Genomic DNA, 211,055 nt, shown 5'->3' with positions numbered 1-211,055 from the left:
GATGATCGCGTTTTCAAGGACATAAAGGATCTTGAGAATCTGCAAAAGCAGGATGAAGAGCTTGCGAATATCACGAAAAAGTTGCAAGAGGATGATCCGAAGACTCAAGATAATTACAAAATTGAGAAAGGCGTGCTGTACAAAAGGATAAGGCAAAACACAGAAGAATGGCGAATAGTTGTTCCGAAAGGAACGAGGGAAAAACTTATTTGGTACTATCACACCAGATTTGGCCATTTCGGTTACGAGAAAACGTATGCTGGAATATCTGAGTTATTCACATGGAGGAACATAGCCAGGAATGTTCGACAGACACTTGCCACGTGTGACATATGCCAAAAAGCTAAAGTTCCTACACGGCGCGCGCAAGGACCACTACACCCTATTCTCCCGGAAAACAAGGGTCAATTGGTGGCTATTGATATAGTTGGACCATTACCGAGAGGTAGAGGAGGCGTGTGCTACATGTTGACAGTTCTTGACTGCTTTTCGAAGTTTCTTGTGCTGTACTGCTTACGGCGTGCGACCACAGCAGCCATCTTGGACAAGCTGCTGACCGACTATCGAGTGAAAGTGCAACAGTTCGAGAATATTCTGTGCGATAATGCCACCACTTTCACCAATAGAAGATTCGTGGGAGCAATGGAAGAATACGGTGTTCACGTGAAGCATAGCTCTCTGTATTATCCAGCAGGAAACCCAGTTGAACGTGTGCACCGAGAAATCAAAAGGATTCTGCGCACTTTTTGCCACGAAAAGCACACGTTATGGCCACAAGTCGTGCCTACAGCAGCGTGGTGCTGGAACATGACGACACATTCAAGCTTGAAATTCAGTCCATATGAGATCCATACGGGCAGGTCCCCTCATCGCGAAATAGCGCGAATGCTTGGGCTATCTAATGCTCCAGACACTTGTCGTGATAGAGAGTACATGATCTCTATGGCTAAGGAAAACATGCAAAAGAGTGCGAAGAAACGCAAAGCGCAGGCTGATAAAAGAGCGCATGAAGTGACTTTCAAGGAAGGAGATCTAGTGTTAGTGAGAGTTAAGTCTAAGAGCAGTGCACTTGACCGCACAACAGCAAAGCTTTTCCTTATTTTCAAGGGACCCTATGAAATCGAGCGCAAGGTCGCTGAAAACGCCTATCGGCTGAAAACGGTGCCTGAGGGTCTTGAAGCAGGTACGTGGAATGTCGCGAATCTGAAAGGGTACCGTAGGCCGCTAAATTCGCCTGACGAGGACACCCGACAGGAGAAAGTTTAAAGGGACTTCCTCAAGAAATGTAAATAAACACAAGAAAGTGAATGACCTTTTGTTTATATTTATATTGCAAAGATGTTTCTCAGTTTGTGTAATGTTGTAGTTATAATTTAATTTCAGAATATACAATTGTCATTTATATATATATTTATATTATCCATCGTTTAGATATTTTAATAATGTAGTGTTTGTGATATGTCCATTTGTGATCTTTACATGTACTCACTCGTAAGATTTGTGAATAATTATAAAATAACCACTTTTTAATATGTCCGTTTCATAATATTTTATATTTTAATGTAATATTGATTTGTTTGGGAAATTATATCGTCGATTAAACTCCTCATAACTTCCCAGGAGGGGCAGTGTAACCGTACATATTACCACTAATATATATTATTACTAATTATCTTAAGTATAGGTATATGCATATTCATATTATTTATTTAAGATGCATTGCTCATATCCCCGTTTAAAGAAACTTTACTTCTCGTGGGAACTAAGCAGATTCTTGTCTCCCAGCTCTGACCTAAATTCCACATCCTCCTTCCGAAAGGGTGAATCTTCTGCCCGTCATCTCCCACCTTTTCAGAACAATAGTAGTGGCTATTCCGGCCCAAACTTTCACCACCACCTACCGTGCTTGGCGACAGCCGCTTGCTGTTTTCTGCAAAAATAGATCCCTCTTCTCAGATAACGTTCATCAGGTTGGGTATGTCGGTAGCCGACAGTTTCTTGAACCTTGGCCTGCATGACCCCGTGGTTCAAAAGGAAAGGGCCAATCAGAACTTGCCCCTTTATGTGGAAGTTTTAGGAAGAATGGAAGCCCGCGAGAGGAGAGAACAACAGTTTTGTGGATAATAAAGAACAGGACAGTTCTGGACAAGTGTTGGTAGAGAAAAGTTCAGTGGAAGAGTTCGGGCGCGAAAGTTCATTGGATGTGCTTTACAAGACTCCGTGCATAACAGTTCGCAGTGCATTAGTTCAGTGCAGCAGTACTCGTACGCTAAGGGATGCTGAGTGTGATCTAAGTTTCCCGCAAGAGACAATGTGTTTGGAATATTGTTACGTCGGCTGAGTGATATTCGAGTTGCCCGGAGGGACTCAATGTGCATTTGAAGTGTTACGCAACTGACTCATCCTGCGATTAGGCCAGACGCGGAAGCAGCAGTGCTCTGAACTACAAGTTGCGACTGTGGGACAAGCCAGTGTGACGGGTTCGCGTCCCGGCTACCGTACGGAAGTGTGTGGGGAACTTTTCCGGTATACCAGGTTAGAGCCCCGCCAGCGGGCACCACAGGTAAGCGGAGCAGAACTAAATGTGCGCCGTACCCAAAGAGGAGCAGCGAGCAGTGTAAATAAATGTAAATAAAATGTATATAGTGTATACGACGTCTCTCCATAAGAGCCCCTTGATTCTTTCACCGAGATCTGCGGGATTTTGTTGTGTTTTGGTCCCTGCAAACTGAGTCGGCCGCGTTGGTGAGAATTATTGTATGTCAGCAATCTTCTCACTCGGCGTGGTCTGGCTACATTGTGGCTTCCAAAGGCGAGACGGCAACAATTTGCGTGGCGTCTCGGCTTGGTCGCTTACAGACCGAGTCTGCTGCAAGGTGCATGTTCCTTTTGGGTTACAGCAGAAAAAGAATGTGACAGCAGACACTACCTTGTTATTATCATATGTTGCTGTTATCATGTGTCATCATTATAATTCCTCTCATTGTCATGGTAAACTGAACGGTCAGATATGAGGAGTGAAATAAACAACAACAACAAAAAAACATTCTCTGCAGTGGTCTCAGGTTTGATTTCCTTTTAACCTTCCCTGTGTTCGGCGTAATATCGCCCTTGGTCACTATAGCTCATATTGGGCATAATATTACACCCACAAACATCTCCAATTGAAGTAACCTGTGTTGAACGGAATAATACGTTGTTTTTTTTGTTGGTGAAACATATGTTTTGCTATTGAAGAAACAACCACCTTTTATTTAGTCTCAATTTTCAGTGCCGACAAAGAAGAAAAAGTAGTAGTAGTAGTTCAGAGGAAAGTAAACTAATTTTATGTTGTGCTGACAAAGTGCAAACGTGAGTTCGTTTGTGTGCCACGTTTAGTCAGTTGTTTTATGTACATTTTTTTTGGTGTTGCGTTATTTGAACTGTTCGTGATTTATTTTTGGTTTTTGAGTTTGAGAGTTTCTAATAGTATCTTATAGTATTGTCAAACAGGATTGTGAAATATTTTTTCCCTCAACTCTATTGAAGATATTGCAATGAAACTTGGCGGACGCATTACATATAGACCATAGTATTTTTGAATGTAGATTATAATCGGGTACCTATATCTAGGGCCAGTCCAGAGGGCCCCAAAGTTACCAAAAGGGATTTTTCGGAGGGAAATTTCCAGAATTATCCTCGATTAGTATGTAATAGTATTGTCAAACAGGATTGCAAAATAATTTTTCCCTCAATTCTATTGAAGATATTGCAATGAAACTTGGCAGATGCATTACATATAGACCATAGTATTTTTCAAGGTAGATTATAATAGGGTACCTATATCCAGGGCCAGTCCAGAGTGCCCAAAAGGGATTTTTCGGATGGAAATTTCCCAAATTATCCCCGATTTCCCTTTCCTCATACTTGATGTACACATGTGCATGGTACCATTTGAAAGCCTGTTCTATTCTGAAGAGAATGACGTATGAACCATGATACTCGGATGAATTGTGCGGAAGCAGTATCTACTTAAAAATATTACTACGCAAACTCAGAAAAAAAAATATACACAGAACGGGAAACCATTTTGTCAGAAAATTTCACAGGGAAAATGTTAAGGCATCTTCCAGAGTGGTTTAGACCCAAATTTAAACTGTAGGTCCAGTTGTTTAGACCCAAATTTAAACTGTAGGTCCAGTTCCAATTAGCCTATCATGAGCAAAAGTGGGCTTAAATCAAACTTGAAAAAAATATTCTCTAGCCTGTTAAACTTGGTGATAAAAGAGAACAGTTGAGTCTTGAAAAAAATATTTGGCATTATAATATCCAAAAACATGGCACCCCCATCGCCCTTCCAGTGGATCTGCACCTCTTCTCAACATAGTCTCTCCTCCGGCTCAGGTATGTATCCCAGCACTTCGTGAGGTTCATGATGCCTGTCTCATAGAACCCAGGTTCTTGGGTTCAGGCATGTATCCCAGCGATTCACGAAGTTAATGATGCCTGTGTCATAGAAATTGAGGCCCTGTTGTCAAAACTAAGATCTTCGAGCTGCATATGCCCATTATTGCAATACGTTCCATTCTAGATAACATACCTCACTCTGAGCGATTCTGTCTTTCTGGTTCTCTTGAGAACTCTCATTTCACTCGGATGAGGATATGCAGTTCAAATTAAGGGCTCAGCTTCGACAACAGTACCTCAATTTCTATGACACAGGCATCATTAACTTCGTGAATCGCTGGGATACATGCCTGAACCCAAGAACCTATGTTGAGAAGTAGTGTATAAAGTATCCTTTCACATGAGTGTATTCACCTACTGAAATATAAGGTCTTGTATTCTTTGGAATGATCCAGCTCGGTTTCTCATATAATTCATATACTCATGTTTTGCAAAGTAAATGTCTGAATATACAGTTTCTTTTTCTAAGACAAAATCCATTGCAGTATATTTTACATACTGTATAGCATACATGTGTGTGTGTGTGTGTGTAGTTCAAGGAATATTTCTATTTTTTTAATGAGATCAGTAAATTTCGATCTTAGTAAATTCTATATCAGTACTTTGATCAGTTTTGGTTAAAATTTTATATTGGATCATCCCTAATATGATGCACAAGACATCAACTATGCATTATTTCTAAATCATAGCCTGCTACTTCTTCCCTATTACATAGCTACTGGAATCTTTATTCTTCCTGAAGGGGTTTCAGTGGAGTAATTCTCTGGAAAGTGGAAATTTGTAGGCTTTCTTCTACTTTCTGGACAATAAAGGGTGTTTATCTTGTTCTTAAAGGATGGATAGAACCAATCACGCTAACACTGATCTTCCTTGCGAACCCCTGAGAAAAGAATATACGTAATGCAACCTCGACCGGAACTTGAGAAAGATGGAAAATACTAAACTTCAACATATTAATTTTTTTATTATAAAATAGCCCAGGTTTTAACATACAGCTACAACAACTCAAAAATTGGAGGCATCAATCCTCAAAACTAGGGATTGTTAAGTATTTTATAGCATTTTTTGCTTCTTAAGTGTGTACAAATTGTTCACGGTGTTCATACTTCATTGCCCCCAGTGTCAATTCAGCCAACCTACATGTATAGAACCAAATCAGAACACAGTCAAGTTTTGGTCCAATATTAGTTATGTTTGGATGATGGAAAATCCATAATTTTTGTTTGAAATTTAGGGTGACCCTCTGCCAGTTACTTGCTAATAGTAAAAGAATAACAATAACAACAATAATAAAGGGAATGGCCAAAGAATAATATAACTTTTTGTTTAATTTTACAACTACAACCATCAACAGTTCTGTAACAAACCACACATGACGATTCCTAGCTGAAACTAGTTTTCTTACATCTCCAGAGCTTGAAAAAATCAAAATCTGTATTTGTGAAGCACATTACTATCTGAATATTTTGTATGTTCACATATAGCAACAGTAATTGGTGGAAAGCCAACAAGTGAAGATGATAATTAAGTAATTAACTGTAGATAGAAACGAAAGTGCCAGTTATCAAATTCTTAAATTAAGCAGTCTTATTGGTGCTGAAATATTTTGTACTTGCATCTGGTGCACAGAAATGGCACCTGCAACTGCATCCAGTTTATGCAAGAACTGAACACTGAACTCACCGTGAAAAATTAACCCCGAACATTTTCATTACAGAGTCACAACTGTAATCTTTACAGCTTATGAAAATTGTAATGAATAAATGAAAGATTTGATGGTAATAAAGAACGATGTATCCTATTTAAATAAATAAAAAAAATCATGTACCAATATAGCTTGCTTTGCAATAACTTTTTAACTGTTCGAGTGATACTTTTCAAAATTTCTTTTTAGTAAGTTATAATAGTTTTCCTTTTAATCAAAATGATGACAGTTTTATCCGTTGCGTGCAAATTTATATTTGTTCTTTACTTTGTGCAAAACAGTTAAGATATGACTATAATTATTTGCTGCCAGAAAAGAAGAAAACAAATTCTTGAGCTCCATATATAATACAATCATCCTTCTCTGTTCTCTTGATCTTCGACCCTCTAAGTTCTAGTTTCCCTTACAAAAAATAAACCTTTTGTGACATGAGTGGATAGCACAAAACTACTGGAAACACAAAATTAGCAATTGTGGATGAATAGTGGTGGTCATAGCATTTATTACTTGATAGTAATCTTGCAGGACAGATAAGATGTTAAATCCCACCAAAAATTATAAGATCGAGGAATTCATCCTGATATTATTATTATATGGTCAGAGAGATGAACGCAAGTGATAGATAATGTGGGAAAATTCATTTGAGAAAAAAGAAATGATGCATAAAGAAAAGCCAAGTAGAAAATAAATAATGTGTCAGAAATTTTCTTGTAAATATGTGCAGACTTAAGGATTAATTTCCCTTCATCATAGGTTTCCCATTTGTATTATCCAAGTTATTCTTTCTATATTTATTTTATTTATTTTTGCCAATGAAGTTTTCCCCTGAAGTATTTCCAGCTTTACATGTATTAGGATCTTTATTTTAACCAATTTAGATACACCCTATATATATTTATTTTAATAATTATATAGAGCAGAGAGTAACTGACTTCTGGGTCCCCTCTTGCATACATTGCCCAAAATAACAAGATAGCAAAAACAATAACATGTTGAATATTTTAGACAGTTGCAAGAATGAAGACTGATATAAGCTCAACAACAAATAAAAACTACAAATGCACTTTGGAGCACACAATAATGTAAATACAGCATAACTGTAAAGAATTCACCTAATTTGAAAGCATAAGCCGGTGTTGCACACCGACTCGCAGCACCTGCCAGGCAAATCATATATATGCATATATTTTGCAAGCAAACGCAGAAAAAATAAGAAAAAACCTCCTTCAAGGTTTTCAACACAGCCCTTGACTGGATCATGACGCAAACACAATATACTTATGGTTATGGAAAACATTTTTCCTGAATTTAACATCACAGATTCATCATCCCATGATTTACAACATAATTTTTTTTCACCACATTTGAGAAATTGCCATCAGCCCTCTTCTCCGTTAGCTGCCTCACCGATGTTCTCTTTCGCCTCCGTTTCTTGATCCACGATGACTTCCAAGTTTTTCATTGGAACTTCCCCGAAAATGCTGCTCATCGACAGACCCTCCGAGCCTAGAGATTCTGATAAGGGAGAATTGTGTGGACTGAGCCCACTGACGATAGCATGCTTCTCCATTCCTGAAATTGCAACAACTCCGGATACGCTGCTGTTATCAAAATTTGAGTGATTGCTATCTGGTCCTGGTGATCTGGTGCTGGCTTCTCTGGAAACACCCTTGTCCAGTTGGTTGTAAAGTTCCAGCAACTGAGCTTCAAGTTGCTCATTTATCGACCTCATTGCCTGGTACTTCATTTCCACAGCCTGAAAATACATGGAAATCACATGTATTCAAGCCAAAATATATACCGTATTTCACCGCACAATCATTACAGATCTTATAGCCAATTTTTTTTCAATAAATTATGTGAAGCTTTTTTTTAAAAAAAAATTGTGCTAGTATTGTTGGTACTTAAAAATCATTTATTACTAAACTATCGTTGGTGCAAGATTAGTATACATGGAATACTCATGAATATATGTTTAAATTAAAATAGTCCAAATCGATGCACATCACTGCTTCGTGACACTTTAGCGAACATTTTTCTGGTCTGAAATAAGTTAAAACATTAGGTGTTATTGATTTGTGCATTATAGTCGAAATTCTATGCTTGAGAAAATTTACGGGCTTGCAAGATTTAATCATCTGTGTCCGAAGATTCTGCACCGCTACCATTGGTATCATTATCAGATGTGACAATGTGATGATTATGTGATAAAAAGTTATAAATCAATTTCTGGACTGAAAAAAAAAAACAGTGTAACGATTATGCAGTGAAATACGGTAGTTTTCTTATAAACATAACTCACATACAGTGAAAGAATAAATTTTGATGTATTGATGCATGTATTAATGCACACACACATGCAAAAACACACATACAAAACTGGTTAAAAATAATGCTGGTATGTAATAAATAATAATTTATGGGGAATGTTTTAAAATTGGGCCTTGTTTCCCACGGATGTGAGTGGTATGTCTTCGAAGTGTGGTCTTTGGTTGTGTTTCTTTGCAAATTTCAAGACATAATTTTTCACAGGGCCAGCACTACAGATGATTTTTTGGGACTTTCACTTCCTCTTCTTATAGGTGTGTTATACATGTTTATATTTCCCCCCCAAGAAGTATCGAATGACTTCCCATGACTGTAAGAACATAATAGTATTACTTACATTTTTTTCTGTGTATAATTTATATTTTCTTCTTTTTTTAACTATCATTATTGGAAGAAAAATGTATATATTTCATTGCCCATGGCAGAAAAAAACCAAACTCGCTTCTCCCTGATTTTATGTTTTTAATAACATTTCAGGTTTTTCCTTGGTAAAAATCTACTGCTTTAAAAAGTTCTTGTTAAAAATGCTAACAAAAATATTTCATTTTGCAATTCAAATATGTCAGACGAACATAAAGTAACAAAGAAGACAGAACTGAACTCGTTTTAGAAAAATGGCATGTTTGACGTTTTAAGTCCACTTTATGGACAGATAGGCTAATTGGGACTGGACCTACAGTTTAAATTGGGATCCGAACCACTATGTGTCTCCAAAAATGGCATGTTAATTGCAGTAATGTTTAATTAACCATTTTGCATTGTGCACCTTATCAGTCATCAGGTATTTAAAGGTTAAATTCCTTAAGAAGAGAATTTTTAGCTACAAAGTGAAGGGTTAAAAGCCTGCCTTACCTCTAATTGTTCATGGTATTCCTCCTTTACACACTTCAGCAGCCTCTTTTGGTCTGCTATCAGCATATCCTTCTTAGTAACTTGACCTTCCAACTCTGCAACCCTAGATTTTGTGGATTCCAAACTGGAGCTCTTGGCTTCCAGAAGTTGTCGTACACCTGCAAAATGAATATGATTTGCAATTAGTGCTGAATCAATGCAATGCCACTTTGAACTGATACTCAAACCCATGCTAGAAAAATTGCAAAAAATTAAAAGTTGTCTAAGTATCCCATTTCAATTATATGATTAATTTACCGTGAGTTCTACTTGAAAATATTTAAGAATTACATCAGAATATTAAAATACATATTATGTAATAAAAAAATGGAAAACTGGTGCAAAATAAAAGGAAATACAAATTTTTCCATAATTTCCAGGTTAATTATGCCAATTAGACTCTGAAATTTTTGTAGACCCTGTCAAAAGTGGATAATACCAGAAAACTATCGGCTGGTACTTATACTTAAATTCCAAGTGACTCTTTCCAATAGCAATACATGGGCATCGGCTAAGGCCTAATTTCAATAGATAGGTGACAGGCATCGATGAGAAAAATAAACACTGGCCAAAGTACTTTTCTGATTGAAGAAGCATCTACACCAACTTCAAAAATAACTTCATCCTAACTTAAAAAAAGAGGATGAACATTTGGAAGACAAAGATATTTTGTCGAGAAAATGAACACTGCAGATTGCATATGATGTAGGATGCAACTGTAACAAATACAGTGGCCTCTGATTCCATGATAAAATTCACATATAATTTCCGGCTTTCAAGGCAGACTTTCCAAAAATTCAAGCATACAAGCAGATGTCTTCTCTGCTTCAACTTTATGTATTACTTCTCTCACCACACACACACAGATATATTAATAATATCAAGGGTGTGTGTGAATCCAAAGTATCCAAAAATTCTAATTCAATTTAATTAAACGGTATATACAAGTATTATTTTCCTGTAGTTTACGGTTATTACAAGCATAAGAAAACAGTTTTTTCTTTGTGATGTTTCAGGAGAACACACGCTCCTTTCATCAGACATTTATTTTCATTTTGAGTAAAGATACAGTTATAACAATGGTTAGTAATTTTTTAAACAAAAAGAATCCCTTATATAATGGATGTTGTCAATGTTACATTGTTGTAATATAGCAACTTAACTGTGAAAAGAAGCAGTCTGTTTTATTTTTATTTCAGATTATTATTATTATTATTATTATTATTTAATTATGAATCCCAAATATCATCAGGTAATTCAAATTCATCATTGTTTTCACAAAGTCTCTTGATGTTTTCTGTTACATTAAATTTTAAAGATGGTGGCTTACTAAATTTGTGAAAAAGGAAACTCCATACTGGATCTATGTTACCATTTTCATTATTTAATTTATTCCAGTGTTCTTCTGCAATAAACGAAGCTTAAACTCTGTGTTTCCCGTTAATCTTTTTAAAACCCTTCTCTTTTTAATCAAATGCTTCTCTTCGATGATATGAGTTGACAAACCTGTTCTTGGGTTTAGATTTATAATGTCCAAATCGTGTTCGTGCCATCTTATTGCCATTTTCCTTGCTGTTTGTCCCACATAATCCTTTGAACATGAACAACTTATATTATATATTCCTGTGGTTTCCACATCTGGTAGAGAGTTTCTAATTTTGAATTCATTAAATGTACATTCCAAACTCCTTGGCAATTTAAAAACAATTTTGAAATTAAAACTTCTAAAAATTTTTGCAATTTTATGTGAGAATCCCTTGTGGAATGGGATTGTTGGAATTTCTTTTCAACAGATTTTTCATCTTTGTCTGTATTTCTCTTTTCCTTTAGTTTTCTTGCGACTTGTTTTTTGATTTTGGTTTATTCTATTAGTGTGAAAGCCATTTTCTTTTGCTATATTAAAAAGCCTTTCTTCTTCATTTTTGATATCCTTATTATTAGAACATAGTCTTTGTGCTCTCAGAAAAAAATTTAAAAATATGTTATCCATTGTTATATGCGAATATTCTGAATTGGCATGGATGTAATAATAATAATAATCTGAAATAAAAATAAAACAGACTGCTTCTTTTCACAGTTAAGTTGCTATATTACAACAATGTAACATTGACAACATCCATTATATAAAGGATTCTTTTTGTTTAAAAAATGAGTAACCATTGTTATAACTGTATCTTTAGTCAAAATGAAAATAAATATCTGATGAAAGGAGCGTGTGTTCTCCTGAAACGTCACAAAGAAAAAACTGGTTTCTTATGCTTGTAATAACCGTAAACTACAGGAAAATAATTCTACAATGCAAGCAATGCGTACATACAAGAAAAACTGGTATATACAAGATTTAAAATATTTAATTAAGGTGCAAAGTTTACATTTACCATTTCACATACTCAAGACTCGAAAACCATCTACAAACACAAGTCACAAATGTTATGGTATATACTAATCTACAAAAAAAATGTTAATTGTATAAGAATTTCAAACTCGAATTTAACTAATCAACTTCAAGATATATCTTGCAATAATCTTCCGTCTGTCAGATTGTTGGTGTCCTTTGCAGAGCAATCTAAGTAAACTAAAAGGATGGAGAGAATTCTGTTGTATTTTCCAAGCAACTTTCCTTTCCATCTCGAGAAAAATAAAAGCTAAACTGTGAACTACTTGACTCAGGATATTTATAAACATGTATAAATTCAATGGGATTTGGATTGAATAAAAGTTGCAATTTTTCACGTTCACGGAGAAAAATTCATGCAGAATTCCCAGTGAGTAACCACCCTGAAATATTATATAGCTTTAACCAACTGTGGCAATCACTTTTAAGATAACTTCCAAACTAATGTGGCAACCAATTTTAAAGAAACTTACTACAAAAAAAGCACCATATAGACAAGTGACATCTAGTGAATCAGCCTCAAGTCAAGAAACACAACTAAAGGCAATATTGTTTATAAACTGTTATGTAAAAAAAAAAATATATATTAGAATGTCATGCAACAGACTTCTGTATATGGTAGGGATGGGACCGATTAATCGGTACTCTATCGGTATCAGCCGATATAGGCATATCGGTGTATTGGTTTATCAGTAAAATTACCGATTATTTTACCGATCCGATATATTGATAAATATCTTATAATTTAGTGCAAAATTCTGCCATTTTTTTGTAATTTTTATGGATAATATCCATGCCCTTCTTTCTAAAAAAGTAAATATGTAAATGTTCAACTTATTTTGCACTGCAGTCACCTTGAAACACACATTTATTAAGGAGATCAATGATCATTTCAGGTTCTTCAAGGACCATTTCTAATTTTATATCGGATCGGTAGAATATCGGTTATCGGTATCGGCAAATTTTATATCGGTACTTTATCGATATCGGCCCATCCCTAGTATATGGTGTATATTTGTATAAGAAGAAAAGACCAACAGTATCTCAATTTCTTTTGGCAAGTTGAAATGAAAACTAAATTACCTGTTATTTCTTCAGTGAACGTATCCTGTAACAGCACCATTTCTTCATCCTTCTGCCTGAGATGGGGTAACTGGGAGAACTTGTCTCTGTATATCTGCTGTAATTCCCCCATCAGAACTAGCTCCTTCTGAAGGTGTTCCAGCTCATCTTGAAGCCTCTCTCCAACTGTTGCCTTCTCCAAGACTGTCCGCATCTGGTTTCCTACGTCGAATAATTTTGCCTGCAACTTTTGGTTTTCCTGCAACAAGTGGAAATGAAAATCACATTTACTACTTAAACTAGAGGAGGAATGTACTTACATCACCATATATGTAATCATAATTGCTAATTGTTATAGATTTGGTGTTTTAAGTCCACTTTATGAACAGTAAGACTAATTGGGACTGTACCTACAGTTTAAAGTGGGATCCGAACCACTGTGCCAAGTGGCTCCACCGGGTATCAAACCCGGGACCCCTTCATTACAAGGCAACAATGCTAGCACTGCACCATCGGGGAGGCCTCATAATTGCTAATTAACCACTTATTAAATGCACTGTCTGCTATACCTTGGGTGGTATTTAAATTGCCTGGTTAATTGTAGTCTCTTGCCATGTATCAGTTCAACTAGAACAGAGCAGATCAGTGTCAACAAATAATATTGGTATCAGGTGGAATTTAACCCTATCACAACAAGCCTGAAGATAATGAGTTTCTTCCAGATTTTTTTTCTTTCAGTTTTTAAAAAAAATCATAGAAAATATGTTGCTAAGTATGGTATTATTTAACATTTTTTTCTGAAATCTACAACACACCCTCTTTCATGATTGGGAAAAGAGAGACGCGGTAGTATATAAATACGGAGAAACTAGTACTCACTTTTATCCGCGAAGCTGTTTTTTCTTCTTTTTCGATTAATTTCAGTGGCCACTGCCACCATCCTCGTTGGAACTTGCTGCGCTGTTAATCGAAAAAGAAGAAAAAACAGCTTCGCGGATAAAAGTGAGTACTAGTTTCTCCGTATTTATACACCCTCTTTGCACAAATATATGTTACATTTTACATAAATTTTCTCACGTTTATGAATTTCTTTCTGTAACAATTTATTGAAAGTGAAAAAAATTAAACATTGTAATGAAAGTTACTGAAAACATATTTTCAACACACAATACAAAAATACCACATTTGCCGGCATTTCCATTTATCGTACACATTTTTGAAGAATAAGCTTTATCACTGAATTTATAATTAATTTACAGTATTTAAAATATAAAGTTATATGTAGGTCTACTTTCAACAAATAACTTACCTAATCTAACTAGGAAAGAATACATTTTTATCTTCTTCGTCATACACCACAAGAAAGCAAGAAAGAAATCGTGTAATTCAGAATTGAGAAATTTTCCAGAAATGAAGATAATCGAAAACTGACTATCGGCATACAAGACACACACTGTTTTTCAGACCCATTTTGAAAGAAAAAAGGGCATCTTATACGCCAGCAAATATGATAATTAATGAAAAATAATCTTAAAATTTCTTGGGATTGAAACCATCACTAAATGTGAAATACGAAATGGAATCCTCATAAAAAATTTACACAATGTGCATATAAGTTATTGAATGCTAATTTCAAGAGTATAACCAAAAGCTCCACCTAATTTGACACATGTCCAAATAAAATTCAGAAACGAAGAAAACTGGACATCTCGTGGTTGAAATTTGAAAGAGGTGGTTACAACACATGCGCACAAGTGATGCAGTCTGATTATAGCCTGTCGCTTATTTTGAAAGGGGTTAATGACAGCCATTTACCTGATGTCTAAAATTATGAACATTTGAAAATGAAACTGAGAGACTGGTATGATATGGTATAGTTCTGATGGAATACTTAGTTAAGTATGGAAATTTATAAATATTCTGAACTATTTAATTTGTTAACAGTTTTTAATTATTATTGGGAATCTGTAAAAGTAAACATAGCATGTGCATCAGTTAAAAACTGTATAGACTGAGCCCTAGTTTGAACTCCTCTTTGATTGTTTGTAGAAATATGCTAGTTTTCGCAAAATAAATAAATTCTTCAAAGGTGTCTTCTGCACTATGCTCACCAACATTAGTAACCCAAAGAAAATATATAAATTTCATCCCCTGCCAGTGTTTTCCAATTCCTAAAATGAAATTGCAGTTTAACATGTGACGCAGTAAATATAATCATTGGTTTCCTACCAGCCACGTACGTATGCAGTGGTTTCTTTATGCACACAAGTAGGTTCATCATGAAATAATATTATGAGAAAGCATAATAACAACGATTACTACATAACTTACAGACTAATTTCCAAGATATCTGAACTTAAATTTCTATACATAAACAACTTTACAATCAATTGAATGTTGATACTAATTATGATGTAAAATAATTCAAACAATTTTCACTTGTAGCACTACATAAAAATTGTCACCCTTTCATTAAACAACAATAAGAATGAGTCCAAAACATTATCAAAAGCTTTTGCTGAACTCCTGACTGCTCTGTAAAAGGACCTTTTGTCCTCTAAAAATATATTCAATTGCACTGCACAAATTCACTAACACATGTTACAGAAATACTCTTTCCCAATTTAGTCTCATTCTATATAAATACTAAATATACATTTATACAAATGTACCAAATTTACAGCAAGTTTTAAAATATTTATTAAAATGATATAATAATCATGCATATGTACATACATAAATATAATAAAAAACAATGTCATACCACTCTAAGTTCTTCTTTATCAAGTTTTTCCATCTTCAAATCATCTTCCAATTCTACGTTTCTCTCTGTGGATTTTTTTATTTCTTCTGTTAGTGTTAAACACTAGAAACAAACAAAATACTTCAATTATTTGTGAAAGTGTTCATACATGTTTAGGACATGCATGTTATGACACACCAAGTTATTACAGAAACACAAATGGCAGGTGGATTTTTAGTAAAAAAAAATCTGACACAGTATAGTTCATACACAATAGCTTCGTGAAGTAAATGTATCAATATTCAATTTCCTTTTCCAAGGTAAAACCGCTGAAGTCATACATTAACAGGGTGGCTACAAACAAGCAGAAATGAAATTCCCTGACTTTTCCAGGTTTTCCAGGACAAAATTTACATTTTTCCCTGACAATTACAAACTAAACTAAATCAATGTTTTTTCAAATGGAAAATAAATAAATAAATAAATAAAATAAATTTCAAAGTTGCCCCCTGCCCCACCTACAAGAGGGGGAGGGGGTGTTCTTTTGTTGCACCACTAAACTTTCCCCTCCAAACTATTACAGGAAAACCTCGTTAATACGAAGTTCAAGGGACCAAAAAATGTCAACTTCGTATTAAACGACTTCGAGTTATCCAAACTTTTCAAGATGGCGCCTGTTTTCAGATGTAAATAAAGTAGAGTATAAATTCCCCCACAAAGGATGTTTTATACTTGGTGGTAGCTCAGAAAATAAGCTTTATATGTACAATATAATATTGTACGTTTTAAAGAAAGTGTAAAAAATGTTACACAAAATGAGAACACGGAGCTTAACGCGGACACAAAGATTACAAGGAGTCGGTTAACACCATTTATCCTGCCTAGTTATACAACCGGTTATGCACGGGATGCATGTTGTGGCAAAAAGTCTTTTTAAAAAACGGTATTTTCTTTTAATTGTGCAAAGTCGTTGCTCTTCCACGAAATTCTTACAATTTTAGTTCATAAGAAACCCGTTTGCAGGGAGACCTACGGAAAGAAAACAATCTCGTTTATTGCAAGAAGTGAAACTCAGAAGAATCTTGACGGTAGTCACACTGGTGAAAGCAAGAGACGGGAGATAATCCGGCAGAATGAATATTGGATTTTATGTGAGTTCACTAGAACATTGTCCGTTACAGGATTAACTGGTAAGAGAAGATTCTGTTGGGAGAGAACAACCTTTCCCTGGCAAAAAAAACCAAACAAAAAAATCGGGGCTGTAAATTTCGTTGTGGTTCGGGTGTCTAAAACACATCGTAAAATTCTTTGCTTGAGTTAACTTCATATTCGCCCCCCCCCCCTCCTCCCCCTTTGCAGGGATCAGTTCAAACTCTTCCTCAACTTGCATTGTAATCCACTCTGAAAAAGTAAACACACAACTTGCGTCTGTTTGCACCGAATGACACGTTAAACAGTGCCGCACTCGATAATCACTCTGGTTTGGATCCCACTTTAAACTGTATATTTAATCCCGCTTAGCTCATCAGCATAAAATGAACTAAAAACAAGTTTTACGAAACTTGCGTATTTTCAGATTAATAGACAATTTCTTGTAGATTTCAGGAGTATTCTGGAGGTCAAACAATCGCTCCGCCAAAACTTTTCCTCTCGTATTACTACATTGAGCATTGGGTTTTTTTTTTTTTTTTTTTTTTTTTTTTTTTTTTTTAACAGGTTCTGAAGAAAAGTGGGGATTATATGGCTTTGGGAGATTCAAAACAATGAGGCTTATTCCTTGGAACTGGATGAGTCATTGCAGTTACCGGCAAGCGAGAGCTTTCCAGACGCTAGACTAAACACTGGCGCCAGCTGCAGCGAAACACAATGAGATCGGCTGGAAGTTAGAGCAACAGGTGGCAGAAGGGAAATCATGGGCTTTTAAAGATAACGCAGTTGTCGAAGACTGAACTTTTATCAGCAGTGAGAAAAAAAAAGATCCTTGCATTACCTTTTACCATGCAACAGACAATAATACGGGCAATATTTCCTATCCAGACAGCTGCATTCAAACAAGAAAGAGGGACCTGAATTCTGCAATTATTCCATTACCATGCACACCAGTGGCGGATAATGAGCTGTTGTAGGGGAAGGAAGGTTGTCACTTTTCTTTTACTTATCATGCGGTTTTTGTTCGTTTTAAAGAAGGTATTCAGAACTGTTTGCTTTTTTTTAGACGCAAAAGGAAAGGAGACCGTGTGCGCACACGAGCAAGAAAATTGTGGCTGAAATTTTTATCACTTTTTACCCCCCCCCCTCCCGTTTGCTGATAGCAAAAGGGAGAAGTCACTCAGACAAAAAAACACTGTTTTGGCAAATTGTATGACCGGCACAGTTGGGAAACGTATGAAACGGGAAACTGGAGTTGCAACATACGTAAGATCAACGTCAACTTTTGCGGGAAACCTAGATGACAACGTATTAAGCGGGTTGACGATCTTTAGTTGGCCTATGCGGCTTTGATTATCTGTAACAGTTTCCCTTTTTTTTAATAAAGTTCTACAGGGCACAAAGAACACGCTTTTAATGAAAGTGGTTACCGGAAGTTGTCGGCTACCAGGCCAAAAGTTGCTTGCTCACGGGAAATTGCTGTATCTCGAGCTGAGAGCCAGACAGATGGGTGAGACTTCCAGGCGCCACGCGTCTTGTCTTTTGGAACATTCATGCGATCTTATCTCGCATTTCTCATCTAGCACCGGTGAATATTTCCAAGGTGGCGCATTCAGCGGGGAAAGAGCTTGACCTACCATGCAGATTGACAAAGAATGTCAATGTCCAGCGGGCATTTCGGGCTGCTTCCCTCGAGTTGTCAGCAGCTCTTAGGACAAGGAAACATGTCAAGGTCCAGTTACAATAACGTCCAAGCTCTCTCCACATTCGATCTTCTCTTGTCAACTTACGCAGGTGTCTACTTCGAATTAAGCGAAACCAGTTTTAGGGAAGTGTCTTGTAAACAACTTCGTATTAAAAATTATCCGTATTTCAATTTATCCGTACTGAAATACATTATAAATCCTATCTTATCGGCTGGGGAATGGGAAGAACTTCGGATTAAAGGGTACTTCGTATTAACCAATATCGTATTAACGAGGTTTTCCTGTAACTTTTTATTTAGAACATTTTTTTTGTAGGATGATTTTTCTTCAAGATATTCAAATGATTCAGGTTAAAAAATCAAAATGAAAATTTGTCGATTATAGCACCATCTCACAAATCGAAAAAATGTTTCAGACAAAACTTATGTATTTTTTTCCGTAAAATCCGAATCTGTAATAAGAAATAGGGGTTTCTATTTGAAATTTCAAAGTTGCCCCCCGCCCCACCTACAAGAGGGGGAGGGGGTGTTCTTTTGTTGCACCACTAAACTTCCCCCTCCAAACTATTAACTTTTTATTTAGAACATTTTTTTTTGTAGGATGATTTTTCTTCAAGATATTCAAATGATTCAGGTTATAAAAATCAAAATGAAAATTTGTCGATTATAGCACCATCTATCACAAATCGAAAAAAATGTTTCAGGCAAAACTTATGTATTTTTTTCCGTAAAATCTGAATCTGTAATAAAAAATAGGGGTTTCTATTTGAAATTTCAAAGTTGTCCCCCGCCCCACCTACAAGAGGGGGAGGGGGTGTTCTTTTGTTGCACCACTAAACTTCCCCCTCCAAACTATTAACTTTTTATTTAGAACATTTTTTTTGTAGGATGATTTTTCTTCAAGATATTCAAATGATTCAGGTTAAAATAATCAAAATGAAAATTTGTCGATTATATTGCCATCCATCACAAATCGAAAAAAATGTTTCAGACAAAACTTATGTATTTTTTTCCGTGAAATCTGAATGTGTAATAAAAAATAGGGGTTTCTATTTGAAATTTCAAAGTTGTCCCCCGCCCCACCTACAAGAGGGGGAGGGGGTGTTCTTTTGTTGCACCACTAAACTTCCCCCTCCAAACTATTAACTTTTTATTTAGAACATTTTTTTTGTAGGATGATTTTTCTTCAAGATATTCAAATGATTCAGGTTAAAAAAAATCACCCAGTATATCCTGTTTGGTTGGATTCTTCTTGATATCTAAGAATAGTGTAATGTAATTGTAAACGTATGTTAACTTGTGCAAAACCAGCAATACGTCATGCAATTTTTGTTGGATGTTGCAGTCCATGCAATTTCTGTCGCATGTTGTAGTGAGATACTTTGTCGGGTGGCGATATTCAACAAAAATCGCATGTATCAATGGAACCCATTTGTTTCCATGTTCCTTCAGTTTGCCCAACAAAAAAAAACCTTACTTCGACAACTATAGGACGGCGCCAGCAGCTCTTATCCCCTCCATATGTTGACAAGTTCCCTTACTACTCCCATACGGACAAGAAAAAATGATAATTCAAAGCATTTCCACGTAATATTTAGAGGCTTAACCTTCTCTCCACCGATGATACCATATGGTATCATCAGAATAAGGTCGTACTAGCCCGATGATACCATATGGTATCACGTTGCTGATTACGAAATGAATGTGCTTTTTGGACCTTCATACTCTTATGTTTGGGTAGAAACTCGACACAGGTCTGGAGCAAGCTCCCCCCTCTCCGCAACATATCCATGCCACATTTCCAAACAGAGTTTCACAGTTTAGCTCATTATTCAACTTGTATGGCACCCAGGAACATGAAACATATTTCAATCTCTTTGGAAACGTCCATTCTTTGAAGAGAATACTAAGGTTTGCACCTTCTCCCTAAAATAGCGGGAGAAGAGGGGGCAAACTCCAGATTTTTATGGTTTTTTTTCATTGAAATTCGGTGGTCGCGCCCCCAAACGCCCCTTCCTCGGTTCGGCATTCTGAATTGTACACGGTTGCATGCTCTGATGTTTTAGCTGCAAAACAAAACTTATCCGAAGTAGATTGCTCCCATAGTGCCAGAGTTATAACAATTTTCCTCCAAAAATTCAAATTACCTATTTTTCGTAAAAAAAATAATCACATTTTGGCTTATTATTCAACTTGTATGGCACCCAAGATGTCCATTCTTTGAAAAGAATACTAAAGTTCGCGCCTTCTCTACAAAATAGCGGGGGAAGATGGGGCAAACTCCAAATTTTTATGTTTTTTCCATTGAAATTCGGGGGTCGTGCACCTAAGCCTCCCTTCCTCGGTCCAGCATTCTGAATTGTACACGGTTGCATGCTCTGATGTTCTATCTGAGAAACAAAACTTATCCGAAGTAGATTGCTCCCATAGTGCCCGAGTTATAACAATTTTCCTCCAAAAATTCAAATTACCTATTTTTTGTAAAAAAAAATAACATTTTGGCTTATTATTCAACTTGAATGGCTTGCAATAACATGAAACATGTTTCATTCTCTTGAGAAATGTCCATTCTTTGAAAAGAATACTAAAGTTCGCGCCTTCTACCCAAAATAGCGAGAGAAGAGGGGGCAAACTCCAGATTTTTACGTTTTTTCCATTTAAATTAAGAGGACGTGTCCCCCACCCCCAAGCCCCCTTCCTCGGTCCCGTGTTCTGAATTGTACACGGTTGCATGCGCTGATGTTTTAGCTGCAAAACAAAAGTTATCCGAAGAAGTTTGCTCCCATAGTGCCCGAGTTATAACAATTTTCTTCCAAAGAGTGTTCGAATTTAAAATTCCCACCGAGAAGCCCGGGCAAGAGAAATTTCTCCCTCTCTCTCTCCTCCTGCCATCACTGGTTTCTGGCGCCGTGGTTGTGTTGCGAATAAAAGAGGCAAAAAGTTGAGGCCGAAACTTACGAACGAGATTTCCTGTTCCCGTGCAGAGTTCCATAACGATATCTTAATAATAATAATAAAAAAAAATCAATGAAGATGAAATTCCCTGACATTTCCCTGACTTTTTGACACCTCAAATTCCCTGACTTTTCCCGGTTTTCCAGGTCTGTCGCCACCCTGATTAAGGATATGAATGAAACATTCAGGTTCTTATGTACGTCTGTTTTGTGTTTCCGCATTGAAGAATAGGATAGTTTTTTCCCGAAATTATCCAATTCTGCACTGCAGAAACACACGAAATTTCACATACGTAATACTTAAATCACGTTTACCACATCCATCATGAATTCAGGTTCATCATTCAACATTCATAAAACATTTGCAATTTTATATTATATTAGTACAATATCAGTTATCAGCACATTTTGTGTCAGAGTTGGCAAAGTATTCACATTGATCCATCCCTAATTAAAGTATCCTTCAGTATATATTAGGGATGGGCCAATATGAAATTTTGGCCGATACCGATACAGTACCGATATAAAATTTACCGATACCGATAACCGATATTCTACCGATCCGATATAAAATTAAAAATGGTCCTTGAAGACCCTGAAAGTTTCATTGATCTCCGTAATAAATGTGTGTTTCGAGCTGATTGCAATGCAAAAGAAGTTGAATATTTAGACATTTACTTTTTCAGAAAGTAGGACATGGAGATTATCCATAAAAATTACAACAAAATGGCAGAATTTTGAACTAAACTATAAGATATTTATCGATATATCGGATCGGTAAAATAATCGGTAATTTTGCCGATAAACCGATATGCCTATATCAGCCGATACGGATAGAGTACCGATTAATTGGTCCCATTCCTAGTATATATTGCATTTTTCATTTACTGAAACATAAAGAAAGAAAAGATGCAATTCTTTCTCATTCTACTAATATTCTAACAGACCCAGGATTCAACTCAACCTCTGCAATCCCCTAAACTTGCACATCTTAAGATTTTCTATATACAGTGGAACCTCGATTTTACGTTTTTCAGGGGACCAAGCCGGAAAAACCTACAATGTGGGAAAATGTAAAATCGAGGAAACTTTTCTAGCATTTTGTTATGTTGGGACCATCAAGATTGAATGTATAATGTGGGAAAATGTAAAATCGGGGTTCCACTGTAGGTTATGTCTAAATGTTAAGGTCATAAGGGTGAGGATGAATAAATTCAAATTTGGATGCACTTGCACGTGTAGCTATTTTGCACCCTTTGCACTGTACAGGGAGAAAACCCTGTGATGATGTGGATTTTAGGTTGTCTGATGTCACTGTCTTGACAAAGCCATAATTTTCTCCAGTGTGCCATAAGTTTCATAAGTTTTTTCTTGAGCAAATAAATACAGCAGAATCTTGTTTAACGTTTTCATAGTACTTCCCTGTCCAAGTCCAAGAAAATGTTAGAATTTTTCCTCCATATTTAATATACTTTCTGCATTTTAAGTTTTTTAGTGTCAGGACCTGTAAAAATGTATAATCAAGTTTCCATGTGTGTGCAAATTATGTTTATGTGCAAAGATGTCAGCACCAAAATGAAACTAAAAGATCTTATCGATAATCAAAGCATATTCTTTCTACTAACACAACTACCCGAGAGCAACTCTCCAAAAATCAACAATATGGTATATTATTATTATTCACAAAACATTTTAACTCTCTTCCATTGTATTTCATATATAATAATTTTCGTATCACAGTTCTGTGCATAGTACGTACAGAAAGTATATTGTGAGTGTGTGTAATTCATAGAATGCCTACATGAAATAAGTAATCTCACCTGATTTTGCCAATATTTCATTTCCTCTTGCAACTGCTGTTCTCTTGGTTTACTTTCTTTTCGTAAATTTTCCATGATGTGGTGAAGTGTTTCTATATCTTTTTGAAGCAGTGAGAGCTGATCACGCTGCAAAGAAATAAATATTATTCTCAGAATTATTCATGTAGACATCAGTATATTAGATACTGGCTTACTATTTTTTTTTTTTAGATTCATTGATTTGATTTATTTATTTGGTTTTTCAAGTCCACTTTGTGCACAGTGAGGCTAATTGCGACTGAACCTACAGTTTAAAGTGGGATCCGAACCACTATGTGCCTCCACTGGGAATCGAACCAGAGATCCCTTGATTACAAGGCGACAATGCTACCACTGTGCCATCTGGGAGGCCTTCTTTTTTTAGAAAATATCACAATGGAGTTTTCTCTGATAAACACAAAAAAAAAATGACTGCAAAACTATTACTTTTCAATACATTTTGATGCACTGTAGTAAGCACTAGTAATCTTAAATTGTCTTAAAGTCCAGATCTTTCACTTATTATTAGACCAATCAGATTGGTTATTCATGGTTGTGACATGAGTAGCACCTATGTTGTAATTTCTGTAGGAAGCTGGTTAAAAAATACCACATACGTCGGGTGTAGTCCTCCTCCATAGCCGAGCAGGTTAAGGCGTTCACTCGTCTTGAGATCGTTTGCTGCGGGACAGCGTAGGTTCGAATCCGCCTCTGGTCGGAATTTATTCGACCTACCCACCATCGTGAGGAAATTGGGGAGCTTCAAATGAGTAAGCGTAATCTGGTCCCGGAAACCTACGTCGGGCTGACCCCCTGACTATTCCAATACTGGTTGCAGATCTCCACGCTTAGAGGTGACGAAGGAAAGTGTGGGAGGGAGACCGGCAGTCGGTAGGTAAGCCAAGGTCCTTCAGGGCTGTTGCGCAAAGGATTATTATTATATTTACATACATCGGGTGTCCCAAAATTAACGCAGGATTTAAAATGTACGTCCTTTTTTTCCCCAGAGGTTTGGCAGCATTCTGCAAGGTCACATGTTGTAGTAAACACCTTACACATGGAGCTTTACACGACGGAGGAGTGAGTGACGATTTTTAAAATTCATTACAAGTACAGATAATGTTGCAGCAGAAACTTAATGAGAGAGACAACTCTTGCAACAGCGAAGTGAATTGACCACCAAGATCGTGCAACCTTGCACCATGTGATTTTTCCCTCTGGGGATTCATTAAGCCAAAATTTATGCTGCAAAAATAACAACGATTCCTGAATTTAAAGCAGAAATTCAGAGTTTTCGACAGCATTGAGCTGCAGTTATGCGAAAAAGTGATCCAGAATTTTGTTACAAGAATTTGAGTGTGTCAAATGCATCGTGGAGGACATTTCAGATATCCTATTCCACATTTAATGGGAATGTTTCAAACAATGTAATAACGGAGAAACTAGTACTCACTTTTATCCGCGAAGCTGTTTTTTCTTCTTTTTCGATTAATTTCAGTGGCCACTGCCACCATCCTCGTTGGAACTTGTTGCGCAACAAGTTCCAACGAGGATGGTGGCAGTGGCCACTGAAATTAATCGAAAAAGAAGAAAAAACAGCTTCGCGGATAAAAGTGAGTACTAGTTTCTCCGTATTTATATACTACCGCGTCTCTCTTTTCCCAATCATGAATGTAATAACTTTGTCAACTAATAAATCAATAAAATGTTCTTTTCTTAAATTAATTCCTGCACTCCTTTGGGGACACCCTATATAAAGTTTCATTTATACAGACCTCATCATCAAGATGATTGTAGCACACTGATGTTCAAATAGTGCTATCTTAAATATTAGCATCATCACTTCAAACATTCACTCCGTCGACGCACACACACTTTGGTACCCAGAAATACTTACTAAAGCTGAATTATGTTCTTCTAATGCACGATTTGCCCTTGATTTTCCTAGCAGTCTTCTGTTTCGTTCAGCATGAACTTCTCGCCTGTGCCTTTCAAACTGTAATTGCATATGAAGTAGAGCTAACTGTTCCTTCGCAACTTTCAGTTCATTTTCCAGAGCTGAAATGGCAAAGCAGATAATTGAAATAATGCATGGTAAATGACATAATAGAAGTTAATTTAGCACCCTATCCCCCCCCCCCAAAACACCTGTACATATTAAAACATGTCCTCCATACTATTACTACTAATGTGTAAATTAACACAGAACCACAACAACTGATAAATAAGGTTGTCTTTTTACTATTTACAGTGGCTGGTTTGCCATCGAAAATGCCTTTACAATGTGTTTACTGCCATTTGAACTCATGTGTACCACTTTCATCTTTGACGCAAGAGATTCTAGGGTTTTTTCCCAGTGGGAGTTCCAAAATTCTGGTGTTGAACCAGCATCATGAGGTCAATTGAGGAGGTACTGAAATAAATTGTAGCAGACTGTGGACTAGAAAAGCAGGTAACAATGGAGATGAAACTGAATGTGTCATCCAACAAAACAAACAACACTTAGCACGGTACCACAAAGTTTAAAGTTGAAGAATAAGTAACAAAGTTGTCTTATCATGAACAATAAAGAGGTGACTGAGCCACAAATTAATACATGTCCTTCCTCTGTGCACTTCTTAGATGTATCCAGTGATCACAACAACAGTTTCCCCAAGATCACTGTAATTTGCAACTGTACATTCAAAATTTGACAGATGACACCATGGCAAATTCAAAGATCAGCATATATTACAGGAAATAAAATCCAAAGGGTGGAAAAAAACAATGTGTGATTTCTTTCCTGCGTGGCTCCCGATAATTCAAGAGGTTTAGTCTTGTGTTAGCAGCAAAAAAGAGTTATGATCTTGTTTATCAGAAGGCATCACAAGAACAGAAAATGGCTCGTGTTTCAACTACTCTTGTTGTGTCTGGTGTTCATATTTTGTAATCGTCAATAGTGCAAATTTTACGGAAATACACCGAAAGAGATATGTAGTCAATCAATGTAGCCACTCAGACAATCAGACTGGTGGGAAGGGAGAGGAGGGGGGATGGGAAGTTGATGGAACAGGTAGCTTAATAGAAGGTCCTCCGCAATTTTTAATATACTACAGTCGAAGAGAGAGAAGTTGTACTACAGTATTCCATTTTCCCAGCAGTGTGATTATTCTGAAACCAAGTTGCAGAAAGAAAGACCAAAAAAGGATCATTGCTTTATGTTTTCCCATGCTGCCAATGACATGGACATGCAAGCAATTCATTCCTATGCATATTGCATAGCTGTACACAGCAGTGGTGGCTTAATGAGCCCTTGTGGAGGGAAGAGGTGGATGTCTTTTTATTGTTTGTTGGCCATTATGTTCGTTGAAGGATATTAATATTTTTATAGTTTTAAATAACATGTCCAGAGTGACTGCTTAATTTTACATGTTAAAGGAAGGGAAGATGGGCCTCCAGTTCAACCAATGACGTCCCATTAAAAGGAAAATTGCAGATATTCCCAATATCAGATAACTGAGGTTGGCAAATTCTTCACAAGCTCTTACTCCACATCACCAACAAAAAAAGAAAAGGTTTCACAAACAAGTTTCACCCTGCTGCTCTCCCCAATCAACTACTTAGGAAAGTTTCGATAAAGAAGTGCATAGAATAGCATCAGAACCCTGTTTGTGTTTTTGGGAAGGAAGGCAAGGATGAACAAAGACACCTCAGTTACATTCTTAGATTGCTTATAACTTACAAAAAACAGCTTTTTCAACTATCAGTTTAAAAGTAAATACGGAGAAACTAGTACTCACTTTTATCCGCGAAGCTGTTTTTTTCTTTTTCGATTAATTTCAGTGGCCACTGCCACCATCCTCGTTGGAACTTGCTGTACTGTTGCTTGGTGTGCATCTTTTGTTTGTAGTTCTCTGGCTGCCGTGCACTGTTGTTAGATGTGAGTCTGCTATTTCCGGGCAATAACTGTTGTAGATGGGGAATCCAAGTGTGGTGCGCTTGTCCACTATCGACGTTTAGCTCGTGCGGGAAGTGCATTATGGCGTGCGTTTCCTTGATTTTAGTGTCTACGAGCGTGTGGTCAGTGTGTTCGTGTGTGAACCTTTTGAATTTTATGGCTATTGTACTTGATATGTTTAGCAAGACCAGTAGTGGGTTGGGCTTTTTTCGCATCTGCTAGGTGCTATTGGATTCTTTCATTGACAGATCTGATGGACCTGCCGATGTAATGTGCCTTGCATTCACACTCTGCATCGTATACACCTGGGTTATCAAGGGGGGAGAGGAAGTACTGTATGTGTTGTTCAGTTTATCAGCTATTTTGGAATTTGGTTTGTGCGCTACTTTGATGCCATATGGGAGAAGGGCTTTCGATATGCGGTTGGAAGTGGTGGAATGGTAGGGGAAGGCAAACCATTTATATTGGCTGCTGGAGGTTGATTGTGGCTGGGTTGCCAAGTAGAAAGTTGTGCTGCAGTGAAGCCATGTTTCAGGGCTATTTCAGTGACGGTGGTTACCTACTCTCGTAGTTCCTCTTCTCTCCACCAGTAGGAGAAGACTCTTCGATAAAAGTTCAGCCACACATTGGCTTTTTGCTTGGGGGGATGGCTAGAGAGAGCATGTATGTACTGGTTGCCTGAAACCGGTTTTCTGTAGACAGTGGTTGTGAATTTGTTAAGTGCATGGCTGATGGTGATGTCCAGGAAGTTGATTTTACCATGTTTTTCTTGTTCTACGGTGAAGCTGAGCCTGGGGTGGATGCTATTTAGCTTGTTCACTAGAAGGTTGAGTTCTTCTGTCTTTTTGTATACGACTATTGTGCCGTCCGCGTACCTTCCATATCGGATGTATTGCAGTTCTGGAGTGTCTCTTTTTCAGCCAGGTGCATGACGATGTTGGCTAAAGGAGCTGATAGCGGATTGCCCATCGCAAGGCCCTCGGATTGATTGTAGAATATATCCTCAAACTGAAAGTAGTTGTGTTTTAGACAAACTTCCAATAGCCTTCAAATCCCTCTAGAGCAGGGATTCTGTTTGTTGTCAGCCATCTTTCAACTGAACGCAGCGCTAGGTCTATGGGGATAGAACTGTACATATCTACTATGTCAATGCTGGCTAATTTTGCACTGTCAGCTTGCACTATTGAAGTTGCGGAACACACATGTTAGTTTGTGGTTGAATTGAGATATTTTGTTTTTTAGCCAGTTTGTTAGGTGGACCGTGGGGTAATTCAAGCCAGCTATTATAAGGCACATGGGGATTCCAGGTTTATGAGTTTTGGGAATGCCATAGGCAATGGCAGGTGAAGGGTGTGGGTTGAAAAGGAATTTGTGGTCTTGTTCACTGAGTATGACACTAGATTTCACTGCATATTTCACAATTCTATTGTACCTGTCTGTGGGGTCCTTTTTGATGACACTGTACGAGTCACTGTTTAGTATGTCTATTACTTTCGTAGAGTAATCGCCCTTGTGCATTATTACAAACTGGTTCGTTTTGTCAGATTTTAGACACCAAACTTCATTGGTGTTCAGCCATTTGCCAAACTTGGAGAGGACAGAAGAGACTTTTTGGTGCATTGGATTAGGTTTCCTGGTTTCACTGTTGGTCATCACTTTTTGAAAAATTCCGGCTGCTGACATTCTGATGTTTTCTGAATCATGGGGTTTGTGCCAAAACAAGCTGCTTTTTCTGCTGCACATATGAGGTCGAGGGTGGGGGGAGCTTACTGTTTTGTAAATTAAACTTATCACCGTAGGCAAGTTCTTTGAATTCATTTGGGATCAAGAGATTCGACAGATTTATGATGATTTTTCCTTGTCCGCCATCGAGGTTGATCGTATTCTCACTCGGCCATGTTCCTCCAAGGTGGTGAAGTTTGTTGCGGAGACACCTCATTTTTTGGTTTTCCAAGATTTGCAGCATGTATATGATGTTATCCTTTACATGTTCCCACCTAGCAGGTGGTAGCGTAGTTTCCAGTCTTATTTCTTTGTTGTTCGCAAATTTCAGCGTGTTTGTCAGAAATGACGGCAGATAGCGCACGTTTTTGTGAATTATGAATGACGTTCTTCATTCTGTAACTGCTATCTTGTTATTTCTTTGTTGTTCGCGAATTTCAGCGTGTTTGTCAGAAATGACGGCAGATAGCGCACGTTTTTGTGAATTATGAATGACATTCTTCATTCTGTAACTGCTATCTTGCACTTTCCACTGGATGAACTTGGGAAAAACATTGCACCGTTTGCACGCTTTCAAGAATTTTACATCCAATCGGCACACAAATAACTTACGTTTGTTCCATTTGTATTCCCGTAATTCCTTCACACGCGAAGGTTCTGTATTCATAATTGGGAAAAAAAGAGATGCGGTAGTATATAAATACGGAGAAACTAGTACTCACTTTTATCCGCGAAGCTGTTTTTTCTTTTTCGATTAATTTACTGTTGCTTGGCGTGAATCTTTTGTTTGTAGTTCTCTGGCTGCCGCTAGGTGCGCTGTTGTTAACTGTGCGTTTGGGTCTGTGTCATCTGCTATTTCCGGGCGATAACTGTTGTAGTAGGGGAATCCAAGTGTGGTGCGCTTGTCTGCTATCTATGTTTAGCTCGTGCGGGAAGTGCATTATGGCGTGCGTTTCCTTGATTTTGGTGTCTACAAGCATGTGGGCAGTGTGTTTGACTTGAACCTTTTGAATTTTATGGCTATTGTATTTCATATGTTTAGCAAGACCAGTAGTGGGTTGACGCACGCCAAGCAACAGTACAGCAAGTTCCAACGGGAATGGTGGCAGTGGCCACTGGGAGAAAAATAAATAAAAAAAAACAAACTTCGCGGATAAAAGTGACTACTAGTTTCTCCGTATTTGTAAACTACCGCGTCTCTCTTTTCCCAATTATGAATATCAGTTTAACAACAGGCGGTTTGTTCTCTGATCGTAAGACAAGACAGCTTGACGGGGAATACTACTTCTTCCTGTCTGTCAAGGGAGGTGTTATGAATCCAACTTGTGCACTCCCTCCCCCCATTCAGTCATGCCTCTTCTCTCATTTCTTATGTAAATACCACAAACCGTGGCATAAGAAAATATCAAAGGACGCACATAAAACATCGGTGCTTGGTAGTGCAGGGGGCAAAACACAATCCTGCCTAGGTCACCAAAATATCTAGCTACGTGGCTGCCTAGGGCTAAATTAAAAGGGCTATAATCCTATAGAAGAAGAAGAAAAGACTAAAACATAAAACTTAAAAATGTAAAACTAAAAAGCGTACAAAAGTAAATGCCTAATTTCACTACTTACCTTGAACTTTGGATTTCTTTCCTTCTTTTTCTTCTTTGGTGTGAATTTGGGCAGCTGAATTTATAAATTCTTCAAGTACAGTGTATGGGGATATTGTCTGTTTTGAAGGAAGAGAGTTCACACTTTCTGGTAGATTTTGCGGAGGAGGTTTGGATTCTAACAATGGTTCCTCTGAAACTGGCAAATGCTGTAACACATTCAAAAATAAGTGTTCGTATGGAAACGGGGTCAAATTATCTACAGTCTGGGTACTACGAGAATATCTCGTACTGTTTCTATCCACCATTTTCTCATCAAGAGACACATCTTTACAGGCACCTAGAAACTGAGAATTTTGCAACTCTTCCGATTGTTGTGGGAAATCATTCTTCTGAACGGACGATTCACTTTCTAACTCTTCCTTCTCACTCAACACTTGGTGTTCTAAATCACTGTCCATCGTAGAAACTTTCTTTATTTCTGGGCAAGAGTTTGTTCTTCTCACTCGGGGAACCAGAATCGTAGAATCACTGGGACTGCTGCTCATGCTTAAATTTTCCAGTAAGTTGGGTGGGGGACCACACTGGCTGTAATATCGAAAACGACTAAATCTCTTGGCAAAATCTAACATTGACTGACTATTTGGCATATGCAGTCCTCCAGATAAACATGTGGAACCACCTTCTTGTTCACATTCTTCATAGTCTTCATGTTCTTCGCTTGTTGGATGAGTCTCATGTAGAACACTGTCACAATGCCGTTGTATAATTGTGGCCTGAAGACAAAATGACAAGAACAATAATGTAAGAAGTAGAAGTTTATAGATTTTTCATTTTTCACTTCCTAGATAGCCTTGTAATGATTTCAGCCTACTAAAGCCTCACACATGTCGTGACAGTAGAAACATGCAAACTATACACCACAGATGATATGCATGTAATTTTCAACTTTATCGCATAATGCAGTTTTTTTTTAAAGGCTCAATTTTAAATATTATTCCTAATTTAACTTCAACATACCGTATTTACGCGTGTATAATGCGCACTTTTTTCCAAAATTTTTGCCCTTCAAAACTGTGGTGCGTATTATACACGGAATAATTCGGACAGCTAAAATTAAATCACGCATTTTTTTTCACTATGTCACTGCGTATAACGTATATATCGACAGATTGCCTTTCTTTAGCAATAATAATTTTAAAAAAATAACTTTTTAATGCGAAATGGCCGTTTTCCATGAGTTGTCACTTAGTAATGGAAAGTTTTGCGACATCGAGAAAAGCAGCACCCGTTCTGGCGGCATTCAAGCACGCACCTCCCGTCACACGGGAGACGTATCAAGCGGTATTTTTCGCGGGAGAAATAACTTCCACAAAAATTGTTTTCGCCTTTTCGGGCGAAAAATACGTTTTTTGCACTCATTCCCTTCAGAAGCACTCTACCGCTCGCAAGTGGGTCTGATCTAAAAATAAACACCAGACCACGCTTCAGTTATATCCAATAGCACTTGACCTCTGCCCTCCCCTCCCCCAAGCGTACCAATGTTACCCGCAGCCGACGGCTGCTACCCAACATGCCAGGCTTGTTTTGCCATTGTGATTTCGTTTGCTCTTGGATACATGAGAAGAGACCGAATATGCTTGGATGTTATTTTAAATAGACTTTGTAGCGTACAACTTCCGGTAATCGCTTTCATTCAAAACGTATTCTTTGTTCCCTGTAACACTTCCTAAAGAAGTGAAACTGTTATAGATAATCAAAGCCACATAGGCCACCTAAAGATCGTCAACACTCTTAATGCATTTTCATCCAGGTTTCCACAAAAGTTCACTTCGATCTTACTTGCATCATAACTCCCGTTTACCACTTTCTACATTTTCATGACTGTGCCGATGTCCTAATATTTGCCAAAAGTGTTCCGTTGGCAGAGTGACTTCTCCCTCTTTTCTTCTCAGCAAACGTTTAAGGGGGGGGGGCAATGCCGATTGTCTTCTTGCTCGTGTGTGCACACAGGCTGATTACAGGCAAGGGTGGAAGTGGACCGCTCTTTCTTTCCTTTGACTTCTAAAATGGTCAACCAGTTCTGGATGCATTCTTGAAAACGAACAAAAACCATAGGACAAGTATAAAAAAAATGCCCCCCTACCCAGCTTTCTCCGCCACTGGTCTGCACGGCAATGTAATAATTGCAGAATTCAGGTCCTATTTTTTTCTTTTTTTAATGCTATTGTATTGAAATATTGCCCGTATTATTGTCTGTTGCAAGGTAAAATATAAAGAAAGGGTTTATTCTTTCTTCTTCACACAGCTGATAAAAAGTTCAGCCTTCGACAGTTGCGTTATCTTAAATACGGAGGATTTTCCCTGACCACCTGTTGCTCGAACTTCCAGCCGGTCGCCTTGTTTTTACGCTGCAACTGGCGCCAGTGTTTTGTCTAGCGTCTGCGAAGTTGTCGCTTGTGGATAACAGCAATGACTCATCCAGCGCGAAGGCAAGTCATTGTTTTGTATCTCGCAAAGCTGTTTTGATTTGACGATAACGAAATTCGATCTTCAGAAAGAAAAAGAAGAGTTAAAACAACTTCGTGTTCTGCACCTTTATCTTCAGAACCTCAATGTGTAAGCTGCGAACGATTTTTAAAAAAAATGCTCAATGTATAAGCTGACACCGATTATCGTCGATTAACGTGAGAGTAAATAAAGATCTCCCATTTTGATATCTGAAAATGCGCAGGTTTCATAAAGCTTGTTTTGAGTTCATTTTATGCTTTTGGGCTAATCGGGACTAAATATACAGTTTCACTTTAGTGAAATCTAATTCCAAACCAAAATGATTATCGAGTGCGACACTGTTCAATGTGTCTTAGAATACGCATTGGGTGCAAATAGATTGCAAGTTGCCCGTTTAATTTTTCACGCTGGCTTACAATGCAAGTCGAGGAAGAGGAAGGACTGCTCCCTGGAATGGGGGAGGGGGTGAATTAGAAGTTGGTCGAAGGAAGGAAAACGTGACATTTTTACGACGTATTTTACACAGCCGAACCAAAACGAAATTTACAGCCCCTTTTTTTGTGCCTAGAAAGGTGAGATCTTCCGAGATATCGTATCTTACCAGTTCATCTTGTAACAGACAATGCTCTAGTAGACCCGTATTAAATCCAACATTCATCCTGCCCGATTATCTCCAAATAATCGTTTTTGGTGCAAATTCCAATAACAACCCCTTCGAAATAACTACCTTTTTCCTGGGAACTATGAAAGGTCGTTGTATCGAGAGTTGACTGTAACAAATATGAAGGTAAAATAATTACGTCAACACTTACAAATAGAAATAATTACTGTATATTTACTGCGCTATTGCGGCTTGACTCACGTAAATAAATAAATAAAGTTTACACTTAATTTCGTCATTCACTCCCAGTTACTAATACAAGCAGTCTGAAATGTCCTCACTTCCATCCATCTTGTTCGATATTCCCGTTACCTTAAAACTTTTGATCATCATTTCAAGGGAGATGGAGTTCCATGCCTCACGAACCCATTCACAAACAATCGGCAGCGACGCACGTTTCACCCATAGGTTTCACCCTCCCGCTTGATGCGAGTTCATGCTGCCTTGATGTCATCCATCTATTGTAAGCATCACGCACTGCGACCTTGAACGGGTGGTTGATAACTTTGCTCCCTCCTCTCCTATGAAAAGCCCAACATCTGGAAGTTCAAGGTCGCGTGGTGAATGCCAGCTACGAAAGCAAGGAAAAGATCGTTTTTATGATCTACTGATCAATTTTAAATGAAATACGTAAATGTTAGTCCGACGCTAAGAAAGCCATTTCTGGAACCTGAATTGTACTGCGCATTATATAAGAGATATATTTTTTTGTTGCTTTTCCCCATCAAAAACGAGGGTGCGTATTATACACGCACGCGCATTATACACGCGTAAATACGGTAATTTTATCTAGCTGTACTTAACCTGATGATGCACAAATGAAAAATTTAGATGCAGTAACAATGAAGAGCCTACATCAACAATGACAATGGAGATATAGGAAACTTTTACTGATGCAAATAAAGTCCTGACATAAAATTTACCAATATGTATAACTAGGGCCTGGATAATTATGCACTTAAAAATACCTAAAATATGCACTACAAAGTTGCAAAATATGCAAATAAATATGCACTTTAGAAAAACACTTTACCTTATTTAAAGTTGTTTTTTTTCATTTACCACAAAATCCCTGCATGTAAACAGATATCTGTTCTTCTTTCAGTTCATACGATTTAGCATGTAATTAATGTAAAAGTTGCATAAATACAGAGAAACTAGTATTTACTTTATCAGCGAAACTGATTCTTTTCTTCCCATAACAGTGACCACTGCCACGATCCTCGGCAGTGGCCACTGAAATTAATAGAACAAAGAAAAAACAGTTTCGTGGATAAAGTGAGTATTAGTTTTTCTGTATTTATCTACTACCGTGTCTCTCATTTCCCAATTATGAATGAGTAAAAGTTGCAGTTCTGAATTCTTCCACACACTCTTGTTTACTTTACATTGCTGTATTTAAAAAAAAGCAATCTTTACATATCATGATTGCTCTTCATTACAACATGATATGTCAAATTTTCAATCATGTTTTAGGCAAGAATATCTTTATACTCAGAAAAAGACTCTCTCTACTTCACAAGATTCAATGGTAAATATTTTAAGGCAACGGTATCTGACATGTCAAGTTCGTGACAGAATAAATAGTGTGTTATTTTATTAAGAAGACAATACACCCAACACACACGTAAAATACAATTTTAGTAGTGGATGTTCGCTCTAAAATATACATGAAGTTTATATATATGATTCATATGTGCATTTGGATATGCAATAGGCATTTATAAAAAAATGTTGAAATATGCATTTGCATATGCAGTATGCAAAATGCATAACTATCCAGGTCCTACTCATAACCAATATTCTACCAATCCAATAAAAAATTGTAAATGTTCCATGAAGAACCTGAATGGTTCATTCACACCAATAACTAATGTACATAACCAGATGAGAGTAAAAACTATGCCTTGGGGGAAAAAACAGCACAACAAGGAAAGACTGATATGAAAATTGTGCCAATATCAATGAAAAAAAAAACAACACAATATTCTACCAATCTGGTACAGAACTCCAAATGTATCATCAGAGACTGTCTAATGAATTAACTTCTTAATAATAAATATTTAACTAGATGACTGCAATTAAGTTTTGTCTTTACGGTCTCCCTGATGACATAATGATAATGTAGTCTCCCTGTAATCAAGAGGTTATGAGTTCAATACCTGGTGCAGGTCCATAATGGTTCAGATACTACTTTAAACTGTAGATCCAGTCCTAATTAGTCTATCTGTGCATAAAGTGAACTTATAACAAAAACTCAAACCTAATGTTTGATTTTCTTTTGAAATTATAATGCATAATTAGATAATCACTTTACAAAAGAACGGCATACTTCTACTCACAAAAATAGTAACAAAATAACATAATAATTTACCAATATCCTGGTACAACAGTAAGTCTACGGTAACAATCACCATTAATCTCTCCCTAGACTTTTATGTGGCAGAATATTGCACTAATTTACAAGTGATTCATAGAAATATTTGGGTCAGTAAAATTATCAGCAATTCTACTGATAAGCTGATACAAACTGAGTACTGATTCATCTGTCCTATCTCTAGCATTTGCATTCATACACATTTCAATAAAGCAGTTATTGTTACCACAAGACTTCAAATGGCAGTCTACCTCACCTGTTCTCCCTGCTTCACAATCTCCAACACTTCTTGATCTTCTGGTGTGTGATACTGATCAGCAGCTTGGTCCATTTCCAAAGGCAAACCATTCAACACGTGAGCATTTATACCTTCTTTCTTTTCGTCTGTGCTCTGGAATTCCTCCTGGAAATCGACAGGCACCGGACTCCCACGAGAACTGCTAGTCAGACTATTTGGAATATGCAAAGGGCTTAGCATCTTGGACTGGCCAACCTTATCGTTAGCAAGCGATGGAGATTCTGATATTTGAATCCGTTCCAAGCAAACTCTCTGCAGCTTCTGCGAAAACAGAGAATCTCTTCTTTCCAAACATGGCACGGACTCCCTTCTGTCCCCACCTTCTGGGAATCGAAAGGGCGATGCTTCCTTCTTCATCGGGGATGAGGGCTGCGACTGGGAAGGCGTTGATGTTCCAGATACTGGCCATTTGTTATTCAGAGCACGAGCTACACTAGAATTTATAGGAAGGTGTCTGGCAGTTAGGTGTTTGGCATCCTGAAAGAAAAGTGTCATCAGTCACTAAAATTAAAAAGAAATAAATCATGCATATTTCTTATACATACAGCTTCAGTCAGAAGCTGGTAATAGAGTACATGCAAATTACAGGAGGACCAATATGATTTTGTACTGATACGACACAAATGGCAAATGGGTTTTATATATGCAACTGCTTGTTGGAAATTTATTTTACGAACTCTGAGTACATGAATAATTTTTATATACTCCTAAAAACAAATAGGAAATTACCCAACGATGCATTCAATCACAGATTATTTATTGAAATACTGCATTAGTAACGTTATCATTAAAGACATGCATATTTACTGTTTGACAGAAAAACTAAAAATGTGTCCCTAGCTATCATACTTACAATAAAATGGCATTATGTAAAGCATGGTAAATGCCTCGTGTCAACATAACTTGCATAAAGCAAAAAATAAAATAAAAATTAAAAAATCATGTAGTTCTGACAATATTATTTTTGCACACAATATTTCAACTGTATCAGTCAACATCAGATGAGTGTTAAATTGTGCACACTTGTTTCATTCTCACCTGGTGATGAGTCTGACTCAAAATATTGTGTACAAAAATTATGTACATGTCAAAATTACAAAACATGCGCACACACACACGCGCGCACGCACGCACACGCGCGCGCCCACACACACACACACACACACACACACACACACACACACACACACACACACACACACACACACACACACACACACACACACACACACACACACACACACACACACACACACACACACACACACACACACACACACACACACACACACACACACACACACACACACACACACACACACACACACACACACACACACACACACACACACACACACACACACACACACACACACACACACACACACACACACACACACACACACACACACACACACACACACACACACACACACACACACACACACACACACACACACACACACACACACACACACACACACACACACACACACACACACACACACACACACACACACACACACACACACACACACACACACACACAGAGATGCAGAAATCCTGTAAACATATTTTTCTTGGAGAAATATAAAAGCACAATACACAATAAAAGATGGGCACCCTGGAAAACAGAAGTTTATCCTATGCAAGTGTACAACTTGAAATGCTGCTGCAAGATCCATTATGAGTATACACAAGATATACATTTGTCAGTGATTATAACATAAACCTCTCAGTGACATCCTGCAATTACTGCCACCACATGGACAATTTCTCTGTTGTTTCAATATATGGGAAGCATGTAACAGTATCTTCCTTATTGTTCAACGAACAATAAAAACAACACGTATAGAAAAAAAGCAGACATAAAAAAACTAAATACCTTTATTGGTGTTGTTTCAGGTGTTGCCTCTACAGCAGCTTCTGGTGGAGACGTGTTTTGTTGAAGAAGCGGTGATATAACCCCAAAAGTCTGAAATGCCAAGATATTTTTACATGTTAGGTTTCATTACTTGGTACATATATATAATATTATTATGGATAAAAGCAAGGAGGGCCAAAAGGGCTAAGTAAAAATCAAAGAAGGTAAAAGGAAACACTCACCGGACAGTAGAAAAATTCAAAATTTTCGCTAATTTCATAGCATCATCGGTGTGAGGAGAAATAGACGGAACCGGAATAAAACATCATACTCTCAAATATATGAAATGCTACTACATAAACAATATATTTATGGAGTCTTATTAATCATGTAGATATAAAAAATAATATATATCCATTCTTGTGTTCTTGTAAGTGACACAGATAGGAACTAAAACTAATTCCTAAATATAAAATACCTAAGAAAATTAGCATTCACATGAAAGATGAACACTTCCACAAGAACACCCACCACTCAGAAACTCATATTACATGAAGAGCATGCATGCAACACTTTCTTTTACCCAGCTTTGACATTTAAAATAAACATCTATTCCACGCACTGTTTCATTCACAAAGCACCTCCCATCTTACTCACCTGGGAATTCGGTGTTTGTGGAACAGAGGTTGATTCTGGTGGTGGGGTAGAGAACTCACTATGCAAACTTGGGCTCCAAAGCTCCAAATCAATTGGCATTTGACTGACTGGTGGGTCAGCCCCAACTATTTGATTGGATTTCAATTGGAAGAAGGAAGGATCTACAGCAAAACAGAAAAGTGTCTTACATATACTTATTTTCACAACACTTTGCAATTTTTTACTACTACATTAACGGACAATGGCAATGAAAGGATGATAATGAAGTAGATGAAGGCGGCACACAAATGCCTCACCTGACTCTGGAATCAATGATCTGTTGTTTTAAGTCACAAAACAAGCATCTGACTTCATAAGTAATGGATCATTAATTTGTGTCAAAGGTGATTATAAATACAGATTAAAATTAACCCACCTTGGTAGCATCACATGTTGAATCAACACTTCATTAATACTCCCCAGTGACAATAGAGGGAGAAACAGTTTCACAAACTTAGGGTTGGCTTGAAAAAAGTTATTTTATGTTGCCTTGCTGCCACTTTCGGCAAACTGCAACAATGGCTATGAATGGTGATATGATGAGATGGGACAATATAACACAATTCCTACAGTGTATTATCCAGGCAGCAGGTCCCGGCACCAGAGCCTCATTAATCTGCAAAAGGCAGGCTCAAGCTTAGGAAAGCAATTTCATGAGCACAAATTTAATCCATACTATTTACATAGGATCTCCAAGATATGTTGGCAAAAGTAACTGTCCCTTTAGAGATGGCCAATTTAAATATCCTACCCAATGTAGTTTTTAAGTCTAGATATCATGTGAAATTCTTTAGAAATGGAAGATTTTAAATCATTCCCACAGAATTCAAGAATATTGCTGAGCTTGCACATTGGTGAAATGTTCAGATATTGAAACTGATATTGCCTCAGCCATCATATTACAAGAGGCAACATCTGAGGAAGCAGTTCAGCGCAACTCCTCTACCTACTGCTATTAAAGTTTTACTTAAAATATGCAATTTTCATAATATACAGAATGTCCTTCTCAGAGCTCTATTTTGTTGCTATGGGCAATATAATGTGTTTACAGCTGAACTAGAAAGTAGAGATGAGGCAAATTAATCAGTACTCTACTTGTACGGGCTGATATAGGTATATTGGTGCATCAGTTCATTGGTGATGTTTATACTGACTTTCTATATGTACATATAGTCGAGTCTTGGAATGGAGCCAAGACTTTAATTATTAAAAAAATGGGCTTGAATGGAACAACCTAGGAAAAATCTGAAGAGGCAAAATAAACAATTACAGTATGTGAAAAATGTAATAAACGGTATTATAATGAATATTGTACTAACAATGCTCAGTACAGTAGTTACAAGATGTTATGGAAAAAATAGTTAAAGAATACTGCAATTACACTTTAAAGAAATTGTCATGTGTCTTCTACTTCAGAACATTGTATAGTTTCCGTTCACAAACCCACTTATCAGAAGAAAACTAGGATTTTTTTTTTGTCTCGGATTATCAAGATGCTAATGTAGTCTATAATTTAGTACTAAACTGTATTTATTAAAAGTATAACACAGTGAATACATGATGATGTTTTTTTTAAAGAAAATCCCATTAGTCTCTCCTAGTTATTTACATTTGTTTTCCTTTAGTACATTAAAATAAGGAGGTTTCTGGTGGAACATCCTCTATATGAATGGAATGTCCCCCTTACCTACTCTTTCGGTTTTCACACAGACGCAGTCATTCACTTACGTAATTCAGAGTTCACTATTGTGCATTCTCTATCACAAGCACATGACCTTAAAGCTATCTTATCCATTTATGAAGCAATACATACTTATTGTGATGCTCACACCCAAACTCTACATACCAGCAGCAGAACTGCTTCTCAAAGTAACAACAGTTTCTAGGGAGGACGATTCACACACACACACAACTCTTTTAAGAACATGTTTTCAACAGCAAAGATACATTCAATAAGCTCTACAGCAGTGCCGAATGTTATTTGCAACAACTTGGGTTATCAAAATTGACAAAATAATCACAAGGTTCAGAGTCAAATTGCCTGATAAAATGGGGTCAAAGGTGAATTCTAACGATTCAAGGAAGTGATGTTTATAAATAAGCTAGCCTGTTCAACATGGTACATATATATTTCACACATCAAGATGTATTTGGAAGTTACTAGTGTAACAACATCGAGTAAACACAAGATAAACAGCTTCAATCTTCTTTAGCAAAATCATTTACAGTTTTGCTTATATTTGTTTGTTCATCGATGTACATTGAGCAATTATCTTGGAACTGTATTGAAATTAATTTACAATGCAAAAAACATAAAATTCAGAAAGCAATTTAAAACTTATGCCTCACTGCTTTCTTGGCAACGTTAGGTGCCTATAGTAGAAGATAAAATATGAGTTTCACTGCACTCAAACAATACAATCCATGAAAGGGATTTTTTGTGAAATAAAGGAATAACTTGTATTGAATAATATTTAAGAACTCAGATTGTTTGTCTACTTCAGTTGTAACTGGCTTTTGAGTGCCTAAAACTGTAAAATGATAATAAATTGATTGTCTCTACATACAGCGAAACTTCAATTTTACATTTTCAGGGGACAAATGTAAAAAAACTTTAAATGCAGGAAAATTTATTCTGATTGGATTCCTATCACTTTTTTGCTATGCATTTTGCATCAGTTGGTAACAGCCAATCAGAATACACTGCAGTAGAGAGAAAATAAATATGCAACAACCAATGAGAATGCACACGGAAGGTGGCACTGTCAAAGATAAGGAAGTATTACTGGCTGAATCTCATACTGAGCATTTTTAAAAATGCCAAAGACAAGTTCATTAAATTGACTATAAATAAACAGGGACACTAAAAATACTGTCTTTTGAATGCCCAAAACTAATTGAATATGTGATTACGTTCCAATTTTTTTTTCATTAACTCAATGCTTGGCAGAAATTACATGTGGAATCCTGTAATTTGATTGGTGGACTTGTGACATCAGAAGTGTAGTTGGTGTACACATAAGGAAGTTGATGAAGAACAAAAGGGAGAGAGAGATAAAACAAGCCCTTTCCCAATTTTTGAACTGGCAAGATGAAAAAATTCTGAATAGGCTGAAACAGTACAGTCTGGGTTTGCGAACCTATCGCTAAGTATTCTACAAACAGTCTGGCTCTGTCTTAGCACCACTGAAGAGTTTCCGCTTTGAATTTGTGAGCCAGAGGGAAGGGAATAATCCCATCCCGATCAAGAACAAATTGTGTGGGTCAGTGTTGAACATCATCATAAATGATGAAATCTGCTAAGAGGAAGGAAAGTAAAAAGAGATCAAAAGAAGTGAAAACGTTTCCCCTTTCCCACAACTAACCCCCACCCTATCTTTCTCACGTTTTGGTGAATTATAAAGTGTATTACAAAGTAAACCATAAGAAAGCCACCTTAGTGTTTAGGGAAGTGTGTTCATTTCATGTTTACCTTCAGAACAATGACACATGCATGATAATGTAAGATGCAGTTGGAGTGTAGCTGGTTTTATAAATCTTTGGTATAAAGGCCTTATTATGACCTTCTACTTTCGTTCCTCCATTCCATATCAGTAGAGCCTGGATTTGTATGTAATTACATGTTCTATTCCTTTCTAGATACATACCTTGAACAGGAAAATGTCAACGAATTATAACATGATTTTGCAAAGTTTTGTGTTACATATTTGCCAGGATATTATATATTGTACATATTTGCTCATTTACTTTACATAAAACAACATATTTCAGTAATTTGTTCCTATCTTGATCTTTTACCCCGTGTTTTCGATCTCTGAAACATGAAGAAAATTTGTAATTCATGTGATGTGATATTTCCTAATCAGTGAGATGTTTAGTGCTTACACCTAAAATTGACTGCCAAGTCAACGGACAGGCTGAAAACAAAATGGGAACTGTATTTATCGAAAAATGCTGGAGTTTCCCTTCCCCACCCTCTTCTGGTTATATATTTTCGTTTCACTTTTAGGTTTAGCCAAAGCACCTAGAAACTTGGCATCGGTGGACAAGAAAGCTACTTTCCTGTACGTAGCGAGTTACACAATATGTTCCCTTGTAGAAAAGTTGCTATGTATTTTCATTAGATTGTCCTTTCTGTAGATGCTTCTTTTTACAATTTTCTTCGAAAGTTACAAAGAGCTCTTTTACATATTTAAATATTATACAATAATTTGCGATGTGAAAAGTAATTGAAGGGCTCGGGTGTAAAACATTGTAAGTGACATTTTGGATATTTTTGAGTTACAAAGTCAAATGTGCCATCCTTCAATTTTCGAGTGAAATTGCCATGTCCTACAGTTTGCATTGGACTCAGTGAAGCTTTCTGAAATTGGTAAACACAACACGAAAACAATTCATCTACAGTATAGCTTCTAATAACTTTTTTTCTTAATGAACTCAGAGATGACAAAAATGTAACTTACCATGTTTTACACCTGAGCCCTTCAATAAATAGTTCACAAAATTGGGTTCTTAAATGTGTGCACATTGCCGTGCTCTTTTAAGTTTATAAATTTGATACAAATTTTAATTTGAACAACTTATGTCCTTAAAATTAAGTTGAATATGTTCAAATAAAATTAATATCTAGCAGAATTCTTGAAATTGCTTAAATACTCGATTGTTATTAATATTACATATTCTTTGATACTACATATTTAGCTACATATCCTTTTGATAATACATATTTACGTACATATTTTATCAATTATTTATGTACGTATTTTATAGTTTGATATTACATAAAAATCTGGGGTCTACTTATCAGGGAAGGACAAATGAAAAAATCCTGTTATGATACAACAACAATTACGTCCTACACAGAGGATAAAGTTATTAACAATTTGTCAGCCTCCTGTTCACCTCATTTGGGTAGGATTCACAAAAGAAAGACAAGGAGAATTGCACAGTTTGCCAGGGTCAAAGGCCTCTGGATGTTACGACTTATTCCATGCAGGTGCACCAGGAGCTTTCTTGCTTGCTTCTGCGGTGAATCAGATGACACGAATACATCGGTTGCTCTGTGAAATATCACAGATTTTACCTTCAATACAAGTGTGTTTTTCCTCGAAAATTTTAAAGGATTTTGAAGGTAAGAACATATCTACCAGTATTCAGGATTTATAAGCCTTGTTCTTCAATATTTGGAGAAACTAGCCTAGAAAACTTACCATGAAATTTTGACACTACTTGCATTCAAAGGTTCTTGTACTCACCAAGGTTATAGGAATGATCTAAACTGCTTCTGGACCTAAATGAGGACGTAAGCTGTGGATAGGACTCTTCTCTTGAATGTTCCAATATATCAAATTTGGCACACTCGACCAGGACATCATGGTGTTCCATTTTCTTCCATCTATATTAAACAAAACAAGAAAGCACAATGCTTCAACATTATATGTTTGCATTCACTTACAATCACCCTCTCTACACACCAGTCTAATTGTACAGATTTCATAAGGCATCCAAATTGAGATGCAATTCCTTCTCAAGACACAATATATCTGTAATTAAGATAATTTTGCATATAATATCATCAGATCATGCATAGGCAGGTGAGCTGAGGTGCGTAAATTAATTGAACAGCAATCAATATTCAGGGTTGTGCAAAAGTATGTTGACAGTTGACATATGCCAAGCAGGCAAAAACTTTCAACCTATTTTTGCACCACCCTGAACATGAAACATACAAGCATTAATATAATAACTGGGCTAATACTAGTATTGAAATTTTGTGAGATAAAAACTTTCGCAGAGTCCAATTATCATGGAAATTATGCAAAATTTTAAGTTTTCTTTAATTTTTCACCAGTATTGTGTAAATAACAACACATTTTCTGATTATCCAGGGAAATGAGAAAAGATTGTGTGTGTGTCCAGTTTCACATATAAGCGAGTACCTGCTTCCAGTAAATAAACGTATATATTTTTACCATTTATATTGTAAATTTCTATTGAAACTGATTAAACAATATTTGGAAAATAAATAATTTGAGATCTTGCATATTTCCAGTTTCTTTGAGTACATAAAAAGAGAACAACATGCCTAGAAGTGCTAGTTTCTGCATCTTTGGAAGCTGTTACTAGAAGTGGGTGCATCTTCACTGTATCCAACATAGGCTGCAAGAAAAAGAGTGATAAATGTTTTATATATATTTTTAAAGGGTCAATTTCAGAACACAGCCACCATGATCAAACATTGTAAAAGCTAAAAATAGCCATTAAAACCTACAAGATGATACATGTTATAGTGTGCAGATTAATGTGAATTTTCTCTTAACATTTGAAATGAAACCTTTCTTGACAACTTCATTTGTTAATTTATGCACACACACACATGATATACACTGAATATGTAAACCAAATCAGATTTTCCTCTTTTTTGCTGTATTTAGAAATGATTTACTATGTTGTTTATGAATAGTAATATTAAAGCAATATTTATTGTGGAAGTTCCACTTGCCCACCTTACTGGTAATGCACATCCTTTATAGATTGGTTGTGTTTGTTTCTAAGTCCACTTTATGCACAGAAAGGCTAATTGGGACTGGACCTACAGTTTAAAGTCGGATCCAAATCACTACGTGCTTCCACCTGATATAGAACCCAGGGGCCCTTGATTCCATGTCATAGAAATCTACCAAGTATTGATTTGAAATATTCATAATTTCACATAATATAATTAATTAATCACAAAATCCATTTCTCCTCACATTGTTGCAAAAATAATGAACATTATGCATAAGAATACACATTACATTTTTACAGACTCCACAAGACACTCCTAAGTTTAATAACAAAAAAGACACAGTTTTAAAGCCACCTGCGACACTTATCACAGTTCTTAACAAGAAATGACAAGAAACTGCTACTAGTTTGGGAAAGAAAAATGTTAAGGCAAAAACTTTGGGCCACTACGAGAAAATGGTACATGGAGGATCAGGAATAATAGGGAGTCAGAGATACTTGACATTAACACTTGTAAGTGAGGTTACTTTGGGCAGGACATGTAGAAATGATGGGTACAGAGAGGTACATAACTTAAAGCTAACATTTTGCTGTATTCAAACTGGAAAAATGGGGGGGTCATTCCACGTCAATTCATCCAGGCCATGTCACCCACCATCCCCGATTTTGATGAAATTCGGTATGCTTATAGAACTTTTGATGCTGATTACAAAAATGACAACTTTTTAAAAATTGGTTAAGAGGTTCAGAAGTTACGCGCTTTTTAAGATCTCCGTGTACGCCACTTCCGGCTCCATTTTGAATGACACGCTTTAGGTTATAAACGATCGTATCTTCCCTCGGGTTTGACGTAGAAACTTCAAGTTTGTTTTCTTTTGTTCAGAATAGTATAATCTTTCATTTAAATAACGTTTCAGATGAATGCATCAGTAAACATGTATTTTTATATACAGTTTTATGTATTTTTTTAGAAAAATAAATGACTAACTTCAAGAGCGAATTTCATGCAATGCCCCCCCTTCAATTTCCCCCCAATTTTATATGTAGGTATCTCAGAGTGTGTACTAATGCCTGATTAAAAAATTGGGATGGGCGGTTCAGAGACAGGGTGATAAAAAAATCATTTGCATAAAATGACATTAAAAGTAAATCTTATTAAAAATGCTTATGTATTTAGCACAACGCCTGAAGTACAATATGTTTCAAGTTACAATATTCAAAATTTATGTTCACTAAGCATAGGCGTAACCTGGCTGGGGCAAAGGGAAGCTCTTGCCCTCTCCCAAGTTTATAGATTAATTTAAAATTTGCAAGTAATAATTACAGTGGAACCCCGATTTAAGTTCCTCGATTTTACATTTTCCTTAATTTTGCATTCAATCTTGATGGTCTGGTTAGAAATTTTCCAAGATTTTATATTTTCCCGCGTATTAAGTATTTTCATCTTGGTCTCCTGGATAACGTAAAATTGAGGTTCCACTGTATCTAAGTTAGTTTCAACAGTCTTCATTTTTTAAAATTTTATATATTATATAATTATATATATAATTATTATTAACATTCCCAAGTTTAGCAAATTTATCTTCGAGAACATTCTTTTTGTGCATTTTATCTCAATATGGAAGTTCTTTTTTGGCTACTCTTCATGGGGATACATAATATGAAGTAAGAATTAATACTACACATTTGTGCTGATTGAAGTTTTTTCAAATGGAGCTTTTTCGCCACATACCACAGAAAATATCCTTCTGACGGGATGGTTGGAACAGTAAAAATACTTGTAAAGACTTCTATAGTATAAAGCAACAAGTACGGCAATTATGTAGAAATAGTATTCAAGGCATAAATTTCTTAGTAATCATCTAGGGTGAAATGACAACAACCCACAGTACAATTTGTCAGCGATTGCAAAGTACTACAACAGTACCAGGAAGTATGCACTATTTTGAACTTACAGGTTCCGTAAGTTACATTTTACAAGTAACTGAGTTAGAGTCAATCATTAAAAGAGTTACTCAGTTATTGTTACTGGTACTTTGAAAGTAACTGAGTTTCTTTTACAGTTACTGTAACAGTAACGTACTGTTAATGATCAATGATTTGTGTAAACGTTACACAAAATCAATGATCAAGAAGACTTCCATGTTTTACTTATGTTTCTAGTACATAATATGTATTCATATATTTACATTATTAATGCAAATAAATGATGGAAAACACAGTCAACTTTGCTTGAACGATTATAATTAAAAATAATTTGTATGCTGACCACGGTATTTTGAATATGGTGTCATTGATTCCACTTGCACCTATTTCTTTCTCCTCCATTCCAAGTTCAACAATATCCAAAGGTCCACTCCCTCGACAATGACTTTTTCCTAGCTGGACAACAACATTCCATACGAACGCAGCAGTCTACCAAAAACAATGGAGTTTTCACATACGATTAGAAATGAATTACAGTAAAGCGTGGATGTTCTAAATTTAGAATGCAACAAAGTATAGCTTCCTTGCCAGCAATTCCAAGTAAATCCTTTCACGTAGCATCCGGAGAATGTACATATTTTATTTTTATAGTCTGGAACAAAATTGTCCAATTTAGCTATTTCCCTACTGCAAAAAGTAACTCTGTTACCGTTGTTAACGTTACAGGTACTTACTTTTAAAAGTAGCTAGTTACAGTTAGAATTCCTAAATAAAAAGTAACTGTACTTGTAACTTTGTAACTAGTTACTTCGAAACACTAGTTGTTTAACAGTCAGAGCCAAAATAGTAAGTGCTCATGTGATATGTTTTGTATAACTGTATGATTTTACTTTTGTGAAGAAGTGGCTTTCAAATTCCAACAGTGAACAGTTATGTAGTAGCATGTGTGTGCGTGACTCAAACTTGTTTGTAGGATTGCTTCAAAAGTCCACCTGAAAATGGCGATGCAGCTATTAAATTCTTGCATCCACTTTGTCCATCAACTTCCCACTACTGGCCAAAAAGTATGCTGTGTCCAGTGGACATTAACAACACAAATGGATGGACATATGTATTTAGTGATAAGTCAAATACTTTAGTGTGTTTGAAATGGTCAAAATATCCATCTAAAATGTGAACGGCACAATTTATAGTACATGAAATTTTGGCAATGCATAGAGTACAATTTTTAGGTACTATCTTAATGGGTCACTTGGAAACTTTCTTCGGGTTGAGATAATCGCAAAGTTTTCCATCGCATAAAAATAGTGTCCAGGATTATTTGATAAATACATTTGAAAAATCACAATTATTACACTTTATTCGTTTGATCCTCAAGCGCCAGGAGGATCACAAAATATATTTAACTTATAAATTTTGGAGGGGGCAAGTACTTCCCTTTGCCCCAGCCAGGTTATGCCTATGCTTAGTGAACATAAATTTTGAATATTGTAAGTTGAAACATATTGTACTTCAGGCGTTGTGCTAAATACATAAGCATTTTTAATAAGATTTACTTTTAATGTCATTTTATGCAAATGATTTTTTTATCACCCTGTCTCTGAACCGCCCATCCCAATTTTTTAATCAGGCATTAGTACACACTCTGAGATACCTACATATAAAATTGGGGGGAAATTGAAGGGGGGGCATTGCATGAAATTCGCTCTTGAAGTTAGTCATTTATTTTTCTAAAAAAATACATAAAACTATATATAAAAATACATGTTTACTGATGCATTCATCTGAAACGTTATTTAAATGAAAGATTATACTATTCTGAACAAAAGAAAACAAACTTGAAGTTTCTACGTCAAACCCGAGGGAAGATACGATCGTTTATAACCTAAAGCGTGTCATTCAAAGTGGAGCCGGAAGTGGCGTACACGGAGATCTTAAAAAGCGTGTAACTTCTGAACCTCTTAACCAATTTTTAAAAAGTTGTCATTTTTGTAATCAGCATCAAAAGTTCTATAAGCATACCGAATTTCATCAAAATCGGGGATGGTGGGTGACATTTTCACAAAATTCTGGATGATTTGACATGGAATGACCCGGGGTATTTTATGAAGGAAAATGTATAAATCAGGCTTCTACTATTTCCTTGCTGTCAAACTTAAAAAAACACATACTTTTCAGTATTATTGAAGCTAAATATATCACTAAGCATCTTACTGTTTGACCATATGCACTTAGGTAATGAAACAGGTTCAGACCAGCCACATGAAATATCTCTTTTCTTTAATTGATATAAATTATATAAATTACCTTAACTGTGTGACTAAATATGCTCAAATTTTCTCGAAGCCCATATGCATGCCTCAGATATGATATAAAGTTACAAGGATACATTCCATACAATCTGTTAAACAGTGCATATAATCCTATCTGTAGATGTACATGATGCTCCTCAGGAACTTTGTTTGGGTTATTGTTTTTCCATGCAGCAAGACGACTGAAATGAAACAAAAACACTTGTATATGCTTTGTTGTTGTTGATTGTTCATTTTACATCAGTTTGGCTAATCACAATGATAAAGATGAATAGATAAAGGGACAATCAAAAATGCATAGGCTAGTGGGTCCAGGTGTCAAGAGCTTCGTTAGCCTGCAAAAATGCAGTTACTGGAGTGTATCACATGGAACAGAGATTGACTTTCGGGTGTGATGCATAATCTGGTTTTCAGATATTCAGACAGCAGACAGATTAACAAAAAAAATTCAGCCCTTGGTCACACCAACTGATGAAAATACAGGGTGTCCCAAAAAAGAAACCAACAATATTAGGCACAGTATTTCAGTTTGCCCCTCTTTTTTTCTTTTTCTTTTGAGGGAGGGGTACCTTGTACATTTATATGAAACATAACTTGAGATAAAAATGTTAATCTCTTAATTATTGACATAGAACATCTTTTCAGAGTATACTTTTTAATCTACAAATACATCGAGAATACAATTTTTAACAAAAGGTCACCCTACTTGTACATGTTACATAAGCTTCACAAGACCTGAATAAATACGGAGAAACTAGTACTCACTTTTATCCGCGAAGCTGTTTTTTCTTCTTTTTCGATTAATTTCAGTGGCCACTGCCACCATCCTCGTTGGATGCCACCAACGAGGATGGTGGCAGTGGCCACTGAAATTAATCGAAAAAGAAGAAAAAACAGCTTCGCGGATAAAAGTGAGTACTAGTTTCTCCGTATTTATATACTACCGCGTCTCTCTTTTCCCAATCATGAAGACCTGAATGTAAGCAAAACATCTACAGAAAATTCTCGTTATCAGATATTGAATAATATAAACTACATTTTAAGTTGTTTACATTCCCTGACTAATAAGTAAGGACACTGAAATTTTGTGAACACTTTGAACATGACATTACTTTAAAGTGTGCATAACTTTGTTTCGAGGCAAGTGGACGTGAGTTTTGACCATTTTTGGCTCCAATTTATTCACGAAGTTCCACGAAATACAAATCAAGATGCAAAATGAAACTAAAAGTGTCAAAGTTCACGAAATAACAACGAAAGTCAGTTATGAAAACCAAAAAAACATTAATTTACCTTCTTTCATAATAAACATTGGAATGTTATTTTGCTTGTGAAAGTTCAACATTTCATTACAGATGACAATGACTGCGTAAAGTAGTATTACATCATCCAAAGCTCGATGCCGCACAGTGCAAACGGTGTCTGTGATAAGTATTTAGCCTCTTTCTTCTCCGTTCGTTCATTTCTCCATTCCTGCAACTCAAACTATCTTGCTCCAACGTAATGCATAAATACGTTGCCGTCATGCAGAAATTAGTTTTCTGCTGTGAATGTTATGTTTTTGTAGCTAAAATGCAAATGTTACAGTAGGACTATTTCTTTTTTTAGCCAAAGTTTGCGGTCCATGAAGTTCCAATCGGAGGCCTACAGAAGGTTGTGTGTAGTCTGTCTCCATTACGCAACACACAAAAATACAAGTTTCAAGGATTTTCATGTCCGTGCTTCTTGTACATTTCTTCATAGTTTATTTGGCGAATTACAATGCCCAAAGTTATTTCAGTATTTGAATGTGCTCGAGTTTGAGGAAGAAGGATTCTGTGTCTCAGAAAAGTTAAAAAAAACACTCATGTGCCGATACTGCAATCAACAAATTGACTGGTCACGGCGAGATACATGCACACAAATGATGGTGTGTTACGAGAAAGAACATCAAAAGTTCTAAACAAAATTTCTACGCTGAAAGCGGCTGCTCTAAAAGGGCAATTTAAGATGTCAGGCAACAAGGCTTGTACAAAATTAAATGACTTGTTCCGCAAAGATCCAGGAAAGAAATTTTTTTAAAATGTTAATGTTCTATTTAGTATGCGGAATGTTGCAAGAAATATTGTCAATGAAGACTTGTACGACATTTGTAAGAATGTGCCTATTCTAAACGCATGTTCACAATTAGATTTTTTGAGAGGGTACAAAGCTTTTCAGGATATGGTAAAGAGTGATGTGAAAGAGTCAGGTGCACTAGCTGTGCAAGTGTTGTGGTTTCCTGTTAGTAATGTTGACTGTGAGCGTGCCTTTTCAGCTTATGGTATTATAATGACCAACCAGAGATACAATTTAAAACCATGCAATGCAGAGGTTATGTTAAGTGTACACTTTAACTGATAAAAGGTAGGTGCAGACTACTTAACTTTGACTTTTATTTACCGCTTTTCCAATGAAATGATCCTTTTTCACCGCTTTTATATACCGAAATTGTAACTTTTTAAATGCAAAATTCATGAATTTTATTTACCATAAATCAGTGTCCCTACTATTAAGATATTATTTTTCAAGTATTTAACAACTATAACTCTTCATATTAAAAAAATATAAAAAATATCAGCATGCAATGTTACTGGGACATTATCTCTTAAGCCACCAAAATTAACAGCACTTCTACAAGCAAGTTTCACAGAAGAAGTCATTAACTTACTTATGTCTAATAATAAATAACTAATAGGAATGTTTGTTAAAACACTAAAATCGCACACAAACAGCACGATAAAAAACACCTCGGAGTTCTTCCAAGTTTTCGACTCCTTCACGGAGCCATCTTCAGGGCTGGTCAAGGACGGACGGAGTGTCATTACACTGGCGTTACTTCCTGTGTTCGTCGGCAGATGTCGTTGCAATCTTGCAGTGTTGGTAAATCTTGTTGTGTTTGGAATATTGGTTGGAGGAGAAGGATTTTTGAGTTTTACTGTGTTGTACCAAGAAGAATAAAGATTTCCGCATAAATTGTCATTGAGATTATTTGTGTTTTTGATCATGTGTACCCCTTCCTTAACGTCCCGTTCTATTTTTCCTTTTGCATGTGCAATGAAGTAAAATGCAATCCTGTGGAAGTTGATGGTTGGTTTCTAGGTGGTCGGCGAAACGGTCTTTGATGGGTCTTTTGCATTGTCCTATGTATTTTCGGTTGCATTCACATTTGATGCTGTAGATGCCAGAGTTTGTTAAGGGGTCTTTGTCGTACGTTTTGAAGCCTGCTAGGTTTTGTCCTATGGATTTGCCGGGTTTATATACTATTCTGTAGTTATGTTTTTCCAAGATGCATCTTGAGTTTGGTGGAAAGGCCTGGTATAAATGGTATACCTAACCATAGTCGTGGATCCTCTTCTTCGTTTGTGGGAAGGTGGTTTTTGTCTTTTTTCTGGGTTTTTCTTTTTCTTTCACTTTTAGCAGGTTCTGGTCAATTACACTGGGGCTGTAGCCATTAAGGGAGGCCTGTTGTCTTAGGATGTCCAATTCTTCTTGCAGCACTTGGTTGTTGGAACTTAAGTGCACGGCTCTTCTAACAAAGTTGTTCCATATGTTGTCTTTTTGACCTGGTAGGTGGTTGGAATGTTTATGTATGATTCGGGATCCTGCCGTGGGTTTGCGGTAGATTTTGGTTGCGAAACGATTGTTTTCTCTGAATATGGAGATGTCTAGGAAATTTAAGGTCCCGTTCTCTTCTTTTTCTGTGGTAAATTGAATGGAGTCGCATACCCGGTTCCAGCTGTTGACTTAATCTTCGAACATTTCCTCATCTTGGTATATGATGAGGAAGTCATCAACGTAACTTGACCGGATTTCATCTTCATAGGCTTCAAGGACCAAATTTGCTAGCCACGGGGAAAGTGGGTTTTTAGTGTATTAACAAATATGTTGCCGACACGTGACGTAAGAAGTTTTCTACAATCATAATAGGAATGTGTCGAAGTCTATTACTGATGTATGCATATCGGTTGAAATTGACATATCAGCATCGGCAAAAATCAAATATAAATCGGTACTGATAATACTAGAGTTTTACCTTCTCAAAAGTTTTATATTTTAATTTTGTAAGATTTATTGAAAATTAAGTTATAGATCTTCATCACTGTGGAGTTTTTGTGATACAATTATTGCAAACTATCATTCAGAGGATCAACCTACCTCAAAATCAAAAATAGAACAGTACTTTGCAGAACCAACTATTCCACGTGACCAGGATCCGTTGCTCAATTGGAAATTAAAAACTGAGTATCCAAACCTGAAGCAAGTGGTGAGAAAATACTTGGGCATACCTGCCGCATCAGTATTCAGTGAACAAGTATTTAGTGTTGCTGGACAGATTTGTGATAAGAGAACAAGTAGGTTACTTCCAGAAGTGCTTCAAAAACTCGTGTTTCTGAAGTTGAATCTGCCAGCATTAAATTTACAATCTTAAGAATAAGAATTCATTTTGCATTTCAAAGAACTGCTTGTGTACTAATGTTAAATCTCTGAGAATATATATGTATATAATATGCAATAGAAGTGTACATAGCAAATTTATTTTGTCATGCTGAAAACAACATTCCATTTCTGTTGAATAATGTTATATAGCGGAATCGGTTAAATATCGACATTGGTATCGGTTTCAGAAATTATCGGAGAGTACATTGGCATCAGTAAATTTTCAGCTACGTCATATTACAAATACAGTGCTCAAAAAAAGTTTTGCATATTATGATTGCATGCGGTTTGAGTCGTGATATCCCCAAAAGGTATGCAATGTTCATTATGTGAGCAATGCCGGAGACAGAAACCGACATAATGCCCCAAGTGAGTTCGATATACAGCAGATAGAGGGCAGTATTTGCCACATGATCCCTGAGCAGATTTGAAAGCAACCCGATGGGAGGCATTGTCCTTGTCTCATCCGCACTTGTGAGTTGGAAACTGCACAGAGAGCGGGTGGAAAATGAAGGACAAGATGCCTTGAGCAACCGTTTCTGCTACAGACAGGATTCAAATTGTAACGCTGCTGCAAGAGGGATATCGCCAAGTAGACGTCACTGCCCGTGTTGGAGTGAGCCAAGGTGATGTCTTTCGAGTGTGGAAGAAGTTCAGGGAGACACAACCATTGCTAATTGACCAAGGACAGGGCGGCCACTCAAAACAACACGCAGGGAAGATCGGTACGTGGTGATTTCGGCACGTCGTAGACCCACTGCAACTGCTACCAGTTTGTGCCAAGATCTGCGGAGGGCCTCAGGAGTGAATGTTTCTAATCAGACAGTGCGGAATCAACTTCATGAGGAAGGATTGACGTCAAGAAGACTCATACCCAAGGTTCCTCTTAATCCACACCATAAGAGAGACCGCGTAAGGTGGGCAACAATGCACAGTGAATGGAGTCAGGAACAGTGGGAGCACACGCTCTTTACAGACGAGGTCACCATCAGTTTGCACCCGTTAAGCAAAAGCATAAGGGTTTGGAGACAATCAGATGAGAGATTGAACGAGCCCTTCATCCAGGAACGTCACCAGCAGCAGGGGGACTCCATCATGTTTTGGAGTGGAATCATGTTTGGTCGACGTACGCCCCTAATTCCTCTCCAGTGTCACATGACTGGTCTGATGTACAGAAACGCTATTCTTGAAGCTGTGGTAGCAGGTTTCTCTACAACTGTGGGGGATGGCTTCAAGCTGGTGAATGATAACGCTCGACCACATCGAGCCAGAGTGGTTCAAGAGTTCCTTGATGTGCATGGCATTTAACGCATGGTGTGGCCGGCGTATTCACCAGACATGTACTGGGTGGAACATGCATGGGGACACCTGAAGCGAGCAATTGTCAGCCGCGAAAATCCTCCTGTGAACAAGGTGCAATTACGGGACAGTCTTCCTCAGGAGAAGTTGAATGCTCTTATCCTTAGCATGCCCCGTCATGTTCAAGCATGCCTTCGGGCTCGAGGTGGCTATACATGGTACTGAACTCCCACCTGTTGATCCCAAGCATGCCTGCGAGCCGTAGGTACACAGTATTGCACTGCCTTTCTTTTGTGTTTCGCATCCCACATTTTCAATCTTGTGCTTGTGGTGTGATTCTGGTATGATTTTGTTTCTTCTGCATGGCTGCACTGTTTTCTTTCTGTTTGTATGTCTCACCTGTACTCTTAAATACGATTCAATGTATCTAGTACAATAAAATGATCACAAACCCTAAATATGCAAAACTTTTTTTGAGCACTGTAATTAAGAAGTGTTCTCACAAAACACAGCATTAGATTAGAACAAAAGAGAAGCATTAGACAAAAGATAATGCCCAGTTAACATTACATGCTAATATAAAACCATAACAATATCCTTACAAAACTCACCTAAAAACCTCAAAGATATCTTGAAGGAATGGTCCCATCAAATCTGGAATCATAGGAAGCAAGATCACCATCACCAAAAGGGCACTCATGAGTGGAAGAATGTCAGTCTCACTCTGAAAAATAAAAGATCCATTTTTGATGTAAGCAATTAAGGAGTATTTTCAGAACCGAAACATGAAAAATTAGTGGTACTAAATTACCAGTAATAAAATCATTGAAATGTGAATTGAGTACATTATTATTTTATTTCATATTTCAGGGTATTACTCAGTAAAGCTAAAACAACAAGTATTTTTAGGTTCATGTCTGGCTGCCCATTTGTGTCACCTTATCAGCATCTCAGAACCGATGACAGCACATGCCAAATTTAGTGGATTGATAAAACGTTCTAAATAACAGATAAATGTATCATAAATTTATCTCGAATATGAATTGTAAGCCATGTAATAAATTGAAACTCAAACCCAGCTTAAGTGGCTGATAACTAATTTGGAAATTGAGGCATCTGTTTTCATAACAAACATGGTACATTCCTTGATTCGTTTTTGTTACATCTAAAATATCGAAGTCATTGTCATTTTTTGAAGAACCACATAAGATGGCCGCTGCAAGTAGATAATTTATAATTTTAATTATAAAGTGTTCATTATCAACATACACAGCAATTAATTTTAAATTGGCAACTACACTCATGGACAAAATTAAGAGAATGAATACAGAATGCCGACGTGTGCGAAAAGTAGCAGAGGAAATGCAATACACACACAACACATACAACGACCTACACCACCATATGGCAATGCAGGTACGCCGGCATGGGCGTCGACAATGAGCATCACACCACAAGTGTCCAAATGTAGAGGTCGTAGAACTCACCCGATATGACATTAGTAAGCCACACAGGTCGTACAACTACGTATGTCCCATGCTGGTCACGAGACCATTGAGGATATCCTGTGGTAGTAGCATCCACTCCTGCACCAAGACGTTCCTTAACTCCTGGATGGTTCGGGGAGGTGGTTGACGACGCACACTGGCCCTGACAATAGCATCCCAGGCATGCTCTATCAGGTTCAGGTCAGGGGACCTGGCTGGCCAAACCATATGCCGGGTATCCTCGATTTCCAGATATTCATCCACCAGATGGGCCCTATGTGGATGGGCATTGTCATCCATGAACATGAATTGTGGACCAACAGCACCCTGGTAAGGGCGCACATTGGCGGTGTGCCGTCCAACATGATACTGGCCCACACCATAACACCACTGCCGCCATAGTGGTCCCTTTCAACGATGTTCGAGGGCTGGTATCGGGTACCACATTCTCTCCATATGAAGATGCATCGGGAATCACTGTCCAAACTGAACGTGGACTCGTCACTGAAGAGAAGATGGCCCCACTGGTCTTGGATCCAGGGCTGATGTATCTGGCACCACTCAAGGTGGGTCGTCTGGCATACAGTTCCCTTTCATGAAGCCTTCAGGACATGGTTCATCGGGAAACAATGGTTCCGGTGGCTGCAGAGGTGTCACGGGAGAGCTGTGTAGCTGTGGCTCTTCTGTTGCGCTTCGCTGTCAGTGCTACATAACGGTCCTCATTGGCTGCTGTGGCCCGTGGATGCCCTTGCCCAGGCCTTCTGGTTATGGATCCTGACTCCTGGAACTGCCTCCATAAATGACAGATGATGCTGGGGGTCACATTGAGCTTTCGGGACACCTTCGCTTGAGCCCCTGCCTCCAATCTACTCACAATTCTCCATCGCAATCCGTTGTCTAGGGGTACGTGGGTACCCATTGAACCACAGTGCGTATCAACTCACCAAGACTGTCTCAACACATGATACATACACGCTGAACTGTTCGGATGCAACACGCGGTGGGTGGGCCTGCAGCACTATTTATGCCTATGGTGATCGCAGTGCTGCCACCACCGTCCCATTCGCCTACGTATGAACATCCGTCAATCGGTGTTCTCATTGGGGCACAATCTTTGCACATTTGGGTCGTGAAAGTGACATTGTGTGTTCATTCTCTTCATTTTGTCCATAAATATAAAATTAATTTGAACTTCACCTTTAGTAACTTGATAATATCTTTCATTAGCTGGTGTTGAGCAATTTTATAGATCCATGTGGGGTGTTTTCTTACTACGTGACCTAGCAATGTTAATGCTTGTAATTTGGAAGATCCTTTTAAAGTTTCCGATAATCTGCAAAAAATAAAATTAAGACATAAAATCAAACAATTTACATGCTATGCTAGGCACAATTGACAGTTCAGATAACAGTGGGGAAATTGTCCACTGACCGGTTATCCTTTTTCACTTCTATATCCTACATTGTTTAAAGGAATGGAATTGACATATTTTTATTACCTTCCCGACGTGAAAAACTGGGTTACAAACATGGCAATAAGCCATTCACTTATTGTAATTCTTGATATCTGCTGTACTTATAACACAATATCAGTATCACAACAAGTCCCCAATTACCTTAATATCTGGCACACACAGGATTCCACACAGGTAAAACACCGAAAGCAAAAAAATCAGGTGAATGCATGTCTAATAAAAAGCCAAATTTCAAAATAGTTGTCTTCTTAAACATTTTAACAAAAATGTACGCAAATGAAAGCAGTTTTTATCTCCATTCTAACCAGTTTTAATGTAACATTTTCAGTAAAGATGAATAACTTCACATACTGGGTCTTGTTTATGCTTTACGTTCTTTCATGTTCAGTAGCATATCAGAAGAATTGTTTTCACAATTGCTGTTCATATTCATTTTCATTTAGCATGTTTTAGTGGATATTTGTATAGGTTTTTATAGCACACTTGCATGTTTTTAGCGCAAACAAATTCTCACTCTATGACTGCACATAGCATTAACACAAATATTTTTTTTCTTCCAAAAAACAATAACTCACCTGTCAAAAAGATACTTATCATGAGGTTCTCTAACACCCACTAAAATTTCTACTGAACGTGTTGAGCTGGTAGACAGATAATAATCAAATAATCCATTGAGTAACCACGATTCTTTCGCTGGAAAAGAAAACAAAATGTAAGTTCAAGTATACAAATAGCACAAACAAATTGAACATTCACACAAGTAATGTTAGCTTTTCCTGCACATCTATATTTTCCTTTAGGTTTCACCTCATGTGGCATGGCCAGCAGGCTGGAAAAGATTTGGGTTTAAAAAATGGTAAAAAAATAATATGTAAAGTCAGATATGTTAAAAACAAGACAGCAGTTGGCCTTTCGTGATGTTGACTCCTCTCTGTTTGGCTTGCAACTGATTGTTCGGCCTCCTGATGAAGCCACATGGTGTGTTGAAAGCTTGAGGGAAATGGAGGTCTGTGAAAAAAGTGACCATTGCTTGATATGTAGTGCGACACTACTTCAAATACACATGTGTAAGTATTGCAGTTACTTCTGAAGATATCACCTGCATTCCTTCCGCAGAACTTTCAACAGGAAGTACATATTCGGAACTCACCCAACATGCTAACTTAATAAACCCAATCTTATCAAATTAACATTAAAGATAATAAGCATGTCTTGTGTCTTTTTAATGCAGGATGATGAAACTACATACGTCAAGATACTTTTACTCTCAGGCCTGTATATAATTCGCTACAAGAAGGATTGTCAGCCTGGCAACTGTGATCTCTTGCTGTAATATTGCAGTTTTTTAAGTTTCCATGTATGAAATTTTCAAGATTCTAAGTTCAAATTGCAGTCCAGCGTAAGTTAGGAAATATTTTTTTTATCAATGTTGTAAACATTCCATAGAATCAGTTTGTGCCCAAACCCCCCCCCCCCATTTCCTGCTTTCTCACATGATTTAGCGATGTTTTGAACATGGTGATGCTCAGCTTCTTATAGATTGATTGATTTGCTTTACCTTACTTTGCTCTTTGTGCCTCTTTTGGCTAATTTGCGAAAATGGGGATGAGTGATGATATGATGAAATTGATGAATGAACACTCAGAAACATTCATGCTCAGGCTGGGATTCGAACCCGTAACCCCGGGTGTCGTAGCACAATGTGCAAACCACTCCACCATGGGGGCTGGCTCAGCTTCTTATAGAATGCATAATTCCTAGTAGGTGGTATCCTGGTAGCGATTTTCAGAGCTGGTGCCTAGCTCTGAAGAAGATTTCTCAAGGACTGCACATGCATAACACTGACTGCTTAAATTATGATTTTGTTTACCTTATTTCCATCAAATGAACTGTCTAGTAATTTTGGTCCCCTGATATCATATCACACAAGTGTGCATGGTACAAGATATTTCAAAACTTTCAGTTGGTAATCAAAATGGTCAGTTAAAAAATGAATATTCTTCCATTACCCAAAGTAGTTTATTCTATCTTTTACCATCAAGTCAAAATCTGTACTCTCTATTATGGATTTCTAAATACCGAGTAATGAAATGACCAGTTTATGTAGTTTGAGCCAACACTACACACTAATTTAATTTATATTTACTTATTGTTGGTCTGTCAATGCCCTTCACATATCTTGGGCAAAGTATGGTCCTCTAGTTTAATGGCAAATATCGGAGTGTACTCATATCCAAGATCTCTAACTTTGGGGCACAAACCAGATTATGTTTCTTATACTGTCAAACAGTGGTGGTGATTGGGGAGGGGATTGTTGGGCAGTCCCCCCATTATGGCATCTTTATGCAAACCCTTGTCTACCAAGAAAAAGTAAACTATCCTTGGCCCACTCCCCTTAGTTGTGGCAACCAATCACCACTACCACTGTAAACATTAAACTTTGACACTTTGTCACAGCAATAAACTGACAAATATTTCTTTCTGTGCATGTTTATGCAGAAATGTAAGTGTCTTGTGTACATTAGTTCTTGCACCAGATTTCTTTTGTTGACAACTAACTTATCAGTTTTTGCACTGCACCGGAATTTAGTGCACTAATTGGCACCTAAATATCAAAGCTCTGTTTTAAATCCTACATCAAACTCTTACTGAACTATCTATTGAAACGCAAGCAAGTATCTGTGTATTACCATGAATCATAACATTTCCAGCCACACACGTTTCCTTCAAATCATGCCAATATGGAGGTGTGTGAGACAAATACAATCCAGCAAGAGAACACCCACATCGCAAGGTTTGCAATGCTTACAATGTCCCTGTTCAGTGAGACTAATGCTAAATTATTTGGTGTAGCTCCATTGACATTACAAAGTTTACAACTGGAAAACTTACTTGAATTGAAACACTCATGGATCATCTGTTTAACATTCTCTACCATTTCCACCTCATTTGATTCCAGAAATTTGAATAAGTCCGTGGCCTCCATTTTAGGATATCTTTGATTATCTTTTTGGTCCAAAAGTAGTTTTGATGTAAGGATAGTTTAGAGTGAGATGAAAAGAGGTAACTTTTGCGTGACTTAAATCCATGGTTACATGCTCGCAACCTGAAATCAAACAAAACAGTCATTTTACAGGAATGAAATTTTGGGGTGTAAAAAGAAAATTTAACAGAGTTTATAAATTATGCATAACTGAAAAGTGAAAGCCATGAACTTTAAGGATATAATACTTAATGGGCCCTTGTTCATATTTTTAGTATAAAAATGACTTGAAACTTGCCATGTTTTCTATTCTATTTGCATTCACTTAAAATTAAAATGTATACTTCAGTATTTAATGGATTTGGATGATCTCAGTAAAACTTGGCATAATTTATGTTATATTACTTGGGGAACATGCATCTTTATAGAAATGTCATACCTATTTGCTGAAAAATATACATTAATATTACCACACAAAAACATATCCATAAGTCCCTCACAACAGAAAAAAAAAATATATATATATCACGTATACAGAAATGGCTGTATCCAGTTAATCTTCTTAATCTCTTGGACACTATCCTTAGCAACATTTTAACCTGCCTTGGTACACAGCTATACAAATGTGTCACAAGCATATCATGTCTTTTGAATTCTTTTTTTGTTCAGAGCATTAAAATTTGATTTTATTGAAGCAGGCACAGGTAAAAAGCAGTGTTGTTAGTAGAATAACAAGCATAACTTAATGCAGAAAAGAGATAATTCAGGTATTGTTAACTTAATAGATTATAATCATCATAAGTAGAATTTGCAAACCCCCTTGATAACACAGGAAGCTCTCCCAGCTTCCAGAAAACTTCATCTAGAAGTCACTGGCATATGCAGAGAGGTGGCTGATGGGGATAGAGCCTCCTCCGAAATTTTGAGATAAATCAACATTTTCAAATAAAAGAAGTGGAGAACTTGGGAAAAAGAGTGTGTTAAATGCAAACCTGCTTAAAATGACCCCAGATAACCATTTTTGATAGAGGAAAGGTCTAAATATATGGAATATTTTATTGTGAATGCTGTCCCTGTAGAAGGCAGCCATGTAGCATCCAGCTTTACCCGAAAAAAATCCTGTGTATACCAGTGACAGGAGTTGACAGTTTTGGGGAATAATTTTGTGTTTCTCTAATGTCGTTAACTATACTACATTTCATCTACGGGCGCACACAATATGAGTACAGTGGAACCCCAATTTTGAGTTCCTCGATTTCACATTTTCCGCAATTTGCGTTTTTTCAGCTTGGTCCTGGAAAACGTAAAATCGAGGTTCCACTGTATTTAAATATCCATGAAGGGAATATTTTGAGACCAAAGAAAGATATTCATGTTGTTTTTGTGTGACGAAAACAGTGTGTTGACACTTCAGAACAAACTTATTCATTTTAAAATGGACCATGTATAGGTTGATAAGACATTTCAAATCTGTATGAAGTCGTAGTGAGTTTATAAGACTTGTTGGGGACTGTGTGAAGCATGTGACTATGCAGCATTGTCATATTGTACAGTGGCACAATGGGCGAAAGTGTTCCGTGAAGGTTGGAATGCAATTCGGATGACACCTGTTGGCAATCACACAATTCAGCTCCTGGCTTTCCTGCTGGATGTTGATTGCCAATGGACTGCATGTGACTTAGCCACATAGATAGGCGTATGCCACAAAACCAAGCTTCCCATTTTGTATGACAATCTTGGATTCTGCAAAATTGCAGTGCGTTGGATACCTTATGAAACTGCATAGGACGTGCTGAACAATTACTAGAGGGAAGGTGATGACTTCCTTGGAAGGATAATTAATCATTACAGGCTTTCTCATACAAACCATGCTTGAAGCAGCAATCAAATGAGTGGAAGCATCCCGGCTCTCCTCGTTTAAAGAAAGTGCACCCTGCATAAGGTGATGTTAAAGTAATGCTCATTGTGGACTGACATCAATGGGATCACACTGCACTTGGTGTACCTTAATGGCTGACAGTAAATGCTTCAATTTCTTGGAACACTACCTTTGTCCAGCACTCAAAAGATAGCACTTGTTGGCAACAAATTCCAATATGTACCATGACAATGCAAGGTACTGCACATCTGCTATACTTACATGATGTGAGTCCGTGCAATTACAATCTCTTCGGCCAAATGAAAGAACCACTTCGGAGGAAAAGTTACAGCACAAGAGATTTCATTATACCTGACATCGCGCAGTCACTTAGGAACATCAACAGAGGTGGAAAAGCTGATGGTGTACGACACCTTCCACAAGTGTGGGAGAAGGTGACAGACATTGGGGGATATTACAATGAAGAAATGTGAGAGTGATTTTGCCTCTAGTAATAAAGGCACAATTATGGAAGTGTTGCTGTTACCTTTTACCCAACCCTTGTATACTACTTATTAACACAATGGTGCCACAAATGTGTGTTTCAAGTGGGAATTGAAGTTGATACAAGTAGCAAATATTGCTTCTCCCCCTTATCCAGTGTATTTATATGTATGCAAATAATGAAAAAGGAACCAGTGTCAACTGTGTTATACATATGCACAAGCGTTATTCTCCTATGTAATTTTTTAAATGTTCTTTCCTAATTTTCATATGCTAAAATTTCTATGTAAACATGGTTAAGTGGTAGAACAGGCTACAAAGCCTTAACTTCGCCATGATAAACAAGACATAATACGTATATAAATAAATAAAATAAATATTCAGAGAACAAAGTTGATTGATTTGGATTACTTTTGTCAGTTTTTTGGCTAATTGTAATTTTGTACCACATTGTATGTTTTGTCTTTTTTCCCACTTCGTTACATAATTACCATATAAGTTCCTTTGTTTAAAAAAAAAAGCCCAAAATTTCTTACAAAAGCAACTGGACAAATCGTCGCAAGAGTAACACCTAGTTGTAGAATGTCAAAGTTCCTATCAGTGATTTTGGCTTTAATAGCTTTAAATTCTATCCTTGTACGCAAGAAAAATTGGTGTTGCTTGTATAGAAATGTCACTGTAAAATTCAGAGGATTTCAAATTCTATTTCCCTGGTCACAAACCTAATAAATATATACGTATATTAAAAAAAAAAAAGATTACTACTATTTACTACAGGAATTTTTAACATTCTTATCCTTAAAACATACTCTGCTCCTCTCTCCTACACAAGACCAAACAGAGAACATCATGGTCAACTTTTCATAATATTTCTTTCATTCAGATCAATTCAGTGCTGCAAGCCTTGCATGTATGCAAAAATACAGAAAAGACTACAATTTATTTCCTCTATTGCTCAACACATTTAAAGTTACATAGCACCAATTCAGACTCTGTAATTTAAATATGATATACATACATTTTCTGCATGAATTGAATTCTGTATATGTACATAAGCCCATAATAAACAAGTTCTCTCATTACTTACTGTGTTCCTCGTTCTCTACAAGAATCTCCTACATGTTTATGTACATAGATTACACAGTTAAGAATTGCTGCTCTTGGCATTCATTGTAGGAACACAATAATTTCAAACTGTGTTTTGGGGGAAATCCTTGCTTTCTTAGGTTAGTATATAAAAAGTTTTCCTTCTTTCTTGCTTGTGTTTACAAAGAATTATCATACTGCATGTCACAAAGTGTTATAACACATTACAATGTCTAGATTTTCAAGTTCTCTGGATTCATAATTTCAGTTATAACTTGTCTCTCTCAAAATATGCAAATTACTCAAATTCCATACCCTGAAATCATACACAGAAAGCTTTTGATTGATTGGATTGTTTAATTTTACTTCACTTTTCTGCCACTTTTGGATAATCGCAATGATGGGGATAAAAGATGACACAATGAAATTGATGGAAGGACAATCACAAACAGACAGAACACAACACAAGCAACACAGAGGATTACAGAGGCTGTGGGCCCAGATGCCAGAGCCTTGTAATGCAGTCCAAGGTGTACTACGTGGACGAGATGTTGACACTTCGATACAAAGAAAGCATTAAATACAACTGCATAATCATGGGTCAGTACTGTCAAGTCCAAAGACAGAAGGTGTGCACACAAATGCTTTTATCTTGGAGAGAGAACAAGGTGAATCCATGTATTTAAAATGAAGGGTAACAGTTTGATATAGCCAACACACACTTCACTCATCCATGTAGTCTTTTTTTACATTCGTACTTACATATTAAGCATTGCGAAACATTATTTAAGGTGGGATTTTGCTTTTTTAACTGAAATAATTGTAATTTTTCACATGACGAGTATTTATTGTTCGTTGCTTTTTCGCTTCTGTTACACGCAATATGGCAGGCAAATCTTGACTAGCGTGTCTGTGGGTATGCAGTGTTTCAAACCATCTTAACCGAAAAATTCCTATTATGTTACAGATTTTTTTTTCCAGGTTCCAAAACCCCACAAGCCATGCACGCATAGGCCCACACCATTTACGGATAGGCCCACAAACCATTCGATTAGCCCCACGAACCATTCATGGCAAGGTTAGGTTAGGTTCTGTTAGGTTAGGTAAACATAGTTAAAATTGTCATGTTCTGGGAAAACAATGGCATCATTGGAAAGACTGACCGGGGGTTACGTCATCGAACGCATGGAACATTTGGTTCACGTAGTCGAAGGTACTGGAGGCAAGAGCTTTTGTGCATCGCAGACACATTAATGTCAAAAAATACATGTTTTACTGGCTGAATAAATTAAACGAAGGGAGAAAACACTTCCACAACCTTTCAAAAGTCTACAGAAACTCAGTTCCATAAGTACTTTCTCCTGTAAAATTGAAGAAATGTGTTTTGGCTATATCAAACTGTTACCAAATGAAGTATTGGAGTGTCATTGCAGAAAATATTTAATGAAATGATCTGCCACTTAATGGAAATTAGGACTGCTGTTAACATGAGGAAAAGGTTATCAAACCTTTGTAAAATAAAATCACAGGGCATATTTCTAACATTTGTCACACATGATGTCTATTAGAATAGGGTTTAAAAGGTGCATCCATATAAGCTAAAGCTTTCCCGTTGCACATTGCAATATACCATGCAAGCATATGGACATAGAAGCCCACACATTCACAATTTCAGTCATTTGTAGAGGTGATGTGATAGCACCATTCTCTAGCCACCTTTACATCCTCACGTATTCATTTATTAGTTGTTCCTCTAAATAAGATTGGATTGATCTTGTCCAGTATAGGGATAGATGAAAGGCTTGTGTTGCTGCAGCGATAAACCTTCAGGCTTAAGAAAGCTAGAGAGTTACGTCAGTTACTTGTTCCTCTAATTAAAAAAAACAAAACAATCTAATTTCACTTGAGAGAAATCATTTCATTCATAAATTAAAGTATCCCCTCCCCCTAGAAAAAATAAATTCCAAGAATAGATTACTATGCATAGCACCAGTTTTAATTACATAAAAATGTGTGTGACATCAGATTTACAAAGACAGGAAATTGTGTGTTGCTTATGTAACAAAAATTAAGGCGAATTGTCAGCAAGCATTGTTCTGAAAAGACAATACATTAGAATAATTTTAAAATTAGTCAGAAATAATTATCCTTGTCATTATCAGATGCAGTGTGAATATTATTATACCAACAATTTCCTCGACGAAAATATTAAAGGTCCTGCAATCCATCGGCAGACGTCATTGTTCACCAACAACATTCGGTTGTATTTTGTAATTTTTTCCCTAATTTGTTGACTGAATGATAAAATCCTGTCGAAAGAATCCAAATTACCGAGGCCAGAATTCGAAGTTTAGAACTTCTTTCTTTGTTGTCGGTGGGGTATCGCATTCAGTGTGCAGTGAATAATAATACCAGTTAACACCACATTTGAATTTATTGTGCCGTTAGTGTCAGCAAGTAGGAACAAACATTTCAGATTTCACCGACTATACGTACCTAATCTCTACTCTAAATTTTCCTTTAATCGATATCAAAGCTTTAAAAGTTCACCTTGGAAAGGCCGTCGAGAGTCAGTCTACATTAACTGGTACAGATTGAAAGAATGTGTATTTAAATGACATTTACATTATAATATGGAATAAGTTTTGAAGAAATTCATGGCATTACAAACTTGCAAAAACTGCAAGAACCAGTAAGTAGCAACATAAAATTACCAAGAATAAACCAATCTTCACTACAGAGTTACCTATCCATCATGCACTGCAACTTCACGTCGCGACGCGATGCGATGAGAATCGCCCGAATAGGTGATCGCGTAGGTTTATTATTCATTATTCAAGAAACGCTTTTTTCAAATATAAATATAACATATTGTTTATTTAAAAGGCAAAAGGTGTTCATAACATTAAGAATATATTAACTTTGTCCCGATTGGGAAAACAATATGAGAATCACAGTCATGGCAGCTAAAGAATAAAGATAAAGTAGGAAATTTAGCGCTGATAATAATATTCATTATCGTGGGAATGTATTGATAGAAGAAATAACTTGGAAAGTCTATGAAAAAACATCACGCAGCATTATTTTAATATTTCTTTATTTCTTTCTGCCGAACATGCGTGAGTACTTTATGCTGTATATATTGTATATTATTATTTCAGACGGATGTTTACTGACGTCACTTCCTATTGATTGGTTTCCAGATTTGAAGTCAAGAATTTGTTATCTGTAGTGTATGTTAATTTATTTTCTTTGTGTGCGCGTGTGTTAATATGTATTTTCTACAGATAAATATTTAGTAAATAAGAATAAATATACCTTCTGGAAAAAAACGAATGGAAAATAGAGGAAGTGATCTTTGAAACTGAAAATTGTACTTTGAAAACTTACTTAGGGGCTTTTAGCGGGTTGTTCATAATTTGCTTCTTTTAGAAGTATTGTAATGTCGTAATTTATCATTGTTCCTTTAAAATGACAGCAGTGGTAAAATTATGAGCGAAAAAAAAAGAGACAAATCATCGTCGTGCTTTCGTCTTTTTCGCTCGAATGAAAATTTAAATTATTTTTCTGTGTTTTTAGAGTTACTTTTTAAACGTGAGTGACAGTAAGTTTAGGTATGACTTGAGATGACCGGACCCCTCTCCGATTTTCTTCATATTTGGGTACTAGTTTACTATCCTTCGGACAGATTTCTTCATTTCTACAGAAGAAACTACTTACCATAATAAGTTCCTGTAGTATTGTCTAACATCTGGAAGGTGTTTTGTGTGATGTGGGAATGTTTCATAGTGGAAATTCAACCATTGACGCATAGCCCCACGAACCATTCATACATAGCCCCACAAACCATTTCCGGTAAGGTTAGGTTAGGTAGGGTCACAATAGGTTACAATAGTTAAAAATTGGTTTTGAAAAAAATATGCATAGCCCCACGCACCATTCTCGCATAGCCCCACGAACCATTGACACATAGCCCCACAAACCATTTGCGGAAACATACGTTCTTCAGTTACAAAAACACTTTTTTTTAAAAAAAAATTGATAAAAAAAACGTGAATACACGTTAAAAAATGATCCGCGAAGGAGATAGGTAAGTACAAATGTCAAAAATTGATGAAACTCAGACATTATAGGTGTCCGAAGGATAGTAAACATTTACCGTAAATTTTCACAATTGTTGTTGCCATAGCTTGAGCACTCTCAAATGGATCCTTTTGATTTTTTTTCTGTTTTGATTGAACATATAATACAGTGCATCCAAAAAAGGTTTCAAGTGTCAGCAACCTCAAATTTATGACTCAGTGAATGACTGAGATGCCATCCCAAATAATAATAGAACACACATTCAGAGGGGGGAATTTCCTTTCCCGTTGGGAATGAAAATACAGCAGTCAGCTCACGAGAAGATCCCCAGGGGTAAAGGGAAGGACCGGTTCATTTGCAGATTTTAGGGGTAGCAGGAAGTCATCTGTTGCGGATGCATAGAAGTTGATTTGCGTCAATCACACAGAGCGTGTGTCTGCGGCAACAGGTTGCTGCTTTTCTTTCAGTGTCCAGAATACTTTTGTATTGCTTATCCTGATCACTATTTAGACTGTATTTCAAAGAATTTCAAAAAGAATATACGGCAACGACTTTAGGGTTACCAGATGACAAACTTTAAAAAGGAGAACATGTTGTTAACTTTCGACGAAGATGCAGCACTTCGAACACACGTTTTGTGCTTACTGGTGTTTTGGTGGACTTACACAGAGCATTCTCTGACATTCGCTACGAGACTCGGTGGCAAGCAACCTGGCGTCAACACTTGTTCTTCCCGGTGAACGGGGTCAGCGACAGTCGCACGCTACAGTCTGTTTTTTTCGCTCTCTTTCCCTTTCTGTTGACGTTGCAGACTGACGCCAGTATAATCCTCCCTCGGAAGTTGTGTTGTGTCGTGTCCGTGTGTTGAAGATTGTGGCTTAATATGGCACCACAAAAGTTTACATTACAACAAAGGATTTATCTTGTCGAGTGTTACTTCGGAAAGAGGAATTGTGGAGAAGTGCGACGACGTCTTTCAACGAAATATCCTGGTGTTCCGTTCCACATAGGACCACTATATTAAACCTCGTAAAAAATTTTAGAGTAACAGGGTCAGTTCTGAATAAAAGTGGAAAGAAAAACCCACGTGTACTTACTGAGGAAAAACTCGATGAGATATAACAAAGGTTAGAACAGTCTCCTCGGAAATTTATCCGCCGCCTCTCACAAGAAACTGGTGTTTCAAAAACCCTCTAGGTTCCCCGATTTGTCAGCCTGCGATTTTTATTTATGGGGAAATCTAAAAAATAAAGTATAGAAAGACAATCTGCACACCATCCGTGAGTTAAAAGAGAGTATTGTACGAGAAATCATGAGAATTACAGTAGACGAACTTGCACATGTAAATGCCAATTTCCTTCGGAGATGCCAGGAATGTGTTGCAGCAGAGGAACAACATTTTCAACACCTTCTGTAGTCAAGGTTAGTACACAATATGAAAACTGTAATTTTAATAGTCGACTCTACCGACTGTTGCAGACCCTGTTTGCCGGGAAAGACAAGCACTGACCCCGGGCCGCTTGCAGCCGAGTCTCGTAGCGAATGTCAGGGAATGCTCTGTAGATCACACACCCCTATGAAATAATTTTACTCCATTTCCGTATAACTAATAATCGGCCTCATTATAATCAAATGTCTGAATATTCTAATATTTATTAACTATGCTCGTAATATTATACGGTTTTGAAAATTGGTCTCTTACTTTAAAGTAATAACATAAATTCACACACTGCCTCGGAGTTCTTTCTTCGAGGCCTAAAGTCAGGAAACAGTTTTTGTAAGTCGTCACTAAAAACACATTTGCGTTTCAGAATGGTTCAGATCGCTGATCGACAGAACTTGACTTCTGCACTGCCATGTAACAACTAAGTGTACAGCAGTTAGAATTACTGTTCATTTCTGAATTCTGATGTCGTGAAACTCAAATCAAAGAAATCTGTGGCATATCGCAAATTATTACCTGTTGTTAGAAAAACTAAATATGCTGACCAAGGCAGTAATTTATTTTATTAAAAACATAAACTAACGTAACGTTTCAACCTTCTAGCAAGGTCTTCTTCAGACTCTGTATCAAGTACAAAAGACTTTTGTACTTGATACAGAGTCTGAAGAAGACCTTGCTAGAAGGTTGAAACGTTACGTTAGTTTATGTTTTTAATAAAATAAATTACTGCCTTGGTCAGCATATTTAGTTTTTCATAATCATGGAAACAAGGCTTAATGGAGTTACTGTTGTTAGAAACTTGCTGCTCACCGCAAGCCACAGTAGATGTCACAAATGCTTTGAAATCAAAACCTCACACGGTGCATTGGTGACAACAGAAGAGACTCAAAGGTACAACAATTTGCACTTGCAACTGAGAGTGTTGTATTTTCTTACTTTGAAATTGAACACGAAAACAATATTAACAATTATTTACAAATAACATTTTGTTACTAATCTTGAAGTTAAGCAGTTGTCTATATCCAAAATAAAGAGGATATTTCCAAATTTTCCTAAACACTCACCCAGACCATTTTTTAGGACCCGAAAAAGAGGACTTGTCCAGGTAAAAGAGGACGTCTGGTAAGGTAACCCTAAATGACTTGCGCCGCTGCACCCGTTACAGCAAGCCCATATGTGTTTTTCACTCAGGGTGCACTCCCCCAACCCTAATAGCGGAGTTGCCTGCGCTATGTCACTTCACTTCCGTTGGGGATTATCTCCTGAGTGGTCAGCTGTATAAATGTAGAGCCTGGGAAGAAAAAGTACAAGGGGAAATTCCCTGGCTCCCCCCTCCCCTCTTCAATTCGAGCACTGAGAGTGATTAAAGATTTCAACACCATAGGACAACTCCATTATTAGTGCAGTTAGCAAATAATGGAAAGAGGAAAAAGTTGTTGGAAATGTGTGGTTTTGACAAGGAAGTTTTTGGCAGGAGCTGAGCCAGGTTAAACTTTCTGGCCTATAAAGGAGCAGAAAGTTAGCTCTGAAATACCAAAGAAAAATCTATGGGAGCTAATTAACCTAACATTTTCACCAAGCTATAACATCCTTCATTTCCCCAATCAAAGATTAAACCACAGCCATTAATGTAGGGGTGTAGTGCACACTGACAAAGGAGGGCTAGTTCGTCTTGCCACTCCCACCAGGTGGGAATTGTTCCCTTGCTCCCTTGAGCATTTTTCGAGAGTGTCGAAAAATTTGGTTCCTTTGTTTTTAACGTTCTTGTCATCATTCCTCCCTCACATACATGCTGCTGGGCAATGCAGTGACCATACCCAGAGGAGGACTGTCTATTGATAGACTAGAAGAGGGAAGATGATGTGGCAGTGTCAACCATGGTGCATGTTGCTCTTTTGGCAGGAAGGAGGGTGAGGTAAGGAGGCAAAAGCATGGCAAAGCAGAATGATGTACTGTGAACATATAAATCCTAGAACAATAAACCCAGGTGGCCTAAACTACTCATGAAAGAATCCAACAATCAGAATTTCAATTATTCTGTAAGTTAAAACCAAAATTTACATATGTGGGGAAGCCTTAAAGCTAACAGCATTGTGAGCTCCCCTTTGCGTGTTGTCTCTTTTCAAACCTGTGGAGGCTCAGAGCTGCAGCTCCCTGTCACTCCCCTCCCAAAGCTCCTAAATTCAGTCCTGCTGATTTTTGCACCCTGTAATCAGCTGCAGATGAGAGAAGGAGCATTCTGTCTAAACATGGTATTAGAATATGTATAGGGCAAATCTAAGAACAATGGATATTGTCCAGTGAAGATTGTATTTGTTGGAAAGATTGCTGGTTTTACTGATACATTCTTGCAGTATGGCTTAATAAAAGAGGTAACAGATTTTTTTAATCGTGCATGTGTGATTCAAATGAACTCATTTTACATTTGATGAAGAAGATGTTCTTAAATCAGTTGTTGCCATGTTGACTGGCTATACATTACAGGTGTAGGAGAGCATTTGAGGTACATAACTGGGAAAATTGGAGAAGTCTGTCTATGTAGTGGTAGTGCTTTAAATGGGCCCACCAAGGAGAGAGAGATCAGGAAATGAAGGTAAGATTTTGTATTTAACAGTCTAATTGATAATTAGAAATAGGAGCCGTTGATTCATCCATTCACCCTTTTTTCAACATTTGACAATTATTGCTAAAGAATGGTTGTTTACAGGTATCCATAAGTTTGTGGAGCATGGAAGTGTGTATTTACCAATGCAAAGTAAGTGAAAAAGAAGTCGGATGATTCAATGAATTCAAGAGATATATATATGGTTGTCCTATTTCACACACTAATGGGCCTTTTTAGTGGTGATGTTGTATTAGTGGCACGTTAGCATTGAATTTTCCATCACAAGTGGCAACTTTCAAATTGTGACAACAGTTATGAAACAAAATATGATGTGTATCATACATCAATGTAAAGATGGTATTTTAGAAAATACATTGATATGTAACACATACCTTACAAAGGATAAGGTAAAGAATTACTGGAGTAAAGAAACCATGCATTTTAAAAGAAAATCGAGCCATCCTGTTTCTGAAGCTCAACTGTCGTGATGGCAACTGGAAGCCCAGCAGTCTTGTGTGACGAGAGCAGCACCACTTATTGGCTGTGTTTCCTGGATCGTATGCCATCTAGGAGCATCCACTTTAATTGATTTCTTAAGGCCAACTGAACTAGTAATCAAAAACTGGTTCCAAATGCAGCTTTCTTTCAATGACTAGGCCAGCAATAATTTATTTGATGCCTTCTTGTAAAATTACTGTTTTTAAAACAACTTAATTTACTTTAATTCAATTCATACTAGGAATGAGAGACGCGGTAATATATAATTAAGGTACTCACGTTTTCCGCGAAGCTGTTTTAGATTATTTTTTATTAATTTTGGTAATTAATACCGAGTGAGTACCTTAATTTAATTCAATGTTATTAAATAGCATTAATATGTGGTACTAAACTTAATTCACCATACTATAAAAATACCACAAAAATAATTATTTTCAATATGTATTATGGCATAAGGGTTAAGTTATTTGTTGATTGTTATGATTATTTTCTGTGCCAATTTCTAAAAATTACACTATACTCCTTTTCCGGAATGTCTGGAGTAAGAGAACGCATCCTGGGTGCACGTTGCGGGTGTGTGCCTCGTCCAATGAATGCACGGTGGGGAGGGGTCATACGGGAGGGGTGACTCAATGGCCGTTACACCGTGCACCCTTCCCCACCTAGTCTGGCCCCGCCCGCAAGCTTTCACCTCTGCATGTCGCTACTCCAGACATTCTCCAGGATGTCTCGCAGATGACTGTTGTCTCTGAATAATTTCAGCATGCTGATTCCAAAATTGAAATCCATTTTTACCCATTACTCTAGTTTTTTCAGAAAACAGCAATATATTAACTGCTTTAATTTCATTATAAAATGTGTAGTTCTATTATTATTTCCTCAATAGTTGCTCTGTTTAGGTGGTAGTAAAATATTGATTTTCTACAATACAAATCCTCCAGTTTTGACTGTAAATGCGCATAGAATTTTTAGCATTTAATCCACCTTCCACCTCGCATGACACATTGGCTTGAAAATTGTATGGCCTTTGATTACGTAAGTTTTATTTTCGAAATCCCACATCAAAATTTCCTTTAACAAAATGTCCAATACTCAATGTTATAATGTGGTGGGTTATTGAACTTAGTAACATAGAGAAAAATCCTGACATGATGGGAAGAAATTGATGCCATTTCTGTGATCAGAATTCAAAATACTTCCAGAATCACCTATTGGTTTGTAAACAACAGAAATGTCCCTTGTATAAATTTATTTTGTTGTGTTCTGTAATAAATGTAATAGAGTAACTAACGAGTATGAGAATTTTGATTGTGAAATTGAAAAATCTTGATGTGATGGGGAAAAATGGATGTCGTTTCCATGATCTACCTTCAAAATACTTCTAGAATCACTCATTGATTTGGAAACAACCAAAAGTTCCATTGCATAAATTTCTTTTGTTGTGTTTGTAAAAGATTTAATGTAATGACTAGGGAGCGGAAGTTGATGACCTAAAAAATATTGATATATGACCTATAGAATGTCCTAAAAAATGGGAAAAAATGACGTAAAAAATACAAAAGATGACCATTAAATTTGTTAGTTTCGGGTTAAATATTTAAATGAAAAGGAAATTGAACAAAATGAAATCTCCTTATTTGATCTTAAATTTGAGTTTTCCCCACTCGGACACCTGGTGGTTTTCCTCGACACAACAAAGACTGTCACCAGTTCAGCATTTCTTTTGCTCGTAAATTGCAATCCTGCGAGATATATATTTCACCTTGGTGAATAGACTCAAGAATATTACCAAAATGAAAGAAGTGACAAAATATGATGAAACGATACACCACATATTGTGAAAATTGACAGAAAAATGCCAAAAATCGATGAAAATTACCTAAGACCTGAAAATTGGCAAAAAATGCACTTTAAAATTACCTTTTTTTGATTCTAGATGAAGTGTAATATTGTGTATATTTAATGGGCATCGTGTCCGAGATGTCAGAAAGAAGATGACATTTCATCAACTTCCGCTCCCTAGTAATGACGAATATAAGAATTTTGATTGTGAAATTGTGAAAAATCCTGACATCATGAGGAAAAATGGATGTCATTTCCATGATCAGCATTCAAAATACTTCCAGAATCACTTATTGATTTGGAAAGAACCCAAATTTCCCTTACACTTTTTTTTTACTTTGCGTTAGTAGTAAATGTAATGACGAACACAAGAATTTTGATTGTGAAATTCTGAAAAATCTTGACATGATGGGAGAACATGGATTTAATTTCCGTTATCAGCATTTAAAATACTTCAAGAATCTGCTATTGGTTTGAAAACATCGGTTTTTTTTTTTTTTAATGTCGACCAGTATTAACAAGAATTTATATTGATTTTTTGCTATTCCCACTACATTGTTAATATAGCCATGCTCTATTGAACATGCAAGGTTTAGTTCCATCTACACCTAGCACTATGCACAAGCAAGTCAACTGCTGCCAAATTGCATTCACCATCATCTCAAGATTCAAACGGACAATCTGCCATGCTGTTCATAAAGTACAGCTTGAGACAGCTTCAATAGTGATGTCAAAATGACGTTTCCTGTGATGTCTGCATAAGCCACTTAAAACACCTTGATTAACTTAGCTGGAGTTTAAGAATGCATGCAATGCTTCCTTAATACTAAATTTTAAATGAGATCATTTCTAAGTAACTGACTAACTCCATGGCGCAGCATCCCTCTGAGAGCCATGGCCTGCCAAGTGGCTTTTCATTGGTGATTCTTATATAGCTCATCGAGTCCCATTACTGCTTCCAAGACTGAAACCTGCTACTTCTTCTTTTCAAGTAGCTATCCACTTGTTCTCACAAAGCTTGACCGATGCTGAAATTTTGGATGCTCTCACTGGGAATCAAACCTGGGCCACTTGCACCAAAGCAAGAAAGCTAACCACTTGACTACACATTTCTACAAAGGCTGTAGCAGAGAAGGTGAGACAGATTTTTTCCTGGCTTGGAAACACTGTCTATGATTTCGGCACTAGTCGCGTCGTGTAGGATGACTCATTCTGTTTCCGTAGCAAGTTGTCACATGTTGCGAAACCACAGTGAGCAGCTGTGTTGATTTACGTGGAACGTGTTTCGTTTACCCCTCCAGGTTTTTGTGTATAACATTGCTTTTCGCGATGAGTATTCAAGATGAACAGCGACATGCCATAAAATTTTGTTGGCGTTTAGGGAAAAGTGCTTCGGAAACATATTCAATGTTTCAACAGGCATATGCCGATCAAGACAGACTGAGTAGAGCCACAGTATTACCAAGGAGTCATTGAGACTCTGCGCCAGCACGTAGCAAAAAAGAGGCCACATTTGCAGAACTCCTTCATATTGCACACGATAACGCACGCTCGCATAACGTGCTGGCTTTTCAGGATTATGCAACAAAGAGAAAAATAGAAATATTCCAGCATACAGCCTGGACTTGCACCCTGCGACTTTTGGATATTTCAACTTTTAAAGGCCGCTTTACGTGGTTGTCATTTCATGACAAACAAAGAAGTGATCACCGCAGCGCAAGTTTTCTTCAGTTCGCTACCTGACGACGAATGTTCAAAGACATTCACAAAGTGGCAGGAGTGTATGGATGCTTGCTTAGTTGTCAATGGTGCCTATTTTGAAAAAGATGTACGTCTACTCGATATGGCTGATTCTGAATAAAAATTTTGTGGTTTGTAATTTTTTCATTTTAATGATTGTTGGAGGGGTACATACATGTACATGCTTGTCTTTTAACTGCTACGCAGTCACGACTTTTTGACCTATTGCGCTCATTTTGGTCTCAATCGGCAGCTAATGAACCAAATTTTCACCCTAGTACATTTGCTAGTCAATGGAGGTCGTTGTTTTCCTATACAGGAATTAGCCTCACCTTCTTTGCGACAGCCTTTGTATATTTGTTATTTTACATCACTTTTCTATCTCGTGGGTTAATCACAACAATGAGGATGGGTTGACAATGAGACAAACACAGTGATACATCCATGCCACATGACCACATACTTGTCTCCCAGTATGATCAGTGCCTCAGTGCCATAGGTGTCTATGTTTCTTATTTTTTTTATTACCAAACAGATACTACAGAGTGTTTCAAAAGTCGTGCAACCCAAACTTTGATGGTAACATGAAAATCGTAAGAGATATTTACACCTGGTTTTCTGCATTAATAAAAGTACTTAAAAAATACTATGAAATGAAATACTTACGATTTGTGAGTATTCGTTTTATAAAAAACAGTGTTTCAAGACACAACTGGTCCCTTCATCAGGTTCACAATCTTGGCGAGTGGAATCAATTCATGGCCACGTCAATTAGAATAAAAGACAAGGAGCAAGGTAATGGTAAAAATCATAGATAAAAAGTTATTTCATAAAAACTGGCCCCTGTACACATAAAACTTCATATTCCCTTCTTTCCCTTGTAAGAACTTCGAATCCAAAAATGAACCATAAGAAACTTCATCACATTAACACGTTAAAACCCCACATCGTGCCACGCAGACCATATGGCGACTGGTTTAGCTTCTCGCTGAAGGCCGGAAGTTGCCAGACTCCTGCCCACTCCCCTCCCTCTCCTATCACCCACTACTATGTCATTTTAAACTCGAAATCCTGGATCTCGCGGGTCGTATTGATTACGGCCAGTGAGACCTGAAAACCGATACTTTTTCCTTTACTAACGTCCCATCTCTTGAACATCTTGATTCATAATTCATCAACATTTCCATCATCTCTATCCAATTTATTATTCCTGTCTTTTCAAATAAACGCCACTTCATACACGTTCCTACTTATTGGTTTATTTTCAATTCTGACCACCTCTCTTTTCCTAATTTTATGCCCTTCGTCAATTACGTGTTCAGACAGACAACCCCGTTCTTGGAGCCCCCTCTCTAATATCCTTATTGTGCTCTCCCCATCTAATCTTCATATTTCCAGTTTGCCCTATGTATTCCTTGCTACATTCACACTTTAATTTGTATACCCCTTTTTCATTCTTCCCCTCTTTTTCCCCATTCCTTCTATCTTTTTTGTAATCAGTAAAATGCTTTTCAATTGTTCGTGGTGCCCTCATCCCACATTTAATTCCATACACTTTGGCCACTTTTTCGATTCTCTTTGAAAATCCTTTGAAATACAGGATCCCCATGTATTTATACTTTATCATTTCCTCATCCTTAAAACTTTCCTCTACTACCCTATGTTTATTCTTTTCCTTTTCTTCCCTTTCGCAAATTTTACGAGCTTCCCTTCACAACCTCCTCAATTCGATCTCTTTATACCCATTCTTTTTTCCCACATATATGATCCATTTTTCTTTCCTCAGTTCATCCCTGATTACATAGTCTTATTGCTCTTATAAAAAAAGTTGAGAAACACATTATTTTTAGTTCTTCTTGCATGTTCTGATTCGTTATGAATATACAGATCTCCTGCCAAGGCTTTATGGTATACTGCAGTACTAATTCCCTTTCGTGTTCATAATCCGTAGATCTAAAAAGCTAATCTCACCTTCTTTCATTTCCTCCTTAGTAAATCTAATTCTGTTATCTTGTTCCCCCAAAACTTCAAACATCCTATTAAGGCCCTTCTCGTCTCCTATAATCAAGGTATCGTCCACATACCTCCCAAAGTATTTAATAGTCCCCATCGTCTGGTCCAAGGTGGCTTTCTCAATATAATGCATGAAAATCCCAGAGACAGGGTTTCCCATAGCCAAACCTTCCTTCTGCGTATAAATCTTGTCATTAAAGCTGAAATAGTTATACCCTGTACACAAGTGAAACCATCTTATGTACTCCCATGCAACAATGACATTGACCCATTAACCACCTCATTAAGCAATCTGCAGCCTTGTCCCTGGGGCATAAGTTGACAACATCAAAACTCATTATCCTATCTTCCTTAGTGATTTCGAGTTTTTCTATTTCTTCTTTCACATCCCACGATTTCCTTACTCGGTGTTTTCCCCAACCTCTTTAATTTTGGATACAAGGGTTTTGGCTAAACAATAGCCTGGATGTGAATTTAAGGGAATTATGGGTCTTAAAGGGGTATGTTCTTTGTGGATTTTTGGAATCCCAAAGGCCACTGGTATATTCCCTTTTTTACAACTCTCAATCAATTTCTTTTTCTTGGTTCTAGCCAAAGTGATACTGGTTTCTACCTCTTTCTTGACTTAACTCTTAATTTTGTGTATAGGGTTTCGATCTACCACCTGAAAATCATTACCGCAAAAACAATCTTCCATCTTTCTTTTATATTCATCCTTGTCAATATCGACCATTTTATTTTCCTATCCGATCTGATCAAAAATACGTTGTATTCTTTAACCCATTTTTTAACACTATTAAACTTTATTTTATATTCCTTATGCATATTTTCCCCTGCCTTTCCTCCCTTACTACTTCCAAATAATCTTAACCATTTCCTTCCTAATCTGATTTTCGGTGATGTCGTGAATTTTATGTTTCACTTCACTCCTATCATCCTTGTCGTCTAACAATGCCCCTATACCTTCGGCCGCTGCTATAAATTCCTCCTTTATGATCTTTCCATCCCCGATGGAAAATTTTTGCCCTTTACCCATGATTTCTTTTAAAGCCTTAGGGAGAACAAGATCTGTTAAATTGAACACATTATCCTCACTACCCCCTTTAACTCCTCGGCCCCATTTGAGTTTTTGCTTTTCCCTACATCCCTTCCAATCTTGGCTAACTTGTTCCGAATTATGATCCTATGTTTATTTTTAGCTGCTTTGACAAATTTATGGTTCCTTTCTTCAATTCTTTTCTGCATTATAAAGCCTCTTCCCTTGATATATTTTTCAATGCTAAATATTATCAGTTTACTCCAGACAGAAAATTCTATAAATTAAATTGAGGAAGTCAGTGTTAAAAATTTCTCAGAATGCCACTCTTGGGTGGAAGAAATATGTAAGAAATTATCGAAGGATGATAATTAGATGTCTGATGACTGATGCCTTGTTAATCTGTCATTTGCGACCAATATTGGCCATGAACAGCATTTGATGGATTTGGATTAGCGATTATATGGGTTAAGTGAAAAAGTGTGATTTTAGGGGCATATCATCTTAGCTGGCAGCACTAGCAGGTTGAAATTTTGCCAATGAATGCAAGCCACATGTGCCTAAATATTGGCCATGCATTTACACGAAACTTTTAAAATGTGTACTTCCTGGACGTGCCTTGTATAAAATTGCAAATATTCTGTGAAGAACCTGAATAGTTTCTACATCCATAGTTTCTGTCGTGGCTAGTGTTCTGAGTCTATATTGGTGTGCACCTTAGCCAGCCACCATCGCAGAAGTTACTTGAAAGCAACTATATGTAATGAGTGGGCTCGATGCACTGACCAGTCATCTCTCAGTGAAGGGCCTTTTGGTATGCCTTGCCCCTCATGTAGCTGTGGGGCCACAAAGTTTAGTTCAGTGAGGGAGCTTTCAGACCAAAGTTACAAGTGACATGTGGCATGGGGATTTCACACCAAACTAACCACCTGCACAGATTTGAACAGGCACTTTCCACCTCCAGTTCTCAAGGAACCATTTGCTGCACATGCACATTCAAGATGACACAGTGGCCCGACCCTGTGCCCGAGTGGTTAGCACATCGCGCTGCGACGCCAAGGGTCCCGGGTTCGAATCCCGGTCGGTCTTGGTTGTTTGTGAATGTCCATTCATCAATTTCATCATTCATCCCCATCTTCGCAAATTAGCCAAGAGGCACAAAACGTGAAGTAAAATAAACTAAATCAATCAATCAAGATGACACTGCACAATAGTGAGAAAACAGCCTGTTCTGAGCAACATGTACAGCTTGTGTCATCAGTCTGGTACGATAGGATACTTTTATTTCTGAATGTTTGTCCAAAAGCTACCTTAGTGTATGTGTTACAACTCAGATAATTATTGCATAATCAGTTATATTTTAATTACTCTTTCAGAAAAGGAAAGGACAAATTTCTCATAAACCAACATCATCTGGAGATACACTTGGACTAGAACAGTCTGTCGAGAAGCCACGCAAAGTAGAATTGCACATTGAAGGTGACTCCAGTGCACCAACTGAGAGGCCACGACGAATTTTTGTTGAACCCTATGGTCCTCACAAGACAATATTTAGTATCTTTCATGATCTACCTGCTCCTCTAACTGTTATCGCAGAAAACGAAACTTCAAAATCAGCATCAGGCAAGAAATCTCTCGAGGAAGTATCTGATAAACTTCCATCAGTTAAGAATCAAGTTCAAGCTTCAAGAGACGTTTACAGACAGGTAATCCATATTTTAAGGAACTGAGTTTATATAAGTAGTTCTAGTAGGTAACTAGTATTTCATAGTTAGCATAGGTACATAAGGAAGTTATAAAAAGCATTTTTCCAATGTATATTAATGCTATTCAAAATCAACCTCCAATTAGCTATTAAACAGATAATACTTTCATTGTACAGTGCCTTTCACAGCAGAGCTGGCCGTGGAGCGGTGGCTAGCGCACCGGGAAGTAAAATTGTGTCTGCCGGCAAACTGGATGCAACATCCGCTAGCTATGTAATCAAATAATCTCGTACAATTATATTGACAGTTACAATTAAAATGAGCATGTACCTTGTTACAAGATGTGTTGGAAATTATGTCATCCTGCATCCACATATTTTTGGCATATTTATAGGAAATTTTCACTAACATGTATCAGTTGTTTTTCTGAAATTGCTTCAATTTCTCTCCTGATATTTTCTTTGAAATCTTCTAATGTGTGGCTTCAGGTTTTAAAGCTTGGTAGCTTGCCATGCTGTTTCTTGTGCAACGCGCCGAAGGGATTTTTGATGAGTATGTTCCAATCGTGCTCCAATGTCGTCTATCTAGTTTTTCCTCAGTAAGCACATGCCATTTTACCCTTCACTTCTTATCAAGAACAGACCCTGATTTCCTAAATTTGTTCACAAGTATCCAACGCTGTCTCTGTGTGAAACAGGAACATCTGGGAATTCTGTTGCACATTCTAACTTTGTGCTGTTGCCATCGATGATTAATTATTCGTGTACTGTTATTAAATGAAAAATATATTTTGCAATTCGCAAAGGCGAAGCCAAACTTGTGTGGGCTGATTACATATCTAAATTACCTGAATATTAGCATAAATGGAAATGCAGCAAATCACTTTTTTTGATAGAAACTTTTATCACAAAACTTTACAACGGTTACATCGAATTCTTGACTGTTATCTCTATTACCATGGCAACGACAATGTTGCCAAACACGTTAACGTAATACAACTTACCATAAAGAGAAAACCAACTTTATAAGACATCAACTTGAACATTAACATTTGAAGTTTAAAATAGATAATAATTATAATTGTACGTATATTTACAAATGAACATAAGAAGTAAAATAAATTTGTGCTGTAAAGAACAGTCACAACTTCCCTACAAGAATTCGTAATGACATAAGAGTCGTAAATATAAAAGCGTTGTTTTAAACTGTATGGATAGCGTGGCATTAGTTTACTGCAGAGAAGCACCAGTAATACGTAAACTAAAACAAAACAATCAAACACTTGTTAACACCTTAACACTTCACAAACACGTGCAAACTGGACACTGAAGCACAAAAAGTGAAATTCATGCGGGTATTAATATATATCTGACAATTCATGATTTAAAACAAGGAGACGCATTACACCCCAGGTACCCATGTTATTCGACGCTGGGTGGGCGCCGGGGTCGCTTCCAAAGTTATAAAAGTTCCCGGATTTGATTTTATTTACCAAAAATATGTGCCTCTATCAATTTGTCTTAGTTGCAACCATTGATACAAGTGTACATGGACTCCCAATTTTTTGCCACTTTGCTTCTGCACTATGGTCTCCTAATGCTAAGCTTTCTCCCCCAGTTTTGGCACCCAATTACCACTACTGACACTAACAATGGCATTTTTGCTCATTAAGAAGCCTTAAAATATTATCTAACATTCTTTTAGCAAAGAACATAATGAAATTATAGGTGATTATCAATGTGGATTTAAACGTAACAGATCAACAATAGATAATTTTTTTCACATTAGACAGACGAGTTGTTATCAATAATTAGATTTTGATTATTACCTAACACTTGGTTTTGGCCTGTAAGCATATATTTAGTTTTCTCTTTGCTAACTTCTAAACCTATCTCTTTAGCTGCTTTGAAAAATATTTTAGCATTATTCTTAATTGTATTTATATCATGCCCCAGTAACTCTACATCATCTGCATATGCTAACAGCTGAGTCACACTGTTTAATTTTAGTCCTTTGTTACTTTTGACTACATATATCAAAATGAACATAACTCTTCTAATAGCACATTTATGTAGTTACCAGAGTATGAAGTTTATTCTTGTATAAAGGGGTCCATTCTTGCTTCTCAAATATTTACAGCAGAATTAATCAATTTTCCGTGAATTGCATAACTCACAGGGTAATTCAAGCTTCAGAGTGTCGGGTCAGTAAATAAACTCTAAATTTCGTGTTTAGGAGTCTATTTTGCATCATTTCGTGACAAAACAGGGTAGGATAATGCACCTCACACCTTTGAGAAACATTAAAATTTAGCATGAGAATGTATTATTTCACATTTCGTGTTTTCATAAAGAAAAAAAAATGCATGCCCCTACAGATGGACTACGCAATAATTCTGCTGTCATATGAAAACTATGTAGGAGATAAGTTAATCAGTGGTGATCGTGATAAAAATTAGATTCTATGAAATTACTTCATTTTTAAATTAGCTTGATGGTACTTACCTTCTGAATACACTTTACACAGCTCTTAATTCTGTCTTCTTTTTATTTATTTTACAGTTGAAAAAAATGTCAGAATCAGAAGAAACTGCTCCAACAGAGACGGAGGAATCTATACCTCCAGAATCAGAAGCTCCAGTAAGTTTCTGCTCATTTTAACCATCAGTCATTAATTTTCACATTTCAACCCAGTCAAATTTTCCCAAATAAACATGTTTAAAATTGCCTCTCTTCACTGGTAGAGATTGCACATAGAGATTAAATATTTTGATGTTTCTTTCTATATCAAATTTATCTTAAAATTTAGCTGATAGTAGAAAATAAAATTCAAATGTAATTGAAAATTGCTATAGTTTTCTCATTCATTGTAGAATTAAGTTTACAATTTTTTTTTTCATTGGTCCTATATTTAACTACATTTCTTGATGAGATTGATGAACATTTTTTTTTGTTCAGCATTTATAAAGTTTTATAATAACTTAATATGTGAATTTTTGAATTGCGTCCTTTTAGTTTGATATGTGTGCTAAGGAAAATCAAACTGTTTAGTCTGGAACACATTTAACTTTTCGAATACCAATGCACATAGTATGTTGTACATTTATTATATTGTTACCGGCCATACCCGGAAAACCTATCCTAAGCATTTCCCAACTCCTGAGAGCACTATAAATGGGGTTAACAACCTGCCTCAGGAGGAGAAGCCAACGAGCACCCAAAGGATTGAGATCGGGTCACGAGAGTGCGACAGTGCCAGATGGGGAGAATCATCTACAGGGCTGCCTGGAAGCCGTGGCGAGATGCCTCAGGTCAGCCAGCCGGACCAGCACCCAGTCGACTGTTTCAGCATCCAGGCGATCCGGAAATAAGTATCTGCCCCTTTATGGTGCTAATCCTTCGCCCCTAACTTCTCCCTCTTAATCTATTGGAGTGCTTGCCAAATAAAACAGTCACTTAACTATTCGATTTGTGTTTCTTTAATTTAACTGCTCTACATCTGACTCGTCACCCGTTGGTCAACGGGTCCTACCCTCTAATATAGAAGGTGAAATCTGGTACGACTAAGGTTTGTGTCTCCAGGGACCAGCCCTGGAACAGAACCTTAGCTCGTAACGTTATTCTTTCAAAAATAAACTTATAAATTAATTTTAGCATTTCTCCTCTTGCCAGGAATTCAGAACTTCATGCCATGCATTTTGTACTTTTGTTATTTTGTTTCACTTCTTTAGGGTAATTGCGATGATGAGGATGAATGGTGATTAGATGAAATTGATGAAGGGACATCACAAGGGACTTTTGTACTTTTGTTCTTTTGTTTCACTTCTTTAGGGTAATTGCGATGATGAGGATGAATGGTGATTAGATGAAATTGATGAAGGGACATCACAAGGGACACCACACCAGGAACCAACCTGGAACCATCATTGGCAAGATTGTACAGTCCATTTTCAAGTTGAAATCTGATTAGTATTTGTACCATCGAGAAAAGAAATATGCTGATAGTTCTTTTTAAACATAGTTTAGGTAGTTGGATTAATCGAAAGTATGCAATTAAGAAAAATAAGCATCCCCTTTGGTTTTTAATAGGAATCTGAAGCAGAAACTGCTGCCTTAGCTGCCGAAGGGCCTGTTGAGCCTGTTTCTCAGGGAGAAGGTGATGAGGGAGCTGAGACTGAGGTTTCTCTCGGATTGGAGAGTGGTTCTGAACAACCAGATGACCTGAAAGTAGTTAGTCCGGTGGATGAGACAACTCCAAGAACAGCAAGTACCAGTTTTTTTTCCTATATAAATTTAGCATATTGGTATATTAGGGTGGTCTGGAAATGCAAAAAAAAAAAAAAAAAAAAATTCATTCTGCACATGAATACTTTTTATTTCTCTATATCTAACTCAAAAGTACACAAATGTTTTCTTCAAATAAGCAACATTTAGAGAGAGTGATTTACACTTTCAAGCACCAAACAACTTTCAAATGACTTTTTATATTCATGTTATGGAACTTTATATGCAGTAAGATATTAATATACACAGACAACAATGTTTAAAGAAATATTTAATATTCAATAATAATATTTTCAGTAGTCTTAGGTCATTTACAGGGACAGACCTTCCACAATCAGATAAAAATTACCTTACTTATTCAGAGAAATCATTTTTTTTATATTTATGTATATAAGAGTTTAGATAACTATGATGTGGAATTTGTTTCTGAGATAGAAGATTTTTACCTGTGATTTTCTGCTGCACAAAAAATGAACTGTTTCTGATTTCCACCTTTTGCAAGCATCTCAAAGTTTTGAAAATCTGTGATGTCTGCTTCTGTTATGTCATTCACTCCTTGTGTACTCCATGAGACCTTATGACAGGGCTGGGAAAATGGTCAGCAAAATCAGTAATTGGGCTTGGGCGATGATCGTTCATTGCATGTTGCTAAGTGAAGAAGGCTGCTGAGGAGAAAACCATGGCAGGGAGTGAATAAAGTGTTGGAAGAAGAGAACAAGAAAATAATGCATCCAGATAAAGTGAAATAAAAAGAAGAAAAAACTATACAGAAACAAAAGAGTTTATTCATATTTTTTCAGTAAGAAAACAGACAAAGACGACATGTTTTGCATTTCAGTATCTGCTCCAATTTTGTATAATAATGAAAGCATTGTCTCATCACCAATTAAAAAATGTGCGATGGCTGCTTATGGTGATGGTGGAGACTAGATAATACTTCTTAAAGAAAATTAAATCTCACTTTTACTTTTAGGGTGGCAATTTATTGATATGATGAAAATAAATTTCACAGTATTTTGTCAGTTAAATCCGTAATTTTGACCACTTGGCTACTTTCCACCCCTGTATGATGAAGTTACTTTGAAACATTATCATCTATACACTCCTTCAGATGTTTTTGCAGAAAGATTTTAAGTTTTATTTTGATTTCTTCCATACTGACATCAAGGAATAAAACAAGATCAGGGGATCATAATAATGCTGCTAATGGTTTTAATTACACTGTTATCTCAAGTAGACAATTTGTACATATTTTCACTTAAAGAAAACAAAAGAAACTCAGAAATATTAGTGGCTGAGGTGATCTCAAACAGAAAACTTCCCAATAAATTTGGTAGTCTTTAACTTCATATGTTGTAAAACGAATTTTATACACAAATGAAGGAGACAGTAAACACTTACCACACAAAAGAAAAGGTCGCATTTTCAACGGAGAAGAAAGGTGGTTACGGTGGTTTCGAAGAGTAGAGGCACAGAATACTGACGACAGTGTCACTACCGTCAGTGTTGTCAGAAACAGTAGATAGAAAACAAAGTTACTTTCACCAGTGTTTACTGCATGGCAATTTATTTTATATATATTTTCATTTTCATACAGGTCCCGGAGCACCCTGATGGTACAGGTGACATACAGCTTAGTGATTCAGCTGTGCTACGGAGGCTGAAAGAGTATGAAATCCGCAAGAATGAATTTTGCAAGCTTGTTGAGTCCATGAAGAAAACTATAAGAGAGGTTAGTGTAAAGTACTACACATTTTAGTGTATTCTCTACACAAGAACCACAATGAAAGGAAGCAAATAGATTGTGTTTATAGTCTGATTGTGCTGAAACGGATGTCAATGTATCGGTATCGGAAAATATTGGTTGGAAGGAATTTATTTATCAGTACGAAGCGATACATTTCCGGCACTTTGGTCTTTTACATAGTCCACAAATATGCCATGTGACAATTTTGTAGAGTCTATTTATTCTGGAAATTATGGAAGATTCAAATATCTCATTTATTTTGCATCAGTAATATCTAGAGACACATATTTTTGGTAAATAAAAAAGCAAAATTTCGGTACAAAAACAGAGTCGATTTCGGGTTCAAAAGTGGTAAATAAAATAAAATTTCGGTGTTATAGCGGTGAATAATGACATCAAAAGTGCTATATAAGATGACATTTTGGTTTAAAATTTGTTAATGTAATCCTAAATTTGATTTAAAAACTGCACTTATTACACAAAATAAACTTATCCCTTCTAATAGCACATTTATGTAGTTACCAGAGAATTAAGTTTATTCCTGTGTAAAGGGGTCCATTTTTGTTTCTCAAATATTTACAGCAGAATTAATCAATTTTTCGTGAATTGCATAACTCACAGGATACTTCAGACTTCAGAAAGTGTTGTGTCGGTATATAAATGGTAAATTTCGTGTTTAAGAGTATATTTCGCATTTTGCAGTTCATTTCGCATTATTTTGTGACAAAACACCTCACACCTTTCAGAAACATGAAAAATGAACATTACAACATGTTATTTTATATTTCGTGTTTTCGTCAAAAACAAAATTTGCATGCCTCTAGTAATATCGAAAGGAATGGCTTTTTTGATTACATAAAAGGTAATTTAATATTCTGATGTAATTCTTGAATATTTCAAAACAAGTTGATACATATAATTGAAATGGAATATTTACACAATAATATTGATCAATGTTCTTGTTAAAAACCACACAAGAGAAATGAACAACATGATGAAAGACACTTGAATAGCCTGTCCAAATGTTCGACTCCATCGCAGAGTCATCATCAGGTCAGTTCGAGGGACAGCAAAGAAGAAGCAGCCATGGTTCCAATGTCAAAGCAAGTCAAAGTAAATATAAAAAAACTCTGTAAGTGTAAAGTTTCGACAAACTTTTAAAGTGTCTTTTTTCATGCTGTTTATTTGTTTTGTGTGGTTTTTAACAAGAATGTTGCCGGCACGTGATTTTTCGTAAGTTTTTAAATTTATTTATTTATTAAACACTACAGGCAAATGCCCAGTTACAGTGCTTTGAGGTTAAGTTCTGAGTTAAGTTCACATACATGTTGACAAGACAAAAGTAATTAGGAATTGGAAAGAGAGAACAAAATGAGAAAAGAAACTATAGAAAGGAACATATTAATAGTTACATAACAACAATAATACAAGGGAGGTATATCATAAAGTATGCAACATACTTTGTTACAATGCTTTTATACAGGGTTCACATAATATGTTTGCTTTTAGGTCTAAATAGATCAATGTCTGGGGCATTATTAGAGACTATATTGTACAACACGCACATCCTCCTCATGGAATCCGTTTCAGCTATCCTGGTTCTACCACATGAAATTTGGAAGAGGTCATTTCTGGGTCTTAATTTTGAGTATGGAACACAAAAGTTTATTTTTGCGAGTAGTGTGGAGGAGTTGTTAGCATATGCAAATGATGTAGACTTACTGGGGGATGATGTGAATACAATTATGAATAATTCTAAAATATTTTTCAAAACTGCTAAAGAGATAGGTTTGGAAGTTAACAAAGAGAAAACTAAATATATGCTTACAGGCCGAAACCAAGTGTTAGGTAATAATCAAAATCTAATTATTGATAACAACTCGTTTGAACCAGTTTCCAAATTCAAATACTTAGGAGTAATATTAACAAATGAAAATTATATTAAAGAGGAAATAAAAAGTAGGCTTAATTCAGGAAATGCATGTTACTTCTCTCTTCATAAACTTTTGTCTTCTCGTTTAATATCTAAGAAACTAAAAGTTAAAATATACAAAACCGTAATTTTGCCTGTAGTATTATATGGATGTGAAACTTGGTCCCTTACATTGAAAGAGGAACATAAATTGAGAGTATTTGAAAATAAGATCCTTAGGAAAATCTTTGGACCTAAAAGGGATGAGGAGACAGGTGAGTGGGGAAGGTTACATAATTTAGAACTACATAATTTGTATTCATGTCCAGATATTATTAGAATAATTAAATCAAGAAGACTTAGGTGTGCAGGCCATGTGGCACGAATGGGAGAGGAAAGAGGAGTTTACAGGATTCTTGTTGGGAAACCTGATGGTAAGAGACCTGTAGGAAGGCCAAGACGAAGATGGAGGGACAACGTTGAGATGGACGTAAGGGAAATCGGTAGGGATGGAAAACAGTATATAGAACTTGCTCAAGATAGGGAAAGATGGAAGGCCTGTGTTGCTGCAGCCATGAACCTTTGGGTTTAAGAAGGCTAGAGAGTTTGTTAGTTAGTTAGTGTGGAGGAGTCTGTTTTTTCATTGACAAGTTTGGAAAGGAAGGTTAACTGGTGCATCTGTCTTCCTTTTTCAAGCTACGGGACACTCAGCATGTTGCGTAAGATGTCACCCAAAGTGAATGTTGGATAAATGCCATCTAATTTATATACTAAATACCTTAAGAATTTATTTTGGAGTTTCTCTATTTTTTCAATTTCCTTTTCAAATAACGGGTCACAAACGACTTAGGCATATTCAAGTTTTGATCTGACAAACGTATAGTCAAGTAGCAAGAAGGTTTCTTTTTTCTTAAACTGGCTACCCATTCTCATAACAAATTCTAGGTTCCTGTGTGCTTCACTGAGGATGCGCTCAGTGTGTGTCTGGAAATTTAAAGTTTTGTCAAATGTGACTCCAAGATTTCTACATCGGAAACGTTATATGAGTATTAGAGGGGATGTTTGTTTCGTGTGAATGATACTACTTTGCATTTCTTGAGATTGAGATTGACCTTGTTGTTCTTGCACCAATCAAGTACTTCGTTAAGTTCATCTTGTAATTTCATACAGTCGTGATCACTTTTAATGTATTTGAAAATTTTGACATCGTCAGCAAGGATTAACTTTCCGGAGTTTTTTAGTGCGTTTGGTAAATAATTAATGAAAATCTAGTACAGCAGGGGGCCTAGGTTTGAACCTTGTCGTATTAATTGAAAAAAAATAGTTGTTACAAATTTCAAGCATTGGTATGGGTTGGAATCTGTAAGAGTATAAGTAAGGGGATCGGGTTACAGTGGTATCAGCTCTGTCCTTGTTTATAGTAATTGTTAAGAGGCATGCATATTTCATTTTTGATGGAAACACATATGTGAAATAACACACTGCAATGTTCTTTTTCATGCTTTTGAAACGTGTGAGGGCATTTTCCTGTCAAGTTTTGTCATGAAATAGTGCGAAATGAACTGCAAAATGCGAAATAAATTCTTAAACATGAAATTTAGAGTTTATTTACTGGTGTAACACTTTCTGAAGTCTGAATTATCCTGCAAGTTATACAAATCATGGAAGATTGATTTGTTCTGCTGTTAATATTTGAGAAGCAAAAATGTATTTCTTTACACAGGAATAAACTTAATACTCTGACAACTACATAAATGTGTTATTAGAAGGAGAAAGTTTATTTTGTGTAATAAATATCTATTAAAAATACAACTTAGGGTTATCTTCACTATTTTTACACTGAACTGCCACTTTATATACTGTTTTTGATCCTGAAATATGTCTAGTTTTGGTACTGAAATCTTGATCTTTTATTCGCCATAAATAAGTGACTCAAGTAATTTTGCATCTTGCTTTTCTTTCAGTCACTGTTAACCTTATGTTACCTTACCTTACCACAGACCTAGTAGGACCCTGGCCTACTAACACACAAAATGTTTCTGAATTTGAAATATGTTTATTTTTAAATTCTATATTGGTACATTGTCAGCATCAGCTATATTGGTCCATCCTTACTGTTTACTAATAATTGGGTAATTTGCTTTCAGAAAGAGCAACCTCTTACCGCTGAAGATGCTGCAGAAATTGAAGCTAAAAGATCTGAGCTCCAAAAGAGAGTGAAAGATTTGGGGGAAATCTCTGTTGATATCCACAAATTAATTGAGATTACAAACATCAGAAAATTAATTACCAGCCCAGAATTGAAGGCAAAATTTGAGGAGCTTTTTCCTGACATGAAGAAAGATAGAGATGTCGAGGAGAAAGGAGTGTCGACTTCTTTACATCTGATGCGGGAAATTGTTGAAAAAATGGGCCAGCAAAAAACCCTCCAAGAGGAGGGTGATGATTCAGTTCCTTTCGGTGGTTTCATGAAGGAGAACATTTCGAAATTTGTATCAGATGAGGACCGTTTGCCAAAAGTTGTGATCTGTGGAAATGAAGGCCCCGTGCCTCGAATCGTCGTGTGTGATTCCATTAAGAAACCATCAGGGGATGACAAACCCGATCTTCAACTTCTACCGAAACAAAGGCCAAAGCCTGTAAGAAGAGAAAGAGATGAAGGAGCTAAAGCAGATTCTTTTCCTCATAAGGCAGTCTGTACCTGCTCTAAGAAGAAGGACAAGAAGAAAGATCAGGCATGTCTTTGTCTTTTTGTTTTATTTCTCTTTGAATTTGCAGAATTATATTTCTTGTAGTTTATAGTTCTTACAAGCACATAAACACAATTTTCGATGTATCGTTTCGTGAGAACTCACGCTCCCTCATCCTTCATCAGACATAATGAGAATGACAATATAGACTCACTATGGAGTTCTCTTTTTCACAAATTCACCACCTTTGAAATTTAATCCTGCAGAACAGATTAAGATCCTTTATTTCTCTCTCAGTTTACGGTTCTTACAAGCACATGGACACAAGTTTCGTTGTTGCATTTCAGAAGAACACACGCTCCCTTCATCAGATATTTATTTTTAATTTGAATGATGTTACAGTTAAAAACAATGGAATGAATTTAACAAAAGCATAAAGAAGTAGTTATACAATGAATCTTGTGAATAATAATACATTGTTTGAACATAACAATTCAACTGTGAAACACAATTTATTATAATTATTATTTGAAGGGCTCGGGTGTAAAACATGGTAAGTGACATTTTGGTCATCTCTGAATTCATTAAGGAAAAAGGTTATTAGAGTGAACGTCAAATCTCCTGCATATGGCCTTGAACGGTTGAACAGCACCAGCGAATTACAGACGTGCGGCATTGCCTAGTTCAGAACCTGTTTCACCTCACTGCTAAATCGTGTACCTGGCGCTCTGATATAAATAGATTATTTCAAGTGTCAGTAGTTCAACAGATGGAAATATAATGAATTTGAGAGTATGTACGAAAAACAAGCGTGATTGTAGCTTATACCGTTCCCTCTGTAGAAGCAATGTTGTTATAAACGTATTTGTATAACGTAGGAAGTGCCAGGCTCTAACAGCTCAAGCGTGTGGTGTGAATCAAGCTACCTTTTCTTGGATATGTTCGGGGGCAAAACAATGTGGATCAGGGCCAGCTCCAATGTTTCAATCACCTAGAAAGCACATAACGTACCGAAAAGAACGACAAACTTAGATGAATTTGAAAAAAAAAAAAACATCTTTGAATTTTACGATCGTGGCGAATTTCCTACTGCCAAAAAGATAACGTACTCTTTATGGGATAAAATATTTTACAAAGGCTCTACAACTTCCACTTTGAGAATATTGAAACAATTAGGCTTCAAGTACAGGAAAACGGTCGTAAATTTCTGATGGAGAGTAGTGACATTGTTAAGTCAAGGGTACAGCGCCTTGAATAACGTAGTGTGGAAAACGACCCAAGAAACTGGTTCCCCGAGACGATGACAAGTAGATGGCAGTGCGATCGACCCAGGTGCTAATTTTGTTATGAAAGTAATGCGGCTTAGTTAGTTTTTGGAATATATTGTGTAGATTTGTTTCTCTAGAAAGGCGGTAAGTGAATTGATGGAAACAGTTATATTTGTGGAGTGATTTGCAGTCACGAAATGGCATTAATTTGGAAAGAAAAGTAAAATAAAATTAATAAATAAATAGCATGCGTAACACAAGAAGAATCATCGCAATGTGGTTCCGGACGTTAGGTCTTGGACTGTGTATTAGAATTTATTTTTCTATGTTATTAGAATATAAATAGTATCCTGAGAGATATTTCATACCGAGGCGACAAACCACAAATGTCGCTTGAAAGCGAGCAGTCGGAAATCAATGCAGCCTTTCGAACCGTAGGGACACAAGCTCTGACTGCACCGTTTCCTCAAGGAGATTTTACACCAAAGCGACACGCGACAAACGATACGAGGATTTCACACCAAAGCGACACGGGTCCTTCGATCCAAGGCAACTTTCACACCGAAACGACACATGTTGCTTGGAAACGAGCCAATCAAGAGTAACATTTCACATCGTAGCGGCATGACGGGAAGCACAGGCCAGCGTTCGGTTGGTGAAATCCTCAAGCGATAAGTGTCGCGTGCCGCTTGTCGCTTTGGTGTGCAATCTCACTAAAGCAAAACACTCATTGCATCGCGTATGCGCGAACAACAAACCACGGCAACATGTTGCAAGCTATTGAGGAAATGGCCCAGTTTGAGCGACGCAGAAGCGACAAAGCGACACGTGTTGTTTATCGTGTCGCCTAGATCTGTAGTTGTACTGTGCGGTTTATCGTGTCGCCTATCTGTTGTTCGCAAGCAACGCTTGCTAATAGACTGAAGGCACCATGTCGCTTGTCACTTAGTTGGGAACTCCCCCTGTAGCGCGTCGCTTCGGTCTGAGCACCCTTCCTTTAAGGAGCTTTCCGACCGAAGTAACAAGTAGCACGCGAATACGCCATATGAACGTGTCATTTGCTGTTTGGACCCTCATGTGCAATGAATGCTATTTTACAGTCTGGAAGTGTGTGTCACTAGTGTAACAGTGTGAACATCCCGTGTCGCTTGTCCCATTGGTTTGAAAGTTGCCTTACAATCATGTCGATGTCACTAAGAAAGTTTTGTGGGGTTCCCCTTGTCGTTTCATGCAATCATCATTATCATCATCGCCGCGATTAGTTTAAAGTGGAAGAAAAGAGACAGTAAATATCAAATATACAAATGCTTCAGTGTGTATATCTTTAAAAGAAATGATGATGATAATAATAACGAACCTAATTCATACACAAAAATTTAGTTGCCAAGAGCATTCCACGCGTATTTTTTCTCCCGTATTATTAACGAAAGTATGACGATAACAGGACGTGGTCGACTGTCTAGAATGTTCGTTAATATCTTCGCGACCACTGTACCAAATATCATAGCAATTTTCACATTCATAGAAATGCTTCATGTAAAAGAATCAAACGTTGCAGCGAAAACTCCATTTACTTCCATTATAAGCAGTCGAACACCAAGCACCGGGGTCAACACCAGCACCTCTAGAGGATCATTTTCGAGTGGAACCATCCAAAGAGCGCAGAAGCATGCCGTTTTCCACACTACGTTATTCTAGGCGCTGTAGTCAAGGGTAAAATTCCTTTGTACAATGCACGAAATTCAAGTGTCTGGTGATTCGAGACCAATCTGTTACCTTGACGAGACATAGGTAAAACAGAACCACACATTAAAATGTGTTGTTAACTTGTTAACGAAGAACTTGACAATGTAACACAAGAACAATGGGCCGCTTGTGTTAAACATGCACAACAATTACAGGAAAACGATCTTGTAAGGGAGATAGATCAGGACGAAATTTAGGACCCAATTATAATAAATTTGAAGGACGACACAGAGGGCGAAACTAGTGCGGTCAGTGACAATGAGGACAAAGACAGCAGTTGTTGGAGTGACGAGAAGCCCCTGGCAGTCCCTCTGGCATTATCAAGTATGATCTTTTCTCCCATTAAGTTTAATATATGTTATATTATCTAATGTTCCGTGCTCTCTGTGACAAGGTGTTTCGCTGAACCACACTGTTTTTTCTGTGTGAGATTTCGACATGGCACCGCTGCAGTGCGCTGCTATTGGCTATCACCAAAATCAGGAGATTTGACGCGCACTCTAGAAGCTATACTATAGATAAATTGTTTTCGTGTTGTGTTTACTGTTTATCAATTTCAGAAGGTTTCACTGAGTCAAATGCAAATTGTATGATATGGCAATTTCACTCGAAAATTGAAGGATGGCCCATTTTACTTTGTAACTCTAAAATAACCAAAATATCACTTACCATGTTTCACAACTGAGCCCTTCATTTAAGGAAGTTGTCAAATTTTAATTACGGATCCTAAATATCATCAGATAATTCAAAATCATCCTCCTTTCTACAAAGATTCTTTGATCTCTTGTGTAGGATTAAATTTCAAAGGTGGTGGCTTACCCTACTTGTGAAAACGGGAACTCCATAGTGAGTCTATATTGCCATTCTCATTATTTAATTTCTTCTTAAAGAAAACTTAAAACTCAAACTCAAGTAGTGAGCACATCGAGCCCCATCCTCATCTAGCTTTCTAGGTTGGAGTTTCCTATACAGTATTTTGTTTCACCAGGCCCTTACAATGTTGGGTAAACACCAAAATTTTGAATCTTCCACTTAGGATTGAATGTGGGACCACTTGCACCCACAGTAAGAGCACTGATCATTTGGCAATGCTATGACAGTTGGGATGCATTTCTAGTTCTAGCCAGTATATTTTATGGTTATTAGCATTCAGATCTTACCATTAGTATTACATCCTGAAGTCTGAAATTATATAATATAAATTAGGGCTGAGCCGATACCGATGCCAATGTGTCATTATCAGAAAGTATCAGTTGGAAATTTTTTTAGCAATACTTGCCGATAGTTTTCGGGCATTTTGGTTATTCACGGCATCCCCAAAAATGCCACACAATACTTTCGCGGAATCTAATTATCTTTGAAATTATTCACAATTTCAAATTTCTGCTAATCTTGCCTAAGTTTTATGTGGAAAAGAAAATTGTGTTAATATTACGTGTAATCCAATATTCTGATGTAGTTCCTGAATATTTTACGGCAAAAATCTTGATATAATTGAAGTGGAATACTTAAGCATAAATATTAATTAGTATTTTTAACAACTTTTAATTATTACGATTTTCAATCATTGGTATTGATGGGAATCGGTGAGAGTATCGGTATTGGTTCAATGTGGTATCAACTCAGCCCTAATTAAATATTTTTTTGCTACATACTAGTCAGTGGCGTCTCGTGGCCTCAAATTTGGCCGGGGCTTATTTTTTAAAGAATTTAAAATATAATGACAATAGAAACAGGTATTGCTGTGAAGCATACCTTTGTACGAACATTGATGCTCATTTAAACAAGAACTGCTCTCCTGTTCTTCTGCTCAGCAAATTTTGTTATTACTTTTCGTTCAAGCCCTCTATGTTTGCAATGTATTTTCTCTATTGTAAACACTGCCAAAGCCTGGCTTGTTCCATTGCATTTCTTAAGCAGGTTTTAGTACTCTTCAATGTGCTGAAACATTGTTCAGATTCAGCTATTTCCACTGGAGTTCTTAAAACTATGAGAATGATAGAGTTTACGTTTTTAAACTCTTCACTACAATAAAGAACACAAAGTTCACTCTTTAGTTTTCCCTCTTCTATGAAGGGATAATATTTGGCACAATTCTTACACGACTCATCGAGAAAATCAGACTTCCTCCAGTCATTGAATTTTGCAGGGTCAACTAAATTGGAACACTCCAAATGTTCAGTTGCATCAAATCTCTCTTCGGCTTGATGGATAATTATATCGCAGCACTCAATAGTGCATGCTATTTTGTTAACACTTTTTTTTTCCTTTTCTTCGAGATGTTACACAGAACAGAACTATCATCTGAAGAGTTGGCCAGTTCAGTCTTAATATCACTGATGTCAGCAACAAATTTACGAAGATGTTCCTTTACGTGTACCATTGTTGTAATTTTCTTCTGCAAAATATTGTAAAATATTTTGACGAAGGGCATTTTCCAAGAAAAAATTGAATTCCTCATCTTCAAGGAAATGTATTAGTCCAGTTGCTTCGATAATTGACACAGAATCCCACGAGCCATCCTGCTGAATAATTTCCAAACACACTATCAGGGCTTCCTTGCACTGGAAAACAGATGACACTACCCTACTCTGGAAATTCCATCTTGTTTGGCATGTTTGCGGTAAGCGTCGATGACATACCTCCTGCAGTAAATCTGTTCTCTTACTAGATGAAGAGAAGAATGAAGAAAATGCAGATAAATTGGCAAAGAAAAAATTCTGATAGCTGTGATGGTAGAGCATACTTGTTGCATTATGAGATTGAGTTGGTGTGCATAACAATGCACAATATAAGCACACGAATAAACATCTCTTACAAGTTTCTGGACTCCAAGCCATACCCCTCGGAAGGCAGATCCACCATGATACGTTTGAGAAACTAATTTATCTTTTAGTTTGTACTGCTCTAATGCGTCTAATATACATTGGGATATCTCTGATGCAGATCTGTCAGTTAGTTGCACGAAACCATGAAAATGCTCTACTACTTGTGAACACTGAACAAAACGAATCACACGAACCAATTGTGTCTTATTGGAAATGTTGCTGGTTTCATCCACTTGTACAGAAACAAACATCGCTTTGTTTACATCCTCCTGGAGGGCCTCACTGTAAACCTGGTACATACAGTCTAACAATTCATTTTGTATCATGGCTGGTGTGTATTTATTTACTTTGGATTCCTCTAAATGTTCATGCAAACTGTTATCTAGCTTAGCAATTTCATTTACTAAATCTAGGAAGATGCTTCTGTTTATAGATTCTTCTCTTTCATTATGTCCTCGTAGAGCAAGCTCATGTCGACCACAGAATTTTAAGCAATCGATAATTCTATTTAATATATTCCTATTTTTCCGGACTAATTCATTGTGTCTTGTAATTGACAGCCTATATATCCTTCATCAATTTGTGTTCGAACATCAACCTTTCAAACAAACTCAATTTTGACGAGTTTCCAATGTGCGAAGAACTAGTTTCATGAGACTTAATTCTTTCAGAAAGATGATTGAGATCGCTTATAGCATGAACTGTACATGAAGCATCACCACCAAGGCAATTAAAACAAAAGAGAGTTTTCTAGATCTCGTTAGCTGTCAACCAAGGTTCCTGTTGTACCAGTCTGGATTGAAAGAGCGTGATTGTGATTTGTGTCTTTGCATTATTGTAACACTCGGATGGTCAGGACCTAATTGTTTAACAACAAGTTTTTCTTGGTCACTCAATGTCTGAAATGGCGTTACCAACAAGAAATCCACTTTGTTCATAGTGAATGAAAGCCACCACAACACTACAGTACAACATGCGAGATCAAATGTGACATGACGGAACTAGCCCTAAATCAGCACTCTCCCCTCTCTCTCTGCTAGCACGTGACCTTCACTGTAGCGTAGGCCACACCTTCCTTTGCGACGAGCCCCAGAGACTGATAATTAACATCAATGCCGCTAGGAGCACTGTCATTTCCATTGCAGCAGACGATGAATTATGGTGATTGATAATTACGTCAATACGTCCGTTTTTTCTTTAGGGGCTAAGCCCCAGATGCCACTGATAGTAGTTTTACTCATATATTAAACAGTCTTGAAAGACTAATTTATAGGTCATCTCTTTTGCAAGATATTTATTTGGTTTTAATTTTTCAGTGCCACGTCGTTCAGTCCTTGAAGAAACGACTGGAAGAAAGTTATCAAATACAGGACAAGCTTGCAGCAGAGAGTGCAGAGTTGGAGAAGGCAAGGTAAGTGTAAATGTTATTTTTTTCTGTTTACAAATTTGTCTGCATTGTTTTCCCTGTTGTGTTCATGTTGCAGGACATTAAAATAATTTCTGTGAGAGGTAAGAAACAGCATATACACCACCTCTTGTTCAAACATGTGTAGAAACTTATTTCAGGAACCTTGTACATGTTGATTCAGAGGTATGGAAGAACCTGTTTGATACAAATACAGATAGGGAAACATTTATCAGATCTACCAATATGTAATATAGGAAAAGGGGAAAAGCTCTTCAGATATGTTACCAACATGGTGGCCATCTTGGATTCAAATTCCCTTTTTTTTTTAAACAGATCAGGTGGCCATATGACGTAGCTAGTAGACTAGAATTTCACAAGATATGTGATGGCCTACATAATTTAAACATAACTTGAACTCTTATGCGATTTGAACCAGGTTCAAAATTCCGTAATCATGTCAACACAGCACTGTGAGTGGTCTGTGTAGATGATGAATGTTTTTCCCTGCCACCTTAAAAAAGTAAAAACAATTGATGTTTGCAGCTGAACACTAGTACAAAGGAAATATGTAATTGCATATATTATTCAATATATATTGAAACTAGAATATAATTGATGCATCAACAAATGTATGCTACTGTTGTATTTTGAAATTTATCATGTTACCAAAAATTTTTCAATATTAATTGTAAGTTTGCTGTTTATTTGTATTTCTGTTATTTTATGTTGCTTTTCAACCATGTTTGGCTACTCTCGATGAAGAGGATGAATGATGAAATAGATGAAAGGACACTTATGAAAAGCACCCATGCCTAGACTGGGACTCAAATCTGTGAACTACAATGGTAAGATCAAGAGTCGACTACTTAACGTTCTCAGCTACTGAGCTAGTAAGTTTGCTGTTTAATTTTGTAAATTTGGAATGTGTATGTTTAATATTTGTTGTACAGTCACTTATTTCCATAACTAGGGGCATATTTTTGCATATTTGCATGTTTTTTTTTCCTTAAGGAAAATTCATATGCTCTGAGCGGATTTATCCATTTCACTTGATGTGAATTACTATGGTAAAGTTTTATAGTGCATATAAATGCATATTTGAGACGATAGTGCATATTTTAGCTTAACATGCATATAATTTGCATATATTGGGAGTAATTTTCCTGTAGTTGTTCGTTTCAAGTTTGTCTGCTTCACTTTCCCCGGTCTTTGTGTCAGCATTAAAAAATAGCCTACTTCTGTCTTGTAATGGGCAGTAATTAGGTCAAGAACATTCCAGAACTCATCTCATAGCATTGCAGGTGGTCTGGTTGCGAAGATAGAGAAAACCCACCCTTTCATCAACCAACGACCTTTCAGAGATGTGAGTCACATTTCCAAATTCCAACGACAATACTGGTGTTGCATTATTTGAGGATTATCTGTTAATGTGACATCTTGATAAATCTGTGAGTGTGTGTGTTGCAGAAGTGACAATAAATCAATAAATGCCGAAGGAGAGAAGAAGTAACAGTATACTGCTCCAAAAGTGGGTAGAAGGTAACTATGTGTTTACCACTGCAGGTAGCATTATTTATCATCAAGTATGCTCTAAACATGTAATACATTTCAGGTATTTAGAGTAGTTTATGGCAGGTTAAATGCAAATTTACCATGCTCAAACAGAGCTTTCATTTTTGGTAACAAAACATTTGTTGCCTGCATAGGACTGGACACTGTGATTTTTATTAACTTATGTTAATTTTTGCGGACAATGCTGCTAGTGAAGGATAATTCTGTTATTTGAGTACAAAATAAGAAGACAGTAGAAACTAAGGGAATGATGGTCAGATGATGAAGATATGCACTATGAGCGTATTTTATTCTTAAATTAGACATAATAAAAATACAATAACTTTTTTGCGATTATGTCTGTTGATGGATTGCAGCTGAATATTCAAACAACATACTGGTGAGGATTAAACATGATTTTTGAGTGATTTTCTTCACGAAAGTAGTAGTTATTTGAGGTGCTGATTTTACTATTAAAGTGATTGGAAGGAAAAAGATGGCAGTCCTATAGAAACTGAGTTAGCATCCGTGGTATTTGTGTACTTATTGATGTATTTAATGCCGTTTTTATGGGCGTAAAACACAGTACCTGGTTTTGATATGAGAAATTGTCACAATTATATCTCGTATGTAACCTACATCACAATTTATGTTAAAAAAATTATGCTTTTCTTATTCTTTGGTCTATTGTTGAGCATTATTTTCCATTAAATCTCACACGACAACTAGCGTTTGTTCCACTCGCATGTTACGGTAGGTGCGAACCACAAATTCATAGTGCAGACGGTTTGCTGCCAGAGTTCAATATCTGTCTATAATACATTTATCTCTGTGCGAACTCTTTCGCCACCAGAACCACATGTTAAATGTAGCAATCCGACATAGCTTTCTTTGAATTGGCGGTTAAGGTGATGGATTCACATTCGGAGTGTTTGCAGATGCCAGACTAGGCCATCCAGGCCATTGTGGTATGTCTGTAGTTGTACCATGTGCAATTTATGATTGTGTTGTTGATTGGAATGAAAATGCAGTTAATCTGAATCTTAAATGAAGTATTTCAAATGTGGTAAAACTTCGTTGATAGTTTTGAATAGACAAAGATTAGATTTTTTTCTTCCTTTGTCCATCCAATCTCTTTTCGATATTGTTCAGAGGAAAATAGTACCAGGAGAAGTTCAGATAGCTGGATTGGAGAAGCAGTTAGCAATTGATCCAAGAAACCCAGGTTTGCAGTTCCTGTGACGGGTGATTTTGGTGTTGCAGTGGGAACCTGTCCGGGATTTGCCTGGATATTCCACAATTGATTTTTTTTTTTTATTATTATTTATTTGTAAATTCTGAATACAGAAAAATCCACTTTACGTCAGGATATGAAAACAAGAAATGAAAAGAACAAATACTGTCCAGTGACATCTTGTGAAATGGAAAGAACATTTTCAAAATACAAGGACTTACTTTCTGATAATCGCAAAAGCCTGCTACCTGAAAACATGGATAAATAGCATCTAGTGTATTGAAATGCTAATGTAAAATAATAAGATCCAGACTGCATAGCGGAAATTCTGCATGAGGATTCCGCCTCAGAGTTTGAAGTTAGCGACGATTTTGATGATGCAGATGAATTTGAAGATTTGGAAGGTAAGTTATATTCATAATAATTAATTGTTGACAATATAAACAGCGTTGCAAACTCTAGTATTTTATGAATGAAGTGAGAAGAGGTAATTTTTTTGGGTATATTCATCTTGCCTCATGCTTGATTCTCCTACCTGCACTGATGTATTTCTAGTTTTTCCATTTATTACTTTGTATAGTGTATGTCAAATGAAAATTTATTTTATTTATTTAGTTATTTATTTATTTGTTTAATTTTTACATATGATGCAGAACCAACTGATACATCGTCTGGTCCTGTCCTGCAGCCACTTTTTCATACAAAAGCTAATTACCTGTAATTTGTAATTATTTTTTATTATGTGCACATAAGAAGTATTCTTATGCTAGATTCAAAAGATGTATTGATAGTTTATGTAGTTAATTATTGAAATTTCCAGATTACGAACTTAAAATATCTCTATATTAACATTTGTTGCTGAAAAAAATATTCAAAAATGTCTGAAAATGAAAAGAAAATTTAACAAATTTTTGTTCATTGAAAAGAGGAAGTTTTGTAGATTTAAGAAATATGTGGTAAATAAAAAGAAATTAAAAATATTTTTTCTATGATTTTTTTAAAAACAACCAAAAACCGCAGACCAGAGGTAAAAATGTTGTATTATGAGGCCAGACCCGAATGTGTTAATGATCTTCTCTCACAGAGATGGATGAACTTTTTTGTTTTTGGCTGTAACCCCTATGTTGTTACATGTTTTGAGTGTTTATTGTACACTTATCATCTGTACAGCTTTAGGTGTCCTCCTTTATTCTGAATCATGTTCTTGGAAAACCATTATGAATCAATCCAACACTCATAATATTAATAGCATAATGTGAGTTCACGAAATAACTCGTGTCTCTCAGCTATTCCTGAAGGAAGACCACTCTTCATTCTCACTTTAACATCCAGATCCACTTACAGATTAAATCTCACTTTTACTCAATAAATCACACTCGGGTTTCAAATAATTAAAAATAAGTTTAGATTTTCTGTAAAATATTGACGAAATATTTTACCAATACTGCTGTATTTCTACCAACTGGTAACTCGGAACTAAAATATTGTACGTATTTCTGAATATTCGTGAGTAACTTTGAGGTGTTTTTTTTATTATTATTTTATTTTTTATTTTTTTTTATTTAAGCAGTTCATGTGTGAAAAACAGAATATTATACCCCAATATATCAGTTTTATGAATATTTGTAATATTTTCTTCTTTGGTAGGACTTTGGCAAACCCCTACTACTGGTGTAGCTAGGCATGGGCTCATGTGGATAAGCCCCTCCAGGAAATTTTCCAAATTTTCTCGAAATATTAATCAATGTATTTGAGAGCATTTGCAAGAGACTGTGACATCTCATGAACTTATCTGGAAAGTTGTGCTTTAATTATTTACTCTGAAATTTTGGTTTGGAAGTAGCTGATAATGGAAAAAATCGCAATGAAATGACTGGCCAATGGGGTTGCCTTAATATTGCAAATGTGTTTAATAGTGGAAGATAACTTTTCATGCTTGCTCTTCACCAGTTTTCTTGTTCATGGTTAATCCTTTTTGCTGGAGTCAGAAATGTAACATTGATAAAGCACAAATGGAAAACTGCAAACCGGGTTAAGTGCCAAAGAATCAATTGCGAACAGGATTAAGTCAAAATGGACAACAACAACGAAGAAGATTGAGCGTGAAAGGAACAACAGCATACAGGATAAAGCATGATAAGAACAACTGCCAGCAGGATTGAGCACAATAGGAACAACAGTGTACAGAATTAAGTGTGACAGGAACAGCCACGAACAGGATTCAGCATGATAGGAACAACTGCAAATAGGATTAAGCGTAAATGGAACAACCACAAACAGGATTAAGCGTAAATGGAACAGCCACAAACAGGATTAAGTGCGATAGGAACAACCACGAACAGGATTAAGAGAGATAGGTATTATGTGAACATTATGAAGCCTAAGGGGACAACCACAAAAGGGTTAACCGTGAATGAAACAACTGCATACAGGATTGAGCATGATAGGAAGAACCACAAAAATGATTCAGACTAAATGGGACCATCACAAACAAGATTCAATGTGAGACAAACAACTGCGAACAGGATTAGGCCTAAAAGGGCAATCACAAGCAGAACTCAGTGCGATATTAGCAACTGAGAACAGGATTAAGTCAAAAGGGACGATCAAAGAGTATTAAGCGTGGAAAGAACAACCTTGTGCAGGAACAATCACAAACAGGATCAACGCGAGATCAGAAACTGTGAACAGGATCATGCCTGCAAAATCTAGTTCAGGAATAAGCACGAAAGGAACAACGCAACGAGATTAAGTGCGAAATCAAAATTGAGTATGGAAACATGTACGAAGGAATAATCGCGAAAAAGGATTAAGCATGAAATGCTTGGTATTTAAGTACTCTTTTCCCGTAGCAATTTTCCATCAAGAATTTTTTTTTTTATCAAAGGGTGGGCTTCTCCCGAAAGAAAATATTTTGAGATTGTTTCCTAATGATTTCGGCTGTAATCTGTATTCTAAGAGGTTTATCTTTTATGTCTTGGGCGCATAAGTTTCGAGGAGATTATATATTGGTTTTAAGTGTTGAATTGTATTGCCTACATGCTGCATCCCTCTGAGACACCAACTGTAAGGTTTCTGGAGTGAACCAATGGATAAGAGGTACTCTCCTGTTTAGAGAGGCATGTCTGTCATAAAGACTGACAATAAGAGAATTTGTAGATTGAATTATAATAATGGAATTGAATCGCCTTTATTGAGTGGGCGTGTTTCGGCCTCACGTGCCACTCTTACAACAAACCCTTGTCAAATACATATTGCAATTGATATTTTACACAATACTTTCTGAAAATCAGTTTCACATTAGAAAAATTAAGATATAGAAAAATAATAGAATTAGAAATATAAATTGTTAATGTACTGATTACACAGAGTAAAATCTAAAACTACAATTAATATAATATTATTACAGAGTGAAAATTAAAATTAAAGCCAATACCTCATTCCTGTACCTTGCAGGAAAGACAAAGCTAGCTAGGCACTTTCTCGTCCACAGCCGGGAAAGAGGGAACAAAGTGTCATGGCATATTTGGGGCTTTGAAATCAAGACGTTTGAAATCTCTAATGGAAATTACTTTGATTTTGTGTTTTGGGGCTTTCAGAGAGGAAGGCATGTATACAGTGTTCGAATTGAAGACAGTTCATCGGAACTTCGGAACTTTGGGGGGGGGGGGGGCATTTTCAGATTTGGCGTATGAGTGCGACAGAAGTCGGTACAATTGAGTTACCACTTGAATACATGTATAAATGATGTGTTGCAGTATGGCGTCCTTCATTTAGCCACATTTCAGAAAACTTTGTCACAGGGAAATCGTCCAAGGTATATGTAGAGTTGAAAAATTTGGAAAAAAGGGGGGGATTCTTTTTTTTTTTTTTTTACGTTATTGGGGAAAAACATCCATTCAAAAAAAGCGGCTTGTATTGTTTCAACCTTCGTTAGATTTTGTTGTTCAGTAAGTGGCACGTTCATTTACTGAAACCTCTTTCACACTCAGTCGTTGATTAGAATGCTCTGTAGCTTTGCGTAAAGTTCACTCAGCAAATCACCTATTGAGCTCGTCTTCACGTTTTTGCATTATTGGTACACTTCGAGTTCCTTCACTATTTTGCGAATGCAATCTGCTTCTATTTTAACCCTATCACCAAACAATAAGATTCACAGGATAACCACCCAACAAGTGGCAAACATTTTGTTAATTTTCCTCATTGTTGTTGCCACTGCTTGAGCACACTCTCTCTAACAGATCCCTTTTCATATTTGCTGCTTCTGAACATACAAAAAAGTGCACCCATAAAAGATTTAAAGTGCAATGACAGTATATTTGTTCACAATATCGTGAACAGCAAGCCCGAATTTCTGACTCAAACAGTGAATGCATGTTATGCCATCCCGAGTAATAATAGAACACATATTCAGAGGGGTGAAATTTCTTTCCCTGGTTGGGAATAAAAATATAAAAGTAGAGCCTGGGATAAAAAAAAGTAAGAGGCGGGAAATTCCGTGGCTTCCCCCTCTTCAATTCTAACACTGCATGTATACAACATCGTGTAGTGTTACACTTGAATGAATGAATCAATTTATTTTACTTCGCGTTTCTTCCACTTTTGGCTAATTGTGAAGATGAGGATGAATTGAAGATGAAATAGATGAAGGGACAATCACAAACACATATGGAATACACACAACACAAGTCCAGACACCAGAGCCTCATTAGTCTGCAGAATGCAGTCCAGGGTTTACTATGTGGAAGTGAGGTAGACATTTGGGTGTCTCAACAAAGGGTCACTCGTCACACCCCTAGAGACAAAATTAGTAAGTCCTTATCATTTGTGATATGGACAGTTGCCATTTGTTTGCGATTATTAAAAATAACAAGTGTAAACCAGAATGACATAACCCCAAATAGGGTGAAGCATGAAAGAATTTGTTGAAGGGGGCACCAAATATCTCTCCCCGGGCACTGAAATCTGTAGCTGCGGCTCTGGGCTATAGTCTAGGTGCTAGGAAAGTTCTGTTGGAATTTTGAGAGCCAGAAATTTTGTTTGTATATTTGAACTCTACTATGTGTAGTTATGGGGGGACATTATAACTGAAAATATTGCAATGTTTCATATTATGTTTTATTTTTCAATTCCATCAAACATTTAAACATAAATTGTTTCTTTTGTACTTGACAAATTTTGTAGAAACTGATGTTTCCAACTCTGCAAGGACACACTGCTACTCGTAGGCACTTCTGATAGAAACAGGGTGTACCGAAAGTTAAGAGGTCTTATGTTTGGTTGTTACGATAGGGTTGTACGTACCATCTTTTTCTATGTAAACATAATTTAACAGTGTTGAGCTGTTTTCCAGCGCATTCATCCATATCTGCTCTGAAGGCAGGCACGCTATATGTAGAAGAGTATACTTGAAAACGGAGGACAAAATTTGGAAACCTTAACATGTTTTGTTTGGTGGTATTGTACGAATCGTACTTCAACAAAGATAATAGATAATCCAATGCCAAGTTGCTCTAATTACATGTTTTGTTTGGTGGTATTGTACGAATCGTACTTCAACAAAGATAATAGATAATCCAATGCCAAGTTGCTCTAATTCTAGACTTGAGGGAGTACTGCCGAATCTTTTGTTGGAATGAACGGTGTAGTTATCGCAGAGTTTCTCTGTATGTTTCAAACATTCATTGTGATATAAAGTACGCGGTAGCTCAGTCGTTATGGCATCTGACTACCATGCGGTACACCCGGGTCCTATCCCGGCGAGAATTTTTTTTTCAAGCAGCTCCGGTGCCCACCCAGCATCGTATAAAGTGGGCATCTGGATGAAACTCTGGGGGGGGGGGATAAAGGCAGCCAGGGGCGTGGTGATAATCACATCAAGCCCACCTTCGGCCATGATCAAGAAAGTGTAGGGCCATAACTCCACACCCCCATGTGCCTTCATGGCGTGGCGCAAAGCACATGGGAGCACTTTACAACTTGCATATTTTTATGATACGTAAAAAAGAAAGTGATAAGCACTGTCTTATACTGCATACCTAGGGGCATGCATATTTCGTTTTTGACGAAAAAACGAAATGTGAAATAACACATTGTAGTGTTAATTTTTCATGGTTTTGAAAGTTGTGAGATGCATTTTGTGACCATGTTTTGTCACGAAATAATGCGAAATGAACTGCAAAAAGCGAAATTAACTCTCAAACACGAAATTTACCGTTTATATACCGACGCGACACTTTCTGAAGTCTGAAGTATCCTGTGAGTTATGCAATTCACGGAAAAATGATTAATTCTTCTGTAAATATTTGAGAATCAAAAATAAACCCCTTTACACAGGAATAAACTTAATACTCTGGTAACTTCATAAATGTGCTATTAGAAGGGATACGTTTATTTTGTGTAATAAGTGCAATTTTTAAATCAAACTTAGGATTATATTCACAATTTTAAAACCAAAATGTCATTTTATATAGCACTTTTCATGTGATTATTCACCGCTATAACACCGAAATTTCATTTTATTTACCGCTTTAGAACCCGAAATCGACTCTGTTTTTGTACCGAAATTTTGCTTTTTTAATTACCAAAAATATGTGCCTCTATGCATACCGTATACATGCAAGTCTCATTATTCTACAATAATTTTAATGTGTTTTAGATATAGTCCGATACAAGATTACTATTTCTTGCAGATGAAATTTTCCTAGGCCAAGAAAGATATTCGATATTTCCGGATGAAGAAGCTGAATTTCCTTAAATATGCTATATACCACTTCATCATGTCATAATGAACTAGGGATGGCCAAACGGATCCGGATCCAAAAGTTACGGATCTGGATCCGGATCCAAAAGTTACGGATCTGGATCCGGATCCGAGAGTTTCGTATAATATTACCACTAGTGTTGCCCACGAGACGAGACTTTGGCCTGTCTCGTCTCGTGGAGTCTCGTGAAAATGCTGTCTCGTCTCGAAAATATTCGTTTGTCTTATGGCACATGGTCAATCTCGTCTCGTCTCGAATTTTTAAAAGCCTGTCCCGTCTCGTCCCGTGGGCAACACTAATTACCACACCTTAAAAGGTATTATGATCTTCGATTACAAAGAAATTTTTCATTAGTTAGTCCTACAATAATTTTTATCAAGTGTTGTTCCTAAAATACTTTGCTACGCATCGGCTAACACACTCGTGCACAAAAATAATCTTACTTGTTTAACATAAAATGTCAGAGGTGATTTTGTAAATGCCATTGAAACGAATATGTATTCATTCGAATGTATTGGAAATGGAAACACACATAAATGTGAGACATTCCATTCCAGGATGAAACCTTTAACACATATAACAAGATAGAAATGTTATACAAAAATTATACAATTTTTCTACAGTTACAGCTTTACAAACTAAAATAAAACATTATAATATATGCAGTGTTATATAATTACAAAGTGTAAGACTAACAAGGGAGGTTGTCTAAGTGTCCCCCTTCGATTTCCATGAAACTTGCCAGGTGTGTGTATAAACGGGCTCAAGGGAAGAAATGTGTTTTTTGTTTCGGCTAAAAATCTGTTTTAGGGGGCAACCCCACCTCAAATGTCAAGATAAGGACAAATTTAAGTGGGCATTTGACCCCTGTGTCCCCCTCCGATTTCCATGAAACTTGGCAGATTTATAGAGGGGCCCAAAGGAAGAAATACGTGTTTTTTTTGTTTCGGCTAAAAATCTGTTCCTCCGCTCAGATGTCAAGATGAGGACAAATTGAAGTGAGGATCTGACCCCTGTGTCCCCCTCCGATTTTCATGCAACTTCGCAGGTGTATAGAGGTGCCCAAAGGAAGAGAGACGTGTTTTTTTTTTTTGTTTCGGCTGAAAAAACTGTTTTAGGGGGCAAAACCCGCCTCAAATGTCAAGATGAGGACAAATTGACGTGGGGATCATCTGACCCCTGTGTCCCCCTCCGATTTCCATGAAATTTGGCAGGTGTATAGAGAGGCCCTATGCCCCCTGTTTCTTCCTATGCCATATTTACGTGGTTTCAGGGTCAGATCCCCACTTCAATTTCTCTTTATCTTGACATTTGAGCGGGGGTTGCCCCCCTAAAACCGTTTTTTAGCTGAAACACAAAAACCCTTGCTTCTTCCTTTGGGCCCCTCCATACACCTGCCAAATTTCATGGAAATCGGAGTGGCACACAGGGATCAGATCCCCGCGTCAATTTGTCTTCATCTTGACCTTTGAGGGGGGTTTTGCCCCCTAAAACAGTTTTTTTGTTTTTTTTAGCTGAAACACAAAAACACGTATTTCTTCCTTTGGGCTCCTCTATACACCTGCCAAGTTTCATGGAAATCGGAGGAGGAGACTTAGACCTCCCTTGTAAGTGTATTAATTACAAATCGCGCACGAGCGTACACACGCTATATATATATATATATATATATATATATATATATATATATATATATATATATGTATATTAGCAGGTAACAATATGTTATAAACACATTCTTACTTTCCAAAGAAGCGCATGTGGGATGGCAAAACGGATCCGGATCCGAAAGTTCTGGATCCGGATCCGAAAGTACCGGATCCGGATCTCAAAAAATTTGAACCAACCGGATCCGGATTTCGGATCCCGCAGGATCCGGATCTGGCCATCCCTATAATGAACCCTCTTGATTCAATTGACAGATTACCTTGAAAGTTAAAAACTTTTGCATACAGGGAATGAATTAATTACTTAAAATTGTAGGGTACATGCCATTTTGCAACCTTCAATATATGCGGGGAAATGGTCCTTTATCTAAAATTCTTCTTCAAAAGTTAAAATAAATGGATGTAAAGAGCCCCTTGGGGAAAGAGATCAACTCTTCTCAAAAACGTAAAAACATTAGCTAAAATCACTTTCGTAATATTCCAACTCAGATGATGAACAGTTGGGAAGATTAAAAGTCTGACTGAGGAAAGCAAAGGCGGCACATTTAAGAAGAATATGAGCAACAATTAAAAAATGCCATAGGAGGATCCAACCCTTGCAGCAAATGCCCGTGTGTGAGACGGCTGTGTCCGTATAAAAAAACATCATGCACCACCAATGGTGGTTTTAATAGTTCGAAGCTTGTTCCCCGTTATCACATCTCACTCTTCCTTCCAAGTGTCCAGAAGAGAACAATAAGACCACATTCTGCAGGTCCCTAGCGGGCAGAAGGTGGACAAGGACGTCGCCGTCTCTATCTAAGACTTAGCGGCAGTATCGGATGCTTCATTCCCCTTTATACCCAAGTGACTAGGGACATCAGCAGAGGCAGATAAGGACACGAGCCGTTGAAGGATGCTCTGCACTACCTGGAATTCGCCTGGAATTAGGCGATTCCAGAATCTTAAGCACACTGATCGAATCAGAGCAGATAAGAACTTTCTTCACATCATGGACATCTGCAAAGTCCAGAAGCTTTACGATGGCGTTCAATTCTGCAATATAGATGGAACAGGCAGGATGTAGTGAGTTAACTGGAATTTTTAGAGTCAATGGCGAAGACACAACTAACTGATTCGAATGACTTCGACCCATCTATGTAAAACATGGTAAAATTGGGGTATGGGTCCGAAGCTTTTACTTGTGCTTCTTGATGCATTTCTTAACGACACCAGTAGATCTTGCTTTATGGTTGAATAGATAGGGGAGCTGGGAAAGGTTCATAGGATATGAAAAGCATGCACTGTAACCATGCATTTCAATGATCATAGATTCAGTGTTATGGCACATTATATCTGAGGCAAAAACACTTGACACATCGCTAACGGTAGAAGTTATTTCAAAAACTACCTAGGGTACATCTTGAAGAACGTTTGTTGCATAGAAAATTTCTCTGCTCTTCGACGCTCACAAATTCGGAAAAGTTGTTTCTCCCTTAGCTTTTAACTGATAACATACAACACATACTGTTGATACCAATTTTGATCCACTTAACATTGGAATGCGCTTACATATTTGTGAGTTGTTGTTTTTCTTTGAAGTCACTTGTCGAGGTTCCTGATCCAAAAATTTAGCTACCCATTTCGACCGTACCACATATGGTCAGTGACAAAAAGTCATCTTTGTCTATATTACACCATCTTTTAGCACACCGATTGATTCTTTGAGTTGCTGTTGTCCAAATACTGTCCCATATATTTTATTCTTGCCTTCTCGATTTATGTGAAAAAAGTTTCATCAGAGTATTTTCTCTTATTCTTCGAAAGTACTGCATTAATTCAACTGCCTGCATATTTAAATCATCGCAAGACACGAAATATTCCGCAAAAAGAAAAAGAAAAATGAATTAATAACGTGTTCTTGAACATATGTAGAAACTTTAAGACTTTCACAGAATTTTAAACTTTGCCATCAATTTCTACGAAATTCATACTTTTTTCATTCTTAATGCTTTTTACATGCCATTATTGTACTCTCGGTGCCAAAAGACATATAAAATGGCATATTACATTGCCACAATGAGGTTTCTAAAAAAAAAAAATCCGAAAATCCAAGATGGCGGCAATTTCTGCAAAATGACCATTTTTTTTAGAATCACTAATCATAGTAGAGAAAGTCGGAACAATCAAAACTTCTGGCTCTCAATCTTCCAAGAGAACCTTCCCTGCTCCTACATTACTATGTCAACGGTTCCTAAATTTGCCACTTCTAAATCTCTGTTTATCAGAAATTTGTCAACATTTTTAAGTCCAATTTATGCTCAGATAAGCTATTTGGGATTGGGCCCACAGTTTTAAGTGGGATACCACTGTGCAATGTGCCTCTACCGGGGGGCGAAGCCGGGATCCCTAGATTACAAGGCGACAGATATATCGGAGGTCCCTTATGTTTATCGTTATCGCAGATGAGCAGAAGGCAATTCTGTGCACTTTCGTTAATTTCAATTGCTTTGTATGCACGTGAGGCTTTAGAGTTTCTCTTGATATTTCAAGTTTTGAGGCCAAGCTCAGAGCGGTGGCAACAGCCGGAGGCTTCAAGGGAAAAAGGTTACGTAAGATCGGTGGTTGACCTCTTCCGAGGAGTGTTGCCACAACATGAGAGCAAAATTTTCTTTTTCCAAATACAAAATTTCCCCTTTTCCGTTCAATTTTCCCTTTCACCGTAGGGAATCAAAGATCTCGCTGACCCTGAATACCTGAAAAGTCAGTGGAAAGAACGCAAGAGTGAAAAGGCCATGGGGTATTTTGTAAAAATATTTTAAAAAATTGAAAGATTATTTCCTTGGTAGGTTGACAGATCCGAAAAACACATTTAACTTTTCCTCCAACCAAATTCTTGACTGGAAATATCTGCATTAGAAAAATCTTATATGTTTGTTCATTTCATTTGCAGGATTGTCGAATAAACTTCATTTATTTGAATAGTATGCAAAGTTGAAGCATCATAGAGTAGTCTGGAAAGCAATTTTAAAGTTCCTGGAAAACCTGAGAAAATTCAGGCAATTTGGTGTGGAGAAACGATGAAAAACTGAAAATAGAAATTCGCGAGCACAAAGCTTCAGTATCAATCATTATTATTGTCATCATCATCATCATCATCATCATTATTATTATTATTATTATTATTATGTGGCCCATAGAAAACACAAAAGGACATAAATAGTAGAATCGACTGATTGCATGAAAGGTACGAGGGGATTACAGAAAATGATCAGAGACTAACGATGTCATTTGCATTGGTAGGTTTTGGGGATTCCCCGGTCAAATTTATTTTTTAAAAAATTACGTTTATTTTGGGAGGACAGTGGCACGTTCAGGGTTTTCGTAAGCGTCATTGTGTCATTTTTTTTGTAGTCAGTTTATTTGCAACCGCAAGGACGTTGAGTCTAATTTGTGAGAGGGAAACCGATGTCATCACATTTGTATGTAATTTTAATAATTTTCATCAACCACTATTTATCGATAAAATAAAATTTAACATGGCGCACAAAATATGTTTAGTATATAAAGAATACGTATAATAAATCGCGGTGGGCTAGTCTGAAGGACGTCTGACTGCCACGCGGCAGACTCTGGTTCGATTCCAGAGATGAGTGTCGGAATTTTTCCGGTCTTGTCATTGTCTTGTCTCTCTGCTACTCACCCAGCCTCAAATCAATGGGTAGTAAAGGCGACCTGAACGTGGTGCCGAGATGTGTGGGGCCCTACCTCCACATCCCCTGAAGGTGCCCTCATGGGACGGTGTTATATGCGCGGCGAACTTTACCTTTTTTATACATAACATACATATATGCAAAATTTAATAGTTCTACAAAATATATAGATAACTGTGTGTGTGTGTGTGTGTGTGTGTGTGTGTGTGTGTGTGTGTGTGTGTGTGTGTGTGTGTGTGTGTGTACATGCATACACAACCTCCATGGCCGAGTGGTTAGCACAGTCCGCTAGGACGCCAGTGGACAAGGGTTAGAGTCCTCACCTGGTCATGGGTGTTCATCAATTTTAGCATAACACTACTCGTCATCGTTGCGATTAGCCAATAGTGGAAGAAAAGCGACGCTAAATAACAAAAATGAAATTAAATGTAAATATTATGTACATACACATACAACTCCCCCCCCCCCCCTCCCTTTCTACTTCCCGTTTTTCAGGAAATTACATTTTTTTAACCTGATATTTCCCACGAATTTCCCCTCGCGTGGCAACTCTGCTTCCGAGCTTTTCATATTCTGTATTGGGAGAGCAAAGGAGTCAAGCGAACTTCGCAGAAGTCTACTACGACGAAGTTATTAGCTATCAGCGCCATCTTTCGCCACTTGCCCGCAAACAATGGAACCGTAATAGAGTCGGTATTTTCGGCGGTACAGCTATTCAACTGCAAATGGCCGTTAGGAGCAACGGGACCTTCAGGAGTAGGCAGGCAGAGACCTCGGGCAGTGGGAGCGTTCGTTGGTCGCGACGCTTATGTAAATATTTTTTATGTGGATAAATTAGGATTGGAAAGCGAGAGAAGAGGAAACTTCTCGTCTTCTCCACATACCAATTGGCTTTGCGAGATTACCAGAGTTGCCAGGCGTGAATGTTTTCTTTTTTGCCGTCCTCTGCATTGTTTGTGTCCTCTCTGTGACAGGATCTTCTACGCCAGGGGTCTCTGGTTCGAATTTCGGCATGGTCATGGGTGCTATTTGCGAGTGTCTTTTCATCATGTCATCACTCATCCTCATCATTGCGATTAGCCAAAAGTGGAAGGAAGGCGAAGTAAAATAAACCAAATGAACCAAACAATGAAGGCATTTTTTGTGACTCGGTACAGTGACGGTAATCCACTTTCATAAATGTTCCCTCCTTACAAGACAAAATTTCCCTTTCTCACTTTACTTTCAACAACTTTAAAATACATATTAATTAAGATTGAGACGCGATAGTTTAGTTGGTAGGGTGTCATGCTGGAGACCAGGTTCAGAGTGAGTGATTTTAGGTGGGAATTTTTACATAATTTTTACAATGTCCCTAATGGAGTGCCTCTGGGATTCACCCAGCTTCTAATAAATGGGCCTCTTGGGGGTAATGCAAGAGTGTAAAGGCTTCCGGAGCGTGATGTTCATCACATCACCTCCACATCTTTTTACCTTACTTATTAGGATGGACTGAAATATATTTATATTTAAAATGCAGGCTGGTAACACTTACGAATGCATATTAATATGTATATCAATGCGTATTATGCCAAAATTGTTATCCTTTGAAATACACCAGTGAAGTGATTTATTAAGAGGCCAATCATCATCGAGATCCAATTACAAATTCTCCTTCAAAACTTCTTTTTCGAGTAGCGAGGAAGAAAGATTAAGAGAAATAGCCTCTACCAAAGTGTTCGTGTGATCTCCTGCTGTTTGTATCTTACCTTTCGTAGGGTTTTGAGAAAATATCTCTTCGCTTTCAACTGCTTCAAAATTCCCTACGTCAAGAGAAGTTTGGATCCAATTTATGGATTGTATGGAGACGATACGAGACTTGGAAGGGTATTGATTTATAACTATCCGTCTCGTTCTCGTCTCAAGTCTCAAAATAGTACAACATATACATCGTGTCAACGAGGATATCTATTTTCTTTTTGTTGCAATATTAGTGTAGCGTTGGTTCTTTAGACGAAACTCAGTCATTCCTTATGTCATCGGGATGCAAGCACAATTGCCAGTGAAAGTGGATTAGACATCTGAGATAGATAGCATAGAGGAGTGAACTTTTGAATTCCAATCAGTCTGTCGCCTCTTGCTGGCAAGTAACCCTAAATACGCAACGGCTTCGCAGGCTGCATAACTCGGGAGGATGTGTTGACGGCGATGTCAGGAGGATTTCCTCTTCATATTCCTTTGTAGCTGCAGCAGCTCGACTAAAGGTTACTCTTCCCACCCATTTGCTCACATACGTGGTGACGCTGCGGTGTAAAGCCGTGGGGACCGCTTCCCCCCCAAAATTTTGGCGGGATATTTGCTCGAACCTTGTGAATAGCTTCGGGTTGCTCGTTTTACACGGTGACAATTGGACAGCTAGAGGGATGTTTTGCCCAAATATTCGTAACTGGAGAGATACCGTCCCTCTCGAGCACGCCCCCCCGAAAATAACAACTAATAATAATTTCATTTTATATTAGCGAGTTAGAAAGCTAATACATTACAAACGTGTTTCACATCTGCAGGGCTTAACAACTCATTTTTTTTAATAAAAGGGAGAGGTTAAATATCTTGCTTCCGAAGTTTATTGCGTGCATATTGAGTTAGAGTATTTCTCTCTCGATTCCCAGGATTAACCTCTCCTGGAGCTTCCAGAATAGTCAATAATGACGCTCTCTCAACATACCATTCCCCCTTCCTCAAGACACACATTTATATCCCCCTTATATCTGACACTACTATCACACTTCATGCTTAAGCGAAAGTCCAAACTCTTACACCTCTCACTTGATTAACTTCTTCTCCCTGCATTAATTACATTACCTTTAATCAAATAATCTTCTCTCTCCCTTCACACACTTACACGTAAACAAAACTACACACACACAAACTCACCAAACAACAATACAACATGAGAACACGTCCACACAACGTCACATCTACCCACCCAACTCCTAACACTATCTCAGTCAAATAGACGTATTGAAACACACACACACTACATACCTTAGAATACGACCACAAAACAAGTATCATATGAACAAACTTTGTAAACCCGTGTTTGTTCTGGATTACCGAACAACCCCGGTACCAGATCCTGCGGATTACATTGTAACTTGCAGGAATGTATCTATATGTATTTGAACCAAATAAAGTCAGGAGGAAATGAAAACGGAGGAACCGATATTCCGTGGAGAAGACGTTCTGGTCTTTTTAGGTACCAGAACATAAGCTCATACCCTCGAATGTATGCGGGTGGAGGCGGACATCTTCCGGGGGTTCCCCCTTTTTCTCTCTAGATTTACTATAAAAGTAGGTTTCGTTCTAGTTAGAAATCGAGACTTTTGTTTCTCAGAGTCAGCTTGATTTCTACTCGTCAAGGTCGTTGATTAACAGCCACTCTCTGTGGCGTAGTGGTCAGCGTAGAGCACTACGAAACCAGAGGTCACAGGTTCGAACCCCGGTTAAAGTATGGATGCATCATTGTGTGTGACCCATCATCCAGTTCATCATTTATCCTTACCGCCGCGATTAACTAAGAGAGAGAAGATAACAGTAATAGAAAGAAAGACAAAGATCCACCTACATGTAAGGGGAAGCAGTCAGCATAAGTGCTTCGTCTTGCTCCTTTTTTATAGCGCTTTTTTTAAGTTAATGCATGAATATGCGTCAGAGAAAACAACTTTTACGTAAAAGGGAATTATGTAAATAGGTTTCCGAGGGTATTTTACAACAATGGAGACCAAGGCCAAGGTAATTCGAATAACATGCGTGCTAATTTCATCATGTCCGACGGAGAAAATTATAGAAATGCGTGAATTTGAAACACGATTTATCAAAGTGACGTTTTAGCCTAGACAACAGACGTTAGTTGTTTGACATCGTGCAAAATGGAGGAGGGGGTACTTCTCATGATGAGATAATCTTCATGAAAACTAGGAATGGTATCTGTACGAGACGAAACGAAACTTAACACTGTCTCGGTCTCGTCTTGTCTCGAGATATACAGTATAAACAACGTGTACAACACGACACCGCGTAAATTTTCACAGCATATACCAGTCATTGAGACATCTTAAAATGATGCTCTACATCATGTCTCAATGACCGGTGACAGACTCAGCTTTTTTTGATAACATTTTCTTGTTTGATGCCTCGTTTCAACGTTACGAGCTCTGGGGGAAGGGGGTGGAATTTTATCCTGAATATATATGCAACTAATAGGTTCATAATTTGCAATAATGTACTAACTTTGTAGTTGCAATAAGCAAAGTATATGGCCAATCGCAATTAGTAATCAGATATATATCCGCTTGATATGTCTGAAAAAGACTCAAAGTGAATTCCATGAGCCTCGAATTTTGAGACGTTTTGATTTTTTAGCGTCGTTTTTCTGTTACTTTTGGCTAATCGCAACGATGAGGATAAGTGATGATATTAAATTGATGAAGGGACACTCACAAAGAACACCCATACCCAGGCCAGGATTCGAACCCGGATTCCCTGGCGTCGTAGTGTGCTGTGCTAACTGCTCCGCCACAGAGGTCGGCGAATCTTGAGACAAGGCTTGTCGATACAATTCATACGGAAAACACATGATGTTGACCCGAGAACTGTACAATGCAAAATAAGTATCGGGAGGATATTTGGGAACATTTAGCCGCAGGTTGGAAAATATTTGGTTCTGCATAAAACGGCTCTTGGGCTCACCCAGCCTCTAATCAATCCCTACGTGGGATAATAAGCCGGCCGGAGCACGGTACTGATCGCACCATGAAATCCGAGATCGAGGATGTGTTGAACCATGCCTATGAACTCTTTCCATGCAAGAGGCAGTGGATAGTTTTACCCATTTATAGTAAGTTAATATGCAACTTACCGTTTCTAAAAGAAAATTTGACGTTTCTAGCAGGGTTTTTTTTTTTTTTTTTTTTTTTTGAGAGGGAAGGGGTACCAGAAACCACCAAATATACAGAAGACATGGTGACGTTAAGAAAAATTATAATTCAAGCCGATAGTAAAATCAGCATCCGGTCTGGGTAAAAAAGGTCGTAGATTCCGTATTACATAAGATTGTCGCAGTAGAACAAAACTTGGCGTATAAAAACCAAATACAGGCTAAATGTGTTCAGAATTCCTTCTTTGCAGTACTTTCACTTCTTGAAACATGTCCTTTAAGTGCCAACAACATGTTTTAGGATATTCGGTTTTTCGAAGTAATAATTTCCTTTGCTGCTAAAGATATTCTGATCCATTAGTAGTAGTAGTAGTAGTATTGGGTTACTTTGCGCCGGTGAATGATGAAATGAAGGAACATAGTGAAATATTTATGCTTTGTCCAGTATTCCAGTCCAGGACCTCTTGCTTGGTAGCAAGATACGCAAACTACTCCGTCGAGTCTGTTGCAAGCAGGTGGAAGCATAAGTTGAACAAGCTACAAGTTACAACGATCTTATTACAACCTCAAAGAATTTAATTGTGAAAAGTACTACTTTTAAACATAAAGATATCCATAAATATACCTGGTCTTCTCCAGATGGTAAAACTCATAACCAGATAGATCATATTCTCATTGATAAGAGAAGGCATACTAGTATAATTGACATTCGTTCACATAGAAGTGCTGACTGTGCCAGTGATCATTATTTAGTAATTGCTAAATTAAGAGAGAGACTCGCAGTGATAAATCATAAGCAACAAAATCTAAAAGTTCCAAAATTTAATACAGGAAAATTTGCTGATGAAAAAATTAAGAAAGATTACCAAATTAAACTGTCAAATAGATTTGATGTTTTGCAGGATTTAAGTGATGATGAAAATATGAATGAAACAAACGTAAATAAGAATTGGGAGCACATAGGTAATGCAATAGAATTAGCAGCTAAAGAAAGTATAGGATACCATAAACCAAGAAAAAGTAAGCCATGGTTTGATAATGAATGTCATAATCGAATAGAAATAAGAAATCAGGCTAGGCTTAGGTGGTTAAATAACTCTGATGATACAAATCTAAGCAATTATAATAGAATAAAGCGAGAAGTTAACCCCACGTTTCGAAGTAAAAAAAGAGATTACTTGAAAAGCAAAATTAGTGAAATTGAAACAAACAGGAAAAACAAAAGTATCAGAGATTTATATAAAGGTTTAAATGAATTTAGAAAGGGGTGACAACCTAAAGTAAACCTCATACAAGATAAAAACTGTGATTTTTTGGCTGATAGAAATGATATATAGATGGAAGAACTAATTTAATGCCCTCTTAAATGTTCATGTACGAGACAAATCAGAAGTAAATGAAGTTCACACAGCACATTTAGTTCCAGAACCTAACTTGACTGATGTTAAAAGGCTAAAGAATAACAAAGTACCTGACGGAAATTCGTTAATATGTCAAATTCATAAATTAATTTGTTTAATATGAAATAAAGAAGAAATCCCTCAACAGTGGAAATAATCCATAATTGTTCCAGTGTTTAAAAAAGGTGATAAAATGAACTGCAATAATTACCATGGAATTTCTCTACTTTCAACCACATATAAAATATTATCTAACATTCTTTTAACAAGACTAACCCCATATGCTAATGAAATTATAGGTGATTATCAATGTGGATTTAAACGTAACAGATCAACTACAGATCAAATTTTTTACATCAGACAAACACTTGAGAAAAAGTGAGAATATAATCAAAGTGTCCATCAGCTATTCATTGATTTCAAAAAAGCATATGATTCGGTCAAAAGAGATAAATTATATAATATATTAGTAGAGTTTGGAATACCTAAGAAGCTTGTTAATATGATAAAAGTATGCACCAGTGAAACAGAAAGTAAAATTCGTGTGGGTATTAATGTGTCTGACAAATTTACAATTCATGATGGGTTAAAACAAGGAGATGAATTATCTCCATTGCTATTTAATTTTGCCTTAGAATATGCTGTTAGGAAGGTAAAAGAAACGAACGAAGGACTAAAATTAAACTGTGTGACTCAGTTGTTAGCATATGCAGATGATGTAGACTTATTAGGGGATGATATAAATACAATTAAGAATAATGCTAAAATATTTTTGAAAGCAGCTAAAGAGATAGGTTTGGAAGTTAGCTAAGAGAAAACTAAATATTGCTTACAGGCCGAAACCAAGTGTTAGGTAATAATCAAAATCTAATTATTGATAACAACTCGTTTGAACCAGTTTCCAAATTCAAGTACTTAGGAATAATACTAACAAATAAAAATGATATTAAAGAGGAAATAAAAAGCAGTCTTAATTCAGGAAATGCATGTTACTTTTCTCTTCATAAACTCTTGTCTTCTCGTTTAATATCTAAGAAACTAAAAGTTAAAATATACAAAACAGTAATTTTGCCTGTATTATTATATGGATGCGATACTTGATCCCTTACATTGAAAGAGGAACATAAATTGACAGTATTTGAAAATAAGATCCTTAGGAAAATATTTGGACCTAAAAGGGATAAGGAGACAGGTGAATGGAGAAGGTTACATAATTTAGAACTACATAATTTGTATTCATGTTCAGATATTATTAGAATTATTAAATCAAGAGGACTTAGATGTGCAGGCCATGTGGCACGAATGGGAGAGGAAAGAGGAGTTTACAGGATTCTTGTTGGGAAACCTGATGGTAAGAGACCTGTAGGAAGGCCAAGACGAAGATGGAGGGACAACGTTGAGATGGACCTAAAGGAAATCGGTAGGGATGGAAAAGAGTATATAGATCTTGCTCAAGATAGGGACAGATGGAAGGCCTGTGTTGCTGCAGCCATGAACCTAGAGAATTAGTTAGTTATGAGATGAAAACTTTTCGAGTCTCTTTCCCCGAAAGTCAAGCCCCAGATTTGATTTTGCCCCTTCAAAATTAGGCCCCAAGTCTGATTATGCCGCCTCAAAATTAGGCCCCAAGTTACGCCCATGGGCATATTCATCTGAAAGGTTAGGAGAGTCTTCATCTTATGACGTAAGCACCTACTAAGAAGGAATTTTTCGAAATTCAGCTCCTATGGGGCACCTAAAATATGAAAATGCAGTGGACTCCTTTTAATTCGAACTTGGATAATTCTAAGTACCCGATAATTCGAACAGAAGTTTATTCCCCCTTGAAACCATCTTTAATGACGTCATGTTTTTCTTAATTCGACTTTTGGATAAATCAACTTTTTCGCGTCCCCCTTGAGTTCGAATTAAAAGAGTCCACTGCACTCAACGGATGACGCTGTGTGTATTATACGTAGGGAACGGAACTTTAGATAAATAAATGTTTTTTCTGCGATAAGATAGAGACCCTCGTTTTTGCCAAATTTCTGATCATAGCCTTATATGTCAACTCAGTAAATTTTATTTTACATAAAAACACATATTTTCCAGTTTTTCGTATGTAAATACATATTTTGCGAATCTTCACTTTAAATGCATAAAATCACTCATTGACTTGAGCTACCTCGAAATCCTCAAAGGAATAATGTTTATTCTCCGCACCTCTTTCATATATTATGTTGTAAATGATCTCGACAAAGAAGACGCATATAGAAGTCTATAGACATTCTGCAAGAACTGTTGAAGGATCCCTCCTTAAAAGTTGAATTGGAATACATCTCAACAAACCTGTTCTTTCTCTCTAATTCCATACGAAAACTTGAATCGTCCGCGAACACTTTTGCAGCTTCCGTGGGTGAAGTCCGTATAGTAGAAACGAAACTGGAAGAACTCACTGGATCTAACGCACAAGTGCTAATGTCTAAATGTACAGACATTTTGGGGGAAAACTTTGTGGTAAATTGCACGTGTTTTGGAAGGTAAAGTAGAGGAAGAGGAAGCTTTGGAAAACTTCAGCGTTAATGACATTTCGTGCTTGAAATATGCAAGAATTGTTTCTTGTGACGTGGAGCGATCTTTCTCACAATATAAGATGCTTTTTAGAGATAATCGTCACAGATTTACAATGGAGAATTTGGAAAAACTACGGTGATCCACTGCAATTCTTCCAAAAAATAGCTTGCTAAGATTAGAGCATTTAGAAACTGATTTCAGGTGTTTAAAATGCATGTAATATTTTGTTTTTGTTACCAAATGTTTTTTTTATTTTTGTCACATATTTTCCTGTTTTTAACACATATTTTCAACATTTTTGACACATAAAAAATAAATATTTCTGAGTTTTTTAGCACATAAAGTTCCGTTCCCTAATTATACGTCTCGATATAGTACAGTAGTTGTATTTTGCAGAGATCTATACAAACGGACCAATGAACGCGCTTAATATACAGGTGGGTCGCGGGTGAATATATATTTTAATGGGTTAATAGTAGGGATGAGCCAATACCTCGTTGAACCGATACCGATACTTGAAAATTTTGATAATTAAAAGTTGTTCAAAATATTGATTAATATTTGTTTGTAAGCATTCCTCTCCAAATTATATGCATCAATTTTTATTATCCAAGATTTATGCTTTAAAATATTCAAGAATTACATCAAAATATTAAACTACATGTTATGTTGTCGCAAAATTAAATTTTCACACAAATTTGGTGTAGACTAAAAATAAACTTCGAATTTTGCATAATTTTCAGAAAAATTTGACTCCCCGAAAGTGTCCAGTGACATTTTTTTTAGTTCGTGAAAGACCAACATACCAGAGAAGTATAGGTCGGGATTGGTAAATGAATTCCAACCGATACTTTCCGATACCGATACCATATATCTTCATCGGTATCGGCTCAGCCCTAGTTAATAGGTTTAATGGTTTAAAATGTCCGGCTAATCAGGGTACGAATTGACGGGGGAACCCCCTCCCCTTCCCATAGACCGGAGTAGCCGACCTCTATGATTAGTACAGCGCGTTACAACAGCGCTGTTGAGTGTCAATTTCCATTAAGCTCCACAAACTTTGGCTATACCTGGCTGCAACTCCACCCTGTTCCGATTAGTTTCGAAATTAAATCGGTTCTTCTCTATGGATCAGAACAGACACACGATATATACCGTACTTTTTTGTATATTAAACTACACTTTAATGAGCAAATTACTAACACTACCAAAAGAGCAATGCATCTTCTCAGTCTTCTGTACAGATTCACTGAAATTCAACACCAATCATCCATCAATATATTTTTCAAATATCTTATCTCCCCTATTCTTGAATACTGCTCCCCTATCGGGACCATGGCTTTAAAAACTAATCACTCCCGAATTGATTCTGTTATCAACTTTTTTCTCGCCATTGCTCGCCATAGAATACCTTATCTGAGGCACCTCCATAAAACAGATATTATGTCCGTCTTGAATATCCAATCACCACACACTCGTCTTGAATTAAAATATAATAACCCTTGGCTCTACAGTCCATAAGGGCCTTGGCCTATCTACCGACTGCCAGTCTCCCTCCCACAATCCTGTGTAGAGGTGTGGAGATCTTAACCGGTAATGGGGTGACGTGGGGTGATAGAGTTACGCTACTCACTCGTAGCTCCCCAATTTCCTCACGATGGTGGGTTGCCACCGGTTCTATACACAGGCCGAAAACCCAGAGACTGAAACCTTGCCGTCCTGCACAGCGAATTAGCAGGCATGAAATACTTGCATAAAATCATGAATGGCAATATCAAATCAGAATTTCTGTTCAACAAATTTCATCTACGCGTACGAGTCCCACACGGTCAACCCGCAACGTAAAAGCTCTTTCACAATCCCACCACAAGGCTCTCCCTACTACAGCGGTCTCTTTTCTACAGGCTTCCTCACTCTTATAATAACCTGCCTCCACTTGTTGACATATTCTTGTCAGCACAGTTTCAGAAAATTGTTAACAATGTATGCGTAATTAATTTTTTTATCTGTACCAACTTGTACGCTATTCTTTTGTTGTTATTATTGTTGGTCTTTTCCTGTTGTTATTTGAGTATAAAATTGTCATTCAGTACTGTATGTGAAACTTTGGTAAAATAAATAAATATACGATGCACTTTACAATAAAATAAGATGTAGTGTAATCGCAAATTCTGTTGTAGAATGTGAATCTACAGAGTACTTGAAACCGTGCGCGAGTGTCACGGTTATTACCGTGAAGACTTCCTTCCGTCAACTGATAGCCTATGACCATGTGTTCGTGCGAGCTCAGCTTTCGGGAGGTATGATAGTTTCCTGGGTAAATAACTTACATAATATAATGATATACACTGCACTCCAACCAAGCATTCCTTTAGAATTAGAAGACAGTCATTGATATTTTGCCGATGAATGGATCTTCTTCAGTACATCTTTCTTTTCAAATAACATTTCGTAAAAGTTTACACGCTCGTTATTAAAGTTCAACTTATTAATCAACATAGCTTTGAAAGTTTGTACTGAAGGAGCGTTCCTGTCACTTGTCCACAAATAATTCATGTACGAAAACACTCGTTCAGTGGGGGCATTAGTTCCGGGTAAACGGAAGAAACTCCAATATTTTAAGAAAATTTTAACATGACACATTAACATTTAAATATTAAATTATTTCTACTCAACCATAGTTCGTAGTAATAGCACAGAATTGTATGAACGTATGCCAATAAGTCATTGACACAAAAAAGGACATTTTGGTGTCCCGTTTTACGTTCAACAAGATCGGAACAGAAGCTAGAAAAAGGAGAGAGAGAGAGAGAGAACTGTGCCAGCTAATACAGGACGCCTGGTCACCTTATTTCTACACCAACACAATATAGTATAATTATTTTACACTGAGAAATAGAAACAAGATAAAGGAAAGAAACACTAAATTGCACCGTCTACTAAACACCAGGGGTCCCAGTTTCGATCCCCTGCATGGCCACGGGTGTTGTTTATGAGTGTCCCTTCATCATATTATCACCGCGATTAGTCAAAAGTGGCAGAATAATAAATAAACCAATTGAAACCAATAAACCAGATTATCCCTGACATAATTTTTATTCTTACCCCCCCCCCCCCTCCAACAATAGGATAGTCACATTTGTAATACATATATATCATTTGATTTTCAACAGTACCGGTACCTTTTTCTTGGAGATAGTATCGTTCCTCGCTTTAATTAACAAAGTATGTACGATGCATGCATACTGCCAAGAAATACTAACAATACTGTATTTTAAATGTTGCTTTTGTTATGTATTATTAAATTTATATGTTCTTAAGTTTTTAAGATGAGGAATCTACACCATTGCAAAGTTCTTAATTTTTTCATTATTACATTAAATCCTTGCCCATGAAAACTGAGTAGATGAACTGTTCTCGTTAATTCACTCTTAAAGATATAGAAAATGTGGTCATTTAATTGATTTGTTTTTTTTTAGCGTCACTTTTCTGCCAATTTTGGCTAATAGCGACGATGAAGATAAGGATGAGTGATGGATGCTATGATGAAATTGGTGAACGAAAACTCACAAACACCCATTCCCCTTGCCGGGATTCGAATTCGGTATCCCTGACGTCATAGCACATTATGCTAACCACTCTGCCACGGAGGTCAGATGTAATTTAATTGATGCATCAACAATAGTTAAATCTGTGTTCCAGAACAAGAAAACGACTAATACACGTGTGGCAAAATTCGTGAAAAATAAAAGAAATAGGAAATGCACGAATGGGGGTTAGTATCGAGACGGGATGAGATTTGGCACTGCCTCGATCTCGACTCGAATTGTAAATGCCTGTCCCGTTCTCGGTCTCGTCTAAAGTTTCAAAATAATCGTACTAATAACACATGCAGCGTGCCACACTTTCAGTGTCTAGAGGTTGTTAATAACTTTTTTTCTCTTTGGCCCTTGTTGCACCACCAGGAGCCCTAAAAAAAACGTAATTTATCCTGGCTATATATGCAACCACGCAACACAAGTTTACAATTGGTACTAATTGGTTGATTTCATACTTACTACTACCTGGTATGTCTGAAGAAGTTGCACAGTTACGTAAATCTAGTTTAGGTGAATTTTTCAATATTGTACCAAAGTTTAGAACGATAATGAGTAGGACCTGGAATTTTATGTAGGGTCATGTGGTACATTTTCGATCACAAAAAATTAAATTCAATATAACTTGAGAAAAATAGGCAGCAAATTACAGTTTTTGTGCCAATGAAATGCTAACTTATTACTAAAGACGCTGGCATAACATGACATTTTTAGTTCTGCTACTGTAGACAGCAGAACGAAATTTCGGCCGGATAAAATTTGATTAGAATTGTACCTAGGTAGGTACAAATCTGATCACCGTGTGGTACAATTTGGATCAACATTGAGTGAAGAAACAGTATCCTTAATGTATACTAAAATGTCAGCGCTTCTAGGCTTTTGTGGCTCACATGATTGTCAAGAATCAAGATAACTTTGCCTTCCGTTTTGTACCTCGTAAAATGTTGTAACCATTGAACAAATACCTTGTCATTGATGTACCCTTTCTTGCTCATGGCCACAATGGAACCAGCAGGCAAACCATCTCCAAATTCAGGTTTTACTCGCTCTCCATTGAAAATTATTAACGGGGGTACATAAGACCCCACCGCATTACAACAAGCACACAGCGTGACATTCTGGACATAATTTTAGGAGGCCTGTTATTCAATGGGAAGCCACATTCATCCATGTTATAAACACACTGCCTTATGTAGTACTCCACTGTCTTCCATAACATTTGTAGTAATGTGAAATACCGTTCGGTGTCTGTTCTGTATAATCCCTGAGCACGAGATCTTCATAAGCCTTGCTGTTTCCTTAACGTCAGTGCGGAATGTATTCTCATGAATGCCCGAAACTAATCTATTCCAGCAATATTGTTCTCACCCCAAGGGTGGGTCACATTATTTCTACTGCAAAACGGTACGCAGCTACCCGCACTTCCTTCGGTGTCAATCCCAATCCTCACCCTTCCAAATACATCAGTCTCTCCACAATTGCGTCTTCCATTTGCTTGGAGAAAAGTGTTGGATGGCCAACATCAATCCTGGAAAGGAAAGGAATACCCGCTGCTTCTTGACGTGCCATGTTACTTTGTTTTGGAGGGTGGCAAATGGAACACGATAAAGTTGCGATGCTCCGCGTATAGATAAGTGTCCCTCTCGAATACTCTGCACGGCATTTTCGAGAACTCGGGACTATTACTGTTGACATACCTTCTTCGGTGTTCGTTTGCGAGGCATCTGTAACAATAAATTGAACAACTCATTTACTTTGTGAAGTAATGTGTTGCACGCGTTACGGTAATGGAACTCAAACTGTATACCTTGCTGATTGAAATTGTACCATTTCCGCCGATCGAATATGTACCACTTTGTGCATGAAAACAAATATTTCTGTAGTTCCCTTATCTCTCACCACATGTCACAAGCTACAGCCACCACATTCTTGTCCACGTTTGACCTGAATTTCACTGTCCTACGTTCAAGCATAAACTCGGGGCAAGTAAAATGACAGGCAGACGTTTATATACAAAGCACCTATTTTATCTACAACGTACTCACCTTGCCATACAAAATTACGTCTGGTTCTCCGGGTTTTCTGTAGAATTTCTCGATGTTTCTGCGCGACACACCTTACACCCTACGCAACAACCCTCACTCCTCAAATCGGCGTTGTCAGTAATAGGAAGCAGAATATTCGACTTTTTAGAACGGGTGATCGAAATAGTACCTATATCGAAAATGTACCACCCTACCCTAATTACTACATATTTTTTCCTTTGTATATAGCCAAGCAAGAACTACAAATGTCGGTGAATTATGATGTTAGGAACAATATATGTGAATTTCATGTCACACATTTTCACATATTTTGAGGTTCATGATATATTTTCCGTTTACATTACATATTTTTATATAAAATGCTATATTTGGGCCATCTTTCTGATTTTTCATTGAATAAGGAGATATAATTGTGGGACAAACAATATCAAACCTTGATTTATCCAAAAACCAAAAATTAAAAAAAAAGCTATAAAAATGTATTTAGTTGTTCACTGTGCATCGCATTAATATGATATGCAATTCTATTTCTAGTAATAATTCACTTTACATTTCTTCAAAAGAAAATATTTTCATTAAATGTACATTTCATTTTTTACCTAACAAACCATTTTGTTCATTCAATCAGAATATTCTTCAGCATTGTAGAAATTTGAATGCATCTCTCGCGGTGAAAAATATATGAGCACACTGTACTCAAAATTGTTGTCATACACGTTAAAAGTTTACCAGATAACTTATTTTCCAATCTGATTTAACGCGTTACAATTTTGTTATTTCAAGAAACTTCTTAAAATATGATAATGTTGAGAAATTACTTTAGTATAATTACATTTTTTACTGCCAGGAACTAAAAAAGTAGCACAGAAAGTAGAAAGAATACGCTCATTAGATAGTTTAATGTACTTAGATATTTTGACATTGCAGTATATTTACATATTTCAGTGATTTTTTTTCTACGTATTCATTTACATATTTCGAATATTTAGCCTACATATAAATCCGGGCCTTAATGAGTTTTTCAGTCTAGTCTCGAAATTAGTGAGGTCGTTCTCGATTTTTACAAGACCGAGATTTGTCTCGTCTCGGTACCACTTCTAGCAGAATAACAAAGTGTAGTTTGTTTGGAACAGTCTCCAGCACTTTAAAAACTATCGTGGTCGTTGGACAAGTAATGTCCCACCGCAAAATTTATACCACGGTGCAACTTAGCGGGTCAGCTTGATCGGTCCAATAGCCAACGTAGATGCCTTACAAAAAATAATATTTTCCGTGAGTACATTGGCAACACTGAACAGGATGTGCTACAACTTTCATTCTTCGATTTCACAATTTGCCGCACTCTCACATCTTCACATTACGAGACCCGCTGCCGTGACTTCACAGCTATAACTTAAGCCTTGGAAATTACGACAACCTTGACTTTTAGACCATGCGCTATTTTAAAATTGTTTTTTTTTTTTTCATAAAGAAGGATATCGAGAATAAGGATGTTGTTCTATGATCGTTCAAATATCTTCGTTTCCCCATCTTTTTCCACTTTCGATTTTTTTTATGCTACTTCTTGGGTTCCACTGAGTTCCTTCATCATCCTCCCCCACTTCTTGGCAGAATACTTTTCTGCTTATAGTTATGTATGAACAGTCACCGGCAATGAAGATGGGACACCTATATCCAGAAATGAAATGCTTGCTTCCCTGCAAGGCGTGATGTGTGTTGCCTAACTCTACGAGGTGGCAGAACTTGTCATTGAAAATTTTATATTAAAATCCTCTTGTCGCCTTGCGGGGAAGCGAACATTTCAGGATCTTGCTTTTTATTGCGGGTCACTGGTCATTGAAACATTGATTTATAAATGAATGCAGGAGCTATACACATTTTCAGTAAGAGGTGACCTTTTCGGAAGGCACTTAAATATCTCTACTATACGTAGTTCACGCTGGAAACAACATTTTTCGAGGCTACCGAGGCTCTAGCTATGACATTTATCGTCGACCTCTGTGGCGCAGTGGTTATCACAACGCGCTACGACGCCAGGGTCCCATCACTCATCCTGGTCGTTACGATTGGCCAGAAGTGAAAGAAAAGCTACGCTCATTAACAAAAATCCAATCGCCATTTATCCTCATCGTTGCGATTAGCAAGATGTGACCGGAAAGCGACATAATATAAATCGAATAAGATGATGATGAGAATTCCAACCCTATTTTCTAGCACGAATTGTGGATTTCTGTTCGATTCTTGCTAGTAACTTTGACAGCCATACATCCAACGAAGTACGAGTAGATTATGTCAAGGACAACCTCTGTGAACTTTCAGTGTTGCATGACAACCAAATTTCGAAATAATTTTTTTTAATAATATGGTTTCTTAATCATTTTCTCACATATCCTTATTTTGTAGTTCAGTAATGTGAGAAATCTGATGCAATCACGATTGCAAGATTTCTCAGAATAACAATGGCTTCATAGGTGGTAGCATGACTCGAGTATCAACCGGCCACGCCAAGGTTTCTACAGTTTTCCCTATCTCAGCAATACAGAACATTGCTTGTTCCGAGCCGTCAGCATTCAGCAACAACCACCGGAGCAGTGTTGTTCTTCCTGGTTAACTAAAATTTCGTTTACGATGGTCCCAAAATTCTCCTTCCGACGTTCAAATTACCTGGGGTGTTTTTGGGTTAAACCTCATCCTCTTTTTCTTTTCCATCCTGTGCATAGCGTTGAAAGTTTAACGTAAATATGCAGAAGCAAGAGTTCAGTGTGTAGATTTCCCTGTTCCTTGCATGAAAGTTTTTGCCCTTTTCCGTAATTTTTTACTCAAAACGCCACTTTCCTGGTAAACAACCTTCTCCCGATCCCTATTGTCATTTTATTTCTTCGCACCCGTTTTGGATGGATGAATAATAGGAGGAACAAACACGAGCCTGTTCTTTCTTCAGTTTCATTGTACTGAAAAACTATCCGGCTCTTACTGAATTTCGGTTTAGCGACTGAGCATTTCATCTGCATTTGTGCGATAGCAAGCGAGCTGTGAATCTAGTTTTGTAGTGTTTCGAATCGTGTATGGATGATGTTGCTTTCGCTTAATCAATCAGTGGTGTGCTACTGCTGCCCCAATAGAATGAATATTGTTAAGTAGAGTACCGACAAAGAATTTTTATCAAGTCTCTGAGAAAAGACTTAGTGTTGACGAACTTGGGAGACCAATTAAACATTGTTCTGAAAAGATATTTAAAAGAGAGATTTATAATATTCATCCATTCCAGTAGGATGGATTTTCTCTTTAAGTACATGATTGGCATGTGCGTCGGAAGACAGTTTATTGATACATATTTCCAGCGAATTGATAACGAGTGTAGTTTTCTTGACGGCGCCTAAAATTAGTGGGGGGGGGCTACAGATTTCGGGGTCAAATTCTTGGGGGGGCTAACTAATACCGACTAAAAGGTATTTACTTAATACTTTTTTACGGTATAATTTTGCCAGTGACATATTTTACATTCAGATGCAAATATATTGCATTTTGTTCCATCATATCCAAAAGTACTTTCAGGCACGAAACTTTTGTCAAATAACATGTAATATTTTTATTGACTTCTTTTCCTAAGCCATTATTGAGTGGAATATTGTCGGATACTTACTATTCATATGAACAGTACAAATACACCAAGAAAACTACACTCGTTATCAATTTGCTGGAAATGTGTATCAATAATACTACACGTAATACTATTTCTATGTAAAGAGTGTGAGCACTTTTTTTGCTAAAATGAGAAAATGAGCCACAGCATGAAACTCCGATAAGATACGTCTGTTTTTATGAGCAGCTACAACCTTGTTTAAATCCAAAGATTTTGCAAGCTCTTTCTCAAAGAACAGAATAGGTAGAGCACTCAACCTCTCGTTACCAATTCGATTACGAAGGTAACACTTGATTTGCCGCAAGCAGCCGTTGACGGAGGTATGCACATTTCAATAACAAAAAGCTTATAATGTTCGTAAAAGGCAATTTTGAATGTTTCAACTATTTGCAAGCAGCTGCTGAAGGGTCTTTATTTTTAGTTTCTTTCTGTCTCGCTGTCCAAATCATAACAGTAGATACAGGGAGCGGAGGAAGATTGTAGCTTTCCGTGCTTCAGAAAAGCGGCACTAACTAAATAAAGTAGACATCAAATAAACGATACCACCTTTGAATACAAAGTGTGTTAATGATACCATTTTCTCTGGAATTCAGAACTTAGGGCTAAAAATGGAGAGGGTGCGAGAAATACTATCCACTTAGGAGGTGCCACTCTCAAGGAACAAAAATATTTTCACTACAAATTCATCTCCAGTAGGAGACAAATATATTGACATGTGGTCCCGGGTTCGATACCCGGTGGAGGCACATAGTGGTTCGGATCCCACTTTAAACTGTAGGTCCAGTCCCGATTAGCCTTACTGTGCACAAAGTGGACTTAAAACACCAAATCAAACCAATCAAATATTGACATAAAAGTAATGAATATTATTGCAACTCTTTCACTGCGTAATTTGATTAGTGAAAATAACTGCTGAAGATTATAATTTTATTTCAGAATATACAATGCATAAATACTGACCAGAATTGATTGGATCAATAATTTTAGATTGATAAAATAAAGATTGATAAAGATTGATTCTCCTGTACGGAATCAAGTTTGACGGCTATGGTGATACTGGAGAAATTATTTTCTATCCTCACAAATTATAATTAATTACCATGTAGGCCTATTGCCAAGCGGGCTGATTTTTACACTGGAATGCAATTATTAGTGCATTGGATTTGTATAAAAAAGAAGAAAAGTGCTCCCCTGTGCTTAGCACCACGCCATGAAGGCGTATAGGGGGTGTGGGGGTAACGCCCCACACTTTCTTGATCCGGTCGTGAGTGGGGTGATGTGATCAGCATCACGCCCCTGACCGCCTTTACCCCCCAAGGTTTCCCCCAGGTACTCATGTTATTCGACGCTGGGTGGGCGCCGGGGCCGCTTCCAACGTTAGAAAAGTTCCCGGATTTGTATTAATGTCCAATATATGCATAGAGGCTAACGGAACGAAAGCTACAGCTTCTAGTGGGATCCGAAGAACTTAATGAAATGTTACATCCACTGGCGATCGAACCTCGGACCCCTTGATATCAAGGCAGCTGTTTTATCGCTAGACTATCGGGACTGCGAGCCCAATTTTAATCTTTCCAATTCTTAGCATTTAAGAATTAGGTAGTATGTGTACTCTTATTCTTTAACATCGTATTTCTCCTTGTCACACCTGTTAGACCTATTCCGAAATATAGAGATACGATTTATAGAGGTTAGTAATTGTAACATTTAGTTGTGTATGCCAACAATCAAATAACAATCTCACAACCATTGAATACGCCCAGCTACAAGGCAGACAGCAGATTTCGTAAAGTTTGGCGACTCATGATTGGCCAATTCCTAATATCAAATGATAAGTTATCCAGGCACATGTGCAGCTGTCCCCGCCCGCCCTCACCTGATTTTAGAACACATTGTAATGAAGTAACCTTGCGATCTAACTGAACTAGAAAATGTATTGAACATTGTACTTGCTCCAATGGAAATTTTTTAAATGGAGAATGTAAACTTCTACTTTTTGAGTTTTCGGTCGAATTGTGTCTACCATACTACAAAAATCTTGGGGGGCTACAGGGGGGCTGAGACTAATTTTGGGGGCTTCAGCCCCTCTGGCCCCCCTGTAGCGCCGTCCCTGAGGGGGGGGTCAAAGCAGTCCGTTCCCCTTGGAAATTGGCATCGTTCATTTAAAGTACAAAAGAGCATATAACTTATTATTGTTAATAACATAAATAAAGTTCAGTTAGTTAGTATTCGAACAGAATAACAAAAGTAAAAACTGACATCGAAAAAATTGAGTGCAGAATACAGGAACCTAATTATGTTTTCATATTGTACAATTTAACCCAACGAATAAAAGGTTCCAGAGTTTTAAAAATTCCAAAAACTAGAGGTTTATATGAGAGGTCAAACAACATATTGAGCGAAATATGTAAAAATTATGTCAAAATAGAATCACATGTACATTACATGTACTACATACAGTACATTAACTGTATGAAATGTAGAAATATAATGAAAAAAGAGTTGTGCTGGACATTCACTTATCTGGTGGATCGAGTGGAATAGTCTCACCGAGGATATAATAATTTGGAATACAATTGGTTTGTTTTTATCAGTTTATAACAGTTATCATTGCATTATAATAATAATCATAACCATGATGCTAACAGTGAATAATATTATTTCTACTATTAGAGTTTTATCAATGGCCTGACCCCCTTACGAAAAGTTCTAGTAACATCCGTGAGGATTAATTAATATCATGAAACTTGAAATTTGTTATATTTGGTAACACTGTTAAGGGTTGTTTCCATGTTAATAATAACAATCAAATGCTCACTAAGGCAAATTTTATTGTAGAAAAAATTATACACTAAAAACGTAACGTTTCCACCCTCGAACAGTATCTTCTTCAGACAAAGATTCACAATAAATTTGAAACTTTAAAAATTATTGTGAATCTTTGTCTGAAGAAGACCCTGTGAGAGGGTGCAAACATTACGTTTTTAGTGTATATTTTTTTCTACAATAAATTGTGCTTTGGTCAGCATTTGTTTGTTTTTGTTGTTATTTTTATTGTGAACGTGGCACTATTGGCGTTGGGGGATTGGTATGGGTTATATCCCTTCCCTTTTGGCCCAACAATCCTAAGAAAAACGTTAAATGTAGGAGAAGATCGTAAATTATAGGACTGACTAACTCCCCATTACGAAAATACTGAGCACACCACAGCGTAGCATGCTTTTTAAACATAATGTGGGAGGGCAGAACATGAACCTCAGGTTTCTGAATGTTAAAAAAAATACCTTAACATGTAAATTTGAATAAACCTGAGGGGCAGAACATGAACCTCAGGCCAGGTTCCTCAAAGTTGGGAAAAATACAATTAACATGAAAATTTTCATAAACCTGGAAATTTTTGGGGGGTTGACTGCCCCTACCCCTGCCCCCGCCAAGTTACGCCCGTGCCCAAAGTAGAGCACCACCAGCCACCACTGAGCAATGTGAAAGCTCAGCTAGAGTCCAAGTCCATCAAGCCGTGTAAACATTCCACGTACGAACTGAAGCACAGAAACGTGCGTGTACTCATTAGGACAGGTGCAAAGAAAAACTGTTGACCTAGCACACTTATCTAGAATGTCACTAGCATCAGGTTGCGTAACAAAATAATGCAACTATTTGAAAAATGAAAGTTTTGTTTTTACTGAGTACTCGCCACGGGGCCACCGTTCACTATTGTGTGCCAGAGCCCGTGGCTATTTGCGTTTTCCTTCAAAACAATCTGTGTTAGTGAAAACATTAAGCAGTTGGCATCGTGAATGAAATTGCTCCCTACATTTGTTACTTAACATCTTTTTTATTAACGCTAAGTTAATTATGATGATCGGTGAAATTGTAAAACTGTAATCGTGGGATTCGGACCAAGGTGCTTCCAAAGAGGGGTTTATCCGGGACTTTCAATCTGGGGGTATAAGTTCGTATGTTGGGGGCCATTAGGGTAAATATAGAACCAAAATAACCATAAATTGAATCTTTGTAATGCATTTTAGAGGAATCGAACCTTGGACCTCATAATATACAGCTTAACGAAGAAAATAAAAACCATCTGCCTCTGCGTTGCTACAAGGTAAGGCGTTCGTCAACACAACTTCGTCACAATTATAACACCATTAAGCCTTGTTTCCATGATATGAAAAACTCAATATGCTGGCCAAGGCGGAAATTTATTTTATTATAAAACATAAACTAAACTTAACGTATCAACCTTCTAGCAAGGTCTTTTTCAGACTCTGCACCAAGTACAAATGTAACAAGGTACAAAACAGGACGATATATACAAAAATACTCCCCTCCAGACTATATATCGTCCTGTTTTGTACCTTGTTACATTTGTAATTGGTGCAGAGTCTGAAAAAGACCTTGCTAGAAGGTTGATACGTTACGTTTAGTTTATGTTTTATAATAAAATAAATTTCTGCCTTGGCCAGCATATTGAGTTTTTTAACTTCGTCACCTTTATGCAGTCCAAGTGTTTGTATCCTCGTGGATGGGCTAAACCGTACACATTTAACATTGTTGATTTTTTTTTCCATAGATGTAAGGTTAGGGAGAGAAGCTATAACTGTATGGCAACACGGGGGCACTCGAACACAAGCGATTTTCGCGAGTCTGCCGGGGCTTTCTCATTTTAATTTATCTGTAATTAATTCTAATGGTCAGACATTTCGCGAAGCAAAAATAGAAGATTTTGAAAAATAAATTCAGATTGCATTAACTTTATTCTGCTTTGTTTTACAGAAGTTCTGCAATAGCCAACATAAATTGATTCACTTGCTCTTTTTGTACAAGCGAGATTTGACATTCGATATTTTAATGTCGAAATAAAAGTTTGGCGACCAGATTTCACATTTAGCGTCTAAATGTTATGCATTAGTCGCCAAATGCGTCCTCGTTTCGAACCCTATTTAGATAAGAACTTCATTAAACTGTAAATGCTGAAATTTGTAATAGTGAGCGAAAACTGTTTCATGACAATTATACCAAACTTTTCTTTTATGTTCGTAGATCTCCCCAATGGGGTAGTTGTAAGGCTGTCGCCTTGTTTTCAGATGGCCCCAGGTTCTATCGCCCGTGAAGTTTGAGTTGGTATATTGGACTGAGATAAGTAGTAGTAGGTAAATTAGATAACGTCAATCGCTATTTAATATTCGCAATTAATTTCTATGTACTTATAACTAATTTGCACGGGTTTTAATTAATTTGCACGTACTTAGAATTCATTTGCATGTACTTAGAATACTTTACATTTATGTATTTGCATGTTTATAACTTTTTATGAATATATAATTATTTATTTTATGAAAAATATGTATATAGAAGGTAATTAGAGGTACTAAACGCTATGCATATGGTTTTATATTCATTACTGCAAAGTATGTAATGTATCAATCGATAATAATTAATGTTTATAGTATTGAAAATAAGTTTTTATGGTTTATGAACCGCTATGAACGGTGGTAATGGTACGAAAGAAGACGGTCCCGGTACTCGAACCCGCGATATGTAATATTATTAATTAGTACTATGTAATACTGTTATATGGCATGTAATATATTGAGCGGAGACGAACTATGTATAACGTGTGAGCTGAGTCTGATGCCAGACAGACAAGGGTGAACTCCGCGCAGGTAGAGGAGAAAGGAATTTGGGGAGTGTGCGGTCAAGGTCAAATGACGTCAGAACGCCAGAACAAAGAAGGAATCTGATTGACCAATCAGAGAACGCGTCGGTAGATTTTCAGAACCGGTTTTTTTTTTCAAGGTTAACCAGTACGCAAGAACAGGGGAAAGGTATGCAATACTGTAGGGCAGGGGAGGGATTGATCCAGACAACAAAGGATGTCTGAGAATGCGCAGCAAGGGTCAAATCTCTGAAGCTATGCGTCGCTTGTAGAACTGGTTTCAGCCGCCAATTAATATTCCGCTCAGGGTTGCCCCAAGGCACAGGCCGCTTTAGCGCAGGTTTTTTTTATCTGTACTATGAAGAAGGTAGAGCTATCAGGGACGGGGCCTACAGTTTTCACCATTTGCTTTTATCACGGGGTAACGAACCTAGGACCCTTTGATTATTGATTTAGGTAGTAAATGTATGTTACTGTGTGCTATTTAACTTAATTTTGAGTTTATTTTTTACCAAACTTTGACTTTATGTCAAACAAATTTCACAGCTTATCCTTATTTTTACAAAAATAACACTATTTGTACTATTCAGGCAACATTTTTTATTAAATTTTGGACTCGCAAAGACATTTTTTTCAACTTTTAATTTATTATTTTACAATTTTATGTTAATTTTTTACCAAAATAACACTATTTATACTATTCAGGCATCATTTTTTATTAAATTTTGGACTCACAAAGACATTTTTTCAACTTTTTAACTTATTATTTTACAACTTTATGTTAATTTTTTACCAAAATAACACTATTTGTACAATTCAGGCAACATTTTTTATTAAATTTTGGACTCACAAAGACATTTTTTCAACTTTTAACTTATTATTTTACAACTTGATATTAATTTTTTACAAAAATAACACTATTTGTACTATTCAGGAAAGACTTTTAGTTACATTTTCGACACACTAAGTGTGTGTTCTCAACTTCTATCTGTTTATTAGGCTTATTATTTCTCAAATAACACTATTTACACTATTCAGGCAACAATTTTTATTAAATCTTGGACTCGCAAAGACATTTTTTCAACTTTTAATTTATTATTTTACAATTTTATGTTAATTTTTTTACCAAAATAACACTATTTATACTATTCAGGCAACATTTTTTATTAAATTTTGGACTCTCAAAGATATTTTTACAACTTTTTAACTTATCATTTTACAATTTTATACCTATTTTTAACCTAAATAACACTATTTATACTATTAAGGAAAGATTTTTAGTTATATTTTCTACACACAAAGTGTGTGTTCTCAACTTTTATCTGTTTATTTCACAAGTTTAGGCTTATTTTTACCAAAATAACGCAATTCAATCTGTTCAGGAAAGACTTTTAGTTACATTTTCGACACACTAAGTGTGTGTTCTCAACTTCTATCTGTTTATTAGGCTTTTTATTACTCAAATAACACTATTTATACTATTCAGGCAACAATTTTTATTAAATCTTGAACTCACAAAGACATTTTTTCAACTTTTAATTTATTATTTTACAATTTTATGTTAATTTTTACCAAAATAACACTATTTATACTATTCAGGCAACATTTTTTATTAAATTTTGGACTCTCAAAGATATTTTTACAACTTTTTAACTTATTATTTTACAATTTTATACCTATTTTTAACCTAAATAACACTATTTATACTATTAAGGAAAGATTTTTAGTTATATTTTCGATACACAAAGTGTGTGTTCTCAACTTTTATCTGTTTATTTCACAAGTTTAGGCTTATTTTTACCAAAATAACACAATTCAATCTGTTCAGGAAAGACTTTTAGTTACATTTTCGACACACTAAGTGTGTGTTTTCAACTTCTATCTGTTTATTAGGCTTATTATTACTCAAATAACACAATTTCAGCTGTTCAGGCAACATTTTTTATTAAATTTTGGACTCACAAAGACATTTTTTTCAACTTTTAACCTATTATTTTACAACTTTGTTAATTTTTTACCAAAATAACACAATTTCATCTGTTCAGGAAATACTTTTTATTACATTTTGGACATACACACACATACACACACACACACACACACAGAAAGAGAGAGAGAGAGAGAGAGAGAGAGATTTTCCAAGTTTACAGGATTATTCTCCACGTTTACTCAAATAACACAATTTAAATGTGTTTTGAATTAAATTTTGTACACGCGAAGTGTGTTTCGTCAAGTTTTACCCTTTTATTTTACAAGTTTAGGCTTAATATTACTCAAATAACACAATTTAATCCAGTCAGGAAGGATTTGTTATTATATTTTGGATGCAAAAGTATGTTTTGGCAAGTTCTACCCTTTTATTTTTCAAGTTTAGGCTTATTATTACTCAAATAACAAGGAAAGTTTGTTTATTTTAGAGTTTGCTGAGTATTTTGTTACTGTTGTACTAGGTAAACGTTTTCTAAATATATCAGATAGGGCTCTGTATATTTTTGTTTTTGCTATTTTGGAGATGATGCGATCAGCACCACTCTCCATGTGTTTTTTTATCTTATGTACCCTAATATTATTATTTTGAGGCTTAGTGAATTCTAGAGCCTATTTATGCAGGAGAGAGGGCTTGAAAATTTTGATCTCAGATAACCACAACTATTTGTCAGAGTATTTTAAACGATATTTTATACTTATTATGTGCCACTAGAATATCTAAGCTTGCTTAATTTTAATGCCTGTAACGCTGTTATTGTATTTCTAGCTAAGGCTTATTGGATAAAGTACACGAAATGTTTAACATTTCGACTATTTGCCAAATTTTTTAGTGTAACGAAAATTATTGTGTGTCTATAAAGACTGAAACCCCTTTACCGATGGGTCCATAACTGGACGCTTACCAACATTGTTTCTTTTTTAAATATAACCATTTATCAATATATTGACAATTCACAGGACAAGACGAAGTTCAAAGACAACTGACTATATGGACCATAGGTCCACTTGCTAAACTTTTTTCTATGCTAGAAGAATAATTTAGCCTTATAGCCTTTTTCAAGGTATTTTGAAGTATCACTGTTTTTTTGGGTGCATCAACACTTGGGTTATTTCCATTTGGTTTATTATACGAGGCTACAATCACTATCTGAACACTGAAATTCTCTGATTGAAACTAAAAGCTCAGGCTGTAACTAGGGACTTACTATGTATATCGATAATTTATAGGACAACACGAACTTTACAAAGGATTATAGGTGACGTAGGACCACACGCCAGAGGTTTGTTAATCTTCAAGAAGCATTTACAGCTAATATTACGAGGAAATGAGGTTGATTTTTTACTGTTTCACAAGAATGCTATTTTTTATATACCCAATATTTGCTTTTTCAAGTAACTACATGTACCAGAAGTACTTACAGGCCAACCTAACTAGACTTCGATTTATATAAATGTAGCAAGAACTATATTTCTGAGGAAGTACGCAAAAGCAGATTACCCGATTAAAGTATCTGAAAAACAGATTTTTCTATGTAAGTATATTTTTATTGACTGGATTATTTAACAGATCAAACAGGAGGACTGCAAAATTCATTAAATGTAGTTCTATAGTATAGGTGGTTTCAGAGATATAAAAAAAACAAATATAAGATTTCGCTTTTTTTTTGCTTCTGAGGCTAATTGCGACGCTAAGGGTAAATGGCGAGGAAATGTAACGGAGGAGAAACAGTCCCAAAAGTTATGGGCTGCATGTAAGTTAATACCACAGAGATATTACAGTAGGTGTAGGTTCTACCAGAACATTTCTATTATAATAACACTGGTTATGCTGTACTGTTAGCTAAAGATGCTGATATTTGAGAAACTTAAAAGCTCATTTGCAAAATTTTAGATAAATACTAATCTGTTAGACTGTAAACATATTTTATATCCATTCTGCAAAAGATCCGATGACAAAATTTAAAAATTGTTATCGCCCAGACATGGACTCGAACCCTGGACAGATAGGTTAAAAGCCTAACGCTATACCAACTAAGCTACCTGGGCACAAGGTATTATTTTCTTGAAAAGTTAGTTATGTTAAGAAATATATTGAAACACTTGAGAACACTCTTGGTCTGGTTCGACAGAGAAGGAGACAACATTTCCAAATTTTTACAGACTAGGTGTATTTTTCCACTATAGAGGCCTTCACTATATGTAATTCGAAACGCTAAAGTTCAGCTAACTTCCAAAATTGAGGTAAAGATTGTGTTTGGCGAGATTAACAAGTTACAATTATATCCAGTTACGGACAAATAAAGCTAAAACTCTCAGATTTACTGTACTAGCCAAGTTTTAGTAACATTTTCCTTCACTATAGTACTAATACCAAAGAAATAGATATATTTTATTTATAATTTGACCAAATGTACTAGTATGTAATTCACAAAGTTAGGTAAAAAACAGTATTTTTTTTAAATATTGTTGCTGCCTTCAAATTTTATGTTATTTAGCCACTAACAACTGGTTTACACTGTTTGACATCCTTTAAATAGCAAAAGAAGGAATTATTTGTTTAGTATTTATACTACTTTATATTTATTTAAGAAAACAATTCTACAGTTGAATTTAATTTTTAACAAATTGTTACTAATTTATATATCAAAGTTATGTTATTTAGAGTGTATGAAGGCGTATAAAGTTAATATTTGTACTTATCAGTGCAACTAACAATTATATTTTACACACAAAAGATAATGTATACAGTTAAATCACTTGAATCAGAGAATAATATTTTACATTAATGGATTCATTCAGCACTAGTCAGTACTTTTATGCATCAGAAAGTTTTTTTTTAATTTTCTATTATGCATGCTATTTTGGGCTTTTCTTAAAATGTATTTCTAGGGCAAACTGGTTTAATTTTCTGCTTATAATGCAAAGTTGACATAGTTTTCGCACAATTCATTGTACATTTGTTATATTCTCTACTTACAATCCAAATATTATGCTTATTTAATGTATAACTAACTAACTCTCTAGCCTTTTTAAACCCGAATGTTCATGGCTGCAGCAACACATGCCTTTCATCTGTCCCTGTCCTGAGCAAGATCTATATACTCCTTTCCTTCCCTACCAATTTCCTTTAGGTCCATCTCTACATTATCCCTCCATCTTTGTTTTGGTCTTCCTATTGGTCTTTTACCATCAGGTTTCCCAACAAGAATCCTGTATACTCTTCTTTCCTCTCCCATTTGTACCACATGATCTACACACCAGAGTCTTCTTGATTTAATTATTCTAATAATATCTGGACATGAATACAAATTATGTACTTCTAAATTATGTAATTTTCTCTACTTATCTGCCTCGTCATCTGTTTTAGGCCCAAATATTTTCCTAAGGATTTTATTTTCAAATACTCTCAATTTATGTTTCTAGCTTATACTGTAGTTATTATATCTTTTTCTATCAGCTTATTTTGAAATTAATATTATTAGGTATAGTCTTTGATTTATAACTATATTGCTTTTTTATCAATTTATCTAAGAGTACATGCAGACAAACACATGTGTACACACTTTTATGTAAATAGATATGCCTTTTTTCAATATTTTAGTATGAAGATTGCACTTTAGCTATTTAAGCAAGGGTAGGAAAGGTAGGATTTCTGAGAATTTGTTGCAGGATTTTGTTGTCCAAGTATAGATGAGAACTGAGCTGGGAGACTGCTTTGAACCTTTTCATGAGAGTTTGCATGTGAACTGTATGCAAATTCAGCACTATTGACTGTGCATGCTTCTAAGTTTTGCTGTTATTTTACATCAAGTCTGTGAGACTGTAGACAGTTTTTCCCTTTTCAAGTAGTTTTTATTGATTGTATTTGTATATGTTTTGGGGACTTAGCAGTTTTATGTTATGAGGCAAATTGTTGTAGAATATTTTTACCGGATTGTTTTGAGATATTGAGTGTCTGCTGTTTTACTTGTAATTATTTTTCTTCTTGTGTTGTGTATTTGACTATATTTTGTCCAAGTTCGTAGTATTTAGAATAATTGTTATTGACTTGTAGATGTAGGGAGTAATAAACCTTTGCAAGATGCTCTATACTTTAGTCTGAACATTATTCTTAGTGTTCACTTTTGAAGCCTTAGTATTCTGGTAGTATTATTAATGTAGAGGTAAATTAGGCTAAAATGTAGGCATTTTTCTGATAAATTATAGGTACTCACTTAGTTGTTTCAGCAGGTAGAAGTTGCATGATGGTTTACTGCTGATGATGTTAATTTGCTCTTCTTATGTACTACGCATGATGTAGCTTACTTGAGTAATTGGAATTTTCTACTGAAAAAAGGATTGCTTGTCTATTTTATTCCTATGTTGTTGAGTTTGTCCATAAGCAAGCCATGTTTTTACTCTATCCTATGCCTTGGAAGAATCTAGATATATTGTGTTTGCAGTTTTATGTTTCTCTAAGGTTTCAGCTATGTAGTTTTTTAACTGTGCTATGGGTGTGACTATTGATTTATCTTTCTGTATCCCATGTTGGTTTCTGTGTATTCCTCTTGCTGCTTGAATTTGACTTAGGTTGTTTGCTTTTTTCTTAGATCTTTATTTGTTTATTTGTTCAGTATTTTTTATTTTTTTGAATTTTAATTACTTTATTTTTACATTAACTAACACATTTTTCTTTAACAACAAAAGAATTTACTCTAGTATAAAAACTTCTACTAACAAAAATGTACAATTATAACTTTTAATTTTAGAAAATTGTATTTTTAATACTTTAACTTTGAAAAATTAATTTTTAATTACTTTAATTTTACATTAACTAACAAATTTTACATTAACAACAAAATAATTTGCCCTAGTATAAAAACTTCTACTAACAAAAATATACTATTATAACTTTTAATTTTAGAAAATTGTATTTTTAATACTTTAACTTTGAAAAATTGAATTTTAACACACTTTGATTTTAACAATGTACTTTGAATTTTTTACGTAAAAGAATATTAAAAAATAAAAAATACTGAACAAATAAACAAATAAAGATCTAAGAAAAAAAGCAAACAACCTAAGTCAAATTCAAGCAGCAAGAGGAATACACAGAAACCAACATGGGATACAGAAAGAGAAATCAATAGTCACACCCATAGCACAGTTAAAAAACTACATAGCTGAAACCTTAGAGAAACATAAAACTGCAAACACAATATATCTAGATTCTTCCAAGGCATAGGATAGAGTAAAAACATGGCTTGCTTATGGACAAACTCAACAACATAGGAATAAAATAGACAAGCAATCCTTTTTTCAGTAGAAAATTCCAATTACTCAAGTAAGCTACATCATGCGTAGTACATAAGAAGAGCAAATTAACATCATCAGCAGTAAACCATCATGCAACTTCTACCTGCTGAAACAACTAAGTGAGTACCTATAATTTATCAGAAAAATGCCTACATTTTAGCCTAATTTACCTCTACATTAATAATACTACCAGAATACTAAGGCTTCAAAAGTGAACACTAAGAATAATGTTCAGACTAAAGTATAGAGCATCTTGCAAAGGTTTATTACTCCCTACATCTACAAGTCAATAACAATTATTCTAAATACTACGAACTTGGACAAAATATAGTCAAATACACAACACAAGAAGAAAAATAATTACAAGTAAAACAGCAGACACTCAATATCTCAAAACAATCCGGTAAAAATATTCTACAACAATTTGCCTCATAACATAAAACTGCTAAGTCCCCAAAACATATACAAATACAATCAATAAAAACTACTTGAAAAGGGAAAAACTGTCTACAGTCTCACAGACTTGATGTAAAATAACAGCAAAACTTAGAAGCATGCACAGTCAATAGTGCTGAATTTGCATACAGTTCACATGCAAACTCTCATGAAAAGGTTCAAAGCAGTCTCCCAGCTCAGTTCTCATCTATACTTGGACAACAAAATCTGCAACAAATTCTCAGAAATCCTACCTTTCCTACCTTGCTTAAATAGCTAAAGTGCAATCTTCATACTAAAATATTGAAAAAAGGCATATCTATTTACATAAAAGTGTGTACACATGTGTTTGTCTGCATGTACTCTTAGATAAATTGATAAAAAAAGCAATATAGTTATAAATCAAAGACTATACCTAATATATAATTTCAAAATAAGCTGATAGAAAAGAATATAATAACTACAGTATAAGCTAGAAACATAAATTGAGAGTATTTTGAAAATAAAATCCTTAGGAAAATATTTGGGCCTAAAACAGATGACGAGGCAGATAAGTAGAGAAAATTACATAATTAGAAGTACATAATTTGTATTCATGTCCAGATATTATTAGAATAATTAAATCAAGAAGACTCTGGTGTGTAGATCATGTGGTACAAATGGGAGAGGAAAGAAGAGTATACAGGATTCTTGTTGGGAAACCTGATGGTAAAAGACCAATAGGAAGACCAAAACAAAGATGGAGGGATAATGTAGAGATGGACCTAAAGGAAATTGGTAGGGAGGAAAGGAGTATATAGATCTTGCTCAGGACAGGGACAGATGAAAGGCATGTGTTGCTGCAGCCATGAACATTCGGGTTTAAAAGGCTAGAGAGTTAGTTAGTTATACATTAAATAAGCATAATATTTGGATTGTAAGTAGAGAATATAACAAATGTAGAATGGATTGTGCGAAAACTATGTCAACTTTGCATTATAAGCAGAAAATTAAACCAGTTTGCCCTAGAAATACATTTTAAGAAAAGCCCAAAATAGCATGCATAATAGAAAATTTAAAAAAAACTTTCTGATGCATAAAAGTACTGACTAGTGCTGAATGAATCCATTAATGTAAAATATTATTCTCTGATTCAAGTGATTTAACTGTATACATTATCTTTTGTGTGTAAAATATAATTGTTAGTTGCACTGATAAGTACAAATATTAACTTTATACGCCTTCATACACTCTAAATAACATAACTTTGATATATAAATTAGTAACAATTTGTTAAAAATTAAATTCAACTGTAGAATTGTTTTCTTAAATAAATATAAAGTAGTATAAATACTAAACAAATAATTCCTTCTTTTGCTATTTAAAGGATGTCAAACAGTGTAAACCAGTTGTTAGTGGCTAAATAACATAAAATTTGAAGGCAGCAACAATATTTAAAAAAAAAAATACTGTTTTTTTACCTAACTTTGTGAATTACATACTAGTACATTTGGTCAAATTATAAATAAAATATATCTATTTCTTTGTATTAGTACTATAGTGAAGGAAAATGTTACTAAAACTTGGCTAGTACAGTAAATCTGAGAGTTTTAGCTTTATTTGTCCGTAACTGGATATAATTGTAACTTGTTAATCTCGCCAAACACAATCTTTACCTCAATTTTGGAGTTAGCTGAACTTTAGCGTTTCGAATTACATATAGTGAAGGCCTCTATAGTGGAAAAATACACCTAGTCTGTAAAAATTTGGAAATGTTGTCTCCTTCTCTGTCGAACCAGACCAAGAGTGTTCTCAAGTGTTTCAATATATTTCTTAACATAACTAACTTTTCAAGAAAATAATACCTTGTGCCCAGGTAGCTTAGTTGGTATAGCGTTAGGCTTTTAACCTATCTGTCCAGGGTTCGAGTCCATGTCTGGGCGATAACAATTTTTAAATTTTGTCATCGGATCTTTTGCAGAATGGATATAAAATATGTTTACAGTCTAACAGATTAGTATTTATCTAAAATTTTGCAAATAAGCTTTTAAGTTTCTCAAATATCAGCATCTTTAGCTAACAGTACAGCATAACCAGTGTTATTATAATAGAAATGTTCTGGTAGAACCTACACCTACTGTAATATCTCTGTGGTATTAACTTACATGCAGCCCATAACTTTTGGGACTGTTTCTCCTCCGTTACATTTCCTCGCCATTTACCCTTAGCGTCGCAATTAGCCTCAGAAGCAAAAAAAAAGCGAAATCTTATATTTGTTTTTTTTATATCTCTGAAACCACCTATACTATAGAACTACATTTAATGAATTTTGCAGTCCTCCTGTTTGATCTGTTAAATAATCCAGTCAATAAAAATATACTTACATAGAAAAATCTGTTTTTCAGATACTTTAATCGGGTAATCTGCTTTTGCGTACTTCCTCAGAAATATAGTTCTTGCCACATTTATATAAATCAAAGTCTAGTTAGGTTGGCCTGTAAGTACTTCTGGTACATGTAGTTACTTGAAAAAGCAAATATTGGGTATATAAAAAATAGCATTCTTGTGAAACAGTAAAAAATCAACCTCATTTCCTCGTAATATTAGCTGTAAATGCTTCTTGAAGATTAACAAACCTCTGGCGTGTGGTCCTACGTCACCTATAATCCTTTGTAAAGTTCGTGTTGTCCTATAAATTATCGATATACATAGTAAGTCCCTAGTTACAGCCTGAGCTTTTAGTTTCAATCAGAGAATTTCAGTGTTCAGATAGTGATTGTAGCCTCGTATAATAAACCAAATGGAAATAACCCAAGTGTTGATGCACCCAAAAAAACAGTGATACTTCAAAATACCTTGAAAAAGGCTATAAGGCTAAATTATTCTTCTAGCATAGAAAAAAGTTTAGCAAGTGGACCTATGGTCCATATAGTCAGTTGTCTTTGAACTTCGTCTTGTCCTGTGAATTGTCAATATATTGATAAATGGTTATATTTAAAAAAGAAACAATGTTGGTAAGCGTCCAGTTATGGACCCATCGGTAAAGGGATTTCAGTCTTTATAGACACACAATAATTTTCGTTACACTAAAAAATTTGGCAAATAGTCGAAATGTTAAACATTTCGTGTACTTTATCCAATAAGCCTTAGCTAGAAATACAATAACAGCGTTACAGGCATTAAAATTAAGCAAGCTTAGATATTCTAGTGGCACATAATAAGTATAAAATATCGTTTAAAATACTCTGACAAATAGTTGTGGTTATCTGAGATCAAAATTTTCAAGCCCTCTCTCCTGCATAAATAGGCTCTAGAATTCACTAAGCCTCAAAATAATAATATTAGGGTACATAAGATAAAAAAACACATGGAGAGTGGTGCTGATCGCATCATCTCCAAAATAGCAAAAACAAAAATATACAGAGCCCTATCTGATATATTTAGAAAACGTTTACCTAGTACAACAGTAACAAAATACTCAGCAAACTCTAAAATAAACAAACTTTCCTTGTTATTTGAGTAATAATAAGCCTAAACTTGAAAAATAAAAGGGTAGAACTTGCCAAAACATACTTTTGCATCCAAAATATAATAACAAATCCTTCCTGACTGGATTAAATTGTGTTATTTGAGTAATATTAAGCCTAAACTTGTAAAATAAAAGGGTAAAACTTGACGAAACACACTTCGCGTGTACAAAATTTAATTCAAAACACATTTAAATTGTGTTATTTGAGTAAACGTGGAGAATAATCCTGTAAACTTGGAAAATCTCTCTCTCTCTCTCTCTCTCTCTCTCTCTTTCTGTGTGTGTGTGTGTGTGTGTATGTGTGTGTATGTCCAAAATGTAATAAAAAGTATTTCCTGAACAGATGAAATTGTGTTATTTTGGTAAAAAATTAACAAAGTTGTAAAATAATAGGTTAAAAGTTGAAAAAAATGTCTTTGTGAGTCCAAAATTTAATAAAAAATGTTGCCTGAACAGCTGAAATTGTGTTATTTGAGTAATAATAAGCCTAATAAACAGATAGAAGTTGAAAACACACACTTAGTGTGTCGAAAATGTAACTAAAAGTCTTTCCTGAACAGATTGAATTGTGTTATTTTGGTAAAAATAAGCCTAAACTTGTGAAATAAACAGATAAAAGTTGAGAACACACACTTTGTGTGTCGAAAATATAACTAAAAATCTTTCCTTAATAGTATAAATAGTGTTATTTAGGTTAAAAATAGGTATAAAATTGTAAAATAATAAGTTAAAAAGTTGTAAAAATATCTTTGAGAGTCCAAAATTTAATAAAAAATGTTGCCTGAATAGTATAAATAGTGTTATTTTGGTAAAAATTAACATAAAATTGTAAAATAATAAATTAAAAGTTGAAAAAATGTCTTTGTGAGTTCAAGATTTAATAAAAATTGTTGCCTGAATAGTATAAATAGTGTTATTTGAGTAATAAAAAGCCTAATAAACAGATAGAAGTTGAGAACACACAGTGTGTCGAAAATGTAACTAAAAGTCTTTCCTGAACAGATTGAATTGTGTTATTTTGGTAAAAAATAAGCCTAAACTTGTGAAATAAACAGATAAAAGTTGAGAACACACACTTTGTGTGTCGAAAATATAACTAAAAATCTTTCCTTAATAGTATAAATAGTGTTATTTAGGTTAAAAATAGGTATAAAATTGTAAAATGATAAGTTAAAAAGTTGTAAAAATATCTTTGAGAGTCCAAAATTTAATAAAAAATGTTGCCTGAATAGTATAAATAGTGTTATTTTGGTAAAAAAATTAACATAAAATTGTAAAATAATAAATTAAAAGTTGAAAAAATGTCTTTGCGAGTCCAAGATTTAATAAAAATTGTTGCCTGAATAGTGTAAATAGTGTTATTTGAGAAATAATAAGCCTAATAAACAGATAGAAGTTGAGAACACACACTTAGTGTGTCGAAAATGTAACTAAAAGTCTTTCCTGAATAGTACAAATAGTGTTATTTTTGTAAAAAATTAATATCAAGTTGTAAAATAATAAGTTAAAAGTTGAAAAAATGTCTTTGTGAGTCCAAAATTTAATAAAAAATGTTGCCTGAATTGTACAAATAGTGTTATTTTGGTAAAAAATTAACAAAGTTGTAAAATAATAAGTTAAAAAGTTGAAAAAATGTCTTTGTGAGTCCAAAATTTAATAAAAAATGATGCCTGAATAGTATAAATAGTGTTATTTTGGTAAAAAATTAACATAAAATTGTAAAATAATAAATTAAAAGTTGAAAAAAATGTCTTTGCGAGTCCAAAATTTAATAAAAAATGTTGCCTGAATAGTACAAATAGTGTTATTTTTGTAAAAATAAGGATAAGCTGTGAAATTTGTTTGACATAAAGTCAAAGTTTGGTAAAAAATAAACTCAAAATTAAGTTAAATAGCACACAGTAACATACATTTACTACCTAAATCAATAATCAAAGGGTCCTAGGTTCGTTACCCCGTGATAAAAGCAAATGGTGAAAACTGTAGGCCCCGTCCCTGATAGCTCTACCTTCTTCATAGTACAGATAAAAAAAACCTGCGCTAAAGCGGCCTGTGCCTTGGGGCAACCCTGAGCGGAATATTAATTGGCGGCTGAAACCAGTTCTACAAGCGACGCATAGCTTCAGAGATTTGACCCTTGCTGCGCATTCTCAGACATCCTTTGTTGTCTGGATCAATCCCTCCCCTGCCCTACAGTATTGCATACCTTTCCCCTGTTCTTGCGTACTGGTTAACCTTGAAAAAAAAAACCGGTTCTGAAAATCTACCGACGCGTTCTCTGATTTGTCAATCAGATTCCTTCTTTGTTCTGGCGTTCTGACGTCATTTGACCTTGACCGCACACTCCCCAAATTCCTTTCTCCTCTACCTGCGCGGAGTTCACCCTTGTCTGTCTGGCATCAGACTCAGCTCACACGTTATACATAGTTCGTCTCCGCTCAATATATTACATTCCATATAACAGTATTACATAGTACTAATTAATAATATTACATATCGCGGGTTCGAGTACCGGGACCGTCTTCTTTCGTACCATTACCACCGTTCATAGCGGTTCATAAACCATAAAAACTTATTTTCAATACTATAAACATTAATTATTATCGATTGATACATTACATACTTTGCAGTAATGAATATAAAACCATATGCATAGCGTTTAGTACCTCTAATTACCTTCTATATACATATTTTTCATAAAATAAATAATTATATATTCATAAAAAGTTATAAACATGCAAATACATAAATGTAAAGTATTCTAAGTACATGCAAATGAATTCTAAGTACGTGCAAATTAATTAAAACCCGTGCAAATTAGTTATAAGTACATAGAAATTAATTGCGAATATTAAATAGCGATTGACGTTATCTAATTTACCTACTACTATAAGTCAGTCCCGTTTAGTCTGTGCTTGCATAAAGTGGACTTAAACAAAGAACAGTAGGAGCAAGATGAAGTGATATTTCTAACGATTGCTATTAATGTACCATTTCCAGTGTTCGGAAAGTTACTTTTTAAACTAACTGTTATTTGTACTTGAAAAGTAATTAAGTTATTTTTACAGTTACTTTCTGCTGGAAATTTATATTGCCATTTGTACTAAAGTAAATTAACAGAGTAAGGAAAAAGTCAGATTACATTGAATGGCCACCACGGTCGCCAGACCTAACTTCAGTGGATTTTAACTTGTAGGAACACGTAAAGGTCATCGTGTACGCTAAGAAAATTAAGAGCCTAGAGTACGTCAAAGAAAGGATTACAGGCGCAATCTTCCAAATCACTCCCAACACGCTAGCAGACACTGGGAGCGTCGAATTGAAACATGCATTCAAGCAGATGGGCGCGCATCGTGTATATATGTGTGTGTGTGTGCGTGTGTAAAAAACAAATTTACTTGAATGGTTGGTGGAGGAAAAAACTCATCTGTCCGGATTGTACTAACCAGTTCAGACAGAATGCCATATCACCCCCGCACCTCCAACCTAAACAATTCAGAGGAGGGATAAGTTCCTATCATCAGTCCAACGAACACCAACCTGCTTACAACAAAGACGAGAATACTACACAAACTTTGTAGGATAATTAATTTCATACTTAACATTATAGTTTGGCAATCAAAATGTCAATTAAAGTACACAAAAATAGATATTTTAAGTGTTTTAAATCAAACTTGTGTTCAAATCAAGTGCTTAATATTTTTCTTGGGGGGTTCGCTATTGAGAATCCGTTGGCGTGCATAAACGTCGGTTTCCTTTTCCCAACACGTACCTTGCATAGAAGTTCCTAATTATTTCCTTCCAAGGCCGCCCGCAGGATTTTTTTCTCATGGGACAGAGTAAGATTTCATATATTTGTGATAATGTTCCGGCGGTTGTTTGTTTTTTTGTTGTTGTACACAGTAGTTAATTACTTTAACTTACAGCCTATAAATCACAGAAAAAAAATCTTATTTGTAATAAAATATCACTACAGTTTCACCATTCGAATTACATAAACTTTTCCCAGATATCTCGGGTGAGGGGGGGTAAACGAAAAATCGTTCTATGTCGGCTACGGTACTTTACGTGTTGTGTCGTCGATTCAACTTGCACCTGCTTCTTTATCTTACATACCAATATCCACTCTATCGACGTTTCTTTCCACGTTCCAAATGAATACAGCAATCCAGCCAAACAGTGGCGTGCACAGAATTTTCGAACATGTGCTTGTTTTTAGTAGTCAGTCCTCATTTTGCCATATTTTCCTGACTTTGACGTTTTCTTTTAAGGAATTCTGGGCCACACCAACCCCTCTTGGACACGCCACTGCACGCAAACACTGAAGTTTCGTGCGCAATTAGAAATGACAAAATTGTGTATGTCCTAAATTTTACATGTAACGTAGCCTAGCTTCCTTGCGTTAAGCGATTCCACGAGAATCATTTCACCTTAGCATCCAGAGAGGGCACATAATTGGATACAGAGTTGCCCGATTTAGCTCTTCCCCCCACGTTACAATTTTTCAAGTTAACTGTTTGGATGTCGCAAAGTAACTGCTTAAAACGTTACTTCTATTACAAGAAATTACTTTTAAATGGTAGAATTCCTCAAATAATAAATGAAGTAGCTACAGGTTACTGCTAAACACTAGCTGTTTTATCATGTAGTACGACTTAAGGAAGAAACTGAAGCTTCTACCAAACTTACTCCTTCCATTTGGAAGCTGCCGATAAACCTGTTGAGATAGGAACAAGAGACGGATGCATTGACTGATGTGATAAGACGAGATGTTGCATTATGTATCATGACACTCGACGAGTGTGTGAAAGAGAACATTGACATTTGCCTCTTTACACAACTTTGTGTGTTTGTTGATTCTTTGAAAGCACCTGTTGCTGTTTTGCATACATTTTCTCTTCAGTCCCATTGTTGATTCTGCGAATGCACTGTTTTCGCAGATAAGATTGTGTTATGCATATTATCGGCGAGACTGACTAATCTGCGGTTTCGCAAGCCTACTGCACAGTAAGTTTCCACTGGAAGAGTTGAAGGTGTTAGATATTATCTGTTGTTCGCATTTTTAGCGTGGCAGGCATACTACACCTTACATTCTTTGTTCTGTCTTGAGTTTCAGGAAAACATGGCTATTGTCTTGCGGTTAAACATTATACACTGTAAAGGTACACCTCGCGTCATAGCTCACCTTTTACGATCGTTGTTCACGCTGTTAATGTTACGACAGCCTTGGACAAAGGTTACTGTGTATTCTTAGCGGCGTTAACAATCTTTCCTTATTGCTTTGAGTCGTAAATCTTCGAAAATACTATAATCATATCATTGTAAATTTAAAAACTTGAATTAAAATCCCATATACTCGGGGACATAGACTAAAATTAATATATATGTGTATGTAAGGAAGCAGTCGACTTGCTCCACGAAAAATAAATAATGATGCTCGTTAATGCAATTTAGTTATTCTTTCTTTTCTTGTTTTCTTTTCTTGGCTTCAAGACCGCAGGGAAAATTGGTAACATGGGATGTGACCATACAAGGGATCCTCAATATTTCTTCTTCAGTTCCCGGCCACGCTATCTCCTGGCCCCCACTCACAGCGCAGAACGGTTATTTTGACAAAATCCTGTTCCCTGCTAGTCGCTCTGGGGAGGAGGGATTCTAATGTTACCGCTTGTTGACCGGAAGTTTCTTCGTAGGTAATAGCGGGTCACTGCCATAAAGGCAGTCCTCACGCCGGGATTTAGCTTGGCCGCACTCTAATGCTGCACTTTTCCATCAAGCAAAGTTATTTTTATCTCGGCCAATGAGTAAGGGGCAGATATACATGGCGGTCCATAAGTGCCAGGAAAAATACTATTTGAAACAAACGGGAATAGGAAAACCCGAATCAAACGTTCCTTATTTTATTAGAAAACATAAACTAAACGTAACGTTTCAACCTTGTAGCAAGGTCTTCTTCAGACTCTGCACCAAGTACAAATGTAACAAATGAATTTACATTTGTACTTGGCGCAGAGTCTGAAGAAGACCTTGCTAGGAGGTTGAAACGTTACGTTTAGTTTATGTTTTATAATAAAATAAATTACTGCCTTGGTCAGCATATTTAGCTTTTCATATCATGGAAACAAGGATTAATGGTGTTATAAACGTTCTTGTAAAAAAAGGAGGGAAAACTTGTTAGGATATACCAACATGACAGCCATCTTGCAAGATGGAATCAGCTTAATTAAAATGGAAGGCTACCATGTGGCATCAAAGTGGGCTGGAATTTTACGAGAAACACGATTGTATGCTTAATTTACCTAAACCAAATTTACTTTAGTATACTATACTTATGACTTCTTCAGATTCACAAGGAGGATATGTTCCTGATTCTTTATAAACATTGGCGCCGCCAGAAATTTTTGTGTGGGGAACCAGTCCTTGAATAGTACAAATAATAATGATTATAATTATTTGTAGTAGGGTTATGATTATTATTATACAACAATAAATATAAATTTTAAAATAAACCAATTTCACTCATAATATATTTTTTTTATATCCTTGGGGAGACTTTTGTACTCGATCGACCAGAGTGAATATCGAATGTTTCACACAGTTAGTGTACTGAAATTTACACACACCTTCAATAAAACTTTTAGAGAGAAATTTTAGTCATAAAATTTGTGTTGATTGACCTCCCACATAAAACTAATTTGTGGAATTTTGAAAACTGTGGGACCATTTATTCTTGTGATAAAATGGATGAAAATGAAAACATAACCTTGTTTCTGTATTTTACACTATTTTTTTTTTATCCAACGCGGTTTTTACTTTGGTTATTCTTTTCGAATACTAACTAACTGAACTTCGTTTCTGTTATTAACAAGAGAAATAAAATTTCTGCTGTTTGTAACTTGAAAGATTACGATTATACACACACACGCTACAAGTTATGTTTATACTATATATTTCGAGACGAGAACGAGACACAATTTGCGACAAGAGAGTGTAAATCTGTAAGTCTCGTCTCGTCTCTATATCGCTTATTTAAGATATCAGAGTAGTTTCAATCGATATTTTATTTATTTTTATTAATTGAAGTTTTTACACGATTCGAGTGACAATCGCTAAAATTTAAATCGGGAGCCGGAAGGAGCACTTATTCTCATGCTCATTGTTGTTAGTTTATGTCTCGAACGGACGGTCACCCTCTTAGGACGAAAAAATATTTAAATGGAATAAAGAAGCTCTGAACAAGCTGTACATGCGCGATAACCAACTCCTCTTGAATTAAGAAATCGTTTATTTCATGTTTATAGGTATACCTACCAAAACGTTCTACAATGTATTGGACGACGCTGCTCCACAAGCGGCCAACGTTTATTTGGACGAGGCTGCTCCACAAGTGTCCAACGTTTATTTGTACAAGCAGTTCTCTGACGTCATTGTTGGATGTTAGTCTAGGAAGAGTTTTTTTTATCATTTTTTCGTCGAACCACGGATGTCTTTCGTCACGATGGAATTTTCCAGGTATTTTTTATCACCCCCTCTTCAACCTTCAGATATAAAGTTCTTGTTAGAGACCAGATTTCTCTTCAACGCCACCACCGTTGCTTGTTCAGGATAGACAAAACTCGGTATTCTTTGTGGATTTGTTCATATGTTTCTGTGTAAATATGTACTAGATTCCACTAGATTTGGAACTTTTGTAATGTAATGTTCGACGTTATCCACCCCACCACCCGTTAATAAAATTCAAATCGATGATTCTTTCGGTTGAAAATTTACCCTTACAATCCCTCAAATTGAAAATTCTTAATAAGTACCCGGTGTTTGATGTGCTTGAATGTCACGTTATCATCATCATTACTGTTTTAAGGTAACTGGCGTTAATTTTCGTTACATTTCACGTTGCTGCTGCTGCTTCTTGAATTGGTACCGCGACATTGATTCGCCTTGCAAATAAATTGTGACTCATTTCAAATGTTTAAATTTCAAGCACATACCACCATATCATTTGCAAAGTGAAGAATTTTACCGTCATTTACCTCAGCGATGTTGTTTATTTTTCTATACAAATTATAGATGTAGTTGTACTGTTAATTTTAAGTTCATTGTTTATATTTCCACTTTCTGCTCTTCTTTGGTCCCAATAAGCATATTAATCGATTTTTCAAGTCTTGTTTTAAGGCAATTAGATATTATTTAACTCATTGTTGAGATAGAAAATGTTGCTTTCAACCTCTGCACGTTTAGTCGAAAAATATAGTTGGGTATCATCTGCATGAAAGTGTGTCGTGAATTTTTTTTAACCTTTATGTAATAAGTTTGCGAAGCAAAGGGCGGAGAGGAGTGGTCCTAAAATTGATCCCTGTGAAGCGTGTGTGTTTCACATGTAATTGTAATAATAACAACGTTTATAATCAATAGGTTAATAAGATTAAAATAAATATAATATTAAAATACGTATTTAATTATTGCATGAACAGATATAGAGAAGCATGTATTCTTATCTGGCTTATGTGTAGTTCAGATCACCAACATTTTTAAAGTTGTTAGGTCCAACTGATGAAAAGCAAAATCTATGGTCATTATTTTTATATGTATTATTATTACTATTGATACACATACATTTTCACATGCACTGTGAACGTAAAGCTGTACTATTCACAATCTAATCCTGTTCTGCGGAAATAGATCAACTTCGTTTTAATGTTGTACTTGGTTAATCTTTCGGGGGAGTCTTTGCTTCGGAAACCCTTTATTATTACACAAGTTACATTGTTAACTTGCTACTCTTCCTCCAAAGATGTTGGATTAATTTGTCAAAATATGTATCCATCATAGATGTAAGATGAAGAAACAAGGGGTTTTCCACCCAGACAATTTTCAGGTTGAGTCCTGGTGAACTTCCTGCCAGATGTCGAGGCATTCCGAATATTTAGGACAAGGGCGCTATTGCCGGGGGTGTAGCATGGCCAGTGAGAGAGAAAGTAGGCCGTTGACCCCGGTTGAAATTGATCGCCTTTGGCCTTCATTTTGTTTTGGATGTTGCTCTTCTTGTTTCCGGGCCCTTGGCGGTGTGGAAAGTAGCAATGAACAGCAAGCAGACTTGAGCATCGTCATAAGATGAAAGACACTACGTGATGCTCAGCCTCTGTTGCTTGCGCGAGTGCAGAACATGTAATATGGCTAAGCTTGCAGCATGGGGAAGTTAGGGAAGATGAAGATGTTGATGGATGTAATAGCCCAGGGTGCGAGATCCTGGGGGCACAGGAGGGATTACCCCCACCACCAACAAAAAAATTCCGGGCGGGGGAGAGTTTTTCTTATAAGAACGAAGATAAGCAATTAGTTTTAACTTCAAATATACTTTACTGAGAAATTATCAAAAACACATAGAAAGAACAAATGATATTGCATATCTCTGTGTGTGTTTGTGAGTGTTTCATTCTCTCTCTCTTTCAAGATCAGATCTTTACCAGTAATAAATTTTGGATAATTAAAGTTATACAACAACGCAAGACATAAATATGAAATGTAATTGATGTATATGAATAAAAAGCAAAAATTAAAGAAAAACCTAAAACATAATAATACAATTTCAACGATTTTGCAATTTATAGGCGTTTTGAACCAGTTGGTAAAGGAATTAGTTGCCAATTTATAAATATCTGATACATATAAAAGTAACAAATGACTGTATTTAATAACATGTATTTAAATATTTAGTCATTTGCTTTTATATGTAACAACATAATTAAGATATTCCCCCCTCCCCGCCAGTCTTCACCGATTTCGCATTTCGCAATGACGTGGTCAGGATTTTCGAAAGGGGGAATGAACGAAAATAGTCACTGCTATATTTACCACCCTTTCCAGAATTTGACTTGCTTTTGTTGCAGGAACGTAGGACCCCACCCCCAACCAGCCCACGCAATGAAAATGTTGAACATGTATTGAAAAATGGTTTGAAAATGGATACCCTAGCTTGTCAGGCAGAAAATTTCACAGTGGCTCGGATCAGGGTTGGCATTTTTGGGTTTTGTTGTTGTTTTTTTAGATAAAACCCAATTAAACCCGGGCAAAACTGGGTTTTATTGGGGGTTTTCATGTTATGTTTATAAATATATATATTTTAAAAATGAAATACATTTTTCCCTGATAGTAATTTATTGGAACATTCAATTTGTATTGTTTTAGTTTATTGAATGAAAAACTATGAAGGTCTCACATCTTGAAATGATTAAACTAAGAACGTACATAATCCGTGCCGCAACAGACCATTGAGGGCCCAGACCTACCTACCGACTGCCGGTCGCAATTCCACCGGATCCTACTCTGAGGTGGGACATCATACAACCAATTACGGGGTGACGTGTGGTCAGCACGACGAACCACCAGTCGTCGTTATAGGTTTTCATGACCGGGTTGCGCTACTTATTCGTAGTTCCCCAATTTAATCATGACGATGAGTGTTCACCAGTCTCATACACAGACCGAAATCATCTCAGGAGAAAAGCTGTTACGTTTCCCCATGAGGAGACTCAAACCTGCACGCGTCCCATAGCCGGAACCCCAACCATGACCGCACAGCCACAGTGCGGGACAAATGATTAAATTATCTTAAATACTACGTTCTGAAAAATTTGACCAAAAGTTTGGTACTACTTTTGCTGGATGGCGTAACAGTTAATATATCTATGATCAGTTCCCAGCGTTGCGCATTGCAATACTATACTAATACTTGATAGCTGTGTTGGTTTAGTTAACCTCTGTGGCAGAGGGGTTAGCACAGCATGCTGCAAAGCCAGGGGTCCCGGGTTTGAATCCTGGTTCAGACGTGGATGTTTCTGTTTGTTCCAATGATAATACAGAGAAAATACAGAAAATTATTATGTAAAAAAAGAGTAGATAGGCTGGCTGACTGCCATGCAGAAGCCTCGGGTTGGAATCTTGGGGTGGGTTATCTAAGGTCGGAATTTTTCCGGTCTTGTCCCTGCAAAGCAGCTGTGGAACTCACCCAGCCTCAAATCAATAGGTCATGGGGGGTTTTAAGGCAGCCCGAGTTTGCTTGTAATCACATCACCTCCAAAATGGCCGAGATCAAAAATATGTCGGGCCTTACTCCCATATCCCCTGAATGTGCCTTCATGGCGCGGTGCTATTTCAGGGTGGCCACTCTAGGAACATGATAAAATTCAAGTATAATTCCAAGTTTTCAAGGTGAACTTTCCAAAAATTCAAGAAGTTTTCTCTATTTCAACCTTACGTATTACCGCTTCTCACCACCCACACACACACAAATATATTAACAATATAAAGGGTCTGTGTAATCCCAATGTATCCAAAAATTCTAAATCAATTCAAATAAACGGCACATATGTATATTTCAAATATTAAATTTAAGGCACGGAGTTTACATTTCGATTTCACATATTCAGACTCAAAATACATCTACAAACACACGTTACTAATGTTACGAGATATACTAATGTACGAAAAATTGTTAATTGTTAAGAAGTTAAAGCTGAAATTTACTTATTCAACTTCAGGATATATTATCTTGCAATAATCTTGCATCTATCAGATAGATTGTTCTACAAATGACACTAAGAAAGTAAACGGATCAAGAGAATTTAATTTTTGACGTAGCTTTCTTTTCCTTCCTCGATAAAAATAAAATTGATCGGTTAAAAACTTGCCTCAGAGCATTTATAAATTCAATGGGATATGGTTTGATTGATTGAGTCGGTGCTTTAAGTCTACTTTATGCACAGAAAGGCTAATTAGGACGAACTACAGTTAAAAGTGGGATCCGAACCACTATGTGCATCCACCGGGTATCGAACTCGGGACCCCTTGATTACAAGGCGACGATGCTACCACTACGCCATCGGGGATGCCCTCAATGGGATATGGAATTAATAAATGTTGCCATTTTTCACGTCTACGGAGAAAAATTCACGAAGAATTCATGCAGAATTTCCGGAGCCAATTATTCACACATAATTCCAAAAATTCCCGGTGAGTAGCCACCCTGGATATGCACAAGGAACTTTACCTTTACCTACTATACCTTGGCTAAGCTTTTATTTTACAAGTTTTCTCAAAATATTGACAATTCTAGAACCTTACAATTATTTAAAGCAATAATTTACAACACTTTCTGAAAACCCCCACTATTTTGAGTGGGTTTTTCGGTGGGTTATTTCAAGGTGGGTTTTTCTGAAAAAACCCGCATGGGGAAAACTGGGCTGGCCCACCCGAGCCAACCTTGGCTTGGATACAACGTTCAAACTGTATGTCCAGTCGCGATGAACGTATCTGAGCATTATATTTGACTTCAGAAGAACTTGGACCAATGTCTCAAACGAGACCGAGATTCTCAGGTTTTACAGAAGTTGTCTCGTTTTCTCGTCTACATTTTTAAAAAGCCGTTTCAATCTCTCTCTTGGTGCCATCCGCAGAACCGGTAACCAATGGTTTCGCAAGGCGTTAAACGTTGCAAGCTAGCAGCGAAGAGGAAGGGGGTGACTGCACAATTCAAGATTTCAGGATAGTTAGCATATATGGTCTGCCAAGTGTCTGGTCTGATTTGATTATCATAATATAAATGTGTCAGCAAATTGATACAGGCAAATAGGCCCACAGTAACAAAAATTAATTGGAATCGGCAAGTTTAAATTAAAATGCCTTGACCGTCACGAATTTTTGTGGAGTTGAACCCATAAAAGATGCAGTAGAACACTCAGGGCACATGCGGATAAATTCACTACAGTACAGAGCTTCGCAGGGGATTATACTCACTGCGGGGCCAGGCGTCAGAGCCTTGTTGGCCTGCAAGAATACATTTTCCATTTACATGGAAGAGAGGTGCCTTCCAAAAGGTCATTCCTTACACCCCAAGTATTTTGCCATTTTGTAATAATGGCAGTATTTTCTTAATGCAATGCCGCTCTCCCCCCTTACCTTTTCCAGGGTAAACCAAAGCTTGTTTTTTTGTGGTTCATCATTTTCTGGAGATCACTGGCGTGTCATTATCCTTCACAGTTAGCGTTAAGTTCAATTTATCGGTTTAATTCAAGGTTTTTCCTGACCTTTTAAGAAATACAATTTTCACGAAATTTGTTCGGACAAAGACGACGACTCGGATGGGGCCACCCAACTTCCGATAAAGAAATCAGTGCGTTACAAAGTTGTTAGGAGGTTCGTACTATTGTGATAACTGTATTCATAAAATATTAATTTTGCCAGAAGAACATTTATGATTTTCGTGTTATTTTGCATAAAATGCGCGTAAAAAAGGTGGCTACATTTAAAAGAAACACAAAAATCACGTAATATACAAGTACTAAATTTACATTAACGACTCGCTTTATGAAAATAATATTACTTTATATATTATATTATTATTGCTTATGTAATCTTGGACTGCAGCGTATCACTCTTGTTAAAGCGTGTTTAGTATCTAAAGTTGATTCATCTGCATTGATCTTGAGGATTTCTCCGGAGAAATGGAGCGTATACTTTAACCATGAAAACTGTAGAAAATTAGCAATATTTGAATTTTCCCGGTCTTTTGAGAAAATTCCATGTGAGGAGGAGGGTCGTAATGAAGCTTTTTTTGGCCTCCGAGGCTTCCTTCATGGCAATAATTTATGTCTGAGAGTGAGTCAGTGGGATTGGGACTTTATACATATGTTGGATGACTGTTGAGCACCAGTTTCCAGTAAGCACATGGTCGTAGGCATGGGCTCTACCCTGTCCCGTTCCGTATACTTCTATGCTCATATCAGCCCAGCTTTCGGTATGTTCCAGAGCTTGAGTGCCTAATAAGGGAAAATAATAACAAATCTGTCGATGTCCATCAATTTTAGTGTTTTCGGCGGTTTTTTCTGCCTTTTTTGAGAGTTTTTCGTGATTATCGACTCTTATCCTCGTTGTAAACCCTTATTTTCCCTTGCTTTCCAAATAACGATGTGACCACGGATAGTGTCAATAATATAGGACCCTGAAAGTATCATATTGGAGATATAACAAATTATTATGAAATATATTTTGGTAACACCCAGTCAGTAATTAATTTGAAAATTCTTTAATGGTATAATTATGAAACATTTTATTTTTCTAGGCACGGGGAATTTATTCGTAAAATAAAATATAATAATAGGCGAACTATTGGGTGGGCTCGAACCCAGCAGGTCCGTATAAGTTGGCGCCACTGTTTGTCCGTTCACCACTTCCAGATCTCCACCATTCCACCTCATCATCGCCATTAGTCAAAACTACCTCAACAGTGATGTAAAATAAAAGAAATAGATCCAACCAGTCAGAGCTTACTTTCCACAAATAAATTTGATTGATTTTCTTTATTTTACTTCGCTTTTTGTGACACTTTTGGCTAATTTGCGAAGATGGGGATGATATGATGAGTGGAATCTCACGAACATCCATGCCCATGCCGGGATTAGAACCCGGGACCCCTGACGTCGTACGAGGGTCACTATTTATATTTTGAGCCTAACAATGAAAAAACAGGAATTTGGCATTGAAAACTGCTTTATTGTTTTTCGAAGTATTCTCCTTTATGGTCAATACACTTTTGCATTCGTTCGAACCATTTGTCAAAGCAGTTTTTCCAATCTTCTTGAGACACCTCCATAATATGGTTTTTGAACGCATCAACGGCGTCTTCCGCCGACGAAAATCGTTGTCCACGCACTTTATTCTTGACATTCAGGAACAAGAAGAAGTCGTTGGGTGCCAAATCAGGACTGTACGGCGGATGACCCATCAATTCGATTTTTTGACTGTTCATAAAGTCGGTTGTTAGACGAGATGTGTGACAGCTGGTATTGTCTTGATGAAGAATGATCCGACGGCGTTTGTTTGTTTTCCGTATTTGACCGAAGACCTCTGGCAAACAAATTGTTGTGTACCATTCAGAGTTGACCGTTCTACGTTCCTCTAAAGGCACAGTTGCCACATGACCAGTTTTCCCGAAAAAACAGGCGACCGTTTGTTTCGATGTGCTTCGAGCGCGAACAACTTTTGTTGGATTGGGTTCATCTTGAAACACCCATACAGTCGACTGCCGTTTACGTTCCGGCTCATATGCATATATCCATGATTCGTCACCTGTTACAATCTTATATACGTCTTTTGAAGCACCACGATTGTATTTATTGAGCATTTGTTTGCACCAATTGACGCGAGCGTCTTTTGGAGTTTTTGTCCAACTGTGTGGGATCCAACGAGAACATACCTTTCTCACAGCTAAATGATCATGTAATATTTTATATGTGCTGGTGGAACTAATGCCTATGGTTGCCTCAATCTCACAGTATGTCACATGACGATCTTGCAGTATTAGGTTTTGCACAGCATCAATGTTTTCTTGAACGACAACTGATTTTGGACGACCTTCGCGAATCTCGTCGGTGAGCGAATGGCGGCCACGATTAAATTCGTTATACCAGCGTTTCACAGTGGCAAAGGATGGGGCTTCATCGCCAAATGTGGAAGTAAGTTGATCGATGCACTCTTGTCTTGATAATCCACGTCGAAAATCGTAAAACATCATCGCACGAAAATGTTCACGAGTTTTTATTTTATTGTTGTCGCGCAATCTGCAAGGCAACATAAACAACACAAATGAAGCTATTGACAAAACATTTGAAGTACGTTATGGTCAAAAATGCCAGACGATTCCGTGCAAACGTCAAATCGCGCCTAACTTCAATCAGTGTTGCCAAGGCTCAAAATATAAATAGTGACCCTCGTAGCGCTAGCCTCTCCGCCACGGGGACCGTCTACACAAATGGAGTTTCTCCCGTTCATAACACTTCGAAACTTTAGGTAGTCATTTAAGTTCTGCAATGTGTCATGTTTGGATCAAGAGAGCTAATCCCGTGAATCGGAATGTTTTCTGTGAAACTCTGAAATATATTTTTTTGTATGTTATTTGTATTTTTGTCATTTAGCGTCGCTTTTCTGCGTGTTTTAGCTGATAGCGATAATGAGGATGAGTGATTTATAAAGGGCGTTCACAAGGAACACGCATGTCCAGAACGGGATTCGAACCCGGAAACTTCGATGGCGAGATCGAAAGTCGAGAAATAAAGAAAGGGACATAACAAATTATCCATGTTTTTCCCGGTTGCAATGTAGACATAATTAATAAGGTCGTAATAATTTCTCGAGTAGCTGCATGAAGAGACTGGAAGAAGGTGTTACTTGTTTCTATATAGATTATTTTAATTATACGATATATACTCATGTCTCGCCGGCCTCCGTCGCGGAGTCGTTAGCACATCACGCTACGACGCCAGGGGTCCCGAGTTCAAATCCTGGCCTGGGCATGGATATTTGTGAGTGTCCATTCATCAATTTAAGCATATCGTCACTCATCCCCATCTTCGCAAATTAGCCAAAGTGGCACAAAAGGCGAAGTAAAATAAATCAAATCAAATCATGTCCGGGTTAATGTATGTGGGGGTCCAGGGCTGACATCTAGATGCCCCATCCCCCTTAGACAGTTTATGTAATTGTTATAATTTTTAGGCCAAGTGGTATCAGTTTTTAGTTATATATATTTTTTATATGTTTGCCATATTCCACGTATCTCTTTTTTTTTTCATTATTGCCCTTTTCAAAGCATTATCCCCCAGTGGTGGAGGTCGCTTTGCAGATTGAGGCCCAGGGCTGCAATCTTCCCTAAATCCTGGATTATCATATCCCGCATAATTTTTCACCTCTCATAAAGCCACCGCTCTGGCTACAACCTACTAAACCTGTTGTTTGCTTCCAATCACAAAACTGTACATTAGGTCAACTATTTTTTTCAAGAACTCCTGTAATTCCTTTTCTTTTCCAATTACAGAGTTAAGGAAGTTGAAATAAAGAGTATAAATTAATTTGTTTCGTACAGCAAGCGACGATTGGAAAATGCACAAAGGTGGAGCATCGAAAATAAATTAAACTTTAATGTCACAAAATGTTTTGCAATAACTTTTTCCAGGCAAATCAAACCCAATATTTATCAGTATACAATGAATAATCGTGCATTACAAAGAGTAAATCAGATAAATGACTTAGGAGTTACATTAAATAATAAATTATCTTTTGAAACACACATTGATCAGATTTGTAATGATGCTTACAGAATGTTAGGGTTCCTAATTAGAAGTTCAAAAGACATGCATAATGAAAGAGCTCTGACGCCTGTTTAATTGCCTTGTTCGAACCAAATTAGAATATGCAAGTGTAGTCTGGTCACCTTACACACAATGTAATAGCAAAAAGATAGAAATAATTCAGAAGAAATTTGTTCGTTACTTATATTGCAAAAAACACAAAAGATCATCTTTTCAGGATCAGGTATCATATAAACAACTACTCAGAGAATTCAATGTTACACCTCTGTACGAAAGGAGAGTAGTATCACATCAATTATTTTTATATAAGTTAGTCAACGGGCTGGTCGACAGTCCAAGTCTCCTCCAAATATTAAACTTTAATGCTAAGAAGGACATGTTGCGGTTCAGGCAGCCTTTTTATTACAGTAAATCCAACTCAACAGAACACCAAAATTCGCCTATTCTAAGACTATGTATTAAACATAATGAAATAGTCAGAAACGGTGGAGACTTGGATTTCGCTATGCCATTCATGCAATTCCTGTCCGTCCTTCGAAGAATATCATGAAAATAATTATAGATGTTTTCTGTGTACATGGGTATGTTTGTAAATACAATTATGCCTGTATGTGTGTATATTTGTTTATATGAGTATTTACATGTGTATAGTTATAAATGCCTCAGTCTGTACGAGTATATACCTAGTCTTACCATAAATACTGTCCCAAAGTTGTAAGTAAATAGACACAAAATGGTGAGAGATATTGTAATATCAGAATAACATGAGGTGCATGGATGCATTATGAACCAAAATCGCAAATAATTATTCGAAATGGCCACCTTTAGCACTGACACACTTCTGAAGTCTTCGTGACCACTCATCAATGGAATTACGCAACACATCAAGTGGAAACTCCGCAGCTGCCTTCTGAAGAGACCGCTTTAAACTGTCAATATTGGGATGTCTCTTCTTGCAAGCCATCTCCTGAAGCTTGGACCACAATTTGTAGTCCAAAGGGTTTAAGTCTGGACTGGCAGAGGGTCAATCTGACGTGGAAATGAAGTCAGGAACATTTGCCTCCAACCACTGCTGGGTGGTGCGTGCTTTGTGTGCTGGGGCTGAGTCCTGCTGGAAGCTCCAGTTCTCTCCATGGAAGATGGTGTCGGTAAGATTCTTGCATAGTTTCTCAAGCACTGTCTGCTGGTACACTTTGGCTGATGTTTTTACCCCTTTTTCACAGAAATGGAGCGTGCCCTCATAGCAAATGTTCCAGGCTTCATTTCCACTTCAGATTGGCCTTCTGCAAGTCCGGACCTATACCTTTTGGACTACAAATTGTGGTCCAAGCTTCAGGAGATGGCTTGGAAGAAGAGACATCCCAATATTGAAAGTTTAAAGCGGTCGGTCTCTTCTGAAGGCAGTTGCTCATTTTCCAGTCAATGTGTTGCGTAATTCAATTGATGCGTGGCCACGAAGACTTAAGAAGTGTGTGAGTGCTAAAGGTGGCCATTTCGAATAATTATTTGTGATTTTGGTTCATAATGCATCCATGCACCTAATGTTATTCTGATATTACAATATCTCTCACCATTATGTGTCTATTTACTTACAACTTTGGGACAGTATTTATGGTAAGACTAGGTAGATATGTATCTTGTTCTACCTCAGTGAATATCATTTTTGGATTTATGTTCTCTAGAATACTTGTGCTGGTGTTCTTTATGAAACGATTATTGTAGGTTTGCTCTCCTTCTTCTTCTTTTGTTTTGTATTGTTGGAATTATAATTTTTTAATTGTTTAAAAAATATATATATATGTAAGCCTATTGTAATTGGAGCGAAAGCTCTGTTATAGGTGAAATAAATAAATAAATCAATCTAGGGGGGCATTGTGCAAAAAGAGTGTGTGTGGGGGGGGGCAAAGACAGCTTACTTTCCCTTGGTGCATAAGGTTTAGCATTGTGCGGGGGCAAAAGTGGCAAAAAGTGGGGGGCAACTGCCTATTTATTAAAATATTCACATTTTCCCAAAGAGTAAATATTTATTGGGTTTGTTCCTGCGTGATATTACATAAAAACAAGAGCCAATAAGCGAAAAAAGTAAACTAGTAAAGTACTCCCCTGTGCTGTGCACTACGCCATGAAGGCGTATAGGGGGTGTGGAGTTAGGGTACCACACTTTCTTAATCACGGCCGAAGGTGGGGTGATGTGATCAGCACCACGCCCCTGGCTGCCTTTACCCCCAGAGTTTCCTCTAGGTACCCACTTTGTACGACGCTGGGTGGGCGCCGAAGCCGCTTCAACAGGAAGGGGAGAAAAACAATAATTGAAAGTTGGTGTTATTTTTTAATTCAGCACTCGATGATCTATAAAACACGGCTACATTGACTTATTTAAAAATTTCGTTGCAAAGCACTGTAGTTTGGCTAAATTTCGGGATTCTCCCTGGCTGCTACACCAATATTTCGATCCCTACATTGCACACGCACTGTCTACGACCTTGAATAACAATGTTCGTCACCATCGTACTTTTCTCCTCCCGCCCCTCCATTCATTTCTTCCCCACATTTAAAGTCGGCGCTGGTTGTCCTGTCGTTCACTTTTTTTATCTACGCGCGATTTCCGTCCAAGTCTCTCCGTCACACTTTCTGCTGGGACAAACTCGTCCAACTACTGAGGTTACGTTTGGCAACAGTGACCGCATTTCGCTTTTCATTTGTTAGCTTTCAAGTGATTCAGCACGAGAACTTTATTTGCGTGACGCAAGCCACACTAGAAAAGTACACGAACTGCAGCTAACTAAACATTAGTGCTGTGGATGTGGGTGGTACTACCGAAATAACGAAAGAGCTGTTTTGACATAAGGATGGTAGACGTTGCTGAAACTATTTGTTTATTGTGAAACTTGTTTCAAGCAGAACAGCTCGTCAACCGTGATCATCCAGAAGACTTTTACAACGAATAGGTATTTAGCAGACAAATCTCCCGCCGTACTCGAATTGTGTGCGTGTTTGTGCGTATGAACTTCATCAGAGGTCGGTGGTTTAGGAAGAAAGGAATGGAATGCAGGTAGTAGAGAGGAGCTGACCCACTTACAGTGAAAGAAGCTTGACAGTACTGTTTTGTCATCAAGAATATCGTGTTCGTGGAGACCAGTTTGAGATCAACTTTTGGTCAGATCTTGGTGTATAGATGTTTATAAATCAGTTTTCTGTAAGTGCTAAATCGAAGTTATATTTAAACTGTTCATATTGGTAGCATTGGCCTTTTATAATACAGTTTAGTGCACCCACCCAAATATCTTACTTTATCAGTGTGAGTGCTTCAAAATGACGTCAAATTTTGCAAATTCGAATCACTGCTGGCCAAAGGATGTAGGCATTGTAGCTTTGGAAGTGTATTTCCCATCCCAGTATGTAGATCAAACGGAATTAGAACAGTTTGATGGAGTGTCTGCAGGAAAGTATACAGTTGGATTAGGACAATCAAAGATGGGATTTTGTACAGACAGAGAAGATGTGCATTCGCTCTGCCTAACAGTTGTCCAGAATTTATTGGAGAGATACAACATTTCACGACAAAGTATTGGGAGACTTGAGGTGGGAACAGAAACTATAATCGATAAATCAAAGAGTGTTAAAACTGTTCTCATGCAGCTATTTGATGGAAGTGGGAACACCGACATAGAAGGCATAGATACAACTAATGCTTGTTATGGAGGTACTGCTGCTCTCTTTAATGCTTTAGCGTGGATTGAATCAAGTGCGTGGGATGGTAGGTACGCTGTTGTTGTAACAGCAGATATTGCTGTTTATGCACAAGGTAGTGCACGTCCAACAGGCGGTGCTGGTGCTATTGCAATGTTGATTGGTCCAAGTGCACCATTGGTAATAGATAGGGGTCTTCGCGCAACCTTCATGAAGCATGCATATGATTTCTACAAACCAGATTTGTCATCTGAATATCCAACCGTAGATGGTAAGCTGTCAATACAATGTTACTTGAGTGCTTTGGATCATTGTTATCAAAGATACTGTTACAAAGAAAATAATGTTGAATCTCTTGAAAATAACAGAATTAAGGGAGTGGGATTAAGGAATTTGGATGCCATGCTGTTTCATTCACCGTATTGCAAACTTGTACAGAAGTCATTAGCTAGGCTTGTTTTGAATGATTTTCTCTTGACAAACAAGGAAGAGGTTACCCAAAACTATTCTGGACTTGAAAAGTTTCGGGATGTTAAGTTAGAAGATACATATTTTGATAAGGATATTGAGAAGGCATTCATGTCGCACAGTAAGAACATTTTTGAGGCCAAAACAGAACCAACCTTATTGCTAGCGAATCAGATAGGAAACATGTATACACCATCATTGTATGGAGGTTTGATATCCCTTCTGGTTAACAAACCAGTAAATGAACTTGCAGGTAAAAAGGTTGGATTGTTTTCATATGGATCTGGTTTAGCTGCTTCCATGTATTCTTTACATATTTCTAAGGACGATGGCCCTGAATCTTCACTTACCAAACTAGTTGGTAAACTTTCTTATGTAAAAGAAATGCTTGAATCTCGTCAGAAAATAGCACCAAGTGAATTCACAAACAGTTTGAAAATTCGTGAAATGAATAATCATAAAGCACCATACACTCCAAGTGGAAGTGTTGATGTACTTTTTCCAGGTACTTGGTACCTTTCACATGTAGATGAAATGCACCGGAGAACATATGAAAGAATTCCTGTAAATTCCTAGTAAATATGATGAATAGCTTGTGTTTAAAAAAACCAAAGGGTGCTATGTTATGGTATTTTTAAAGAAATCAATGTAGGTTTGTTGCTCAAATTTTACTTTTATTTGCTATGATTTAGCACATGTTGGTGTAGATTTAGTTGTTGAAAACTGAGTTACAGTTTCTAAAGTTGTTCACTGTATTACACCAGGAAACTATTTTCATTTTCTGTTTTTTTTTTTTTTTTTTTTTTGTTTGATAGTAATTCAAAATGACAGTTCTGCATTGCTTCCGTGACTTTTTTCTATTTCTTTAATTGCTATGCCAATTCAATGTCAGAGAAATGCATTTTTCTGTTTTTGTACACTTTGTTGTGTACTGCTGAATAAAGTTATACAGGTCAGACATGAAAGTTATTGTTCTGAACTTAAGGATGTGTCAAAATGCTGGAGCAACACGATCATGGTGTATTTAATTTTGTATTCTGTTATTTTATGAAGTTTTATCCTCATTTTATGTAAACTGTAACATTGTGGATATTAGGTCTTATTATATGTACACCGATAGGTGATTAACAAATGTGGAGAATGTAGTGGAAAATTAATATTGTATTAACATTAAAATGAATTTGCAGAATGTACTTTTGTTCTCGAGAAATTATTTTTCAAACTAATGTAAATATTATGAGGACGTCAAGGATCTGTGATCTTTTATAGAGCTGTATCGTGCTGAATTGTAACAGGGAAGTATTGAAATATACTCTTCCACTTGAACATCAAATATGATTGTTGATTCCATTTTAAATCTATATTGTCATTTATACATGTTGGTTGTAAAAGAAATGCAAGTCAACCATAAAATGTTTTCTGTGGCAGCACATTGTTAATATTTTATTCTTTTTTTGGCAGCAGACAGTGTACATTTATCTTGCAGTCTTTCATGTAATATAATACTGCCATGGATTTAGGACTTTGCATTACTTCACATGGCAATCATTTTAACAAACATGGAAGTGTTCATGATTATAACCTATTTTCCAAGTTAAGAATAAAAAGAGCTGAATTGCAAGGGGGTGAGGGGGGTTAGATATTCGTAGAGTTGCTGAATTCTCGGATATTCTGGGTGTTTCAAGCCTAACATACCTACCCATCTAGATCAGGATCTACAAGGAACTAGTTTATTTTTGCCATTGTATTTGAGTGTGAATAGAAATTCAAATAAGTTAATATATTGAGAATAGAAATATCATATCACTTAATGTGTTCATATTGATCCTAATCTGTAATTGAAATTATTTCTAGCAGTGCCTTTGTGATAAGTGAAATGGTTTGTGCAAACTACTTTCATATTTTACTTCATGCTTATAAGACAATATTTATGGCACATCTTGTACTGGGATTTCTCATGAAAATTCTTACCTTACTATTAATACTACAAATGCCTGCACCATGTACAGAATCAGTAATTTTCCACAGGTCATTGCTCTTCCACATCAGCCTTCTGTCATGCTCATGGTTCGTTTGTATTTTATTTTTTTCTGTTATTTTTCATAGTGATTGTTCACTGTGTGCATATTCTTGACAATACAATTATGAAAGAATAACAAATTCAGTAATGTGGTGACATGTACCAGATGATATAAATAGTGTGCTAATTTTAATTCAAGGTGACTGGCTACAGTTTGCACTTTTGTTGATGTTTATAATAAACAATATATTTTTACAGCTAAAGTGTGAGTGCACATGTTTTGACACCAGTATTGCAAATATGAATTGTCTATGATTAGGTATGGGTGATGTTAATGAGTAAATTCAAATAATTTTGAAGTGAACAAATACATTCAAAACCATAGAGTTCTTCAGCGTATGTAATCAGTAACATCTACATATTACAATAGAACTTTTGAGAAATATTTATATGGGCAATGTTTTGGTGGGCAAATAATATACTGTTAAAAGTCTGGACTGATTGTTCAGTCAGTGGTAAATATCAGCCAGTAAAGGTATTGCTTTAATTTTTACTGATCCACTTTTTGCATTAATTACCTGTGACTTACTGCTACAACTATAGAAGTTATACCATAATAGGGATAAATTTATACAGTACCAATATCAATAATCAATCTTATAGTGATTTAATATAAAAGTACAAATGTCACATGAAGACCTTTGGCACGTTAACAGTTTATTCATCTTGTGTAGTTAACCAGTGGTCCGCATTAGGTATTGTAGAAGAAAATGCTGGGTATTTTTACTTTTGCTTTGAAAAACCAGGATATATGAATTATGCAATTTATGTACTAACAAAGTAGTTGAATTTTGCACTAACTTTCTAATGTCTAATATTGCCTCTCTCTTATTAACTCAGTACATAAATATTTTTCAAAAAAATATTTCAGATGATTTTTTAGATTTATCATAGCTTGTTTCAAGTAAGAGAATTTGTGTACAACCACAACTTAATTCAATTTCTAAAATTTTGCTATTTGTATGTTTTGTTTGACTAACAAGATGTTGGAAGGAAAATCTGTTTGGTACAATTGTTCAGTATTGTTATGTTAAGGGTGTAGTTAATTTTATTATTTGTGGTAATACATCAACATAGAGTAACTCACGTGTTTGAAGTAAGATTATCAGCATGAGGAAATTGACAATTTATTTGATAAGAAAAATAGCAAGTTCCAATCTATAAATCTCCCAATTGAAAGTTACTTTGCAGGATTTGAAATCCAGAGTTTGCATAAAGATTGGGAAGTTGACGTATCCAAATTGTACCCCAATTTTTTTGCTGTATTACATCAGTATCAGTAAATATTATATTGTTACTTTATTGATGTCTGTCCACCAGCTACTTATATTTGAACTGTCATGGTTGATCTATAAGAAATGCAAGTGTAATTGTTGATTTTAAAGTACACTTTGAAATTTGAGGATATTGTCTAGTAAAAGTATGCAGCTTAATTCGTTTGTTGTCACAATGGGCCTATACAAACAGTGGTTCCAATATAAGTGCCTTTGTAAACAATAAGTACATGATGTACTGATAGTGCGAATTCTGTTTGCAAGTGTGTATGTATATCTAGATAATGGTATCTGATTATGTCTTTTTCATGGTAATCCATGATTAGTTTTTATGCATGGTGTACAATTGTAAATTCATTATAAACTTTTTAATTATTATTGATTGGAGTGTCTTGTACACTGTTGAGGACAACAGCATGCAAACATTTTAATACATTATGAGTTGAAAATGTAGGAGAGTATTTACTGTTTCTTCAAAATTGTTTAGTTTGTTGATGTGTTATGTTAATTGAGCTTTGGTTTACTTTGATTTGATTTGAAAAATGAAATCAATTGTAACTCCATAGGATGGGCTGTTGTTGAAATGAAAACAATTTATTCCATATGCAGAACAATGCATGAAGATGGTAATAAGTGAATGATTTACACATCTTTGTTATACTGGTTAATAATCGTCCATTTTTTCAGTATTGGCAATAGGACTGGAGTCTTCGGAAAATGTCAAGGATATGTATATAGTTTCTTCATTGAAGTTAACTTTATTCTCAATCTCACAATTTGTGCATTTTAGTTTGCCTAAATTTTCGTGTTGGTGGTCTGTCACATGTATGCGAGTATTTTTTTTCCTAATGACCTGTGAAACACAATTCCATCCAATATTTATAAGGCTTTTTTGTGGGCTTCCAGTGAAGAATGTCTGTACAGATGATTCATGCTAATGTTTGAATAATCTTATATTCCTTATTCTTTCATTCATTGGCTATGAAATTGTGTAGTCATTTTTTTCTTTTTACATATGATATGCAACACACATGCTTTTTCAATAAATAACTTCCAATAAATTAGTGTTCTTTTTTAGATGCCTTGTTTTTGGCTTTCACAGGCAATTGAAAGTAATATATAGAATAAATTTTAATTTGGAAATTGGTTCTCAGTATTGAATCATTAAAATATGATGTAATGTTAATGGTAGTTTTGAAGTATAATCCACTTCACTCACCCTAAAAAATATTATTGCTTTTTGTTTTTAAATGTAAAAGGTAGGGCTAATTTGGAAGTCTTAAATCACTCTCTCTCTCAACACATACCATTATATTTGGGAATAATATATTACCTACATAGTCACAATTTTTATTTCTCATGAGAGTTACAATCAGCTATTTAGTTTGTTACTGTGCTGTAAACTTATTGCCAGATCTGACAGCTTCATACATATTTTTAAATGTATACATAATTGCAGTGGCGTGCCCAGGATTTTCGAAAGGGAGGGGTTACGTACACTATTTTTTGTAGTCATCCCTCATTTTGCCATCTTTTCCTACATTTGACTTTCTTTTTTTAGGAATACTAGGCTAAAGGGGGGGGGTTATAACCCCCCCTTGGGCACGCCACTGCATAATTGTCAGATAAATGAGTATGATCATTCTTGTTTTTTTCTGGACATTTATTACAACAGATTGGTTTTGGTTTAACAACTGTACATTTATTTTGCAAGAGTTGTGTTTGTGGTTTTCTGTGAGCTAACTGTGTTTAGTAGATTAATTTTCACAAACAAAAATGTCATATTCTAGTTTTGTGTGAATGTGTTGTCATATTTTTGTTATGAAAAGTATTGTTTATTATATTATTGTATGCATATGATTTGGGGTTAGTGTAATAGGTATGTGGTTTGTGTTAGATTGCATATAAGAGATATATACATTTTTTCTACGGGCTAGAAATAAATTATTATGCATCAAAATCTCATTCATTAAGTTTTAATTTCTTATCTAAAAAGTTATATTTATATTCTATTCTTTTTCAAATTGTAGTCACAGTTGCAATTGAAATTAGTAACAGAAACTGTCTTTTATTTTACATGAATCAAGGTGTCTGATAATTTATTTGTAGCTCCTTAATTGTTACTATGTAGTATGTAGTTATGCTGTATTAAATTGTTATATATGTTAAGGTGGAAGAGTTTTTTTGAAATTTTTATAACGCTGGTTGGCAAAGTTACGAACAAGATCTGTTGATATCATTTGCAGCAGTCATAAGTATTAACTATTTTATAAGAATCAGTCTTCTTTTTAAAACAAGGCTGTGCTGGTATCTGAGTCTACTCAGAACTACAGTTCTCTTCAGTTATGTATCTGATTGCGATGAATTTGATAAATAAATATAATTTTTCTAATATTTTTATTATTTTGTTGATGTGCCTCTTCTTCCAAGAATTATTTTATGTTTTATTTATATATACAGGGTGTTTAAAAAAGAATGACCCAATTTTAAAACATTATATTTAGTGATGAAAACAAATTACAAAAATGGAGCAAAGTGCAAAATACTCACAAAATGATAAAGTTTTAGCAATGTTGTTATGTGTCCTCCATCAGCTGCAAGGACAACATCAAGTCGATAGCTAAATTCATCCTACACTTTTTGCAAAGTAACTTTGCTGCTGTGTTTGAGTTTGTCTAGGTCATGAGCTAACGGTGGAACAAAAACCCATTCCTTCACGTATCTCCACAAGAATAATTCGCATGGGATCATGTCTGGAGATCTTGGAGGCCAAGAGTATAGGGCATTGTCTCGGAGTCCTGTGTGCCCTATCCAGCGGTGAGGCAGTGTGCCATTGAGGAATTGTATGTTGTTGTACCAGTGTGGTGGTGGGGCTCCGTCTTGTTGAAATAAAAAATCATCAGAGTCCTCATGAAGTTGTGGAAAAAGCCAGGTCTGCAGCATTTCAAGAAAGCTCACTCCTGTCACGGTTTTCCTCAAAAGAGAATAGGCCATAAATCTTGGTGTGAGAAATTGCACACAGAACATTTACTTTTGGTGAATCGCTTATGCTCTACGATTGGGTGAGGATTCAGGAGCCCCCATATCCACACGTTATGGCGATTATCTTTACAGTTTACATGAAATGTAGCTTTGTCACTAAAAAGCTCTCTGCCTCTATGTCCACTGAGAGAGCATTGCTAAACTCCACACGTTTCCTTTTGTCATCAACACGAAGAGCTTGCACTAGTTGTAATCGGTATGGTTTATAGACCAAATGTTATTTTAACACACGCCAGACAGTCATATGAGGAATTGCAAGTTCTCTGCTGGCACGGCGAGTAGACTTTCGTGGGCTTCGCTCAAATGCTTGCTGATTTCTTTGCACACTTTCATCAGAAGTGTGAGGTCAACCTGGACTCTTACCCTTGCACAAACATCCTGTTTCTTCAAAGTGGCGATACTAACGATGAATGTTGCCCAAGGGGGGGTTGATGGGGGTAGTATTCCTAAAAAAAAAATAACAAAATGAGGCTGACTGACTACCAAGAAAAAGTATACATAACCCCTCCCTTTTGAAAATCCTGGGCACGCCACTGCATTTAGGGTAACATTTAAGTAGAGTATGTAAATTATTTTATGGTGAGGGGTCTGGCCTTCTGTTAGGATTCTTCAGAACAGGGAAGGCTCCCGTCTTCTTGTTAATGGTGGAACTTGCTAAATGAAATGTACCTTTCATGTGTGTGCGCAGAAAGCAAGAAGATAAATTACAGTTTTCTATGGAGAGTGGTTAATGCAGCATGCTACAACATCAGGAGTCCTGGGTTTGAATTCCAGCTTGGGATGGATGTTCATTGTGAGTGTTCTTTCATCAATTTCATATCATCACTCATCCTCCCAACGTGGCAGAAAAGTGAAGTGAAGTGAAATGAACCAAATCAATCAATCAATTAAATATCAGTTTCATTTTATCTTGATTCACTTCCATGAAATATGGTAATGATTTACTTTAAATACAATAAACAGGGCAAAGGATACTGCTCCTTTATTCTCAAAGTTTCCATTCCTTGGGTAAAAACTTTCTTGATAAAATTGTTGCCTCCCCTTTCACGTAGTCGTAACATCACCTTCTAACCAATGGGTCCTGGTTTCAATACCTGCTGAAGACACTTAGTGGTTCCCACTTTAAATTCGAGGTCCAGGCCCGATTAGCCTTTCTGTACATAAAGTGGACTTGGAGACAAACTCAAAATATAAGATTATGTTGGAACATGTAAAGGATGATTTAATTAATGACAACTGTGAGATGTTTCACCTACTTTTGTCTAGTGCTTTTCCAAATCACTCCATTTGCACACAAGATCATAATGCAAGAGAGACTAAAAGTTCTGCATTACAATACCGTCACAGTAATTAAAATTGTTGATATTTGCCTTTTTTTTACCCTTATACATAAAAGAAATCATGAATTTGTGCATTTGTTGTACTGTGTGGAGGGAGAGAAAAGTTTGCTTTATTTCCAAAATTAACATTTGAGTTTTATTGCAAACTTAAGAGGTGATGTGTGCTAGAAATTCTCATATGCTCTAATTCTTGCATTAACTAAATATATTTATTCCACCAGACATCCCTCAACTACTCACTCTCTTGCATTAACGATAAGGATCCATTATTGAGGTTGACCTACATGGGCTTGGTTCATTTTTCACCATGCAGCATTATTATTATTATTATTTTTCAGGAAAAAATAGGATTTTTATAAGGATTTTTTACAGAATCAAGTTAGAAATTGTAAGATAAAGTGAATGGTGAATAATGTGTTCAAAATTTCGGAAAACGGTGCTTAGCAGAGTTAATATTACTTCTACTGAACTAATTGCAGTGAATTTTATCAGGAGGTTATGTTCATTTAGTGTAAATTATCCATTGAATGTTTTGGAAAAATCAAGCTTTATGCTCAGATAGGCTAATCAGGACTAGACCTACAGTTTAAAGTGGGATCTGGACCACTATGTGCCTATACTGGGAATTAATTCACCAGGAGGTGAATGCTTTCAATGCCAATTATATGTTTGTTAGAATAATTTGTTCTACAATTTATCGGATGTATGAAATGTCGAAATAGATTAAATTTGTTGTTAATCGAATCTTGTGTGTGCTCTCATATTATAGAACTACACAGAAGTGCAAGTCAAAATGGCGTTGTTCTTGGTAATTTTTTATGAGTAGGGCTGAGAAGTTTGTCCTAAAATAATCTCAAAAATGACTTGAAAATAATTTTTTGCTCTTAAAGTGAAAGCTTGTTTTTTTCATTAATTACGAGCGAGGTATTGAAGAAATTTATAAAACCCATTGTTTGTTTGTTTAAACTAGTGAAGCAAAGGGGAAAAACAATTAAGTGCTAATGTAGTTTTCTTTATTTTTACTTCAAGCTTACATAAACTACGCCTCAAGGTTTTTCAGCATAAGCCATTCACCTCCTTTCAGAGTAAACCTTACAGCATACAGTAGCATATGAAAATACAGTTGTGTTATGTATGCATCAGATTATAATATTTTAATAGTGTGACTAATTTTACTTTAAAACCACAGATTAGTTGCGATCAAGGAAACCTCAAATTATGCTTCATTCACCGAAAGTATTTTAGGTTTGCTGGAAGAAAAATAAATGTACCACAATTAATTATTGCCAAAGATTTCAGTTGAAAATAATATTGTGCTTTTGTATTGGCATACTGCTGAAAAAAACTACGTTAGGAAATTTATATACATAAGTTATACCAGCAAATGGATTTAAAATCCATGAAACAGCAGGGAAGGAGCAAAACGAAACCTCAAGAATTATAAAAAATGCAACAATCCCAAAAAATACTGAATGACCTAAAATATTGGAAAATGCAATATTGGTTCTAACTATAACACCATTAAGCCTTGTTTCCATAATTATGAAAAACTAAATATGCTGACCAAGGCAGTAATTTATTTTTTAAAAAACATAAACTAAACGTAACATTTCAACCTTCTAGCAAGGTCTTCATCAGACTCTGTACTTGATACAGAGTCTGATGAAGACCTTGCTAGAAGGTTGAAACGTTAAAATTTAGTTTGTTTTTAATAAAATAAATTACTGCCTTGGTCAGCATATTTAGTTTTTCATGGTTCTAACTGAATGGAAACTGACTACTATCAGATTTAGCATTGTCATCAAGCCCCAGAAAAGAATATGTTTTTTCATCAACTTTCGAGCCCTATTCGTAGCACATGGTGGATTATGTCAGTAATGTAATAGTTGTTAGGGTAGTGCTTGAAATGCAAGGTAAAGGAAACACTGTTGTAATCTGACACTCAAATTGGCAGCCCTCATGCTCCAAGGACTGCACCACTGAGTTTAGTTTTATTTTAGAAATGGCTTAAAGATTTAGTGTGCAACAACAGGGGTCAGCAAACAAGACAAAGTAGATGGATAAACACTCTTTCACCCCAAATATGTACTTTGGCCAGGGTTATGTTGTTCATGATTAACTGATAAACGCTGGATCTTTTTATTGACTAGATACGACCTACAAGAGAGGCTTCTGGAAAAGGACCAATGTCTGGAAAATTTGCAGAGGAAGGTTTGTCGTTTGGAGACTGAAATGAAGTTGATGGTTAAGGAGAATGAAACATTGAAAGAAAAAGCTTCAGAAGTGTCTCAGCAGGTAAAATTAGCTTTACTCTAAATTAGGGGTGAGCCGATAATACTTTGAATCGATGCCAATACTGTTAGCAATTCCCACTGATACTGATATCGATACTTGAAAATTGTAACAATTAAAAGTTGTTCAAAATATAGATTAATATTATTGTGTAAGTATTTCACTCTAAAATATTTGAGAATTACATCAAAATATTAAAGTAACTGGTATGTACACATACAAACCCGTTTTCCCCACAATCCTGGTGCAAAATGAATGAGAACTTCAAAATTTGCATAATTTCCAGGATAATTAGACTGCTGAAGTGCTGCACAGCATTTTTGCGGACCCTCACAAAAGATGAAAAAGTATTGGCAGGTATCTGTAATTAAATTCCAACTGATATCGATACATCATTATTGGCTCAACCTTATTATTCATTTCAATGTTCTTAATCTCCTTGGTAGGGCAGACTAGTAAAGGAGTTGATTACCCCTTACAGATGTAGATTTAACATTTCCTCCTGACAACTCTTTGGTGTTATGCCACAGAAAGTAAGTTAATATTCATAAAGATACATGAATTTAAAACTGCAAATGCCATAACTGCAGGTGTAAAGTATTATTTATGTGCTCTCAATAAGACCATGGCCGGTCTAAGGAGCTGTGCTTTGGGCTCCAACTGTGGGACGGCAGGTTTTCATCCTGTGTATAGGACCGGTGGCTATCCACCATTGTGAGGAAATTGGGGAGCTACGAGTGAGTAGCGTAACCTGGTCAGAAATATCTCCTGTAACAACTGGGGGTTCGACATGCTGACTTCGCATCACCCCATTACTGGTTGAAAATCTCCACACCTGTAGGTAGGATTGTAGGAGGGAGACTGGCAGTCGGGATATAGGCCAAGGCTCTTACGGGCTGTAGAGCCACGGGTTACAATAAGAGCACAGTAAAGCATGCACCTTAATTTAAAATGTTATATGTACAGTTGGACACTTTTTCAGGATGTCCACTCACCTGGGAAACCTGGAATTAGCCTGGAATCTACTTTTGTACCTGGATAACCTGGAAAAGGGCTGGAATTTAACCAGAAACCTGGATTTTTCTCAAAATTACCATTTTCACTACATATGTCCACTTTACTTAGGGGCTTATGTTTTGTGAGTACGTGGATACCTGAGCAGAGTCTGTCACTGCCTCCACTTGAATTTTGGGGAGAATGCTGCGATTCAAGGGATTTATTCGTTAATTTTAAGTAAGTCAGTGAAAGCTTGGTCCTGGGTATGACCAAGTATGTATGAGTATGAGTACATTTTGTAAAAATAAAGTAACTGGCCATTCCCCATCCAAGAAGAATATGCAGTAACATGTAATTATATAAATTAACATATGCTTAGAATTTAAATTAATAATTTTTAAAACTTTTGTAGTAAAGACAAAATGTAAAAAATATACTACTACCAAGGGATATGAATTACATGGCAGTTTTGTCTGTTTATTCTAAATAAATTAAATTCATAGTCAGCAAATGTACATGTTTCAGCTACATATTATATTTTCATACAAATTCTCCATTCAGTTCTATGGCCTTGTGCCATCACAGAATGAGGTCATATATTCCATCCCTGTACCATATGTACTTGCAAGTATTTGAAAGTGTGAATAAATTGTACTTTTTTCTGTTTTTAACCAACTTCTCTATGGAAAATATTTCATATGAAAATGTTTTATTCTTATTTTTATTATGTATTTATTATTCATAAATAGTAATTGCAGTTTAACATTTAGAACTTGGTTATGAGCATGTTAAAACACCACAGAATGGTCTGTAAATTTATTTTAAAATTGGGTGGAAAATCAGGAATTTTGATTTGACAAAATGACTGCAAACCATGTATGTAAAATAATATATCAATTATACTGAGATTTATGTTACTAGGTTGCTATGAGAAGAAAAGACACTACAACATTTTGTACAGGGTGATTAATTAATGATGGCCCAAACTATGAGGTTGAAAGCAACCATTTGTAGAAGCAAAATAGTCCGCAAATGAAACTTTTGTTAGATAATTGGAAATATATGAATGTATTGTTTGGATCAGCTACTGATATTGTTCATGTATGATGGTGCATCAGTACATTTTGCTGTATCTGTGCGATGGCATCCAACTCGAAGATATAGTCAAGAAGATAGGACCTGTATCTTGGCCTCCCAGATCACTTGACTTGAATCCTTCAGATTTTTGTGTCTGGGGCCATTTAAAAAGCAGAGTGTACAACTCTCCCAGAATTGCAGCATGGGATTGAGGTTGCCAGTCACCAACTAAGATTGGAACTGGGTGTGTTGAAAAGAATTCGAAACTCAATGCTGAGAAGAGTATGATGATGCATACAGACGCAAACACAGCATTTTGAACACCTTCTGTAACACAGTGTAACATGTAACATCATGCTTTATACAATCTTGTGCACTTAGTCAAATGTTTACTAAACATTATTCTTAGCAAGATGTGCATTTTTTTTTTGGTTATCCCAAGAAACATGTCAGTGACATACATTTTGTTTTTTTTATATTTTCTCCACTAGTACTAGTGGTAATACTACATCACCTGATCTGCACCTAGTAGATAAACATGCAAGGAGAATAGCACATGACGAGCATAGGTATAAACAAGCATGTCAGTAGTGGATTCTAATAAGACATTCATACATTCCCAATTATTCTGCAATTTGTTTGTGTATCCATGTTTACTGAGACTTCATTGCATCTACTAGTGTGTACTTTTCACCCTCAAAGTTGCCTTCCAGATGACGTAGTGGTAGCGTCGTCACCTTGTAATCAAGGGGTTCTGGGTTTGATATCCGGTGGAGGCACATAGTGGTTCGGATCCTATGTTAAACTGTAGGTCCAGTCCCAATTAGCCTTACTGTGCATAAAGTGGACTTAAAAGGCTAACTCAATCCATCAATCAATCACCCTCACAGTTTGGACCATCACTTAGGAATCACCCTATATATTAGAAAAAAGTCATTAAAGTCATATATAACTATAGGCATGCACTGAACATAATGTTTTAGGGAATGGCTTTGTTTTTTTCACCAAGTTACATATTGACCCTTTATCACATGGTAAATACTGTGATCAATTTGTTCATGTTGCACAGAGAGTTTTCCAGAAGTATTTAATTTATTTAGACATCCCATATGTTTGAATTTTTTTGCAAGAATTGACTATATGTCAGTGGTAGTTTTCCATAAGGTATTCTAAAATGTAACTGCACATGATAGTCGCAGAATTTGTCATGCCTAATTTCAGTACATACAGTACTAGTGACCATCTTGCTTAACTTGTCACTTAACACAGTGACTGATGTTGACATCACAACCAACTACCATGATACAAATTTTCATCCTTACTCTACACTGTTAGCAGTGTGAATATTTGATGGTTTCTGTTTTCTACAACAATGAAAGTGTATATTTCTTGAGCAGTGTCCCTGCATTATTCTGCCTTGACTGATGCACTTTAAAATAACATTCTTAGCTATTTAATAATGTTCTTTGTATGTGTGTAAGTGTAGGCATCACATTTATTGGAAAGAAAATTTTATCTAATGTCACAAGTTAACAGCTATGTTAGCTATCTGGATTCTTTCCCTTTCTTCAACTTTGTCGAGGTTTCTTGTCATACTCAAATTGCAAATTTTTCATACATTTTCAGGAGAAAAAGGTGAAGGAGCTGGAAGCTGAACTTCTTGGGGTACAACATGATTTCCTAGCTTTGCAACAAGACAGAGAAAAGTTGGAAGCTGAGAAGAATCTACTGCAATGTTCAATCAACAATTGTCCATCTTTAAAGGTTGGTGAATTTGTATCATAATTGTTTTAAAATTTTAATTTTATATGTACGAAAAATATAGCAAAGATATACAATATAAGAACTAATAAAATCCTATATTTGTAGTGCTTAATCCTTTTTAATAGTCAGCAGCTACGTTCGCAGATCATGTTCTTCTTTCCCTGCCAGTAGCAGGTTCCTTAGCAACCAATAGTAAGTCACAACTTCGCATTCATTCACTTCAGTCAGGAAACAGCTTCACTTCAAGAAAAGCTGTTATTTTGAAAAACATCAGCCATGCATTGGTTTAGTTATTTGACCACTTGCTCACACTACACAACATAGACACATGACCTTTTTAAATCCTTTCTTACATTTATACATAATATGAAAGAATGCCAGAATTTTTTTCTATGTACAGTCTCTTTCTCATAATTTTAGAATAAAACTTAAAAGAAATATTAGAATTAAGATGACAGAAAAAAAATCTTTTTAGAATCATATTTTCTGAAGAAAAAATTATTAAAACTCTAAAAATGAAATGTAATATCAAGATATAATGTTATCTTACATTGTATAATTGGAATGTTCATATTTCAAATACAAAGAAAACAAATTTCCAAATTAGTTACATATTAATACAGATTCACTCTATTTCCTAAAATATTAATTGTTTTATTTATTTATTTATGTTTTGTATTGGAAAATTTATGAAACTTTCTTGCTTGTAAAATTTATGCCATTACTATTCATATCTAGAAATTTTACATCATCACACCCCTATTTTAAATGATATGAAGTTCTTTTCTTCAAAGCTGATTATATCGAAAGGACGAAAGGAGATTTATTTTACTGTAGATGCATATATGTAGAAATAAAAGGACAAGCATTAGAAAAAATATTATCATTTTTTTTTACTAAAAATTGCATGTGTCAATTGATAGCAAACTGTATGTTGTTTTCATGTCAAATAGAGTTTTGCTCACTTAATTCCATATCTATTTTTGCACATAGGTATCTGATTCCTGTGAGAGGCCAGGGACTTGTGACAAAATCAGGCAGCTTAATGAGAAACTCCAGCGAGAGATACGGTCGAGGACAAATGACCTTGTTACGCTAAGAATGAAACATGAAGATCTCACAAAGATTGCTGAAGACTTACAGTATAAGCTAGAGATTTCTACAGAAACATCGAGACGATTGCAAGAGCGTTTGAAGGCAGCGGAGTTTGAAATCCAACAGATTGGAAAGGTAAATTATTTGATTTTGTTACTTCAAAATATGTAGGTTTTTATTTATGAAGATGATTTAGAAATGGAATTCTTTTTATGCAGCTTAATTTTTCAAGTTTCTCAATCCACCTTCCTCCTGATTTTCCTGAGAAAACTGCAGGTATTAATGACAAGAGGTAATATTCACTGTTGCCGTTGTGTGCACTGCCTTGAGCCTTTATATTTTAAATTACTGAAGGCTAAATGCTGACTCCAAGGCATTTTTGTAATAAAAAGTTATATATATTTTCACGTAAGTAAGTAATATTATTTGAGATTGTCCATACATATCAATTGTAATACAGTATGTTATATGTATTTTACTCATTAGTACACAAGATGAATTTGGTAATTTAATCTAATATAACATATTTTTACTTTTTTGCTAACTTCTTCACAAGGAATAATGAAGAACTGAGTACACAAAGTAAATGAAATTAGATCAGAATTGTTAATTTCATCCTGTGCAAATAAGTTCTACAAGGAAATAAATTACTGTTGAGTGTTGATAAGTGTTATTAGTGTTGTTATGATGCCACAACATAAGTACATTTTAGAATATAATTTTTATGTATAATTCTTATGCGAAAACAAACTCGTGAAGAAGTGTGAGAAGGCAATTTTTAAGGGAACTTTCTTGAAAGATGTAAAAAATGTTTGGAAGGAAAATATTTCCAACATCTTTTGTGACAAAAGTATGTGATTACTTGTACTTGTGAAATATTTTGATTAAAATATATCTATTTGAGGGGTTGTACGTACACATATGGTTTTGTCGGCAGGCAGTGTGGTTCTGACCTCTACATGTGCACAGATTCAAGCAGTACAATAATCAAATGAAAGTACCATATATATCATCTCACTTGGCTCCATGCACTTTCTGAAAGAAACTACTACTTAAGTTACGTTCCTGTTTTATATAACTTGCCTATTGCAAAATGCTGTGATTCCCTCCTAACTATTGGTGCAAGTACGCATATACCAGGTCTTCAATTCACGTTTTTTTTTTTTCAATATTATTTTATGTCATATTATTATATTGCAACATTAATGCAAAACACCTCAATGAAGATATAAAGAAACTGTTCTGGACATCCAGAATAGCCGATATGAATTATTTTTCACCAAGTAACAACTACAAAATATGATAATCCTAACTACAAACCAAAATGATTAGGAAATTAGTAACTTTATTAAGTTACATACTCACTGTTCACTAATTGTATATAATTTATTAAATTAACTAATCACGCAGCACTTAATACTGTTCTGGTCTCCAGAATGGGTAAAATAAACACTAAACAATATAACAACAATGTATATCTTGTATTGAATAGATAAGAGAAAAAAGAGCAGGGGAACCATTTAAATTCATAGAAACTGACGTCCTGGTTTATTTATAGGTACCAGGACACTAAGTGCATACCCTCAAATGTATGTGGGCTTATGTTGGGTGTTCTGCTTCCTCTTTTTTTTTTTCTTTCTTCGATTCCTTCCCATTGTTGTGTATTATTTTTGTAATCTTTGTACTCCTCTACTATAGCTTGGTGTAACCTCTCAACGCTATCCAATAATAATCGGAAATACCATATTTATGCGTGTATAATGCGCATCCTAGTTTTTGATGCGGAAAAGTGACAAACAATTATATCTCCTATATAATGCACAGTACAATTCAGGTTTAAGAAATAGGTTTCTTAGTTGTAGGTCGTAAAGCTCTTTCTATGCCAATCAAGAGTGAATGACATCATATCTATTCAAGAGAAAATATTGTCTTGTATATACAATGTGTCACCAATTCACGCACGCCACCTCCCCCTACTCCCGCTACTGTGTTTAGCATCCCAGAGCTTTCACTTCTGTAACCACCTTGTTTATTCTGTAATAGAAGAAAGATAGATGAAAATTATGTTAATGGGTTTGCAGCACTCAGGAAGTTATTTTCTATTATTTCCCACCCGGCAAATACCACTGAATACACATCCCATGTGATGGGAGGTGCATGCTCGAATTCTGACAGAATGGTGAGGTTTTTCTAGTGTTGCAAAATGTTCTGGTGCAAAGTGAAAAATTATGGGAAATTATGGCCATTTCACTTTTATAATGGTTTTATTATTATTATTATTATTATTATTATTATTATTATTATTATTGCTAATGAACCCGGTAATTTGTATTTGCACCTCTTGATATATACGTGTCATATGCAGTGACATAGTGAAAACATGTGTGGTTTCATGTTGGGGCTCCGAATTATTCCATGCATGATACGCACCACAGTTTTTGGGGATGAAAATTTTGGGAAAATGTGCACACTATACATGAGTAAATACAGTTTATATTTTCGGAGTAAATATTCTTTCCTTCATTTTATACCATCTGCTATAGTACTCTTAATATTTTGACTAACTTTCACCCTCTCTATAATTCTCCAAATTCTAATGGCTTACCATTTAATACAGGTTGAAGTTTTCATAATTTATGAAAGGATATTTTTTTTATTTTAGCAATGTACTTGCCAATCTGGTGGAGGCAGTTCCCCATTCGAGAGTCGTGGTCACATGTCACATGATGTTCAGCGTCTGAAAAATGTAGAGGAGGAATTGGATGAAGTCAAAAATTTGTATGAGGACCAGTGCTCACAATTGGATGACTATAGGAAGAAGGTTAGTATCAGGCTGCTCACTGGGAATTCCTTAAATTCTGGGAATTATGCATGAATTATATTGGCTCCATAAATTGGGCCATTGCGGAACAATTTTAGGGGGTGTTGAGGTAATTTTGAGGGCATGTTAGGGAGATGCTGGAGAAGTGTGTATAAATCACTGTTTGACTGAAATCACAATTACCAAGTACTCTCACTTGCCATTCAGTCTGAGAGAAATGGGGGGTAGGGGATAATTCTTCCAAGGGTCTTGTTAAATGAATTTCTTGGCTTCCATTACAATACAGGGTGGTAGAGGAAAGTTTAGAGAAGTCAAAAACTGTACATTTATTTCATTTTTTTTATTCACCTATTTAAAAAGAAAGTAGTATGTTTGCACATGTAAATTTGTAGGAAAGAACATTTTTATGTCATTCTTACCATGAATGAAGTAAAGCTCTCTGCTAGAAGAAAATCCAGGCCTGGCGAAATTTTCTTTGAAATGTGGCATGGCAATATTCATATATTTCATTTGTGTAGGATGTTCACAAACTGCAGTGAGCATTTGAGTGATGAATAAAACTAAAAACGAATCCCACTGTATAATACTGTACATACATCAGGTCATTAGAAGAGCTCCAACAGTTTGCACTATATTGTCATTTTCATTCAGTGGCAAAGCACATGTTTGATTGCAGTGCGAACTATACTGTAGAAATACACAAGCTTTTTGAGAGTTTTCTATTAATTGCCTGCATGAAACAAACTATCCAAAAATTAGTCACTTTCAATTTTAAGTTAATTTTAGGACTTTCTTCGGAAGGGAAAAATCAACATTCGTGATGATTTAAAATTTTTGGGTGCATCGGCACATATGGCCATTTTGCACCCTTCAAAGTATACAAAGAAAAATCCGCTTATCTAAAACCCTTACCTCAAAGTTTTAAAAAAAAAGTGCATAAAGAGCCTTTTGAGAAAGGCTAAAAGAGTGCAAGGTTGTAAATGGCCCTACACAGGATGTACGTAACACATTAAAGAAGTAAGGATACACTAAAAACTTACTCAGAAACAGCATAAGAGGCCTGCTCTTCACAAAAAACTAAAAACATTTGTCTCATTTGCAGAGAACAGCAGGGCATTTCATGCATGTTTCCAGCTTACTCTAAGGATGTCTCATTCATGGGTTAAATTTTTAGATTTTTGATGAATCATAAGCACTCAATACAACTTCCACTGATGTTAGTTCCACATAACCACAGATCTGGGAAAAAAACAGTATTAATCTAGACAGGGTTATCACACACCTGGAAAACCTGGAGAACCTGGAAATCTCAGGGAATTTGAAAAAAATACAAATCTCAGGGAAATCTCAGGGAAAATCTTGTAATTGATTAATGGTTCCCAATGAAGCAAAACTGAGGGATGATAATATGCTCCTGTCTGTGGATAATCCAAGCTGTTGTAGCATTTCTCTTTCAGCAAGGAACTCATATCTATTTGTTTGTCTGTTTCTTGTTTTTAAATGTGATTCCAGGGCTGGTGACCAAATGTATACCTTCATAAATTTTGCGCTTTTTAAAATTTAATTAACCGATTTCAATCTTTTACATGACGTAAAATATATTTCAAGATGTGGAAAACGCATAATTAAGATAACCTGATGTCTAAAGTTAACCAGTGTTCATCTGATTTCCCTTATTAGGGAGTAGTTTTAAGTTTTTCTTCCTTCTTTTTTACAAAATAGTAAAAAAATGGAGTGTCCTGTTTAGGGAAATATTTATTTTCTGCCGTCTTTTGTGTACAATATTGTTGATTGTGTATTTACTGCATTTAGAACAGAATTTTAAATATTTACTTACTAGTGCCATACATGAATTATGTACTCTTCATATGCTGTACAATATTGTTGATTGTGTATTTACTGCATTTAGAACAGAATTTTAAATATTTATTTACTAGTGCCATATATGAATTGTGTACTGTTCATAAATACTTGTTCATATTTTAAGTTTTTGATCATGTTCAACTATTGTTATAGTCATGACATGACACGTGAATTTTTACGTGCCTCAATAGCTCACATATGTGTAAAATGAAATTACTTGTAGGACCAGCAGATCTACATTAATATCATGTAGTGAAATAGTTTTCTCAACAGATATGCTAGAATGACATATTTGACAATGTTCCAAACCCCCAAACCTATGTTCCCATTTCTTCATGACTCCCTAGAAAGTGTTGTTAGAGATGTAATAGGGAGATTCATAAAAAGTGACATCTTGAACAATGCAAAAAATAGTTTTAAATTAATGCAAATTGATGTCAGGAATTCTGACAACTTGATTCCTTTGACAAAGATTGATATTGGAATTGGTGCCAAAGCTGCTTTGGAAGCTAAAGAGGTGAATGAAAAGAAGAATCTTATGTTTTTTACTAGCTGTAGAATTTTTTTGCAACCAACGACAGAGAAGATTGTGGAACGTAGTCCCTTAAGTTCAGGTTGGTGAGAGCCGCCAGTTGTTTAGTTCCGAAGCAAATGACTCAGTTTCCAAAGCGATGTGCTCAGCGCATGGAAGACGTGATACAGGAACTTCTCAGGAGAAAGAGAATGAAGGCTGTAACTGGTGATAAAGTAATTCGCCAGTTTAAGACATTGTTGCACAATGTCAGTAGTGAAAAGGAATTGAAGAGAAGTTTTGTAACTTTTCAATCAAAACTGATGCACTAGATTCTATTTTTACAAGTGTCATGAAGGGCAAGGATGACTTCTCTGAGTTATGGAGCACTGTTAAGTTGGTTTTGATTTTATCACATGATAATGCATATGTGGAAAGTGGGTTTTCTGTAAATAAGCAGGTTTTAATAGAAAACTTGAAATAAGAGTCTGTTGTGGCTATTCGGCAAGTTTATGATGCAGTGAAAGTGGTAGGAGGAGTGTCAAATGTAGAAGTAAGCAAAGATATGATCCAGAGTGTTACAGGTGCACGTATTAGATACGAAAAAGCATTGCAGAAGATGAGAAAGAAATGTAATCACAAAGAAAACAAATGGAAAGAAATGAAACGTAAAGCAAGTGAGATCTGTGCTTTACAAGCCAAACAAAAAAAGATGCAAGAAGAAGCAAAGGCTATTGCAGAACAATTAAAAAAACTTGAAGCTTCTGAGAAGTAAAGTTTCTTAATTTGCTGTATCCGACATTAAGTACATTTCTTGTTTTATATTTCAGTCTCAGTAATTTATTATTCCTTTTTAAATTGGTACTAATAATTGTCACTTCATTTTTATATGTTTTAAAAATTCCAAAAATTTGTTTGTCTTAACTATTATTGTATGCATTACAGATTAATTGATATTGTATCCATTTATAAACATCCATGCAAGTGTGAAAATATTTCAGTGTTCTATATCAGATATGTTAGAAATTGTTTCAGAGTTGTTTAAAGTTCTAGAAAACTGGTCATCTTTGTTCTTAATTACATGCAAAGAAGTGTAATTTTATTTTATTATTGAACTAGTTTTGTTGTTATTTGCATCAGAAAACAACAGTAATAAAGAAGGTGAGGATGGTATGGCTATGAGGGGAAATGGAGGAGGCCATTGTAAAATTATAGTAGTCATTTACTGTGCATTCAATACTCTGGAAAAAATATGAGGATTCTGGAAAACTCAGGGAAATCTCAGGGAAAATGGATTTGGAGTTTGCGTGGGAACCCTGTCTAGAAAACATTTCTTCATTTACACTGAAAATTGTAAATTCTGATTGGCTTACAGCATCCATAAATTAAAAGACAACAAATTTCTTCTAGCATCCAAGAAGAAACATTCCGTTTAATCAGTAACAATTCGACTGAATTACAGAATTGCATCAAAACATAACATGACAAAAGTATTGCTTTTATGTTTTAACACTTTAAATGCCGCATTATTGAATCAAATGGGGGCAAAACAACCTATTCTTTTTTTTTTTTAAGGCGAAGAGCAACAGTTTTGCATCAGATTTGCATTTATTTCAATATTGTCACAACAGGCACTGCTACTAAAAAGAAATGTGACTCTACAAGAGAGTATGAATTTCTCCCCATGTTGCAAGTGGAAGCAATTTTGCAAGTTTTATTAGGCTGGACATGATGTGTGAAAAATATGATAAATCTGAAATTTCAGATTCCCATGCAGAAAAAAATGCAAGTTACGGTTAACCAAATGGGAGTTTTAGACTTTTTCCTATGACAAATCAAATCTTCAATGTGTCCTCTTTCCATTCATGTGTTTTTCTACATTATTGGAAACGTGGTATTTCCAAGAGAACAAGTAAAATAATACTCCCATAAGTGTATTGCTAAGTTTTCTTCTCCTCCTACAACCATCCAGTGCACAGACCTCTTTCCCCAGCTCGCTGTGGGGAAAGGTCAATGGGGAAGGAGCAGTTTAGGGTCATAACGTCTGACTGGACACAAACTGTTCCTCCTGCCCTTCAGATCTGAACCTGCAACATCTTTTCAAATAGCTCCCCAATTGTTATCACGTTTCTGGATACAGTTGAAGTTCATATGTAAGTCATATTTAAAGTAAGAACTTGACATTCTATTGGATAAAAAGTAATACAATTCCAACTGACATACTTTGGAACAAGTACATTAGCAAATACAACTCATCTCAATATCATAATCATGAAAAGAGACATGCAGATTCCATTATCTCCCTGAGATGGGGTTGAAAGCTTAGAATGAAGGTTTTAATTTTATGTGTGCTTTTTAAGGTACTTACTCCAAGGTAAGTCAGACATGATTGTCTCATTACATTACTAAAGAAGTTTTATTTTTAATTCTAAACAATTGCCTTTCTCTTCTGTCCATTTCTTTCTGTTAGTTCTGGTTGGTCTTTATTGTAAGATGGGCATGTATAAAAGTTGTGTATAATAATAATATATAAGTATATAAATAATCGAAGAATATTATGTATATATGTTCATAGCATTTTATAGGTTTGGTGCGTATTGCTCACAAATCAAGAATATAAAAAAAAAGGTTAAAAATTAACGTTAAAAACTGTACTTACGTATGCAAGTATGTTGTTCCTATTTTTCTTTCTTTGGGACAAAGCCTGAATGATTGCACCCAATATCGGTTCCCACGTCACTCCGGAAGTTATCCAAGCTGCTCGAGAAGAACGAGAATTTACGGTGGATTTTGTGACGCAATAAGGGGAAATAGGAAAATAAAGGGAAGAGGAAAGTGTTTGTGGAGGAGTGACCTTCATGTAGATTAGGAAGCACAGTTGAGCAGGAAAGGCCTAACCTGCAAGTTGTATATAGTGATACACACAGTGTTTTAGTTTTTTAACGTTTTTAACATGAGAATAGGTTAAATGTGCAAGTTTTTAGTGAACGATGAGATATAATGTTTGAAATGTATCCATACCAACCCTTGTCCACAATCCTTCTATTACATTTTGACGTGGTGCTATGCTAAGTACCTAATATTTGCATACGAACCTGAAGAAGGGGATAGTTAATATCCAAAACGTAGTTCTAAGGAAAGAAAAATAGGAACAACATACTCGCATATTTAGGTACAGTTTTTAATGTTAATTTTTAACGTCTTTTTATATTCTGGAATTGTGAGTAATACGCACCAAACCTACAAAATGCTATTGATCTCCGATACGGGGAGAAAAGTGCATACCCTAGAAAATAAGAGGATTAAGTTGAATAAGGGTTTGATCAGGATTAGGGTTATAAAACAATGCAGGAAAATGGGGGTTTTTACCATTTACTTTTTAAAATGGTGATATAAAGCTGTGATTGAACAAAAGCAGGAAATGCAGTTCAAAATAGTGGGGAAATGCATTAGGGAAGCACATGGGAAATCGAACGCCTTAATAGGGAATATTATAGTTTACATTTGGAGGTTAGTGAAGAGCTGAACGAAATGACATGGAACCGCATAGAAGAGAGGCATTTTAGAGCCGTGGAAAAAGCCAAAGTTAAGGATAGTTGTATTATAGAGAGGAAATTGATGAAACTAAAATTGAATGGGAGGGACAATTTAGAAAATAAGAAACAAAAAATGGAAGAGAAGAGGAATAACGAGAACATTTTAAATTTCACCACCCATGAACAACCTAAATAGTTGATTAGAATTATGAATAAGGGGTAGAAATTTGCAATTGGGGAAGAGAAACTTGAAAAGGGAGAATTCATAATAGCAACAGAAACGATTGTAACAACTATTGATGAAAAGGAGGATAAAATTGCAGCTAGACAAAGGATACGTAATATCGTGGAACAACATTTGCAAAAAGAAATAAAAACGAAACAGGGAAATAGAACGTGGAAAGAGAAAATAAACAAAGCGTGATTTGAGCAATGTAGAAAAATTGGTGAAAGAGAATAAGGTATTTCTGATTAGGTCGGATAAGTAAAACAAGATACGTAGTTATTATGGATAGAGAAGAATATTACCGGAAATTGGAAGAAAGCTTTAAAGGTAATGATTTTGAGGAAATAGAGAAAGACCCTATTAATAAGATTAGAAGAGAGATCAAAAAATTGATAGAGACAAGCATTACATTGGGCACAAGCGAAAAGAAAAATCTTATTAAAAACACTAAAGAAGGCAACATACCAATCGCATTTGGAATACCTAAGATGCACAAACAAGGCATACCACTTAGGCCTATTATACAAACCTACGAACATCCGGGGTATGGGTTAGCAAAAATGGTGGTAAAAAGAATACAGAAGGTAAATGAGAACACCCAATATAGCATTAGAAATGCCGTGTATGTCAAAGAATGTATTGAAAAACTGAAGATTGATGATGAAGATGTAATAAGTAGTTTCGATGTTATTAACCTATACCCAAGTGTATCGAGAGGGAAGGCAGGAGACTGTTTACAGAGGTGGCTATTAGAAAAAGGAAAAGACATCCTAACAGCCTGGGAGTATGTACGATGGTATAACCTTGTAACGGAATATAACTTTTTCTACGTCAATGACAAAATTTATAAAGATAAAGAAGGTTTGGCGATGGGAAACCCCATTTTGTGTATAGTAGTGAGCATCTTTATGCATTTCATAGAGAAGGCAGCTTTGGGAAGAACGGGAATAGGTATTAAATATTACGGGAGATATGTAGATGATATCTTGATTATAGGAAAGGGGTTAGCACTGAACAAGTTCTTTGAATAAATGGAAAAACAAGACGAAAGAATAAACTTCACTAGGGAAAAGTTAGTTGATAGAAGAATCAATTTTCTGGACCTTAGTATCTTGAAAGAAGGGAATAGGATTAGAACAGGAGTACATTATAAACCCCTATCGGAGAACCTATATATTAATAAGGAATCGGCACACCCCAGAAAAACAAAGAAAAATGTATTCCTAAACTTTTTATTAGAGCTGGTAGACTATGCAATAGTGGAAAAGAAAAAGAAAATGAAATTCGGTGGGTAAGTTAAACTTAATTGAAAAATGGATACACAAATAGAGAAATGGATAGGATTGCGAGAAGAGCACAGAAAATTATTATGAAAGAAACCAAAAAAGAGGAAGGAGATCAAAAAGTCAAAGAGAACGAAAAATCAAAAATGCAAAGGTAAAGTACGTTGGCATCCCTTACCATCAAAATGTATCCGAAAAAATTGGAAAAATAACAAGGGATTTCAGGATCGTTTGTGGGATGAAAGCCCCAAAGAATGTCGAAAAATACTTAACCGATTATAAGAAAGGAAGGATGACTAAGGAAATACCAGAAAAACAGAAGGGAGTATTTCAAATAGAATGTCAATGTGGGAAGGAGTACATAGGATAGACTGGTCAAAATATGGGTAAAAGATGGAGCGAACATGAAAAAGATATAAAAGAAAAAGTTCCCAAAACAGGCCTCAAGGAAGACTGAAAGCGGACATGGAATTGCAAAAAAGGAAATCATTAGAAACAAAAAGAGGAAGTTAGGAAGAAATGTGTACGAAACAGCGAATATTTGTAGAGGGGGGAAGAATAATCTTAACAGGAATGAAGGAAATTTAGAAGAAGGGTGGATCAATTTCCTCAAAAAATGGGACAAAGCCTGGAAGATTGCACCCAATATCAGTTTCCACGTCACTCCGGAAGTTATCCAAGCTGCTCGAGAAGAACGAGAATTTATGGTGGATTTTGTGATGCAATAAGGGGAAATAGGAAAATAGAGGGGAGAGGAAAGTGTTCATGGAGGAGTGACCTTCATGTAGAATAGGAAGCACAGTTGAGCAGGAAAGGCCTAACCTGCAAGTTGTATATAGTGATACATACAGTATTTTAGTTTTTTAACGTTGTTAACATGAGAATAGGTTAATTGTGCAAGTTTTTAGTGAACGACGACCTTTTTATATACGTCTGGGGTGGGGATATAATATTTGAAATGTATCCACACCAACCCTTGTCCACAATCCTTCTATTACATTTTTTCGTGGTACTATGCTAAGTACCTAATATTTTCATACGAACCTGAAGAAGGGGATAGTTAATCTCCGAAACGTAGTTCTAAGGAAAGAAAAATAGGAACAACATACTCACATACGTAAGTACATTTTTTAAAGTTAATTTTTAACGTCTTTTTATATTATATGTTCATAATTGCAGTATCTAGCTGCCCAGCAGTTAGCTGAGGAACAAGCAAGACACATTGAGATGATGGACATGGAAAACAACAGGAGGTCTGATGAGTTTAATAATGAGCTTCAGAGAGTCAAGGTTTGTCATTGATTATATTTTTTTATATCTATCTATATCTCTACCTCCCCCTCATGAGAGCTGGTCAAGTAGTCCAATCTATCTTCTATTGTTACATTTTCAACCACCGACTGAAAATATGCCAAGACATCACCTCTAAAAACTGTAGTGACAACAGCACTGGCTGTTGCACCAGAACAATCCATCACCCTATTTCATCAAGTAGATTTTTAATTCAGTAATAGAAAATTGTGTGTCTGCATCAAGCAGTTTCTTCATAAGTTCATTTTGTTTTGCTTTATTTTTTTTAAAATCATATTGCTATTACTTCTTGTGTCGTGATCTCGGTCTGAAAGGAATTTATTCTGCATTCAGTATTTGTGATGTTACCTAGTCTGTCCATAAATACTGTTACAAACTTTCGGCTTGGACTGTACATTTGGTAGTCAGGCTCATGAATCATGCTTGTGCTGAAGTTCACTCCTGACCATTGTGTGTTCATCTGTGAAAGAGCAAATGTGTATCTTCTTGTGCTTAGCCTGGAGTGGAGCGAATATGAAAACAGGGTAGCCATAATTGCTCTGTATATGGTTGGGAGGTCACTTACTGAGATTTTCCAGCCTCTAAAAATCCCGAAGACCAGCAAAAGGTTTGTGTATCAGACAATCCAGAGATTCACTGGTATTGGTAGCATGAAAGATCGCCCAAGAGTTGGTCGACTTCACACCATATGAACAGCTACGCCTGTTAAAGCAGTGATCCCTCGCATCCGCCAAAATCCCATCCAGAAGCAAGCGATAATGGAAGAGGAACTCAACATTTCACAACAATCAATGTTCAGGGTACTTAATGAAGATCTTGGAATTGGAGCTTAACGGTGGAGTATTGGAAATTTCCTGATGCCACAAGTGAGGAAGCAGAGGAAACTGAAATCAAGACTGCTCCTGCCACGGTACATTGCCAATGGACATTGCAGGATTCTCTTCTGATAAGAAATTGTTCACCAGTGAATAAAGTTTTAACTGCCAAAATGAAAGGGTGTATACTCTCGAAAAGTTTGAGGGAGAGAGTTCCCAAAAATCAGATGCCACCAGCTCCCCTCAGTCATGGTTTGGTGGAGGGTGAGCTATGAGAGTTCCACCAGGCCTCACTTTTGAGAAAAAGGGCTTAAAAGCCGTGCGAAAGTGTATGTGGAAAGTGTCCTGGACCCTCTCTTGACACTTGAACCAATCAATGTTTCACAATGAGTCGTGGATGTTCAAGAAATATTCTGCCCCAGCTCATAAGGCAAGGATGACACGATGGTGACTGGAGACCAGTGTACTCGATTTTACCTTGGACTACAAACTGTGCCCAGAGCTAGAGGGGACTGTCTGAAAGAAGAGGCACCCTATAATTGAAAGTTAAAAGCACTCCTTGATAGCAGCAGGGGCGGACTTTCCCATCAAGACCACCCGTGCTGCAATAGATGCCTGGCCAGGAAGACTTTGAGCCTGTGTGAGAGCGTAAAGTGTACATTTTGAAAACGATTGGTGCTATTTGTGTGTAATATATGTAAGTGTAACATTCTAAAAGAACATTTAAATATCTTAAACCATATTCAGTTTATTCACAAAATAGTGTGTAACAGTATTTATGGCCAGACTAGGTAGTAATTCAGTGTTCCCATATACCTGGAAATCTCATGGAAAATTATCTAATTGATCGATGAGTCTCACTGAAGCATACACGAAGGACTAGAATATGTTCCACCCTTATAATTACAACTAATAAGTAATTATAACTTTAATAACTTGTTTTATACAAGCTACTTTGAAGATATAGGTGTTAGAGTGCACGTCAAATCTCCTGCATATGGCGATAGCCAATAGCAGCACACTGCAGCGGTGCCATGTCGAAATTTCAAAAAAAAAGATACAGCGTGGTTGAGCGAAACACCTTGTCACTGAACTAGGCCATGCCGCACGTCTGTGATTCGCTGGTGCTATTCAGCCGTTCAAGGCCATATGCAGGAGATTTCACACGGACTATAGGTATATGCTTATTTTGCATTATAGATTAAATGATATTGTGTACATTCATAAACTGTTGTCACACATGTGAAAATATTTGTTCTACATATGATGTGTTTGAAATTTTAATTTGTTTGTAAAAGTGTACAAAAACCTGTAACCTTAATCCTTAAATATATGCACAGAGATGTCATTTTATTCTTGAATTAGTTTTATTATTGGTACAGAAAAGTGAATTGATATCAATTTCTTGTCGATACTGATAAACTACCAGTATAAAATGATAAAAGTTGAATAGTAGTGTTGCGTGCCTAGTTGGCTGAACACAATCATTTACCTGGAATGAATTAGTTAGCGGAAGCAATATCAGGTGGCAGCGCGACAGAAAAGTGGAAAGAAAGTTGATTAACGAAATTGGAGGAGACAAAAGATGATTGTATCAATTATAACAAACGAAAGATATACAGTCCGTCCAGTGGGACAGGTGACTGATTCTTTTGCCATGGAACCACCAGTGCCATCTATGGAGAAGTATATGTACTACGTAGCAACACATTTATACTTTCTTCCAGCAAAGTTGCAAATTGCTAGCATCGACGGTCGACGCGTACGGATTTTGTGACTGACAGTACCTGCTGAACGTCGGTCGAAAACGGAGCAATGGAGCAACGTCCCAACATTAAATTCTGTTTTAAATTGGGTAAAAGTGCAACAGAAACGTTTCAAATAATTCAAACTGTTTACGGTAGTGAGGCATTGAGCCGTAAGAATGTGTTTGTGGTATGCAACATATTGTGATGGTCGGGAGAGCATTGAAGACGATCAGTGACCAGGACCATCAGTGACTGTGCGAACTGACGAAAATGTCCAAAAAGTAGCGGAGATTGTACGCAAGGATCGTTGTGCATCTTCAAGGCTCATCGAGGATCTTACTGGAGTGTCTGTGCACGGTTGTTTGTGCCACACTGTGAACGCTGATTATTACGTGGGTGTTTTGCATCGTCTATTGGCCAGGATTCGTAGAGTTCGGCCTGAATATCGGGAACAAGGCTCATGGTCTCTGTTGCACGATAATGCACCCATGCACAAGAGCAGGTTGGTATGCCAGTTTTTGGCCAAAAAAGGGGATAGTGGAGTTTGATCACCGCTCATATTCTCCAGATTTAGCTCCATGCGACTTCTGGCTATTTCCAAAACTGAAATTGGCATTGAAAGGAAGGCATTTCAACACCATTTCAGACATCCAAAAGGTTTCGACCGCAATTCCAAAACAGGAATACCAAGACTGCTTCACAAAGTTCTACAACCGCTTCAGTGCATGTATTGATTCACAAGGTGTCTATTTTGAATAAACGTTATTGTAAACTACCAGTCCACAACATCTTGTCTTTCATTTCTCATTAGTCACCTTTTCCACTGGACGGACTGTGTAAATGAATACGGATTAAAAGATTGTATACAAAGGATAGGAAGTATAAATTGAAAAGGAAATTATAATGATCAATAATATGAACATAGATTGAATGTATATTAAAGTAAGGAAGTCGGGATGTTATTTCAAAATCTCGTCTTTCGATCTTTGATCAAATCTTTTCTTCGGTTACCTCTGACGAGGAGTATATCGCTAGATTTTGGTTGATTTGTCCTTGGTGGCGCTATAGTTATCTTTAGCCGCCCTAAAGCCGCGGTAGCCATTTTAGACACACTGGGCCACAGGTAGCGCTTTTTCTTAGAGATCCTGGGTTTTCCCTTGTTGGTTTGAGATAGGAGGTGGCGCTATATCCAGATTTGTCGCCCCTGAATATCTTTGAGCTTTTGTTCAGGTCTTCATGCCTAGGTTTGATTGATTGAGTTGATGTTTTTGTTTAAGTCCACTTTATGCACAGTAAGGTTAATTGGGACTGGACCTACAGTTTAAAGTGGGATCCAAACCACAATGAGCCTCCATCAGGTATCAAACCCGGGACCCCTTGATTACAAGGTGACAGCGCTACCACTGCGCCATCAGGGAGGCCCCTTCATGCCTAGGGAAAGGGCATAAGGAGAAATTAAAGATTGCTGTAAATAGAAGAAATAGATGATTGCTGTAAATAGAGGAAATAAGAAGTAGATAATCATCCTTCAGAAGAAGGAAGAAGAAGGTGACCAATCTTCCATCTCTGGAAGAAAGAAGAAGAAGAAAGAAAAAGAAGCCAATTTGCCTTGCATCTAAGAAGAATCTAATATATATATAATATAATCCTCATATAATCTCTGTAAACTGTGAAGATTTTCAAAATATAGAACTTTATTTCTTATATCCCTTGGCATATATCTGCTTTTGGATTTACATTCTCAAAGAAAGAACCTATTACCCTGAAGATATTGCAGCCGTGATATATTAATTTAAGCAGTGCACACAAGGCACGTATCATAGGTGGCTCTCACAACGTGGGGCATACTTGAATGTAAGTAGCAGTAGAAAAATAATAAATATTATTACCATGGTTATAAATGTTATTATACTATAATAAATATTATAGACTAACAATAATAAATTTTATTCAAAATAATAATTATTATTATGTAAATAGGGAGACTTGATGCACCAAACGAGTGAATACCAGCACAACTATTTTGTAATTTCCATTATTTCTTTTGCATTTTATGCAGTTAGTATCTGAAATGCATGTCCTGTTGAAGAAAAGTCTTTATATGTTAGGGGGATTTTTTTTTTCATAAAGTTTGTTGTGTGACCTCTCACCTACAACTGTAATTACATGTATTAGAATTTTGGAAACTATGGAACCATTTGTCCTTTGTGTGAAATGGTAGAATATAATCTTGTTCCTGTATTTTTCACTCAGTGTTTTTGATCCAATGCATTTTTACTTTGATTATTGTGTTCGAATACTAACTAAATGAACTTTATTTCTGTTCTTAACAATAAGAGTAACAAACTTTCTGCTTTCTTGTATCTTTAAATGAACAATGTCAATTTCCAGAAGGGGGGTCCACCGACCCATTCGACCCCTCTCCCGAAACCCATGGTTTTATGTTACATGCAATATCTCATTAAAATTAACACTAAAATAGCAAATTTCTTTATTATCATCTTTTTCTTCATTTCAAGGACATATTATTTCATTTAGTGTAAAATATGACATGAAATGTTTTTCATTAGTATTTATTTTAGTTCTTTGAATGCTGCAATTCTTTCAGACCCACTTCCAAGAAAAGCTGGCTGATATGTCTCCATTGCCTGATCTGCTGAAAGCAACGCAGTGTAAATTACAAGAAGCGCAGCAAGTTCGAAACATGGCTGAGAGAAGGTGTGAAGAATTAACTCGTCAGTTAAATGAGGCGAATGGAAAGGTAATTAAAATATCTAAATATACAAATTTTGTTCGAGATGTTTCAGGTTTTTCTATTTTTAAGTTCTTGTACTGGTATACAAGGATCATTTAAAGAAAGAAGTGATTACATTCTCATAACTGTCTACATATATAACTGTATTCCTTCGTAATTGTCTCCAGCCGAGTATAGCACATGTTGCCAAATTTCTGGCAATTTTCTCACATCTTCAGCAGAATATTTTTTCCATACAATGCTGAGGGACACCCTATATCATCGGGGGTCTTGAAACGACATCCTCATAGAGGATCTTGTAGCTTCCGAAACAAGTCATAGCCACAAGAACTTATGTTCAGACCAAGGGGAGGGTGCTTTAGCACTCTCCAATCCCACCACTCGAGCAGTTGCCCCACTGAATTTGCAATGTGACACCTTGAGTTGTGGTGCAGCACAATCGGATGTCTTGCCAGAAGCGTTGGGCATTTCCAATGAATAGCTGGACGAAGGTGGTTCTTCAGAAAGGTGATACTCACTGTTTACGGTAACTCCCTGCGGTACTCTGTGACAAAGAAAAAATGACTTCGTAGTTGTAGGCAACAAAATGCATTGCCTTAATGTTGCCTGGTGCTTGTTGGAACTTTCGTTGTCTTTGCAAATCCGCATGAAGAGCCGCTTAACAACTGTTGGATATTGAAGTGCCTCATCACCACAAACTTCCACAAGTTCTCTATGACACTTAACAGCATTTCTTTCATGTGCAACTTGAATTTTGATGAATGCAATTTGTTCTTTTCGTGAGAATATTGTCTTCTCAATACTACAGTCCCTGCAACGCTGTCACCACATTCCAATCTGTGGAACTATGACATGTCACGTGTAGAGGCTGGAATAAAGCCATTATCTGAATCCACGATTAATTGTTGCGACCATTACTAGTGGACATATTGCTGAGTAATCACTTTTTGAAAAATGATTCTCATATATTTAGCGACGGTCCAATGAGGGTCACCATCAACCCATGCCAGAGCATCACAACATGATATGATGAGTCAAAGAATAGAAATCCAATGGCAGCATGCAGAAACGGAAGTTTCCAGATCGGAGAAGGCACATTCTCTGGCATCCTGATGCTTCTCAGTGCAGTGCCTGCTGCATCTCCTGAATGGAACCCATTCGGATAAAGACCTCCACTGTCACGATTCGTGTCTGAGTAGGTGAACATTCGATTGCAGACTGATTGCAAGACTTGCAGCTGCCTAAGAATGGGAGACTTCTGGCATGCACACTTGCTTTCTGACAGGATAGCTAACTGATATTGGTAGATGCGATGTGCGCCACCTGTGTGTGTGTGTATATATATATATATATATATATATATATATATACACACACACACATTATATTGATGTACGAGTATGTTAATATTTCCACTTGTTACAAACTAGTAATTTTGAAAACCCACGGATAACAAAGTTTATTTGATAACACGTTTTGTGATTTGTTGAGAGGAAATGTTCAACATGTGTTTTGTAAATGCTGACTTTCTATAATATCAGAACAACAAGCAACAAAAAAAGGAGTGAAACTACTTGGGCTATAGTTTCCAGCTCAGTGCTGCTTGAAAGTAGGCACTGTCTACATCGTCAGTTTTTCCAAAGGCAACAGATACTGTTGCAGTATCACTGACATACAATTGCACACAGGTAAAACGATGGAAGCAAAAAATCAGGCAAACCCAGAGATGGCTTAGTAGCCCAGTTGTTATAGCAGTGAGACAATATGCAAGAGACCTAGGTTTGAATCCTGATTTTTGGGGTCAAACATGTATGTTCTCCAAGTTAACATTAAGTGTGTAATTTGATTTTATTTTCTTCAATATCAAAATTTTAAGTTTTTGATCATTAACCTATATTTAATTTTTGCTAGCTTGGTATGAACAATGGTGCAGATGATGGACGCAACAACCTCCAGAAGCGATTAGATGCTTGGGAGAATAAGTATCATGAATTGCAAGAACAGTATTGTAAATTGAAGTAAGAATTTACTCACCATCTGCTAATAATTATGCTTGACGTAGTGTAAGAAAATATTTTGCAGTTGTGTAGTTTACCATTAAATAAATATTTAATTTATTTGTTGTAATGTGTGCTCCATTATCTTTGTTCAAGCTTCCCTGTTGTAGGATAGTACTGTGTACGATGCTCCCTCATCTGTGGCCCAGTACCTCATGTTATGCCGGTTGACAGATCCGCTCAACTCAAAGGTAGCTTCATCGGATAAACAAGTCCACCACAGAAATCGATTATTTCTTTCGAATCGTAGCATCATTTCCCGCAGTATTCAAGTCTACGATCATACAGTGTCAAATGCAATTAGTCTGGAGATGTTAGAGAATGTTTCCAATGGTGTGTATCTTCGGTTGGGACTGTGCCAAGGAAAGGGGGGATACCAATTTGAGCAGGAAATGAATTGAGTTTGGCAAGAACACCGAATGGTGAGAGGCGAGGGGACTCACCTACAACAAGCACCCCAATGGGAACAAAATACTACTACATCCACTTCGTTGTTCCTGGTTACGTGAAATGTAGTACAGAAACCCAGTTATTTTCTTACGTAGAATCCGATTCTACAATACAAAATGGAGGTTTCCATTTCAAATTTCACAGTTGCCCCCTGCCCCACCCCCCAGGGGGTGGGGGTGGGGAATCAAGTGTGATATCATTGAATAACTTTCTTTCACTTATTAAACACATATTTTTTCGTTTTCCGATTCGATGTGTATTTATCACGATATTTGACCGTTCCGTGACTTTTAGACCACCCGGTATATATATAAAAATGGATAAAAGAGAGGAGGGCTAATAGGGCTAAATAAAAGAAATTCAAATTTTTTCACTGTCTTGTGAGTGTTTCCTTTCTCTTTCTTTGCTTTTTACATACAGGGTCCGGCAAAGGAGTTAGATGGTTTTGAAATGTGAATAACACACCTAATTTTCAAAGGTACAGAAATGTATTACTACAGAAATACAGGTTATTGTATGCCATTTTTATTTACCACGACAGTCCGTGCAAAAAAAATTAAAAAATGATGCCTTCAATTTACTTCTATACACATTCGAAGGCCTTTTTTCTTTCCTTTTAAATTACCTACGTAAGATCTTGAGTCAGCGCTTTGTCTGTTTGAACAATTGAAAGAAATTCAAATCAACAATCGGCGATCCGGTAAGAAGTTGGTAGCCTGCTTAACTGTTTGCCATCCCAGTAAGTATGGAGCCCTAGAATGTGCAACATCAAGCGTTTGTTGTGAAGGGATTCTTCAAGACTGGAAAATCTGTATTGAAAATGCAGCGCAGCATCTTTATCAACGTCATTTTCATGTGGCACGCCATGGGCATGTACGAAGCTGCAACACTATCCTCACTTGGGTGCAGAATTTCAGATTGACAGCATCAGCTGTGAATAGGTCACCACCTGGCCGTGTTCAAACCCATGGCATGCCACATGAAAATGACGTTGATAAAGATGCTGCGCTGCGTTTTCAATACAGATTCTCCAGTCTTGAAGAATCCCTCCACAACAAACGCTCGATGTTGCACATTCCAGGGCTCCATGCTTACTTGGCTAACAAACAGTTAAGCAGGCCACCAATTTCTCACAGGATCGCCGATTGTTGATTTGAATTTCTTTCAATTGTTCAAACGGACAAAGCGCTGACTCAAGATCTTACGTAGGTCAATTAAATGGAAAGGAAAAAGGCCTTCGAATGTGTATAGAAGTAAATTGAAGGCATCATTTTTTTTTACACGAACTGTCGTGGTAAATAAAAATGGCATACTACAATAACCTGTATTTCTGTAGTAATACATTTCTTTCTGTACCTTTGAAAATTAAGTGTGTTATTCACATTTCAAAAAAAAAAAGGGGCCTCCCCCATGGAGCAGTGGTAGCGCCATTGCCTTGTAATCAAGGGGTCCCGGGTTCGATACCCGGTGGAGGCACAAGTGGTTCGGATCCCACTTTAAACTGCAGGTCCAGTCCCGATTAGCCTTACTGTGCATAAAGTGGACTTAAAACACCAACTCAAACCAACTCACATTTCAAAACCATCTAACTCCTCTGCCGGACCCTGTATATATATATATAGTATATATACATACACACATACATACATGAGTGATTTCTTTTTAGGGCTGAAACAGCTCGTTGGGAAGAAATTGCAACACAGAGTAATAGACGATTGGATGAGAAGCTTCAAGAGAACGACCAACTCAAGAAGCAGCTGGAGACCATTCGAGATGATAATTCACGGCAATATACCAGATCTAAAGACCGATTTGACGTCCAGCGTCGCAATTATCAGGGTCAACTGGCAGATTTGGAGAGGCAACTGGTCCAGAGTCGTGCTTCTACTCGGTCAGCAGTTAAGGAAAAGGAAGAGGTAACTTTTTTAATTTACAGAAAGGATGTTTTTTTAGTGATAAAATTACAAAGTCCCTCGTAAAATATTCAAACATTGTAAATAAAACTATTTCCTCTGAGAGGGTGTTAGTCCTTTTTATGTTCAACTACTCATCTCCACAGTGCATATGCTGTTACTGGCGTTGCTTCTATTCATCAAAACATTTTTAGAATTCTTCTTTCAAGATACTGCACAGTACTGCTACCAAATTTTCCGACTCGGGCAACCTTTCAGTGCTATTTTTATTTTGGGAATTGAAAGTTTGCCGATGATAGGTCAGAGAGTAATCAGTTTATGGAAGTACTGTGCTTTCATGTTTCACCAATGCTGGTGGATTAATAGTGCAGTCTGCAAAGTTACATGGGTATATTTGTCAATGTCATCTCCCAATATCAGGTCTTTTTTTTCTGATAGCCTCACAAAGCCTCACTTCTAAACATTTTTCCTTATTCATTGTCTGGCCTTGTGAAAAATTCTTATGCACAGCATCTTCATATTAATAATAATAAGCTGTTAGCATCACTTTTCATGTTTGATGTTATGGATGTTGACTGTCATGCTGAATAACATCATCAACTGAAGTCTGACCATTTTTGAAAGCATGCACCACTTGTATTCTTGAGTCTTCCTAAAATCCTCTTTCCAAAATGTTGTTTGTATCATCTTAAATGTTTCTGTAAAGAAATTCCTCAATTTGACTCAAAGCTTTACAAAAATCATTGCAACAGAAATCACCATATGCACTTCACATGTGTTGAGAAAAGAAACAGATGCAGTAATAACTAAGCACACTATCGTATTGTGGTTTACTTTAGGATAATTCACAGTCTTGCCACTGGGTTGCTGCAGCATTGGATGCATCATGCCATTAACCCTTATTGGCATGCTAATTCAAATGTTTTGTAATTTTTTCAGGACAAACCATGCATGTAGCAAAGAATAATTGTGGCACATATTTTTTTTTCTCAATATTTTGAATTGAATTGATTGAAGTTTGTTTTAAGTCCACTTTGTGCACAAACAGGCTAATTGGAAATGCATCTAGTTAAAAAAATAAAAAATAATTGTAGAACCAGTGGTGGAAAGTTAAACATTTTGGAAAGATATTTGGATAAGAAATTGTGTATAACACACATTTGCTGTTTTTATCTGAATCCAGCGAAAAGATGTTGTACTGTAACTTCTATGCATTTGATTCCAGGTTACGAAACGTATGCAAGGACAAATTAACTGTTTGAGTCAGAGCCTGGGTCAGTCGCAGCTACGAAACAACGAGCTTCAGGGATATGTGACTTTCTTAAAAACATCGTATGCTAATGTATTTCCAGGCGAAACTCCCTCTCCGCCTGCATCATCCCCTAAGCCACCAGGAGATTGTACATGCTAGCCAAAAGTGCGTTGAACCACAGAAATTTAGCATTTTTTTTGTTACTGTTGTTGCTGAAAAATTGTATTCTCTCTCTTGACTTCAAATTAAAAATAATCATTTTTATTGGATGACATTTATAATAATTCTAACGCTGGAAGCTAGTCATTTCTATTCATTTTTACTTAGTAATTGAGAATGTAATTTTCTTTATATTAAAAGCAATTTCTTGTTTACAATAAGATATATTTTATGTACAGTTTATGAATCTTTATCAGTCTGCAGAGATATACCTAAGCCTATATTAATTGTTTCTATATGTCATATTTTGCGAGTACAACTTTCATATTCATTATGTTTTTTGGATGAATTCAATTGCTATGTAAAATTTTATAACTTTCAAGCAGTGTCAGTAAAGATTTATTTTAAATATAAAATGTAACACTTTTATTTTCAGTAACAATATTGGATTCCCATCATTAATGCTTTGACATTAATATATTAAGAGTTCGTAAATTACCCAAAGTTGTGATTCACAATTAAAAGTAAAAAAAGGTAAAGTGCTCCCCTGTGCTTAGCACCATGCCATGAAGGCGTATAGGGGGTGTGGGGGTAACGCCCCACACTTTCTAGATCCGGTTGTGAGTGGGGGTGATGTGATCAGCATCACGCCCCTGAGCACCTTTACCCCCCAGGGTTTCCCCCAGGTACCCATGTTATTCGACGCTGGGTGGGTGCCGGGGCCGCTTCCAATGTTAGAAAAGTTCCCGGATTTGAACCAGCCGGGGATCGAACCTGGGACCTTTAGCATGGTAGTCAGATGCGTTACCGACTGAGCCACCGCGGCCACCCTTGTTTTTGTTTTTTTTTGTTTTAAGTCTGCTTTATGCACAGATAAGTTAATCGGAACTGGACCTACAGTTCAAAGCACAAACCACTATGTGGCTCAACTGGATATTGAACCTAGAACCCCTTGATAACAAGGCAATGTTGTTACCACTACAGTATCGGGTAGGCCCATGATTCAGTATTCATTTCATCGTACTGAAGTTGTTGAATGTTGACTTCGTGTATATTTTTGATTGAGTATGTGGGTGTTTTTGTCTTTCTTTCATGCAGCGGAAGGAGAGATCTAATCTTGCAAGGCATTAACATGTAACTAGTTGGAACAGGACAACTGTCATCATCAGGCTTTATTATCAAGTCCAACAAGTAATTTTTAATTTTGCTTATTTTGTCTTATCCCTGTCTGTTTTGTCATCTTCATTTTTGTGGAAGTTTATTTCCCGATAGAAAACTATCAGAGATTTCACAAGTTGCACAACTTGGAGGAGAGTTTAAAAAAAACAATACACAGGCGTGCAAAACTTAGGGATTCATAAGAGGGTAGACATTGTCGTTCACAGAGTTGTTGTTCATTTGATAATGCACTAAAAAACGAGGACATGGCCTACAGAGATCACATGGATGACTTCACTCGCGGTAGAATAATTGGAAAGCTCGAGGAAGGGTGGAGTGTGACAAGTGTGGCTCAGAAGTTCGGTATTGTCCATAGCATTGTATTGCGAGCATGGAAAGCTTTCAGAACACTGTGTACAGCTGTGCAAAGGACCGGTGGCGGTCGTCCATGGAACCACACCGAATGAGGATCGCTACATACACCTAACAGCCAAGAGGAACAGACACCAGTCAGCGAGTAACATCGCACAAGTGCATAGGGGCACAGGACTCAGATTGTCAAGGTCTACCATTGCCAGAAGACTACACAGAGGTGGATTGTTTGTCTGATGCCCAGTACGTTGTGTTCCATAAACACCTCCTCATCGGAGACACCGTTTACAGTGGTGCAACGAACACAAGGACTGGACGGACAGCAGTGCAATGGGGTATAGAACCATATGCAAGGTCTTTGGGTGTAAGAAAGAGAAATGTTAGTTAGTTTGCCACCAGATGGCTTTGATTTGGAAAGGGGCATGTCGAAGAAATATCGGAGGTCGGAGGAAAGCGAGCCTCATGTGGTAACTTCACTTTCCACTGATTAGCTGAGGTTAAAGCACGTTAAGTTGAGTTCTTTTGAGTGTTAAAAAGGGACATACTCGGAATGGAACAAAGTCCAAGGAGTAGTGGTTTAATATTTTAGGTTGTTTTATGTAGTGTATTTAGTTGGGATATTTTAGTTAAAGCAAAGCACGCTTTGTTCTATTCTGAAATAGGTCTTTTGGGAGAAAATGAATATTAAAATTGGGTACTAAATTGAAATTTCTATAATCCCCTTTTGGTTAAATAAAGTGTTAGGAAGTCTTAGTTATGTCAAGATTTAATTGTAAAATTGTTTCTTGATTATTTATTGAATTTAGATTGGGGTTTATATTCTTATTATCATCATTTATGTAGTCTCAAGCCCTTCAGGCATGATGTTTAATAAACCTCTTTACTATCAAGCCTTTTATGTACATGTATAATTCCTCTAAACCTATAATTTTGCGGCTTAAGCCTTCCATTGCCCTTTTTAATGAATATTTCTGCTAGGTTAATGTACCGACTTTAGTTG

General features: G+C 36.3%; 3 protein-coding genes across 4 annotated transcripts; 2 read left to right on the top strand and 1 right to left on the bottom strand.

Moving 5' to 3' along the window:
* Nucleotides 1–5,390: 5,390 nt before the first annotated feature.
* Tsc1 (tuberous sclerosis 1 protein hamartin) lies at nt 5,391–67,585 on the bottom strand. Of its 2 annotated transcripts, none has more exons than XM_083135567.1 (18): nt 67,486–67,585; nt 61,233–61,446; nt 58,916–59,033; nt 58,064–58,199; nt 55,991–56,103; nt 49,618–49,804; nt 44,963–45,036; nt 44,133–44,272; nt 38,839–38,999; nt 38,203–38,292; nt 36,276–36,794; nt 30,493–31,246; nt 25,114–25,274; nt 23,199–23,324; nt 15,592–15,693; nt 12,849–13,086; nt 9,332–9,489; nt 5,391–7,907 (listed from the first exon to the last, which is right to left on the bottom strand). In XM_083135567.1, the coding sequence occupies exons 2-18, from the start codon at nt 61,324–61,326 to the stop codon at nt 7,530–7,532; spliced, it is 3,549 nt and encodes a 1,182-aa protein (XP_082991693.1). In that variant the 5' UTR covers nt 61,327–61,446; nt 67,486–67,585; the 3' UTR covers nt 5,391–7,529. The 2 variants fall into 2 exon arrangements, with proteins under 2 accessions (XP_082991693.1, XP_082991694.1); XM_083135568.1 differs by lacking the exon at nt 67,486–67,585 and adding an exon at nt 67,268–67,435.
* A 380-nt stretch (nt 67,586–67,965) lies between these two features.
* Nucleotides 67,966–208,866, top strand: LOC145998870 (uncharacterized). The gene is made up of 17 exons (XM_083135564.1): nt 67,966–68,004; nt 72,783–72,891; nt 81,409–81,738; nt 84,300–84,377; nt 85,827–86,000; nt 87,619–87,753; nt 91,828–92,415; nt 99,529–99,623; nt 180,752–180,896; nt 184,593–184,730; nt 185,724–185,960; nt 188,488–188,646; nt 197,245–197,355; nt 202,548–202,700; nt 204,606–204,712; nt 206,868–207,117; nt 208,340–208,866. Exons 2-17 carry the CDS (start codon nt 72,886–72,888, stop codon nt 208,523–208,525), a joined length of 2,892 nt encoding a protein of 963 aa, XP_082991690.1. The 5' UTR covers nt 67,966–68,004; nt 72,783–72,885; the 3' UTR covers nt 208,526–208,866.
* On the top strand, nt 169,487–176,611 carry Hmgs (hydroxymethylglutaryl-CoA synthase). Its single transcript, XM_083135566.1, has one exon. It carries the CDS (start codon nt 170,020–170,022, stop codon nt 171,439–171,441), a length of 1,422 nt encoding a protein of 473 aa, XP_082991692.1. The 5' UTR covers nt 169,487–170,019; the 3' UTR covers nt 171,442–176,611.
* Nucleotides 208,867–211,055: the final 2,189 nt, after the last annotated feature.

The sequence above is a fragment of the Lepisma saccharinum genome, chromosome 14 (genome assembly GCF_977018435.1).
Source record: "Lepisma saccharinum chromosome 14, izLepSacc3.1, whole genome shotgun sequence".
In the NCBI taxonomy this organism is placed as follows: Eukaryota; Metazoa; Arthropoda; class Insecta; order Zygentoma; family Lepismatidae; genus Lepisma; species Lepisma saccharinum.
Note: the sequence above shows the minus strand (reverse complement) of the source record. Positions and strands in the feature narration are given on the sequence as shown.

Bases quoted from the DNA above. Each gene is read 5' to 3' on its own strand.
- Tsc1 (XM_083135567.1), bottom strand. From the start codon at position 61,326: ATGGAGGCCACGGACTTATTCAAATTTCTGGAATCAAATGAGGTGGAA. The intron at 58,200-58,915 runs GTGAGTTATTGT...TATTTTTTGCAG, and splicing joins GATAAGTATCTTTTTGACAG to ATTATCGGAAACTTTAAAAG. The intron at 9,490-12,848 runs GTAATTTAGTTT...TTCATTTTGCAG, and splicing joins GTTCACTGAAGAAATAACAG to GTGTACGACAACTTCTGGAA.
- LOC145998870 (XM_083135564.1), top strand. The intron at 92,416-99,528 runs GCATGTCTTTGT...TTAATTTTTCAG, and splicing joins AGGACAAGAAGAAAGATCAG to TGCCACGTCGTTCAGTCCTT. The intron at 207,118-208,339 runs GTAACTTTTTTA...ATTTGATTCCAG, and splicing joins CAGTTAAGGAAAAGGAAGAG to GTTACGAAACGTATGCAAGG.
- Hmgs (XM_083135566.1), top strand. From the start codon at position 170,020: ATGACGTCAAATTTTGCAAATTCGAATCACTGCTGGCCAAAGGATGTA.